The sequence below is a fragment of the Amphiprion ocellaris genome, chromosome 17 (genome assembly GCF_022539595.1).
Source record: "Amphiprion ocellaris isolate individual 3 ecotype Okinawa chromosome 17, ASM2253959v1, whole genome shotgun sequence".
Lineage (NCBI taxonomy): Eukaryota > Metazoa > Chordata > Actinopteri > Pomacentridae > Amphiprion > Amphiprion ocellaris.
The window spans coordinates 4,818,059-5,066,964 of NC_072782.1; the positions used below are offsets into that span (position 1 = coordinate 4,818,059).

Below are 248,906 nucleotides of genomic sequence, written 5' to 3' on the forward strand. Positions count from 1 at the left end.
CCTGTTCCTGAAATCCAAAAATCAGACCATAATGCCACTTCAAGACAGGCACTGCAGTTTAGCTAAATAATAAGTTGACATTTGAGCATCCAGATATTCCACTTATAATAAAACTGTGGCCATTAATATGCTCTTCCACTCTTCTAGGATGGTTTTTGGAACCAGGATTTACTCCTTTCCACAAGCAATTGATGTTTCAATTCACTCCAAAGTTGTTGGATTGGGTTGAGGTTGTTCCACAATAAACTCAGAAAACTACAGTCATGATTATGGTGTCAATTTGGTGATTCGGTTCTCAAAATTCATTTACACTGTGAACCGAGAACACGAATACTGAAAGGTATCTGTCTACGTATTATTGGCCAGAGGGTTTTATTATATATTTAATTTAATTATATTATATATTTAATTATAGAAAGATCTTGATAATTAGGGAACTTATCTGAGGAAGAGTTTTGACACTTTCACCTGAAATAAAACACCTTTGTATCTCTCTGTGGTGACAACAGTGGTTTTGTTTTGGGTGTCTCCTTCTCGTTTCTTCGTCTTCCTCTCAGTTTGCACTGTTTACATTGCAGTTTTCCCGCTGGCTGCTCTTAGTTGTCGATCTCCCACCGAAAGCCTACAGCAGGAGTTCCCAGATTTCTCAGCCTACAAGTCCCAAAACACCAGCAAAAGTGGTTGAAAGAAACAAAACATTGCATGAAACCACCCACAAATTTTACTGTAATTCTACAGTGTTACTATGGTAATTTACTGAAAAAGTTAATTACTGCATAACTTCATACAGCACTCTATAGCAGGGTATGAAGTTTACTTTTTAATATTTAAACTAGGGTCTCCAGCAATATACTGTATTTACAGTCATGGAAAAACTATTAGATCACCCTTGGTTTCTTCAATTTCTTGTTCATTTTAATGCCTGGTACCACGAAAGGTCTGAAGAATACAATGAACACGACAAAAAATGCAGCTGATTCCATAATATTTTATGTCCTATTTAACATGCTTAAGCTTAATTGTATTCCATTTCATGTCATAAGCAGCACTGCACATGCAAAGACCTAGAGTTGTTTCCTGCTTACACTCAAGCCATAGCACAACTCAGAAGTTGTCACCTCTCACATAATGCCTAAAACAAAGGAGCTGCAGTCATCAAAAACAGTGGTTATGCAATCAAGTGCTAACTCCTGTGTGAATCATGTGAATAAAACAGACAGAAAAGAAAACATGGAATGCCTAAAAGCTGTATTTTTCAGTACAATGCCATAGGGTCCGTGTATATTTTGGCAATTGGATTTTCCGTTCTGAAACGGGTATTGAAAAACAAAAAACGAGGGGTTATTTGATTTTCGTTTTAAAATACAAAAAATAAAATTGAAATACAAGGCATTTTTCCTTTTCATGATCAAAAAGGGATATACGAAATTTTAAAAAATGCTTTGATTTTCATTTTATATTTCGAATAACAAAAAAGTAAAATCAGTAAGAGACAGAAACGAAAAAAGGTCCGTTTTCTCATTTTCTGAGACCGGAAGTGGTCATCAGCAACTGTGGAGCCAAACAGAGTACGATGCATAGACTGGATATAATTTTTTTTTTATTCGTTAGTTTTCATGGTCAAAATGAGAGATCAGGTGGCTGATCTTAAAATAAATCAATATTGAATTTTTATAGAGCGTTAAAGTTTTGCGAAGCCAGGGGGCGGGGTTACTTGATTGACAGTCTGATCTGGCATGATTGACAGGTCCTATGGAGGAGGCACTAGAGACTCTGCTCTCCTCGTTTGGATTAATTTTGATATAATTACTGATGGTTTATGTATCGGTGGAGCAGCAGAACCTTTTTCACAGACAGTTTTCCTGCACGTTGGCTTGTTTTAACCAGTTTTCTGCCTTCGGCTGATTCTACCAGCAGACACTGAAAGGACTCTGATTGTTCGGTAAGTAAATGTTTATTTTCGTATCGGTGCCGCTTTTAATGCACTTTATATGCAGCTTTAGTGTCAGATGTAATGTGTGCCATGCACTCCAGATGTTGGTGGAGTTTATTTCTGTGTGTGTTGACCAGAGAAGAAAGTTAGCATCCAGTGAATATTAGTTTTAATGTTAGCGATGCTAACCGAGCTAGCTGCTCAGTCGCACCCTGATTAAAGCTAACGTAGCATTAAGCTAACGACGTTTGTGTTGAGTTTCATGTAAACAGCTGAAGTGAGTTGTGTCTGTGTAATGTGTGCAAATTTATCATTAATTAGCCTGCGACGATTGTGTTAGTATTTTCTTGTCACTATGCAAACTCTAAGTTTATATACGTGAAAACAAAGAAGAATAAAAAAGAGATTTTTCGCAAAGAAACTCCGTCTTGTGGTTTTTGCGACATGACGCTGCTTTACCTTCTTTGATTCTCAGGCGGGGACGGACGGGGGATTTGACGGACGGACGGAGGAACGACCCGAATATTCGCTTCCGTTCGTGAGGTCAGAAGCGGTGAGCTAACGGAGGAAAGAGCCGAATTTTGGTCTCGGTTCGTAACGCCCGACGGGGGGTAGGGGTGGAGGTAGGAGGGGGCGAATATTCGGATCTCAAAATTAATATCCGCATACCACCATGGGGACCGGATATTCGGGTCCAGCCCTGGCAACAGGTTAAAGTTTCATGGAGAAAAGTAAGCAATGAAATTTTTGTCAAACTTTTCAGAGAATAACTGAAAACATACTTTGTTGTGGTATATCGTCATATATATCATTATCGTGATGTAAAATAATCCATATCGTGATATATGATTTTTTTTTTTCCATATCGCCCAGCACTACTGTGACGTCTGTCTTCATCTCAGGTGTCTCATGTTCACTGAGGATTTTCTGAGTGAAGCAAGCAGAAGGAAAACCTCATCTGGTTGTGAAGAAGGAGACTGAATGGACGACATCCTCAGTGAACCACTTTCTGTTTAGCTTTCACTTCCAGAAGGTCAGACCAACTGTTTCAGCTGTTTATTGTCTGTTCTTAGTATTCACAGGTTCTATTTATCACATTATTTATCACCTTTAACTTCATCGCTGCTGTTGTAGCAGAAATACAATAGAAAAGTCCATGTTATTTATAGCAGATATGCAGCATTAAAACATCAACACATTCACCTCAAGAGCTTCATTATTTCCTTTATTGCACATTTAAAAACTACATTGTTTAACTATTGTGAACTGTAAAAATGTGTAAACACATATAATAAATGGATGAAATAAATAATGTGTTGCTGACAGTGAAATGTAAAAACTGAACAGTCACAAGAGAAGTTGCATTATGAAGAGAGGAGCTGAATCTGCAGCATTATTGTTGTTCCTGTAAGGATGAGGAGAACATCAGTGCTGCTCTTCCTCACAGTGATGAAGGAGAGAAGACTCTTCAGACAACCACAGCTGGATGTTCATGTTCTCTGGCGCTCTCAGTCCATCAGACCAGATGTTCCCAATGATCCAAACCAAGGCTGGAAGGAAAATACACTAACAGTGAGGAAACGATCCACAAGGTTCTTTCATTCCACCTGCAAGAACATTAAATATCAGAACACATCAGCATATGAGTGGAACACAATAGAGTGTTCTGTTTTTGTACTATTTTTTAATCTTATGGAAATGTTTCTTTTCCTGGTTGAGGCTAAAGACCATTTTACTTCCTTAGATGGACAATAAAGTTTATTCTATTTTATTCTAATGTATCATTAGCATTAACATGAGCTCCACAGTTATCTGACCATATACTGTTGTAGGGAAAAAAAGCAAAGAACAGATATTAACTCAGAACTGAGCTGAGAGATTAACGTTCATCAGTAACAGTCCAGTGGAGGAACGTTAATGTAGATTTATATCTGCCGATAATTAAAACAGCAGTTATCGATCCATTATGATTGATGTTGTGATCTGCAGGAAATTTAGCTACAGCTAACAGTTAACTAGTTACTAGTTTATGACACTGATAAACCTGATTTAGCATCAGCGTTAACACTAAATGAGGAAACAATCTCAGATTTACAGAACAATTTTAAAACGATGTTAGAACATGTTAATATCAGAGATTACAGTCTGATGTTAACTTACAGTAACTTCACTGCTTTATATGTGATGTTGTCCAGATGCGGAGAAGAGTACAACTAGTTACAAAAATGACTTACCTGTAGAGTTTATCTTCACTTTTGGATGCTAACGTTGTTAGCAGCAGCAGGTAAACAGCAGAAGCCAGAAATGTAGGCGGGACAGAGAGTCCTGGACTCGCAGTCAGTCTGACCAATCACTGCTCTCCGGCTCTCAGTCTGACCAATCACTGCTCTCGAGCTCTCAGTCAGTCTGACCCATACACAGATATTCATATCTCTGGTAGCTGCAGCTCCCAGTGAACAGAAGGATTTTATTAGAGGAAGTCAGACACAGTCACACAGAGAAACATTAGAACTCACACTGAAACGGAGCTACAGCTCTGTGTCTTGGAGAAGATTTATTTTCAAAGCTACACGTGTGACGGTAATAATCCGTACCAGAGCAGACCTCATTAGCTCTTCCGCTAGGTCAGCTAACTTTTCCGGTCACTCCAGGGACGCTGTTGTCGGTAATGTAACCAGAATATGGATTAATTTTTCGTTTGGGCTTGACAAAGACGAGGACAAAAATATTCAGAGCAAGTGGAGCAGCTAGCTGACGCTTATTACAGTTTGATTTACATTTTCAAAATCACATTTTTGAAATCATGGAATTTTTCCGTAAAACAAATCACGGCTTTTATTTTGTAAGACATACCTGAACGCGTTGTTTATTCGTAATTCCGCTAACTTGACTGAACGTGGGCTGCAGTTCCCGTTATTTAAACATCAATATGATGTATAAATGCAGATGGACTTCATATATTTCACTATGCAGACATTTTTATTGATGTCCAGTACATTTTATAGACGTAAACATATTTGATAGAAATATTAGAAATGGATATCTGTTTCCTCATAATAATTTAGTTAATGCAATTAAATGTTCATTAGTGACTCATCTTTAGTGTGAAACTTTTACTTTGCACCTCTATTTTTTAAAAATGTAGGTCAATTTAAGTTAAGACATTAAAGGATGGTTTTCTTAGGTAAATGAATTTAAGGTTTAATTGCCTGAAATCTTTCAATGTCGTGTTTCTTTCAATTTGAAATCTCTCGATTGAATTAATACAGCTCAGTCAGTTACATTTTATATTATCAAGAATTCTTATTCAGTTTAACACTAGATGACGTAGCAGTTCATTGAGTATTTCAGAGCCAGTTTTTTTCTTTTCAATTATCTGTATTTAAAGTGATATTATTAAAATATAATTGCAATGAATCAGCAGCAACATAAGAAACGACCAAATATACAAAGGAAGTGCAGCTATATTAATAGTTTTTTAAAAAGGCCTATCAGAACATGGTGTAAGTGCAGCTAAAGTTAAGTTAGTGAAACTACGGATAAGCAGCGTTTCCTTTTACTTCCAGAAAACTAAAAGCCTCATATTTGCTATTTATTAAAAAATCACTAATAGCAACACTTCCACCAAGTTTGTTTTAGTTTGTTGGCATTTATCAGTGGAGCAGCAGCACATTTTTCACAGACAGTTTTACTGTCCGTTGTCTTGTTTTAATCAGTTTTCAGTTCAGTAATTCAGTCCTTCAGCTGATTGGACCAACAGACACTGAAGGACTCTGACAGCTGGTTGGTAATAAATGATAATTTACTGATCGGTGCCAGTTTTAATGAAATTTATGTTCAACTTCAGAGTCAGATATAATGTGAGCAGTGAACCCCAGGAGTTGGTGGAGTTTATTTGTGTGTGTTGACCAGAGAAGAGAGTTAGCATCCAGTGAATATTATTTTTATTTTAATTAGCGATGCTAACCAAGCTAGCTGACCAGTCCTGATTAGCAGCTAAATGTAGCATCAAGCTAACGATGTTTGTGTTGTTTCCTGTCAGCAGCTGAAGTGTGTTGTGTTCCTGTAGTGTGTTTCATTAAGTTCATAAAACTGTAGCTGGTTGATGTTAATGTAACGTTCAGGAAACTTAAATGTGATTAAAACAGAAACGTTAATGCTCTACTTGTCAGTAATCCGCTTTAATTTGACACTAAAACAGACTGATAGTTTTAAATGACATCAGTTTCATGAATTTGTTGAAAATTGTGTCATTTGTTGTGATGTTGCTGCTGATTCATTAAAACCAGATGATCCGTGTTGAAGACACGTTTAGTTCTAGTATCAGAAGAACAAGAAGGAAAATGGAAGTTTAGTTCTGCTACGTCAAAGATTTCAGGAATAAAATAACTAAATGAGTCTTTATGCCTCAAACTTTATTTTACAATAATGAAATAATGAAATAATCACAGATAGTAAAAATGTAAATAGCAGAGAAAACCTGAGAGAATAATTTCCTGAAAAGTCTATGAAGGAAAAACAGCTTTTCATTGCGAAAGATCAGAATCAGCTCCAACATCTGCATCTGACAGCATCAAGTCAACCAGAAAGAAAAGAAAAAAGAAAATTGACTTCTTTCTGATCACATCTGTTCCGCTGCTCACAGGCTGCTGCTGCTCACATTCTTCATATTTATTGTCCACTTTTAAAAGTTCAGTAGACAGGTGCTCTGCTTTGGGGTGTGATAATGTCATTGGTGATGTGGAGAGTGAAGTTTCCGTCTCACCCACAGCGTGCTTTAAGGTAGCCGGGTCGGACTTGATGTTTGAAATACTGACTGACAGCTCAGATTTAACTGTCTGTAGTTCCGTTTTGATGGATGTTAAATTTTCACTCAAAGCCACCAGGAGCTGGGTCTTTAAAATAACCGCCATCTCGTTACAGAGTGAAAGTAGCAGTTCCTTCTGAAGGTCAGAGATTGCAGCATCTGAGGGTCTCTTCAAAAGAAGACGTAGTTGATGAAGGCGTTCTGGAGCAGGACCAGAAAGACCATGACCAAGCAGCCTTGAGATCTTAGACAGCGTCTCCCTCGGGTGGGTGTCAACGGTGTTCACAGTCAGGTCTGTGTTAATCCCGTCAAAAAACAAAACAGAAAAAAATCTAGATTATAAATCAACATGTAACCAAAGCACTCTGTGTATAACACCATAGCATAGGATGTAGTTCAGAAAATGTCATAGTATACTTTTCAAGAATAACATAGTATGGCCTGTAGGTCATAGTATAGCATGTCAGCAAAAACACCCCATCGATTATTATGTGGTTCAAAAAGCGCAAAATGATAGGATGTTGCCTAAAATTGTCATGTATGATATGTGGTTCAAAATATGTCATAGTGCAGTATATTGTCAAAATAGTATGTTATTCAAGAAAATGTCAGAGTATAATATGTCGTCTAAAAAATGCCATAGAATAATATTTCATTGCACAAGTAAAAGTACAGTAGTTTTTAAAATTTTTTAAATTCTTATATGTTGCACAAAAAAAAGGAAGAAAAGGTCATAGTAATATGTCAATTAAAAAAGCCTATAGTATAGCGTGTCACTCTAAAAACATCATAGTATAGTATGTTGCTCTAAAATTTTCAGAGTATAGCAAATAAAAATAACAAGTCAAAGGAAAGAGACATACATTGTAGAATTGTAGGAACTGTGGGCTGACTGGTTTACTGATTATCAGTATTTTATTTTTTACTGATTTACGATAATAAATAAATTTAAAAATGGCGCTACTTTAGCTCTGAACCTTTATCTACCCATGGCCGCTCTGTCTTCTTGAGTGATTTGATTGGTTATACGTCACGAATAAAACTCCTTTAACATCAGTAAACAAAACAAAAACGTATCAGCAAAGTTTTCTGTTAGAGTTTGTGTTCTTCTAAGTTTAACTCCGAGATTTTAAATGCTTTCATTTACTGCAAATGAATATCTACTCCAAATGTCTCACTAATATATCACTAATTATCAGCCTTAAAAACCCACAAAACACCCCTCTATACTCCACCACACTTAGTACAGTCCGGTTCCCCCTTCTATAAATCTGCTTGGAATCTTCCACTTCCTGTTTGTCAAAGTGGCCTTCTACCTGGACAGGTTTTATTGGAGCTCATGCAACAAACATTTTGGGTAACTGCACTTTAATATGGATGGATGACACTGAATTAGAGTCTGTTTTAATGAGACTGAGTTAAGATGTGTAGCTTTGTCATTAAATAGTAAATTATTTCTCAGAATTCACAGAGAAAAGTCTGAAATGTTTGCTAGGTTAGCATCCCACATGTTCTTTGGCTCAGCTAAAGCTAACTCTCTCCAACTTCTGGATCTCTTGAGTTGCTTGTTGTTAAAATATCTTGCTAGAGGTGCTGAAGCTCAGAAAGTCTGAGATGTTTGTTCAAAATAAGCTCATTCTCAAGTCTTATCTGAACTGTCCTCTTTTGTTTGAATTTTCCCTTAACTTAGGAGTTAATGACAGAGCAGCACATCCAGACTCAGTCTCATTTATGTAGAGATTAAACTTCAGTGTGATTCATTGATGTTAAAGTGCAGTTTTTCAAATGTTTGTTGCACATGCTCCCGACCAAACCAGTCCAGGTGGAAGACGATGTGAAGAGAAAGCTCCAGAGGATGAATGTCACACATTTACATTGGAAATAAGTGTCCTTTAATTAGACATTGTCATGCAAAAGTTGGATTTCCCTTTAATGATGTTCAAATCTTTGTTGAGTGTTTTGTTGATGTTGGTTTCTAAATGTTTTCTGACACTCGGCCCCAAAGATTAAAACCTTCTACTGCTCACAAGCTGCAACAATTCACATATTATCAACTATCTTTCTGACTAAACTAAGATAAAAAGTGAAAAACTGCCTGATTCCTGCATCATGAATGTAAATCTTTTTGGTTTTTATGACAGTAAACTGAATATATTTGGGTTTGACATTTTATAAACCAAAACAAGAAATGAATTAGTGGAGAAAACAATCAACAGATTAATGGACAAAGAAAATGTGTTTTCCAACATATATGGCTGAATTACTCCAACATTACAAGATACATACAATTTTAATTCAATTTTATTTATATAACGCCAATTACAGGTCAGATTGTCTCAAGATGCTTTATTTTTATATTTTTTGTCATATTTAAAATATGACAAAGTAAGAAATTTAAACCTGTTGACTAATCCAATTTATTATTTGTTTTTTAAGAGACTAATGGACAATTAAAATAACTTTCTCCACTAAAACTAATAAACATAAGGTCAAATAGAAGGAAGAGTTTTAAATACTGCAGTCCCACGACAACAAGAATAAAGTTTGTCAACAAAAACTAAATCTGCTGGTGGATTCCATCAAATTCCTAATAAAGGATAATAAAGTGTGATACTAAAGGTTTGTGGTGCTAAAAATGTCAAAGTAAAGATATCAAGTTGAAGATCTTGATGGAGGTTGATAAAAGTTGACCTCCCTTCATTTCTCTGGATCTGAGTCCATGGATTTTATGGATGGTGGTTCAAGACCTGCCCTTCTAGTGGTCTTCCTTCTAGTCGCTGTAAAAAGTCAGTCCATCCTGGCTGACTTCAACACCTCTTTATGACAACGTGTTCTGCCTCTGACCTGGAAACTCCAGAAACTGGGGAAAACCTGTGGAGACTCGAAGAAGTCGTGGAGACTCGAAGAACTCGTCGGGCGGGGGAAGGTGTGGTGGGTGGTGCGGGGAGGTGGGGGAGTAGAGGGGGGAGGCCGCCACCCACCTCCCCACCTACTCTCCGCCCTGACTCCACCCAGACTCCGCCTTGGCTCTGCCCACGTGATGACTTCAGCAACTACGATGTCAAAGGGACGACGAATTTATTTCTTTTTATCTGATCTGTAGCTCAGTGAGTTAAGGATTTGCCTATGGAGCTGCAGGTCGCTGGTTCAAGACCAGACACTTCTTAAATTTTCTCAACATTCTGACAAAGACTAACAAAGAAAAAGGCCGGTGGCGGGTCTTGAACCTGCGACCTTCCACTTGGTAGTCTGTCTTCTTTTCCCCTGAGCTATTCGCTCAGATACAAATTCTTCTTTTTTTTGCGCATTTATCATCTATTTTTTGTCATTTTCGAGTTTTTTTTTAACTCGAGTCTCGTCTCGACCGTTTTTCTCAGGAGGTTGGACTTCAGCCTTTGTGCTGGAGGGTGGAACCCTCAGTTCCAAGACTTTATAAAGCCTCCAGACCTCCCGAGTCCTCAGGACCTGAGCTTTCACAGTCTGAGGGCTGATATTTTCTAAGTCCCACAGTAGATCTCTGTTAGTTTGAACTTTCAGACAGTCCAAGGACTGATATCTTCTAAGTTCCTGAGTAGTTCTCTGTTAGTTTGAACCTTTCGACAGTCTGAGGACTGAAATCTTCAAAGTTCCTGAGTAGTTCTCTGTTAGTTTGAACCTTCAGACAGTCTGAGGACTGAAATTTTAAAAGTTTCTCTGTACTTCTCTGTTAGTTTGAACCTTCAGACAGTCTGAGGACTGAAATTTTATAGGTTTCTTAGTACTTCTCTGTTAGTTTGAACTTTCTGGTTAACAGAAGCCTTAAAACTTGTGACCATGAGTCTTGATTTCACATTTAGACCATTTATCTGAGTTCTTCTCAGACCTTCACCTGTGGGTTTTTTAAAAATCCTCAACAAACTTTGATTCTCTTCACTGAACAGTAAAGTTTGTGGAGATCAGAAGGTAACATTAGTTTGATCAATGCCTTCAACTACTAGTAGACTTTATCTGGAAAGCAGTTTTCTGAAATGAGTTCTTAGTAAATCTGTCCACAATCAAACCAAGAACATAGAAAGGAAATGTTTGAAGAAACAACTTGATGTTTTCATTTCAGACTAGAAAACACTTTAATACCTTTATCTGTTTTTGCTCTTTTTGATTGTTTTATTGTCTCTTCTGTTTAATTTGATCTTCTAAAGTCTAACTGGTGTCTTTTCAAATGTGTTGTCTTTAGTTTGATTCTTCTTAAATGTTTAGTTTTGCTCTTTTCTCACCTTCTTTTCTGATGTCTGATTTCAAAATGTTTTGTCTTTTTAATGTTTAATTGTTGTTTTTTCAAATGTTTTATCAGCTTGTTTGAAAAATGTCCTTTTCTTTCCCTGCGTTTAATTTTTCGATTAAATTCTTAAGGTTTTTCTTTTTGTTTAACCAACTTTTAATGTTTAATTTTCTTTTTAAATGCTTCGTTGTATTTTCTGTTTAATTCCTATTTAAAGTTTTATTGTCTTTAAGATTTAATTTTCTAATTAAACATTTAATTTTTTTAATTAAATGTTTTGTCTTTTTAAAGGTTTATGTTTTATATTTTTTAAAATGTTTAATATTCTTGTTCAATTGTATTTTTTTAAATGTTTAATTATGTCAAATATTTCATCTTTAATGTTTAATATTTTTGTTTTAAAAATTTTGTTTAATTTCACAATTACATGTTTTGTATCTTCTGTTTAATTATCTAATTAAATATTTTGTCTGTTTAATATAATTTAATTGTATTTGTTTAATTTCCTTTTATTGTATTAAATGCATTTTTCCTTTAATTGCTTTTTTTTATATGTAGTTTATTTCTTTGATCTTTTTTGTCTGTCAAGATTTTAACCCCAACCTTAAAAATGAAACAAATCCTTAAATCACAAATACTTCTGTTGTCACAATCATGAGTTAGTCAATTATTCAGTTTATCAATTCAACTTTATTTGTTTAGCACCTTTCACACAGATGACAAAACTAAACAAGCAAAGAGAAAAACTATGCTAAAACTATGATTAAATCTCAAAAACATATTTTTTTAAAAAAAGATTTAACATGGTAATAAAATATGTTGTGTCCAGGGGATGGAGGGAGTTTACTGAAGTCTTCTTGGGCTCACATGGGAAATCATTTAAAATATAAACTTGATATTCAGTCTAAGGAAATTGCAGAGCGACAGAAGAACCAACAATATCTCCTGTTTTCTTCTTTAATGAGTTGACTCTTCTTGTGCTTTCAGACCAAAGAACTACAGACTCTTCAGAACCTGCTCAAACTCTTGGTACAGGACCTCACCACACGGGTCAAGAAGGTTTCCGTCTCATTTCTACTCTGAAGCTCACCTTGTCCTGCTCAAACTGCTGACAAATGTTTCTGCTGCTCTAAAGTCTGGTCTCCAGAACTTCCTAAAAACTCTCCAAGTCTCTTCTGCTGCAGGTTGCTATGTAGAACTGTTCCAGAAAACCTCACTAAACCACATGGAGGGGCCTCAAGATAGTCGTCCAAATGAAACTGTACAAAAACCAAACTAGCACAACCCAAACGCTAAAGTCTCCTGCAGCCTACCAGAGAAGCTCTGAGAACAGAGAATCAGGACAGGAACTCTTACCTTCTGGACAACCAACCTTGGTTCACAAACAAGAATACAGAATGTGTCTGACCAAAAACCTCTAAAGACTCACTACAGCCAAGATAAAGACACAACTCAGCTGCATCAAATCCACTAATTACCACACACATTATCACCATGTGCTAACTGTGGCTAAAGAACCACATTTACCAAGACAACTATCCAGTACAAAGCCCTAAAACACACCAAGAAACACATTAAAGACGATTTTACTGCTGGAAGCTGCAAGCCAACGCCTAAACAACAAACTAAAGCAAAGGAGCCAAACCCAGTTCTGTGGTGAAGAGAAGCAGAGGAAATGTTTGTCTGCAGCCACATGAAGCAGGAAGACACTGAGCTGCTCAGGTGTTCCTGATAACACCAAGCAGCCACCTGGACAGCCAATAGGAACACAGCTTACTGAAAGTCCAGAGGGCTGGCTTAGTGAAGGAAATTTAGTTTAAAGTTGAAGCAGAAAGTTAACAAAGAAAGTTGAAAACCACCTTCTGTTACCTGAAATCTCTGAGTTTTCACACAAAGAACGCCTGAACATGTCAAACTGGTTCCATAGTAGAACCCTCACTGTAAAAACGTCATAGTATGGTGTGTTGCTCAAAAAAACATTACGACCCGGCTGTCTAGGGTCACCGAGGAGCAACACAAAAACAGGACAAACGCTGGTTTCCAGGGTGTTAGGCGGCTATTTATTTGAAAGTAAGTTTACAACAACACAACATGTGAGCAGAAAAATCACAGTCTGTCTTTAGTTCAGCTGAAAATACTATTTTTTGTCTTTTTTATTGACCAAACGTTTCAGGAAGTAGATGAATAATGAAAGCTCTCATGTAGAACGGCATACTAACCTATGACATTTTGGTCATATTTTGGATGACATACTAAACTATGATTTTTTTTAATATTTTGGATGACATACTAAACTACGACTTTTTTTCCACATTTTGGACAACACACTGAAGTAGAAACATGAGCTGGAATTGAACCTGCGTCTCTGACAGAGTTTTGTTTATGAGTCACCTTCTCAACCAGTTGAGTTACCCAAGCACCTTTCGTCCATTTGTTGGACGACATACTAAACTATGTTATTTTTGTCATATTTCGGACGACATACTAAACTACAACATTTCTTTCACATTTTGGACAACAGACTAAACTATGACGTTTTAGTGAGTTTTTGGACCACATATTAAACTATGACATTTTTGTCATATTTTCGATGACATTCTGAAGTATGATGTGTTTATGACATTTTGGACGACATACTTAACTATGACATTTTTTCCACATTTTTGACGACATACTAACGTATGACTTTTTTCCACATTTTGGACGACATACTAAACTATGATATTATCTTCCACATTTTGGAAGACATACTAAACTATGATGTTATTTTCCACATTTTGGACCACATACTAAACTGATGTTTTTGTGACATTTTGGACCACATACTAAACTATGACGTTTTTTCCACAGTTTGGACAACATACTAAACTATGACACTTTTTCCACATTTTGGACGACATACTAAACTATCACGCTTTTTCCACATTTTGGACGACATACTAAACTATGACGTTTTTGGTCACATTTTGGACGACATACTAAACTATGACATTTTTGTGACATTTTGGACGACATACTAAACTATGACGTTTTTGGTCACATTTTGGACGACATACTAAACTATGACATTTTTGTGACATTTTGGACGTCATGTTAAACTGACGTTTTTGTGACATTTTGGACGTCATGTTAAACTATGACGTTTTTGGTCATATTTAGGACGACATACTATGACATTTTTTCAACATTTTGGACGACATACTAAACTATGACGTTTTTGGTCACATTTTGGACGAAATACTAAACTATGACGTTTTTGTGACATTTTGGACGTCATGTTAAACTGTGACGTTTTTGGTCATATTTAGGACGACATACTAAACTATGACATTTTTTCAACATTTTGGACGACACTAAACTATGACGTTTTTGGTCAGATTTTGGACGACATACTAAACTATGACGTTTTTGTGACATTTTGGATGACATACTAAACTGACGTTTTTGGTCACATTTTGGACGACATACTAAACTATAACATTTTTTCAACATTTTGGACGACATACTAAACTATGACGTTTTTGTGACATTTTGGACGACATGTTAAACTATGACGTTTTTGGTCATATTTAGGACGACATACTAAACTATGACATTTTTTCAACATTTTGGACGACATACTAAACTATGACGTTTTTGTGACATTTTGGACGACACTAAACTATGACGTTTTTGGTCAGATTTTGGACGACATACTAAACTATGACGTTTTTGTGACATTTTGGATGACATACTAAACTGACGTTTTTGGTCACATTTTGGACGACATACTAAACTATGACGTTTTTGTGACATTTTGGACGTCATGTTAAACTATGACATTTTTGGTCATATTTAGGACGACATACTAAACTATGACATTTTTTCAACATTTTGGACGACATACTAAACTATGACGTTTTTGGTCACATTTTGGACGAAATACTAAACTATGACGTTTTTGTGACATTTTGGACGTCATGTTAAACTATGACGTTTTTGGTCATATTTTGGACGACATACTCAACTAAGACGTTTTTGTGACATTTTGGAGGACATACTAAACTATGACTTTTTTGGTCACATTTTGGACGACATACTAAACTATGACATTTTTTTGACATTTTGGACGTCATGTTAAACTATGACGTTTTTGTGACATTTTGGACGTCATGTTAAACTATGACGTTTTTGGTCATATTTAGGACGACATACTATGACATTTTTTCAACATTTTGGATGACATACTAAACTATGATGTTTTTGGTCACATTTTGGACGACATACTAAACTATGACGTTTTTGTGACATTTGGGCGACATACTAAACTGTGACGTTTTTGGTCACATTTTGGACGACATACTAAACTGACGTTTTTGTGACATTTTGGACGACATGTTAAACTATGACGTTTTTGGTCATATTTAGGACGACATACTAAACTATGACATTTTTTCAACATTTTGGACGACATACTCAACTATGACGTTTTTGGTCACATTTTGGACGACATACTAAACTAAGACGTTTTTGTGACATTTTGGAGGACATACTAAACTATGACTTTTTTGGTCACATTTTGGACGACATACTAAACTATGACATTTTTGTGACATTTTGGACGTCATGTTAAACTATGACGTTTTTGTGACATTTTGGACGTCATGTTAAACTATGACGTTTTTGGTCATATTTAGGACGACATACTATGACATTTTTTCAACATTTTGGATGACATACTAAACTATGATGTTTTTGGTCACATTTTGGACGACATACTAAACTATGACGTTTTTGTGACATTTGGGCGACATACTAAACTGTGACGTTTTTGGTCACATTTTGGACGACATACTAAACTGACGTTTTTGTGACATTTTCGACGTCATGTTAAACTATGACGTTTTTGGTCATATTTAGGACGACATGCTAAACTATGACATTTTTTCAACATTTTGGACGACATACTAAACTATGACGTTTTTGGTCACATTTTGGACGACATACTAAACTATGACGTTTTTGTGACATTTTGGACGACATGTTAAACTATGACGTTTTTGGTCATATTTAGGACGACATACTAAACTATGACATTTTTTCAACATTTTGGACGACATACTAAACTATGATGTTTTTGGTCACATTTTGGACGAAATACTAAACTATGACGTTTTTGTGACATTTTGGACGTTATGTTAAACTATGACGTTTTTGGTCATATTTAGGACGACATACTAAACTATGACATTTTTCAACATTTTGGACGACACTAAACTATGACGTTTTTGGTCAGATTTTGGACGACATACTAAACTATGACGTTTTTGTGACATTTTGGATGACATACTAAACTATGACGTTTTTGGTCACATTTTGGACGACATACTAAACTATGACGTTTTTGTGACATTTTGGACGTCATGTTAAACTATGACATTTTTGGTCATATTTAGGACGACATACTAAACTATGACATTTTTTCAACATTTTGGACGACATACTAAACTATGACGTTTTTGGTCACATTTTGGACGAAATACTAAACTATGACGTTTTTGTGACATTTTGGACGTCATGTTAAACTATGACGTTTTTGGTCATATTTAGGACGACATACTAAACTATGACATTTTTTTCATATTTTGGACGACATACTAAACTATGACATTTTTTTCATATTTTGGACGACATACTAAACTATGACATTTTTTTCATAATTTGGACGACATACTAAACTATGACATTTTTTGTCATATTTTGGACGACATACTAAACTATGGCATTTTTTCATAATTTGGACGACATACTAAACTATGACATTTTTTGTCATATTTTGGACGACATACTAAACTATGGCATTTTTTTCATATTTTGGACATACTAAACTATGACATTTTTTTCATAATTTGGACGACATAGTAAACTATGGCATTTTTTTCATATTTTGGACGACATACTAAACTATGGCATTTTTTTCATAATTTGGACGACATACTAAACTATGACATTTTTTGTCATATTTTGGACGACATACTAAACTATGACATTTTTTTCATAATTTGGACGACATACTAAACTATGACATTTTTTTCATATTTTGGACGACATACTTTATGGCATTTTTTTCATATTTTGGACAACATACTAAACTATGACATTTTTGTCATAGTTTGGACGACATACTAAACTATGACATTTTGGTCACATTTTGGACGACATACTAAACTATGACATTTTTGTCATATTTTGGAGGACATACTAAACTATGACTTTTTTCCTATTTTGACGACATACTAAACTATGACATTTTTTTCACATTTTGGACGACATACTGAACTATGACGTTTTTTCAACATTTTGGATGACATACTAAACTATGACATTTTTTCAACATTTTGGACCACATTTTGCCAAACTTAAAATGATTCATGCTGTATGACAGTGTTAACTTGAACTCATTAACTAACATAATTACTGTGATGTCAAGCAAAGTTTAACAACATTTAAACAAAGAACCTAAAATCAACCATCAAAAGGAAACATGCAACATGAAGGGAGGCCCTCTTTATTGTTTTTTATAGATTTAGACAGACAATAACTCCATTTATCCCAAATGATATTTCTGTCCAAGGTGCTCAATATAATGTAGTACAATATTTATAAAGTACAATTATGAAAGCGGGAATTAACATGGATGATATGCAAGCAAAAAGACGGCATTAGTGGTGTTTCTGGTGGCTCAAAGCAGTTCTGCATTTTTATAAGTAGATAATCCATCTTTGCCAACAGCAAACTATCAACACAAGTGCAGTGTGGATGTATTGTCAGGACAGGCCCCCTCTTGTAGCTATTTACTATACTGCATATACCTGTATACTTAGTACGCTGTCAGAGTAAGACCAACACAAAAACAGGTTCACTTCAATAAAGAAGCCAACAGGCAGTGTGGGTCAACATGTCTTTACAGGCTAATTTATTACTAACATTAAAAGTCCAAGAGTTTTGCTGCAAGGAGGTGAGACAACAATCAACAGGCTGCCAATGGGAGTGTGCCAACAGCAAAAATCAGAATTCCATCAAAATTACAAAATGAACTTATTGTTGCTCCAACAGACATAACACCCAAACTACCACCAGTGCCACAACAAAAACACTGAAATCGTATCTAAGCAAAGGTGAAAAGTTGAGCGAGTGAACTCCCACATCAGCCTCTCCTGCAGCCTGAGGTTAACACCTGCAGCACTAAAATCACTTGACAAGAGCTTCAAACAAAACAGGGTAAAGGAAGTGATCAGAGTAAACCAGTAAATGCAACCTGATTCACAGGCGAAAAGCTTAATGTCATGAAGATAATGTGATCTGGACTTCTAAACCTTTATAGAAAAACAACTGATTATTAGAAGTTATAAACAGTCCAGACAGATTCCATATTAAAATCCACGAGTTTCAGCCCTATAAGCTCACAATTAGAACAGTACTAGTTACAACATGGAGTCTGTTTGGCTGACCAGAGGATTCTAACAGGCGTCTTGATTGATCAAAACTGTGCCTGTGTCCTTGTGTCTTCCTGTTGCATCAGCATCACTTTAGACAATGCAAATTAGGATGTGGATGAGACGTGATTTTCAGAGCAAATGATCGTGAAAACCTTCAAACAGACAATCAAGTCCTGTTTTTCGCTCACCAACTTTCAGTAAACTACAAACATGGCTGCATGGTTTATCCAAACCATCCTCACATGGACAATATATATTACATATTACAATTTGGGAAGAGTGGCACTGAGGACAAATAATGCAGTGTGCAAAACGCATTATTAAATTTGTGCCAGATAAAAGTGAATGTGCGATTGGAGAGGATGAACCTGATCTACCAATTAAACCACAGCCAGCATAAATGAGAAAATAAAAAGAGAACATAAACATGGCCTGGAACATAAACCTTCATCTCATTTTGTCCTGCAAAAAGGATTTTTTGGTGACTTCCAAAGAGGTTTTAGTTGGCATCGAAATGATAAAAATTGAGATTAGAAAAGAAATATGTTTCTGTCAAACAGCTGTTAATTATGGTTACATTTCCTCAGCATCATACTTTCTTTTTAAACCAAATGGTCAACAAATAAGAGGAAAAGACTTACATTTCTGTCAGATAAGGTAACAGACTAATTGTGTTTACTACATGTAGACAAGTCTTACTGTTGTATGTTTTCACCCACTAAAAGTCCATTCTGAGCAAGGAGGAACCCAGCTTTATCTTTTTGTTTCATAATATCACCAACTTTTTAATTTCTGGAGCACCAGATCTAACATCCACTCACACATAAATGAATAATATTCTAAATAAAATCCAACTTTTGCAGTGTTTTCAGCTTTTTTTTTCATCTACTGGCATCACAAAAAGAGCTTTGTGCTGCTCAACCTTGTCTGGATCATAGCGCAAGGGGAAAAAAAAGTGCCATTCAGTCATTAACTTTGCCTCAATGCATTCATTGTGCTATTTATTGTACTATCAACAGAGCAGCCTGCTTCATGTGGTGAAGAATAAATTCTCCTCCCATTTCCTCCTCTCGAACCTTTTCTTATAATTATGCATTTGCAGTAACTTTGACAAGATTTCTGTGGCGATTGCATACCACATTACTACATTTTGGTATTACAACATCTGTTTCTATCTTCTGCAGCTTCCTCCATCATGACTCATATTTGTGTGCTCTCCCTTTTGTAACCCTCCTCCCCATCTTCATTTTAGGTCGTGTTAAGCATTTCCTCTTTCCCCATCAGTGCACACATGCAGCAAACACATTCTGAATAGGCTGGTTATTCTCGATTGCCAAAGACATGAAGGGACAGAGTAGTAGAAGAGGAGGTAGACAGGGTGGGAGCATGCAACACGACGATGTCAACTATCTTTCAGAGAGCCACACCTCAGTTTCCTGAAAAGGGTTTTGCATAAATGTTTAAACGCTTCAAGTTCACCATCATGTTCCTCCTGTCAGAGGCCTCACATGGTGCTAGTGGTGACCGAGGACAGATCATCTCCAGATCAGGTTAGTGGAGGAAGTTTGGGGTTTTGTCTTTACGGTCAAAGTGGTCTGACTTTTGAGATGCTTTGTTTTCACTAGTTCTTTTTAAATCTCTGTCTATATGATAAATTGCACAGAATCCGTGTGTCAGGCTGTCAGTTTTATAAATTTGATCATTTATAGTATATTAGTATCGTCTTTGCACCAGTCAGTAGGCAGAACAGCACCACTGCCAACATTAATCTTTCACCACATCCTGTGCAGCTCATGTTCGTGTCTCACTTTAGAGGCTCAGTTGAGGAAAAACAGCAACAAAAAAAATGGTCATAGGATGTAGCTGTTACCATACTTTCAGGCTGAAAAATGCTCTCCACCACCAGATCTTTAATCTGGAGGAGAAATTGAATGATCACATTGAATTATTAAAGAGATTTATCAGATTCCAGAAGTCACGAATTCTGATGTTGTTGATCAAAAAATGGAAAATAGATGGTAGCACCAGTGATATTTATACACAAACCTTTACGAACTAGTGCTACTGACAAATAAAAAACAACAAAGAGACCAATGGAAATAAGAGTCTGGCAATGAAAGTATGCTACAGATAAGCACTAAATGAAAACTGTCAGGAAGAGATATATTTTTGATAAACTTTAGAACTGAGGATTATAAATCCTAAATTCCATCATTTTCGCAGAAAGAAAATGGTTCTGGTTGGTCATTGTGGATTAGAACTTACAAGATTGCAGGAGATGTTGCAGTGGAGATCTGCTGGAAGAGCTGGTTCACAATTCACAGCTTTTTGCCAGAAAAAAGGTGAAACTCCTCCAAAATTAAGCCGTTGTCAAAGCAGAGTCTAATTTGTTCGATAACAAAGGAAACGTAAGCAAAGAAAAAGCCCAGTTACATTAAAAAACAACCTGTAGTAGCTAAGAAAAGGCACTACGATTAAATAAAAAGCCATGTTGCATTCCCAATATTTTATCAAGAAACTTTTGGAGCAAAATTAAGATCAGAATTTAACCAATCACAGATGTTCTCAGTCCACAGGGACGGCAGCTTCAGTTCCGCCTACAGAGAGCTCACAGCGCAAAAACCTTTAGAAGGGACTTTAGAACATGCAGGTCTGGTGGTTAAATCACATTAATGATTACAGATCATAAATCCTGATGCCCAGGAGATCAAACATGGCGTGTCGATCCCATATTGAATGATAATGAATGATTTTAACAAGCATAGAGATTGTGTATTTCAGTTAGAAATAGCAGGAACCTACATATAAACATACACATTCAAACAATAGAAGGAATCTGAAACATGTTTAGGAGAAAACCTCTCTGTGTGTTGTTTTGTGAATGTGACAGAAAGATGTTGTGCATTTATCCTCCATCTACACTCTGATTCCAAAATGTTTTCTACAAAACTGAAGCTGCAGGAGGACAGAGTCTTGAACTACTGGGAGTTTTGATGATGCTACAGTTCCTTAATTTTAAGTTTCTAAGTGGTTTAGTTCTCACCTATGTATAAAGTTCTGTGTATTTGGAGGAGAGGATCAGGAGGTCAAACAAGGATAGCAATCTTCTTTAGGGCGGTGTCTCCAAGAGAGCATTAAATTCTCTTGTGGGTGTAAACATCAACATGATTATTGCCTGATGCAGAGAAGGGATGTTTCAAATGGATCAAAGTCTGTGTTGGCGTCATTCTCCAATGGTCTTCTAACAAATTTAAAGCTGGGTCCTGGAGTTTACTGCTTGGTACAGTATAAAGAATTTTCATTCAAATCTGGATGCCTTTGTGTTGCAGATTTACATATTATAAAGATGAATGGCGCAACTTGTAAAATCTATTTTTACACTTTTGTACGTGCAGTTAGTGATGTTTGGTTCCAGTTATGCTTAACTTGTAATCAGACAGTGTGAAACATCGCATAGCAGCCATTTGCTTTACCTGCTGGAGCCATGAAAAATACTTACAAAGGATGTTGAGACAGACCGTAGCAGCTTACAGTTTGATGGAAGTTCAGTTTTGCTTTGTCACTTGCTGCAGTATTAAAATGAACAGTGTGGAGCAAACCTACGAGTGGGCTAAAGCAATTTTAGCAAAGAATTCTGCTGTAGAAAAGTGGAGTACATCATTTTGAAGATTGTATTTGAAAGGTAAACATGAACGGACGCAGAATTTAGATCCCAAGTATATATTATAGCATCCTGTCATGCTTTATATGATGTTAAGTTTTGATCTGCAAATAGAAAACTCTCTAGATGTTATGGTTTCAGTGAGGCTCAGGAATGAGGAGGAGAATGAATGAGCTCAAAAGACAATTTACAGAATTCACAGATAACTACAAACAGGGCCGGAAGACTTGTTCAGTTAATGACGCTAAATAATGGTGACGCAGAAATAAACCCAACTCGAGGCCCTCTAGAGGTCTGGCAGAGTACATGGAAACACAACATCATAACTAACCCACTTTAGGTAACACCTAGGTAGGAGAGTGTAATTCTAGAATAACGAGAATACAAATAATCGAGTCCAGAACAGGTAATCAGTAATACAAGACGAGGTTAACGAATCGAAATACCAGATTATACTGGAGAACAGAGAACACACCGAATGATTACACTCAGCACGATATTACAAGAAATACTAGAGCATGAAGAATCTAACTCGAAACTGGCGAACCAGTAAACTACAAAAGTGACTATACTCAAAACGGACTCAAATATGCTAATACCAAAACTAGAAAAACTAGTGCTAGTCTGGAAAGCTCGTGCCATGACTTAGCTTGACTGACAGTGGTAGCAAGGGAATAGGAAACCAGGCAATTGTCAAGATGTGGGGGGAAAGGAAGCAGGTGAAGCTCAGCGTAGGTGGCTGTTTGTTCCAGAGGCTGCGGCAGGTTTGGGGTGAAGGAATCCAGAAGCTGGAGGGGACAGACCTAGTGAGTTCCAGGAGTTGACACTGGAAGGAAACAGAGCTGCCAGGGTTTTGGTGATCCAGGTGAAACGGGAGCAGGTGGCCACAGACAGAATCCAGACTAGGAGGAAACACAAAGACAAGTTACCAGGAGTTTCAGGATTCAGAGGCCGGCGTGAACAGTGCAGAGACTGATTACGAATTCTTCACGGTCCGGCACAGAATGACGAGCTGAGTCAGGTTTTATTGTAGAAGAGGTGAGTTCTGATTGGCTCGGCTCCACCTGCTCCCGCTTCTGCTGATGCTGATTATGGATAGGAATCACCTGCCACCACAGCCTCAGAGATGAGCACACCTAAAAGACAGAAAGGGTGGGGAAAAGGGAGAGCCCTATCTGGAGCCTGCATGGGCAGGACTGACACTAGACAATAGAAATGTAGTAACGTTGATAACTAGTATGAGAATAAAAGTCCCTAAAGTTGCTAACAGGCCCACAGATCGAGTGTTTATTTTCTCATTACACCTCTATTATTACTTACTGCACCTTTTCTGCTGTATTCCGCAGATTACCCTAAAAATTAGTGATCATGTAAACCAGCTACTTTATTCATTTCTTGGTGCACTCTTTGCTTACTTTTTTCCTTTCAGTAAACTTACTAAAACATGTCTTTTATTCTATAGTTTCATATATGTTCTTTGTGAGTCTGAGTACTTCTCTCTCAGTTCCTCATATATTCTGTGAAACTATAGTTTCTAGTCTTGTTGCACTGTCATGCTTTCTGTTCATCTTTAGAATTTCCCATTTCACAATATATGTTCTGAAGAGAAAACACACTCACACACATGTACAGAAGTTAACACAAAAAATGCATTTTTTAGACAAAAAAAGGGATTTAAAAAAAAATGATATCCAGTGGCATAATATTCAATTTCAATTTTAGACTTTAGTCTATTTATTACTTGAAAGATTTTCTCTACTGCAATTATTTGATCTCTCACCAGCTGGTCTTTAACTCATTTTTTTGTCATCCGCCCATCTATATCAAATATCATAAATATTTTGTGTATAACTAGTGACTGAAAGACACCTTTGCACTGATAGTGAAGTTTATTGTTGTCTGCAGTTGTGTCTCTCTCTTTATGCTCTCTTTGTTTGGTCCATACAGGGAAAAGGAAGCTTTTACACAAGTTTCACTAGAGACATGCTGAGCAGAGGAATAACATGGTCTCTGATCTGAACAGGTGAACTCCATGAAAGCTGAGAGTCTCAAGCGGAACTGGATCTGACCTGATGGTGAGGCTTCAATACAATGAGTCATTATTGTCCCAGACACAAAGGATGATGCCAACTATCTGTGAATTATATCTAAAAATCTAGTATCATTTTCTGCTCTTGTTTCTAAAGCTTCTTTCTGAGTTGAGTTGAACTATTGGTCACTTATGAACAGACCTAATACAGACCTCTGAGGAAGTTAGTTTAATTTAAATGTCTTTACTTCACACCTCAAAACTTCTGTGACTTTTTCTGCAAGGGAAACATCCTAACTGTCACACCTCAAGAGTCTCAGTTTGAGATATGCATCATATTTTTTCCCCTGACAGAAAAAAGTCACACTCAGCAGCTGTGTTGTTTCTGTTTGTCAGGCTCCAATAGCAACCTGAAGTAGATTTTTAAAGATAGCAGCCCAAAAAATAATGGAAAGTTGTGCTGAATTGACACTATTTCTTCAAAAGAGAAAGTCACAAAAACCTCATATCATTCTTGTTCTATCTTATGACAGGGGTCTTTTAACACTAAAAAAACTGTACACACTTCGATGAAGAGGTGCCTCCTCCTCTCAATCCTCTGCATTTTGTTGCTGTGCATTTTCAATGGATGGTCGAGAACCTTAAGAGTGAATCCTTCAGCCTTCAGCAGCAGCAGAAACGTGACCATCCTGCTGTGGCACTATCCCTTCAACAGGTCAGCAAGCCTGAAGGGTGATGCGTGCTGGGATATGTACCACATCCCTCACTGTCGCCTGGTGGACCAGCACTCCATGTTCTCCTCGGCCGACGTGGTTGTCTTCCACAACAGGGAGCTGATACAGGGCTCCCAGAAGCTGCCCACCGACCAGCCTCGTCCACGGGGCCAGAGGTGGGCCTGGATGACCCTGGAGGCCCCGCCTCACAATGGAAACTTGTATCCGTTTGCAAACATCTTCAACATGACCATCACCTACAGGAGGGATGCTGATATCACTGTTCCCTATGGAGAGCTGCTACCTAAAGAGGATGAAGGACGTCTGGTGGAAGACAACCTTCAGGAAAAGACCACTCTGATCTGCTGGGTGGTCAGCAACTACAAAAGCCACCACAAAAGAAGCCAAGTGTACAGTGAGCTCAACGCCATAGTTCCTGTGAAGGTCTACGGGCGATGGACACAGATACCCCTCGACTCCTCAGGCCTCCTACCTACAATCTCTCACTGCTACTTTTATCTGGCTTTTGAGAACTCAGTCTCCAAAGATTATATCACAGAGAAGCTGTGGTATAATGCTTATGAAAGCGGAGCTGTGCCCGTCGTCCTGGGAGCGTCGTTAAGTGATTACAAAGCTGTGGCTCCACCTCATTCGTTCATCCATGTCGACGAGTTTGCATCAGTGAGAGAATTGGCAAATTATCTACAAGAGCTGGCAAAGGACAAGAAACGCTACGCTGAATATCTGACGTGGAAACAACATTGGAAAGTGAAACAGAACAGAGATTGGACAGAGAGACTGTGTAAGATCTGCGCACAGTTCGACAGTTTACCTCAGTACAAGGTTTACTCAGACCTGGAGGCCTGGGACAAAACCACTTCAGCTTGAATGGTTGCCATTGATGGTGACAAAGACAAACTGCTGCTTTTACTGTGTTTTTGACACATTAACAGGAATCACCACCACATCCTCTGCATTACTTCTAAGTACTGATAGCTATATTGAAGTCAGTAGAAACAGGAAGGAGAATGGTTTTAAAGGGTGAAAAAAGTAAATATTCTCAAGTCGCTTGTCCATATATATATATATATATATATATATATATATATATATATATATATATATATATATATATATATATATATATATATATATATATATATATATATATATGTTGAAGTTCTGCTTTTAATGGCGTTGGTGATACATTCCTTGAGATGATTTATGTATTTATGTCTCTTATCTTCACCTGATACACCATGGCCTTCAAGTGTCCCCAAAGATAACGTCAAACACGTCTTCTAGGGTATCTGAAACATAAAAAAATATACATTATCATTATACATTTTCCTATGTATAGAAACTTACAGCCCACCCTGTAGATGCACACAACAACTAGCATACTGTAACTACTTCATATTAACAACAATGACCAAGTGATGCACTGGCATTCGAATCTCTAGCACTTTATACCTGACCTCTGTAGCAATGATAGAAACATTCAGTGACTTTCTTGCTGGGAGTTATATGTAATAATAATATCACTCTCAGGCCTGCATGGTAAACCCACAGCTGTTTAACTTCCCTTAGCACAGATTGGAAACGATTCTATAGACCGATTCTGTAAGAAACTATGAAATGCATGAGTTTAATAAACTAGAGCAGCTTTAAGATCGCTGGCAGGCAAATTTCTTTTTGACAGAACCAGGTTTATCTTGTATTCAATTAAAATACAACCATTAGAGGTCCAGTATGTAAGATTTAGGGGGGATCAATTGGCAGAAACAGAACTTAACACTCATAGTTGTGTTTTCTTTCATGTATAGTCACATAAAGAATTGCTTTCTACTTGCTACCTATAAGACTTTATATCTACAGAAGGAGCACAACCTTTAGATGCCACCATGTTGCACTACCATGTTTCTGCTGACCCAGAAAAGAAGAACCGAGTTCTGACTCTAGAGAAGGCCCTTCATATTTCTAGAAAAGGAGGTTTAAATGACTCGCACTACCAGATACCACTAAATGCAACTTAATGCAACTCACTGGACCTTCATACTTGAAGAAAAAAGACAAGGTTGCATTTGGTTCATGTTCATCTTCCTTGCAATTAGAAGGATCTTTATTGGATCATCTGAAAATAATAACAATGATAAAGTAAAATCCTTTTACATGGCTTATCTTTTGCTAACAGGAGTCTCCAGCTCTGCACTAATACAGCTGTAGTGTCCGTGTTTAACAGAAAAATCTGCATATCCTTTGAATCTAACCAATCATCTTCTCATAATGCTCTATAGCATTCAAATAGTGAAATGTTGATTCGTTTTTAAAAAACAATGTTTGATTCCATTATCTCCTGGACTTTATTTGATTTTGATGGCTTTGGTTTCATTTGGTCTGTTAACCGTCTTCATTTCATGCCTTTCTTTAATTACTAATAAAAAAAAACATGGTTTACCATCAGAGTCTGTGTGGATTACTATGAAGTACTCGAGACATAAACATAGCTCAACTTCTCCAATCATATGTAAAACAGACATTTCCATGTACGGTAGCTAACATGCCAGCATGCATGTAATCTGCAAATATCACTTTTACTTCTCCTGTCTTCACTTCTGCAGTTACAGTTGCCAACCATAGAATATGCACACATTAAACTACTAATGCACAATGGCACAATTCACTTTTGATGGGAAGTACTAAAAAAACGCTCAAGAATTCAGTAGATTGCATTTACACAAAAAAAAATTGTAAAGGAGAAAAAAAAGTCAAATTTACTTGATGCAGATGAACATTAAGGTTTCGGGTGTTTTAAGTGAAAACATGTCGTTGTTGCTGATATTAATATATTAATCCATTTACATTCTCACTAATGTCACTAAAAACTAATAGCTGGAGTCTAACCATTCTGATTGCACTCTTATGGTAAATATTTAAGTCAGGAGCATCAACTCAAAAGGCAAGATGAGCCAACAGTTAATACTGAAAACAAACTGAGTCGTAAAATTGAAAAATATTATGAAAGTATGAGTGAGAACTCTGAGGATGAATTCCTGACATTTATCAGTTCTAAAAATGATCATCCAAGTAAAAAATAACTTCATAAAATCCAACTAGCACACAGACGTGACTTTCAGTGTTATTCAACATTAACACAAAACCCTACAATTACAACGAAATGAAGTAAAGATATACAAATACTGACGGCAAAAAAATTGCATTGAATCAAACCAAACCCCATTAATGTTCCAAGTATTCAAAGAAGTCAACAACAATAACCATAAGGGGAAAAATTAAAAAGATTGTACCCAACATTAAAAAAGTAATTTTGTGCACATACAAAGAGAACAATGGAAAGGAGAGTCTGATTTGTTCAATAACAAAGGAAACGTAAGCTTCACCCGGAGTTAAGCGCATGCACCACAACTCTGAAAAGCCAGTATCAATGGAGCGCCGATTCGACGAGTCACCATGGCAACGGGGAAGCGGAGGGCTGCACCGCTTGAATTGGAAATCTTAATGCGCTTATATAGCGAGTTTGAGCACGTTTTTAGAAAGAAGTGCAGCACCTGCAGCTGCAAAAGAGAGAGAGACGGCGTGGGAGAACATTGCTGCCCGGGTCAAGGCGGAAGTTTAAGACAAAATACTATAAATCAGTGTAGATTTTTTTTGAACATTCACAATAATGCAAACAATTACAGGTTAAAGACCCAATAAAATGTTCTGAAGTGTAAGTGTTAAGCATAACAGCGAAATCTTTCAACCACAAGTGTCATGTACTGCTTCCACACATCAGACAAACAGCTATATGCTTGAACAACATATGCACACTGTGGAAACACTCACAGTAGAAGTTTTTTTTTTGCAAAGACCGAACCTTGGGCAACATTTTCAGAACATCCAGCTCAAGAAACAGCTTCTGAAACACTTCAAATGTGTATTTCAGTTTCGGTGGGTAACTCAAGTTCATGGCGTAGATTAAGCCCATGAGCAGAGGGCAAGCCTTTGCCACAGTTTTGCAGTTATCCAGAACCTGTTTTCCCTCGACGATGACTGACACATGGGCAGTATTGTGGCCTTCCTGTGGTGCATTTCCACTGATGACAAGGATCTTGAGGACATGATGAGCAGAGTCTTCTTCACCTACATCCTGTGAAAAACATGCGTTTTAGTGCTCAGGAGTCAATATTATATACAGTGTTTTAACAATCCTATCCGCTTTTCTGATTCAAAACTACACATCTTACACTTCCATCTCATGTTGAGGTACCTGTGAAATAAATTAAAGATGTCGTAACTAAACCATATTGGTGTCATTAAAAATTTCAATTTAAACCTTGAGCAGCACTACTTTGATCTTACCTTGTGTAAGCTGTTAGTCATTAGTCTAAACCACAAAACTGTTTGATAATATTTGTTGATAATGTTTTTTTAAAAAACAAAACACTCAAAATCAACTAATTTTTTTTTTACTACTAACAATTATTCATCTGTGTCTTTACTTTAAACTAACCTAAACAAAACTACAACTTTCAAAATAAAAACTTGAGGGTAAATTTTTTTTTTAATGTTTTCTTTCTTCACTGTTTTCCGACTCGCTGGACATTGTTTAGGAAATCCATTATCCAACTATTTTAAATCATCAATAATTAACAAAACTCAACAAAAGGCAGAACTGCCATTTACAGATTCAAATCACATATTGCAAATGACATTATCAGTATTACTGAAATGTTACCTTCACAGTCTGGCGTCTTTGTTGGTGCAAGCTGCTGCTATTACACACTGACAGGACACTGCTTCTTAGACTCTGACTGCAGTAACTTACTGTTGATGTCTGGAATAAACAACAACATTATAGTGACATATCAACTCAAAATAGATTGAGAAAGAGTGACAGCCGGCCAGTTCGTGAAAATAGCATCGGCATGACAGTTCACAGAAATGTCAGATCCATATGAAGCAGGTCAGGTACGCATAAGAGCAACTAGGTTAAAAGTTGTTTCGCAACCAACATGCCCACGCGTGCACAAGTGTTGTAATTACAGGGTGAAGACGCATCGGATTGGACGAAGACTGAAGACACGAGCGGGAGCAACGTTAGCCTAGACCAGTGTTTCTCAAATAGTGGGGCGCGCCCCCCTAGGGGGGCGCAGAGGCATATCAAGGGGGGCGCGGGCGACTGGGAGGAAAAGGTCCTTCACCACGGAACTAGTTAGCTGAACTATTGTTTTAACGTCGGCCTGTTTTTCGCGGCGTACAACAATACTGAAATTGTGCTGGCCCCATAGACTGTATATGCCATAGATATAAAAATATATATATATCTTAATAATAATAATGATCTTCTGTATATACCTATGGTACATGCACTGGCCGTTCAGACTCCGAAGTACAGACTCCTGAGAACGGGAGAACGCATCGTTAATGTGCAGTCAGAACACCAGCGTACTTGATCACGTCACGTACTCAGCTCATCTCCTCCGATTATTTTTACCAGCAATGTCAAACATACGGCCTGTGGGCCAAAACCGGCCCACCAGACGGTCCATTTCGGCCCGCGGGACGACTTTACAAATGATAAAAATTACAACAACATTAACTGTAAATTTGTAAAGCTGTAAATTTAAAATAATTTCTAGAACTTGACAAGTTGTTCTGATCATGAAGTAAATGTTCAGTTCCAGATACCTGTGACTGAATGTTTTGTGTTTTTGTAGATAAACTGTTATCTGGCAGCTACAATGCATGTGTAAATGATGAACTGAGGCATAATAGGCTACTGTTGAAACTGAACTTGTTTTCCTTAAGAAATTTCAGGTTCATAATATTTTGTAAAAAGATAGTTCATTAAATGTGAATATTTTCAGAATGTACTTTTTTGAACTAAAACAAAGGGGAAAAGTTGGAGCTGTGGTTATTTATAGGTTATTATGCTGTGATTTTACTCTCGGGGCCCACTGGAGATCAGATTGGATTTATGTGGTCCCTGGACTAAAATGAGTTTGACACCCCTGATGTTTACTGTGAAAAACAACAAAATGGAATCAGATAAAATAACACAGCCCTGCATATTCATGTTTTCACAGTTTTTATATATATATATATATATATATATATATATATATATATATATATATATATATATATATATATATATATATATATATATATATGTATATATGTATGTATATATATGTATATATGTATGTATATATATATATACACACACACACACACACACACACACACACACACACACAAAGTTATTGAGGGGGCACGAAAGTTTTTTGTCCTCCAAAGGGGGCCCGACAGAAAAAATTTGAGAACCACTGGCCTAGACCAATCAGATAGAAGCACATTTCCTCATATAAAACTCTGTATGATGTCACGTTTCCATTCCCTCTTGTAACGGCACTGGTAGACTAGACAACTACTGTTAGCTAGACCAAGTGGGAATCTGTATGCATACATTCTGATTATCCAATGCTACTAAATATTCTTAATTGAATATCTGTTTCTGAGTCTTCATTGATCCTGAGTAGTTCTTCAATAGCAATTAACGAACACGCCCGACACGCAGATTCGTCACGATCAGACCTGGATTTATGTCAGATAAAGATACCAGATAAAGAAGACCTCGCCGAAAAACGCCGGCATCATTACTTAATAAAGTCTATATCCATGTTAATATTATCTACAGACAGTAAAAAGAAACGTGCGGGCCGAAATAAAAAAAACACGTATTTTTCAAGTACGGTGAGAGGATTCGAAACCACGTAATCCAGCGGTAAAATTACAAGACCAACGTTTTACTCATTGTGCTACCAGTTAGCCGGACAAACATTCCGCTTCATCTACATAGAGCACTTTGATCCTGTCAGGTGTTTAACACCTGGTGATTGTTCAGGAAACACGCCCATGTCAACTGGGAATAGTCACAAGTGAACACAGGCTTCCTGGTTAAGAACGAGTCAGACAACTATTTATTGTCTCATCAAGAAAACCCACAACATAGAAGCACGTCCACTGCTGTGTTGTGGTGTTAGTTTGTGTGTTCAGTGGAACAGATCCAGAGCAGAACTTCTTTTTTTTTTTTTGTCTGCATTTGTTCTCATTGTTTAACTCCACAAAAGAGGTGTCAACAATGTATGAGATTGATGCATATTTTAGTCTTGCAGCCAAATATTTTAATATTTAGTGCATGTGTGTGACCATCACCAGCCCTCCCTGAAAGCTAAGCAGATATTCTTTATTAGAATTCCCTATTATGAGCCAGGGAGGGCAGTGCGACACCTCAGTGATGTGTGGGGGAAACAAAGACTGGACAGGACGAACAGGACGAACAGGACGAACAGGGATAGAAACTAACAGGCGGTGCTATTGTAATTAAAGATTGTAAGGTGGTGTGTTATTCCCAACTACTAACTGTCCATCAATAAAACACAAAGAAAGAAAAAATTAATTAAAAAAAGAAAACCAACACAAAAGAAAAAGAGATTCAATAAATAAATAAACAAGCAGTACTGAGCACCATAATTGTGGAGCAGAACTTCGAGCTTAACTCGGGTTTGTTCTCAGAAACACTCAGACCCTCAGCAGCCTCCCATCAGAACAACATGCAGCACAGCATTAGCTTGATTTGCTAAAATACATCGGAACAAACTGAGACCACGTTGTTTAAACTAGTCACTCAGAAAACAATAAAAACTCGTTCAGTCATCCACGTCCTAAACGTCATTCAGAGCACTTTAACCACTGATAATATTTTTTTAAAAGGAAGTAAAGGGATTCGATCTGGTCAAAACAAACAACGGTTTATTCGTTCTACACAGTGAGCCATAAGCACCTATTGGAGGTATTGAAGTAGACTACAGTCACATTTGAACGTTACACCTATAGATATTCCTGCTGGACACTGAAGATATTGTGCTGCCATATTTGTGTATTTAGCCTACATGTACTCTAAGGTGGATTAGGAACATGTCATTAAGTCAGATACTGTCAAACACCACAATTCACTCTAGTCTTCCTCTGCGACATCTTTAAAACTATCTTCTGCCATTTCTAAACCAGCCAGGGTGTTTGGGAAGACACAAATCACACAAATACATTATGACATGATATAAAAAAACTTCCATTTGCAAAGAACCGCAGCGCAACACACAATATCTGCTGGGATGTTAGAGCGCGACTGCGGTTGGTGATGTTGTAAATGTAAGGACGGATTAGGTTGTATGTAGATTATGGACTGTGAGGTGAAACGGTACCGCTCAAAAAGATAATTGTCCGGAAATGCGAGAACATCCATGCGCGGTCTGATAACAATCTCCCGACGAATATTTAATTCTCTGCGCAGTAATGCTGCTCCTTCATCCACTGCATCGCTCATAAAAGGACATGACATTTACAGACGGCAGAACTAGACTTCGCCTAAACTTGTCTGACGACTGAATGAATGAGGAAATCAAATAGCGTGTAACTGAAAGAGGGTGGAGACAGAGAGAAGCTCCTGAGGAAAAACCTGGTCCCGACCAGGTTAGAGTCATAGAGTCTGATACTACGGGAAGTGACTGAGAGCTTCAGTTACCTCTCTTCGTGAAACAGGCTGGAGTTACCCCTCTTTCTCTGGTTTGTGTTACCTCCCTTTGTGAAACGGAAAACACTGAGTCTCCCTCATTTCAGGGTTAACAAACTCAGAGTTTTCACTAAACCTGCTTCGTGAAACGGACCCCTGGTGAACTCCATGAAAGCTGAGAGTCTCAAGCTCAACTGGATCTGACCTGATGGTAAGGCTTGAATACAATGAGTCATTATTGTCCCAGACACAAAGGATGATGCCAACTTGCTCTCATATTTAAGTGTTGATTGCTCACTATCTGTGAATTATATCTAAAAATCTAGTATCATTTTCTGCTCTTGTTTCTAAAGCTTCTTTCCGAGTTGAGTTGAACTATTGGTCACTGATGAACAGACCTAATACAGACCTCTGAGGAAGTTAGTTTAGTTTAACTCTTGTGTCGTCCTGAGGGTCAAAATTGACCCATTTTAAAGTTTGAAACTGTGGGAAAAAAGAATATTTTCACAGTGAAACTTCTGATGTCCACATTTTCAACATTTGTGGGAAATTGTTGAACATTTTTTGGCGGAAAAAAAGAAATGTTAAAAATGTTTCTGAAGAACATTCACATAAAAATCAACCAAAATCCAGCGAAATTTGCTGGATTTTGGTTGATTTTTATGTGAATGTTCCCAAAGAAAATATTAGACGTTTTACTGATATATATGTAATCACTTTAGATATTTTTAGGATTTTTTGGGAAGATTTTTACTAATTTGTTGAAAATATTTACAAGAATTTTCTTGCCAAATTTGGGGGATTTTTAAAAAATAAATTTTTTAAGGGAAACTTTTAAGGAATTATTGGAATTTTCTTCCTGAAGGTGTTTCAAATTTTCAAAAATTTGGGGAATTTTTTTTCTTAATTTTTGAATTTTTTTCAGACAAGGAAACAATATTTTTTGGTGCCCATAAATGAGGACAACAGGAGGGTTAAATGTACGGTGGCCGAGGGGTGCAAACGCAGCACAAAAACGGAACGCCCTGCAAGAGACAAAAACACCCACAAAAAAATAAATGCTGCAAGATAGAAAACACCTACAAAAGAGAAATGCTGCAGGAGACATAACACCTACCAAAATGAAACCCACTGCAAAACAGAAACGCACTGCAAATCAGAAACGCGCCACAAATAGGATAACACAATGGAGGGGATTCCACAACGGAAGTGCTCCAGGTCACTAGATGGCAGAGCTGAGTTTCAACACCAGAAACAGACAACGAGTGAATAAGAAAGTTGAAGTTGGAGGGAGAGACGACTCTAAAAGGTGTACCTTTCTCTTTCCTACGTTTTTACGTGTCTCTCAGATGTTGCTGTGAAAATACTTGTGTAGGTATAGTTGATTTACATAGCTGATTTTAGTGGGGTTGAGATTGTGAGTACTGTAACTAACACTATGGGACACACCAGGTGTGTGTGTTGCATTCATTTTAGTTTACATTCATTTAATTTAATCACTTTATGTGTATTTGAAGCAGTCCACAATTATCAGTGCTTCTCTTCTAGGCTGCCATGTCCCATGTGCGAGTCGTCCAGGTACCTTGTTAAATACCTGGTGTGTCCCAGAAATTAATGTTTGTTACAGTAACGTTAACACTACAAATTCACTTCTCACAACCCCAAGCCCACTAAAATCAGCTGTGTAAATCAGCAAAACCTACACAAGTATTTTCACAGTAGCATCTGAGGGCCACATGTAAAAACTTAGGAAAGACAAAAGTATACGTTTTCAAGTTGTCTCTCCAATTTCAGTAAGATTTAAACAACTTCGAGCCGCGTATTAGACCACTCTAAGCCACAAGTTAGAGTGGGAAAACCACGGCAAGCTGCGGATCAGGAACACCAGGGCAAGCTGCGGACTGGGAACACTACAAGGTGCAGCACAGAGGTGTCACTCCACGGAGTGGTGTTACTCCGTGGAGGGCCCTACAGCTCCCTAGTGGCTCCAACTTGTTTAATCCACCTATACCATGGTCCCAGAAAACTGAAAACATTAAAACAAATATTGAATGATTTTTCTAAACTTGCTAAATGTGCTTAAGTATAGGAACATTTCTTTGTTGTTCTACTACTTTTGTTTTTAGGTGTTAGCAAAAAATGTCAAGAGAAATGGAGAGACCCCCCATGTTTTTTTTAATTCACAACCCAAAAAACAACGAATAAATATTTCTATTTTTTATTTTTTTGCAGGTGTTTTGTCTCTTGAAGCATTTATCTTTTGTGTGTTTCTGTTTCGTAGTACGTTTCTGTTTGCCGTGCGTTTCTCTTGTGAAGCGCGTTCCTGTTTGCAGTGCGTTTCTGTTGTGAAGTGGTTTTCATTTTGGTAGGTGTTATGTCTCCTGCAGCATTTCTCTTTTGTAGGTGTTTTCTATCTTGCAGCATTTATTTTTTGTGGGTGTTTTTGTCTCTTGCAGGGCGTTACGTTTTTGTGCTGCGTTTGCACCCCTCGGCCACCGTATAAATGTCTTTACTTCACACCTTATAACTTCTGTGACTATTTTCCGTAAGGGGAAGAGTCCTAACTGTCACACCTTGGGAGTCTCAGTTTGAGATATGCATCTTATTATTTCCCCTTACGGAAAAAAGTCACACTCAGCAGCTGTGTTGTTTCTGTTTGTCAGGCTCCAATAGCAACCTGAAGTAGATTTTTAAAGACAGCAGCCCAAAAAATAATGGAAAGTTGTGCTTGAATGTATTCATCTACTTTTTTTGTGTTTGTAGAAAATGCATTTGTTTGTCTGGGGTGACAGAAATTGTAGCTAATTTTGCATCGTTTTCATCCCAAAGAAAGAAAAATAGCAAATAATATTAACTATACAATGCTATAATTTAAACAACCAGAAGCCTTAAGTCTGATACAGTTTGTACAACAGATTTCCTCTGTCATGTATTAACTTTCATTATGTAGACCAACAAGTGACACAAGTACTAATGACTCACAGGACTGAAGTTTGGGAAAATAAATCTTAATTTTAATACATCATGTTGCTGAGTTGACTGAATTGACGCTATTTCTTCAAAAGCCAAAGTCACAAAAACCTCATATCATTCTTGTTCTATTTTATTACAGGAGTCGGATAACACTAAAAAGACTGCACGCACTTTGATGAAGAGGTGCCTCCTCCTCTCCTTCCTCTGCATTTTATCACTGTGCATTTTCATTGGATGGTCAAGAAACTTAAGACTGAATCCTTTAGCCTTCACCAGCAGCACAAATGTGACTGTAATGCTGCAGGACCATCCCTTCAGCAGCAGAACAAATGTGACTGTCCTGCTGCAGGACCATCCCTTCAGCAGCAGCAGAAACATGACCATCCTGCTGTGGCACTATCCCTTCGGAGAGTCAGTGAGCATGAATGGTGATGCGTGCTGGGATATGTACCACATCCCTCACTGTCGCCTGGTGGACCAGCACTCCATGTTCTCCTCAGCCGATGTGGTTGTCTTCCACAACAGGGAGCTGATAGAAGGCACACAGAAGCTGCCCACCGACCAGCCTCGTCCACGGGGCCAGAGGTGGGCCTGGTTGTCCCTGGAGGCCCCGCCTCACAATGGAAACTTGGATCCGTTTGCAAACATCTTCAACATAACCATCTCCTACAGGAGGGATGCTGATATCACTGTTCCCTATGGAGAGCTGCTACCTAAAGAGGATGAAGGACGTCTGGTGGAAGACAACCTTCAGGAAAAGACCACTCTGATCTGCTGGGTGGTCAGCAACTACAAAAGCCACCACAAAAGAAGCCAAGTGTACAGTCAGCTCAACGCCATAGTTCCTGTGAAGGTCTACGGGCGATGGATACAGACACCCCTCGACTCCTCAGCCCTCCTACCTACAATCTCTCACTGCTACTTTTATCTGGCTTTTGAGAACTCAGTCTCCAAAGATTATATCACAGAGAAGCTGTGGTATAATGCTTATGAAAGCGGAGCTGTGCCCGTCGTCCTGGGAGCGCCGTTAAGTGATTACAAAGCTGTGGCTCCACCTCATTCGTTCATCCATGTCGACGAGTTTGCATCAGTGAGAGAATTGGCAAATTATCTACAAGAGCTGGCAAAGGACAAGAAACGCTACGCTGAATATCTGACGTGGAAACAACATTGGAAAGTGAAACAGAACAGAGACTGGACGGAGAGACTGTGTAAGATCTGCGCAGAGTTCGACAGTTTACCTCAGTACAAGGTTTACTCAGACCTGGAGGCCTGGGACAAAACCACTTCAGCTTGAATGGTTGCCATTGATGGTGACAAAGACAAACTGCTGCTTTTACAGTATTTTTGACACATTAACAGGAATCACCACCACATCCTCTGCATTACTTCTAATTAGTTCTGTTGCCTTATAAAGCATTTTGGTAATGTGCTGATAAAATATACTGATAGTTATATTGAAGTCAGTAGAAACAGGAAGGAGAATGGTTTTAAAGGGTGAAAAAAGTAAATATTCTCATGTCGCTTGTCCATATATATATATATATATATATATATATATATATATATATATATATATATATATATATATATATATATATATATATATATATATATATATATATATATATATATATACACATAAAAAATATACATTATCATTATACATTTTCCTATGTATAGAAACTTACAGCCCACCCTGTAGATGCACACAACAACTAGCATACTGTAACTACTTCATATTAACAACAATGACCAAGTGATGCACTGGCATTCGAATCTCTAGCACTTTATACCTGACCTCTGTAGCAATAATAGAAACATTCAGTGACTTTCTTGCTGGGAGTTATATGTAATAATTATATCACTCTCAGGCCTGCATGGTAAACCCACAGCTGTTTAACTTCCCTTAGCACAGATTGGAAAAGATTCTATAGACCGATTCTGTAAGAAACTATGAAATGCATGAGTTTAATAAACTAGAGCAGCTTTAAGATCGCTGGCAGGCAAATTTCTTTTTGACAGAACCAGGTTTATCTTGTATTCAATTAAAATACAACCATTAGAGGTCCAGTATGTAAGATTTAGGGGGGATCAATTGGCAGAAACAGAACTTAACACTCATAGTTGTGTTTTCTTTCATGTATAGTCACATAAAGAATTGCTTTCTACTTGCTACCTATAAGACTTTATATCTACAGAAGGAGCACAACCTTTAGATGCCACCATGTGTCACTACCATGTTTCTGCTGACCCAGAAAAGAAGAACCGAGCTCTGACTCTAGAGAAGGCCCTTCATATTTCTAGAAAAGGAGGTTTAAATGACTCGCACTACCAGATACCACTAAATGCAACTTAATGCAACTCACTGGACCTTCATACTTGAAGAAAAAAGACAAGGTTGCATTTGGTTCATGTTCATCTTCCTTGCAATTAGAAGGATCTTTATTGGATCATCTGAAAATAATAACAATGATAAAGAAAATCCTTTTACATGGCTTATCTTTTGCTAACGGGAGTCTCCAGCTCTGCACTAATACAGCTGTAGTGTCCGTGTTTAACAGAAAAATCTGCATATCCTTTGAATCTAACCAATCATCTTCTCATAATGCTCTATAGCATTCAAATAGTGAAATGTTGATTCGTTTTTAAAAAACAATGTTTGATTCCATTATCTCCTGGACTTTATTTGATTTTGATGGCTTTGGTTTCATTTGGTCTGTTAACCGTCTTCATTTCATGCCTTTCTTTAATTACTAATAAAAAAAACATGGTTTACCATCAGAGTCTGTGTGGATTACTATGAAGTACTCGAGACATAAACATAGCTCAACTTCTCCAATCATATGTAAAACAGACATTTCCATGAACGATAGCTAACATGCCAGCATGCATGTAATCTGCAAATATCACTTTTACTTCTCCTGTCTTCACTTCTGCAGTTACAGTTGCCAACCATAGAATATGCACACATTAAACTACTAATGCACAATGGCACAATTCACTATTGATGGGAAGTACTAAAAAAACGCTCAAGAATTCAGTAGATTGCATTTACAAAAAAAATAAAAAATTGTAAAGGAGAAAAAAAAGCCAAATTTACTTGATGCAGATGAACATTAAGGTTTCGGGTGTTTTAAGTGAAAACATGTCGTTGTTGCTGATATTAATATATTAATCCATTTACATTCTCACTAATGTCACTAAAAACTAATAGCTGGAGTCTAACCATTCTGATTGCACTCTTATGGTAAATATTTAAGTCAGGAGCATCAACTCAAAAGGCAAGATGAGCCAACAGTTAATACTGAAAACAAACTGAGTCGTAAAATTGAAAAATATTATGAAAGCATGAGTGAGAACTCTGAGGATGAATTCCTGACATTTATCAGTTCTAAAAATGATCATCCAAGTAAAAAATAACTTCATAAAATCCAACTAGCACTCAGACGTGACTTTCAGTGTTATTCAACATTAACACAAAACCCTACAATTACAACGAAATGAGGTAAAGATATACAAATACTGACGGCAGAAAAATTGCATTGAATCAAACCAAACCCCATTAATGTTCCAAATATTCAAAGAAGTCAACGACAATAACCATAAGGGGAAAAATTAAAAAGATTGTACCCAACATTAAAAAAGTAATTTTGTGCACATACAAAGAGAACAATGGAAAGGAGAGTCTGATTTGTTCAACAACAAAGGAAACGTAAGCTTCACCCGGAGTTAAGCGCGTGCACCACAACTCTGAAAAGCCAGTATCAATGGAGCGCCGATTCGACGAGTCACCATGGCAACGGGGAAGCGGAGGGCTGCACCGCTTGAATTGGAAATCTTAATGCGCTTATATAGCGAGTTTGAGCACGTTTTTAGAAAGAAGTGCAGCACCTGCAGCTGCAAAAGACAGAGAGACGGCGTGGGAGAACATTGCTGCCCGGGTCAAGGCGGAAGTTTAAGACAAAATACTATAAATCAGTGTAGATTTTTTTTGAACATTCACAATAATGCAAACAATTACAGGTTAAAGACCCAATAAAATGTTCTGAAGTGTAAGTGTTAAGCATAACAGCGAAATCTTTCAACCACAAGTGTCATGTACTGCTTCCACACATCAGACAAACAGCTATATGCTTGAACAACATATGCACACTGTGGAAACACTCACAGTAGAAGTTTTTTTTTTGCAAAGACCGAACCTTGGGCAACATTTTCAGAACATCCAGCTCAAGAAACAGCTTCTGAAACACTTCAAATGTGTATTTCAGTTTCGGTGGGTAACTCAAGTTCATGGCGTAGATTAAGCCCATGAGCAGAGGGCAAGCCTTTGCCACAGTTTTGCAGTTATCCAGAACCTGTTTTCCCTCGACGATGACTGACACATGGGCAGTATTGTGGCCTTCCTGTGGTGCATTTCCACTGATGACAAGGATCTTGAGGACATGATGAGCAGAGTCTTCTTCACCTACATCCTGTGAAAAACATGCGTTTTAGTGCTCAGGAGTCAATATTATATACAGTGTTTTAACAATCCTATCCGCTTTTCTGATTCAAAACTACACATCTTACACTTCCATCTCATGATGAGGTACCTGTGAAATAAATTAAACATGTCATAACTAAACCATATTGGTGTCATTAAAAATTTCAATTTAAACCTTGAGCAGCACTACTTTGATCTTACCTTGTGTAAGCTGTTGAGACCAAATTCTTGAGAGTCAACGTCCTTCAATATTCTGTGAAATATATCGAGAAATTATATAAATTATGACCACAATACAAAATCTAAAATTGAAGAACACTGTAATAAATGCTTTTAGTCTTGATGGTAAATTTTATCCTCACACAAAAAACAGCACACACGTAAAATAAATCTTAAACACAGAGATACACAGCAAGCTTTGTTGTGTTGACATAATGTAAGTAATTCTGCAATCTCAGAAACAATATCAAGCTTATGTGGGAAATCCAAGATTTTGTCATCAAATGAGTATTTAAAATTCAAGACTGCAGTGAGAAACTGAACATCACACTGGTATCTGATTGCGTGCACATTAGTCTAAACTACAAAACTGTTTGATAATATTTGTTGATAATGTTTTTTTAAAAAACAAAACACTCAAATTCAACAATTTTTTTTTTTACTACTAACAATTATTCATCTGTGTCTTTACTTTAAACTAACCTAAACAAAACTTTCAAAATAAAAACTTGAGGGTAAATTTTTTTTTAAATGTTTTCTTTCTTCACTGTTTTCCGACTCACTGGACATTGTTTAGGAAATCCATTATCCAACTATTTTAAATCATCAATAATTAACAAAACTCAACAAAAGGCAGAACTGCCATTTACAGATTCAAATCACATATTGCAAATAACATTATCAGTATTACTGAAATGTTACCTTCACAGTCTGGCGTCTTTGTTGGTGCAAGCTGCTGCTATTACACACTGAGAGGACACTGCTTCTTAGACTCTTTGACTGCAGTAACTTACTGTTGATGTCTGGAATAAACAACAACATTATAGTGACATATCATTAAAATATCATGTGTTACAATATATGAAATTAAAACAAATGTTTATTTGGATATACTTGGATCATCAGTAGAACACCGATGACACAGAAAATTCCTGTAAAATATTTTTAACATTAAAATGACCACAGATGTGGTACAGTAAACTAACCTTGCTCCAAAATCACTAATCATTCCAGGCAGGTTTAAGATACTATTGATATATTTTCAGGGCCTGAAGAGGGTGTGCTTGTTGCTGCAAACAACAACAAACAACAGTGTTTCCCCTACATTCATTTAGCAGTGGCGGGCCGCTTTGTTTATTTGCCGTACTATGGTGTCGGGATTTTTTGCACCGAGCGTGTGCACACACAGCAAAGAGCTAAGACGAGTGATTAAAATGAAGCTTATGTAGCGCTTGGCTTCACTGTGACTACGGTGGGAGACGAGGAGAGATCGGTGTGTATTGTGTCTATGTTGACAGCGGAGCAGACAGCATGAAGCCAAATAAATAAATTAACCCTTTATTTACGAGCGTGTCGGCGCCGTCGGTCAGATCCCTTTACTTCCTTTTTAAAAAAAAAAATATATTGTCAGCGGTTAAAGTGCTCTGAATGACGGTTAGGACGTGGATGACTGAACGAGTTTTTATTGTTTTCTGAGTGACTAGTTTAAACAACATGGTCTCAGTTTGTTCCGATGTATTTTACCAAATCCAGCTTATGTTTTGCTGCGTGTTGTTCTGATGGGAGGCTGCTGAGGGTCGGCGTGTTTCTGAGAACAAACCCAAGTTAAGCTCGAAGTTCTGCTCTGGATCTGTTTCACTGAACACACAAAGAAACGCACAACACAGCAGCGGACGTGCTTTCATGTTGTGGGTTTCTTGATGAGACAATAAATAGTTGTCTGACTCGTTCTTAACCAGGAAGCCTGTGTTCAGTTGTGACTATTCCCAGTTGACATGGGCGTGCTTCCTGAACACTCACCAGGTGTTAAACACCTGACAGGATCAAAGTGCTCTATGTAGATGAAGCGGAATGCTTGTCCAGCTAACTGGTAGCACAATGAGTAAAACGGTGGTCTCGTAATTTTACCGCTGGATTACATGGTTTCGAATCCTCTCACCGTACTTGAAAAATACGTGTTTTTTATTTCGGCCCGCACGTTTCTTTTTAGTGTCCGTAGATGATATTTACATGGATATAGACTTTATTAAGTAATGATGCCGGCGTTTTTCAGCGAGGTCTTCTTTATCTGGTATCTTTATTTCACGTAAATCCAGGTCTGATCGTGACGAATCTGCGGACGAAGCATCTGGTGACGAAAACTATCGCCAGTTAACCCGATCACCAGTTAAACTGGAACACCTACGGCAAGCAGGGACTCCCTGCAGTGTTAGAGGCAAGCATGCCACTACTGCTGAAAAAATCCGAGGGGAAACACTGAACAAACAACATATATCGTTAATGAAGCCTTACAGGTTTAGTAAAAATAAAAAATCCCCTGTTCTGCAACCGAAAACACGTCCACAAAAAGTAGCCGCGTGCCACTAGGCCAAGTTTGCAGTTGATAGCTAGCTAGCTGGCAGGCTAAACGTAAGCTAATGCTAATGTTGAGTGTTCCATATTCCAGCACTGACTTAAACAGATGAGCAAAGGTGACATAAAAAGTCAGTTAAGCATATAACCTACCCACATGGCTCCACATCGATGAACTTTGTTGTTAAACGACTGTCCATGCTGTCTTCCACTGTCCTCCCCTGAAAATCTGGGGCTGGCCCCCTCAAACTGCCTTGTCATGTCTGAGCGCAAACGATCCTCTGACGCATGCGCCGAGTGCATGGCCAGGTTCACTGCTATTACCCAAGTACACTTTACTATCTGGTGTCAGGTTGTAAAATCAATACATTAGTTATGTAAATATTAATTGGTGTCAATTATCAAATTTACATATAAATGTGAGGATACAAAGTTACAGACAATCATCAAGTAAGACATTACATAAAGGGTGAGATTTTAAAGTAAAAGAAGTGAAATAATAAATCCTTGTAAAATTTAAATTAATATCTGAAGTAATAATTACAGGGCCAAAAGATTATTTTTTTCAGTGTACAGTGGCCTTACTGAAGTGCTCTGCATCTCTGACATTATATAAAAAAACTTCCATTTGCAAAGAACCGCAGCGCAACACACAATATCTGCTGGGATGTTAGAGCGCGACTGCGGTTAGTGATGTTGTAAATGTAAGGACGGATTAGGTTGTATGTAGATTATGGACTGTGAGGTGAAACGGTACCGCTCAAAAAGATAATTGTCCGGAAATGCGAGAACATCCATGCGCGGTCTGATAACAATCTCCCGACGAATATTTAATTCTCTGCGCAGTAATGCTGCTCCTTCATCCACTGCATCGCTCATAAAAGGACATGACATTTACAGACGGCAGAACTAGACTACGCCTAAACTTGTCTGACTGCTGAATGAATGAGGAAATCAAATCGCGTGTAACTGAAAGAGGGTGGAGACAGAGAGAAGCTCCTGAGAAAAACCTGGTCCCAACCAGGTTAGAGTCATAGAGTCTGATACTACGGGAAGTGACTGAGAGCTTCAGTTACCTCTCTTCGTGAAACAGGCTGGAGTTACCCCTCTTTCTCTGGTTTGTGTTACCTCCCTTTGTGAAACGGAAAACACTGAGTCTCCCTCATTTCAGGGTTAACAAACTCAGAGTTTTCACTAAACCTGCTTCGTGAAACGGACCCCTGGTGAACTCCATGAAAGCTGAGAGTCTCAAGCTCAACTGGATCTGACCTGATGGTAAGGCTTGAATACAATGAGTCATTATTGTCCCAGACACAAAGGATGATGCCAACTTGCTCTCATATTTAAGTGTTGATTGCTCACTATCTGTGAATTATATCTAAAAATCTAGTATCATTTTCTGCTCTTGTTTCTAAAGCTTCTTTCCGAGTTGAGTTGAACTATTGGTCACTGATGAACAGACCTAATACAGACCTCTGAGGAAGTTAGTTTAGTTTAACTCTTGTGTCGTCCTGAGGGTCAAAATTGACCCATTTTAAAGTTTGAAACTGTGGGAAAAAAGAATATTTTCACAGTGAAACTTCTGATGTCCACATTTTCAACATTTGTGGGAAATTGTTGAACATTTTTTGGTGGAAAAAAGAAATGTTAAAAATGTTTCTGAAGAACATTCACATAAAAATCAACCCAAATCCAGCGAAATTTGCTGGATTTTGGTTGATTTTTATGTGAATGTTCCCAAAGAAAATATTAGACGTTTTACTGATATATATGTAATCACTTTAGATATTTTTAGGATTTTTTGGGAAGATTTTTACTAATTTGTTGAAAATATTTACAAGAATTTTCTTACCAAATTTCGGGGATTTTTTAAGAATAAATTTTTTAAGGGAAACTTTTAAGGAATTATTGGAATTTTTTCCTGAAGGTTTTGCAAATTTTCAAAAATTTGGGGAATTTTTTTGCTTAATTTTTGGATTTTTTTTTCAGACAAGGAAACAATATTTTTTGGTGCCCATAAATGAGGACAACAGGAGGGTTAAATGTCTTTACTTCACACCTCATAACTTCTGTGACTATTTTCCGTAAGGGGAAAAGTCCTAACTGTCACACCTTGGGAGTCTCAGTTTGAGATATGCATCTTATTATTTCCCCTTACGGAAAAACGTCACACTCAGCAGCTGTGTTGTTTCTGTTTGTCAGGCTCCAATAGCAACCTGAAGTAGATTTTTAAAGACAGCAGCCCAAAAAATAATGGAAAGTTGTGCTTGAATGTATTCATCTACTTTTTTTGTGTTTGTAGAAAATGCATTTGTTTGTCTGGGGTGACAGAAATTGTAGCTAATTTTGCATCGTTTTCATCCCAAAGAAAGAAAAATAGCAAATAATATTAACTATACAATGCTATAATTTAAACAACCAGAAGCCTTAAGTCTGATACAGTTTGTACAACAGATTTCCTCTGTCATGTATTAACTTTCATTATGTAGACCAACAAGTGACACAAGTACTAATGACTCACAGGACTGAAGTTTGGGAAAATAAATCTTAATTTTAATACATCATGTTGCTGAGTTGACTGAATTGATGCTATTTCTTCAAAAGCCAAAGTCACAAAAACCTCATATCATTCTTGTTCTATTTTATGACAGGAGTCGGATAACACTAAAAAGACTGCACGCACTTTGATGAAGAGGTGCCTCCTCCTCTCCTTCCTCTGCATTTTATCACTGTGCATTTTCATTGGATGGTCAAGAACCTTAAGACTGAATCCTTTAGCCTTCAGCAGCAGCAGAAACATGACCATCCTGCTGTGGCACTATCCCTTCGGAGAGTCAGTGAGCCTGAATGGTGATGTGTGCTGGGATATGTACCACATCCCTCACTGTCGCCTGGTGGACCAGCACTCCATGTTCTCCTCGGCCGATGTGGTTGTCTTCCACAACAGGGAGCTGATAGAAGGCACACAGAAGCTGCCCACCGACCAGCCTCGTCCACGGGGCCAGAGGTGGGCCTGGATGACCCTGGAGGCCCCGCCTCACAATGGAAACTTGGATCCGTTTGCAAACATCTTCAACATGACCATCACCTACAGGAGGGATGCTGATATCACTGTTCCCTATGGAGAGCTGCTACCTAAAGAGGATGAAGGACGTCTGGTGGAAGACAACCTTCAGGAAAAGACCACTCTGATCTGCTGGGTGGTCAGCAACTACAACAGCAACCACAAAAGAAGCCAAGTGTACAATGACCTCAACGCCATAGTTCCTGTGAAGGTCTACGGGCGATGGACACAGACACCCCTCGACTCCTCAGGCCTCCTATCTACAGTCTCTCACTGCTACTTTTATCTGGCTTTTGAGAACTCAGTCTCCCAAGATTATATCACAGAGAAGCTGTGGTATAATGCTTATGAAAGCGGAGCTGTGCCCGTCGTCCTGGGAGCGTCGTTAAGTGATTACAAAGCTGTGGCTCCACCTCATTCGTTCATCCATGTCGACGAGTTTGCATCAGTGAGAGAATTGGCAAATTATCTACAAGAGCTGGCAAAGGACAAGAAACGCTACGCTGAATATCTGACGTGGAAACAACATTGGAAAGTGAAACAGAACTCAGACGTGAGGGAGAGACTGTGTAAGATCTGCGCAGAGTTCAACAGTTTACCTCAGCACAAGGTTTACTCAGACCTGGAGGCCTGGGACAAAACCACTTCAGCTTGAATGGTTGCCATTGATGGTGACAAAGACAAGCTGCTGTTTTTACTGTGTTTCTGACACATTAACAGGAATCACCACCACATCCTCTTCATTACTTCTTACTAAGTACTGATAGCTATATTGAAGTCAGTAGAAACAGGAAGGAGAATGGTTTTAAAGGGAGAAAAAAAATAAATATTCTCATGTCACTTGTCCATGTATATATATATATATTAGGGCTGGGACGTTAACGCGTTAATTAATTAATTACAGCTAAAATAACGCGTTAAGGCTATTAATTGCACCCTCCTCAGTTCCCTCAGTTCTGGCACACCGGTAACTCTGATGAACACTGCAGCCCAGTAGGTGGCAGTAATGAACCTAAAGTCTGTTTGTAGCCATGAAGAAGAAGCACAGGAAGTACTGAGTGAAGTCAGGCACTGGTTAACAGTGAAGGAAGATAAGATTGAGCTTGTGGGGCAGAAAGTTTCCTTTTAAAAATCTTCCTGATGGCAGCTTGGATAAACGCCTGGTTGTGTGCAAATTGTACAACAAAGAGTTTTCTGATCACTGCGTCACTTCAAGCCGACAGTATCACCTCAATGTAAAACATGTTGCTGTTAGCACCGGAGCTAACGTTAGCTACGAGTCATGCTAACGACTAACGGTGTAGCCATCCCATAATAGACCACTTTTCTACACAGTGCTTGAGTTTACAGAAAGTCTTAAAATGTTGAATAAAATCGCTATAATTGCACTTAGATTTGCAGTAATCTGTGAATGTAGCAGACAGATGAAAAATGCAGATAAATAGAAATGAAACATTTTTGTGGTTTAAGTTTTTACTCCGTCGAGGCTCTGCCTCCTTGGAGAAGGAATAACTTAAACAACAAAAATATCTCTTTTAATAACTGAATTATAAACTTTTGTTTATAAAGAAATTACATAAATAAAAATTGATATTCCTACAAAAAGAACCATCAAAATTACACCATTTATCAGACCCAGAAAAGATGGAAACAGAATGAATTTCTGGATTTTCAACTTTCTGAAGCTCCTTGAACTACTTATGCTGATTTTATGTGCCATACAGTGGAAAAAAACAACTAAATTCAGGCTTTAAGTCATCAAAAGCACTTTTTTCTATATGTCCTATTTTCCTTTTTTAAATAAACTTTAAATTATAAACATGTATATGTCTATTCATTGATTCAACTGTCAAACACAATTTTATTTGAATTGAAAAACTTGACTTATTGCAAAACTGCAATTAATTGCAATTAATTACAAAGCCTGTAATTAATTTGATTACATTTTTTAATCACATCCCACCACTTTATATATATATATATATATATATATATATATATATATATATATATATATATATATATATATATATATATATATATATATATATATATATATATATATATATATATATATATATATATATATATATATATATATATATATATATATATATATGTTGAAGTTCTGCTTTTAATGGCGTTGGTGATACATTCCTTGAGATGATTTATGTATTTATGTCTCTTATCTTCACCTGATACACTATGGCCTTCAAGTGTCCCCAAAGATAACGTCAAACACGTCTTCTAGGGTATCTGAAACATAAAAAAATATACATTATCATTATACATTTTCCTATGTATGGAAACTTACAGCCCACCCTGTAGATGCACACAACAACTAGCATACTGTAACTACTTCATATTAACAACAATGACCAAGTGATGCACTGGCATTCGAATCTCTAGCACTTTATACCTGACCTCTGTAGCAATAATAGAAACATTCAGTGACTTTCTTGCTGGGAGTTATATGTAATAATAATATCACTCTCAGGCCTGCATGGTAAACCCACAGCTGTTTAACTTCCCTTAGCACAGATTGGAAACGATTCTATAGACCGATTCTGTAAGAAACTATGAAATGCATGAGTTTAATAAACTAGAGCAGCTTTAAGATCGCTGGCAGGCAAATTTCTTTTTGACAGAACCAGGTTTATCTTGTATTCAATTAAAATACAACCATTAAAGGTCCAGTATGTAAGATTTAGGGGGGATCAATTGGCAGAAACAGAACTTAACACTCATAGTTGTGTTTTCTTTCATATATAGTCACATAAAGAATTGCTTTCTACTTGCTACCTATAAGACTTTATATCTACAGAAGGAGCACAACCTTTAGATGCCACCATGTGTCACTACCATGTTTCTGCTGACCCAGAAAAGAAGAACCGAGCTCTGACTCTAGAGAAGGCCCTTCATATTTCTAGAAAAGGAGGTTTAAATGACTCGCACTACCAGATACCACTAAATGCAACTTAATGCAACTCACTGGACCTTCATACTTGAAGAAAAAAGACAAGGTTGCATTTGGTTCATGTTCATCTTCCTTGCAATTAGAAGGATCTTTATTGGATCATCTGAAAATAATAACAATGATAAAGTAAAATCCTTTTACATGGCTTATCTTTTGCTAACGGGAGTCTCCAGCTCTGCACTAATACAGCTGTAGTGTCCGTGTTTAACAGAAAAATCTGCATATCCTTTGAATCTAACCAATCCTCTTCTCATAATGCTCTATAGCATTCAAATAGTGAAATGTTGATTCGTTTTTAAAAAACAATGTTTGATTCCATTATCTCCTGGACTTTATTTGATTTTGATGGCTTTGGTTTCATTTGGTCTGTTAACCGTCTTCATTTCATGCCTTTCTTTAATTACTAATAAAAAAAACATGGTTTACCATCAGAGTCTGTGTGGATTACTATGAAGTACTCGAGACATAAACATAGCTCAACTTCTCCAATCATATGTAAAACAGACATTTCCATGAACGATAGCTAACATGCCAGCATGCATGTAATCTGCAAATATCACTTTTACTTCTCCTGTCTTCACTTCTGCAGTTACAGTTGCCAACCATAGAATATGCACACATTAAACTACTAATGCACAATGGCACAATTCACTATTGATGGGAAGTACTAAAAAAACGCTCAAGAATTCAGTAGATTGCATTTACAAAAAAAATAAAAAATTGTAAAGGAGAAAAAAAAGCCAAATTTACTTGATGCAGATGAACATTAAGGTTTCGGGTGTTTTAAGTGAAAACATGTCGTTGTTGCTGATATTAATATATTAATCCATTTACATTCTCACTAATGTCACTAAAAACTAATAGCTGGAGTCTAACCATTCTGATTGCACTCTTATGGTAAATATTTAAGTCAGGAGCATCAACTCAAAAGGCAAGATGAGCCAACAGTTAATACTGAAAACAAACTGAGTCGTAAAATTGAAAAATATTATGAAAGCATGAGTGAGAACTCTGAGGATGAATTCCTGACATTTATCAGTTCTAAAAATGATCATCCAAGTAAAAAATAACTTCATAAAATCCAACTAGCACTCAGACGTGACTTTCAGTGTTATTCAACATTAACACAAAACCCTACAATTACAACGAAATGAGGTAAAGATATACAAATACTGACGGCAGAAAAATTGCATTGAATCAAACCCAAACCCCATTAATGTTCCAAATATTCAAAGAAGTCAACGACAATAACCATAAGGGGGAAAAATTAAAAAGATTGTACCCAACATTAAAAAAGTAATTTTGTGCACATACAAAGAGAACAATGGAAAGGAGAGTCTGATTTGTTCAATAACAAAGGAAACGTAAGCAAAGAAAAAACCCAGTTACATTAAAAACAACCTGTAGCAGCTAAGAAAAAGCACTACGATTAAATAAAAAGCCATGTTGCATTCCCAATATTTTATCAAGAAACTTTTGGAGCAAAATTAAGATCAGAATTTAACCAATCACAGATGTTCTCAGTCCACAGGGACGGCAGCTTCAGTTCCGCCTACAGAGAGCTCACAGCGCAAAAACCTTTAGAAGGGACTTTAGAACATGCAGGTCTGGTGGTTAAATCACATTAATGATTACAGATCATAAATCCTGATGCCCAGGAGATCAAACATGGCGTGTCGATCCATATTGAATGATAATGAATGATTTTAACAAGCATAGAGATTGTGTATTTCAGTTAGAAATAGCAGGAACCTACATATAAACATACACATTCAAACAATGGAAGGAAACTGAAACATGTTTAGGAGAAAACCTCTCTGTGTGTTGTTTTGTGACTGTGACAGACAGATGTTGTGCATTTATCCTCCATCTACACTCTGATTCCAAAATGTTTTCTACAAAACTGAAGCTGCAGGAGGACAGAGTCTTGAACTACTGGGACTTTTGATGATGCTACAGTTCCTTAATTTTAAGTTTCTAAGTGGTTTAGTTCTCGCCTATGTATAAAGTTCTGTGTATTTGGAGGAGAGGATCAGGAGGTCAAACAAAGATAGCAATCTTCTTTAGGGTGGTGTCTCCAAGAGAGCATTAAATTATGTTTTAGGTTTAAACATTAACTTGTTTTATTGCCTGATGCAGAGAAGGGATGTTTCAAATGGATCAAAGTCTGTGTTGGCGTCATTCTCCAATGGTCTTCTAACAAATTTAAAGCTGGGTCCTGGAGTTTACTGCTTGGTACAGTATAAAGAATTTTCATTCAAATCTGGATGCCTCTGTGTTGCAGTTTTACATATTATGAAGATGAATGGCGCAACTTGTAAAATCTATTTTTACACTTTTGTACGTGCAGTTATTGATGTTGTTTGGTTCCAGTTATGCTTAACTTGTAATCAGACAGTGTGAAACATCGCATAGCAGCCATTTGCTTTACCTGCTGGAGTCATGCAAAATACTTACAAAGGATGTCGAGACAGACAGTAGCAGCTTACAATTTGATGGAAGTTCAGTTTTGCTTTGTCACTTGCTGCAGTATTAAAATGAACAGTGTGGAGCAAACCTACGAGTGGGCTAAAGCAATTTTAGCAAAGAATTCTGCTGTAGAAAAGTGGAGTACATCATTTTGAAGATTGTATTTGAAAGGTAAACATGAACTGAAGTAGAATATTATAGCATCCTCTTATACTGTGTTTGATGGTAAGTTTAGATCTTCAAGGGTCTGAGGATCTGAGGACCGTCCAAATGTAGTAATGTTGATGACTAGTATGAGAATAAAAGTCCTTAAAGGTGCTAACAGGCCCACAGATCGAGTGGTTATTTTCTCTTGACACCTCTATAATTATTTACTGCACATTTTCGGCTGTATTCCACAGATTTCCCTGAAATTTTGCAATCATGTAAACCAGCTACTTTATTTATTTGTTGGTGCAGTGTTTGCTTACTTTTTCCTTTCAGCAAACATACTAAAATATGTCTTTTGTTCTATAGTTTCATATATGTTCTTTGTGAGTCTGCAGTTGTGTCTCTCTCTTTATGCTCTCTTTGTTTGGTTCATATAGAGAAAATGAAACTTTTGCACAAATTTCTCTTGAGACATGCTGAGCAGAGGAATAACATGGTCTCTGATCTGAACAGGTGAACTCCATGAAAGCAAAGAGTCTCAAGCTCAACTGGATCTGACCTGATGGTAAGGCTTGAATACAATGAGTCATTATTGTCCCAGACACAAAGGATGATGCCAACTTGCTCTCATATTTAAGTGTTGATTGCTCACTATCTGTGAATTATATCTAAAAATCTAGTATCACTTTCTGCTCTTGTTTCTAAAGCTTCTTTCCGAGTTGAGTTGAACTATTGGTCACTTATGAACAGACCTAATACAGACCTCTGAGGAAGTTAGTTTAGTTTAACTCTTGTGTCGTCCTGCGGGTCAAAATTGACCCATTTTAAAGTTTGAAACTGTGGGAAAAAAGAATATTTTCACAGTGAAACTTCTGATGTCCACATTTTCAACATTTGTGGGAAATCTTTGAACATTTTTTGGTGGAAAAAAAGAAATGTTAAAAATGTTTCTGAAGAACATTCACATAAAAATCAACCAAAATCCAGCGAAATTTGCTGGATTTTGGTTGATTTTTATGTGAATGTTCCCAAAGAAAATATTAGACGTTTTACTGATATATATGTAATCACTTTAGATATTTTTAGGATTTTTTGGGAAGATTTTTACTAATTTGTTGAAAATATTTACAAGAATTTTCTTGCCAAATTTGGGGGATTTTTTAAAAATAAATTTTTTAAGGGAAACTTTTAAGGAATTATTGGAATTTTTTCCTGAAGGTTTTGCAAATTTTCAAAAATTTGGGGAATTTTTTTGCTTAATTTTGGGATTTTTTTTTCAGACAAGGAAACAATATTTTTTGGTGCCCATAAATGAGGACAACAGGAGGGTTAAATGTCTTTACTTCACACCTCATAACTTCTGTGACTATTTTCCGTAAGGGGAAAAGTCCTAACTGTCACACCTTGGGAGTCTCAGTTTGAGATATGCATCTTATTATTTCCCCTTACGGAAAAACGTCACACTCAGCAGCTGTGTTGTTTCTGTTTGTCAGGCTCCAATAGCAACCTGAAGTAGATTTTTAAAGACAGCAGCCCAAAAAATAATGGAAAGTTGTGCTTGAATGTATTCATCTACTTTTTTTGTGTTTGTAGAAAATGCATTTGTTTGTCTGGGGTGACAGAAATTGTAGCTAATTTTGCATCGTTTTCATCCCAAAGAAAGAAAAATAGCAAATAATATTAACTATACAATGCTATAATTTAAACAACCAGAAGCCTCAAGTCTGATACAGTTTGTACAACAGATTTCCTCTGTCATGTATTAACTTTCATTATGTAGACCAACAAGTGACACAAGTACTAATGACTCACAGGACTGAAGTTTGGGAAAATAAATCTTAATTTTAATACATCATGTTGCTGAGTTGACTGAATTGATGCTATTTCTTCAAAAGCCAAAGTCACAAAAACCTCATATCATTCTTGTTCTATTTTATTACAGGAGTCGGATAACACTAAAAAGACTGCACGCACTTTGATGAAGAGGTGCCTCCTCCTCTCCTTCCTCTGCATTTTATCACTGTGCATTTTCATTGGATGGTCAAGAACCTTAAGACTGAATCCTTTAGCCTTCAGCAGCAGCAGAAACATGACCATCCTGCTGTGGCACTATCCCTTCGGAGAGTCAGTGAGCCTGAATGGTGATGTGTGCTGGGATATGTACCACATCCCTCACTGTCGCCTGGTGGACCAGCACTCCATGTTCTCCTCGGCCGATGTGGTTGTCTTCCACAACAGGGAGCTGATAGAAGGCACACAGAAGCTGCCCACCGACCAGCCTCGTCCACGGGGCCAGAGGTGGGCCTGGATGACCCTGGAGGCCCCGCCTCACAATGGAAACTTGGATCCGTTTGCAAACATCTTCAACATGACCATCACCTACAGGAGGGATGCTGATATCACTGTTCCCTATGGAGAGCTGCTACCTAAAGAGGATGAAGGACGTCTGGTGGAAGACAACCTTCAGGAAAAGACCACTCTGATCTGCTGGGTGGTCAGCAACTACAACAGCAACCACAAAAGAAGCCAAGTGTACAATGACCTCAACGCCATAGTTCCTGTGAAGGTCTACGGGCGATGGACACAGACACCCCTCGACTCCTCAGGCCTCCTATCTACAGTCTCTCACTGCTACTTTTATCTGGCTTTTGAGAACTCAGTCTCCCAAGATTATATCACAGAGAAGCTGTGGTATAATGCTTATGAAAGCGGAGCTGTGCCCGTCGTCCTGGGAGCGTCGTTAAGTGATTACAAAGCTGTGGCTCCACCTCATTCGTTCATCCATGTCGACGAGTTTGCATCAGTGAGAGAATTGGCAAATTATCTACAAGAGCTGGCAAAGGACAAGAAACGCTACGCTGAATATCTGACGTGGAAACAACATTGGAAAGTGAAACAGAACTCAGACGTGAGGGAGAGACTGTGTAAGATCTGCGCAGAGTTCAACAGTTTACCTCAGCACAAGGTTTACTCAGACCTGGAGGCCTGGGACAAAACCACTTCAGCTTGAATGGTTGCCATTGATGGTGACAAAGACAAGCTGCTGTTTTTACTGTGTTTCTGACACATTAACAGGAATCACCACCACATCCTCTTCATTACTTCTTACTAAGTACTGATAGCTATATTGAAGTCAGTAGAAACAGGAAGGAGAATGGTTTTAAAGGGAGAAAAAAAATAAATATTCTCATGTCACTTGTCCATGTATATATATATATATTAGGGCTGGGACGTTAACGCGTTAATTAATTAATTACAGCTAAAATAACGCGTTAAGGCTATTAATTGCACCCTCCTCAGTTCCCTCAGTTCTGGCACACCGGTAACTCTGATGAACACTGCAGCCCAGTAGGTGGCAGTAATGAACCTAAAGTCTGTTTGTAGCCATGAAGAAGAAGCACAGGAAGTACTGAGTGAAGTCAGGCACTGGTTAACAGTGAAGGAAGATAAGATTGAGCTTGTGGGGCAGAAAGTTCACTTTTAAAAATCTTCCTGATGGCAGCTTGGATAAACGCCTGGTTGTGTGCAAATTGTACAACAAAGAGTTTTCTGATCACTGCGTCACTTCAAGCCGACAGTATCACCTCAATGTAAAACATGTTGCTGTTAGCACCGGAGCTAACGTTAGCTACGAGTCATGCTAACGACTAACGGTGTAGCCATCCCATAATAGACCACTTTTCTACACAGTGCTTGAGTTTACAGAAAGTCTTAAAATGTTGAATAAAATCGCTATAATTGCACTTAGATTTGCAGTAATCTGTGAATGTAGCAGACAGATGAAAAATGCAGATAAATAGAAATGAAACATTTTTGTGGTTTAAGTTTTTACTCCGTCGAGGCTCTGCCTCCTTGGAGAAGGAATAACTTAAACAACAAAAATATCTCTTTTAATAACTGAATTATAAACTTTTGTTTATAAAGAAATTACATAAATAAAAATTGATATTCCTACAAAAAGAACCATCAAAATTACACCATTTATCAGACCCAGAAAAGATGGAAACAGAATGAATTTCTGGATTTTCAACTTTCTGAAGCTCCTTGAACTACTTATGCTGATTTTATGTGCCATACAGTGGAAAAAAAACAACTAAATTCAGGCTTTAAGTCATCAAAAGCACTTTTTTCTATATGTCCTATTTTCCTTTTTTAAATAAACTTTAAATTATAAACATGTATATGTCTATTCATTGATTCAACTGTCAAACACAATTTTATTTGAATTGAAAAACTTGACTTATTGCAAAACTGCAATTAATTGCAATTAATTACAAAGCCTGTAATTAATTTGATTACATTTTTAATCACATCCCACCACTTTATATATATATATATATATATATATATATATATATATATATATATATATATATATATATATATATATATATATATATATATATATATATATATATATATATATATATATATATATGTTGAAGTTCTGCTTTTAATGGCGTTGGTGATACATTCCTTGAGATGATTTATGTATTTATGTCTCTTATCTTCACCTGATACACTATGGCCTTCAAGTGTCCCCAAAGATAACGTCAAACACGTCTTCTAGGGTATCTGAAACATAAAAAAATATACATTATCATTATACATTTTCCTATGTATAGAAACTTACAGCCCACCCTGTAGATGCACACAACAACTAGCATACTGTAACTACTTCATATTAACAACAATGACCAAGTGATGCACTGGCATTCGAATCTCTAGCACTTTATACCTGACCTCTGTAGCAATAATAGAAACATTCAGTGACTTTCTTGCTGGGAGTTATATGTAATAATAATATCACTCTCAGGCCTGCATGGTAAACCCACAGCTGTTTAACTTCCCTTAGCACAGATTGGAAACGATTCTATAGACCGATTCTGTAAGAAACTATGAAATGCATGAGTTTAATAAACTAGAGCAGCTTTAAGATTGCTGGCAGGCAAATTTCTTTTTGACAGAACCAGGTTTATCTTGTATTCAATTAAAATACAACCATTAAAGGTCCAGTATGTAAGATTTAGGGGGGATCAATTGGCAGAAACAGAACTTAACACTCATAGTTGTGTTTTCTTTCATATATAGTCACATAAAGAATTGCTTTCTACTTGCTACCTATAAGACTTTATATCTACAGAAGGAGCACAACCTTTAGATGCCACCATGTGTCACTACCATGTTTCTGCTGACCCAGAAAAGAAGAACCGAGCTCTGACTCTAGAGAAGGCCCTTCATATTTCTAGAAAAGGAGGTTTAAATGACTCGCACTACCAGATACCACTAAATGCAACTTAATGCAACTCACTGGACCTTCATACTTGAAGAAAAAAGACAAGGTTGCATTTGGTTCATGTTCATCTTCCTTGCAATTAGAAGGATCTTTATTGGATCATCTGAAAATAATAACAATGATAAAGAAAATCCTTTTACATGGCTTATCTTTTGCTAACGGGAGTCTCCAGCTCTGCACTAATACAGCTGTAGTGTCCGTGTTTAACAGAAAAATCTGCATATCCTTTGAATCTAACCAATCCTCTTCTCATAATGCTCTATAGCATTCAAATAGTGAAATGTTGATTCGTTTTTAAAAAACAATGTTTGATTCCATTATCTCCTGGACTTTATTTGATTTTGATGGCTTTGGTTTCATTTGGTCTGTTAACCGTCTTCATTTCATGCCTTTCTTTAATTACTAATAAAAAAAACATGGTTTACCATCAGAGTCTGTGTGGATTACTATGAAGTACTCGAGACATAAACATAGCTCAACTTCTCCAATCATATGTAAAACAGACATTTCCATGAACGATAGCTAACATGCCAGCATGCATGTAATCTGCAAATATCACTTTTACTTCTCCTGTCTTCACTTCTGCAGTTACAGTTGCCAACCATAGAATATGCACACATTAAACTACTAATGCACAATGGCACAATTCACTATTGATGGGAAGTACTAAAAAAACGCTCAAGAATTCAGTAGATTGCATTTACACAAAAAAATAAAAAATTGTAAAGGAGAAAAAAAAGCCAAATTTACTTGATGCAGATGAACATTAAGGTTTCGGGTGTTTTAAGTGAAAACATGTCGTTGTTGCTGATATTAATATATTAATCCATTTACATTCTCACTAATGTCACTAAAAACTAATAGCTGGAGTCTAACCATTCTGATTGCACTCTTATGGTAAATATTTAAGTCAGGAGCATCAACTCAAAAGGCAAGATGAGCCAACAGTTAATACTGAAAACAAACTGAGTCGTAAAATTGAAAAATATTATGAAAGCATGAGTGAGAACTCTGAGGATGAATTCCTGACATTTATCAGTTCTAAAAATGATCATCCAAGTAAAAAATAACTTCATAAAATCCAACTAGCACTCAGACGTGACTTTCAGTGTTATTCAACATTAACACAAAACCCTACAATTACAACGAAATGAGGTAAAGATATACAAATACTGACGGCAGAAAAATTGCATTGAATCAAACCAAACCCCATTAATGTTCCAAATATTCAAAGAAGTCAACGACAATAACCATAAGGGGAAAAATTAAAAAGATTGTACCCAACATTAAAAAAGTAATTTTGTGCACATACAAAGAGAACAATGGAAAGGAGAGTCTGATTTGTTCAATAACAAAGGAAACGTAAGCAAAGAAAAAACCCAGTTACATTAAAAACAACCTGTAGCAGCTAAGAAAAAGCACTACGATTAAATAAAAAGCCATGTTGCATTCCCAATATTTTATCAAGAAACTTTTGGAGCAAAATTAAGATCAGAATTTAACCAATCACAGATGTTCTCAGTCCACAGGGACGGCAGCTTCAGTTCCGCCTACAGAGAGCTCACAGCGCAAAAACCTTTAGAAGGGACTTTAGAACATGCAGGTCTGGTGGTTAAATCACATTAATGATTACAGATCATAAATCCTGATGCCCAGGAGATCAAACATGGCGTGTCGATCCATATTGAATGATAATGAATGATTTTAACAAGCATAGAGATTGTGTATTTCAGTTAGAAATAGCAGAAACCTACATATAAACATACACATTCAAACAATGGAAGGAAACTGAAACATGTTTAGGAGAAAACCTCTCTGTGTGTTGTTTTGTGACTGTGACAGACAGATGTTGTGCATTTATCCTCCATCTACACTCTGATTCCAAAATGTTTTCTACAAAACTGAAGCTGCAGGAGGACAGAGTCTTGAACTACTGGGAGTTTTGATGATGCTACAGTTCCTTAATTTTAAGTTTCTAAGTGGTTTAGTTCTCGCCTATGTATAAAGTTCTGTGTATTTGGAGGAGAGGATCAGGAGGTCAAACAAAGATAGCAATCTTCTTTAGGGTGGTGTCTCCAAGAGAGCATTAAATTATGTTTTAGGTTTAAACATTAACTTGTTTTATTGCCTGATGCAGAGAAGGGATGTTTCAAATGGATCAAAGTCTGTGTTGGCGTCATTCTCCAATGGTCTTCTAACAAATTTAAAGCTGGGTCCTGGAGTTTACTGCTTGGTACAGTATAAAGAATTTTCATTCAAAGCTGGATGCCTCTGTGTTGCAGTTTTACATATTATGAAGATGAATGGCGCAACTTGTAAAATCTATTTTTACACTTTTGTACATACAGTTATTGATGTTGTTTGGTTCCAGTTATGCTTAACTTGTAATCAGACAGTGTGAAACATCGCATAGCAGCCATTTGCTTTACCTGCTGGAGTCATGCAAAATACTTACAAAGGATGTCGAGACAGACAGTAGCAGCTTACAATTTGATGGAAGTTCAGTTTTGCTTTGTCACTTGCTGCAGTATTAAAATGAACAGTGTGGAGCAAACCTACGAGTGGGCTAAAGCAATTTTAGCAAAGAATTCTGCTGTAGAAAAGTGGAGTACATCATTTTGAAGATTGTATTTGAAAGGTAAACATGAACTGAAGTAGAATATTATAGCATCCTCTTATACTGTGTTTGATGGTAAGTTTAGATCTTCAAGGGTCTGAGGATCTGAGGACCGTCCAAATGTAGTAATGTTGATGACTAGTATGAGAATAAAAGTCCTTAAAGGTGCTAACAGGCCCACAGATCGAGTGGTTATTTTCTCTTGACACCTCTATAATTATTTACTGCACATTTTCGGCTGTATTCCACAGATTTCCCTGAAATTTTGCAATCATGTAAACCAGCTACTTTATTTATTTGTTGGTGCAGTGTTTGCTTACTTTTTCCTTTCAGCAAACATACTAAAATATGTCTTTTGTTCTATAGTTTCATATATGTTCTTTGTGAGTCTGCAGTTGTGTCTCTCTCTTTATGCTCTCTTTGTTTGGTTCATATAGAGAAAATGAAACTTTTGCACAAATTTCTCTTGAGACATGCTGAGCAGAGGAATAACATGGTCTCTGATCTGAACAGGTGAACTCCATGAAAGCAAAGAGTCTCAAGCTCAACTGGATCTGACCTGATGGTAAGGCTTGAATACAATGAGTCATTATTGTCCCAGACACAAAGGATGATGCCAACTTGCTCTCATATTTAAGTGTTGATTGCTCACTATCTGTGAATTATATCTAAAAATCTAGTATCACTTTCTGCTCTTGTTTCTAAAGCTTCTTTCCGAGTTGAGTTGAACTATTGGTCACTTATGAACAGACCTAATACAGACCTCTGAGGAAGTTAGTTTAGTTTAACTCTTGTGTCGTCCTGCGGGTCAAAATTGACCCATTTTAAAGTTTGAAACTGTGGGAAAAAAGAATATTTTCACAGTGAAACTTCTGATGTCCACATTTTCAACATTTGTGGGAAATCTTTGAACATTTTTTGGTGGAAAAAAAGAAATGTTAAAAATGTTTCTGAAGAACATTCACATAAAAATCAACCAAAATCCAGCGAAATTTGCTGGATTTTGGTTGATTTTTATGTGAATGTTCCCAAAGAAAATATTAGACGTTTTACTGATATATATGTAATCACTTTAGATATTTTTAGGATTTTTTGGGAAGATTTTTACTAATTTGTTGAAAATATTTACAAGAATTTTCTTGCCAAATTTGGGGGATTTTTAAAAAATAAATTTTTTAAGGGAAACTTTTAAGGAATTATTGGAATTTTCTTCCTGAAGGTTTTGCAAATTTTCAAAAATTTGGGGAATTTTTTTGCTTAATTTTTGGATTTTTTTTTTTCAGACAAGGAAACAATATTTTTTGGTGCCCATAAATGAGGACAACAGGAGGGTTAAATGTCTTTACTTCACACCTCATAACTTCTGTGACTATTTTCCGTAAGGGGAAAAGTCCTAACTGTCACACCTTGGGAGTCTCAGTTTGAGATATGCATCTTATTATTTCCCCTTACGGAAAAAAGTCACACTCAGCAGCTGTGTTGTTTCTGTTTGTCAGGCTCCAATAGCAACCTGAAGTAGGTTTTTAAAGACAGCAGCCCAAAAAATAATGGAAAGTTGTGCTTGAATGTATTCATCTACTTTTTTTGTGTTTGTAGAAAATGCATTTGTTTGTCTGGGGTGACAGAAATTGTAGCTAATTTTGCATCGTTTTCATCCCAAAGAAAGAAAAATAGCAAATAATATTAACTATACAATGCTATAATTTAAACAACCAGAAGCCTTAAGTCTGATACAGTTTGTACAACAGATTTCCTCTGTCATGTATTAACTTTCATTATGTAGACAAACAAGTGACACAAGTACTAATGACTCACAGGACTGAAGTTTGGGAAAATAAATCTTAATTTTAATACATCATGTTGCTGAGTTGACTGAATTGACGCTATTTCTTCAAAAGCCAAAGTCACAAAAACCTCATATCATTCTTGTTCTATTTTATTACAGGAGTCGGATAACACTAAAAAGACTGCACGCACTTTGATGAAGAGGTGCCTCCTCCTCTCCTTCCTCTGCATTTTATCACTGTGCATTTTCATTGGATGGTCAAGAACCTTAAGAATGAATCCTTCAGCCTTCAGCAGCAGCACAAATGTGACTGTAATGCTGCAGGACCATCCCTTCAGCAGCAGAACAAATGTGACTGTCCTGCTGCAGGACCATCCCTTCAGCAGCAGCAGAAACATGACCATCCTGCTGTGGCACTATCCCTTCGGAGAGTCAGTGAGCCTGAATGGTGATGTGTGCTGGGATATGTACCACATCCCTCACTGTCGCCTGGTGGACCAGCACTCCATGTTCTCCTCAGCCGATGTGGTTGTCTTCCACAACAGGGAGCTGATACAGGGCTCCCAGAAGCTGCCCACCGACCAGCCTCGTCCACGGGGCCAGAGGTGGGCCTGGATGTCCCTGGAGGCCCCGCCTCACAATGGAAACTTGCATCCGTTTGCAAACATCTTCAACATAACCATCACCTACAGGAGGGATGCTGATATCACTGTTCCCTATGGAGAGCTGCTACCTAAAGAGGATGAAGGACGTCTGGTGGAAGACAACCTTCAGGAAAAGACCACTCTGATCTGCTGGGTGGTCAGCAACTACAAAAGCCACCACAAAAGAAGCCAAGTGTACAGTCAGCTCAACGCCATAGTTCCTGTGAAGGTCTACGGGCGATGGATACAGACACCCCTCGACTCCTCAGCCCTCCTACCTACAATCTCTCACTGCTACTTTTATCTGGCTTTTGAGAACTCAGTCTCCAAAGATTATATCACAGAGAAGCTGTGGTATAATGCTTATGAAAGCGGAGCTGTGCCCGTCGTCCTGGGAGCGTCGTTAAGTGATTACAAAGCTGTGGCTCCACCTCATTCGTTCATCCATGTCGACGAGTTTGCATCAGTGAGAGAATTGGCAAATTATCTACAAGAGCTGGCAAAGGACAAGAAACGCTACGCTGAATATCTGACGTGGAAACAACATTGGAAAGTGAAACTGTACACAGACTGGAGGGAGAGACTGTGTAAGATCTGCGCAGAGTTCGACAGTTTACCTCAGCACAAGGTTTACTCAGACCTGGAGGCCTGGGACAAAACCACTTCAGCTTGAATGGTTGCCATTGATGGTGACAAAGACAAGCTGCTGTTTTTACTGTGTTTTAGACACATTAACAGGAATCACCACCACATCCTCTGCATTACTTCTAATTAGTTCTGTTGCCTTATAAAGCATTTTGGTAATGTGCTGATAAAATATACTGATAGTTATATTGAAGTCAGTAGAAACAGGAAGGAGAATGGTTTTAAAGGGTGAAAAAAGTAAATATTCTCATGTCACTTGTATATATATATATATATATATATATATATATATATATATATATATATGTATATATATATATATATATAGCGGGCTGCACAGTGGCGTAGTGGTTAGCACTTTCGCCTTGCAGCGAGAAGGTCCCTGGTTCGCGTCCCGGCTTTCCCGGGATCTTTCTGCATGGAGTTTGCATGTTCTCCCTGTGCATGCGTGGGTTTTCTCCGGGTACTCCGGCTTCCTCCCACAGTCCAAAAATATGCTGAGGTTAATTGATCATTCTAAATTGCCCGTAGGTGTGAATGTGTGAGTGATTGTTTGTCTTTGTATGTAGCCCTGCGACAGACTGGCGACCTGTCTAGGGTGTCCCCTGCCTTCGCCCGAGTCAGCTGGGATAGACTCCAGCCCCCCCCGCGACCCTAGTGAGGAATAAGCGGTGTATAGATAATGGATGGATATATATATATATATATATATATATATATATATATATATATATATATATATATATATATAGATAGATAGATAGATAGATAGATAGATAGATAGATAGATAGATAGATAGATAGATAGATAGATAGATAGATAGATAGATAGATAGATAGATAGATAGATAGATAGATGGATAGATGGATAGATGGATAGATGGATAGATGGATAGATAGATAGATAGATAGATAGATAGATAGATAGATAGATAGATGGATAGATATGTTGAAGTTCTGGTTTTAATGGCGTTGGTGATACATTCCTTGAGATGATTTATGTATTTATGTCTCTTATCTTCACCTGATACACCATGGCCTTCAAGTGTCCCCAAAGATAACGTCAAACACGTCTTCTAGGGTATCTGAAACATAAAAAAATATACATTATCATTATACATTTTCCTATGTATAGAAACTTACAGCCCACCCTGTAGATGCACACAACAACTAGCATACTGTAACTACTTCATATTAACAACAATGACCAAGTGATGCACTGGCATTCGAATCTCTAGCACTTTATACCTGACCTCTGTAGCAATAATAGAAACATTCAGTGACTTTCTTGCTGGGAGTTATATGTAATAATAATATCACTCTCAGGCCTGCATGGTAAACCCACAGCTGTTTAACTTCCCTTAGCACAGATTGGAAAAGATTCTATAGACCGATTCTGTAAGAAACTATGAAATGCATGAGTTTAATAAACTAGAGCAGCTTTAAGATCGCTGGCAGGCAAATTTCTTTTTGACAGAACCAGGTTTATCTTGTATTCAATTAAAATACAACCATTAGAGGTCCAGTATGTAAGATTTAGGGGGGATCAATTGGCAGAAACAGAACTTAACACTCATAGTTGTGTTTTCTTTCATGTATAGTCACATAAAGAATTGCTTTCTACTTGCTACCTATAAGACTTTATATCTACAGAAGGAGCACAACCTTTAGATGCCACCATGTTGCACTACCATGTTTCTGCTGACCCAGAAAAGAAGAACCGAGCTCTGACTCTAGAGAAGGCCCTTCATATTTCTAGAAAAGGAGGTTTAAATGACTCGCACTACCAGATACCACTAAATGCAACTTAATGCAACTCACTGGACCTTCATACTTGAAGAAAAAAGACAAGGTTGCATTTGGTTCATGTTCATCTTCCTTGCAATTAGAAGGATCTTTATTGGATCATCTGAAAATAATAACAATGATAAAGAAAATCCTTTTACATGGCTTATCTTTTGCTAACGGGAGTCTCCAGCTCTGCACTAATACAGCTGTAGTGTCCGTGTTTAACAGAAAAATCTGCATATCCTTTGAATCTAACCAATCATCTTCTCATAATGCTCTATAGCATTCAAATAGTGAAATGTTGATTTGTTTTTAAAAAACAATGTTTGATTCCATTATCTCCTGGACTTTATTTGATTTTGATGGCTTTGGTTTCATTTGGTCTGTTAACCGTCTTCATTTCATGCCTTTCTTTAATTACTAATAAAAAAAAACATGGTTTACCATCAGAGTCTGTGTGGATTACTATGAAGTACTCGAGACATAAACATAGCTCAACTTCTCCAATCATATGTAAAACAGACATTTCCATGAACGATAGCTAACATGCCAGCATGCATGTAATCTGCAAATATCACTTTTACTTCTCCTGTCTTCACTTCTGCAGTTACAGTTGCCAACCATAGAATATGCACACATTAAACTACTAATGCACAATGGCACAATTCACTATTGATGGGAAGTACTAAAAAAACGCTCAAGAATTCAGTAGATTGCATTTACAAAAAAAATAAAAAAATTTAAAGGAGAAAAAAAAAAGCCAAATTTACTTGATGCAGACGAACATTAAAGTTTCAGGTGTTTTAAGTGAAAACATGTCGTTGTTGCTGATATTAATATATTAATCCATTTACATTCTCACTAATGTCACTAAAAACTAATAGCTGGAGTCTAACCATTCTGATTGCACTCTTATGGTAAATATTTAAGTCAGGAGCATCAACTCAAAAGGCAAGATGAGCCAACAGTTAATACTGAAAACAAACTGAGTCGTAAAATTGAAAAATATTATGAAAGCATGAGTGAGAACTCTGAGGATGAATTCCTGACATTTATCAGTTCTAAAAATGATCATCCAAGTAAAAAATAACTTCATAAAATCCAACTAGCACTCAGACGTGACTTTCAGTGTTATTCAACATTAACACAAAACCCTACAATTACAACGAAATGAGGTAAAGATATACAAATACTGACGGCAGAAAAATTGCATTGAATCAAACCAAACCTCATTAATGTTCCAAATATTCAAAGAAGTCAACGACAATAACCATAAGGGGAAAAATTTAAAAGATTGTATTCAACATTAAAAAAGTAATATTGTGCAAAAAATTCAATGTAAAAATGCATCTTAAAAGAGCATTTCCTATTTCAGTGACAGAAGTATTGCACAAATAATTTGACAATAACTGTCAAAAATGAATACTGTTTAAGGAGGTTTTCCCTCACATCGTGATTTCATCGACACCCCAGATTCTTCCGTGTGTGACCCACAGAAAACCTACCCAGGAATTAGTCTGATTCTTAGACCCTGTGAGCATTTACAACCCCATCTTCATTTCAAATCTGGACCAGACACAGCACCTAACTTTTGTGCTAAACCTGCACTGTTTAAAGCTGAACTTATTACGCATGATGCAAGAACACAAAAATACAGAAAGGCACATTCAATAACATTACTTTTTTTTTTTTTTTTTTTTTTAAATCTTCCTGTTTTTTTGTTTGAAGCCAAAGCAGCTGGTGTGAGGTGGAGATCATGGGATGGCAGCTCATTTAGTTTCACCATCACAACAGGAGCAAGAAAGCACTTTGCTCCATCCCACTCCTCACAATGTTTCAATCTCATGGTCCAATCTGATTTTTTTCATCTGGTTACTGGAAGTAGAGCTCATTTCCAGCATGTGTTGGAGTTGAACAGAGGCCTGGGGGAGGCAACCTGTGGTTCTGGCTGGGACTACCGCTGGTTTATCCAGTCAGGTGACTAACCAGTCCGGGGTGCAGGGCTTGTTTCAGGACATCAGGCCGGTGAAGAGAGGGCATGTAGATTGCAGGAGGAGGGGCTCCAGGGTAGCTGGAAACTGGGTAGCCCTGACTGGGGATGGGGGAAGGGGCCATGCTCAGAGGGGAAGGGCTCTGCTCATAATACTGGCCGTCACACTCCTCATCCAGCGGCAGGGCCAGACGTTTTCCCTTCTGTCTCCGGTTGCAGAACCAGACGCGTACAACCTGCAGAGGACAGCATTCGTTGTTCAAAAAAAATACTATCATCTCAACACTAACCCTTTGATGTGCAGTATGGGTCAGGAGATACCCATTTCCCACTGGATTTGGGTCACTTTTGACCCATGTTGCACATCAAAAGGTTAAAGGGAAAAGGTTGCTTCGAAGCTTTGTGCTCACATCTCTCTCCAGGCCCAGGTCATCTGAGATGTGCGTGATCTCCTGGGTGTTGGGCTTCGGACACTTGATGAAGTAGGACTCGAGGGCGGAACGTACGGCTCCCTCCAGACTGGTCCTCCGCTTTCTCTTCCTGGTGTCAACAAACACCCGCTCAATCTTGTACATCTGAAGAAGCACAAACATGTTAGTAAGAAATTACACATGTTAATTACAGTGTTTATGAAGATGTGTATGTCATACAACACAACAAATAAACAAATCAGGCAGGTTGTGTACTGAACGGATGGTGACAGTTCCAATAAAGTTTCTTGTGGTCAGCAAGTCACTAAATTATTGCCACTAGATGGCGTACTCTGCATCACAGAGCAGATGGCCTGAGTTTGACTTTCTCAGCAGGAAGTTTGGCCCACCCTGAAAAGACCAACCACTACCATCAAGCTGGGCCATCATCTTTGTCTTGTAAACTAGTCGGCAGATGTCACAGATACAAACTTACATCCTGAGGATTGTCCGAGGTCTCGGCCTCATCCAGCCATCTCTGCAGAAGAGGCTTCAGCTTGCACATGTTCTTGAAGCTCAGCTGCAGAGCCTCAAAACGGCAAATGGTTGTCTGGCTGAACATTTTGCCTGCAATGAGAAACACAAAAACAAACATCACATGACAATAGCATCAAGATGGCTGAATTCAGAAGCAAAACTGTGAGCGCCAGTCTGCCCCGGGTGAATCCATCTGCCAAAACTAAAACCACACAGATATCAGAATGAACCAATCTGCACACCAAAACATATTTGAAACCGTGTGACCAAGAGGATGATGAATTACACATTTCTAAATTTTAACCATCTCTGACCTGGCTGAATGCACAATAAACTAGCATCTTCACACTGGAAGTAGACTTACCATACAGGTTACCCAGTGCAAGGCCAACATCTGCTTGGGTGAAGCCCAAAGTAATGCGTTTGTGCTTCAGCTCCTTGGCAAACTGCTCCAGTTCTTCAGTGGAAAGACTCTCCTGTACAAGAGGAGAACAGATAAACTCAGACCACAAACTAGTAGAGAACCAACTGGGAAAATGAGTAGAAAATGACAGATTATTGGTTTTCACAGAAGCAGAAAAGACAAAACACAGAAACAGTAGTAATCTTGTGAGTTCTCTTACCTCTTCAGAGTCGCTGCACCCCCCGCTGGATGAGCCACTGCTCCGGGTGCTGGAGACCTGGTTCTCTGTCTGGGGGTCGGTGGGCGCCTGGGACGCGTTCACGCTGAAGAACGCGTTCCCCGGAAGGCCGTTGCCCGGGGGTGAGGGGGACATGGATGGGGAAGATGCCGAAGACGTCGTGGGATTTTGGTTGCTCCCACCGGATGGTGTGATGTGGGTGATTCCGGGCCAGAAGGACGGGTTCCAGGCCGCCGGGTAGAAGACTCCGTGGGGCACGGCGGCGGAGGTCGGCGGCGTCTGGAACTGCTGAGCCTTCACCTCCGTGGAATACTGGACACCGACGTCCTTCTCAACCTTTATCTCAGGTAGTTTGATCTGCTCACGGGTCTCGGCTATCGGGGGACTCAGGTTAGTGGGCTGGGTGGCTGCGGTCACACCGGGTACCTGGCCGGTGTATTCAGGCGCAGCGAAGGGATACCAATGTTTGGGTTGGCCGAACTCTCCAACCTGCAGGTCGGATCCTCTGTAGTCGCTGGCGACGGGTGGAAAGGGGAAGAAGGTCTGCGCAGAAGCCGCTGTGATCCCGCTGTAGGTGGTTTTGTTGTACAGGAGGCCCGGGTCTGGCAGGACGCCGTGAGGAAGCTGGAACGACGCAGCGCTCCCCAAACCCTCCTGAGCCGAAACCTGGGTGCAAGGGTTGGCCCGGCTGAAGTCGTAAGGCCGACTCTGGCACTCCGGACTCTGCGCTCTTTCAGACATCTTCCAAAGGATGTGACGCTTCCAAAGTTGAACAAAAAAAGTTAGAGGCGGCTGGTTTTAAACCTGTTCATCCGTTTCAAGTTGAAGCTCAGAGGAAAGAAGGGTGAAACTAAACCAGCATCAGATAAATTGCGCAAAAACGAAGGCCTCAGCTGCCGTTTTGGTGCAACATAACCACCGATATCTCTGCGGCCTAGTCCATGAAGCTTTGCCCTTAGCTCACCTTCAAGCTCAAATGTTCTGCTCCAGCCCCGGATCCACAGGTTTTCCTAATCACAGCTGTGGGTGTTGGCGATCTTAGGATCTCTGCGCCTATTGGCTGCGGCAGACAATTGCGCACAGCTGATGGTGAATTTGTAAATGACCTTGATTCTTCCCAGTGCAGTAGGCGTGTTTTCACATAAACTCTACTGCAGACTACATTTTCTCGATTTTAAAGCGAATTTAACACTAATTATGCAATGCAATGGAAACTATTAATAATTCAATTTGAAATCATGTCTTTTTGCTTTGAAAGGGCACATTTACACCACTGCTCCTGTAAATACAGACTGTAACACCATAACCTCACACATGAATTATAAGGCTGCCTTTGCTTACATTATTCCACTTTAAAGAGATGGCTTTGATATTAAAATCCCTGTCAGTGTGGCCTGAATTCATCCATTTAGGAAAAATAACATCCAGAGTCACTGTGATCAAACAGATTAACTTAATTAATCAGAGCATATATAACTAGAAACAAACAGGAACCAAGTTAATCTGATGGCTTTGAGAATGAGATAAGCAAAACACACAGAACAGGAACACAGTCAGTGTAATGTTTCATGAGATAAACCTAAAGAGACAGAATTATACACCCAAACAACTGTAGATAAGAGGTTTACTGTGGGGTTTTCACTTGTAGTAGTATTGTTTGCTTGTTTGTGGGTGTTTAAAGTAATTGTGGTTTAATCTGGACTGTGTTTTTGTTGTTGTTTTTAATAGAAATAAGATTTAAGTATCAGTAGTAATAAGTTTCCACGCAACACTGTGGGGATTTTGGCACCTTTACGAGTTTCTTGTTAGAATGGAAAAAAAAAACAAGCCAAATCATAAAACCATCAAACAGCATTCAGGTGAACTTCTCCCATTCAAGCCCTGATCGGCGGCCTTTCAGAGGCCTGGATGGCCGGAGCATCGGGGCAGATGCGCTCCCCCAGCGCGAATCGTTGGCCGCAGATTGCGGCAGGAAGACGCACTGCGGGAAAGGAGAGGGGGTGCCATTGTGCGACCGGGCCCCGGGGCACCCCGTGGATTTCAGATCCCGAGTTGCGATGGTCGGCCATTAGCTCCTTTTCACATTGAAACAATAAGTCTCAAGCCTTTGATTCCGCCCCACACCCACTGCCTCCACTCTGTCATCTGAAACAAACACCAGTTTCACTCTGGCATCCAGTCTGATGTGCCCTGAAGGTCCAGAACTGGTCTGACAACTGAGCTGTCTGCAGGTGGAATAAGCAAGTTGTGCTGGAATTCAATGTGCAAAATGTGGGAACCACACTGTAAAAAAAAGTTTGTAAATTTTAAGGTGAAAAAGTGTCAAACCATGACAGTAAAAAATCTGTAAACTCTAAAACAGTTTGGTGCAGTTTATATAACACTAAATAAGGTCATCAGGAGAAAACTGATTGCTCTTGCACAGTTATTTAATTCACAAAAATGCAAATCAATACTGTTTTTGCATTTGTTTCTCAAAATAACCTTTTTTATAGTTACCTGTACTGGTGCTGATTTATTTCATGCAAAAATTACAGTTTATACCGGTCAAATTGATGTACTTTTATGTTAATAACAGACATATGCTCTAATATTTATGACAGCTAGAACTGTGTCAGAGCTACAAATATATATATTAAATGTTAAAGACACAAATTGTTGAGCTGATAATGGAAAAATGTTGTAATATTTATAATAAGTCACACAAACTTTATTTTATATGGTATTTTCATGTAAAGTTTTAAACTTTTTTTACAGTAAAGTATGGAATGAAGTACTTTTTTTAAAACGTAAAATCAACAGTGTCGACACATTTCTTGACTGTAAATGAAGAAAATGTTTTACTGTAGCATTCTGGAAACCACAGCTGCCAGAATTTTAACATAAAAAAAAAAAAAAATATATATATATATATATATATATATATATATATTTATGTACGGTGTAGCTTGAAGTGAATAAACACCAAAAAGGATCTTTTTGATACCTGACTGGGGTGCTACTTTGGCAGATAGTTGTATTTATTTATCATTCTGGCAAAGTTTAGAGGCACAAATGTGGTATGAAATGGAAAATTCCAAGAAAATTGATCTATTTCTAGCAGAAATATACAGTAACTTGTCTCATAATGGTCTATGTCCCTAAAAAACACAATGGAATTTCTTCTTCTGGCTCTGAAATCTCTTCATGCTCCACTAAAACGAGAAGGTCAGCGCTCTCACCGCCCTCCTGGATACAAAGCCATGTAGGTCCACCACGAGAGCCTGGTCAGTAGCTTAAAAGACATCAAACTCTCAGCTCTCCAAGCATTGTCCTGCATGGGCCATGGACTTGGGAGAATAATTGTCATGCAAAAGACAAAAACAGCAAGAGAGATGGCAGACTTTAGGCAGGGCCAGAGAGAGAGAGAAAGGGGACAACAGAGCACAGAGCTCTGAGGGTGTCCAAAGGAAGAGGGAGGAGGAGGAGGAGGAGGAGGAGGAGGAGGAGGAGGAGGAGGAGGAGGAGGAGGAGGAGGAGGAGGAGGAGGGGTGGTCAGCGCTGAATAGCTGGGTACAGTGAGGAGGAGATGTGTGAGGGGAGAGCCAGGGATTTAGGAGAAACACCCCCCCTCCCCTGTGATGTCTCAGATCTTGTCTTTAGTTCTCTTTAAGTGACTTCTTGAAGGACAGGTCGGGTCAAACAGAGAAGGGGAGAAAGTTGGAGATTAAAGAAAAGCCTGCTGATACTGAGGCAGCGTGAAGGTGTTGGACACCTCAGTCACACAAGTGAAGACAACACCTCCTCTAAGACGACCAAAATAAAACCCCAAAGTGTCAGGGTGGATTGTCTCTATGTTTGTGGGTAACAGAAACTCTCTTTGTACGTGACACGTCGGTTATTCTGTACATTCCCCCCCAGCTTTAGTAGTTGTGACAGTGACTTTGTGATCAAGACGCCAGCCTAAACTGATCAATCAGACCCCCCATCTTTTGTCTCACTCGCAGTTTTTCATCTCTAACATCATGTGGTTGAAACAGGATCAGATCAGTTGTGAAGTTGAAACAAATACGGCTCATTTACTGGCTTCTTTCATGACATATTACCCTTCTCTGCTGATAGATGTGTCTGCGAACATCTGCAATACTTGTGGCCGTGACACACTGACGTACTCAAGAACTGTGTCAGTTTCACTTAGCGGTTCCTGTGGTTTCTGCAGAAGCACTTCTGAGAAGATCTCTTGGTTAGAAATTCTCCACAAATGGGCATCTTCTTCGTGGGATTCACAGAATGGAAATAATGTCACAATCACAGCTATGAAACACAGCTAAAAGATCTTTTTTTTTTGCTATGTTTTTAAACAATAAAAGCATCATAACTCAATCAGTGCTTCTGTCTTGCTACTGATTTGATCAAGCTCCAGCCCTGGATTCTTAAATCCGTCCCTCCTGTTGAGCAGCACAATCGTCTCCCACAAACAAGTCTGATGGCTTCTTGATTTTCCTCCTAACGGCTCTGCCTTTGACACCCACCTTCACAGACCCTCCACCCACCCAGGTTATCATCCACGGGGCCGATGGCTGCCTTTCTACCACCGTCCGCCGGCACAAAGGCCCTTTTAACGGCCCTCGGCGTATGTCTGAAAGGGGACAGACCCTTCCCCTCCTGACACACACGAACATACAACCACATACACGAAAACCACCAAGAGCTACATGCAAGCTCTCTCTCCTCTCCCGCCGCCACACCTACACATTCTCTGGGTGTGGTTAGTTGTGCCCTGAAGGTAAAATAGGTCAAACAGGACCGGCATAAAAAAAACAGACAGAAGACTTTCTGTCGGTGATGGTTTGAGGCGGAATTGCAGCAGAAAACGTGTCAAAGTGTGAGGTGAAAAGTGGATGTGTGGTGAGTTCATCGCAGGGGAAATGCTTGACACAGCAGTGTGTACAGATTTAAATCCATCTCATCGTGGCAAAGGAATTTACAGAGAAGTGGGAACTGATTTCACCAAAAATTACACTTAGAAATAACAGATCTCTCTTTTTAACCCCTTAACCTCAAGTTTATGTAGATTTTCTTCACTAGGAAGTCATCAATGCAGTAAAAAGTGGAAAAAGTGTAAATTTTACACTGAAAAAGAGTCAAACCATGACAGTAAAAATCTGTAAAGTCTAAAACAGTTTGGTACAGTTTATATTTATCACCATAAATAAGGTAATCAGGAGAAAACTGTACTTTCAATTTTTTTTCTCTTGGAAAAAAAAATTTCGCTACTCTTGCACAGTTATTTAACCCTCGTGTCGTCCTGCGGGTCAAAATTGACCCGTTTTAAAGTTTGAATATGTGGAAAAAAATACATTTTCACAGTGAAACTTCTGATGTCCACATTTTCAACATTTTTGGGAAATCTTTGAACATTTTTTGGTGGAAAAAAGAAATGTTAAAAATGTTTCTTAAGAACATAAATCACATAAAAATCAATCAATGATTTTTTGTGAATGTTCTTAAGGAAAATAGTAGAAGTTTTACTGATATATATGTAATCACTTTAGATATTTTTAGGATTTTTTGGGAAGATTTTTACAAATTTTTTGAAAATATTTTTAAAAAAAAAAACCTTTAAGAGAAACTTTTATGGAATTATTGGTTTCCTTCCTGAAAGTTTTGCAAATTTTCTGAAATTTGGGGAATCGTTTTGCTGAATTTTTGGATTTTTTTCAGACAAGGAAACAATATTTTTTGGCGCCTCTAAATGAGGACAACAGGAGGGTTAAATGGTTAAAACCCCAACAAAAAACCGCAACGTAGCAAATTTGAATCTAATCAAGTTCCATTGTTGCATCATTCTTCTTCATTTCCTCTCACTTCTCCACAAAAAAATAAAAAATAAACAAAAATCATATTAATGACTGGACTAAATAAAAGGTCGGAAAAAGATTTTTTCACATGTGGTAAAAAGTTTTAATTCCAATCTTTAGTTTGCATGTACAAATATCTATAAAAAGTGAACACCATCACTCTTTGTATGTACATTGTTCAGCACAATGTTAACTTTGGGCCGATAAGAGGACAGATGGGAGAGAGGGACGATACAAGATAGTGACATTTACCAACTACACGTCCATCTGTATAGCCCGAATCCAAAATTTCAAGTGCTCAGAAGCCACTTGGACATTCCTCCTGCAGCAACAGGATGCATATATACAGGAGGAGGGATAATTCATCAAAGCATCGCCATGATTCAAACACAGTACAATCAAACCATGCAACAGACATCATCGAGTACTTCATTTTCATCTATGTTTAATATATCTACTATATATTCTATAATCTTAAAATCTTTAAGTGCAGCTTATGTGACAAGAAATAAAATCAGCAACACCAGCGGTAACATTTTTAATGCTAAACTTTGTCTTGGGGAGCTTTTTTTTTTTTTCTTTACAGAGGTATCACAGGGATCTGATATTTTCTGTGCATGTGTTAGGAATGTGGTTTTGCCACTAGTTTTGCATGACGAAACAAGGGAGTGCACCTACTTTTGTTTAACTCATGTATAACTGTCTGTGTGGTACATGTTTCTGCTATTGTAACACATTCTTTGGAAATAGCTGCAGAAATGTAGGACGGTAACAAAGGTTTAGGAGAAAATCTTAACTTAGCGTTTGACATTTAAACAGGACAAACACCTATAGGGGCGTTTCCGGTAGGACTCAGAATCTTACACTAAAAAAAACAGATGGGGTTGGTCCAAAACAGTGAGGGAAATAAATTAACGAGGAATCCAACATACGTTTGTCATGTTAAAAGCCGATACAGTAAAGGGGCGGACGAGAAAACAATCATTTTTATCCCCTCATCCTCTGCCAGAATCCTTCATTTCCATGCATGCAGTGTGAGATCAAGAGGTTTCTTACAGGAGAAATGGCTTGTGTGCCTCTGTGTGTGTGAGTGTGTGCGTATGTAGCATTCACTTGTGATTCCCCTGATAATGTATAGTTGAGTCATCAAACAGGGGGTTCTTCACTTCCATCTCGCCAGTCTGTAAAAGGAAGGGTAGAAAATTCATCATCAGTCACAAAAGTTGCTTTAGAAATGACAAGAGCGTGTGGGTCAATATATAATTGAGGGACTTTTGAATATATCTTGCATATATTTTCATTAAAGTGAAAAAAATAATGGTTTTATGTTCATTATGATCATGTATTTATAAATTCCATAGTTATTTATTATGGAAACAATCACTTATTATTATTAAAAAATGACTGGATATCACTAAAATGTCAACTAAATAACTGTCTGAATTTAATAACAACCACCTTCTAATTAGCTAAACTATAATAAAATGATCTTATTCAATAATTGTTTTGATTGTGTTCTTTTTATTAAGTTGAGATAATCATGACAGATATTTCTTTTTTGGCAATATATCAACTTTTATATGGAAAATAACAAATTGTATCTGTGTCCCAGAAATCACTTTCAACTAAGTTCCCCATTACAAAAACACCTCTCATTTTATGTCTTTTTGTGGTCATTTTGTGCCTTTTTGTGGCCGTTTTCAGTCTGTTTGTGACAATTTTAGCTATTTTTGTGGTCATTTTGCAATGTTTTGTAGTTATTTTGTGTATCTCTCATCATTTTGTGTCTTTATATGATAATTATCTGTCACACTGAGTCATTTTGTGTTTTTCTGTGGTCATTTTGTATAATTTTTTGTCATTTTGTGTGTTTTTGTGGTCATGTTGAGTCTTTTGTGTGCTTTTGTGCTAATTTTGTTTCTTTTTTGGTCATTTTCAGGCTGTTTTCTGGGCATTTTAGGTCATTGTGTGGTCATTTTGTGCATTTTTGTGTCAGTTTTCAGTCTCTCTGTGGTAGTTTTAGGTGTTTTGTGATAATTTTGTGTGTCTCTGTGGTCATTTTGAAACTTTTTGTAGTTATTTTGTGTGTCTCTTGTCATTTTGTATCTTTATATGATAATTATGTGTCTCACTGAGTCATCTTGTGTCTACTCACCGGTGCGAGTCCGGGGCACTCGTATACTGTGAAGTCTCCTCCCACTTCTTCTTCATCTGATGTGACCTCGTTGTCATGGACTTTCTGTTCAGGTTTGTGGCTGAAGCAAAAAGAGATAGCTGGGTTGAGCGAGGTCAGAGGATGTGGTTGATGTTTGCAGAAAGAGGAGAGAAAAGGGAGAGAGAAGCAGGGAAAACAGAAAAACCTACTTTCCCATTGAGACCATCTGCTGCTTTTGATGCTGATAGTGATACATTTGAGCACTTTGGGCCAGAGTTTTATCTCCCATCTGAAAAACGAAACAGAAGAAGGAAGTGTGGGCGACACATTTGAAAACAGAAGCCTCGTTGCACGGGGCACAACTCGCACATCTTGTGGTTACAGCAGAAGAAGAAGTGAGAAACAAAACAGGCTCTAACAATAGCAGTTGGGCAAAGGAAGAAATGTGTGCTCACCACAGTACCACTGGCTGGGGGAGGAGGCACGCCCACCCCTCCGAAGGCAGGGTAATCCACCTTCTCTGCAAGACGTGATTCCTTCTGCAGCCTGTGGGGGGAGTCGTGATTCATGAGCCTTCTGGTAATAACACATACTTTAACACAAGCTCACAGTTCATGGCAGCAAACTGAAGTATCGTCTGAGTTTAAGGCCAGTCAGTAAAAACAACAAATCCAGAGCCAGTGATGAAGCTCAACTGGAGTCCCTTTAAAATGGAGGAAGGACCATCCCTGAGCTAAAAAGACAGCTGTGGTCCTCGCATGTGTCCTCTAGGTTTAATTCACTGTACTTCTGACCTGATGCATAATTATTGTTCAGAAAGGGAGTGAAATATGTACAGCCATGGACCACAGTCTTTATAAACAAGACTTGCATTTATAGTAGATCTTGAACATGGACAGCGTTGGATGAAAAAAGGATTTAAATGTTATTTTTTCCCATTGGGTGCACTTATAAACAAGATTATCTATTAAAATTAAAGTTTCTTACAACAATATGTACATTGTTAGATATTTGAGTGTTGAAGAGAATGAGGTGAGTTAGATTTTTGCTAGAGCCTTATCTACTGTTTTGTGTTTTTTTAATTGCCAGACTGATATTGTAGTATCAGAAGATATATTCATTAGCACACTATTTAACTGTCTTCATGCCTTTACTTTGTCAATATCACTTTGTCAGTTTGTCAGTGCACACCATATGTCTTTATGAAAATGAGTTAAAGTGATATACAGGATTCATTGGTTTTCTATTTACTTGAGTCCTCAACAGTCACCGTGATTTTTACCATAAAACACTAAAAGCTTCCAAGCATTTTGTTAGTTTAGAAAAGATTTCAGCACATGGCAGTGGTATTTTATTTTAAAATCTTTTACACTATTTGAATTGTGAGGCTTTGTGCTTTCATAAGATGTATAATCAAGGTCGAAAGCTTTAAACATACAAAAGTAGAGTTTTCACTCAGCCAGGTGAAAGGAAATCAATATGGATAAAATGGTCTAAATGTGTTTCAGCTGACCCCAAACAAATAAAAGATGGAAGTTCCTAAGAAATTAATCTAAGCTTAGTGCAGTATATATATTAACAAAAGGCTTTTTTAAAAAAAAGATCTGATGTATCCCACATCCCAAATGCTTAAACACTTTTTAAATATTTGTGTCACTTATTAAGAAATAATCTCTGTGCATACTTCCATTCCTAAAAGGCTTATCACATGACCATTCACATACACTGGGAAGCACGTGATTGCCGGTGTAGCACACAGTTGTAGAAAATACTACGCAGGAAGAACAGAAATGGGGAAAAGTAAGACCAGAGATTTCCTCAGTTGCACAACAGCTACTAGAAAAGACAAGGTCAGCAACCTTGGTCATAAAATACTACAGCAGTGTGGACAGTCTTAGCAGAAGTTACGCATATTAAAATGAAAACAAATGAGTGTCGACATAACCTTAAAATGCTCTTTAGTCACGTGGTGCACCTTCTCATTTAAATTACAAACCCATGCTGGACTTTCAAGAGATATTTTAAAGGAGAAAACACAGGGGGGAAATCACCTTGATTTAAAAAAAAAAAAAAAAAAAAATTGTAATCCAGTGAGTCCGCAGTTTTATCTGGTGTCCCTGTATATAAAACTATATATAAAGTAGGTCAAATTAGCTCCACTTGCAGCTGCCACAACATGAGGGTGACACTCTGATGCCTCACTATTAATAATCCAATCATGTAATTCATTCATACTTAAACTACATTTTACTGGTAACATTTACGTTAAATTACAAACCCATGAGACAAAATTGTAAGGCCATAGTGTACTTTCCAGAGATATATCAAAGAAGAAAACAGAGGAGGAAATCACTTTGATAAAAAAAATAATTTGTACAATATATGTAGTTCTGTACAAGGGGTCCTCAGTTTACGACGTCTTCGACTTACGGCGTTTCGCTGTTACGTCAGAACTGATTATGGGCCGGTCCTTGGTTTAACTTGTGGCGATTCGTTATCACATTGGAACTGGTTCAGTGGAACTAGTTGGCGAGCGGAGCGGATGAATACTGTATGTGGTGCTATAAGATGGCTTTGTTTATATTTGCCGCCACTTTGGATTATGCTACATTCGCTAACTTCATTATGGCTCCTAAGCTTAAGTCAGACTTACAGTTTACATTTTTGCCGGTATTTTCCTACCGAGTTGTGTTTCAGTGTGAGCTAATGAATGTTTTCATTACTGTAGTTGTACAAATATGTAAACTAACTGATATCGTGATGCACGTAACGACTTTGTTTACAAAGTGCAAACTGCACTTTACGCAACACCAAAAACATTAAATCTTATTGTCTTTCTCTGGCATTATTTCAGATTTTTCTGTGTTCATACTCACTTGATGTAACAGATAGTAGCCATGCTCAGTGCCACGGTGCCCACCACCACACACAGTGAGATAATAACTGCAGAATGATATAAGGAGAAAAAAAGGGATTGTTGAGGGGTAAAAGATGAGTCTGATGACCACCCTGCTAAACACTTAATATGGTGCAAAATTAACTTACACTTTAGCTCATTTGCTAAATATAACATGTCAGGGTTTTAAAAAGATATGAAACAAGAAGGGAGATACAAACTGGAACAAACAGAAACAAAAGTTCTCAAAAGTGATAAAATGTTGCTGACAAGCTTCCAGCTTTCCACCTGCTACATATCAAACTGTTTAAAATAAATGCAAATGTGAACTGTATCTGGTTACACCCTTATCCTGTACCAGAAACCTCAGTTTCCTACCCTCAGATAAAAAGCGGTTTTCACTTTGTGGGTGATACAAACAGCCATCTCCTAACAGCGGCGCATGATGAGAACAAGAACTCGTACTCACCGATGATAATGCTGTCGTTCTTGGGTGTTGGCACAGCTATTGGCCCACCTCGGCCTCCGGTTCCTGTAACTCTGGGCTGAGGGGTCGGGGTGCTGGGGAGGGCAGTAACTACAGGGCGTGGGGCTGCGGTGGTGGTCTGCTGGGTTTCAGCTAAGAGCCTCAACTGATTCTGCTGTTGGGGTTTGGAGGCATCTGTCTTGCTGTTCTTAACATCTGTTTGGGAGGTGATGGCAGCTGGAGAGAGAGCGAGGAGCACAAAAAGAGCAGCAAAATCAAAGGTTAAGATGAAGCAAAGACCTATATCTGATAAGGGATTAGATAATTAGAAAATAATGAGAGGACTTAAAAAAAAAACACTTTCTCTTGTAGAAAAAATGCTTGTGACTTGAAGTCTCTCCTCGAACAAACAGGAAAAAAAATGTTTGCTGCTTATGTGTTATTCCGGTGCTTCTAGTGCAGGTTTCTTACCAGGATGTTTGGATTGCTTTGTTGGTATTTTCACCTCTGACACTTCCTGTTTTTCAATGACAGAGTGAAGGAAATCGATTTCTTCATCCAGATCAGCATAGGATGTCATTTTGCCTGAAGAACAGACGAGATGAAAAGTGTCATGAAATTACACTATGGAAAAAAAACTGACAAAAGTTTGAGATTTAGGGCCTGTTTTTGTAGGAAATAAAGCACCTTAGTTCTTTCATATAATGTACATTAATTTTTCCTCATCTAAACTAAAATTGTCAAATGATCCAAACCAAACCAAACAAACACACCAATATCTCAATAAAAATCAAAGACTAGAGGAAAAGCAGAACCCTAAAAACAGATTTGTGCATCTGAACTTTGTGTTTTCTTGTTATTTCTCCCTTTTGAGCCCTCACTGAAGACGCAAACATTTCCCTGTTGACCATCCCGTTGATGGCGGCCTCACAGTTGCGGTGATAGTCTGATGCACTTGGGACGCCATTTTGGCTGGTGTTTCTTGTGCTTTTTCTTAACAAAATGGTACAAAAATAGAGCTTTACGTCAACTTTATTGGTACTGTTTAAGTAAAGAAGGTTTTCTTCGTGTCCGGAATGTAGAGTAGTTGAGAAAAATCATGACATTCATTCATACTTGAACTACATTTTGCTGGAAATACTTATGTGCATTTATTTAGGTAGGATTTTTCATGCAGTTCTTGTATTTGTACAGGAGTGTTTTTACATTTCTGTATTGGTACTTTATGTTAGTGAAGGATCTGATTACCTCTTACAACACAGCATATAACAGACAAATCAGGCAATAACCACTGACAATAACTTTATATGGACAACAAGCACAACTACCAATCAACTCTAACTGACAACAACATGTTAAGGAACAATTTAGCCACAATCTATAGTCAATAACAGCAGCAAATCCCAGCTACTAATAGAATGAACTAAGCAACATTTGACTTGAAATATTCAGCAATTATTAAATGAGTTCAACACTCCACTAACTGACTGATCAGGTTTTATTTTCTTATTTTTCATCCCAAAAAGCTTGAAGTTTGTTTTTTTTTCAGATCTGGAAAACTACAAAAAATAATTTTCTACTTTTACGTCTGTTGTATTCTTAAGAGGGAAAGAGAGAGAGTTCATGCATATGGTTTGAACATGCATTCATGAATTTACATGCGTTTTCAGGACCCTGCCTCTGAAGTGATGGGCAGGGAGTGTGCCCATGTGTGTTGTTTGTTTGGAGGAACTGGTAAAAAAGGAGACAATACTGAAACTGTTGTTAAGAGCCCTTTAGGCCAGACAGTGAGCCGCATTCCTCAAAGACCGCCGAGGTTTCCAGGGCGACCAGGGCCGACGGTGTGTGTGTGGCCAGAGGAGGAAGCTCTGCAGGGGGCCGCAGCAATCAGCCAAACCTGGGCTTCACTGGGCTGCAGTTGCTGCTTTTACAATAGATCCCATAGCTCACTGCTAATGGAGGTAATCAAAGTGTTATTTCCCTCTATAAAGTTTGCCAGCTGTATATCAAATATCAAATTACAGGTATTTGCACACACAAAGCTACTGACACAGCAAGTCATGAGTGAGGAAAGCGCTTGGAACTGCAAAATTGTAAAGAATTTATAAGACGGTGCCTCCAGATGATATCATCTCCAATATATGAACAGTTGTTTTGTGTGACATTCGTGCTTATAACCAGTGTGACAAAATAAATGACCATCGCCAGTATGCCGAGCTAAACAAATGTGTTATTACACCTACAATGCATTAATGATTACAGTGGCGCTGTCACTCCAGAAGGCAGGCCATCTGGCTGAGCTAATGTGTATGATATGACATGCCAGCACTTTCACTGACTGCTTTGTTATTTTCTTACCCCCTTCCACTAATGGCCATTTAGTGCACTCCATAGCAGGTGTCTGCAGAGGCGGGATGCACCATCTGTACTTTGCAGGTGGTTGAGAGCACCAACTGTGCCTGTGTGCTTGCCAGCAGTGTGTGCTAATACAGGTTTACATTTTAGAGAAGATATATATATATATGTAAAAAAAGGATTTGTTGGTGAGGTTTAAACTAAAAATCTGCAGCAAAATGGTAAAAAGAAGTAGGTGAATATTTTTTATTTGAGTAGAAATCCTCAGGCTCTCTTCCACACAGGTCAAAGCTGATAATTCCCATAAAAAAGTGGTGACTGTCTGAATGTGTGCGGATTGTCACGCACTCACTAAGCATGCACACCTCTCCCAGTGCAAGAGAGTTTTGTCACCGGCTTGATAATGACCCATAACCTCTTGAGAGCCCTCAGGGGGGCAGTTGGGTACAACAAACAAACACTAAACATCTCAACAGGGATTGTGGGTCACACACACATGTGCTGTTTTCTTTTCCCACTTAAAAACCATTCACATTTCTTCCTCCCCCAAACCACACGTGTACACACACACTTCCTCCCACCTCCTTCTCCCTGACAAACATCTAATTCAAACTGACTTATCAGGTTAGTCACTTTATTTGCTACTCGCTTGGAAAATTTACTGTGATGTGATAATACAACATATCCTGGTACTAAAACAACAATGAGAAGAAATAATCTATGAAGAATGTAAATACTTTCAAATAAGACTTGTGCATTTGTGTAAATTAAACAGTGGGGTTCTTGAAATATTTTGAAACAAACTTAAGAAGAAATCCCAAATTAGCTGATAAAAACATTAGCTATATATTTTAAATTCTCGTGTAATCCATGATAATGATTATTATGTCGATAGTTTAATATTTAAAAAGTGAAACATCCACCATAAGTTACTAGAGTCCAAAATGATGATGTCATTGTGCAAATACGGAGCAAAAAACAACAACAAATGAACTTTATAAGTCTCAAATCATCTGTCATGTTGTGACAGTTAACTAATAATGTCAGTGTTAGAACAGAATGTTGTCTGAATTTAAAACCATGCTTTGAAGTAGAAGCAGTAAGTGAGCACAGTGCACCTTCTCACAGGTAGCACGCATTACTGACGGATACTCAATGTGTCCTGCTGCCATCTAGTGGTTAATTCAACATATGGAGAAAGGCAAACAGAGTACAGGTCAGTCTGTTCTCAGATTCTCTAAAACCACAACTTTTAGCTGCTTTGACAAAATGTTAGCGTCGGATCTTTTGAATTTTCCCGCCCTTTCTAAAGTGTTTGGATGAAAACAAGATGGATAAAAGAGAGGGAACTAAAAGGTCACAGTTTATCAGAAACTTCTATTTACTCAATCTGTTCCAGACTGAGGGAGTGGTACACAGTAAAGATGCCACTCTGCCAATGAAATTCCCAAGTTGGTTAGATTGTGTACCTTACAACTGTGACAGTGAGTCACCTTTCCACCTGCTATAAAAAGTTAGTCACAGCTGAGTGCACAGGTTTGAGTCAGTACACGAAAACAGACCAGCAATATTCTAACCCGATAAATAGTTCCACCTAAAAACACAAATACACCTACAACTTAAAACAAAAAGATGTAAATGCCCACAAAAAAATAAAAAATACGGCTGTTGTCGCGTCTTTTTCTAAACACATCACAGCCTCTGCATCTATAGCATAGTGAAAGTCACCAAATGATTCAAATCCACCATATTAGTAATACTATTAACAAAATAATCAGAGAAAGCAGAGCATTGAGATAAAAATAAGTGTAATTTGACACTGGAGCATCAGACAAAAATTCAGTTATCTTTATAGCTATCTTCATTTTTCTGTCAACTTAAGTTTCTTGTTCATTTTCATTTACTTACTCAATTCATTTAAAAAAATAAGTGCAATATTTGGAAAAAAAAGTTGCAAAAGTGATCACTTTGCTTTACCTGGTAGACCTGTTGAACAATATACACATTGCTAACAGCTCTACTAAGTCAAAAACATTCTAAAACAAATGTTAGATTGGAGCTATTTACCTGATTAGTTTCATAAAGTGGAAGTTGTATAAATGTTAGGATTGTCATCTACAACCACAAAGAAAGAACACTTGACTTATTTCAGCAGTAAAATGCATTATATCTAGTTAGCAATTTCATTCCTTCATTTAAAGCATGTGAAATATTTTTGTTTCATGGTTAGTAAACTGAAATTGTGGGATCTCTTTCCATTAGTTTAGTCTTCTAACTTCATGTTAACAAAGCAAACAGCTGCAGGATATTTGCTAATGTTGCGCGTCACTAACAGCTGTCAGTGTGTGTTCTTGTCCTCATTGCTTCATTGAAACAATCCCATAATAGTGATGCAGTGAGCTGTGCCAAATGGTCCATACATGCAAAATTAGACAGTCAGTACATCAGGATCTTCTACGTGCCAATCAGTTGACTAATGCCCTGTGGACAGGGATGTGTAGGTCTGACTTAGTAAGAATGCTGTTGCAAGCTTTACAGAATGTGACCACGGTGCTCATTCAGACATGAAGCCGACACATTCAGATGTTTTCAGAACAGTGGCAGGGTCTGAAAGAGAGCTAGGGATAGCAATATATGTAGAAGCAGGAGAGAAAGAGTGGGAGAGAACTATAAAAACACCCCAACCCACCCCTGTCACATACAAACTGCCCAGCCTTTTGCACATACACATTTTGAGTGCGTTTAAAGAATGCATACCGTGTCTCTGTGCTTCTCCTGATTAAAGGACATGGCTTAGAGGTATACAGTCTGTTTACCAATGGCAGTGAACGCCTCCATGTCAAATACAGGCAGGGTGCACATGTAATAAAAGTGCCGCCTGCCTCGCTCGTTGACTGGCTGCTTGCTCACCCAGTCTGGGCTGAATGTGCCGAATGTCAGACATTTAATCCAAATTACAAGAACAGATCAACATGTGGAAGGCCAAAGAAGAGTGACTCAGTAGAATAGGAGCATCGTTTTATCTCACGGTAATAGATGTGGTGTGACTGCAGCGACTGAAATGGGAAGATAATAATAGCAATAATGGGAATAAGGACAATGAAATTTCACTGAAGTAAAAATTAAACACCGTCCCTGCCATCCATAATTATTTTTGTAGGGTAACACTAAAGTCATGTAGTTATTCTAAAAACTGAGTGGCTGATATAATGGAAAAATTATTTTAAAACCCAGTACTTTTGCGCATTTCTTATTGTGAATCTGTATGTGTGTAATGCATGACAACTAGAATGCAAAATATAATGTTAGTTGACAAAAACTGGGATCGAGCAGCACCTTAATATCTGATTAATTGACACCTTCATTAAGCAGACAACAGTAGAGTCCTTTAAGCACTATAGCAGCCTCACACAATACATTCACTGTTTTGAATCAGATGCAACTTGCTAAAGGCAAAGTAGGAGGAAAGCTGGAATCCTGGGTGGTGTAAGACGAGGATTACAGCAGTATCTTTGATCAGCTGTACAGCTCTTTGGTCAAATTAATGGTTGAGACATTGATGCATACTGCTGCTTTCATGCATTCATCCTTGGGGAAATCCAGGCTGTTCAGCTAAATTCTGTATTTTTTTTCACCATACATTCATAATATCTCAGCTACTGAAGCTTCTATTTGTTCCAATACATGTAACCTTGAAAAAGTGCTTTATCATACCACTATGATTATTCTAAAGAACAGCAGAAAAGCAGTAGGAATTTAGAAATAGTTCTGAAAATGTCATGCTTTTGTAATCAGTCATTTAGTCCTGAAAACACAGCTGTCATATATGCTCTAAATTACCAACAGTGTGTCTTCAGAGGTATAATTTGCAGCTAGTAGCGCTGCCAAACAACGAAAGCAGCAGCTGGACTGAAGCTTTTTTTTGCATTTTGATGCATGAAGAGAATTGCACTGCCCCTAACATCCCAAATAAACCAAACACTGTATACTCAGAGTGAAATAATGGAATTGCCATAATTTCATCTCAACAATTTGCGAGTGTTTGTGTGTATATGCATGTGTGTTCAGAGTGAAAACAAGACAGTCAGCCTCCCATGTGAATGTTCTGTGGTCTCTCAGGGGTTTATGTAACCACTTGAGGGAGCTTAAAGGCCTATGATGCACTCGATTTATAACACCATGTACACGTGCACGCAGAACAACATCACAGAAATGCAGAACTAAACATCCTAGCTAGCATTGAAATACTAAAAGCTGATCACACCATATTATCATGTGAGTGCACTGCAAAAAATCCTCTTTCTCCTTCTGCATGATGTGACCTTTCTCTCCAATACATCCTGACACTCATCTCCTTCTCATGTTTGCCTCTCTCAGATGCTGCCGCCAATAATTTGAGCCAAGTTTGAACTGGATCCTCTTCTGACGTGAGCCCATTTAAATTATTAATCCTGCAGAGAACCCACATGTGCCCACCGACAGAAATGAAAACACTCAAACACGCACATTTCACATGGAGGCAAGCCAGCGTGCTAAAATACAAACAAGATGTTTCCTTTTCTTTCGCTAATTTCTGTATCACCTTCTTGAAACACGGTGTGCGTGCCAGCAGTGCAATGCCATGCCTTGGAAATCAGAAAAATAAGATTTATTTTCGCAGCTTGGCTCTTTCATTGAGTGATATTGGATTCAGTGATGGAGATGAAGGGCAACGGAGAGAGAGGGAGATGCATGTCATCTCAGTGATTAAGGCCGCCAGTGTGGGGGCGATGCATGTGTGCTGCAGACACAGCAGGGGCAGGGGCGGATTAAAAAAAAAAAAAAAAAAAGAAGACAGAGGCTCAGACTGCACCATAGTTGTTGGATATATGGGTGGGAGAGAAGGAGGGAGAGCAAGAACCATGAGGGGTGTACAGAGAGGAAAAAACAACTGGAGAGAATAGAGACATTCACAAAGAATGAACGTGGAGTGAAGATATTAAGGACAGACACGATAACAGTGAGTCAGTCAGTACATTTGCATGCACTCAAATAATTTGTTTATATCCAGTGAGAAGCGATTGTCGTGGATGTCATTTAATCTTAACTGGAACTGAGGGTGTGATTACAGTAAGCACAACTTGGTTACTGATCAAACTTCAATTTACTCTTGTCAAGTTTAATCATTTCTGTGGTTTAACTCAGCAAACACACAGGTCATAAAATGTACACTCTGTTGGTAGCATGTATGACAAAGAATGGTTAGCTTAACATTCTTTGGATTGAAAATAAGTAATTAATTAATCAGCTAATTGTTTCAGCTCTAATTCTAGCACAAGTAAGACTTGATTGTACACAAGAATGTTGTCAAGAACCGAAAGCAAACCAAAGGTACTTTTTAAGTTCACAGATTTAAAAAAGGCAAAAGGAAGAGAACAAAACAAATCAGTCCACTCCCATTCTCCTTTTATTTGTGGCATTATTAGATGTTAGGCTGCAGATGCTTTGCAGCACTTTGTTCAATTTGTACCATCATAATGCATCAAATGTAAAGTGGACTTAAAACTTCATTATCCATTATTTTTCTGTTCCTTCACAAATAGATGATTGTCTCTCGACTTCATATTTAAATTTTCACGTTTGGGTTATTGCTTCAGAATACTCATTGTTCTAATTTTCCAGTTCTGTGTTTTGCTCTTGTGGTTGGACTGTACCATTAGTGCCTGGGGGAGTTTACAGCCAGCAGCAGCTGGATACTGGACGCAGTAGCGCAGTTGCATTATGTATGTAACACATCTGATCACGCATTTGGTATATTTTGAAGACATTAATTTAAGAACCACATAGCGTCACATGAAGCAAACCAGACAACAATGATCTCGTGAATTACGAGTGAGTGGGTCAGGATATCATTTCTGATTTCCCTTCTTTATGTTTTACTTCTGTCTTAGGTTCATCTAGGAAAATGTATGTATTCAGTTTTAGCTGTAATGTGCTCACCTGAAAGCTGAGTTTGTGAGTGCAGATCATGTGAGCGTGTGCTTGTGTGTGTCTTCTCCTTCATACCATGTTGATGGTGCCTCATCAGCACACAGTGTCCTTCCTCGTTCTCCTTCAGTGGGGAGATGCAGTGTCCACAGTAGGAAGAGCCACGCTGGCAGAAGTGGCGCCTTTGTTTGGCACATTCTATAGGGCTGGGGCACCTGCTGTGAGCTGAAACACAGATACAGGAAGAGAGAAAAGAGCAGTTTAATCATCCACATGGTGATGCAGTAATGATGCTTTTAATGAGGTGGTGGAAAGACTGTCATTTTCTTCAACGCTCAGAATACAATAGGCTTCACCTACTGAACTGGTACTTGTCTTTTTAGTGGATGTGTCTCTTTTTAGAAATAACGCACCTGACCTAGAACATGGCGTCTACTGACGTCAGAGTTACATCAGGGTTTCATTGAGGTTTTGAAAGTAGTTCTTGTAATTGCACCAACAGATGATGACAAGTTTGAATACTGACAGTGGGAACCATTTTCAATAGTTTTCCACATTTTGCGGAGTGCTGAGCCCCACCTGTTTGTTGGCCTAAATCAGGTTACACCAAAGCAAAGCATGATCTACAGCTGTTCTTTCCCAATCAGATTAGATAACCACTCGACCTCATTACTTCTACTTTGAGAGAGCTGAATTTAGATAAATACAGAGAAACACACACATGGCTTTCGAGACACACAAAGGAGGCAGTGGGTCACAGAACCGCAGCAGGTGTGTTTGGTAGCAGAGGGCAGGTAGAGCACTGGGAGGCTATCAGAGCAGATAATGAGGCCAGCAGTGCTGCACCGAGGGCGAGCTAAAAGGTGAACAGCGCAGTGGGTGTTATTGCTGGCATAACAGACATGAGGTGATATAAGGTGGGAGGAGAGAGGATGAATTCTGAGGTTGTTTTTTTGAAGGATAAAAGGTCAGGGCTGGTCAAGTCTGTAGTGTGACATATCATTGCACTGCAGGAAAAGTGGGCATGAGAGATCAAATAGATGAGTTTTACAGAACTTATTTAAAGATATCATGTTTAATAAAGCGACCTGCTGCACCAAACAATACCCCTATGCAATAAAATACAATAAAATAGCCTGTTGAAATTGCAGCCATTTCTAATGCTTCCAGGAAATCATTTTATTTTCAGCTTCTACAGAAAAGGAGAAAACTACACGACAGGAGATCACTGGAGGAGAAATCTCAATTACCTCTATGGCAACAAGCCCTGCAATATCAGGAAAGCTGTGAGTTATCGAAGGAGCACAGAGACAGAAAGAGTGTTGCAGAGGTGATGTGCAGAAAGAAGAGGAGCAGAGGACTGACATGTTTGTACCTGTGTCCACATACCTAAGTACGTTTAGTGTGTTTACCCGAGTGAAAATTCTGCCACTGCATTTCAAATGGCACCCGCCCTTTCTGAATCATCACAAAGCTCCCCAATTCAAGCAGCGTAAACCATCTTAAGATGCCAGAAGCACAGCAACAGCAGAAGCAATAGTTTCTTGTTTTTTAGAAGAGTGTATGACTCATTGTGTCGCACGCTACTTTCATTGTAAGAGTTTAACAAAGAAAATGCCTCCAATCTTCATTTTTGTAATGTGTGTCAGGGTTGTATGTTAAAGTGTTTATTAATACCCATCGACTTGTTCATCATTTATTGTATTTCAAAGAAGTGAAAAGCATTTTTTTTAATGTATTTTTAAATTCACACAGGATTAGTATTAGCTCAGGACCAATGGCGAGTTGTAATAATTGTGGAGGATGTCTGTAATCTTAATCCCGTACAAATGCATCATGGCTGTAATTTGTAAAGCAAAAAATCCACCACAAATTACTTACTATATTTCGCCAAACACAGACGTCCTGTTATAATACTAGTCTCATGCGAATCTGCATCTCAGTGATTGGGGGGTATTTTAGTTGTTTTTTTATTGTGTGCCTTTTTCTACCTCTTTCCCGGTTGAATTATGGAGGATGCAAGGGAAATTATTGATAGCATTTTAGGTGCAAATGCACACAACAGGCCTATGGACCATTCACAGAAACAGCAAAATCAGATCAACAAGAAGAGGGAAATCTGGGAGGATATTGAGATGGATGACGTGTAGCAGCATCGGTAAGAAACATTTCTCTAGGCCTATCTATCAACAGTTTTAATACAAACATCCTGACGGCCCGTTATCCCGACAGCGCTGCCCGCTCTTCTCAAGTCACGTTGCTGCTTTGACATATTTACTGTTGCCATGACGACAACAACAGCGGATGTTGCGACGTGCACAGATTTGACATCATATCCGGGCTGTAATGTCAGTAAATTCGAGTAAAATACAGACTTCGCTCATCCCGTGTGAATGCAGATGTGGGAGGATAATTCACAAATTACCAGAGATCCCCAGGTAATACTAATCTCGTACAAATAGGGCATAAGTTTGCATTTATATGAATTAATTACATCTCCCTACAGTATGTAGTGTGGTGCACAGATTTGAGGTAAATGCTTCTTTCCAAACTGTTTTTTCCAACTTACTTCTCTTCACTCATACATTCTCCTTTTTTACTTGTACTGTGCATTTTTCAGACACTCTTTGGCCTGCACTTGATAAACTCAACCACAGCTTCAAGGCAATCTTTATAAAAAAACCCCACTGCAGCCTTTTTAACACAAAGGCCATATATTTCTTTGTATAGGTTCATTATTGATGTACTGAAAAGAACCACATTATGAAAAGACTTACAATTTGATTTTTGTTTGAAAATGAAATAAAATACCTATGTCATTAAAACTGAAAGAAATTCTGCAAAACACAGCTGAACTAAAAGCTCAAAAGAATCAATAATGATGATGAAAATCTCAAATTTAACCATCACAACTGTGCAAACACTACAGAAAGCAAAATAAATACTAGACAAGCATGATGCATCGGAAAAAGTCTCTGCATTTTAACAACTACACAGATGGATACATGTGTCCACATCTTCTTATGTCACTAACTGGTTTGCTGCAGGGAGTGAGAGGTGGAGTGACGCATGTGTAATCTGAGAACTTTGTTTTGTTTTCTGTTTGTGCCAAAGATGCAGAACGGTTGCTGATGGAAAAATCACATTTGAGCATTTCTCATTTCTTGTGAAACATCTGTGGCTGACAGTGAATGATTTATTATTAATCGCTTTGAGCAGAATAGCAAATATTTAACTTAGTGCAATTACCACAAAGCTAACATGCTGCAACACAACTCCTTGAGCGTCTTCTGATCATGTATTTCTGTTCCCACAGAATAGCAATGTCTCAATCACTTTTATGTCAAAATTACTGTCTTACCTGCTTAGTTATATCACATTCATACAAGACTATTTGGTCTTTTGTCTGTCATGACTTGAATTTTTACCCGCCACGTGCCTTCCTTTTCATTTCCCTACAGATATTGAACCTTTGTCTGATTTATTCACGTGCACTTATTGATTTCCTTCAACCTATGACCTTAGAAAAATAAAGTGTTAATAGAAATAGCTTGTTCTGTCCTTGTGGTACTTTATACAAGTGTAAAGAGTTTGTGTCTTCACTGAGTGAGTGGGATGAATTCTTAGATACATATCTGCGTCTGTGAATATCAAGTGATTATGTCAGACTTGTTTTATATCCAATTGATCAGTCACTCTTACTAAAAACATCACAGAATGAGTGCTTTTTTCTCTTCTATGCTATTGTAGTACCTTGTAGCTTTCATTCTTACTCCTACACACAAACACAAATGCAGACTGTGTTTGGTGTATGTCCTTCAACTTTGTGGCGACATTTTCAATCATGAGGATTATTTCCACAAGTTATATGGAAATTACTAACTGTCCTGTCTTGTTGTGGAAGACTGTGGAGTGTGTGGAGATGATACAGAGAGGACAAACTGCTTTGTCAACCCTTCCTTCATAAATGTACTAAAACAAAAGACAAGCACTGGGTCAGTTTAAGGTGCCTTTGCTGTGCCAAAATCTGGTTGTAATAACGTCCGATTGAGCATCTCAGCGAGCTGCAGTACAAAATCCCACAATCGAGACCCCCTCTAACAACTCTGGACCAAGATGTCCTGAACACATTCATGATATCAAACCAGTGTTTAAGACACAAAACCCTGCTGGTTTCTTCTAAAAGCCTTTCGAGCTTCTCCTTCCATTAACCGTCCTTGCTTGCCTGTCCCTTCTCATTCTCCTCGTCTCACTCGTGAGTCCTGCCATCGAATTATTCCACCTCCTATTTTTTACAACTCTTTGATCAAGAGCTGTTAAGGCCCAGATCAGGAGCAGATGCCTGCTCTCATGTCACAGATCAAACAAACCCATTCCTGTCTGGTCAGTCAGTTTGCCACTTTGGTTCACGGTAAAGTATCTCTATTTAAAGGATCGCCGTGACATTTTTTGCAGACATTCATAGTTCCCAGACAATGAAGTATAATGCAGTGGTGCTCAATGTGAGAACGCCATTTTCAGAAGCACTGCAAATTGATCAATAACTAATAGAACAGTATTCGCCTATAAAAAATGCATTTATATCTGTAAAGACCACGTACACTTCACTATGTAATAAAACAAACACACAACTGTGGTACTTACATCCTCACACTTGCTTTATGCTAAAGGAAATTCTAATATCTTGTGACCCATCAGTGTTTCAGTAAGTGCTGTCAATCAACCACTCAGTGAATTGCTAGAAGGTGAAAATATTCTTGAATCCATAGTCAACGTGAAGCAAGACGAAGCCCAAATCAGCCACAACACGAAAATATCACAATGTCTACTAGATAGATAGATAGATAGATAGATAGATAGATAGATAGATAGATAGATAGATAGATAGATAGATAGATAGATAGATAGATAGATAGATAGATAGATAGATAGATAGATAGATAGATAGATAGATAGAGAGATAGATAGATAGATAGATAGATAGATAGATAGATAGATAGATAGATAGATAGATAGATAGAGAGATAGATAGATAGATAGATAGATAGATAGATAGATAGATAGATAGATAGATAGAGAGATAGATAGATACTTTATTAATCCCAAGGAAAATTCAAGAAATCACCACAGACACAAAACCTCAAAAACAAGACACAGAACGTCAAAAACGAGACACAAAATGACAAAAACAAAACACAAAACATCAAAAACGAGACACAAAATGACAAAAACGAAACACAAAATCACAAAAAATGAGACAAAATGACAAAAATGAGACAACAAAAATGAGAAATAAAAAACTAGATACAAAACGACAAAAAAATGAGACAAATGAGCCACAAAATGAAGAGAAAACACAAAATGAAAGAAATAAGAAAAAAATGTTAAAAAAAAACAGACAAGAAACAACAAAAAAAGAAAACAGACAAAAACAAGCTGAGATGCAGCAGCTTACATACAACTAAAATAACAAAAAGACAAAACAGGCAGGTTAGTAACATTAACATCAAAGGTTAGTTTATACTCTTAAAAATTTGCTGTACGTTACTAGAAAATATCACGTCTAATTTGAAAATCTATAGAAATACTGATTGTATTAAAAGTCAATATATAGTATTTACACCTTTCAAGGCACAGTGATTTAAGTGATTAAATCTATATTAAGTCTTTAGGTTTTTATAAAGATTTCCATGTTTTTGCCTTTATGAGACAGTCTATAGTGAGGACGCAAAAAGGAAACGACGACATGCAGCAAAAGTCCCTGGATAGAATAGAACTGGTGATGCTGCAGTTAACCATTCAACCAGTGAATCACTCCAGAGTTTTGGAGCTTTTTAACATTCACACAACACTACATCCATGTGTCCTATCACTCAAGACATGCAGTGATCATCTATCTGCATCTCACTATTAGGGAAGATCTTATTGAGCTATTTTTGCAACTGTAAACTTGCAGTGCATTGCAAGACGTACTGCTAAACCATTCACTGTAAATGTTCTTTCTGTCACAAATGAATCACTAGCATCTATGAACGTGAGAAAGCAGCATCTTCTTTTTTTCTTTTTTTAAAAAAATATCTTGATTATAATAATGCAGCTAGAATTTCAACAACTCTGGTCAGCACTTCATCTGTTATTCATTATGTGGGAAGTTAATGTGGTGAAACCTACTGCAGTCACATGAATACAGATAATTATTCTCCTCACACACAAGCGCCCGTACATACACAATCACACACCCCGACAAACTGTACGTGCTTCATTATGAATGTGTGAGGCTGGCAACAGGGAGAGGAAAAGGAGCGCGAGGAAAAGCAAAGCAAGTGTAAATCAGGGAGGAACAGCAGTGAAATGTAAACTGCATTCATTCACCAGCAGCTTAAACCTTTTTTCTTTATCCTTACATTGTAGTTGATGCTCGGCAAAGTAAGACCCGCACAACTGCACATTTCTAAACACTCCTAGCTAACAAATAAAGATGCTCATCAGGATAATCCTATGACAAAGCAGCTCAAATCTATTTACAAGCACAATAAAGGAGTCGCAGAGGTGAATGTCACGTCGCCACAAGAGGTGGCCTTGCGTCAACATGCCTCCCACACAGTGTTGTCGCTAATTAGAGAGCTCAGTCAAGGAGTCAAAGGCAGAGAAACACAAAACAAGAAACAGACAAAGAGATGGAGACACGAGAAAAACAAGGGGAAAAAAAACAGATTTCTTGCAGTACATCAGGACGTTTGGTCTCAGCTAAGACAGAGGAGGTGTGAAAAAAACATTATGTAACTCAGGGACTCAGAAAGTAGTCCTTGGAACGAGTGAAAAATGACTTTACTAACCATCTGCTGCTGCTGTTGCCAGGCTGTGTGTGCAGCAGCAGCTTTGCCAGAGAGAAAGGAGAGGCAGCCTGGTAAACACCTACACTTGCAGACCAACACATTTAAGCACAACCACACAGACATAGAATTGCAAGCAAGTGCACAGTTTCATGTGACCAATCAATTCTGCTCTTTCAAGTTATTCTACAGCTACACCAAAATCTGAAATTTTATGTATATGTGTGTGTGTGTGTGTGTGTGTGTGTGTGTGTGTGTGTGTGTGTGAGGAAGTGGGAAATTGGTGGGTCAGGAGGGTCATGCATTCCCATTGTGTACGTTTCCTGACCCTCTGATAGCAGATAGGATGTAAGCCAAACACTCCAAATCAAGTGGAAACATTGAAGAGCTCTGCTCGGCACTCTTCACTTGATATATAACCACAGTGTTTATTTCCACATGAATAAAGTGCTTTTTGTGTTTCTAAGCTCCCGTTTGTCTGCCATGCCTCACTGTCAAATGATAAAAACAAACAAATGCCACACAACCTGTTTCTAGTGGTTTGTTTTCATTGGCATCAGCTGGGACAAGTCCTGCAATAGCATGCTAGGAAATTAATTATATATTGGTATGAGCCATGAGCCAAAATCTGAGATTCTGCTCTATAATTCACAGACTGCTAGATGAGATTTTAATATGACTTGCCTTTCTGTGTCTACTCTACCCGAGTGCACAAACATAGAATTTGTAGGACTATCATCAACTGCTGGTTATGCTGTTTCAAACCGATTTTTGAATCAGTGTGATGCAGTTATCTATTTTAATAGATTACAAAAAAAAACAACTAAAAAATCCTGTGTTTATTTTTCACTTAAAAATATGAAAAAATCGGGCATTTTCAGTGTCACATTATAAACCAATATTGCAATATAAAGTTAGATATATTGTGACCACAGATTTTATCCACATCTCCATCTACTAGTGTGATTTTAAGAATGAGATGCTCCAATACAACTCACTATAAAATTTATAACTGAATGAATCACTACTAAAATGACTAATAACCACAAAAACAAGGTATTTTAACCAGCACTAAGGGAAATCACTTATGCCAACATTATAAAAACCTGAGATTGTTTTTTAAAAATATTGTTTTTTAACTGGTTTTGTGAATTGATGTTTGGTTTATCCAAGCATAATTTTTGCTTATCAAACAGTCAGAAATAGCAGGTCAATTCCTAGATTTCTGTCACTTAAAGGAACAGACTCATTGCCTTTATTGTGTATGAACTGATCATATTCACTGTTGTGGATAGTCACCTGCCAAAGGCCAATTCTGTTGAAATCAACTAACAAAACAATCAACTGATCATACGTTTATATGATAAACTGCGTCATCAAAGAACAGGATGGTGCAGAACAAATGGTCCACCTTGAATTAGAAACCTTGGTTGAATGCAGACAAATGGAAGCAAAGTAGGTGTCTGACTCAGCCTTATTTTCACAAATACAATTTCTCAGTCAGCTCTCGAACAACGCAGCGGATAAAAGCCGCCACATCATGTGCTCGCTTGCTTATTATCTCCGAAAACGACGTCAGAAAGCCATGGGACTAAATTAAAGTCCTAAATGAGTGGAAACTGTCTGTGTCATCAGTTTCGGTGTACTGAGTAACGGAGTGTAGGTGTTCAGGTTCCCACTGTAATCTGATGCAATGACTCCTACATGTAAAATTTTGGGTGGAAAATGGGGCATGACCTAGCATCTGTTTAACACACAAGTGCAAGCTTATACACACACATACACAAACACACACACACACACACACACACAGAGACACTATGGAAAGGCTGAAGCAGGAAATACACTAGTGGTTATGTGAGTAGAGAGAGAGAAAAAAGTGCAAAGGAAGCAAATCAAAAACAGTCACAGAATCTGTTCCTAGCTGGCATGTAAGCTCGCAGAAGAATGAGGTGGAACAAGGCTTTATGTTCTTATGACGTGGTTATGCCTCGTCTGCTGATCTCTCCCCATGTCTGTCATTTGTCTTTTCTGCTGCGGTAACTTCTGTCATGTCAGACAATGATGAGTCTAACCCATTACACAGGGGACAATTACCATGTCATTATTATTAGAGCGGAGAAGAGCAGCGCATCCCACAGCAACCGGAACAAAGGTTAAATGGATGTATACAATCAGAGAGATGGCAAATAAAATCTCTTTTTTCATTTTCTTTTTTTTGTGGCCCTTTTTTAAAGCTGATTCAATCATTACGCATGATTCAAAATTATAAATATATTGACTACATATCAGTCTAAATATATAGAGTGACGAGTGGAAATTATTGCCTCCTAGTGATTATTACTAAAAACCACCTGCTGCAATATGCAGGCATGAGCAGGATGGAACAAAGCATCACCACTGACACACATGCACCAGATAGTATTAGTTGTTTCTATTTAAACCAGGCAAAACGGATGTCGACATTCTTGGTAAGGATGTGGCTACATACAAGCGCAGACATGCATGCAAATCTGCTGACATAAAGATGTCTTTTTTTCTAATTTTTCAATTTTACCCCTAAGGCAGGACTGCTACAATAAAGATAAAGATAAAGATAAAGTTCTTTATTTCTCCCCACTCCAGGGGAAATTTACATTGTTACAGCAGTTTTATTTACAATATATACAAGGGTGGCAAAATTTTTAACAGAAAAAATAAAAATAAAGTTTAAAAGTGCAAAGATGTGCAGTGCACATATCTAATAGAACAGTGAAAGTCGGTGGATCATTCCAGCTCTAGCTGCGCCGACTCTGGTTTGATCAAATGTCTGTAAGGGCTCTGTAAGTTGATTAATTGTGGCCCTCTCATTTCCTGGAGAGGTCTGGTGGTAAACAGTGTGCACTCAAATGAAGAAGCCAAAGAACGAGGGAAAGCGAGAGAAAGACACAGAGCAGTGGTTTGAAGAAGCCGCTGCAGCAAAGCCTCGGCAGACCACTTATTTTTCATGTCCTATTTCACTTCTATTCCAGATAACAAAGACCACTACAATGAGACAGATCAATATTACAGATAAGCATTTGCTGGCTGTTGCATAATTTCAGTCTTATGGATACCCATGATATAACAGTGTCGCAATTTTCCCTTTCCATGAAGAGTGAAACAATGGCATGTTCAAACAACATCACAGGTCCAATTGAAACAAGATGGACCACTTAATATCTGTAAACTGCTTCCTGGTGCAACTTTATATATGCAAAGAAAAAGAAATTATTCTAATTATTACAAAGGCATTCATGTCACTGTATACATCAGTTGATAATCATTTGGTTCACTGTCTACAACAAGTCACACTGAAGTAACCTGACATTAACACCACCTTCTCTTCAGTTTTGTGGGAAAAAAAAAGGTTCAAGTTTTTGTTAATCCTCCGCCTTGTTCCTCATTCCAGAGAGATCATCACTGCTGATATTTCCTGAAGTCTGCCTAAGTAATTTTCCATGGAAGCCTTTTAGGGGTGGCACTGCTATAGATAGGTCTGTGCAGTTCACACCTACTTGAATCCAACTCTAATGAATCTAAATGCCAGATTGATCCTTGAACCCAGAGGAAATATAAACGTCATCCAATACATGTTCTTTTGATTGCATCAAAACATGCGTGCACGTGAGCTATACTGAATCTCCAGTCCTATGGGGATGTGTGTTGCTGTGTATGAACCTGGTCATCGACTCAGTTGTTTTTATGTCCCCTGGCAACGTACACGCGTCGTTCCACCTCACTTTTCACTGCTTTTATTACCCACTATAACACAGATGACTAATTTTGCTGCAGGACAAAAAAGGTGATTGAAAAACACTGAAGCCAGTAGCTAAGTGTATGTGTGTGTGAGAGAGGAAGAGATATAGAGTGTGACTCTGAAGATATGAATCGTTAAAACTTAATTCTGGTGGAAGAAAAGGCCAGAGGCGGAGGCTGCCTGAATAAAAATCACATCATGCTGGTTTTGTGAATGACAAACCTGGCATTTAAATGTGGCAGCCCAACAACGATCGGGCTCATTTAGAATAATGAGCAGTGAAGATGATGTTTCAAATGTGAATGTTAAAATTAGAGCGGCAAGAATATGCAATTAAAATATTTTTGTAGTGGGAAAAAAAAAGGCGACTTTCTTGGTGCTGCTCATTCAACGTGTCCCACTGAGCTGGCATTGTACAACAAATTCTGCATGTTAAAGTAATTAATTCTGTATCGTGGCCAGCAGACAAGACGTAGTTTATGCAATCAATTGGGTAAATGGAGAGTTTGGATTACTTCCATCCCAAGAACCCAATGTTCAGTGAAAGCTCTCTGGCATATTTACACATGATGATGATGTGTCAGTGTTTTCTGAATCAACCACCTGATTACTTTATCACAGTCCTGCCAAATGTTTCTGAAACCTGACTACCTGCCATACTGGATGTGTTTTTGAGGCCCCATAGAGGCACACACCTCCATTATATTTAGATTTTAAGTGTCATTTACTTACAAAGTGCTGTGAGTTACATTCTAATTGCTGCGTGGCTACATTATACAAACACTGATTCCACATTACAGTGAAAAGAAAAAAAAAGTGTTATCTTGTCTTGTGATTTCAGCACAACATACGCAAACAATAGCCCACATACTGATCCACTATCGCACGTTGGTATGAGCGAGCTTCGTTCAAGTGGAACAGGTGTCGTGTTGAAAACATGTCACCTCCTTTGCCTGCTCATGACACCAAACAGATTTTTTTCTGAACATGTAAAAACACAAGACAAAATGGCTACACTATAATGTCAGCCTGAAAAAAATCTTCTTCAGACATGCTAGTGTGTGTGTCTATTATGTTTTTAACCATAAAAAATTGCAATTAACTGGTTCTAAGTTTTTCTGAAAGGCATCAATGCTTCAGAGAAATCAAGAAACTGTGAACAAGCAAATAATTTAGTGTTTAAAAAGGTTTAACTGCCACAAGATGTATACTACATCACTGAAAGTTAGCGTAAGAGCAGTTAGGCCTGTCACAAATCTTAAACAACTGTCTATATCGCAACTATTTGAGCTCACTGAGACCATTTTGCATCATTGTTAGAGTAGTTTCCATTCACCTGTGTAAAAATAGCTGCCTGAAACGAAGAGATGTCATGTTTGAATCACTATTTCCACCATCTGAGCCTCTTCTTTGCTAACTGTTTATGTTTTTGAGGCACTTAGCTTCTAATATTCAACTAACAGCATTTTGATAAGCATCTATTGACATCTTAATTAATAATTTACAGTTAATAGGTGTCATCCAAAGGCGCACATAAAAGGCACACATACCACTAATCTAAAACTAATAACAATATAAAATGAGCAAAAATAGCAAAATTTCCATCCTTTTTACAGCCCTTGAAATAATGCAGGCCTTAAGTTAAAACATCACACCTGTAAATGTTGCATATTGTACCAGGATTTCCAAAATATCAGGTGAGCACAGAGAAATTTGTCATTTTCAGCACACAGCTCAAGCATCCAAGAGAAGTGACGATGACAAAAAACTCATTCATGTGGGCCGGATTTTGATGCACGAGGAAGTGAAATGTGGGACTTTTCAAATGACGGAAAGAACAGCAGACACTGCGTCACTGACACTGCCTCTCCATCCCCCTTGTAGTGCTTGAATGAACTGAAGCTACACACCATTTTGATTTCACGATTTTCAGACTTCAGTGGTCCGAGGGGAACAATGAGATGACAGCGTGGATAGGTCTGTGTGTGGTGAAAATTAAAAAAAACAAAACTATAACCCCTATAAATTTATCTGTGCCCACATCGAGGCAGTAAATGTTCAGTGTCAGTGCAATGTGAGTGTGTCTCAGACCCAGGCTGAAGATTACATGTGAGGGTCCAGCTGTTGGTTATCCCACGGGTTTTCTGTATTTAAGCTGAGAAGTAGATTATCTCCTCAGCACACGTCAGCAGCAGCCATCACTGTGTAGAGGCCCACTCATACGCACACAACCTGGCATCATCAATCAAACCTCCTGTATGCTCAAACCAGCACTAACTCTCAGAAACAGTTATTTAATTTCTATTTTCACAGAAGATTTTGTTGATTACAGTTCATATCTATATTTTGTCTCTTTGAAAGCAATAAAGGAACACATAAAATCAAATCTATAGAGACAGTTTTTTAAAAAATGATTTAAAGTAATAATAATCACAAATCCTGGGGACCTTATCTCTCCAGGCAGGTTATTATAAAGCTGAGGGGCCCTGATGACAACAGTACATTTAGATTTAAGCCTTGACATTAAACAGCCAGGAGGACCCCACCTGAGGATCTAAGGTCGGGTTGACATTTCTGCTACATAGCTCGGGCCTGCGATCAATAAAAAGCAATCAATAAAATCTTAAAATCAAATCTAAAACAAACAGGTATCCAACAATATTAATCTATACCAAAAGCTGTACTTATATTGAGTCTTCTAGCAGCTCCAAGCCTTTGACCTACTCCTTTAAATTTATTCACAGAATAAAACCACCAGCATATAATGAAACTGATGAAATCATCCGAAAAGGAAGGGAATTTGCTTTTTCTTTCTTAAACAATTGTCTTTTCTTTTCCTGCTCTTCTCACTTGTTTGACCAGTCCAATACAGCCATCCAAACTCATGGGATGATCCACTGCCAGCAAGCAACAAAACTGCCATCACAAACAACAGCAATAAAAGAGCAAACAACACGTGTTATTTCTGACAGTCACAAGCTCCTCAGTGACAGATGCTGCAGCACCTGACCAGACAAGGTCCCGGGATAGTTGAAAATAAGCTTACACTATTGAGGACAGCTGGCTAGACAGCTTCCTGCTCCGTGTGTGTGTGTGTGTGTGTTGTGAATTTACCTGGAAGGCTAGCGCTGACGGAGACAACGCAGAGCACGACCGCGGCGAGCAGCAGCAGCGAGGCCCGGCGCTGGCGTCCGTACCGCGGGTTGGAGAGCGGCAGCAGGAGTAGCATCCTTCGGTCTTCTCGGGGACGGAGAACCGCAGACGGGGACGGGTGTTGTTGTCATTCCCCCATCACCTTTCGTCGTGTATTATGTACGGTTTTTTTGTTTATTTGTTTGTTTTTTGTTTAGCAATGCGAGGGAAGCTTCAGCGGAAAGGTGAGAGCAGAGCAGGTAGCGCCGGGTCCGTCTACACACTGCGCACTGTAATCCGCGGCGGTGCTAAAGATAGCGGAGCTTCGGGCAGGGGAGGGCGTGGGGACGTGTTTGACATGCCGCCTTCAAGGCCTCCTCGTAAAACCACGGATAAAAGCACACCTAGACTTAAAGTTTCTACGTTATTTAGCCTCTGTTTTATCTTCCTATTCCAATTATTCGGACAATTAGACGCTGCTAATCCGCTATCGACTTGTTCAAAGTCGCCATTTTGATTTCGTCAAACCTAAACTTGCCGTTTGTTTAAAAAGCAGCTACAGGCTTGAAGAAGCAGCAAAAAAAAAATCCGAATATCATAATTTTTATTATTGAAAATAAAAAGCAACTACTTTAGAAAAGCAAACCAACCTTTTTTGTTGAGTTTTTCTCAGCTTTTTATAGTATTTAATACGGCCTTCATCTTGGAGTTCTTTCGTTGTCATGGTGACAGCGCAGGCGCAGTGAAATCATTTTACTGAAATCAGAAGAAGTAGTTTTGAAGTATGATGATAGATCTTTTTTGGACAGAAGAAAATAAAATTGTGTGTTTTTAAATAAGACTATACATTTGTGTGTGTGCATGTGTTTGTGTACTCTACTTTTTTTACATGACAGTCAAAATTTAGATACTTGTTTGGTAATATGTGAAAGTATAAGAGGACTTTTGAGTGAACATCAATTATTTTCAAGACTCTAGCTTAGATTTCTGATAAACAATGTTCACCATCATCTAATGTAGTAACGTCACAGCTAACCAGCGATTATTTGTCTAGCTTGAATTCTTCGCCACTTTAAGCCTCACAACCCTACTGAATGGTGATTTAACGTTTAATGTCAGGAATTTATATATGAATGATAATAAATTTATTGTGAGTTGATAACGTTTGTCCTTGGCTCATCATTTCCAAATGAACTGGCAAAAAATTACACCCTTTCAATGAAAATCAACATATCTGTATATTTAGTTGTAGTTAAAGTAGGAGAAGCATCAAAATTTGAAAATAATGTCAATGTTATACATATGTAGCAAGGTTGTTTTAGATATATTAAAAAAAAGACTGGTTGAGTAAAATTCCCTCTCCCCTGAAAGGTATCTTCCTCTTTTTTGCTTTAGTTTTTAGAATAACAAAGCTGTACTCTGTCATGATTTATTTACTGCATACTTCTTGGATACATATTACATTAATAATCAGTACTTATAAATGCATATTTTTTCTACTATAGAAAACAGACATTGTGTTTAAAGAGGATGTCTTAGTTTTTTGCTCAAATCACCTTTTCAATATCAAGAATGAACTTTCACACACTCACAGCAAACAATGAGAATATCAGTATATCAAATGTATAGCAGCTACATATAGAGGCAAGATAGTACGGTGACTAAAAAATAATTATATACACGTGACTAAAACGTTAGTGGAATTTTCCACGTTTAAATCTAACTTCGTGTCTTTTTTACCATAAACTCTGACATGTTCCCACGGCACCTGAAGGCAACATGCTCACTGAGATTAAGCAGGGCCAACGCAGGAGGTACGTAATGACGTGATGACGTGGGAGAACCGTTTAATAACATGATGTGCTTGGTGTCATGGTTTTCATACATGTACAGTCTTTATTTACACACTGTTAGAGATGATGATAAAGGCTGCCAGTCTTTTTCTATTGTTGATGAGTTTCACTTTGTCAACCAATTATCAATTTATGTATCTATTTATATCATTTTTTTTCATTAATCTGCTAATGATAGCTAATAATAGTCATAATAATAGCCTAATGCACATGGTGGTGAAAGTTAATGCGTGAAAAAAGGGAACAGGGTTTGCCTCGTTTAGCAGGTTGCAGCAGGTGCAGTAAAATGATACCTGTAGTCCTATTTGAAGATGCATCAAATTAGCAAACATCTATTAATTCTTTCCATTGTATTCTGTTCTCTGTTCTGACTACCACAGCCATCATTCTCTGGCATACACAGGCCAAATAGTAAATGGCAACTGGAGACTGACCCGACCTATTTTCTTGCTTTGACGTGAAAGACCATCTCCAAACAAAGGCCGAATTTCAGTTCAGCAAAAACCTTTCAGCTGTTCAGTATCAGTTAAAAGTCTTTCTGAAAAGTGCTGCAAGTAGCATAGAAGCATTCAAAAGTATAAGTATCTTAACCTGACAAGTGAACTGTATCTATCAAAAACTGATTAGTAGAATAGAAATGACATTTAGCATGTGAGAAATCTGTTTAATGTGGAGGCGGGTAAGAGGTTGAGAATTATCTATCATAAAACCACTAGGAGCTAATTACTCTAAAACGATGAATCATTTCTATTCATGGGGCTGTTTTGTCATTGCTCTCGTCTGTATCATGACTGGCATTAATAATGTATTTATATGTTAGATGCAATCAGTCTTGTCATTGTATTACTCCATGCTAGCTGTTGCCATCTGGCATAAAAATATTTAAAGGTCTTTCTCATTTTCTCTTGACAAAAATAGTCACAGATCTGTGACATTTATTTTATGTAGTAACACACAACTCCCTGTAGCGTATCAACACTGTTTTTTTTGCCTTTTGAACACAATGGATCCTCAACATAACTGCCCTGAATATTTAATTGGAAGTACAGATAGTACTGAAAGGACAGGTACTGCTGTTGCTCCACCTGTTACAGGAAAACATCTGACTGTAAAGAAATGTTTTCTGTATAGCTCCATATTCTCAAGTTCATTCAAGTTGCATATTTCAGAATTTCACACATTTTTCTACTTAAATAGAACTACATATTTAAATATACATTTATATATCTGAGTTGCCATGAACTAGTTTAATAGGTCATGAAGAACTAATATTACTCCAGATAATGAACAGAAAAGACCAATTATTGGCACAGCAGCAGTCACATTCTTTTCAAAGGCGATTTAAAAATATGGCCTTATTGTGACAGTGATTTCTTTAAAGGTTCCTAACCAACCACAGCTGCAACTGACAATGAAAATGTAAAGTAATAACTCAAAAACTGAAATTAAACTTGGAAATCATGATGTGGAATTTATTGACAAAACTGCCTCAGCTCACATCTCAGAAACTGAATACAGAGAAGATGTCATGCATCTCTTTTGGCACTTTTTGAGCTTTAGTCACCGACCCAAATAAAACCCTCAGGAATTAAAATAGTCTTAAAAAAAATCCTGTTTCATTTCTATGGTCCTTTCATGTGTATGAAAAGTAATGTACAGAGTCCTGAGGTATACGGGTTGGCAAAGGCTAAACAAAAAATAAAATACATAGGATTAAGACTTTAAATTAGCTCAGCAGCATCATTAAACGGTCCACTGTACAGACATAAAACATTTTCTGGCATCAGTTTTTTCTCCACACAAACATCAGCTCACATTTCAATCTACCACAAAAGTTCAAAATCATTAGTGAGAGTAAAGTATGTGAATACAAAATAACTTAATAAAGAGTTATGCTTGGTTCTCAATTGCTGCATAAAGATGTAATGGGAAATGGTTTCCCCTGTGTGACATTTAAGTCCTGACAAAACAACATATCTGGATACAAAAAGCATTCAGGAAAGAGTTCAGTCAGACTTCAGGAACAATGAGGCTTCGACTTGTGTTTCCAGTTTGTTATCACACATCAGATGGTGCAAAACCTCGCCATACTCCAGCAAACCTAACGATCACTAAACTTTTTTATGCTTTACTACTACCCAAGTCAAATTTTTCTTCAATCGAATGTGGATATAGGCATTGCCTCAGTACACAGTGTAAATGTGACAATGAATGACTGCTGGCGATTACAATTAGTTATTGCACTACACACAAACAAATGTAAAGACGCCTGGCCTGAATGGTCGTTTCATATCAGTGTTTCAAAGTGCATAGCAGTCAGGACTGCAGACCAACCTGTGATGCTGCACCTGGAACTAACCAGAATCAGAGTTATCTATAGACTTCAGCTGCAAGAATATCAGCTTTGAGAACTTTTTCAATGACTCAAAGGTGGGATCACTCACGAATCTGTTACTTCTGGGTTGTAAAAGTAGCCAAATAATTTCTAACTGAATGTTATGAGATTCATGGTGGTCAGTCCTCCCGACAACAATGATATTTCAGCTGAGATGCCTTCTTGGGTATTACAGATTTTACACACCTCGTACACACATGCTCACATTATAGCAAAAAAAAAAAAAAAAAAAAAAAAGGCAATGCAGAACGCGCACGCACGCACACACACACACACACACACACGCACACACTTCTTCAAATGGGTCAAACTTGCAAACTGCATTCACACGTGAAATTCCCTGAAGTTTCTTACTAGTATGAAATAAAACAAACCTTCAAAATTAGCCCCAGTTTGTGTCCTTCATCCCCTAACATTATATTACTGAGAAGTTATGGTAGCTTACACCACCTACTGGCCCGGTGATATTCCACTCACCATTAGTGAACACCAAAACAGTACTGGTTGAAGTAAAAGGTGCAATCTAGATTAAAAACAAACTGCATTGCATAAAAATGTAGCTGAGTACATTTTCTGTTGCCTTAATCTATGTGTTTCTCGAGGATGAGGTCTTTTTTAATTCTACTCAATTATCTATGTCATCATCACCACGAACACCTTATATGTGCCTAAAACAGCAACACTACAGGCTAGGATTTTAGGTTTAGGTTTAGTCAGCAATAGCCAATTGTTGTTAACCAACAGCTTTTGGCCTTTGACTGCCTAGTTTGGTCTCATGAGAACACAAACTCCCTCATTTCCTGCACCAGACAGAACAGAATCTCCACGTTGAAGAAATACAGAGCCGTCTGAAGGTGTCAGAGTCAAGGTAGGATGTGAGCAGGGCTGTGATGCTCCTAGACTGTCCTCCATCAGTCGTAAACATGCAGGATGTCTCAGTTAGGGCTCCGTGTGCTGTAGGGCAGTGAGGGGCTCTGAGGCACGCACCATTCAGAAAGTGTCAAAGAACCAGTGTTGGGAAACTTGGCTGCTTCAGGATCAAGGATTTGTGTCTGGTCCGCTGTTAGAGTTTGGGGTTGCAGACGAATCTGCTGAACATGGTTCAGTTCTGTCATCTTCTGTTGCTTTAGAGCAGAAATGCTGCTGCTGCTGTGATTGTCGTTCTCCTCTGAGGTCTTCCTCCACCTCTTCCTTAAGAAGCAACTCGTCGTTCTCCAAGACGAGCTCCAGGGTGGGTCCACTAGCTGCTCCTTCCTCCAGCTCCCCCTCCTCTGCCAGGCGGAGTTTTATGTTCATGCTGACAGGTTTTTCTGTCTTATCTGCACAAAGAGGACAGACATTAAAATGCACAAATGGGAGCAGAACAGACAACAACTAACTTAACATTTGATATCACTTTGCACTTTTCTATTGCTGTTCTGAATGCTGAAACTCCGCAGTGACAGAGGTAATTTCTAATGGACTACAAATCAAAACAACAGAAAGATTAATAGTACAGTTTTGTCAAAATTCAAAAGTAAAATTATTGTTGCACTCCACATCAGTCACTGAAACCATGGCACACAAAATGCTCAATATTTTGTTGACACTTTGCATGAGGGAAGGACGGACACAAACAGACTTCATCGTCAAAGACAAACAAGGTTGTTGCCAGGATCAGGAAGCATCAGGTCAATCCAGACTGATCCATTATCTTTCTAACTTTGTTTAGTGGCTTGTAAGTAACGGCTGATTATGTAAAGGATCAATGTGGTGATATTCTATTTCTTATTGTCAACAAAGAATAAATCAATAAATACCTCAACTAACTTCGACTTGATCCACTAAAATGTGTTGCCTGTGCAACAGCCAGACACTTTTTCCTATACATCACAGACCTCTATTGTTGTCCAAAAACTATTAAAAGAACTCCAATGCATCACGGCTCTGCATGAGGTCACAGATGTCCTCATGTCAACGCTCCTGGGTTTACCTCAGGTCAGTGCTACATAGACTGTCAAGCTGTCTTTATTATTCACTAGAGCATGAGATGTGCAACTGAAAACAGTCACTACTTCCTACAAAAAAGCCACAGTGCCAGTTTTTCAAGTAGATACAGTACTGAGCTGTTGACAGACATACTGTTGGTTTTGGTCTTTTCATTGTTGTTTTTTTTTAACAACACAAACTGAAAATCGTCTGCCTCTTGGTCCTCACCGTGTCCAAGCTGCCTCTCCTTCGGCAGCAGCAACACATCCACATTGTGATGCTTCTCCAGGGCGGCTGTGAGCACGGCACCCTCGCGGCTGAACAGGAACACCAAAGGCAGGGTGATGTCTTCAGTGGAGTCACCATCTCCAACCATCTGGAAGAGGGGAGTTTCCTCACTATTACTTCCTTCATGGTGGTCTGAGGAAAAAAAGGTGATAAGTGGAACCATTTAATTTCTCTAAGGTCCAGACTGGGCGGTTATTCTAGTTTGTGTATTTAACCATGAAAAGCTGATTTCAGTTTTCACTTCACATTGTGATGATACTCACCTATAAAGATCACTCCTATAGCTCCCGCCTCCTGCAGCCAACGAGCCTTTGCAGCGAACATGCAGTCGCCACGCAGTGCCAGTGCGATATGACCTTTAAGCTCCACTGCATTATCAATTGGCCCACATGCAGTGTACGGAGAAGCTTTGACGATGCTGCCCTTCACCTGCGGCACAGGAGGATGTTTTTATGCTTGTATTTGAGGAAAAGCAGTGTAAAAATACAGTATGCGACAGAGAAATAAAAAAAGTGTATACAAGCATCATTAGTTCTGGAGTAAAGGGAGAAAAAAAGACAAAATTTGCACAGTTCAGGAGAAACCTACAACATAAGTACCCACTTTTCAAATCATATTGTTGATCAAGTCTGTCAGTTTTGCTTTTGTTCTCATTATAATTTACTATTCCAGCTTTAATGTTGACCCAATATAGTGTATTATTATCTCACCCCGTGCTCTTGCTTCATGAGGTCCATTCCAAACTTGGCAGGTCCTGCAGTGAGGACTGTCCTACCCAGAAATGGAGGAGATATGAGCTGGACAACATGAGGCACCACCACCTCCTCCTCTGGGGTCTGGCTTACTTCTGCTACAAGTTTTACTCGGTACACTCCTTTATGCTCCTGTAGGGATAAAAATGTAGAAAACAGATTAAAAACAACAACCGGCCGGTCACTTGATATCCTTATTTTCTCAAGAAGTCAAGTGTCAAGTTTAACCTACATTTCCCATCTTCCCTTGCTGTTGGAAATCTCATAATATTAGAGGGGCCATGCTTAAGTAAACATAAACAAATCTATAAGCATATCTGACTAGAAGAAATGTAAATGTATTTAAAAAAACCTTTATCATTTGATTAAAGCCATTTATAATTTCAGAAATCCACACTGCCAAAAGCAATGTTATTTGTGCAATATTAAAGACGTAATTGATTTGACAGCGGGGTGTATAATTAACCTGTTATAGAACTGTATGGTTCCACAATGAATAATTGCTTTGTCCTCCCTCCAGGTATCTCTGGCTCCAGAACAACAGGTTTCTGATGTAACATTAGAGACTCCACCAGCCTGCCCAGTGTCTATTGTTATCTTAGAGTAAAGTAACCAAAATACCTTCAGACTTCCAGTGTCTCCTGCAGTGACTTCATTCAGTGGAGTGAGAGAAATGCCCATGCTTTTCAAGAACTCAACTGGCTCCATGCCATTATCATGAAGTGGTAGTTCAATTTCCCTGTGAAGTATAAACACACTCAAGTTAACACTCCAGAATTTGTACTCAAAATCAAATGCACCTTGCAAATAAACTTACCTGATAGGAAGAGGGTGGAAGGCTCGTCCCACCCCAGTGAGGTACTTGTAGCTGTCCCGGATGGTTTTGGCAAATGAAGGGTTGTTAGGGAACAACGTCTCTGTGCTGGGACAGGAGTGTGTAAACAGATCTTCTTCGTGAGAAACAGGAACAGTCTCCTGGAGCAAAAGACCCACGGTTAATTAACTACAAGTCTACCGTACTAATACATGTCAGTTCACATGTTAGACGTGTCACCACTGACAATTTAAATGTTCACTTCTCAATAAATATCATCATTAAAGAAATCAGATAAAATCTGTATGTGTAACTGACAGTGTTTGTGATACAGTGAGAGCTGTTACCGTATTGTTGCCTTGACAGGGTGGCTGAGTGGTGGAGAGAGAGACAGGCAGAAGATGAGCCTCTGTGGTGAAGATGTAGTCGTCGATGTCAATTGGCAGCTCGTTCTTCTCCGAAAACAGCAGGTACAGGTATTTAAACATCTCTGCCAAAAAGAACGAATCCATCCTATGCAAGCACAAACAAACATACATATACAGAAGATTTTAACCATTCTGTAAAAACGCGTGTCAACAGACCACATCATTGAACTTGGAGCACTATTTGTGTGGCACATTACCTGTCTTCATGTGTCCCAGTGCGGACATCTTGCACAGCAGCAAACCCACAAGGCACCCTGGCGTAGGCATTGAGTTTTTCCACTATGGACTGTCCCACTCTGAGGTAGTAGGGGTCGCCAGTGGCCTGCGGAGATTAAAATAAAGTCTTGGCTCACGTCTTCCAAGGTAGAGCGGGAAAAAAGAATGCTTTGTGTACTGTATATCCTCCTGAGAACTGAGGGAGAAAAAATATCCTTCAATTGAACTTTTTTGTGATTTCCTGCTTTTTTGGCGCTAAAATAACAACGCACAATTCAACATTTTATTAAAAAATATTTATATTTTAGATTCTACAGCATATCCACTATAGTGGACAACAGAACGTTTTTACCTTAAAAAAAACAAACAAAAAAAACAGTGACACTTTGAAATCAAAATAAGCTGACAAGAAAACAAAAATGTCTATCCGTTCACTCATGAAACTTTAAGAGACGAAATTAAATAACAGTGTAAAATTTAAGAGGTTGAATGAAACATAGTTATAAATTAATTATTTTACATAGAAAATACATTCAACATTAGCTACTAGCTAACCCCATTAAATCGTTCTATTACTTTTCCTGACAAAAAGTTTAACTGAACTCTGACTCCAATTTATGATTCCTGACATGTTCATAAACAAGAAAATACATGATTACCAAAAGTAAAACAATGATCTCTTAACAATATTTAACTTTTCTCTTTTCGTGGCAGTCTCATTTTTGCCTGAAAACAAAGTTCGCCTCATCCCACCCAGTCACTTGAGATATCATTGGAAAGGCCAGGATGTCCTCTATTGAGCTCATCAGGATTTAGTAGTGTACCTCAAATTAGTCAAAAAATATAGATCAAAAACAAATGTCAATTACAGAGGGCATAAATGAACGGGCCGGGTCTCAGGAGGAGATAGTACAGTAGTGGAGTAGTTTCAATAATAAGCCAATTTGTGCCAGTTGACCTTTAAGAACCCACTTTTAAAGGGTATTATATTTTATTTCTGTGAGTGACACTGTTCTGTTAGCTTTATCACCTTATAGAGGTAGTAGGTGCTTTCTGCAAATTCTGGTCTCAGTAGGTGTTGGCCCCAGTGAACTCTGAACTCTGTGGTGAAAGCCTTCAGGGAGAAAGAAAAAGAACACAATTGATTAAGAATGAGACACATTTCCAATAATTTTTTCTCAATTCGGTATAACATTTGACTTTTTCCTACTACAATATATGACACCGCAGAGCATCATTTACATCAAACATCCACATGATGAATATGTCATAACACATATCAAATGAATCGAGGTATAAAATGTTAGCCTCGTTGCCCAGCTCTGCTGAGTATTAGAAACAGTTATTATAAATAGGCCTTTAATAGAGCAAAAAACAGCAAAGATGCCATACCTCTGGAAGAAACTTGTGTTGTTTGGTGACTTGATAAAGCATCTCATGAGTTTCAATGGCTGGTTTCAGATCTCCTCTCAAAACCTATGTGACCAATAAATAAACGTCATCCTCGACACACGTGCAGCGATTTCTATGCCCTCTACAAAATAGAATCACAGACCTGTAAGCCAGGGAAGAATGCCAGGAGAGAGTCCATCCAGCTCCGCACACTCACAGTGGGGTTGTGCATGTGTACATTGAGTAGAAGCGGAGGCTGACTGATGTACTTCATAATGGCACTGTAGTGCTGTTACAGACGAACACAATGAAAAATACATTAGCAATCAACCACAAAGTGAACAAAATGACCAGGTGTGGTCAATTATGTTGCAACAGGAGGCACAACACAGACCGAGTCAGACATAAGGGTATATTTATAGACTCACAACGTTGAACCTCTCCAGAAAAACATTGTCTCCTAGAAGGATGTAGGCCTTCATCAGGTACTCGTAGTACGAGTCGATACCAGCACCAACTCCACTGTCTGCAAACACAGAAAGGAGAAGACTGTCAAATAACTGTAATATAGTTCAATTACCACTGTTTGTGTGAGGACGCGTCTGGTTCCAGGGTTCATCTCTTGCCTTTAGCAAGGTTTTATGGTTACACAATGAGTGTTTGTGTTTAAATTGGCTCACCCCTCCGGACCCATTCTCCATTATGGATATTGATGACAGTCCCCACTAAGTCACTTCCTCTCTGTCTCCGCTCCCAGAGGACATCCAGAGCTTTCCTCGCATGTTCCTGTACACAATAAGCATCACTGTCTGAAAATGTCTGTGGTGAAAACATTATTACACCGTTCATTTATGATTTCATCACATGTGGCATCTGAGAAAAATGTTCTAAAATAAGGCACTCCACTCTTATATCTCATTAATTACACATTTATGGCATTCTTGGAAAAATATTTTCAAGAGGCAGAGGAAGATAATACCTCAAACACAGACTCTCCTGACAATCTGCTGAGGGCAGCAAACTCTAGGATCATTGTTCCTGCACATGCTGTGCAGGTGTCTGATTCAGTGCCCGTTCGTGAAAGTGGGTTGAGGACACCATACCGTAGATTCACCTGGTGAAGCAAAACAGGAAAAAAAAAACGTGTCACTTGACTCAGCTCAAAATTATTTTAGATACTTTGCAAAATCAGATATATGCTCATTGTTTAAAAACCCTTTTGTGATGAAATGACTGTGAGGAATCGTTCTCCATTAATGCAGTGATTAAATTTTAAGGGTCGTTCATTATCAACCAACCAATCAACCAACCAATCAATCAATCAATCAATCAATCAATCAATCAATCAATCAATCAACCAGAGTTTATTTATATAGTCCTGACCAAAGTGCTTTACAGTAAAACAAGAGAATAACTTAAAAACAATACAGTAACTTAAAACAGAGACAGCAGTAAAAACAATAAAAATAAACAGCAACAAAACAACACTAAAACATACATCTAACAGCTAGTACATAAAACCGAAATAAAATGTCACCATGCCGCTAGGTATGAAAAGCCATTTTAAACAGAAAGGTTTTGAGTTTTGATTTAAAAAAACCTAGGTCAGTGATAGTGCGCATATCTGGGGGGAGTTTGTTCCAGAGCCTGGGTGCAGCTACAGAGAACACCCCGTCACCCCAGTGTTTATATTTTGACCTGGGTAAATCAAGCAGCCGCTGATCAGACGTCCTCAGATCTTCATCATCTGCATATAATACATCTAAAGTTAAATCTGTGATCTTTAACAATAAAGTAAGGACTACCTTTGGGTAGGGAAGGCCACTTGTGGTGTTGAAGGCAGGCAGTAATCGGTGGCCCAGCTCTTTGGCCATGTGTAGGAGCTCATCCTGATACCACTGCATCCTGTCTCCACGCTGCCGTAGCAGGTCTGCCATCACATGACCACCCAAAAGCCCACTGGTGAGAGGAAAATGCCAAATTAAAGGAGTGCAAAGGGTGTGATAAAATACTGTACAGATGTGGAATACATCTACTTTCAGAAGAATTGTCCAAAACATTCCACTTAAGTCACATATTGTGATAAAGAAAAAACTAAAATAAACCTCAGACAAATTTCCTACCCTAAAACCCTGATATTGGTCTCAAACACTGAAACCACCACATCGTTGTCCAGGCGAACATCCTTCACAGCTTTCCTCACAGCGTCCTCAAACTCATCGAGCTTGTTCAACACCTGAGTGTAAACACACAGGAATAAAAGGAAGAATCAAAAGTAGCACAAACACAGAAGTCTAGTAAGGATAAATGGCTCATAAACAGAAGGAAAGTAAATCATTTTTATGCTTGGAAGCAGAGGAAAAGCAAGTACTCACCACCAGGGTATCAAGGGTGTCAATCAGAGTGAGAGAAAACCTACACAAAGGTAGAACAAATGTTATGATACTGGAGCTGGCAGGGCGCAGTGGACCTGCTGTTCCACTTTCCAACTGATCCAGTTAAGTGTGTAATAAACCACAGGCTGCTCAATGTCAAATCTGCTGACATTGCAGCAAAATTACATTATGCAATAAGTGTGCACATAAATGGATCAATTATACTGTAAGTCCACAATTTAATGCCTTTTTGTAGATTTTATTGACTTAAAACAGCATCTAATTAATATAATAACTAGGACACTCCATGTCCAATTAAGTCTGTTAGGAAGAGCACAGCAAGAAGGAATTCCTCAGATTCTGTCTTCTAAGAAGATGCAAAATATTTTGTAGAAAGAGAGGACATTACATAGACAATAAGTGTTAAATCTCCATTCCCATACATGTTTGTAGAAGAATAAAAGTGGATGTTGCTATTTTAAGATAAAGCTGAAAGTATTTTTTCTTAATTTAATGCCAAATTTTAGAGTACTGTATACTGTGGATAACTTTAATATAGGGTGGCTACAAAGCTTAAAAAAAGCACAAAGTTTTCTTCTGTGAAACCGGGAAGTCATGAGTTAAAAAAAAAAAGGAAATCTCTTAACAAACATGCACTCCAAGTCAACTGGTGTAGACATAAGACTTAAAAGGTGCAGATGTATTTGCTATAATTGCACAAACTGGTTAAAAATACATGGCTTGTTCATTCGAGGAAATTTAACAGCTGTGACTCTATAAAATTCTTTTAAATGTCAAATCATGACAAACTTACTTCCCCAAGGAGTCATCTATGTCCCCTCTGTTGGGCTCTTGCCCTCGCACTCTCCCTCTGCAGCTTAGAGGCATCAGCTCATCTGCTGGATAGGCATATTTCTGCAACAGAAAGACCTGTTATTGTCTTCAAGCTTTACTTAACAGTCTGAAGAAAACGACTTGAGTTCAAAAGCTTAAACAACTCCTGTATTACTAGAGAAACAGTCACGTTTCTTACAAACCACTCTCCCAAAATGCTCCCGATAAATCCTTAAGCAATTCTACAATGGAAAATACTTGACAGTCAAGCAAAAGGATACACTTGCTTCTAATAATAATAATCTCTGTCTCGTGCCTCTTTACCTTCCATGCGCATCCAACAATCAACAACACCTTAAGCTAAAAATGATCTTTGTCAACAGTGTTTCCACCTGCTGCATCTTGTCTTACTAACATGCCTCTTGTTCTTAGCAGCCATCACCAGTGTCTTCTTACTAACACTTGTCTGTGCAACCTGTGACAAGCATACAGTTGACTCAGTCATTTCATCATTGTGCAGTCTTAAAGACATCGATTTCTAAGCTTTGAGAGTTTTCAAATCATTTAAAAGTGCTTAAGTCTGTGAATGGGATGGCGTAGTACAAGGTCAGCCACCAGGGGTGACTGAAGTAAAATTTAGAAAGTCCTCCTTTGTACAGAATGCCCTGTCTATTAAAAGCTGAACAAACTGGCATACTTTACCTACAGCTATCAGAGAAAGCTCCACTTTTGTCAGTTTAAAGAGACAGTATAAGACATGGCTGATTGACAAACAAACGTGTGAACATTGAGGAATTCGGGCACTTTAAAATCAAGCATTTTAAAAACAGGCTCTTCAAAAAATCCTGTAAAATCCTGTCTCCTACCTGGAAGACATACAATAATACACAAAGATAATAGTGTCAAGACCAGCATAAATCACAGGATGTTAAAGGAAGAATGCTTCACGCCACATGCAACCAAATCCAGCATGTTTGCTTTCTGTACACATAAGATCCTTGCACCTCATGTAGTTTAATGAAACCGTTTTCCTACTACCTGTCAAAGTCACTTTAAATCATGGTGCCTTGAAATGTGTAAATATTGTATACTGCATTTTAATTACATTTAGTATTTCTATAGGTTTTAAAATTAGAAGTGTTTTTTATGGCATTGTACAGCAAGTTTTTTCAAAGTATATGTTGTATGTAAGCTGCTTAATACTTGAATTTCCCTCGGGATTAATAAAGTATCTATCTATCTCTATCTATCTTCTGGACTGATGCAACTCACTCATGCGCACACACACACACACACACACACACACACACACACACACACACACACACACACACACACACACACACACATAAATATAGTGGTTATCACACTTAATTTATCAGAAAGTAGACCTTACCATGTAACTGCCGTAAGCGTGGTCAAACATCTCAATAATTTGGTTCCTGCAAAAAAATTAGAGGAAAAATACAACTTAATCAAATGAAAACTGTTGCAAACACTGAAATATATTAACAACATTTCATAAACTTTCACAGTCACTTATTCCTAAACACAAATAAACAGTCTTTACATGTCTGACTGTAGATTCCTCACCTGATAACAGTCATCTCCTCTGCTGTCATACTGTGACTCTCTTGACATTTCGCCCAGCCCAGAAGGCTGGTGATCAGCAGTGTCTTTAGTATCATCCCTGTGGCAGACGGGGGGCCCAAACTCCAGCAAAGTTTATCTCCAAATCTCCTCATGAAGTCTTGCATCTGGTTAAGTTTTCACAACAAACTCCTGCTCTTTGCCCAACACGAAGTCAAACAGACCAGGTCATCCTCGTTTTGGGAGAGAAACGGCTAGCTACCCCCTAATTCCATGCCCATGCTTCCACCCTGGTTGTTGTGCAGTTGAGCCAGTGTTGTTACGACCAGCACATGTCCACGGAGGACTCCAGATGACCCCTGTCCATGTAAACAATAGAGGCGGTGAGCTACAGCTGTGGACGTTAGCTTACTTGTAACAACAAACAAGATTCACCACGAAGCACTAGCTAACTGGAGGAAGCCCAAACAAGAGTAACAGCTGACTTCTGGTTAAATAAAAGCAAAGTTGAAGGAGATATCAGGTAGTTACCAAACGGTGAGACAGTGTGGCTGACCTCTGGCAGCCACCACAGTGCCGGGAGGGTCCCTGTTGCTTGCCCCGCTACCAAGTTGCTAGTTCTCCGTCAGCGATGCTAGTTGGTTAGCTAACGAGCTTACTAGCTGGAAAAAGGAAGTAAGCTAGGTCGGAACATCGTTTAGAGCTAAAAAAACTAATGGTCCACGTCGTCAGCTCACACTCATCGTGTAAACTTGAGTGTCACACAGTTAACGGGTGGATGACACGTCGCCGGGTGTGGGTGCAGCAGTCTGGTGTCGAGTAGAGAGCTGTCAAAGAGCGGACGGGCTTTGTTGGTGCCCGGCTGAACGGGGGGAACTGCTGCCCTCAGCTTGTCTGTCAGGCAGGTTTCATGCCACGTATAGTAAGGTTAATTTTCTCTGTGGCAACTCCTCAGCTTTCGATCCACCCTCATTCGACTGGCTGTATTTAAGATCACGAAACGTTTACACTAGTGTTATATTTACGGATGCAGACTGACAATTGTAAAGGACGTCGAATTGTTAATCCAGGGAGGTTCCCTTGCAGGCAACACTTAGGGTGAAAAATAAGCATTCTCACGTCCTCAGGATGGAGGTTTTTGTAGATAATAATAATAATAATAATAATAATAATAATAATAATAATAATAATAATAATAATAATAATAATAATAATAATAATAATAATAATAATAATAAGTGCGCACATAAGTGGATTGGATTCTGGGTCATGTGTATAATGGACTGTAATAAAGGTTCATTGAATACTCCTCTTTTCTAGACAGTTTTTACAATATATTGTGACTTTCTTGCAAGTTCCACCAAAGCATTCAAGTTACGTTCTCTGAAGGTTATTATTCTTATTATTCTTATTCTTGTTATTAATGCTAATAATAATAATTCTTTATTCTTATCATTATTTTGTTGTTTTTGCTGTTGTTGTTGCGTAAAGTGTTTTGGTAGGCTTTACTGTCACTAACCCTATATATATATATATATATATATATATATATATATATATATATATATATATATATATATATATATATATATATATATACAGAGAGAGAGAGAGATATGTGTGAGTGTATATATGTATACACACACACACACACACACACACACACACACACACACACACATATATATATATATATGCTATTTTGTTCTCATTTCTGACCTTCTTATTTACTTTGTATTATTTTCATGTTTTAGTAGTAGTACTAGTAGTACTATTAGTAGTAGTAGTAGTATTGTTGTATGTAAAATGTTTTTGGTAGGTTTTTGTTTCACTGTGCTGTGTGGGACACTGCCATTAAACATCAAATTCTCTATCAATAATAATTTGATTGGCATAGACACACAAACATACACACACATACACACAAACACACACACACACACACACACACACACACACATATTATATATAATTTAGACTCTATTTTATGCTCTTTATGCTCTTATACCTTTTATTTATTTATTTGCTCACTGACTTCTTTTTTTTTTACTTAGTTTTTTCCCATTATGGTTCTACGCTGTATTGTCTTTTATTGTATTCGTTCTTTTTCTTAAATGAAATTTGGCATATTTGGGGCGGAAGTGGGGGATGTCTGCAAAGCATTTTTCCCCTTGTTTTTAAATGTCAGATTTTATCTTCTTTCTCTGTTTTTTTTGGGTCCAAATGAGGTCACGTATGTTGTGTCTACAGTTGGTCACAAGATGTCGCTACTGTCCCTCTCCTTTCTCTATATTACATCCATAAATCAGCAGGATGTTGTGTATCCATTTGTTTGCACTGACACTTGATCTCAGGGTATTTTGGTGCATCATAGCGACTGATCTTCATTTATCTCTCCACAGGAAGCTGGTTTTGTCTAGATGTGGTGAGCAGATCGCTCTTAGTATGTGTTATACACATCTGGTGTTTTGCCTCAGGGCCTACTGAATTTAACCCATCTTCTTCCTAATTACCAAATACTCTGTTTTATTCCTTATCATTTACATCTTTTAAATACAGTTAAATTAAGGTTTAACTCTGCCAAAGGACAAACCTGCATGTAGAAACAAATTCAGTTTACATCATTAAATTACTTAGGGATGTAAATAAGAGATAAGATCAATAAAAACAAGCATCTCTTCCTGTTCCTCCTTCCTCTTTCTCTGCCTCATGTCCTTGTCTCTGCCCTGAAAGTAAACATGACTTTGGAACCATTAGACTACAGGGCTTCATTTATTTGTACTGCACCACACTGCAGAAGGAAAAATCACATAGTTTTGTATTTATTCAGGGGTTTTTCTCTGTTTTTCAACTGCATTAGCCTGTATTTCTTTGATAAATGTAATTACTCTGCAGATAATAATTAAAAATGAAAAAAAACATATTCTTACTGGATTAGGTTAGAATAAGATTGTATATGCAGACACATATGCATATTTAGAATATTCATACATTTATTATACAGTCTATGGTTGAAAATGATTTATCATACACAGATACAATTTGTTCTTTTACATATACAATTTGATTTATTGCCAAAAAAGAAACATCTGTCATGATTATCTGAACTTAATAAAAAGAACGCAATCAAAGCAATTTTTGAATAAACTCATTTTATTATTGTTTAGCTGATTAGAAGGTGGTTGTTATTAAATTCGGATGGTTATTTAGTTGACATTTTAGTGATATCCAGTCATTTTTTAATAAGTGATTGTTTCCATTATAAATAATTCTGGAATTTGCAAAGGCATGATCATTATGAACATAAAAACATTAGCTTTTTTATTTTTAATGAAAATGTGTGCAAGATATATCCCATGGACTTCAAAAGTTCCTCAATTATCTGTTTACCCATATGGTTTTTTGTTGTTGTTTTTTACTTGAATTTAATGCATGGACTGTGTATTACTGTAATAAATAAAGTGCGCATTTGGGAACCTCAGCGGAGATGTCGGTTGTTGCGCAGAGGAATCAAATATCAGAGAGGCGAATCCCTGCTGCCTGTCTGATACAGTAACGTCCTGTTCTTTTCCACAAGTGAGGAGGAGTTTATGATTGTGCTTCCTACAGCCTCTGATGGGCGTTTCCTTCTAAACTTCTCTGAAAGGTGTGGTGAGTTTGGAATACTGTGAAATTCCTCGTCTGACATCAATCCTCCCGTTTCACTGAGGTAAGAAGAAGAAAATATGCAGTTTTCTCACTTTCTCACTTTAGATCTCCTTCTATATTCGATGTTTCCTCTTTTCTGATCCTTTAGGTTGTAGTCGTCGTCATTAAAAGGCTCTTTTTCTGCTGTTTTGTTTTCGCACACGTGTCTGCTTTGACAGTCAAATGAAGATAGTTAAAGTGGAGGATATTTAGGAGAAAAACGCAGCGGGTTAGGCAGTGATATCCGAATTAGATATAGGCGGTTAATTGAAGGGAAAAGTTGCAGAAAACCTCTCAGAAGCAGAAATATCAAAAGATTATATTACATATTATACAGTGAAGCTGTTGCTATTGTGACTTTCTCCTTAGTTTGAAACTTCTCTACAACCACAACAATGTCTGATGTTTGGGTGAGTAGTTAGACACAATTTGTGGAGATGAACTGTATCATAGGCTTAAATTTAAGCATATTTGTTTTATGTGCCTTGTAGGATGACTTGGACCTGCTCTTAGACTCTCCCTCCTCGCTCACAGTGACAGTAAGTTGGACATAATCTTAACTTTAAAGTGTGCAGGATCTGTTAATCAACACGATAATAATAATAGAATAACTTTATTTATATAGCAGCCTTAAGAACAGCGTTCACAAAGTGCTTTGACAGTTAAAACATACAAACACAGAGACAATCAAACAAGCTATAGGAGACAAGTCAGAGAAGTCAATTAAAAATAAATAGTAAAAATGACAATAAATTAAATGAATCATTAGCTAGATTAACATGCAACTCAAACAAGAGAACTAGGCAGTTTGAAAATTAAAGAACAAGATTGAGCGTTAAAATTAAAAGTCAAAAAATTAGAGAATTTAAGAATTGCAGAGACAACATCACACCAAAGAAGCAGGCAGCTAAAAGTAAAATAAAACTAGAGAGACCATCTAAAATTAACTGGACATAATGTAGAATAAAACACTCAAAATAATTAAAGCTAAAAGTAAACCTCACATAAAAGCATAATAAACTTTGCACAGCAATTTTGCACTTTTATATTTATTTTACAAGCCACTTGTACTGGTATTGTCTGTAGTGTATTTTTCATTTTCATTTTTTTTCATCCTTGTATATATTGTAATTATTATTGTTATAACATGTGTTTATTGCAGCTGTAACAATGTCAATTTCCCCTGGCGTGGGAGCAATAAAGGATCTTATCTTATAAAATAATAAATCAAACTCTGTATTATCTACACATTTTAATGTCATTGTTTGTGAATGATTTCTTACTGTTATGAGTGTGTTTTTGTGGTTCCCAGTCAAACACAAGAGGAACTGTGAAGGACAAGGCAAATTTCAAAGTGGACGAAGATGTTTCCGCACTAAGGAAAGCCATAGAGGGGCTCGGTAAGCTGATAGGTTACCATTAATAACACATTAACACAAATATGTAAAGCATTGCAATCATATTTCACTGAATATGCACCGGTGCCACATCACAATGTATGATGCAAATGGAAGTAATTTTAGATTATTGTTTGCATACAAGGATGGATAAAGTTTAGCAGAAGTCTTTTTGGTGTTGTCTTCGTAGGTACAACAGAGAAGACGCTGATTGAGGTGTTGACCCAAAGAAGTAACGCCCAGCGTCAGCTCATCGCCAAGGCTTACGAGAAGGCCTCAGGAAGGGTATGTGAATAATTTACCATATTACTTTCAGAGAGAGAGAGACACAAAGTGAGATTCTTGTCGGTGAAGTAAGATTGGTATTTCTCCATCAGAAATTAGTAGATGACCTGGAGGGCGACACTCATGGAGACTTTGAGGACTTGTTGGTCGCCTTGGTGACACCTCCCGCCATCTATGACTGTCAGGAAGTTATCAGAGCCATCAAGGTGAGATTTCAGCTGCCTTCGAGATAAAATGTTGCTTATTTCAACAATCAGAATAGAAACAAAAACACTGCAATAAGAACTTCTATATTTGACAAGGAGCAAAGACTGTTTCTTTGTCTATACATACTTGATTTGCTCTAGATTTGTTTGGATTCATCCTGTCTTCCTGTATTTACAGTTTGGCCTTGATTGTTTATGTTTCATACATGTATATTAACCTGATTTTCAGATTGGAATGCACTTTTGTTTAGCTCCATTATCACATTATGATTCACTTATGTATGTAACCTTCCACATGCAGGGTGCAGGAACCACAGAGAGTACGCTGACGGAAATCTTTGCCTCCAGATCCAACAGACAGATCCGTGCCTTGTCTGAAGCCTACCTGGCAGGTAAATTAACTCAAGGTACAGTAAGGAAACTGGCGGCTGTTCATGATGTAATGCGTCCAATTATTGTGAAATTCTGTGCATTTTTGTTTCACTACAGAAACTGGAAGATCAGTGATTCATGATCTGCAGTCGGAGGTGTCTGGAGATTATGGCAAGGCACTGCTCATCTTGGCTGAGGTACTGTACATTAAATTAAATGTGCTACAGGAGGGCATTCCCAACAAACAAGAACCAGACCCACAGCAGTTATTTATTGTAGTCAGCAGGCGGTGCACATTCCTGACGTATCTCAAAAATATGCAAGGATCAAAAACACAGAAATTCCTTCATATCCATGGAATCCACATAACAAAAACCCTCAGAGAAAAATGGCTTTGTATTCCTTATCTACACCAGCAGCTGGAGATTATGTAGTCCTATTTAAGTACAGGCTAATTATTCAGTTAAAGGGTTGCTTTACTAAGAAACATAAAAGGTTTAAGATCTGCGTTTGTCTAAACTGGTAAATTGTAAGGATATTAAAAATGCCTTTCAAAGAGGCTCAAGTGTATTATATTTTTTATTTGTATAATGTTGTCTTACTTTTCCTGAAGTTGGTGGACACTAGTGACATTGGTGGGCAGTTTAGTGAAGTTGGTGGACGCTTTGGTGAAGTTGGTGGACATTAGTGATGTTGGTGGGCATATTGGTGAAGTTGGTGGACATACTGGTGAAGTTGGTGGACATATTGGTGAAGTTGGTGGACATTTTGGTGAAGTTGGTGGACATTTTGGTGAAGTTGGTGGACATTTTGGTGAAGTGGGTGGACATTTGGGGGGAAAAGATCTCTTTGTCAGACACGTCCACTTTGAGCAACACATGGTAGATTGCTTGTTCTATCATACTGTCTGAAATGATTTTTGAGACTACAAATGGTGGAGTTGTGGACATTAAAGTGCTCTAACTGATATGGCAACATCCAGCATGCCAGCAACCTGTTCTTGTCTTTCTCTTATCATCTGTGGCATTGTGTCATTTGAATAAACTTGCATTTTAAGGAGGCCTTTTTCAGTCACTGGTCAAAGAAGTGTCTGTGTTCTGGTCACACTATCTGATCTCTGTCATTTAAACCCACATCTGATGAGGGTGTGGATTAACCAGTCTTACAGCTTGAAAAGAAAAAAATCAAATGATACAGAAATGAGATTATTAACCGTTTCTCTGCATTGATATTTTTGTTCAGCATATGTTCTTGTGTTTTTCCTCACAGGGGAAGAGAGACGAGACGACCAATGTGGATACTGCCAAGGCTAAGGCAGATGCTAAGGTACACTCTCTACATTTGGATCATTCGTTATGTGGTCAGACCTTGTGTTTTTTTTTGCCTCTTTTTCAAGAAAATTGAGGTCTTATATAAACACTTAAATTTTCCATTGACACAGAGGACAACCATTAAGGCTATAGTGATCATTAAAACATTACACTTTTCAGCATTTTTACAGCAATTCTTAACATTTCTAGCTTGACGTGACACATTGCTGGATTGGTAGGCATCCGTTGCCTCAGTTAACACACCTTACTCACTGATGCAAGTCTGAACCCGTTCACACTGCACACGATTAACATGTCGAAATCCTCCTTTGTGTTGCATTACGTTGATCTGTGTGTAAACTGTCGTTATCTGTTTGTTTAATGGCATGATTCACCTGCTCTGAACTTACTAGTGACAGGACATGCTTTTATTCATTTATGGTCTACTGCCTTCCCTAAGTAAATTCATTCTCCTTCCATACAGGCCTTGTATGAAGCAGGAGAGAAGAAATGGGGAACTGATGAGGAGAAGTTTATTGACATTTTGTGCCACAGGAGTGTTCCGCAGCTTCGGCAAAGTGAGTTGATCGCTGATGTTTACTTTGTCCGTAGACGTTAATCTAATAACTGTAATGTAAAATAAACAAGATTAGGAGTTTATGGTTGTGCTAGCAGCTCTGTGAGGCTACTGAGGGAGAGTGGTGCTTTGAGCTAAACACTAATGTCAGCATTTCTCACCATGGCAACGTGTTGATGCAAAGCAGTCATGTTAATCATGTTTGTTTAGCCACAATATAGCACTGCATCAGTCTGGGGAAGTTTGCTAGTAATCACTAAACACAAAGCAGAAGTGTCGTTAGATTAAGAGCTATCTAGATATAAAGCAAAGTAATAAATACATCAAACATTAGGCCTGATGATGGCACTAAAAGTTTAGTATTTTATTAGGATTCATTCCCTGGTCACCATTAATACTTCATGGGAATCCATTCAAAGGATTTCAAGGCGTTAAAAGCCGGAAATGTCCACCTAATGATGGTGCTGAATCTAAAGTCATAAAATTCATCCTCTGGGCCGTTACCTGTCTGAACCCCAAAGCAGTGGGTTTGAAAGGCATGTAGTCTTCAAAATAATTACCAAAATTATGCAATTTATCAGAGCCAGAAACTGAAAGAATTGTCAGATTTTCAACTCTCTGTCAGCCCTTGAACTAATCATGTGTCCATCAGGACATTCCATCAAGAAAAAAAACAAATGTGATATATTATCAAAACTACTTTTTTTCTGCATGTATCTTCTACATAATGGCTTGAACCTGATTTTGTGCTTCTTGGTGCAGTGAAGAATCCATTAGCAAAAGTGTTGCGACCGATAGTCACACAATAGACAGAAATTCATTTAGGATGAACTGCAGGATGTGCTTCTACAGAGTAAATAGGAGGACAGGGTGGAAACAGATTAAAAATGTAAGTACTAAAATATCTGTAGTGTGTAGAACCACCTTTAAGCACTTGGTTAAAGGTTTTGTAACAATCATAGAAAAAAACATGTTTTAAATCATTTATTGAATTATAACTGTGTTAAAATGCACAGAGGAACTTGTATGGAACATGTCTCTCTGCTGGTTGTGCTGTTTTCATAAAGATACAGGACTTTATATTGCAATGAAAAATGAAACTACTGTTAATAAAAATATGACAGGAGCGAAAAACCTCAAGAGACTGTTTGGGGGTACAGAGGGTTAAAATTAGTGCAAGCTTTAATAGTCATCCATCCAATATTTGTGCAGATGTTTCAGATGTGGACAAAATAATGGATTAAAAAAAACTATTATTCTATTCCTGTTTTGTTTTTGCAGCTCTGATTGAGTACAAGAATATCAGCAAGAAGACTCTGCAGGAGAGCATTGAGAGTGAGATGTCTGGAAACTTGGAGAAAGTACTTGTGGCCATAGGTGAGAAAAATGTCACATTTTCTTTTTGCTTCTGACCTTTACTTTAAAAACTCATCTATTTTTTTGTGTTGCATCTTCATCATTATTGCACATCTGAGGTCCATTTGGCATAAAACTTATTTTTCTGTGTAGTCAAGTGTGTGAAGAATGCTCCGGCGTACCTCGCTGAGAGGCTTTTCAAGAGCATGAAGGTACGTTCTGTCATTTGTCCGTTTGTATCATGACCTTTCAAACTCCGAAGCCCATCAGAAACAGCTGCCTAACTAAATCCTCATATTGTTTGGTTGCACATTGTCCCTTTTTAGTGGCTGTATTGGTCACCAGTAGCTTGGAAAGGAATGTTAAGCCATGTTTTATAGCCGCTGCTTTGACTAACATGAGTGGCCTGGTGGAAATGTGGCAACGGGCTCTGAAGCAGATAAACAAAAATACACGTGAAAGTGCAGACAGAGGGAAATATGTTGCTGCAGGATATTGTACAGTATGAGGAAGCAGCAGTGTCTGAGGTGAATCTTAATTTATTGAGGATCAATTTGTGGCTTTGAATCCCCAAAGTACTCTGAAATCACAATGCCTTGAAAGGTATAGTGTTTGACTTTTAATACAATTAGTATTTCTATATTTTATAATTAGAGGTGTTTAGTTTATAGTAAGTTTTTTAAGAGTATATAGTAACCTTTAATGTTACTAACCTGCCTGTTTTGTCTTTATCTATCCATCCATCCATCCATCCAGGGTGCAGGGACCACAGAGTCCACTCTGACCAGGATACTTGTCAGTCGCTCAGAGATCGATTTGTTGGACATTCGAGCAGAGTACAAGAAGCTGTTTGGATACACCCTCTACTCCCAGTTAGAGGTCAGTGCACATGTCTAAACTTAACATGCTGGTTTGGTATCTATCCATGATACACTGGACAAGAATTTTGTTGCATGATTACCATCAGAGGACATTTATTTAGATTTATGATGATTTCCTGCTCTTCTGTCTTCCATGTTTTTGCAGTCTGAAGTGTCGGGTAGCTATGGCGACGCCCTCAAACATCTATGTGGCCAAGATGACTAACTGCTCCCGTGTTGTGAAGTGCAGATTTCCCCCAAGCAGATGGGAAGAATTCCATCTAAAAACAACAATGACCAGTGACTAGCAATGGCTGGAACTAAAACATCTAGAAATGCTTTACAATGTGCATTTCCACTAATGTTCACTGAAGTTTGGAAGGTATTAAATTGCAGTTCCTTGCAGCTTCGCATTAAGACTCAAGAAGAAGCTGCTGAATGTGTTTTTGTGCTTTTAAAATAGTTTGTATTCCACGTTTATCCTCTAATATACTGTAAACAGAAACAGCCCGACAGGAAATAAAAATACTTTCTTCAACTATTTGATGTGAGAAAAGAGATAAAACATGAAACAGCAACGTTTATATAAAAAATACTATTTAATGGATTTGTTAATGTTGCTGTAACCAACTCCTAAACAGGTCATCAGGACTTTGTCGCCTCCTTTCCTCTCGTCTTCTAAAGGCTTCTGGACCTCGATCTTGAACATGATCTGGAAGAAATCTCTAATGTGTCTGAGGAACTCGATCCTGAGGAGAGAGAGAGATTTTATTATGAATGCATCATTTCTGTTTGTATTTTACACATGAAAACCCCAAAACAGTCAGGATCTATTCCAACTGTCAACAAATATTCTACAATAATAGCACAGTGTCCATTTTAAAATCTCTTATACATATTGGTTTCAACCTTCTAACTGGAAAAAACTAAAAATACACAAGTACGCTGACTGTATTCATCGTTACCTGAGGAAGATGAAGAGTGTATTGTGATGGCACTGCCAATCTTCAGTTATCATAGTACTGTACTTGGGAGGGACACAGCACCGGTACCATGATAACTGAAAATGGACAGTTCATAGTTCGCTCTGCATTCACCAAGACGTCTCGTGCTCAGCTGCTTTTTACCTTTGCATTTAAAAGGCTTTGTAACGTAATACACAGATGTGCATCACACCTTCACTTTAGTATGAACTGACAATGTAAACAACCATGTGAACACACAGCTGGACGAGTCCCCCGATAATGCATGAGATCCAAAGCACATGAGCGTTTTCTATAGGGGAAAAAGGTGATTGAAATCTGCTGCATTTAAAGAAAACAACTGCACGTGGCATTTTCTGTTCACTTTGCAGAACCACAAGACTGCCTCAGCTGTCTTCACTGCAGCTTATTTGTTCTCAACTGGTGTGTTCTTGCAACCAAAAAGTACATGGAGTGAAGACTAGTTCATAGTTGGGTTTTTTTTTGGAAGTATAACAAACCCTTGAGTATTAACCCAGTAAAACCCACTGTTGCAGAAATACATCAGTTTTATTTTTTTTATTATTATTTTATACACACACACACACATATATATAATTTTTGCAATTTTTTTTCTATACTTTGGGTCTTACAGGGTTAATCACCAGTCATTTATTTATTTGGAACTACTGTCTAGACTAGTAGAAGAATAACCGAATGCAGGCAACCTTCTGCATTCATCATCTTGACATAAACTTATGAATAACCAAAGGGCCTGTTTGTAACGTTCAGTGGGACAGAGCGGTCTGCGTGTGCGTCAGGTAGGGAATAATCACAGCTTACGTGTACGGGGAGAGCGGTCCGAGCAGAACCTTCGACACATCCTGTTGGCCAAGGGTCATCAAGAGCAGCGCCAGGCTCTGATTGGACGAATCCACGCAGCCACCCTAAAGCAGACAAAGAGGAGGGGGCACGTGTTTCAGTCACAAAAACAACAGCGAAATACGTCATAGAGGTGGAAATGTTTAGAAAGAGATGAACCCCGTGACTTTGGGATTGACCGTGTCAGGTCCACCGCTGATAGATCCTGATCCAAACCAAAAACAAACATTCACCTGAAGCTACAACTCCTAGAAAAACAACTATTAACAGCTAACATTGTATTTCAAAATGCATTTTTTCACAGGAGAAATCAGTGACAGAACTCAATTTCTGTTTGGCTGTTGGTTATTTTTCCTCAGTTAACATTGTGGGTTTTTTTTTTTTTTTTTTTTTTTAATCTCACACTTTCGTCATTCATCCTACTCAGCTCCCTACAAAGTCTTTCTTTTCTAAAGGCTTCCTTTTCCTGATTCTTCTGAATTTCTAGCCTTTGCCAATGCTCCCTATTTCTTCTACACAAGATATTTCGAGGATAGAACATCCACACGCTGCATCCAAGCGAGGACATACCACTGCCGTTACTCCACAAGACTTATGTGTGATTTCCCAAGATGTCTCTGTAGCCGGAAACACCCGAATATATTTTATAAACTGAAAGACATTTAAATTGGCCATCCAGTTTGTTTTATTGTGCATCTATTCTAACATGTGGCCCAGTCATGCAGCGTTATGGCTCCGTGACAGTTTGTCAGCAGGAATATGATTCAATTAAATAATCATATCACTGAAACAATGGCAACATTGTTTTTACTGTTGAACAGATTTTGCTTTTTACATTCCTCCTCCAAGGGGATAAAATTTATCAAACTGTTCTAAAAGTAAATTCAAACAAATACGTCACAGCTTGAACTGCGCAACCCGATGGACACACCACCCAAACCACCACGATGAACTTTTATCATTTCACTTATTTTACTCAACTATGACGAATTGATTTTCCCTATTTTGACATGTTATCTGTAATCGTCATTACTTTTAATTACAAATGTGTACTTTCTACTGTTTAGATAAATTAGTGATCTTTTTAAGGACATTCTATGAAAGAAATCACACTTATCTGCCTCCAGTAAAAACTCCTCACTGCTCATTAGGGCCTCGGAAATCTATTTTGAAGCTAAAACTACTCCAGTTTTTTTCCTGCCTTTTTACTTCATTGTAGTACAAACTCCCATTTCTAACCAGTTTCACCCACAGACGGTTGAAATGTCCCAAGAGGCCGACCACCAGCCGACCACAAGGCCTCGCGGAAAAGTCCCTTGAATCCTTCGAGCGAAAGGAAATTGTTTCTCAACAGTCAAAAAAAACAAACAAAAAACCCCAGCATAGACACACTGAAGCAACTTCCATGATGATCACATAAACCTGTAAAACTGTTTGACACAAAGCTGAGTTGATGCCAACAGGGTGACAGAAAAGCATGTTTTTACTTTTGTTAGCTCATCCATGAACAATCCAACGGGTTAACGTCATTCTGAACAACAGCAAACCTGACATGTCAGAGAAGTTCACAGCGTTAAATAAAAACTACTGGACCGTTTCCTCAGATTCTGAATATCTGACCACCTGCTTTGTAACCATTACTATGCTATACGTTTTCAGATAGTAACAAAAATATATGACAAAAGTGAAGATAATTTGCAACGGAAACATTTCAATACTTACATCAGCTCCTGTCTTGTGTTGATGTTGCTTCCAAAAACAAAAAGTCCATGGAGTAGCTTTGGTTTACTACTAGAAGACTGTACTGATTAACCAGAAAACAAACAGACTGAAAACTACAGAGCTCCGCTGCCCTTTAATGTGAATCGAGAAAAGAAAGTCTTATTTTTTCAGATTTCAAAAATTAACTATTCCAAGAGTCACAAGTCCATTTTGCTCTGGTGTAATCCTTTGTCCTCACTCTGCCCTCCTGCTGCAGTTAGCTATTAAAATCAGCTGTTATTCAAATGTTGTCAGGTTTCCACACTTAATTGGTGAATCTACCTTCTATTTCCAGCAGCTTTAGCTCTTTTAAAAACAGGAACAAAATTATTTTAAAGGTTTTCTGAACCCACCACCCTCTAAGACAGCTAGAGAAAGACGTTGGCTCTGCACTGCTGCTTGGCGTAAAGAGGATGCATCCAACAATATTTCTCTTTCAGAGTTAATCAGCACTACCCTGATCAGCTAACTGGACTCACATGGCTCCTATAAGAGAAGGATGAGGGGCTGAGCCATGTGGGCGCAAACTGAAGTCACAGAATCTCATTGTACATTTTCTGTTGAGGCGGTTCTTTGTCCTGCAAGACTACATGAGGTGATCTGTGTCTGCAGATACCACACAAATTTAAAGATATGGGCACACAAAATGTGATATTAAAGTTTTTAGTTTTTTTTAAAGAATTCCCAACTTATCAAGATGGTTTCAACAAACAGACTGAAACAGTTAAAGAGTTAGAGTGTCGTCAGTCAGACGTTTGGCCTTCATTGTAAGTAGGAGTCACACAAAGATCAATATTCATTTAAGTCATTTTGAAGTAAACATCTGAAAAAACGGTGTAAAAGATAGAAATAAACTAAATGGGAAACAAATTAGGAAATTCTTACAATCCCGATAACTTCAAGTGAAATATTATTTCATTTCCTGTTACATATTAACTGTAGTCTATTAGAAGAACTGTTTTTAGATACAGGGGGTCCTCGGTTTACAGCATCCTCGACCTACATTGTTTCGTTGTTACGTCAGAACTGGTTACGTGGAACTAGTTGGTGAGCGGAGCGGACGAATACGTCATTAGGTGACGCTATAAGAAGGCTTTGTTTACATTCGCTGGTTGTACGCCACCTTGCATTGTGCTACATTCGTTAACTTTTTGCTCTTCATTATGGCTCCCAAGCATGATCAAGTAGATCAAGCTGTAAAAATAGTGCAACACATTCTGTTATCTTCTTGTAAAATGACTCATACATTCATGAAAGTCGTTGGTATTCATGACTTTTCCAAAGAACTGATCGATATCTTGATGCATGCAATGGCTTTGTTTACATTTTCGCCGGAGTTCCGACTTACGGCGAAAACTGACTTACATCGGGCCGTAGGAACAGAACTTCGACTTAAATCAAGGACCCCTGTATTTGTGAAAATTCAGTTTGAACTCAAAATGGCATGTTTTTAATACCAGTTTTATTCAATGTCATTTTTTTTCTTGTCTTTCTTTAAATTGTTGATGTATTTAGGTATTTATTTTATACTCAACTCTTTGAGGCTCCATACATTCAAATACACAGAATGTGCACTACTCACTGTAGAATGGAATAAAACATTTACAGCAATATCTTCAGAGGTCTTACTTGTTTAGCATTTTGTAGGCTATAAATCATGTGAGGGATTAATAGTCTTCATCACTGAAGGCTTTAACATGTTGTTTCCTTATAATCACACAGGCCCAACCAAAGCTGACAAGACAACAAACTCCTTCCACATGCAAGTAACACTTACATGACGGCTTTATCAAACAAACTGTAACAACTATCCCGGTGAAAATAAGAAAATAGACGATCAAACTGTCTGAATCTAAATGGAAATACCCTTTAGCTTCGTTCTACATGCTGGTTCTGCCCACAAACAGTTTCTCAGTTGAATTGCAGATGGTAGTCATTACCGGGGAATGTGGGTAAACAAGAGCAGCGAATGTCATTGTTGATGGGATTCTAATGTGTCAGGTATTCCCCAAGAATGCTGCTTTTTCCAGCAACAGACAGCAAATTGATTCTCCAGCCTTCTCCAGTGTCGGACCAATTAAGAGCTGCTTTAACTTTCAATGACGGAGATTTTCCAGCAAAGTAACCAAACAGCAACCAAACCAGAACCAACCAAATGGAATTATGAGCGAGTGAAACTTTAATATCAATATAAATATTTTCACTATGGACAATCCAAACAGTACAAGGGTTGGAAGGAAGGAAGGAAGGAAGGAAGGAAGGAAGGAAGGAAGGAAGGAGGGATTCATGGATGATGGATGGATGGAGGTGGGACGTGGTTGAAAAAATGTATCTAATTAATTAGAGGCTTTGTAATTAATTAATCGCAATAATCACATTTTTGTCAAATAGCAATATTTTACACAATAAGCAAATCAAATCATTTTGGTTGACGACTGAATTGATGAATAGACATCTACGTGAACTTAAACAACAAAAATGTTTGTTTCATTTACATTCTGTCTGCTACATTCATAGATTACTACAAACTCAAAATGCAATTATAGCTATTATGCTCAACTTTTTAAGATTTTTTATAAACTCAAGCACTTTTAGTGTCTTAGGTGTTGAAAGGTTTGGTGAGCTGCTGAGTTTAGTGTGAATGGAGATTTTGCAAACTTTACCCAGTCAGGATGCTTATTTGGTGCCGCAATTTACAAAACCACTTCCTTATCGCTCACTTCTGTCTCATTTTGGACAGAATGTGTTCGAGCCCACATACGGGGGTCTCAGCGAGAGCTTATGTTACTCTAAAGAACTACTTCTCAGCGCTGACGTTATTTGAGACACAGCAGGGGACACACAGATCAAGAGTTTGCGATTTAGGCATTTTTCACATTATGCAAAAACAGGAATTCTAATCAAGCAGGAATGTATTCTTTGAACTCTTATCAGACTTGCAAAAGAATGAGCAGAAAGCCACCTTGCCTGCGTGAATTATGCAAATTGAACAGGACAGGTTTTCTGAATGGCAGTTGCTTTGTACATCAGTTTAGTGATGAAAGCGTTTCCTCTTGCAGTATTAGAGCCACTGAGGCATGAAGAAAGCACAGGGGACGACAACGGAACTGTGAGTTTTGTTTGCAAATCCACACTGGTTTGAGTAAATTAAAAAAATAAGGTAGTATTTTTTAAAATAATAACATACTCTCTGCAGACTGCAAACCAAGCCTTTCTGTGTTGGATCGAAACAGCTATGGAATGTTTATAAATACAAGGACTGTTTTTGTTCACGTAAAAAACTTGTATAACTGGATACCTAGAGCAAAGGTGAGTCTAGGTGAAGCTAAATAAACATTATCATTTAAAATTCACATTCAAGGCCAAAATTAATTCTGATCCCAAGCTGAGACACCTGATATAACGCATCTCAAAAACCACATCACTAACACGACTGAATGTGTGGAAGGTGTTCACGTTGTACAGTTGTATGCAATAATACCAAAGCAAAAATCAAGATTTAATTCATCCCACCATAGATTCTCGATTGGGTTTAAGCCTGAAGATTGTGATGGACCTTCAGGCTTTTTTCACTAATCAAGCCTTTGTTGATTTTGATGTGTGTTTGGGGTCATTGTCTTGCTGGAATGTCCAATTATTCTCAAGCTCAAGGAATCTGAGCAGCACGTAGACCTAAGAACATTGCTGTGCTGGAGACCATTGTCCATGAGGAAGGAGCTAAAATTCCCAAGGAGCTGCCAGAAGCTTGTTAGAGACCATACCTCCCGTCTACAGCAGGTCACTGCAGCAAAAGTACTAAACATACAGCCTCATAGGGGCTGAATAATCTTGCAACCTGCTTTTTGTAAAAAAGTTGAAATTTTGGATGGATTACAAATGAAATCTTGATTTTTGCTTTGGTATTATATTTCAATAAACCAGCTGTTCACCTCTTATATTGGGTTGTCCAAAAATATCAGTGCACTGATATTAGTGGCCCGATATTGCCATAAAAATGTAATATCGGTCAATATCGTTATCAGGTTTTTTTGCCTATCATAGATAGGTAGACCTTCATTGTCCTGAAGGGGATATTCGTTGTCACAGGCACTGTCAGGTACATAAAAAATACACATATCATGAACAGTTAGACACGGGACAATAGGACAACACACATGCTGGTGAGAGAAGGGTGGCAAACATTCTACAGGTGATTAAGAGCAGCAATGACGGAGGGGACAAAGCTTTTGCTGAAGCGTGCCTGTTTCCACCTAAGAGTCCTGTACCTCCGGCCAGAGGGCAGCAGGGAGAAGTGAGTGTGGAGGGGATGGTATCATGAAAACTGATAAAATAATGCCGGATTTGTCGGCATCTACCGGACTCATAGAGGCAGGGAGAGAGGGAGTGTGTGAACTGTTGTTTGAGAGAATTTTTTAAAAATGGCAGAAATATGGCATTTTTTTCCATAACTTAAGTTGAAGTAGTTTTCTTATTTTGCACAGACAATGTTTACATTTGGAAAACCTTGTTGCATCTGAGAATGCATCCAATGGGGCATCACAATAAAATTAGGCATGATGTGTTAATTCCACCACAGGAGATTTGTGATGTTACCTAAAATTAGGTAAACAGCCCACATATATCGATATCGGTTGATATCAGAATCGGAAATTGAGAGCTGGACAATATCGATATATCGATTATTGGCAAAAAAGTCAATATCAGACATCCCTACTGTTATATGATTTATTAATCACCTGCAGTTATAATGTTGCTCATTTTGCCAGAATGTCAAAAATATCAGGGGGGCTGAATAATTCTGCATGCAACTGTATTTGTGGCTATTTTCTGAGTGCTTACCCGATGCACCTCCTCCAAAAGCAGCTTGGCACAGTTTCTACCGAGGTCCTCCGGCAGTACGGGGTCTCCCTGCCCCTGCGGTGTGGATGACATCTCTGCACTGAGGAAGCAGCCGTTCAGTGTCTCCGCCACCAGCGTCAAACCAAAACCTGGGGACCTGCGGGAAACCAACTGGAATTATTTAGTGTCTTTCCATGAGACGTATCTGAATACCTACAACTTAGCAGCTAATAAATGTACACTGAGATACCCACTTTCCAGAGTTTGCTCCCTTCATGTGGTCCGTGTAGATGTAGATGTCTGGGAGGAACTGGTTGAGGACGCTCCTCGCTGAGTCCACGATCCTGTTGGCCATCTGAGGAGAAACTCGCACAGAATATCTGAGTTCGTAACGTCAAGGATTTCCAATATCCAATCATGAGTTTGAGGTTTAGTCAGCAGTCTTCCCCATTAATAGGCCGATATATTAACTGTAATTACACTATTTCAAAAGTATTTCAAATAGTAAACTTGAAATTAAATATCTTGAAATTTTTTGAGCTGTAGGCCAAAATGATCAAAACACAAAAATGCCTCAAACATTTTACTTTAATGAGTTAAGAACATATTCAATTTTCACTTTCTTAAATGACTGATGCAAAAATATTACACTTTTTCCTCAATGTTCTAATTTTTGGAGATGCACTAGTATATTATCAACACATTTAAAATCAAAACATTACCGGGTTCTTCAGCTTAAGACAGACAGTGGAGCTGAAAGGATTGTGTGAGTAATTGATTAATCAATTGGCTCAATATCAAGGAACTATTGTGATTGGAAAGTAATTTTTACAAAAGACACCTCATTCGAAGTTCTCAAATGGGAGGAATTTCTGCTTTTCTTTTTCAAATCCTCGGAAAGTGAATATAGTCAGTATTTAAACTGCAGATCAATATTATTTACGGCTGTCACAGTGCACTTTGGGACCTGGTGAGCAAGAGAAATTAAGGTTTTTCACAATTTTTTCTGCTACTTTTCAAGCAAAATCATTAATAAACAATGAAAACAATTGTCAGCTGCTGTTGCCAGTTACATGGCAATTCAGTATTCATATCAATTTTATGGAAAACTGCAAGCCCAACAAGGATACGCTACTCCTCTGATCCGTTTGATCTTGCCGGGCTCCGTCAGCTGAACTGGTTTGATGCTCCTCCGGACTGGACATTTGAAGACCACCTCTCCTCCCCCACCAGGTGCCATCCCCCTCTTCACCACCTGAGGGAGCAGCAGCACAGACAGACTGAGACTACAGAAAGACACGCTGTCTCTATTTGCAAAAACTTCACCCTGTCAGCAGGTTACAAGGAGGTCCTCACCTTGATATCAAAGCCCTCTCCATCAATCCCGAACTGCTTCATCAGAGGGATGGCCGCGGACTTCAGCAGGTCGACCTGCAAGAAACGGAGAGTCTAAATCCCGAAACGAGCTTCTGTGTCGGCGGAGGGTTGGAAAATGTCAACTTCCTCGCAAAAGAACAACAGGGCAAGGCCCTAACAACAAAAACAAATTCTCATCACAGCAACAAACAGAGATGCTGTTCACTGTTTCCATGACAACAGCTCTCTCCAATGCCTCCAATTCATCAGCTCCTTACTGCTTCCTTTTGTCTGGTGTGTTGACATTACCCTCTTTGAAACAATGCAGCTCATAGCAAAGAACCTAAAAAAAGACGATGCAGCGTCTGACGACTTGCTATGACAACATGTAAAAAAAAAAAATTAATTAAAAAAAATGGAGGTAAAGGATGAGAAAGAAATTGGTGTCACAGGGGGAAAAACGAATGTCAGAACACTTTTCAGGGTTTGAACTATAAACTTGTTACAAAAATGTTACTATAAGAGTGAATTATTATGAAAAGTTCTGATTTAAAAGATAAAAACTCCTCTTGTAAAACAGCTCAACTATCATGTAAATGTGCAATAGAGGGCTGTGTCCATATGGCCCGACTCGCTTTACCACATTTCTTTGTAGTGGCATGGTTAAGCTCCCAGTTTAATTACGAGCTGGCTCAATCAAAATTAAGCGAGAGTGACAATATGATTAATTAGAAAGTGATTATATTACTGTTGGGTCTGTGGGGTCGTTGGTCACTCCCCTCAGAGTGGCCTTCAGGGACGTCTTCATGAACGGAGCCAGCATGAGCAGAGCCTCCAGGTAGTATCCGATGGAACGCTGTGGGTTGCAGTCGTGTTCTACGGAGCCTCCATACAACAGGCCGGGCTGGTAGAACAACACAGTACCTGGTAAAGACAGAGAGTGAGTCTGTGACATGAACGGCAATATTTTCTACAAAGCATCGACGTTTGCAGTCCTGCTATTACAGCTGCAACTAACGATTACTTCTGCTGTTGATCAATCTGTTGACTGTTCTGCTGATTGGTTAGTTAGTTGGCAATTAAGTGTTTTTTAATTCTATTTTTTTGATTATCTTGAAGGCATGAGAAGAGGATGCTGCTGATACAAATTCATTTCTGATTAAGGATCAATAAGGTATATATTCGATATTGTATTCTATTGTAATTCATCAGTTTTGTTTATAAAATAGGAGAAAGTTGCGAGATGATGTCCTCTAATGCCTCATTTGGTCCACAACATCGAAGATATACAGTTTGTTGTCATAAAGGAGTGAAGAAACAAGAAAATAACAAAAACTGAGAAACTGGATTCAGACAATTTTCGATGTATTTTTCTTGAAAAAATGTACTCAAGATCTACTAATTAGCAAAATAGTTGGTGATTAATGTAATAATTTAATAGTTGACAACCAATCAATTGCTCTTTCCAGCTCTATTTGCTACGGAAAACAAAAAATATTATTTGTAAGGAAGGTTTCCATTAGTCAGTTCAATCAATTAAGATTAGATCTGGTGCTAAAAAGAGGCAGAAATAACATACAAATAACACTGAACAAGAACATACAGCTTCGGAAATAAGTATTATTCCACAGCAACCACTGTTGAGCCTGAATGAAATCGTGGCAACTCAAAAAATGTCTTTCATGATCTAATGTGAATTTAGATTTTTTTTTCTTCAGTTTAATAACATTAAATTTTAACTCACGATTACTATTTTAAGTAATATTTCCACTCTGTTCATGACTTGAAGAAAATACTACAATTAAATAACCACTATGATGCAATTCAGTGAAAGTCTGTTGTACAGATTTTGTTAATAAAGTTTACACTTAAGAGGTGGGCTAATACATTTTTGTAAAGCTGTATTTATTTAAAATGCAAAATACATACAACTATAATACTGTTTCTCATTTTTATAATAAGATTGTCTTTAAATTGCACAAATCTGAAATCTTAACACTGTTAGTCTTTGACAGCTATTAAAAACTCCACTGTCATAGATGCACCTCAAACTAGATTCATTTTAACACTCACCTGTTTGATTTATTTCTATTCTGGAGCCATTTGTCACTTTGTCCAGCAGCCTGATGAAACTGGCCTCAAAATCTGGAGAAAGCAGCAGAAAATATCATTAGAAAGTCAAAGAAAATAGTAAAATATACACAGAAAAAGTAGGTTTTCTGAAAAATAAAGCAAGTTCTTCCAACTTTGGTTTGTGTCACCAAGTACTTTTGAGCAAAGTGGAGGTTTTTTTATGTTTTGAGTGCATCGACAAAATATCTGGGTCAATATATAAATGCAGGACTTTTCTTTTTTTTTTTTTTTTTAGCATAGTTGACATTTTTGCTGTTTTCAGGCCTAAAATCAACATGGTAGCCTATAATTAAACACCACATGGCATTTTTACACAAAGATTCTTCTAAATATTATATATACAATTGAGTAAAACTGAAATTGAAAGTTATTTCTAAAGATATTGTAGTAAACCTGTTGACTACTTTATATTAAATAACTCAGAAAGCCTTGGAGTCTGGCCTGAGTCTTTTCTTCAGGAGGAAATGACATCATGTGGAGCAGGTCATGTGATCTGGAATTAACACACTTCCTTGAGAGGTGTTTTTGTAATGGGGAACTTAGTGGAAAGTGATTTCTGGGACATAGATACAATTTGTTATTTTCCATATAAAATTTGATTTATTGCCAAAAAAGAAATATCTGTCATGATTATCTCAACTTAATAAAAAGAACACAACCAAAACATTTTTGAATAAGCTCATTTTATTATTGTTTAGCTCATTAGAAGGTGGTTGTTAATAAATTGGGATGGTTATTTAGTTGACATTTTAGTGATATCCAGTCATTTTTTATTAATAAGTGATTGTTTCCATAATAAATAATAATGGAATTTGCAAAGACATGATCATAATGAACAGTAGTTTATTTACTTTTCGTGAAAATGTATGCAAGATATATCCCATGGACTTCAAAAGTCCCTCAGTTATATATTGACTCAGACAATTTAGAAGTCATTTTGGACAATTTTCTTGTCATTTTCAACAAGTTCTATGTCAGCTCGGATCTTTTCTAGTCATTTTGAATCATTTTTGTGTCTTTGGGATAATTTTCGAGTCATTTAGGACAAATTTCATGTCATTCTGGACTAATTTTCCATAATTATGGATCACTTTCAAGTCATTCTGGACAGATCAATATATAATTGCGGGATTTTTTGTAACATAGTTGACAGGAATCATAGTTGACATTTTAGTAATATTCAGTCATTTTTTTTATCAATAAGTGATTGTTTCCATATCAAATAATTATGGAATTTGTAAAGACATGATCATAATGAACATAAAAACATTTGTTTTTTTACTTTTAATAAAAATGTATGCAAGATATATCCCATGGACTTCAAAAGTCCCTCAATTATATATTGACTCAGGGTACTTCTGACGTATGCAAACATAAGTCACTTAACTAATATAAACTAAACCTTTATAAACAACACTTTAAGGCTTTGGGGTGGCTTAACGACGACACAACTTAGCACAATTATATTTATCTTCCACTTCACACAACTTCCCCATCAGTTTGTTTGTTTATGCTATAATTTGTTGGGGAGGGAGCATTAAAAAGAGGGACGCTATTTTAGAGAGACTGAGGTCCTGTATTGGGTAGAATTCATCTCTTTATAACAAAATGGGGAAGAGTGATACATTTTTGGGGTGTTCAGTGTAGAATGAAATGAACAGACTTGGTTAAGGGATTGGTCTGCCCAGGCATAAAAGAACCCCCTGCTTGCTGTGCTTTATTCATTTCTGTATCCGGCTATTTAGTTATTTTTTGTTGTTGCTGCTGTGAATTGTATCTTGGACCCACTATGACTGTAATGTATATACTATGGTGAACTCTTGTCTTGTTTTATCTGTGTTGTGTTTTTCCCGTTCTGAAAAATCAATAAAAAGAATGTTTTTTGTAAAAAAAGAAAAAAAAACAGGGACGCTGCATGACTGGACAGACTGGTGAGGAGAGCTGGCTCAGTGGTGGACACAGAGCTGGATTCTCTGGTTTCACCAGCAGACAGAATGACCCTGGAGAAGATTCTCTCCATCCTGGACAACACCCAGCATCCTCTGCACAGGACCTGTGATCAGGTAGAGGAGTGTGTTCAGTCCAGGCTGCTGTCTCTGAACTCTTTTGTCCCCCACCAGACTGTACAACTCATCACTGAGTGGTCAGGGGGATCTCAGTCAGGATCCCATTAGGACCAATGTGACTATAGTATGTCTACGCACCTTATGTCGTTTAATACAACTGTTTTCCTACTACCTGCCAAAGTCACTTTAAATTACTTTAACTTACTACGCCTTGAAATATGTAAATATTGCACATTGAATTTTAATTACATTTAGTATTTCTGTAGATTTTAAAATTATTAGTGCTTTGTTTACAGTACTGTACAGCAAGTTTTCCAGAGTATATACCAACCTTTAATGTTAATGCTACTAACCTGCCTTTCTTGTCTTTTTGTTATATATTTTGTTGTGCTGTAAGCTGCCAGACACTTGAATTTCCCTCGGGTTTAATAAAGTATCTAGCTATCCCTCTATCCATTCCCCCCACCTCCGCCTCCCAACTGCGTAGCTGCTAGCCCCGTTAGCCTCGGAGCTAACTGCGACGCCACACGCGGAGCGAAGCCGCGACTCACCGCGCAATCCCGGGTTGTCCTCTCTGCTCCGGACGCCTTTAATCTTCACCCGCTTCCCGCTCAGAGTGGCCAGGACCAGCCGCTGTCGGAAGAAATTGCAGCCGTCGTAGGAGAGCCCCTGGCTGGCCATGTTATTGTTGTTTTGTGAGTGGCGTCAGTGAGATCCACGTGTGTTTGGTCCAGGAAGTGGGAGAGGCGAGAGTACGGCAGCCGAGGAGGGTCACAAAAGCGGCGTTTGTGTTTTTCTAAAAGGCTGCGTTTGCCACATTGAGGTACTAGAGGGCAGCATAGCCATTCATTAAAACTAAGAGGGCGTGACTGAATAATGAGTCTTAAAGGCACAAAACTGAATATAACATAAACAAACGGGATTACAACCAAACATATGTAGGCATTTCAACTTTGTTTATTTATGCTTTAGAAATAAGATCATACTGCAAATAAAGTCTCCCAAACTGATTGATCGGTTTTAAAATGGGCTTCACAGAGTAATAATAGCTTAAACCAAAGCTTCTCTGAGCTGCATGCATGCAAACATGTATGCAGATGTGATTTAATCATTTGCAAACGCTCTGAAAAATGTTTTTAAAGGCTTAATATCGGAGCGCAGATTAGTTGTCCACCCCAGCCTGTCTTCAGTCTGCAGGTCTGGCCGCTCAAAGGGATCGAGGCTGGGAAGGGATTAATCACCTTGCCAAACAAGCTTTTTTTCAGCCAGCAGACCAATTATATAACCGTGTTATACAATAAACACATATTCAGCGAAGCTTTAAACATTGGCATAGCGGAGGAAGTTTCACTGAATGCTGCAGAAAAGGAGGATTTCTTCGCTCCCTGTGCGTCGTCAGAGGAGCGCGTCCTCGTTTGGCACCACAGCCAGCTAGGCGCAGTCTTCTTTCTCCTCCTCCCCCTCCTTTATTCTCCTCCTCTTCCTCCAGTTCCTGCACGACTGCGTGAAATAAAAAGTCCAGAGAGAGTCGAAACTGGCCAAAGACGCGCTCCTTGTCACGTCGCGCACCCTGGAAGGAAAGGATCGAGGCCGTAGCTGCTCCGATCCCGTTCAGCATCCTGAAGTGAGGGTGTCAGGAGGAGAGTAGAAACTCAGAATAAAGCCACAAAAATGGTTCTGCAGAGAGTGGTCCGTGCTGTCATTATGGGACCTCCTGGGTCTGGGAAAGGAACCGTGTCTGCGCGTATCACCAAAAGTTTTGGACTGAAGCACCTCTCGAGTGGGGACATTCTGAGAGCCAACATCAACGCAAAAACAGGTAAGATGAGCCTGTATGAGATGAAAACTAAGACAGTGCAGATGCTATCTTATTATGGTATGTGTTGAACCAAGACCTTAGTCTTTATTATAGTGCTCGCTTGGAAATAATCCCATTATAAGCAGGTTATTACAGACAGTAAGGTTTGTTTTCTGTGATAAAGGCACCACTCCTAGAACAGTCTGAGCTCTTATCTCGCTGTGACAGAAGAATATAATTTGTCTTCTCTCTAACCAAGGTCAAACTGGTTTTCAAGGTGTTGTTTCCTGTTGTTACTGCAAACATTTCCTCCAACATTACCTGAGCCTTGGACTGAGGCTCACTACTCCTCAATATCACCTTGAGTCAAGATAAGGAGAGGTATAAAGTTAATGACCAGAGCTGTGAACTTTAGTTCCTGGAGAGGAGGAGCTGCAGATCATGTTCATAGCTGTATGACAGAGCGGCTGCATAGTGATGTGTAATCAGGCTCTAAACATTAGTTATGCACACTTACTTTCTTCCTCGTCGTGGCCTGTTATTCTTCAGAGCTGCACATGCTGACTGTTTTCTGCACAGTTCCTCAATTTAAATTGTATTCTTGAGACACGAAGCATTTTGGTCATATATAATTTAGGGACTAATGTTTTTATGTTCATTATGATCATGTCTTTACATATTCCATCATTATTTATTATGGAAACAATCACTTATTAATAAAAAATGACTGGATATCACTAAAATGTCAACTAAATAACCGTCTGAATTTAATAACAACCACCTTCTAATTAGCTAAACAATAATAAAATGATCTTATTCAAAAATTGTTTTGATGGTGTTCTTTTTATTAAGTTGAGATAATCATGACAGATATTTCTTTTTTGGCAATATATCAAGTTTTATATGGAAAATAACAAATTGTATCCATTTCCACTAAGTTCCCCATTACAAAAACACCTCTCAAGGAAGTGTGTTAATTCCAGATCACATGACCTGCTCATTTTGTTTCTTTTTTGGCCATTTTCAGTCCATTTTTTGTGCATTTTAGATAATTTTTAGGTCATGTTGTGCCTTTTTGTGGCCACTTTCAGTCTGTTTTGTGATAATTTTAGGGGTTTTAGTGGTTATTTTACATTTTTTTGTAGTTATTTTGTGTCTCTCTCATCATTTTGTGTCTTTATATGACAATTATATATCTCTTTGAGTCATTTTGTGTTTTCTATGGTCATTTTGTGTTTTTTTTTAAGACTTTTTGTGTCTCTGTAATACTTTCTGGTCATTATCAGTCTGTTTGTGGTCGTTTTGTCTCTTTTTCTGATAATTTTGTGTCTCATTGAATCATTTTGTGTTTTTCTGTGGTCATTTGTGTTATTTTATAACACAAAATAACAAATTGTTTCGGTGTCTCCTGTGACTCCAAGGCTTTCTGAGTTATTTAATATAAAGTAGCGTGTGAGTCAAGTGTGGATTTATGGCATGTCAACAGGTTTACTACAATATCTTTAGAAATAACTTTCAATTTTACTCAGTTGTATGTATAATATTTAGAAGAATCTTTCTGTAAAAATGCCATGTGGTGTTTGGTTATAGGCAGCCATGTTGATTTTAGGCCTGAAAACAGCAAAAATATCAACTATGTTACAAAAAGTCCCACAATTATATATCCACTCATTTCTTCTCAGTGATTGTCCCTGGTTAGATTTTCTCATACAGTCCTTTGATTTCTGCCTTTTCAGTCTGGTTTACCTTCTCATTACTCAGAAAACTGCACTTTTGCATCCTGGACTCATTCATTTCCTTCCACTGTCACTTGGACATGCAGCTTTCTAAACATCCAGACACTGTGCAGGCTCAAAGCTACATATTCGTGAGGTTTTCCAAACTAACAGAAAACAGCTTCTTGTTCAATAGTCTGTATAAGTTGTAGCCTTTGCTCTGTATTCGCAGCGACATCAGATATTAGCACAGTCAGGTCGTTTCTGCGAGGCTTGTCAGGAAATTCCTTTCTTCCATTGGACTCTGACCAGTTAAAGTGGAAGCAATAGAGAAATAAGACACTTTCATGCTCCAGCTTCTTAAACATGCTATATCCCTTTAAATTTTCCATTAAGTTGTTTCATTTTGGGGGAAAAAAGTTCCACATTGTGTCAGAGTGTATATCTGTTTCATGCTAGGTGTTCTGTGCATCATTTCACTGTCTTTTCTCTGCAATTCAGTATGTTATAATAAATCTAAAATGCTGTTCTGTGGCATTGTGCAGTGCTAAATTTCACAGAAGCAGCTGAAACATGCAAACGTTTATCATTCTTCTGGATGAAATTAACATCATTAGATGCTTTCACAAGCAGCTGCAGCTAATCTTACACACGGTGATTAGAATAGTCTTCATAAAGGTGCAAGCAGGAAAAAAAACGCTCAGTTCTGTGAGGAGTATGAACAGCGTCCTCACTCTGTGTTGTGTGTTTGTGTCAGAGCTCGGCCTGCTGACGAAGTCCTGCATTGATCAGGGTCAGCTGGTACCCGATGACGTCATGTCTCGTCTCATCCTCAGTGAGCTGAGGACGATGGAGCAGAGCGGCTGGCTGCTGGACGGTAGGAGATCACAAGTTTGCATCTGGAGTTTAAATGATTCCTGGTAGAGCGTCTTATCAGCATTGTTTTTTAGAAGTATCACAACAGTTTGTTCTCTACAAATAGATAAACCACTCAAGGTAGTGCTGACTTAGACCTGAAGCTATTTCATTTGAGAGTCCACCTTTGTTCTTTGTTCTCTTTGCCTTGACTGCTTCTGTCTGTCTCTTTTTCCAAGGTTTCCCACGTACGGTATCGCAGGCAGAGGCTCTGGATGACGTCTACACTGTGGACACAGTCATCAACCTCAATGTTCCTTTCCAGACCATCAGGCAAAGGCTGACGTCTCGCTGGACTCACCTCCCGAGCGGCAGAGTCTACAACATAGACTTCAACCCGCCTAAAGTCGCAGTAAATACATCCTCTCCCTTCTTCTTTTAATTACTGCATTTAACCCAGTTTTGCACGACCAAAACTGCATAATGTGTTTACAAGCATAAATTCCCTGAAGGTTTCTGCAGATCAAAGTTTTTAGACTGACCAGAGCTAAAAAGTGCAATTTTCTGAGTTAAAAATAAGTAAACCTTTGTTACTTGTGATCACAGAATTCTAGCTGTTTAAGGTTATTCTCTGATATTTTACTTTAAATCTAACAAATGATCCTAAGTTAAAGTTTAGAGGATAGCAGTTTAAAGAACACACAATCCAGACCAGGACAGACAAATCTGAAGGGAAATTACCGAAAGACAGATTGAAAGATGGGAAATTTTGTTATAGAGACGAGTATTTGCATACAGCATAATGACAGAAAACAATAAATGTTGTTTCTTCATTTCTATAGAACTTTTTAATCTTAAGGGCAAAATGCTTTAAAGGATTTGCAGAATAGAAAAACTAAAGCCAGAGCCCAATTTTCCCCCTTTTTAAAACATACAACACTGAGGAACAAGAGAAGGTATACTGTATATCTATGGCACTAAGTCCATACATAAAAAAACTGAAATGCAAATGCACCACAAAAGAAATATTTTCACATGCATAAACAGGTAAAATGCTAATAAAAGAACGCAGCCCAGACAGAACTGGTCAGATCTGAGTACAGGAAATATACACAAAACAATACGCAAATGTGAAATATGATCCTTTACCTGAAATGATCTCATATAAAGCAAACAGGACAAAAACTAAAGAACAAACTTAATTTAAAGACGTTTTTGTGCCAAATATATGGAAGCGCACGTGAAAATATAGGAATTATGAACAATGGAACAAGCACACTTCAGATCTGTAATTATATAAATGGACGACAGACAATGATGGACAGAAAAGATAAAATATAAGTCAACCGGACACGTTTGCTGTGAAGCATGGAGCCTGTGTACTACAGTTTTAGTCAAGACACTCTGTTAGATTTTGTATTTTGTACGGGAATACTGGGAATCAACAAAAATGAGTAAGAATGAATTGCAATATCTTTTTCATTTCCACACTATCCAGTTGCTGAAGTGGAAACTAACTCAAAAAATCATGGGCCAGAGTCTAAGACTTGACCGTGTTCAAATGTTAAAGATCTTCAAAAAAATCACCAAAAGAAGTCAGTATTTTTAAGTTTCTTATATAAATCTTTAAAAAGATATATTGCCTTAAGTTTGTACCCAAAAAATATTACACTACAATGCTTGGACTATTTAATTACTGGATCGCAGGTTTGTCACAGTTTTCATGAAACAGGAAACTGTGTCTTACACCAACTTTATCAAGTTCTCTTTCAGAGATTTTGATCTTTTCTTTAAAGGTTATTTTTTTAGGCTTTTTGCCTTTTTTATACAGGACAGTGGAGAAAGAGATAAGAAATGTGTGCAGAAGAGTGGGGGAATGGCACACAGTAAATGGCCATGAGCTGGACTCGAACCCATGACTGCTGCGTTGGGAACTATAGCCGCTATTCCAGGAGTCGCCCACAGATTCTGACTTTTTAACACTTTCACATTTATATATAACTTTTACCTTCATGATTATTATCAGGTACAGATGGTGCATATATGAGTCTTTGAACATACACACAACATTAGTACAACAGCTAATAAGCGTCTGCTGTGTGAAGGTACAGTGGACAGAGAGTGCAGAGAAAGAAGAAACAGCCCTTCTTTGTGTTTGTTGTAATCTGAGCTTCTTTGTTGTATGTTTTGGCAGCCGGTTAGGCCACGCGTGCAGGTTTGTGAATGCTCGTGCATGTGAGTCCCTTCCTTTTGAAACAGTTTGTAGTTTAGATCTTCCTGAGTTTATAATCTGACTGAATGACGTCCCACTCTGCATTGTAAAAATGAGATGGGACTTCAGCCAGTGGCAGAAACAATCCAAAGTTTTTTGTTTTTCCATGCAGTTTATTTATATAATTGCCGTTATTTATGCGCATATGTTTAATTTGTGCTGAATGAGGAGGCTCTTTTCTCTGCTTATGCTTCACCGTGCTACTGTATGTCTGTACTAGAGCAGAATAAATGTAAGCAAAGTGAAGAGAAGACAGATGAAGTGAAGATAACATTAGACAACTCATTACAGGGACTTAATGTGTATTACAATGCTAGCATGTGCTAATGGGTAGGTTAGGCCAATGTACGGTTTGATGTTGGTGCTTTAGCTACATCTGCTGGCTCTGAACATCATACTGGAACCTTTAACCCTCCTGTCGTCCTGCAGGTCAAAATTGACCCATTTTGAAGTTTGAAAATGTGGAGAAAAAAAAATATTTTCGCAGTGAAACTTCTGATGTCCACATTTTCAACATTTTTGGGAAATCTTTGAACATTTTTTGGTGGAAAAAAGAGATATTAAAAATGTTTCTTAAGAACATTCACAAAACAATCAACCAAAATCCAGCAAAATTCGCTGGATTTTGGTAGATTTTTATGTGAATGTTCTTAAAGAAAATATTAGAAGTTTTACTGATATATATGTAATCACTCTAGATATTTTTAGGATTTTTTAAAAGGTTTTTACCTATTTTTTGAAAATATTTACAAGAATTTTCTTGCCAAATTTGGGGGATTTTTTTTAAAATAAAACTTTTAAGGGAATCTTTTAAAGAATTATTAAAATTTTCTTCCTGAAGGTTTTGCAAATTTTCAGAAATTTGGGTAACTTTTTTGCAGAATTTTTTGATTTTTTTTTCAGACAAGGAAACAATATTTTGCATGAATAGAAGGGAGCCGTCAAAGTTAGTGAGGAACAGTCTGTGTTTATATGTGTGGTTTTAGGTTCTGCCAAGTCCAAATATCTTAAAGAAGAAATAAAGAACCTCAGGGAAAAGGTCAACACACTATCCCTTCCTTCTGCTGGTTTGAATCTAACCACGTCTCTGGCCTTGCTTCATGTTTCCAGAGCCGTGTTATCTTTTCAGTCCGTGTGTAACATTGCAGCTGCACAAATCCAACCCACAGCAGTAGATTAGTACAATCCCAGCATATCTGTCATTCATTTATTTTAGGATAAACCACACTCCTGCTTGTGATTCAGCATGTATTTAACATAACCGACTGGCTTGCTGTAAGTATGTTCAAGGGGGATGATTGCAGGTTTAAAGTATTTCAAATGTGTTTCTGCAGGGTTTGGATGATGAGACAGGAGAACCTCTGATCCAGAGAGACGATGACAAACCAGAGACGGTGACACGGAGACTGAAGTCCTATGAAACCCAGACAGAGCCCGTCTTAGAGTACTACAGGTAAAACTTAGCAGATTACTTCAAATTAACCTCCTCCTGCGTGTACTTCAAAGATTTAGTTTGCACCACAGCACGGATACAAAAACTGCAAAATGAGGCAGATGTTACCCTGAAGTGTCCTCCAAATAAATGATTAAATGTAGGCAAAAGACCACAACTAGTTGCTGATAAACTTTCACCTTGGGTCTTTTCTTCAGTTCATATTCTTACTTGCACAACTGAAAAACTGCTTAAGAACCAGATTCAGCTAAAAGCTTTACCTTTATACTTCCTCTGCAATAAAAGGGTCAATATATAATTGAGGGACTTTAGAAGTCCATGGGATATATCTTACATTTTCACTAAAAGTAAATAAACTACTGTTTTTTTATGTTCATTATGATCTGGTCTTTACAAATTCCATAATTTATTATGGAAACAATCACTTATTAATAAAAAATGACTGGATATCAGTAAAATGTCAACTAAATAACTGTCCCAATTTAATACCAACCACCTTCTAATTAGCTAAACAATTATAAAATGAGCTGATTCAGAAATAGTTTTGATTGTGTTCTTTTTATTAAGTTGAGATGATCATGGCACATATTTCTTTTTTGGCAATACATCAAATTGTATGTGGAAAATAACTAATTGTATCTGTGTCCCAGAAATCACTTTCCACTAAGTTCCCCATTACAAAAACACCTCTCAAGGAAGTGTGTTAATTTCAGATCACATGACCTGGTCATGTTTCTTTTTTGGTCATTTTCAGACTGTTTTGTGTCATTTTAGGTCTTTTTGTGGTCATTTTGTGCATTTTGTGGTTATTTTGTGCATTTCTGTGGCAGTTTTCAGTCTGTCTGTAATCATTTTTGGTGTTTTGTGGCCATTTTGCAATTTTTTTGTAGTTATTTTGTGTGTCTCATCATTTTGTGTCTTTATATGATAATTATTTGTCTCTGAGTAATTTTGTGTTTTCTATAGTCATTTTGTGCCACTTTTTGTCATTTTGTGCATTTCTTTGGTCATGTTGTGTCCTTTAGTGGTTGTTTTGTGTGTCTTTTGTGCTCATTTTGTTTCTTTTTTGACTGTTTTGTGGGTATTTTAGGGTTTTTTGTGATCATTTTGTGCATTTTGCACCCCTTTGTGGCCGTTTTCAGTCTGTTTGTGGTAAGTTTAGGTGTTTTGTAGTTATTTTGTGTGTCTCTTGCCATTTTGTATCATTATTTGATAATTATGTGTCTCATTTATCGCATGTCAACAGGTTTACTACAACATCTTTATAAATAACTTTCAATTTCAGTTTTACTCAATTGTATACATAATATTTAGAAGAATCTTTCTGTAAAAATGCCATGTGGTGTTTGGTTCTAGGCGGCCATGTTGATTTTAGGTCTGAAAACAGCAAAAATGTCAACTATGAGGCCTGTTACCTACATTACAAAAAGTCCCGCAATTATATATTGACTCAAATGAATACAAGATATCCAAACATTTATCCTAAATATTGAGCAGAATTAAGAAAACCCAGGTTCAACAGTACAGTGTGAAAATACATGCATCATATTTTGTATTTCTGGACTAATTAGACAGGAAAACACATTAGTCACTTATTTTTACCACAATGCATAAAAAGTCAGCGTATCAATTGTAAAACATTACACATTAAATGCCTAAAATTATTGGATTTTCATTGCTAGCTAACTCATTTTATTTGCTGTACAGTATATTTTTGAACTAATGCTCATAGTTTTATGCACATCAACCACTGATTAATAGATTATACGCATGAATCGCTACTTGCTGTATTGCAATATTGAAGAAAATACACTTTTTTTTTTGCCCTCCAGGAGTAAAGGTGTGCTCGAGACCTTCACGGGGACAGAAACCAACAAGATATGGCCACACGTCGAGGCTTTCCTCCACAGAAAACTCTCCTCAATCAATCAGAGAGTGGCGTAAGAAGCCTGAACAGAAAGAGGCCTGAAGTTTACCAGCAGAAATCACCGCCTGCCACTTTCTGTGAAACTGTGAAAGGGAAGAGAAGTTTATGTAATAATATATTCTGAATGTTGAAACTGAGGCTCAAGCTCACGTAGTTCATGTCATGTACAACAGGGGCTGGTTGCACAAAACACCGGTTCCTTGAAATATAAAACACCTTAAAGTGTCCTTAAAAAGTTCACTCAAGTGTTTGGGATGTTCTCCTTATGTTGGCCTAATACTTACGGAATTAGTTTGTTTTTATTATTGAATTGTCGCACTAAAGAACTGAGCAAAGTGAATTTTTTTAAGGTACCTGTGACAATCTTAACCAAGTCTATGCCAGATTCCTTAAATAGATTTTTCTCCTACATTAATTTTATATGTGCTCTCTTTTATTACATTCCTCTGGAGGTCTAATCTTTTCCTCCTTTGACCAATTTTGTTTTCTAGTCTAATTTTCCTCTGCCATGTGTTTTTTAAATCGTCTACACAGCAGCTTTGTGCTGTAAAATGCAAGAAAATAGTCTTTTAAAGCTGTAAAATCTATTTTAGTAAATGCTTTAATGTTTGTTCTTTACTGAGAAAATCCTTGAAGAGATTCTACACAAGATCCTTAAGCCAGAGGAAGAAATTAAGCCTGAGGCAGTGGGTGGTTTAAGGGTGCACTGGGGTTAATCTCCATCCCCCCTGTTCCCCTGCTGTGTGTTTGTTGTTATGTAGGACCACTGGAATCCACTGATCCATTCCTCCTGGTTAAAAACTAACAAATCTCCCCCTGACTTTAGGTCTAACACTTCAGGAAGACAAACCTTATGGTGTTTTGTGCAGCCGGCTACAGATGTGAAAACTCCACTTTGACCACTTGTTGCACTGTTTTCTGCAAGTTAGTTTGTGAAACTCTCAGGAAGTTTGTTCAAAATCTTTCAAACATTAGTTGTTAAGAGTTCAGAGTGTTTGTTTGTTCAATAATGTGCCTTTGTAAAGCAGATCAGTTCAGTTTGTTTGCACAAAATGTGAAAAGGGTGCAGTTGGTTGTACGGATTTTAAATTTCAAGCATTTCCAACTGCATTCACGAGTTCTTTTCTCGGCTGATCTCCACAACTCTGAAAAGAAGCAGCCCAGATTACCTCGATTGAAACTCTACAGCTTTCTTCATGCTTTAGCAGAACAAAGGTGTGTCTACCTGCCTTAGCGGGACTGTTGGTTGGACAGTAAATAGTTGCCCTAAAGGGAAATGTGCCACAAATGACTGTAAACTGGCTTCTGCACTCCAGTGCCTTTAGCTGCTTTATACAGCTAGTTCAGTGAATGTGAATGCATTTTTAGAACCACGAACCACAGATAATAACATAGAAACCAACCACACTTAATATATTGAATATTTTTTAATTAACAGTTTCTTTCAACCACCTCAAGTCTTAATAGTGTACTCTTAAACATTTTAACCAGCCATTCCACGTATACAGACTGATATTTGCCATTTAATGTGACTTGACAACTGAAAATGCAACTGAAAATACGTCAACACACACTTTTAAAACAGTTTGTGCGTGCTATCGTCTTGTTGGAAGATATCACAGCCTTTAAGGTTGATCTGTTGTGTTTTTTGCACTTTGCTCGATATGTTAAAAGCCACAGAAATGCTAACCTGCCTTGCAATGTAATGTACTGTACTGACTGATGCAGTGGATGTTTCCTGTTTGTCCTGTGTGCACTCCTAAATACTTGAATACAATGTTTTAAAAGCCTGTCTCCTTTTTCAAAGACAAGTTACAACTGTGTCACAAGTATTTATGAATCACAATAAACTTCTCATACCATACACCAGAAGGACATAAGATTCCCACTTTTTTGTTTTAACAGATTTTTGGACCTAAAACATTTAAAAGGGTACTTCACCAATGTAGTTTATTTGTTTGACTCATAATGGACAATTTAAAATGTGAATGCAACAGAACTAGAGGTATTTTTATGCATTTCTCATTGCAAAATCCATGCAAATCAACTGGTTGTAGTCGTGGCAACAGCAGCTAATACGGCCTTGAGTCTGTAGCCTGCAGTAGAAATGGTGAGTGAGCTACAGAGTTTTGCCAAGCTCTTTTTTTTAAAAATTTTTTAACTCCAACTCCCTCAGATTTTCTGTCAAACTTGCACCTTTCTACAACCTCACAAAGCTCGCTCTCCAGGAGCCACAAAAGGCTTTGGACAGCATCATTTTACATATTCAGTGGTGCTCCCCGAGGCCTGTAAACACACTTTGATGTGTAAAAATCAGTGGAGTTACTCTATAAAAGGCATTAATAACAAAGCCATCCTAAGGTCATTGACTTTACATGTTCAAGGAGGGCATTATATTGTCACTGCAGGTCCACCAACAACAGCAGCAGCAGGGTCAATATATAATTGCGAGACTTTTTGTAACGTAGGTCATGTGATCTGGAATTAACACACTTCCTTCAGAAGTGTTTTTGTAATGAGGAACTTAGTTGAAAGTGATTTCTGGGACACAGATACAATTTGTTATTTTAACTATATAAAATCTGATACGTTGCTGAAAAAGAAATATTTGTCATGATTATCTCAACTTAATAAAAAGAACACAATCAAAATTTCTGAATCAGCTCATTTTATTATTGTTTAACTAATTAGAAGGTGGTTGTTATTAAACTGGGACAGTTATTTAGTTGACATTTTAGTGATATCCAGTCATTTTTTTATTAATAAGTGATTGTTTCCATAACAAATAATTACAGAATTTGTAAAGACATGATCGCAATGAACATAAAAAACATTATTTTTTTCCTGTTTTAATAAAAATGTATGCAAGACGTATCCCATGGACTTCAAAAGTACTTCAATTATATATTGACCCAGCAATTGACAAGAAGGTAAATATTCATTTCTGGTTTAGTATTTGAGTATTTGAGGAGCAAGAGAAGCCCGACCTCACTGTAGTCTACTGTGAAAGTAAAGTGTAATTTTCCAACAGCTTGTTGCTAAGTGACAGAAATTCTTACACCAAGTCTCAACACACAAATTCAGATAAACGTCAGAGACACCAGAGACAGCAGCCACAGGTTCAGTACAGCAATTTAAGCCCCGTAATTATTTTTGCATAGTCGAGTAGTCGTTGTGGACGAGGAAAAGTCGAAAAAGAAAACATTTAAAGTCCACTACAGCACATTTTGTAGCTTCACTGCTGACAATACATGTTTGTTTAAAGTATTTACGATTCATTTTACGTATGAGTTGCCCCACACAGGCACTGTGCAGAGCAGATGGCAAGATGATAATCACACAGCAGCTTTAAATCATGTGTTATATTTAATGTTTTGTATGGTAGTTCGAATTACACAGACGGGAGAATTCTATGGTGCTTTTTGTTGACTTGTTAAATAAAGAATATCCTCAAAAATGGAACTGGAAGCCTACTGAATCTGGTAAAAGCCCCCAAGAGACAAAAATAAAGGCAAAAACAACAAAATACATAAATCATAACATATGTAAATCATAACAAAAATGTCACACACTTTTCACAAGCTATTCTGAGGATTTCTTGTAAAATAAAAATTTTTTAAAATGCCAGATTCAGCTCTGAAGGACTGGGAACAAAGCAAAAAAAGTGACAAAAACTACACTATGAAGAGGAATAATGAAGTCACGTGCTTCAGGTAACAGGCATCACAGTTGACATTTTTGCTGTTTTCAGGCCTAAAATCAACAAGGCCACCTAGAACCAAACACCACATGACATTTTTACACAAAGACTCTTCTAAATATATGTACAAGTGACTAAAATTGAAAGTTATTTCACACTTGACTCACACACTACTTTATATTAAATAACTCAGAAAGCCTTGGAGTCTGGCCAGTCTTTTCTTCAGGAGGAAATGACATCATGTGGAGCAGGTCATGTGATCTGGAATTAACACACTTCCTGGAGAGGTATTTTTGTAATGAGGAACTTAGTTGAAAGTGATTTCTGGGACACAGATACAATTTGTTATTTTAACTATATAAAATTTGATACGTTGCTGAAAAAGAAATATCTGTCATGATTATCTCAACTTAATAAAAAGAACACAATCAAAATTTCTGAATCAGCTCATTTTATTATTGTTTAACTAATTAGAAGGTGGTTGTTGTTAAACTGGGACAGTTATTTAGTTGACATTTTAGTGATATCCAGTCATTTTTTTATTAATAAGTGATTGTTTCCATAACAAATAATTACAGAATTTGTAAAGACATGATCGCAATGAACATAAAAAACATTATTTTTTCCCTGTTTTAATAAAAATGTATGCAAGATATATCCCATGGACTTCAAAAGTACTTCAATTATATATTGACCCAGCAATTGACAAGAAGGCAAATATTCATTTCTGGTTTAGTATTTGAGTATTTGAGGAGCAAGAGAAGCCCGACCTCACTGTAGTCTACTGTGAAAGTAAAGTGTAATTTTCCAACAGCTTGTTGCTAAGTGACAGAAATTCTTACACCAAGTCTCAACACACAAATTCAGATAAACGTCAGAGACAGCAGAGACAGCAGCCACAGGTTCAGTACAGCAATTTAAGCCCCGTAATTATTTTTGCATAGTCGAGTAGTCGTTGTGGACGAGGAAAAGTCGAAAAAGAAAACATTTAAAGTCCACTACAGCACATTTTGTAGCTTCACTGCTGACAATACATGTTTGTTTAAAGTATTTACGATTCATTTTACGTATGAGTTGCCCCACACAGGCACTGTGCAGAGCAGATGGCAAGATGATAATCACACAGCAGCTTTAAATCATGTGTTATATTTAATGTTTTGTATGGTAGTTCGAATTACACAGACGGGAGAATTCTATGGTGCTTTTTGTTGACTTGTTAAATAAAGAATATCCTCAAAAATGGAACTGGAAGCCTACTGAATCTGGTAAAAGCCCCCAAGAGACAAAAATAAAGGCAAAAACAACAAAATACATAAATCATAACATATGTAAATCATAACAAAAATGTCACACACTTTTCACAAGCTATTCTGAGGATTTCTTGTAAAATAAAAATTTTTTAAAATGCCAGATTCAGCTCTGAAGGACTGGGAACAAAGCAAAAAAAGTGACAAAAACTACACTATGAAGAGGAATAATGAAGTCACGTGCTTCAGACTCTCCCCTCTTTCACCTCTTTTTGTTAAAACAAAGAGAAATATAAAGTGCAGGACACATTCAGATGCAGAGAGCTCCTTTCTGCACACACACATACTGTAAAAGTCTCTATGGAGAGCTCAGCCCTTTTTTCCTTCTCCTCCATTCTGGTGTTTTTTGTTTTTTTTAAGCTCCTAATAAAAAGGTGTAGATCCCAGATTCAAGAACTTCAACTAAACACAGCACATACGACAGCCTGCACAGAGCACTTGTGTAAGGAAAATGGTGGTTTTGGGTGATAAGAACATAAAGACAATCACAGAACCAGAGAAAAAATAAATACAAGAAAGTCATGTAAAAAGAATTCGGTGTGTTATGAACAGTTATCACCCGAGGAAAATGAGCTGATGAGTAAAAACGGACAGATGTGGTGCCGTCTCACGTTACTAATCTCTCCTGCACTCAGTAACTGGATCTTGTTTATTGACATTTACACCATATGCTAAAATTGAGCTGTTTTTGTCCCTTTAAAAGACATATTTGCATCAAAGCGGAGTTCTTTGCCAGTTAATATATTGTCTCGCATACTAAAAAGCATGCACTATTACTGATTATTCATGTTTCCTTGTGTCAAGCCACTGAAATTCACAAACAACTGACGATTGTCCTGAAAAGCTGAACTATTTTTGTGACAAAAATACAAGCCAATACTGTCCAGTGCACAATTACTGTAGTGAATACACTGCTTATTGTCATTTTCTGCAATCAAACATCCCAACTGATCTTGTATTACAACACATTGTAGGCATTATGAGCTGTATATTGCATGAATTTCTACCAATTTGCCTGCAAAATTATAGTCTCAACAATCTAGATAAAACTTCAATACCAAAGATGCATGTTAATAATAGATGGAAAGGGCATTTTAAGTTTGTTTGCTTATAAACTTTGCTGTTTTTTAACCTCTCCAGACAACAGTAAGGAATACATTTTGAAAAACAGATAAGAGATGCTTAAATTGCATGAACTGCTCCGCTCCTGAAGCTGTAGTGTGCTCCGTCACACAGCCAAGTGTTCAAACATATAAGGCCACGCTGATAACCATGACTATTCTGCAGTTTAAAATCTGTGTTGTCACATAAACTATTCATTTTAGTGAAGTTGTTATGCTTAAAAGAACAAAGAGAAGCTGCTCTTCTCCTTCACGACAAGGAATAGCAACAATCAGGTAATGATACCATAAGTTGTATAACAAAAACCAAACAACATCTGTTATTGCCTTTCCATCTGGACCTCCACACACATTGTATTATTTATGCTCTCCTATTATCAGCCTGAGATACCTGTAAAGTTGTGTGCAGCTCCTTTACAAGCAGCTCAGTTCTGGGCCTGAGAGGCAACAGCGAGGATGTGACCAGAAAAGAGCTTTTAAGTCCACTCTTACTTCTGGAAAACAGAAATCCAGGTAAATACAGGTTGAGATTCAGACATTATTCAGTTACACATACTCAAACTGCTCTTTACAAATTAGCATAAAGTTACCAAGTTTGCTTGGAGTGAAGCAATTTTTATAAAACTGAAGGCTTATGTTGCTTAAACTGAAGTGATACAATGCCCAGTTTTTATCAATGATATGGTACGACAATGACAAGTCTGAGGCAAACAGATCTGATTTACTTCATTGCAAATATGCTCAGAAGTTCCTTGTTATAGGCATGTTTCTTACCCTTGATTTAAAAATCGCATATGAACCACTTGCTTTTTACAGCACCTACTGTATCCTGGAGCTGTAAATCAGACAGCTTTACATTTTACCCCAGAGCAGTTTCCAATACTGTACATTTAAAATGTTCAGCTTTAGTTAAAACTTATAACTCGAGATACCAAGCTACTGATCTGTCAGTGATGCTCATCTCAAACTTAACATGATTCCTTTATAGGTCTCAAATTTCCCCTGACCAGGCTGTATGGGTTTAGTATTCCATATGTTGTCTGGATAAAATTTGCATTTTTTTTTTTTTTTTTTTTTAAACGATGATGTTTCTCTGATCCATGAGAAATAAAAAAAAACTGAAACCTAGATTTAAGGATGTAAAAATTCCCATCTGTAAAACGATGCTTATGGCACGACGTGCATTTAGCTGGCAAAAGACGCTGCAGGAACCACCTCGCCAGCGGCCCAACCACAGCCACATGCTAACAGCAACACTGAGAAATGTGTTTCCTGCTGGCTCTCCATTGAAAACTGCAGCGTAAAAGACTGAACGTGCCTCCATTTATTCCTGCTCTGCAATTTTTCAGGCTGCTCTGCTGCTTTCAGAGGGCTTACAACTCATGTTGTTCCTATAACGGGGAGACGATGGAGATGGAAGAAAAGCAGGTGCTGATCCTACGTTCCTTAAGATGTTTCCATCATGCGTATGTCGTCTGTCTCTGTGTTGTCGTCTTTTGTCCACCTCCCCTGTGCTTGTCCAAAGTCCAGCCTCTAAACAACGCTTCATGGAATACTCCGCCATCTGGTGGAGGAAGACAAAGACAGGAGGAGTCAAAACAATCACAGGTGAGAATTAAAAACAGGTTCGAATGAGACTTGAGAGACAGAGGGATTAACCTAGTGTCGCCTAGCTGGAGGATTATGACGTAACTGCTCTATACCCCTTTATGATTTCATGTGCTGATCTGAGTTGGAACTAAAATTATGACTTTAAATTTTCCTCTCTATAGATTCTGCTGTGACCTAAAACAAACCAGTGCAGGCACAGACGCTTGCTCTTCTTTAGAATAAAAGACCCTTAAATCTGTAACTTATAACCGCTCCTGACAGACTGAGTTCAAATTGAGGTAAACTGAGATGCTATGACAGGAAATAACAGTACAAATCCAGAAGCAGGACCAGCTTCAGTTTCAACAGGCCTGATCCCCTTCGAGAGGGGAAGGATGTGGTTTTTTTCCTTTTTTCTGGGTAGATGTCTGGCAGCTTGTCAAGCTATGGGGCCCCCAAAGGGCTGGCAGCCCCATTTTCTCTCTCTTACAAAGGGTTTTCAGACTGCAGCAATCAAGTTCAGTAGGTAGGAGTGCACTTTACACCATTTGGCAACTTTCACACATGACTTCCTCTGAATGTGGAAAGTAAAATCTCTTTCATGTCTGTAATTAGTTTACAATGTCATATACGGTAAAGAGTTGGTATGAAACCGACAGCTTGGGGGTCCAGAGAGTAACCGTTTGTTCATGTTGTGACACACTCCACATGATTCTGCCTTTCCTTTAAACTATCAGATAGCAGAGTTCCATCTACAGCTGATGCAGAAACTCAGACCACTTCACATTTTGCACACTTTGTTGGGTTACTGATTTAACTTTAATGGATAGAACTGTAATTTTTGCTAATAAAACTACACTGACAACACAAAGAAATATAAAAACATGTTTTTACAAGCAACAACCCCCTCAACCCAGAGGGATTCCTCCCTCTGGGTTGAGGGGGGCGGAGGTTGGTTTCCCAAAAGAGGGAGCTCAAGTATCTTGGGATTTTGTTCACGAGTGATGGGAAAATGTAGTGCGAGATGGACAGGCGGATTGATGCAGTGGCAGCAGTAATGCAGGTGTTGTATTGAACAGCCGTGGTGAAGAGGGAGCTGAGCCGCAAGACGAAGCTCTCAATTTACCATCCATCTACATTCCAACCCTCACCTTTGGTCATGAGCTCTGGGTAGTGACTGAAAGAACAAGATCACGGATACAAGTGGCTGAAATGAGCTTCCTCCATAGGGTGACTGGGCTCAGCCTTAGAGATAGGGGGAGAAGCTCGGACATCTGGAGGAGCTCGGAGTAGAGCCGCTGCTCCTTCGCGTTGAAAGGAGTCAGCTGAGGTGGTTTAAGCAACTGATTTGGATGCCTCCTAGGAGACTTCCTTTGGAAGTTTTCCGAACATGTCCGCCTTGCAGGAGACCGTGGGGTAGACTCAGAACCTGCTGAAGGGATTATTATATATCTCGTCTGGCCTGGGAACGCCTCGGGATCCCCCAGGAAGAGTTGGAAAGTATTGCTGGGAGGAGGGACGTCTGGAATGATCTGCTTTGTCTGCTTCCTCCATGTCCAGTCCGGGATAAGCAGAAGAAAATGGATGGATTTTTACATGTCCTGCACTGAATTCTCTCATTTACAAAAGTAAACAGATCCTTTACTGTGGCACTCAAAACTGTGAACACATTCCTCTTGTTTTCCACTGATGGATCCCAGTCAAGATCTAGACACCTCTCAAGGATAATTAATGCAAATTAAACTGATGTGTAGTTTAAAGAAGGCAAACACTTGCGTATATGGGATTTCACAGTTCACACTCCATGTCAGGAGAAATACCAAGTCATGGCACTGAAGGAACTCTCCACACAGCTTTGTGATAAAACTGTGGCAAAGGACCGACTAAAGACATTATAAACCCATTTTAAGCTTTGTTTGCTCCCAGGACCAAAGAGATCTCAATATTTGTGAGAACTAAAACCACCAGAGACTCTTCCTAAAGTTGGCGATGCAGACAAACAGTAACTGAGCAAGAAGAGCCTTTGTCAGGGGGGTGACCAAGAACGTGATGGTCTCAGAACAGAACGTTGGACGTTATTCTGCAGAGAGGAAACACTGTCAGAAGGATGACTACCTCAGCAGCACTTCAGTAAAGGCCTTTAAGGTGGAGGTGCTAGAATGAAGCCACTCTTGAATAAAGGACAAATGGGGCAAAAACTAAACTCCCAGCACTATGTGTGGTCAACACCAGGCATTGATTATCAATATACCAATGTCATTCCCTCAGTGAAACTTGGTGTGGCAGCATTATGCCACTGGATGCTTCTAAGCAGCAGGGGGAGAGAGACCAGTCAGAGTTGATGAAAGGATGAATGCAAGCATTTAAAGAGAGGTCCTTGAAGAAAACCGGCACCCGAGTGCAGCGACCTGAAAATATGGGAAAGCTCCCCTTTGACCTTAAGTAGACAACCAAGACAAAGCTAGAGTAGCTTTGGGACAAGTTTCATCGAGAGACACAGCCAAAGCCCAGACCTCATAGAACACTGAAGATTTTAAGTTCATAGATACTTCCCATCCAGTCGCACAGAACTTAGGAGGATGTGTCAGGAAGAATGGAATAAGCAGTTCAGGTGTGAAAAGCTTGTAGAGACTTAAAGACGATTCAGAGCTGCAATTGTTAGCAAAGAGGCAGCTTCGGAGGGCAGGCAGAGCTAGTGACATTATTTGGACTTGGAAAAGGACACGCATTTCTACATACAACTTGACTAGAGAACAGATAAAACATTTCTTGCAAGGCTGAATGTGAATTTTTGTGTGTCAGTTTCATGTTGCTTGATTTCTACTTTTAAAATATTAGCTTGATCATAAATATCTCTTTTAAAAATTTCACATAACATTGAACTGTCTGAAATGAATCTTTGTCTACATTATAACGTGACTTCGGACAGCCAGCAGCGAAGAACAAATAACCACAAACCCAAAATCAGGGATCTATAAATCCAAACTGTTTAATGTGTCCCAGAAACCGCTGTTCTTAATTACTCAGGTAATAAAGAGCAGCTCAAAGATGTAACCAAATGAGACATTTATTGATTCCTAACCTTTAGGTTAGATTTAGAGGTCATTTGTTTTTCCAAGGATGTAACACAAGCATTCGCTTTCAAGTTTTACATTTGCAATTATGCTAATATTGCATTCCTGTGATGATGTCTTTAAAGTAAACATATTTGTTTGCACTTTTGCATCAGCATGAGCAAGGAATAATACACAATAGCTCAATGGTGCCATCTCACAGCAGCATTAGGTAACTGCAGTAACTCAGAAAAAAGACAAAAATGCACTTACTGGAGGTAAAGAGTCTGTCGCTTCTTTGGGGTCGAGTCTGCAGTTTGTGCCGATATTCTGCTGTTCAATGGTGGATGCATCGCTTCTACATTTGACTGTGTATTCTTTTACTCTCTGTTTGAAGGCATTGAGTTCTGTATAGAAGACCTCTAAGTAGACGTCTTGTCCTTCCTGCAAAGCAACAGAGGCAAGAATATCAGGAAACGTGGCACAAGATGGTATAAAGGCAACATGTTTAGAAAGTGAGATGAAAGAAATTTCAGTCACCACTTCCACTTTCCACAACAAAAACGGGAACATTCAAGTATCTGCTTTAGTCTTCCTAAAGAAAACCTACTTATGAAGCTTTGGTCATAGCTTAATAAGATATACTAAAGGATGGAGACAGACTTTTGTTTGTAAATCAAGAGGACATTCACAGTGTATTGATCAGATGCGTGCGTCTTACTTTGGCTTTATGGAAGAACTGTCTGAAACAGCCTCGAGGATCCTGCTTCGAATTTGAAGCCATCTCCAGGATGAACTGCATAACTATAGCTTGGTGCGCCACCTGCTCCATCAGCGCTTCTTTCTGCAGGGTGCAAAAGAAAAAGCTGGTTTGGGCAGTCTGGTTGTCTCAACAAAAACATTGGAAGTCCTTCTTTTGAAACCAATTTTTAGTCATGTTTCAAGTTTGAACAACACAATTACTGAATTGAAATATTTAACGTCTATGTAGTATGTACTCCTCTATAGTGTATTTACAGCGACTTTGGACTGTAAACTCACTGAGGCTTCAGTGTTCTTTGTATTCTTTTTGTGAAATGAAAAAGTCTCATTTCTGAAAGCACAATGATGAATTCTAGACTAACACCTGTATATTGTACTGAACTGTCTTGGTTCAAGATTTGGTTCAAAAATAACATGCAAAAATTAGGACTCACATATGGGACCAACAAAGCAGTTGAGGCCATTTTTTAAATTTAGTAGTAGTAACGATAATAACTTTATTTATATAGCACCCTAAAGAACAGCGTTCACAAAGTTAAAACATGCAAACACAGACAATCAAGCAAGCTACAGAAGACAAGTCAGAGCCGTCAATTAAAAATAAATAGCAAAAATGCCAAAAAATTAAATGAATAATTTGCTAGATTAGCATGCAACTCAAACAAGGAAACTAGGCAGTTTGAAAACTAAAGTACAAGACTGAATGTTAAAATTAAAAGTCAAAAAATTACAGAATTAAAACATTAGAGATGACATCACACAGAAGAACCAGACAGCTAAAATTAAAATAAAACAAGAAAGAACATCTAAAATAAAAAGGAGATAATACAGAATAAAACATTAAAACTAAATAAAGCTAAAAGTAAACCTCACATAAAAGAAAGTCTATAAAAGTGGGTTTTAAGAAGTGATTTAAAAGAAGTTAGCAACTCTGCAAGTCAAAGGAAACACGACCTGCTGAACGAATCTGACACCCAAACGTAGGAAATTCTGACAACAATAAATTGCCAGATTTGTTTTTGACTCAGACTACTGTTTGTGTGTGGCCTCGCTCAGTCAGACCTCTAATCTTATTTTGCAGATCATGAAAAATAGGGAAAGGATACGGCTTAAATGATTTATTCTATCAACAAATCCCCTGCTGAGATTCTAATTCCAACAGTATTTCAGTGTAGCCACAGCATGATTTACGCCCTGTGCCTATGAAATAGTATCAAATCAAAACTCATGAAACACATAAGAGAACATATGGATGCTTAGCCTTTTTCCACTGAAAATGTATTGACTTGTTTCAGTAGGAAAAGGACAAACAATAAAATAAACAGTATCTTAATTCCATGTAGCTAATTATTGCCTGACCTCTGTCACATGACCATGACTTCTTCGGATACTTGACAAGAGCAGAGCCTTTTGCAGTGTTATTTCTAACATGATTTTTTTCTGTTAAGTTAAAATCTCAACTTTGCAGTAATAAATAAAATAAAAATAACCCTCAACTGTGTTTCAAATGTGTGCAGACAAACAAGCCGAGGCAAGCAGTTTCATGTTTGCACTGCTTTCTTAGCTCGACTAGCCAAAAGGAGAGAACTCCGCTGGCTGCATTTGTTGTTTTTCATGATTCTCTTGTCTTTTTATAGTTTTTGGGACAGAAGCTGAGTTTTGCTCCACAGAGGCTGCAACTACGCTGACAATACTGCTGATTAGGATAAATTCAGTGCCGTTTTTGGTCTCTTGGTGATAATATTTCTGGGGAATGGTTGATTGTAACAGACAGATAAAGCAACACCAGCCCCGTCAGCACATTACCCCTTCCTGCTGTAGTCTCATGCACCACAGAATTAGATAGTTGGCCGTTTCCTCACAGATGAGCTGAGGCATGTCTGCAAGGAACCGCTGACTATCGTCCCATCTCCGCAACATACCTGACAGGGAAACAAAGCACAGTGTGTTTAATGAAGGCTTAAAAAAATCCTCTGAACGACTGAACATGTTAAACTCCTGTTTTAAGAATAGCAGCAGAGGATTTATTGATTCAAAACAGTGTATACACACTCAGTATCTCACAAACAAATACTGCACAACAACATAGCTGGCTGTGATCTTAATATTAGGGTGAACACAACATGATGAAATGAGTTTAGCATAATGGACAAAAGGACAAAACGTCAGTTCTCCTGTGAAAGAGGTATGCAATTCTTTCAACTAGTTAATCATCTGCTTTTTGTGGTGCAATTTAAAACTACCCAGCACAAGAAATGCACAGCTGTGTTTTACATTCTTGAGGATAATTTGTCAAAGCATCCTGTTTGTTTGTTTTAAGAATGGTTTCCTACATTCCAGTAGAGACACTTTGCACCTCTAAGGAATGAAAATGAGCTTGCAGAGATGGAACCTGATTGAGACAAACAATTCATCATAGTTAATCTACAGGTAGAGGGACAAAAGCTAAAAGTGAGAGATATGAAGCAGACTCTGGTGCACAATTCCAATTCAGGGCATGAAAAATTACAAGGACTGACACTGCAACTTTTTGTATAACTGACAAGGGTGAGGGACTTCGTTCTTCATCCCTTCTGCATCCACAGCACGAATGTCATAAGCTGCAATAAATCCCTGCGTAAAACTTAATCATACAAGTACACACATGACAACTAAATAATGCGATCTCATCCAGTGAAGCTGAAGGAAAAAAATCCTGCCAAAACCTGCAACAATCTTTGCGCCTCAAACCGAACTGCTAAATAATGACATTCCCTTCAACTTAAAAAAGCTTGACACTGCCTTTTTTTTTTTTTTTTAGCAATTAATCTCTGAGCGACTCATTTCTGATTTTTTGTCTCACTTACCAAAATGCCTGAGCTCTTGTTCATACTTTTGGAGAAATGTTTTGCACTTGTCCTGGTCCATTTCTATGGGCTGGTTTTGGACATTGATGATACTCTGGAGCAGAGAAAAGACATGACTGAAGTGAGCATTTATGATTATATGGCTACATTGGGTACATAGTTAAATGAGAACAACAATGTATTTCTTTTGACATAGGTTCTGTTTGATTATAATTTTTCATTTCAGGTTCTTGTGTTGTGTGTACCTTATCAAACACATCCCAACTTCCGACAGCTCCAAGTACAGGACTACGGCTGGGTTCCTGACCGCCCAGCATGCTTTCTTTCCGTCGCCACTCCTCCTCGGTATGTGTGAGTTCTCTGGGGCAGGCCAGAGTCCGAGCACGTTCCTGCTCCAGCGATTCAGAGCTGTGGACCCCTAGTGAACACAACTGATCCTGCGCCTCCGCTAGCCTCCAACTGGAGAAGATGGACGCCTTCACGCAGCGCCGCTGGCTCTGACATAGAGATGCCATGGCACAGTCACAAACATGCGATGATGGCGGCTGGTGTGGGGTGAATGGAAAGAAAAGGAGATGAATGTAGGAAGGAAGTGAAGGACATGATTTGTAGATGTAGAACAGAGGAAAGGGCACTGAGGAGAATCCTGCAGTGCATTTTAATTTGCTTAAACACAATGTATTTATGCCAAGCTTTAAAAATAATAAATTTATTCATAAATCACTTTCAGTCAAACTGCTGTACATAAAGACAAAAACTATAAAACATCAGAAATCCACAAACATACTGAAACTATAGAAAGGACATCAGTAAAACAAACAATTAAAGACTCATATTAACAGTAAACAAGTCGGTCTTCAGCTTTGTTTTAAATCCATCAAAGGAAGATGTCTGCCTGATTTCAACAGGTAGAATGTTCCACAATGTCGGTGCACAGAAAGAAAATACCGTTCCCAAATCGTCTTTCTACGGAATTTGGGACACTCAGAAGCCCAGTGCCCTGGGAACGCAAAACACCAGTGGGGACGTACGAGCTCACCAAATTTGACAGGTATGATGGGGTCAATTGCATTTACAATTTTATACGATAGCAGCAGCACCTTAAAGTCTGTTCTAACCTGAACAGGTAGCCAGAGCAGAGAGGCCAGCATTGGAGTGATATGCTCATATCTACTCGAACATGAGCTGCTGCGTTCTGGACCATGTGCACACCATGAGCAGACCAAACCTGATAAAAAGACATTACAGTAATCTAAACGTGACAAAAGCATGAATTAGGACCTCAGCATCCCTAAAGGACAGCATTAGTCTAATCTTAGTAATGTTTCTGAGGTGAAAAAGGCCACTCTGGTCACCTCTTTAACTTGGAACTCGAACAAAAGAGTTTGATCAAAGAGCAAACCAATGTCTTTGATGAAATATATATCAGCAACATCACCCAGAGAGGGCTTCCACCACTAGGGAACCTGATTGTAATGTTAATATTGATCACTTTTTCACAAGGGTTTACTATCTAGACTGAATATGCTTTTCCACAGACCGACTCTCGACACCTACAAACTGCTGCATCACTCTGAATCACACACTAAATGTAGGCCATTTGCATTTAAGCTCTCATGACCACAAACATGCCGTATTTGATACAGGGTGAGGCCAGAGAGCTAAAAATAAATAAATGCTTCTTTCCATTTCATCCACGCTTACATGGCAACCCAAACAGCTGAATGCCTTTTCCAGCCAACAGCAGCCATCACACAGCTGTCAGTGTCTGGGAATAACGAGGATCTTGGGGGGATTGGAGGACGTGAGCTGCTGCCTGTTGTGGCCTCTGATCTCACCAACCACCCCCACATAAGGACAAATCTCCCTCTGATTCCTGCAGTGACCAGAGAATGACAGTGCAGGTGATCAGGTTACCTCACAGCCATATGTGAAAGTGGAATATAGCTGACTTTGGGTTTGCATCAGGTTAGCATTGACTCTGGCATGCAGCCTGGACAGGAATGTTGCACCAGGAGAGTTGCCTCCTTCAAGCTAACTGACAAGATAGTGGCACTAAACACAACCACTAGCTCATACTTTCCCAACTTCCACTGCTGTGATCCCCAAACAGGCTTAGCTAGTTAGCTTTTAATAACGTTAAGTTATCCGATGCCAAGTAAATTAGATATCGTCCACTAACAACCTGGTCGTTTTCCGTTAGCTAAATACCTGTTGGTGAGGGTAAACGGTCGCTGGAGCCGGGTCACTGCTGGGGTCTCCGTCGGGGTGGAGTGAAGCTCCGTTACCCAGCCACTCCATAACTGCTAAACAACTAGCAGGCTAGCTGTGCTGTGGGACCCGCTAGCTGATGCTAGCTGTGCTCCAAGAGTTGCTAGCCGTGTTTAGCGGCCTGTTAGAGCTACGTGGGGAGCTAAGTGTCAGTCTGAAGAGTTGGCAGAGCGAAATGGGAAAATGTTACAGCAGCAGAGGAGCGCTGCTGCCCCTGGAAACGACTAACTGCCCTACAATAACAACAAGCTGCTCCAGTGTCCCGGCTGCGTCTTTTTAAGAAGTGACGTACAGGACACGTGGTACACAACTGTAACCACGTGACACGGTCTCAAGCGTTTCTACTGGATTCTGGTCAGTTCCACACTGTTTATAAAACTTTGAAGAAAAAAACAGAATACCAACCAAACAAGTATGGGCAGCGTTTTAAAAAAAAAAAAAATTACATAAATAAAGTACAACAATTTATTTCTGTAACCTTTATTCGAAACCTGAGTACATTGAGGCATAAAGGCCTCATTCACAATGTAGCCAAGTAAGAGAATATTTAAATTAGGGTGACCTAACGTCCCGTTTTCCCAGGACATGTCCTGTTTTAAAGTCCTGTCCTGGCCCTCCTGGTTGTTTTTTTTATAAAGTAATGAAAATGTCCTGGTTTTCATTATGTTTCACTGGGCCACTAAATTGACCGGAACAGGCACTAGGCCTACTCTGCATCATTATTTCGTTAGATATTTTTTTAACTTGTCATAATAAAACATGTTGAGTAACCTCTGAGAAGCCTGTCTGAATTTGTGTCTTCGATTATAGATAGTATTTGGTAATATATAACAATTTTCTATCCATACAGAGGAGGCATATTTTAAATGTATTGAAATTATTAGGCATCTTTGAGTAAACTTCGCATATCATTTGAGTATCTCATTGCTGGGCCAAGTGTCCTGGTTTTCGGTAATCAAATATGGTCACTCTAACTTAACTAAACTAGAATATCAAGAAAATAGTAAAATAAAACACTTTTTAGCGCATTTACTTAAAAAAATCAACCTGGAATTTGGAAGTTGAATGGAATGGAATTAAAAACCTGAATTGCCAAAAGGTTAAAGACGAGTCCAGCTTTAGATTGTTTTGCAAGTTTTTCCAGCACCTTGAGTGTATATGGCAATGGCCGGCATTAAAAGACAGGAATGAGGTGATGTGAGGGAGTAAAAAACTGTAAGAACTGTATAAATTAATAAAACCCCATTGTTTATCACGCGTTACAGAGACTGACGGCCATCCAACCTTAGCATACATTTCACAATAATAAATAATATAATTATCATCAGTAATAAATCTTAGTGCAGTGAGCATCCAAGGGCTTGAGAGTCCCTGCCTTCAATACTGTAAATATAATATCTGCAGATATTATGGACAAAAATTTGTGCCACCAGAAATTGAAATTAAATCAATTAGTCTTTAATATGTTTTGCTCAGACTGAATATTGGAATAAACATTTAAATTTGACTAACTAAATACAAATTCACATTTTTATCAGTTATTCAAGTTGAGAAATTCAAATTATGAGATTCAAATAAAAATTCATATTTAAGTTAGTCAAGTAGAACCATAAAAATTCAGTTTGCAATTTCTAGTGCTACAAATGTCGGCCCATAAGATGTGTCCACAACATTGTTTGAAGTAGACTTTTACACTTCAAAAAAACAAATGTGTACTGTCCCTAATTTTTCTTCCATGACGATCCAGGGGTCATCATTGGGATTTGTGAGGAGGGTGAACCATTTCCCAGCAAGGTTGGGGCTCACAGAGCTGACAGCCTATAGGAGAATTAGGGAATTTCTTCAGTGGAAAATAGTTAAAAATATAGACATTGTATTTTGTGGATATGCATCACAAACAAAATTCCATCAATCTCCATTGTTTTGATGGCATTTAAATATCAGATGTCTTAAATTAAATGTGGCTATCTGAACAGCCATATCCGTTCTGTACCTTTAAGCAATGTTGATGTCACAGTATGTTATATTAATTTGAAAAAAATTAAGATCAGTTGAAGCACAGCAAAGTATCAAACAACTGTAATACAACACCCCCATTACATAGGTGTATATCCAAATACACTGTGCGGATCCAAATGACACATTTGCATGTAAGTCACGATGCAGAAAATAGTGACCTTTCTACTACACATAAAACATGACATATCTTTGCATTAACCAAACTAAACTGTCAGCAGTAAGCTATAGGGTGTGTATGATAGATTGTGTTTGTTGCCATATTTTTTATTTACTTAAGCATATAGATCAGTTGATGCTTGCTGTAATATCACTACTCTAAATGACACTGCATTTAAGTTCTTGTTAACCCTTTGATGTGCAGTATGGGTCAGGAGATACCCATTTTCCATTGGATTTGGGTCACTTTTGACCCATGTTGAGCATTAAGGGGTTAAAGTTGTACATCCCAGTTTATATATATCTACTGTTGCTTTTATCTGCATCAAACAGTCATAATGTACAAATACACAAAACTTTATGTATGTGACGACAGCAAAAGTGCATCTTTGTAAAACTTCAATCACTTTTTGTAAACCTGGGTGTTCACCTAAATAACAAACTGGACTGGACAGAAAACACTGACTCTCTGTATAAGAAGGGTCAGTGTCGTCTATACCTGCTGAGGAGACTCACATCATTTGGTGTGAGCAGGTCACTGCTGAAGACCTTTTATGACACTGTGGTGGCATCCATGGTCTTCTATGCAGAGGTGTGCTGGGGAGGGAGGTGCTCTGAGCGTGATAAAAACAGACTCAACAGACTGATAAAAAGCCAGCTCAGTCTGTGGATGCCCCCTGGACTCCATGGAGGTGGTGGGAGAGAGGAGGGCTCTGGCCAAACTGTCTTCTATCATCAGAAACACCTCCCACCCTCTGCATCAGACTGTGAACTCCTTAAGAAGTGCCTTCAGCGACAGACTGGTACATCCTAGGTGTAAGAAGGAACGCTTCCGCAGGTCGTTTATCCCAACATCAGTCAGACTTTACGATGCCGCTGTATAACTGGTCTACCTCTGTTAATGCTGCACTTTCTCCCTCACATATGCATACCACTTATGGACAATAACTGTTTCAACCTCATGTAAATAATCCTCTTAACAAAAAAAACAAAACAAAACAAATATCTTCTGTGTATATAATGTTCTCTGCGTTTTTGCACTGTATGTTTCTATTTATTCTGTACTGCCTTTATACTATTTTTTCTCCTTGGAGCTGCTGTAATGGTGAACTTTCCCCATCATCTTATCTTATCTTATCTTATCTTATCTTATCTTATCTTATCTTATCTTATCTTATCTTATCTTATCTTATCTTATCTTATCTTATCTTATCTTATCTTATCTTATCTTATCTTATCTTATCTTATCTTATCTAATCTTATCTTATCTAATCTTATCTTATCTTATCTTATCTTATCTTATCTTATCTTAACCAAAATATTATGACTAAAGAAGTGTTTCAGCTTGTAGTGTAATCAGGCAGTATTATAGTATTCTTTGTGATATTTACACTATAAGTGTTTGGTTTGTCTAACACCCTAGTTTACATTGTAAATAAGCTAAAAACAAAATAAAACAAAAAATAGGCATAATAAAGAAATAATGTGTTTTGCAATTGTTCTGTGAATTATAATCCCAAAAGATATAACTGTAATGAATGAAATCCCACCATTTAGACGCATTAATGACATTTCAGTCACAATGTAGGGGCTACTTTTTGGCAGGTAGGAAATGCATTGTATGAGTTGAGTTTATCCTTTAAAGCTATTTCAACCACTAAAAGAGCTGGACTGGTTTTACTTTAAGACAGAACAGGTAAAATCACTTTTGGACACAACAGAATATTATATATGTATATACAGAAGGTGGCAGTAGTGCACTTTAAACTTAGCAGCCTTCTCTGAAAACCAACTGATCGAGCAAGAATGTTGGGTTGGGGATTTGGCCCTCATTAAAGACTCACAGGCACCCAAACATACAAGGTATGTATTACTTTTGATCAAATTCATTCATCCTATGTATGCCTTTATCGATATTCATGTTTCTAATTGGTTGTATGACATTTTGTAGGAGTTATGGTCTGTAGATACTGCCGAACGAACATGGATTTGTGTACGATGTCAGAGCAAGTGCTGCCTGAGATAACACGCTCAGGGTTAGAATCGCCCTTTAAAGTAGCCCAAACAAAATGACGTTACCATGAAGTAAGAAGACTGACAACAAGCAAAGTAGCAGTTTGACCGAGGGTAGCTAAAAGGAAAATAGCAATAAACGGTGAGTCCGTTCATATCGATACCTCGAGGTTACACTATTGCAAATACATATTTTCTGTCTGTTGACACAGTTAAAGTAAAGGCGACTGTGTGTTTGAGTGACAACATGACGAGGTAACACTGAGTTTTGTGACCTAGCTTACAGGGAGCGATGAGCCAGTTAAGTTAGCATCGTGGCTAAATTGCGTCGTTTCAGTTGCTAATTTGTGGTCTTTACGTTCAAAAGACCGTAGCAAGGACAAAATTAATCTCAGAAGAGGTCTGGAAAGAGAGTAGGAAAGCTAATGTTTGCTAACAGGAAGTATGCAATTAACTACTGAAGAAACAGTGTGCGTTTTACCACCGGGAGATGGAGCTAGAAGACTTAAAAAAACACCCCCACTGCAGTATTTTGTTTCTCTGGCTCATCCATTCCCTGAAATAGCACTGAATGCCAAAGCCCTCCTCTTGAGCCTGCAGATATTCAGACAGGGAGAAACAACCAGACTTCAGGCCTAAAAAAACATCCTCAGCCTGAAATCAAGTCTCACAGCCAGCTGGCATCTTGCCCTTTCTCAGGCTGCTGTTCCCACAGGTTTTCCTTGTTGCTGTTTTAAAGTGCTGTATGTACAAAAGTTGTTTTTTTTTTTTTTGGTATGATTTTTACTACTCCGGCTTCCTCCCACAGTCCAAAAATATGCTGAGGTTAATTGATTATTCTAAATTGCCCGTAGGTGTGAATGTGTGAGTGCTTGTTTGTCTTTGTATGTGGCCCTGCGACAGACTGGCGACCTGTCCAGGGTGTCCCCTGCCTTCGCCCGAGTTAGCTGGGATAGGCTCCAGCACCCCCCGCGACCCTAGTGAGGATTAAGCGGTGTATAGATAATGGATGGATGGATGATTTTTACTTTTTGGTCTAGTGACATCCTTCAATATGTCACTGCAGTTGCCCAAGATAGCTGAGCACAAATGTGTAAACATGCAGCAAAATTATATCTTCGTATTACTTACTTTGCAAATACACATATCCCCAAAATATCTTTTTTTATGTTGTGACAGTGATATTGCAGTAAAGGCCTCCTATTTATAAGCTATGTTCTGTGTTCCTACATCTACAGGGTGAACGCAGCACACCATCCTGAGGACAGAAATGAACCACAGTACTCAGGAGGCAATGGGTTTGTACCACAGTTTTACAACACACACCTCTCTTTTAAAGTTTCACGATCCTTTTTAAGCATTCTCTAATTCAAACATAGGTCACTTTCCCCACTAATGTCCCTTACGGCTTCATTCAGACATCACCACAACAGTAATAGAGAAAGCCATGCATTATTTATCAGCTCATAAATTCATATATAATACATAATAATACACAAATAAACAAAAGACTAAATCTGAACTAACCACAGGTACTGTTTCCATGTTCGGGATAATTTATAGGCAATTAATGAAGTTTCTGCAGTTGTTCTCTTGGTCCTCGTGCATACTCTCTTTCTTTGGAGACGCTCATGGATCCTGCTGCTGTCTGATGCTGCAGATAATTATTAAATTCAAAAGAAAAACTCATCAACAACTAATGTTAAGCTCCTATTAATGATTCATTTTTATTGAGCCTCAATAATATGAACTGTGAGTCTCTATTTTAATTTCGGTAAAGTTTTATTTTGTATGGACATCATTTTAGTTTGTAGTTTCAAAGTGAATGAAAAAGATGTTGACAGCAACAAACTGTTTATTATTGCTGAGTCTTATTAATCAGTTCTGTCATCGCAGCAAAATTGAAGTTTTATATACATTTCAGTTTGTAATAGATGGGAAATTGTAGGCTACAGCAGATTAGAAAGGCATGTAAAGTGTCTTTGGTACACTCTGATGTTTTTAGGTGAATATTATTTCTAAAATATAAAAAAAAAAAAAAATCAAAATTCTTTCACAACTTAAAGCATCGCTGCTTGTGCCATGTGTTGACAGTTAAAGTAGAAATGTTACTAACCCCTACCTAGTAATTGGGTTGTTACGACTTTGATGGAAAAGTGACCAGGGTGCTCATTTAAGCATGAAGTCAATGCGTGAAGTTGCTTTCAGATTAACTGAAAACATGTCTGAAAGGGGCTATATAGAAAACAGCACATAATAGGGTCAGCTCTAGTGCTGGTGATAGGTTTGCATAGTTCAAAGGTAAAAGTACAGTGCAATACACTTTATCTGTAATGGTATTGGTGTCAGATAATGTAGCTTTTATGCAAGGCATGTATATTCAGACAAATCCTATCCAAACAGTATTACCGCTGGAGAATAAAATTTAAGAGAAAAATGAACATACCAGTCAGAAAAGCTGATTGTTGTGCTGAAGCTACTACTTGTCCTGACTGTGTTAAAACTTATTGTTCAAATTCTAATTAGCAAGCGAAAATTTATTATGATAATAATCTCAAGTCCTTTGATAGATACAGTAATGAATACTAACCACAACTTTTTCACTCTACCACAACAATTACTTGAAAGTAGTCCTTCTAATGTGTTCCTTCTGTGAATTTTCCAGCTTGGACTCATCTCATATTTGAAGTTATGTTTATATACGTTTCTTGGGAACATTAGTTTGCTCCCCGAACGGGTTCACTGGGTGTATAATGTTATCACCAGTCGCTGTTTTTTCACTGTGGAGTCTGTAGGTTGGGGCAGGCAATCTTTGTTTGGCACGTGATCAGCTTTTCAGAGGGATCTTACAGATTACATCATGAATTAATTATTAAATACATAAATAAAAGTGCTGTCTAAATGCTTTCACTCCATGTAAACAAAACTTGATTGATTGTGGCTCAATTAGGTATGTGTCACTTCACAGTTGGAGAAACCAGGGTGTAGTGGTTCAATTATGAAGAGGCAGTTAACACGTAAATACTACTTTAATAAGCGTCGCATACTGCAAGTGCTGGCATTCTACTCATTTTCAAGACTGTGTAATAGCACCTGTTGAAAGCCTTTTCTAGCACCTACAACATAATACAAAAGAAGAGAAGTACTTGTAGAAGAATGCTGTGGCATCCTTCCAGTGGAGTTGAGCCACTCGCACAACCGCAGCCAAGTCACACTGAAGCTGTTCTGGTGGCTGTAGTGACACCACATGCCTATTTAGACACTTGATCTTTGTGCTTCCTTTATTTTGGCAGCTGCCTGGCAACATGCAGTCAGACCTGGCTGAGAATTTATTCTCTGACTAATTTTTCACTGAAATAGTTTTGTACAGTCAGAGACCAGGAAGGTTTCAGATTACATTATTATCCACTTAGTTAAATGGATTGTTTTCTTGATTTCCAAATAATGTTATCTTGTGTTTAGAAAAAAAAGAGAAAAGAGAGTAAAACAAATCATCTTCCCGGAGGTGAACGAGTGCATGAACTCTATGTGTGTCCATGTGTTTGTATGTGGTGATAGGGTTATTATGTTGCAATGAATGGGGAGCCTCTAGCTCTGTCATTCACCCACTAGCCAAGACTGTAAAGAAGCTACATGCTCAACATTCCTCTCCTCTCATGCAAACACTGGGACTGAAGTGGGTTGTGGTGTTTGTGTTAGTGTGAGTGCCTGTGCACGTAGTATGCATGTTCGACAGTGGGATGAATGGACTGGAGTGGGGTGTATAACAGCAGAGAACCACACAGAACAGCAAAGGAAACTCTGCAGCCATTCACGTTTCAAGCCAAAGGAGCTTTGAGTGGACCATAGCAGTGTTGTTTTCTTACGCACGTCTGAGTCCATTTAATACAAAACCGTTATACTTTGCCTGTATTCAGTAGCATGCTGTAATGCTGCTGTCAGAGCTGCGACATTATGGTTCAGTACTGAAGAGTGTGTTAATTTGAAAAGGCGGCTGCATTGACAAGCAACACCTTCACAAATAGAAAGAAGTTTTCTCAGCTTTTTAGTATAAGGGATACCAGGAATTGGTCTAAAAAAAGAAAAAGGGAAACTGAGAAATTGTGTAAGTGACAGCAGGTAACCCTTTAAATAGACGTTTAGCTGGGTCTGTTGAGACAAGCTGAAGAATTAAAAAGGAGCATAATAAGAAAAAATCAAGCTCAAGTAAAGGAGCTGCTGCTGCAAGATAAATGTCAAATCCATCTTTAGGAAGCAACATGAAAGACACGAGAAGTGTCAGGCCAGGAGAGATATTATAAAGAAAGAGGCCGACATAGAGAGAGGGGACGAGAGGCCTTTTGGTCTGCTTTCCCAGGCTATGCATCAGGAAGGCTGTATTTTTTACACCATGACCAGCACATAGCCTTTTCCTGGGGAAATCCGAGACAAAATCAAGAGAGGCTGGTGCAGGGAGGGAGAGGAGAACAGGAAAACTAGCCCTGGGAAGGAAGGAGGGAGGCAGGGAGGAGGGAAGGGAGGTGGGGGGCAGGTATGGTGGAGGCCACACAGCATGAGCGACAGAGAAAGAAGCTGGAGCTTTTGGGAAGGCTCAGTGGAACACATGCACAGGCAGACAAAAAATGCGAAACACACATACACACTGAACATCTCCTCTCGTTTCCAAGCTCTTCTAACCACCGTGGCATTCCTAAAATGTGCCCTGAGAGTCTTCTCTGGAGTATTTTGGCTGCAGATTCAGCTGGAATGCAGAGCTAATGCTGGGTTCCTCTACTGTCCAACCAGCCTCAGCTGTTAATCCGATGTTATGGCTGCTCTGCAATGCCTGTTAAAGAAATAATATTTGACGTTATGGCTACTCAGTTATGCCTGTTTTAACAAACAATATTTCCAGTATATCACATTACTGATGCTCGGCAGCAAATTTGACCTTTTGTTTGCATGACTGCTGGTCAGGAGTTGCGGTAAATCAGCATTGCAATTTCAGGATTGTTTTGTGACCTTTAGGAAGCTTATACTTACTCAGACAGGTAGGCCATTAGAGCCTGACAGCTTTGAAGGTTAGATTGCTTGGAAGTCTTGATAAACATTTGTCTGAGCAGGTGATGTAATTGAATCCTAAAATCGGTTATGACTGCCAGGAGTATCACCAACTTCCGTTGCCTCGGCATGTTTTTCTGAATTATCTGTATGAGGTTTATACCCAGAAGAAGAATCAGAACTTTAAAATGCCCAAAAATCCTGATTAGAAAAGCATTAAGTGCCACAAACAGTCTAAAATACCTAAAAACTCTTGATCCCTCAACATGCCAAAGGTCAGAGTGAATCCAATCCTCATCTATGTATGTGTGATCTTCCCAGGTCTTGACCCTGACACGTTGAGAGACGAACTCTTCGAACTGTGGAACCGGAAAGATCTGCAGACGGTAAGAGTCACTTTCACAGCATGTGTCAGCTCCATACATGCAATGTTGAGTGTGTGTGTGTGTTTACAAAGGTAGCAGGATGGAGTCTTTGTGTGTCTTCATGAAGCACTTGCACAGGAAGGAACAAGAAAGAGAGAGAGAGGTCCCAGCGTCTTTAAATGAAGCTCACCAGTGTGTGACTGTGTGCGTTAATGAGGAAACCAGGCTGTCTGTCAGAAGGAAGGAATTTGCGTTGCTCTGAATGAACTTGAGATCTGTGCGAGGAGGATATTGACTGGATGACATCTGTTTTGCAAATTAAGACACGGTACAAGGCATTCCCACACAGATCTTATTTTCTGATGTAGGAAGTTTGTAACGCCGGAGTTTGCATTCTTCAAGTTAGGCCCAAAAATGTGTCCCAGTAATGTTTTATACAGTCACCTTTTCCTCTCTAGCAGTATAGTTTTACCACTCTCTCCTCTTCTGTCCACCCACAGCTAAGTTTGGTAGCCCTCCAGGGATTTTCGAAGCTGCCTGAGCCTCTCGAGGCCTTACTGACAATCCTGGAGGGCTGTCCTGGCAGACAGAAGGGTCGGAGTCACACTCTTGGCTATCACATCCTCATGGAATTCCAGAAATGGTTGAAGGAGAATCCTCAGGTAGACGAGCCTGCTGTTTCAAAACAGGCGCTTCAGCATACTTTCACGTTCTAGTCCTACATGGGTCATCTGTAGAAGTTGAAACTGTACTTGTAGGCCGTACTGATGTGCCTAACTGTTTTTCAAAAAAGTATTTTCTCTCCATTTGCGCTATTGTTCAGAAATTTTCATTTAAGTTCCGTAAGAATTTATTTTATTTGTGTACAAACACAATAGAGACTCACTCATAAAAACTACTGTGAAGTGTTCTCCTTTCCTATTTTTAAAAGACGATTATTAGTCATTGTTTTCCTTTTGGTTTCTTGTCATTTGTGTTGCATAAACAGGTAAACCTGAGCTCATTCGCAGCAGAACAAGCGCTGGCGCTCCAACAGAGGGCTCTTAGCTTACTGATAGATACCCAGCCCAGCTTTGTAGACAGCCTTTTAAACATTTACGAGCTCAATTCCTTGGATCCATCCATACTCCGACTGCACATCATGAGGTTACAGGCTCTCAACTGCTACAAAGAGGTATGCCTGATTTGATGTTAGCATTGTTTTTATGACAAATATTTCAGACAAAACAATTAAGAAAGTTTGATTATCGCTGGCATGAAAAAAATTATAGATTTCTCTTTTTTTTTTACACCGAGTAACACTTTGTCTCTCCACAGGCTGCAGTGCTTAGTGTGAAGCTGAAATTACAAGAAGAACTAAATATGGAAGAGGTGAGGCAAAACATTTTCAATGTTTTTAGAAACCTATAAACAGTGGAATTTATAAATGTACATTAGACAAGTTAGATCAGAATTTCTGAAATTGTCCTTTTTAAAAATTCTATCCGATTGGTCACATTTTGATCTCCAACTTTCCTCTCCAGATGTGTGTACCGCTGATCTTGCAGGATAAGTTGCCACTGGCAGAGTCTTTTGTCACCGGCCACAATCATCTAGAAAAACAGCTAGTCACGCTGCTGGACTCTTGGTGCCACCCTGACTTTAGTGTGGGAGAGATAAGCAAGTATGGTGCATGTATGAATGAGCAAGAACCTATACACAGATGCATCAGGGGGCCATTTTTTAAACTTCTCTGATTGTGTGGTTCCACAGGCAGTTCCCTCTTCTCTCCCTGTCCAAACACTGCACAAGCCAGATCCAGCCCAAAATGCTCACCAAACATGTCTTAAGACTTGCAGAGAAATTCAAGATTGACCAAGGTAGGTGACTGGACTCATGTCTGGATGTATATTGTCGTTGTGTGTCTCTACCAGAAAAGATTGTGAACTTGTTTTTTGACACAGGACTGTGTCCTAATGCTCTGCACAAGAGGAGACTAGACTCTCTGCGTTTCCTCATGTACAAGAGATTTGTGGAGGTAAGTGAAGCTGCTTCTCAGTGACTTTCACATTTTAGCTGGTACAAATAGATGACAATAGAAGTCATTTGAGATGAAAGACAGACGTCTTTTCTTGTTGGTGTCCTAAAAACACACTGAGTGTTTGTTGTTGGTACCTAAATATTTCTGATTTTGTATAATGCTTTGATTCTTCAGAGATGCTTTTCAACTCTAATATTAAATATATTATTTAAATCAACCTACTTGATTTTTGCTTTAGAGCAGCAAAAATTTGTTAATTGATTGATTTCTGTTTATCTATGTAGATTCTTCTGCTAGAAATATTTTAGTTTTTGACCTAAAGTTCCATGACATAATTCAGAGTGTAGTACAAATTACACGTCTTTTTAATTGGATTTTAAGACTTTACTTTTAACTTAAAAGTGGTGCATATGTCAACTCTTAACTCTTTTAATTCAAAGTGAAAATACAAAGGGAGCAGAGGATTGGCCTTATGCAAATATATGTGTGACACATTGGAGAAGATAGATAAGACTTTGTTTGCTCGAGGTTTGAATATCTGAGGCCTGGGAGAGGCCTTGCTGACTCATACGTTGCTATGAAAACATTCAGTTGCAAGCAAGTGTTTGTGAACCCTTTCCAATGACCAAGATTTCTGCAAACATTACTCTTACAATGTGGTCTGACCTTCATCCAAGTCATAATTATAGACAAATGCAATCTGACTTGACTAACAGCACACACACCATTGTCATTTTTAATGCTTTTGTTATACAATTAGTAATCCTTCACGGTCCAGGCTGGAAAAAGTAAGTGAACCTCTGACCTAATGAATTCTCCAAAAGCTAATCTAGGTCAGGTTTTCCTGTTAAGGAGATGAAGCGTGGGTTGTTGTGTACTGTCCTGAGAAAGAAAGACATACAAAGTGTGGTTTCTCACAAACTCTGCCCCTCTTGAGAACGATTGATGGATTTGAACCATGCCTTGATCATAGCAGCTTTCACAGGACCTTAGACGACTCAGGATAGAAATGCACGAAGCTAGAAAAGTCTACAAAAGTATTTCTAAAGACCTGGGAATTAATACAGTCTAGAAAAAGAGTAACTGACTACAAATGGAGAAACTTCAGAACTGTGGCTACTCTCCTTAGGAGTGGGCATCCTGCAGACATCACACCAAGAGCACAACATGCAATCCTAAAAGAGCAGAAAAAGAATCTGACGGTAACCGCGAAACAGCTCCAGGAATCTCTAATATTAGAAAAACGCTGAATAAGAATAGTGTTCGTGGAAAGACACCACAAGGGAAACAACTGCTTTCCCCCAAAATACATGATGCAGCACATCTCAAGTGTGCAACAGATCTTTTGGATGTTCCACAACATTGCTCTCACAATGCTCTGTGTGGTCAGATGAGACAAAAGTTGAATGTTTTGGCAAAAGTGCACAATGCTATGTTTGGAGGGAAAAAAGGCTTTGCACACCAACGCCAAAACCTCATCCCAACAATGAGATGTTTTAGTGGTTTAAAGCTGCTTTGCTACCTCAGAGCTGGACGTCATGCAGCCACTGAGGGAACAATGAATTAAAAACTGTATCAAGAATTTTTACAGGGTAATGTCAGGGCAGCAATCCATGGCCCGAAGCCTAGGAGAGGTGGAGTGATGCTCCAGAAATTATGTTTTGGATTGGCATAGTCAAAATCCTGTACCCAACTGAGATGCTGTGGTATGACCTGAAGAGGAGTGTTCAATCAAAACATCCCAGAAATATTGATGACCTGAAACAATCTCTTATAATCCAAAATTACTCCCCTTTGTTTTTGCAAACACTAGAGAAAGCATCTACTGGTGCTTATTGCTCCATAAAGGAGTCTCTTCAAGCTTCTGGATTAGAGAGTACTTTAATTTTTCCCAAGCTGTGACTCCAGTGAGTGTGCACACAAATGACATAAAAAGTACAACTGTGATTAATTCAGTCAGACTGTGTTTGTAATTTAACTCGAGATGAAGATAAATCCACATTTTATAAGTAATCAGTTCAGAAATCTGGAAAATGTTACAGATAAGAAGTTACAATTAATCAATCAATCAATCAATCAATTAATTAATACTGCTTATGTTTTTCTATTCTTGTAGAAAACCATGACAGAAGAGAACTGGAGTGACCATGTGCAGGTAGGTTTTGCTTCAAAGTGTGTATGTGATGATGTGTAGATTAGAAGGAGCCAATAAAATATGCAGGATGTGTGATGTTTAAGGGTGTATGTGTGTATTGTATGTACAGTATGTAGTGGCAGGAGACCTGGAGCTGCAGATTCATTTGGTAGAGATGCTGGTGAAGTACTCTGGTCTTCAGAAAGCCTCCCAGTGGTCACTGAGATACAGCGTTCCCAGAAATCGACTTCCATGTGGGGTGTGGGAAACGCAGCAGAGTCTACAGCCTGATCTACAGTGAGTTGGCCAAAATATGCATAAACATATCCTATCTTGCAATTTGTGGTATGCATATGCTGCACTTGTTTATACAAAGAGGAATAGTCGTAGCCGGGGTTTTATCCCTGAAGTTTTGTTCTCCACATCCACTCTCTCACACATTGTAAGTCAGTCTGGTGTCATACAGCTGACTGATTTATGCTTCTTTAGCAACAGCTGCCCAACAGTAACTTAAAAACAAAGATTTTATAACCAGTTGTTTCTGTTTTAGAGTTTACATTGGTTGTATGGGATAGAATGTTAGAGATTTGCAATTGAATGATAAAGATAGCCGCGTTTCATGGTACTTTTGTCGGATGTCAGACACCAGCTCTCCTATATTTCATTCAAAATCAGGCGTAATACCTAATGCTATGTTTTTAGTCTTTTTTTCGTTTTCTTTTTCCAGACAGAGTTATTAGTCCACTCTTACATCGCATTTGTTGATGCTATGTTGTTTTATGTCTCTTTCAACACTGTATCTTTATTGTGCAGACTCACAAAACACACACTTTTCTCTTCTCCATTCAGACAGATAGGTCAGAGTGATTCTTCACAAACTGAGGAGTGGGTGCCATCTCAGTCTCACTGTCAGAAGTTCTACCAGGTTCCACTCACCAAAGACAAGGTTCACTTTGTGGACACACCTGAAGCTCTCCAGAGATGTCGAGGCATTGTGCTCAAGGTAGACAGAAGTAAATGCCTTGTCGAAAAGGTTTTGTGTGGACCGGCAGGGGCTTGGGGTGCAAGTGAAAGTGTCTGTGGTGTTTCATTTTTTTTAATTTGAAGTTTCTTATCTGTTTACTGCTGACTTATCAACCCTGGTCTATCTTCTTTTCTAGGAAGGAGGTATAGTAGGAGTTGACATGGAGTGGCAGCCTACGTTTGGCTGTATTTCAACTCAGCAAGTTGCCCTGATACAGCTTGCTGTTTCCAGCCAGGTTTTCTTATTGGACTTGTGTGCAAGTGGATTCTGTCAACACCCAGAAACTCTTAGTTTCATCAGGGACTTATTCTCTGCACGGAATGTCCTTAAACTAGGTTAGCAAGAGTCTTAATGTAGTAGATATATAATACAGTGGTGGAAAAAAGTTTCGGACACCCTTAAAATTTTACACAATCTCAAATACTATCATGAAATGTTTGTGGAAAAATCTTTTTAGTGTTTCAAAACGTGTGGCTGCATTAGACAGACACAAACAAATACAAATGATTTTTTTTTTGTTTATTATTTACAAATTTCTTATTTGTATGGAAACAATCAATTTCAGTTTTTAATGGCTTTTTTTATGATTTAGTATTTGGCTGTGATTGTACTAAAAGAAATTACATCTAAGAGTGATTCTTAATGCAATATTTCACAAATGTATGGGGTGTCCGGAAACTTTTTTCCACCTCTGTATAATAACTTTTTCTTATTATTATTTTATTATATATTAACATATCAAATTCATCCAAAGATTTTCTGTTATACTTATCTCACATTTTTCTTTTTATTTCCATTCAGGTTATGGTATGTCTGGGGACCTCAAGTGTCTCGTGGCCACCTGGCATCAGTTATTAGTGGAGCCACTAAAGATGGACGGGATGCTTGATCTTCTTGGTATACACCAAAAGGTAGCATTATCTGCTCATACACAGAACTTTATACAAATGGGTTCTACATTAAATCCAGCAGTCGGTCCAAGAGCATCATGCTTTGCTTCATTAGTGGAGGTTTAATGTTTCACAAAATTCAGGTTCTTATGTGCAGATTTACACATTTGATAGCTTTTAAAAAGATGCAAAAATCATACTTAATAATTTACCGCTTCTAGTAACAAATTATGTTGTTATGAGATATGTGTGTAATGTGGAATTCAGTGATTAGAAGAGAGTATAAGACAGGATTCCTCACATCCTTCTACATGCAGCCTGCTCCAGCATGTACTGATGAAACCTTTTCAGCTAGAGACCTGTTTCCATTGTCGCATTCATCTCTAGCTACTGAAGTTTCTTCATCAACTGCTGGAGCAGGCTGCTTGAATTATTAGAGATGTCCTGTCTGCTTGAAACAGAAAGGACTGTTTAAACTGTTAAAGCTGTGTTGACTGGAGTTTTGTATTTTTCACAAATTCTACAATGTTTAAAATGAATAAAACTGCTGTTTTTGCAGCTATGTAAATGTCTGTTTTGTCTTATATAGATCATGCGTGGTAAGGCCCACCGGACTCAAAATGGCCCTAGGTCAGGGGTTCTGGTAGGAGAGGACAGTGCAGAAAAAGGCCTGAGTCTGCTGGTACAACAAGTCCTGGGAAGGCCCCTGGACAAGACAGAACAGATGTCCAACTGGGAGAAGCGACCACTACGCATCAGCCAAATTAGATATGCAGGTGAAATATTATGCATGCACAGACAGACAATGACAGAGAAACAGATGGTCGCTGTTCTCTTCTCTATAGAAAGCAGAGATTATTTTGTTATCCCCTGACGAACTGCAAACCAATAAAATTGCCCCCTCTTCCTCTCTCTTTCTCTCGCTTCTTAACCTTCTTCCAGTGGCAGATGCCTACTGTTTGCTGGATGTGTACTCTGCTCTTTCCAGCAACCCAGCAAACTTCGGACTGCCAGCTGACCTACGCAGCATCTCTTTAAGCCAATCAGAGAAGAGCAAAGACCAGAAGCGGAAGGAGAAACAGGACAAGCAGATGAAACAGGCACTCGGCAAAGAGGTCAGGGGTCAATTGCCATTTCTTCATAGCTAGGGTTGTTATTGGCAATTAACTTCTTTTTGTGAGGTTTGTCACATGACATTTTCCATGAAGTCAGTGATGTGAAGATGAATAACTGGTACTAACAAGTTTCCTAGAAGGACAACACATAAAAGATAGCATGCAGGAAAATGGACTCTTCTCGTCCAGAAATGGAATTATAGAAGCCCGAGCAAATTGTTAAGTGAATATACAAATAAATATGAAATAAAGAATCACATGAATAGATTGCAAAAAACTGATAAATTAAACATTAAAAAGTCCATTTTTTATAGAGATTGAAAATGCTCTTTTCAAGAGTCTTCTTTAAAATAAAAACATAAAAACTTTTTTTTCTAAAATGCTTATTTAGCACATATGCTGTGAAGATTCTCATTCATTCAGGTAAAAATCAACTGGTTTGTTTTTAGGTTCAAGAACCTAAAAGAAGTCCAGTTGCTTTTTACTGAAGCTCCTAGGATTACTCTCTTAACACACATTTCATACAGTTTTTTTTAATGTCACATTTTATAATATCACTTTTAATGACACTTATCCCGACGTCACGGGGTCACATGCATCCTGCATCTTAAACTAGCAAGCAGCAACAACTGCTACTGCAGTCGACAGGTTAGCACCTGTTAGCCGAAACAACAACATTGTCAAATTCATTCTGAATCAACCATCCACTCACTGCTGTAAAAAAACACAGTACATGGACACAGAAACTAGCATATTTATGTAGCTTTATAATACTAAAAATGGTCTCCACCTAGCAGCTAATTAGCTTGATTTATTGCTCAGCAACAAAGTGAGAAGTTGAGCTTGCTAGACTATGAGGCAGGGCAATGAAATAAAAATGTGGTTACTATCAAATTAATGATAATAAATAATGAGTTGAATTTTAATCATTTCATTCATTATTTACCAAATTGTTGGTTCTTTTATATACTTTACTGAAACTACTTGTATGGTTATTTATTTTACTGTATTTTTATATTTTATTTATTTAATAATGAACAGAATTTAGTACTTGACCTCAGCTTGACTTGTTGGTATTTGACTCTGAATAGGGGTGATATTTTCCTCCTGTTTGATCTACATACTGTTATTTCCCCTTATTATAAACATTTCTGTGCAAAAGGAAAAAAAATCCTGTTAGGACTTAGGAACAAACAAGAGACCTGAGGAAACAGGCAGGTATCTTCAGGAGGCCCTTTGTATCACACTGATAATATATGAAGAGGCACTGAGGAAGAAGTAAATGGAGCAACATGTATGAGATTTTTTATTTTTTTTATTCATATGCCAAATTTGAGTTGATGGTTTATTTCTAATTTGTGTTCAGCTTCATAGCCTGCAGTCATGAACTAGAACCAACCTTTTTAATAAAGATCTACAGTGCTAATTAAATTAGTTAATTCTTAGTTCATATGACAAGTGAATGAATACAGAGAACCTCTGACTCAAGAACTAGGGTTTGAGCATCCAGCCTGCAGGGAGGGACAATACGCATTTGACCAAGACACTTCAGCAGTTCCTATCAGCTCCAGGAGTGCAGTTGTATAACTCACCCTGTGCTTTGACCTCCCTGAACTGCGATGCAAGTGAAAAGAAAATCCCCCTATGGGGATCAGTTAAGTATCACTTTATTGTCTCTGTCCATTTAGGAATGTCAGGGGGCTCAAAGGGCCAGTCCCCCTCGTTCTGACACAGAGAAAGGCCTCCTGTGTGGCGAGAAGCCCTCAGAAGATTCCCCCCCTCTGCCCCCGCAGCAGTTGCGGGTGGTTTGTGACAACATGCTGCAGGGACTCGGGAGGTACCTGCGCTGTTTGGGAGTTGACGTGGTCATGCTGGAGAACAATGATGATCACAGAGTAGCAGCAAAGGTTAGTTAGTAATCCATCTAGAAGACACGCATACATTTTTACACAAAGACAATAAACACATACAAAGTTAGCCAAAGTACTAGGGATGTCTTGATACTAGAAATTTGGTAGTCAGTAGAAATACTATTTGGGTTTTACGATTCTCAAGACCAAAATACTAAATCAATGTAATCTATGTAGTAAAACAGAAACTTTTTGTCCAAAAATGCTGCTGCATGCAGTGTGCTTTCACACAGACACACAATGTTATCTGTTATAAAACTGATGTTATAAGCAGCATCCATGTAACTACTACTGTTTAAGTTCATACAAGCTAATGTTAGTCTTTGTAAACATTGTGTGTGGAGCATTGCTGATGCAGATTTCAGCTGTTTGACGTCATATTATTAATATAAAATTAAAACAAAAATTGCTCACTATTAATTTTATGCACAAATCTAGATGCCTGTCTTTGAGGTGCTTAAATAAGTTTGAGTTTTGTTTTTTTTTTTTTTAAATTCTTTTGTTAGAAGTACCCTATGACAATGTTGGCATTCTGGCTAAACTTCCAACTTCTCCATAATTGACTTTTTGTGTCCCCCCCTCCAAAAAAAAAAATCACAGCAGACCTGTTGCCACACCTGTTGCACTATTTTATTAATTTAAAATATTTTTGGCATCAGCTTGGTACCAATCTGTTACTTTGACATCCCCACAAAGCACTACATAATTTATGAATGCTACTGATGTATTAGTTTCATGTGTTGTTGTTTTTTTCCTTGTGTCAGTTAGCACAAGCTGAAGGCCGTGTCATACTCACATGTGGACAACCATTCCAAAGTGTAAGTATGTATGAACTCGACCGCATATTTCAAATCTGCAAAGTAAACATGCATTTTGTGTGTTTGCTTGCATGCAACTGTTGTTTGTCCAACTTGTTTGCCAGTAAACATCAGTCATCTCTGTCTTCCCATACAGCTACGTTCCCAGGTGGGCGAGGGTCGCTGTCTGTCCCTAGACTGTTCAGAAAAGGCCAGAGACCAGGCAGTTCGAGTCCTCAAACACTTCAACATCCAGCCCACTCCCAGCGATATATTCAGCCGCTGTCAGGTATTTCTGTGTGAAAATGTTCGTTTGCGTTTATATGGTGTGGTGAAGTCCACCCTGAGAAATGACAAGTCTTTGCTTAGATGTCATGGCTGTGTTATTGTATTTGGGTCACAGACAACTTTCAGGGTTAGTTCCTTCATCAGACAGAAGTACAAGCAACATAAATAACTATGAGGTATTTCTGTGTTTTGAAAAATTGCTGACCTAGTTAAACACTCTTGTGACATTTGTGGTGGCTGTACCACAGTCTCTACTAGAGAGTGAAAGCGGAAGAAAACAAAATATATGATGGTGGGAAGCTACACCGTGAGAAAATGTCATGTCCGTGGGGGAGCAGAGGAAGGTGAGAGCCTTGATGTGTCTGTTGGGGATATAGACAGAAGCTGATGCAAGAGGTAAAGCTACGCACAAACACAGTTTCTCACCTCTACATGCAGCATTGGCTCTGAAATCACACTAAGAGGAGAAGCAGGATTTGCAAATGAACTGCCCAGGGTGTGACAATGACAGGCTTTCCGTCTCTACTTCTTGGAATCTTGTTTATTTGTGAGATTAAGAAAGAGTGTGTCTGAAGTTTGAAATTGGCAAGTTGATTGCTGTGGCACTGACAGTAATTTGAGTGTTATGGTGGTAGAAACTGAGAGAATGAGGTGGGGGGATGAGTTTCTTTGGCAGGGTATCTGAGCTCAAGTTGAACCACTGTACTTTTGTGTTGAAAGTAGCCAGTTGAAACCGTTTGAGTATCTAATTAGTATCCCTCCTGGCTGCTTCCCTGTGGAGGTATTCTTGGCATGTCCACATGGGGGGAGACCCTGGGGCAGACCCAGGAGACTCCAAAAGGGATTGCATATCCCATCTGCCCTGACAATGCCTCGAGTCCCCCAGCAGGAGCTGAAGGATGTGGTGGGTGAGGAGGATGTCTAGGTTACACTGTTTAGCCTGTGGCCACCACAGTCTCGACCCATACAGGTGGTGGAAAAAGGAGGCATAGATGAGATAATAAATGGAAAAGATAGAGGAGAGTTAAGTTTGAGTTTTTTCATGATGAAAATAGTCCTAATTCAGTGTTGTTAAAAAGGGGTTTGAAGATGAAGATTTGATTTAATCACTAGGCAGCCAAAACAGGAAGCAGCTGAATGTCAAGGAGAAATAAAACTGGATATATTTTAATTTGTTTGTTTCCTGGAAAACTTTTAAGTATCCCGTTCCTCTTTCTTTAGAAGCACTCCTTAGTTGTGTACAGATACACATAAAGAAGCCATGCACCTTCATTAAACAAATTCCTGTTGGACCATGTTTTAGGTGGATAATATGTGTGTTAGGCAGTTGCTATCAATAACTGTGTGATTTACGGTACCTGACCTGTAGAGTCTCTCGGTGGGTGGCTGTTTAGGAAGACTGTGTTTACTACGACGGCTGTGTTTGTGTTTGTGTGTGTGTGGTGGCGACTGGGAGGGGATTCTTCGCAGGACTGTTTCTAAACTTGGGTGTTCTGGCCTACTCCTAGTAGGGGGGCCCAAGTGTGTCAAGATACATCACCAGCTGCTTTTCTTTCCGACGCAAAATGTTACAAACCCGGGCCACCTTGATGCTACCTCCTGTCTTGATGATACGATGATGACACAAACACATGCACACCCAAAAACATCCAGCGGCCAGATGGTCATCCACCTACATCTTCTGTTTATTGGTCGCTCCAGATGCCACTTCAAGGGAAGCTATTTTGATGTATTACAGCCAAAAGAAGGCCAAATGTGGCCTCTCAAATAATTAAGTGTTCCACATCACTGGTTACAGCTCTGGTACAGTCCTTTACCATCAGTTTGGACAACAAACCTGAGAAGACATTTGTCCTATGATGTTTGAAGTATCTTCCAACCTCCACCAGGACATGCCTGTTTAATTTTCAGTCTCTTTAAAAAAGACTAGTTGCAACTAAATATCAGTTAATCCAAGCTAATTTATTCTAATGACATATTTTCAACATTTTTATCTAAAAAAAAATCAAGCAGTATTTGGGTGTTTTTTTTCTTTTTTTTCTTTTTCCTTACATTTTTTGAGTTGCTTTCTCATTTGTCTCCTATTGCTGCTCTGTAAGCACAGCCTGCAGTTCAACTGGGAAGTCTATGCAATTTTGTCATGTGATTGTAGATCGCTATTGGCTGCCGAGGAGCCCAGAATTTGAGTTTTTTACAGAATCTGGTGAGAGTAAAAGCTTTATTTTTCGCCAATGTTTAAATGAGACATGTAAAATGAAGTGATTTTGATGAAATATCATGATTTATATAATTATTATTTCAACATGCTTTACAAACCAAGGGGGTTTAGGGTTCAGAAGGTTGAGAGATATAATAAATTTGTATATTTAAGCTCATTTTGATAAGACTGGAGGTTCATAAGAACATTCAATATGTCGTTATATTAAAATTTTGCTGACTACTGTTTGAATATTTAAATATTTTAGTGAGTGGAATACTTGCAGTCTGCTTGTGTTGCAGAGAGAGACAGAATTTAACCCTGGGGGCTGCTCTCTGGCCCACCCAGGCAAAGTTAACCCCTTTGTTATCTGATTGTAAAGCTCTCTGATTAGCAATGGATGGGTTAGTTTCTCTCCCTTTGTCTCTCTCTGTTTTTCTGTCATTCACATACACCACTGATGAATGTCACAGGGAAAGAGAAGTTCTTTTTTTTTAAATAAAAAGGCAGAGGAGATTAACCACAGACTTTGCATGTGTGAGCATGTAAAGATTGTGCAGCGAAAGGGTTAATGTTTGTCTCTGTGTATCAATAGACCACACAGAGATTTTAGAAGCAGAGGAATGTGTCCACCATGGAGACCCAAAGATGGAAAGCGAGCTGTAGAAAGATCTCGTATATGTGTGCATGTTGTCATGGTTGTGCAATGAAGAAATTCTGCATCACATTTTTTATTATTTAAATTTGTTGTGTATGGATTTGTCAGTCAGTCATTTATCTTTAAATCCTGACTCCATGATAGCTGTGTTCTTTGTTACAAGTAATCTGAAATAAATGCTTCTTTGCGTATCCACTCTAAAAAGGTAACATCATGTTAAATCAAACTCATGTTTGTTTGTAGGAAAACAGGGTGGTCATGTAATTTGTATAAAGGCCCATCTAGGGCTGGACCTTTCAAACTAGTTTTGACTGTTAGTATTGTGGTGTATGGCTGTGGTCCATCATATATAAAACCATAATTAAATTTAAGAAACAATAGTAGAGGTTTACCACACAGGATTTTCAGCTGTGCGTTTGATTTGGTCTGAACATTTCATTTCTTCAAAAGTCTGTAGCACATTAAAACTGTTGTTGTTCCAATAATTTTAAGCTCTTCAGTGGAGATTAGAGAAGAATATATTTTTTTGCAATTCTCTGTGAAGAAAAAGAAAACACAGGATTTAACTGTGGCAGTTCTTAAATTTCATCTGCGTGGATTCCAGCGTGGGATTTTCTTGGAGGGTGGAGTTGGTGATTGGTCCATTACGGTTTCCTTATGCAGCTATATCCTATCCCAACCGCTAATTCCTGCTGCGCCTATGCTTCCCATGAACACAAACACACACACAAACTTCCGTTGGGTTGCGCAGTTCCATCAGATGTACCATACAGGCCTTTTATAGACATGTTGAGATAGCGGAGATTGCCTGAGTGATAGATGTGAAACCAAGCAAACACACACGCATATATATACAGTGATACGCAAAACCCCAAACTGACAAACACATACTAACACCGTCATGCATACACACACCTCAGCACCTTCAAACACACATACACCGCAGCTCAGAGCACATAGACTTGGTCGCAGATGCATTCAGTCGCAGCCGAAACGCTGGTTCCCACGCACCAGACTACTGGGGAAGTGAAAACAAGAGCAACAGGAACCGCCACACTGTGAGAGGGAGGGGTGGGAGAGAGGAGGGGGGGTGATGGAGAGGAAAAGGAGAGGGAGGGAGAGAGAGAAATGAGAACAGAGGTGATGGAAAGGAGGTAAAAAGATGAGAGAGGGAACTGCAATATGTGAGAAAGAGCAGGTGAGTCGGTGACAGGGAGGCAGACAGAAATGACACGAAGTAGCCGAAATGTCAGCTTGTGCACAAATGAGATGAGTGTTTATTGAGTGAGGAAGAGAGAGTGAAGGAAAAGGAGGGGTAGAGGAGAGCAAGGCGATAGAAAGACTTGTTGTCTGTGCTTTGATCTACAAAGAGTGCCGCGGGCTGAGAAACAGGAGGAATGTGAGAGGTTGAGACACGTTTTAATGTTAACCTTCACTGGCTGTGTGTGTGCATGAGTGAAATAGGGTTAATCGGTGTCGGGGATCTGCACATGTGTATTCACAAACCTACAAATGTGCAGAGCGTTTGTAGATATCCACAAGTCTGCACAGCGTCATACTTCTGCCACATGCAAGCTAAGGAAATCCAAGCACGTCCTCTCACGTTTTTTTTATTTGCAAATTTAAACGTGCGTGGGTCTTTGTGTGCGCCTCCATGCATGTACCGCACTTTCTGGTGACAAAACAGGGGGTCATATTTGTGTGTCCTGCCATTTCCCACTCTCCCTCCCCTCTCTGGAGACGAGAGGGGAGCGACGGTGGGGAGGGGGGGCATTCCATAGGCACGCCAAGACATTCCGAGGGAAACCATCCCAAATATTTCCCACTGTGTGTGGTGAGGGCTTCGCATCTCCTGTTACACACACACACACACACACACACACACACACACACACACATGCATGCATACAGTTTGAGAAAGTGCTAAAAGTGATAACATACACTGGGAGCGAGTGTCGTTCACACATTGCAGATCTCAGATTTGATGCAGTTTTGACTGATGGGCAGCCTGTTTGTTCATCTCTTTTGTCCTTTTTTTTTTTCTTTTAATTAGGAAAGGTATTTGTGATTGTGGTGTCAATACACAAGTATGAATAAGCGAACAAGCACATCCTACCCACAAATATTAAATAGCTTTCACTTGATACTCATTGGCTGATGTTTGTTGTGGATGTGAGCTCCTTACTGGAATGAGAAGTTGACTCACTTAATCATTTTTCATCTGAAATGCAAGTGTTCTTGTGTGCTTCACTAGAAAGTACTGGGATTTATAAAGAAGCCACTAAAAGGGGAAACAGTGGCTCATACAGTTAGTCGTACTCAAGAGTAAATATCACATTTAACCCCTTGGCGCCTGAGTTTATTTACAGTTAAATTAAAAAACATTTTTGTGTGTGTTTTTGCTTTCCAGCGGATGCTAAAATAAATGGAGATTATTAATTATTACACATAGAACATAGATACACAGATACATAATAATAATAACAGATATGTAATAATTAGGTCCCACTCCGACCGGTCCTATGAGAAACCAGTGCTTGCAAACGGTTCCGAGGTACGTATTGAATATACACAAACCGGCATTGGGGTAATGGATACGCTATCTCAGCTGCAATCTGAATGAAAGCGGTATGTTGCAAATTTGCGACAGTGGGTGTCAAGGGGTTAATTAATCCTGTAAATGTGTTAGATTAAAATTAACAATAAGTCAATGACTAATTTTCCAGTATCAGTGTTTAAAAAAAAGACATTTTCTGTTAAAATAGTCGCATCGTGTTTTGCAGATGTGTGTAAAATCAGATATAGATTAATCAGAGTGATGCTTTCATTATGCGGGACCAATCTTCCTCACAATATTTTATTTAGACAACAGAAATATGTAGAAATGTATCACTAATGTCATAGTGTATGATCATGATATAAAAGTGATGGAACAATTAAAACACAAATGATCTGCAAATCGACCTCATTCTCAAATTTGATTATCATGTTCACTGATTATCTCAACAGGTAAATCTGTCAGTTCTTTGAGAAAAAAAGGTATAGATACTTTCGTCTGAACAGTTATCGATGACTATATCAGCTACTTATTCTGTTGTAAGAGGCAGTATTTTGAAAGTGATGTGAAAACCCCTTCAGATAAATCTGCAGCTGTCTGAGCAGACACAATAGCAGACACACATACGAACAGATAAGAAAAAAGATGAGCCGTCACTCAGCAGGCATTTAAGAAATCAGGCTGGCTGTCTTTTCCCACAGTCAAATTGGCCCCAGGATAGCATAGCAACGCAATGACACCTGTGTGTGTGCGGGTGCGTGCATGATATGTATCTGTGTGTGTGTGTGTGTGTGTGTGTGTGTGTGAGACTGCATGCTTGTGTGAGAATATATAGTTGCTCAAACACCACTTAGGTTTCTCTCAGCAGTCAGTCGAGGACGGATGTGTGTATAGGTTGTTTTTTAGTACATTTAATTATAGATGTAGAATCATTCCAGAGATAACAATCTGTTAAAGAAGCCAGCTTTCTGTTATTTCCAGCTTTCCTGGTGATGGATGATTTTAAGTGCAAGTATACATAATTAGCCCTTTATATAGGGCATTTGAGGTTAATGGACAATCTGTTTAGTTGTGGTTAGTGGACTAAGTTGTAGCCTCACAAGTTTTGTCACTGATGTAATTTTCACTTTAAAATAGGCAGACAGTTTATTACTCTAGAAAAAGACAGTTTGACTATCAATCATTCACTTGTTTTACAGTTACGTCCTTGTTTGAAAACAGACAGAAATATAGGTCAGCCTGTATTGTGCACATGACGTGATCACGTGGAGAGAAAATAAAGGACGAAGATGGAGCGTGTGTCCGCCCAAGTTGTTCAAAAACTGTCTGAACGTCCAAACAAGCGCTTTAGTAGATGATGGTGGTCAAGGTGGCTAAGACGAGGAGCAAGAAGGCCTCTCATTTTGGACAGCAAACCTATAAAAAAAACTTAGAAAACTGTTTTAAACATATATTCTAAGAGGTGTTCTTTTACTGTGTTTTGCTGCTTCCTCTTCTGTTTTCTCTCACCTTCTATATTTGTCTTAACAGTGTTTCCCTTTGTGGTTTCTTTCCTTTTTCTTGGTATGTATTCTCAGAGGAGCAGAAGAAAATGTGTGCTATGTATGCAAAAAGTGTGGGCTTGTACATTTACATTAAATACACAATTTTTCGTCCTTTTGCACGTACTCACAGTATCCTTTCATTTGCTTATCATATTTTGTGTGCGTAAGGCAATAAACATACATTCATAAGGACACATTTATGTATACTGCAAGGACAAATAATTGTTTAAAAAACTCATTTTTACGACTGATGTATTACTTTACAGCTGTGCTTCACCTTTTCTAACCCCCTGCTCTTCTAAAATGTACCCTCCTGATCTCCCCAACATTTCTTTATCCCCCTCTCTGCCTCTCTGTATCAGTTTCTCCTTCTCACCTTCTGTTTGGCCCTCTCACTTTTCCATCTCCCCCCTGCTCTCCCTCACCCAGAGTTCTCACCCTGCCTCCCTGCTCTGCTCCCCTCCCAGTCTCACTCTCCGTTTCAGATTAGCCAAGGCGAGGAATCCGGTGCAGCCGGCAGCTGGAATGTCCTGTTTGTCTTGCTCTGTTTGTGTGTGTGTGTGTGTGTGTGTGTGTGTGTGTGTGTGTGTGTGTGTGTGTGTGTGAAGGTGGTGAGGCTGGTGCTGCTTTTTGATTTTGATGTGTTCCATTGTCTGAGAGCCAAGCTGCTTCCTGCCCCTGCTTTTCCCCCAAAAGCCTGAGAGAAACGGCGAGGATAAAAAAGAAAAGCGGGGAGAGAGATTGTGAGAACGCACGGAACAGTGACAGGCTGAGATGGAGAGAGGGAAGGAAGAAGATGGAACAAGGAGGAGAAAAATAGCAACAGGGGTTGACGAGGAAAAGACAGATGAGGCAGGAAGTGATGGAGGGATGGAAAAGGGAGGAGAGAGTTGGAGAGGGAGGAAGAGAGGTGAAAAGGAAGGAGGGAGAGCTTCAATAGGGCTTTTCCTCCAAACACCAATACAATGAAGTAGTGCGTAATTTCCCATGTCCCCCCACCCGACTCCCCCAAACGCACACACAAATGCACACCAAGTTTCTCATAGGTGATAAAACTGTTATACTTTGGTATTTTTCCCCCATGCATCATTTGTGCTTCTGTGGCCTGTGTGTGGTCTGACACTGCAGACTGCACAGGCAATACAGATGTGAAAGGATGAGGAATTATGGGGGGGAAAATGCGCAGTGACAAAGATAAGCGAGGCGATGCAGAGGAAGAGGATGTCTGAGCGGCGAGAAACGAAAAACAAATGCAAAGTAGGAAAATGCTAGAGGGGGCAGAAAATAGCTCAGAAATGCCATTTGGGTGCATGTTGTGTATGTGGTGCATTTTCCTGTGAAAATATGGATGTGCATAAATCACTTAGCATGTGTTTGTGTGTGCGAGTGGCTGGCTGGTGGAGGAGCTTTGACGTGGCAGAGCCGAGCATTCCTGCTGGGTGGTGATGTCATGAGAACTAGCTCTCCACTTGCAGACAGACAACCCTGTTTATGTTCCCCTCCAGAGGAGAAACCACACTGTGTGTCTGAGTGTGTGTGTGTGTGTGTCTCTGTCTGACTGTGTGTTATTGGCTCATGGGGGAGGTGGGGAAGCCAAGAGGCACTCGAGAGGGTCTACTTTCCCCCGCCGCTCAGGGAGAGGGAACCACTTACTGATGCCTTCCTCTCTAACATACACAGAGAAAGAGGAAGTTTCTCATGTTTTGCAGAACACAGTAGCTGCACAGCCAGACTGTGCTGCTGTGAGTGATTGCCCTCTGCTTCTAAATAGTCTCCTAAGGGAGGCAGAATTCTTTGCAGTGTAATAACAAACCTAGGGTCAGCTAATGACCACAATACCACACAGAAAACCGATCTTGCGCCATTAAAACTGCATTATTTAAGGTAAAATGTGTGAATTTCTTTCGGGAATTGTAGTCCGCCAAGATCTTGAGTATATCACGCCTGTTGCATAAGTAGGTCATAGATTTGTTGATAAGAACAGTTGGAATAATTTTATTTGCCTGCCAAAGTGTCTGCAACCGTGCAATTATCTTGTCTATATTTGCTTAAAGATTAACCACACGTTCTGCTCATATCACTAAAAACTGAAATCAAGTAGGTAACTTTAGAAAAATGTTATGAGAACTCATCCTAACAATCGTGTTTTCTCTCCCAGATACTGCTGGTATGGTTGTCTTTGTGTCTGTGGTCATGGTTTAATGGTTTCCCTTGCGATAGTGAAATGTGATCTTTGGTCCATGCAGCTTAGTGAATCATAGATCATTCTCCCACACTCTACACGCACCACAACATAGCAAGCCATCCGAGCTTATTCTGCCTGCCACTGCACACAACCGGGATGATAAAGAACTCTTGTCAGCCATGCTAATACCTGCCAGTGAGAAATAGCTGAGAGGTTTAGGGGTTGTTATTATCACAACTTTGTGGCACATGGGCCCACTTGAGGAGCTCGGGTAACTCCTCCATGAGCAGTCATGCTTTCGATGCAGCCATGCTTGCTCACATGTGATGTGACACATGACCTCTTTTGACTCTTTTTTTTTTTTATCCTGCTATTTTAAGTGCTTTATTTGCACTGTGATCTGATTGCTGACAGAAAATAAGTTGATTGTAGGTTTAGACCAAGGATACAAGGATTACCTCAGTTGTTTTGGTGGCAATTACCTCAACAGGTCACCATGGAGACTGCCTTCTGTTCACTGATAGATCTGAGTATGAAATGTATTGAAGTTTTTTTTTCACATGGCCTGGACATCAGTAGACATTGTGGTTGACATTTCACAGTTATATAACAATATTTGAGAAGAGGAGACACCTTGTCCCCGGCAGGTTTGTGGTTACAGTAACAACATCCCCTATGGCATGAAAGAGTTCTTGGAAGCAAATTATATTATCCTTCTCTGCTATGTTTTCCTAATGTTAGGTTACTAACTGCATAATTTTAGCTACTGTTCAGCTCATGATTGCCGTCTCTCTGCGTGATGAATGTGTGTGGTCTGTTGTCTATGCTGAGAGTCACACCAGAGTAGGGGTATTGAAATTCTGTGGCTGTATGTGTCTTCTTGTCACCTGTTTATAGAGTTTTGGGTCTGTAAAGACGAGTTATTGAGTTGTAAATAGGTAGAAGCTCTTCGGTTCCCAGTTTTGTAGAATTGTGTAATGTGTGAACCTGTAGAGCTGGAAAAATATTTGCATATAGCAGACATATCAAGCAAATCAGATCTTCAGTCATGGGAACCAGTTTTGATTCCAGTCATAAATCAAGAACTGATGTACACCTTCAGTGTCACGTGAATGTGATTAATTCAACTAACAGCACAGAGAACCGGCAAGACTGGGAACCACTGACCTATATATCTTTAGAACAATAACCTAATCCGTAAGTATGAGCACCCTGTGTGTTAGTGCAAGCTTGTGTGTGTGTGTGCTGTTTCCGAGAATGAGTTATGTCAACAATTGAATTTAAACCTCATGGAGACAGAGATAATAGATGGCAACCCCCCACAGCCTGTGGTTTGTGAACTTAACCACTGTATTCTGCATGTGTTGTTTCAAAGTCAGTGCCCTTGTGATGTGCTGTTACTGTTTTGTTTTTCTCTCATGGGGATAACTGTAAATGCCATTGTGTTTTTGTGTTTTCAACACTTTTTCAACATCTGATCTGTGCTAATGTGCACTGCTTTACGTGCATGTGCAGTTCATTGAAATGTGAGGCCGCTTCTGCCTCAAAACCTTAAACTATGCCTTGCAGTGGTTCTTCCCAAAGCATGCAAGTTTGCGTGATGTGACGCTATCAGGAGGTTAGAAGTCTGTTTGCTTTGGGAGCTCTGTGCTTGGCGAGCGCACACGCACACATTTTCTCGTGTTTTGTTCACCCTTTTTCCTGTGTTACTCTCAGAGTCAGATTAAAGTGAAAGTCCTAGCGGGATGGGAATGGTCAGAGGCACACACCCCCTCAACCCTGGGAGCAAAGAGGTAGAAGGCTGGAGAGGTCAGGCTGCTTGGCCTGGGAAAGGCCTGAAAAAGCAAGGGGGAGGCACTGTGGATAGATAGATTAGATGGATTGATAGGAATCAGAAGAGAAAATGGAAAAGAGAGTGAGCAGAGAAGAGATGAATGGCAAACATACAGAACAACAGAGGGAAAAAAGGGGAAGAAAGGAGATTTGCGGAGTGACCAGAGTCAAAGAAAAGTTGAGAAAGAAGGAAATAGGAGAAATCAGACAGAGATCATAGGGGGAGAGAGAAAGAGATAAAATAAGACTTGAAGCCAAGACTTGCATGTTTTGGACTGCAGGGCTACTGAGAGACAGTTGGATATAAATGGAATGGAAAATTAAAGCCACGGAAGGTAAAAAAAAAAAAAAAAGAGAGGATGATGCACTACTTGCGTCTTTACCCATTTCCTTCTCTTCCTCTTGGAGGCCAAGGAAAACCAGTGTCTAATATTTCTCATCGGAACTGCATCCCAGTATTTTAACTAAAGCCATGAAGTCTTTGGAGTTTGTTTGCATGAATGTATTTGTGTGTGTTTGCACTCTCTGGAGACAGCAAGCATTGCCTATGGACCAAATACAAGTAAATACCAAACACAAAGTGAACCGTTTTAATACACAAGGAAGCTGTGGTGGTTTTTTGTTCCTGATATCTACAGATGTGCGCTATGATGTGGTTATCTGAGAGAATTGCACCTCTCGTATCAACTTTTTATGATAGTGCACCAAACAGTAAGGCATTGGCACATGCAAAATCAAATAATTTCCAAATCTGTGCAATCACTAGTAATAAACAGAAAATTAATACTAAATTTAAACTGAACCAATGGCAAGTAAAGCAAAAGAGAAAAGAAATGGTTGATTATTCTTTTGGTTAAAAGTAATCAAAGTTTTTAAATGCCAACCATTCCAATCACCTCATTCATTCATTACACTGAACACACGTGTTGCTTTTAGAGGTGCGTGGTTGTGGGTGTGACTGAGTGTGACTGGGTGTGCATTGGTGTAATATTGCTGTGCTCTCTGGGTGTGGGTGTTTGTGGTTAGGGTGTAGCCTTTTTGCCTGGGACACTGCTATCTAGTGACTGCAGGACCATTAAAAGTGTGTGTATGTGTGTGTGAGAAGAGGAACCGGCTGCATGTCCCACCAACTCAAACCAGAGCTGCAAATCCTTTAATTAATTAATGTAACAACCCCAACCAACCCAGCATCCCCTTTTGTTGCCGGTGGAAACCAGAGGTGAGTAGAGCGCCTGAGTACCTGTCTGTCTTAATGATCCCATGGACCTCCTCTGCACACAAATACGCACTCACGGGCCTCCTTGGACGCAGGGAGCCCTTTCTTTCTTTCTTTCCCTCCATTTTCCTGCTGTCTATTTTGGTCAACTGGTGGCCCGTTCCCACAGTGCTGCTGTTCCCATGGTTATCGCCGCGGAGATAGCGAATGGGGGGGGGTTGGGGCGGTGGTGGTGGGCTTGACAGAGAGCGGGAGAGACAGCGTTGCTCTGTTCGAAGAGATAGGGGACTATGCGGCTGTGGAGGAGGCGGGGGTGAGGCGGGGTGAGGCGGGGTGGGGTGGGGGGTGGATGAAGGGTATGGGGTTCGAGTGTGTGAGAGTGTGTGATGTGGAGCTCCCATCAACATCACAGGTGGCCGGCAGGGATTCCGCTAATATGGATTTCTGTTTGATTTTTAATTGAGTTTGCCAGTGTGTGATTTTCATGCCCTCAATTAGCAAGATCAGTCATACGTATTAGAAAGCATCCATCATGTCAGATGTGGAGGATAGCAATATCACATGGGGGCAAACACTTTTATATGTGATGTGAGATATAGTTTTTCAGAGGGGAGATGCTGCTTCCTGACATCTGACATGAAGAAGTGCAAAAACTGAGGTGGCAATAGGAAGTGGATTTGGAAGTGCAGGGAACCCGGAGCTGGTTAGGAGGGCGAGGGCCAGCGAAAGGAGAGAGCAAGCGAGCATGGGAGGGAGGCCGGGGGGGGGGGGTGCTCAGAAAGAGGGACGGATTCAGTTCCCACACTTCTAATTACTGTGTCACTGGAGACTGAAAGGGGACTGCCCCTGGCCCTAGGGAATTTGCTGGGGCCGGTCGCAGAGAGGGTGCAGCAGTGGCGGGAGGGAAGGGGACACGGGAGAGGAGGGGAGGCAGGGAAGGAAGGGTGGAATTAAAGAGGCTGTATGACACAGGAACTCTCTCCATCGTCCTTTCTCTCGGTTTTACCTCACTGCATTCACATTAGAGGTGAACCCCTTCACCGTGAGTCCCCTCCACCCCCCCCTTCTCTGCCCAAATACCCCAACCTCTCACCTCCGACCCACTTCTGCTTAACCCTTCCTTACCCTCCTCCACCTCGGTCCTCTCTTTCCCTTCAGCCTTTGTTCACCATCGTGTACCGCTTCCTTTTTACCCCCACACCCTCTTTTTTTAACCTCCCCCTCTACCTCTCTGCCTTTCTAATGCTGCGAGTCTCTCCTGCGTCTCATGTTGACATGAACAAGGCTCCCAGAGACGCTTTGAAGTGAGTTTGAATTCACGCTCACACAGACTGATGTCTTATCCTGTATCATTATTGCCACTTAACCCTGAGCCCTTTTCCTCTTATATTTGCCCTTATCTCACCCTCCCACAGCCTGGTCACTCTGGCCGTGTGTGTCCCGATGATATATAGGATGAGTCGGAGAGGCATAGATTGTGTCGGTCTGTGTAGGTCCACAAGCTCAGCAGTGGTTTGATAAGAGTTTGAAGCAGTAATAATGTTACTATCTTGCTCAGCATCTCACTTCATAGTCTCATGGACCAGTGGGTCAACGCTGATCCCCCAAAAAATCACACCAGAAGACTTTTTCTTTACTCTTTTTTTCAACAATACACCAGTTTTGTTTTGGTTTTTTTTTCATGTGTGCAGTCACGTTTTATTTTTGGATCCATTTACTGATCAGTTGAGGTATTTATCAAAATTAAATGTCTTGGGTAGTGGACTTGGAGCAGTTGCTTTATTTTTTTTTTTGGAAGAACTTTTTGTTGGGAAAAAAACGCAGTTCACGTTAAATATATTACAGATGAAAGGCTAGGTCAAATAAACACTAGTAGGCTGTTAAGTTGGGTTTTGGTCCAAAAATGTCAACAGAACCGTTGTTGTTTTTGGCAGCTGTTGAATAGTTTGTATGCAACACTCTAGATGTGAATGAGCACCTTGAACAGTGTCACAGTGTCTGCTATAGAGTGACACTCTGAAAGCCAATTTATAGTTTCTACAGTCCTGTACACTCATCAGCACAGACTTTTTAGGGCACATTCAGCTTTGTTTATACTGCAGTAGGCACAGATTGGCCTATTACACAGATGGCCACATTGACCCTCATATTTAATACAGAAAAACAGGGCTGCCATAGATATTTGTGAAAGGTTGGTACCAGCTGTTGAGCTTTTTACAGGATAAAGCAGCTAGTCACAGAATGGGCTACAGCACTGTCAGTGTTGTCTTTTCTTAGCACAGTAGGCAGATATAGCACAGCAATCTGGGGAATTTAGACCTTTCTGCTGTTGTTGGGCATCATCAATAAAAAGTGTGTACAGTGCAAAGTAAAGTCCGTCATCGATTACTTCCTTTACAGTTCTTTAAATGATAACTTGAAAATGTGAATGGCAGAGAATTTCCTCCTCAGTCTCTCCTTAAAGCAAGAGTTTGTTGTGAGCGCCATTTGTTTTCCTGGCACATCCTGCAGTACAGGGGGCTGCACAGTGGCTTGGTGGTTAGCACCTTCGTCTTGCAGCTAGAAGGTCCCCAGTTTGCGCCCCGGTCTTTCCATGATCTTTCTGCATGGATTTTTCATGTTCTCCCTGTGCATGCAGTTTTCTCCGGGTTCTCCGGCTTCCTCTCACAGTCCAAAAGCATGTTTAGGTTCATTGGTAACTCTAAATTGTCCTTAGGTGTGAATGTGAGTGTGATTGTTAGTCTGTATTTGTAGCCCTGTGATAGACTGGTGACCTGTCCAGGGTGTCCCCTGCCTTCACCCTAATGAGGATTAAGTGGTGTGTAGAGGATGGATGGATGGATGGATCCTGCGGTGCACGCACTCAGTGCAATCACAAATTTCAGACTGCACATAGATTTTTGCAGAGGGGTAATTGCGAACCCTGAATTGGCTTCCCCAACTAGCCTTCAGGCTCATGTTAAACTTTCCTCATCTGCAAGTTCGCGAGGATCCTCTAGGGTTTAAGTGACATCTTTTGTTGGACTGTGCATGCTAGGCTTCATGTTGATGACTACTTTATGATAGTGGTCTCCAACCTTTTTTGCACCATGGACTGGTTTCAGGCAAGACAGTTTTCTGTAGACCAGTCAACGTGTACATAAATAATTATCATGTTTTTTTTTAAAAAGTGTCCTAAACAAATAAAATTACTTTTTATTGCTAAATGCATATTTACTTCTTACTTCAGTCTCAATCTCTCCCTCTTTTTAATGAAACTCTCCAGAAACATTCTTTATTAATTTTGGAAGGGGTTAAATTGTCGGCTTCATTTAATGGTTGGGCAGGAAAACTGACAGAATCAAGTGCGGGAAACAGGCACGGATGGAAGTGACGGGCAAAACGATCTTGTCATTTTTCAAAATAGAACACTGTAGACGCCGCACAAAAAATAAGTTTTTATTATTTCTGTACCGGTCTGCGGCTCGGTGGTCGACCACTGCTTTACAATATAAAGCACCAATTGCGCACATGCTGGAATGAAACAACTCCGATATACTGCACATGTGGACCAAGTGGAAGGAAAGTAGTATAATTAGAACAACTACGCAAGGGAGTATAACCAAGCCCAGAGTCAGGGATTCCCAAAGTTACAGTAATTACATTAACATATCCAGGGAGAAAAAAATCCCCCAATGACTAATAAAACCACTGTATCAAAACTTGATTTGTTGTCATGCCACGAAAACATTTCATGGCAACTCAGTAATAGTACTGGGAGCTTTTCAGAAAATCATGAGTCAGATAAATATTGTCCTTGAAAGCAAGTGACGGAAAATTTTGGCACAGTTTTAACACAGTCGGAGTCTAAGCGGCTAACAACTAAAATGTCTTAAAAGGCCAGTTTTACCTGCTTGCTTAGGACAAATCTATATCTCTAAGAATATAACAAAAGCAGTACATTTAACATATTGATGTATTTCTTTATTATAAGGTAAATATTGATCTATAAATAATCTGACTTTAATCATATCAGTATCAGAAGAAATCTTATTATCTGTTCTTACCGATGTCTCTATTTCTTTTACCCTAACAGAGAATATTAGGGATTCAGATAGTGGAGTCTGTAATTTTAGAAAAAGGTTTTAATTAAAATAACTGATTAATTCTGATAATTGATTGTAATAACAAATATTAGAAGTTTAGCACCTCACGATAAACACTTGGTGGCATTAAACCACATGAAGAGAATGAAAATGGTGCAAAACAACATGGAACTAGTGATTAAAATATGACATTTTTCATCGAGCTGTTTTTACAGACGAATGGAAACAATTATGCAGAATGTCTGGAGTCAGCTCAAGTAATTGCAATCAGGCGATTATGTAATAAGTGTGGAAAGAATAATGGGAATATGATTAAATTTACTTCACACGGACCCTAGCGGACCTTCTTAGCCAAAACTGCACATAACACCACTTGTGTTGCATCTGAAATCATTATTTACCAGATTGTGCAATATAAGCCCACACAGAAAGATCTGACTCACTTGTCCATCGGATTGCACAAAAGTGAGAAACCATATTAACATGTAAGACTAACCTAGACTGTTAAACCACTCCAAAAGCAGCGCTAGGCTTACCACTAAAGTACAACCAGTGAAGTAATATATGTGTCAGTAGGTTCGGTACATTTTCCGACTTCTGTATGAGGCAGCGTGTGAGTCTTCACCACAGATTATCCTACTGTTTCACTGTTGTCTGACTTTGTGGGCTTTTCTTAAACCCTGTTGTGACACTACATGATCCACCGCTGTGTGTTTGTTGCTGAGAAACTCCGGCATCTGGTTGTGCAAGCTTTCAAACCGGTGGACGCTCAGGCTGGCATACAAAATTATTTGCTGGTACCCCACTCCGGCGTTGACACCTTGTCTGTCAAAAAGCCACGTGGGAGCCTGCTTTCCTCTCCGTTCCCTCACAGCTCTTGAGGAGAGAACAGACCGGACCAGCAGCAGCAGCCACCACTGTCAATATTTACAGTCCTGGATGAATCACTCTGCATTACAATAACATTCCCTGCGTGCCTCTACATCAGGAAGAGATTAGAAAAAAGGAATAGTGAGAGAAGCGGCGAGGAGCGGGGCGGGGGGCTGAAAGGGTCAAATTTGCTGTGGCGGTGATAAACGTTGAGTAAAAGAATCTGCTGATGGCTCTCCCATGACGAGGCTGCTGTGTATGTGCGTGCACGTGCAGACGTGGATCAGGTTGATGGATTCGGTGGGTGGAATTTTGGTTTAAGTGTGTGGGTGTAGTGACAGTTTGAGAACTGTTAGCGCATGTCGAGGAAAGCTGTGGATGTCGTAATGTCGGGTTGAACGGGTACATTGAAGGCATGGGAAAAATTAGTGGATTTAGACGGTTTTAGTGTGTAAGTGTGTGCAAACGTCAAATTGCAAAGGCAAATGGGGCTGAAAAGCATTTGGAGCTCCAGCTCTGTTGCAAGAAGACAAATTGCATGGATGCTCTACGTGTGAGAGAACCAGTTGTCTTTATTGCCCGTGTGACCCAAACCACAAAACTCCTCATTTATCTTCTCAACAATTGTGGAACAATCAAAGGAAAAACAGGCAGAGAAAGAAAAGTAAGATGCAAAAAGTAAGATATACTGAATGTAAGTAATGGAATTTGTCAAATATCAACAGTTATTTTAAAGCAGATGATTTTTGACAGTTTGTGTCATAGATAAAAATGCAAAGTTGTTTTTTTTTTGTTGTTGTTGTTTTTGAAACTGAACCAAAATTCCTGCTTTGACATTTGCAGTCTGTGTCATAATTTTATATTGGCACGATAATTTGCAGACCTAATATCCTTATATTGGAATGTTTTGACACTTGCTTATTATAAAAAAGTAACTGAAAATGCTTGAACGGTGTGTTTGCTGTGGGGCTGCAGCTACCCATTATAAACATCATCAATTAAAGATGATTTGGAATGAAGATGGGGTTGTAAACGCTCACAGGGTCTAAGAATCAGACTAATTCCAGGGTAAGTTTTCTGTGGGTCAGACAAGGAAGAATCACAGTGTGAGGGAAAACCTCCTTAAACAAATTCATTTTTGACAGTTTGGTCAATATTTGTGCAATACTTCTGTCACTGAAATAAGAAATGCTCTTTCAAGTTGCATTTTACATTGAATTTTTTACACAAAATTATTTTTTTTAATGTTGAATACAATCTTTTTCATTTTTCCCTTTATAGTTATTGAAAATAATGGAAACATGTCCATCATATTTCCCCACAAACAAGAGCTTTTTACCCAAATTTAATAGTTTAAAATCCAAAGATGTTGTTTAAAAGTTAAAAAAAACTGCAAATGTTTGCATATGAGAATCTACAACTAGTATTTTTTTTTTTACATTTTTGCTTCATCTAAGCAATGAATCAACTATCAAAATTGTTGCAGTATAATTTTGTGTTAATTGACAAACGAACTAGTTGTTTTAATATTATTAATTATATCAATAATGGTAAACTTTATTTATATTGCAATTTTCTAAACAAAAGTGCTTCACATCTGCTGTAAATGAATCATCAAATTTAACAACAGATTTATGTACAAACCCATAAAATACCTTTCCAGGGTAAGAACAGTAAAAATGTGAAATACATTAAATAAAAGACAGTTCAAGCAAGTTAAAACTCATGTAAAGTCAGGAACAGCTCTCCCGTAAAAGTATGTTTTAAGAGGGGATTTAAAAGACATTACTGACTTGGCCGACCTGATGTCTTCGGGAAGGTCGTTTCAGACCTTCAGCTACAGTTTGGAAACAATTTGCTGATGAACTCACACTCATATGGTAATTAAGCAATATTAAAAATTTAGACGGGGCAATGTTTTATGTCATGCACCACCTACTTCTTTACCCCTCTAACTCCAAAATTTTAGCCTGATTGTTTTCATCCTAAGCCCTAATAAAAAAGCAACATATCAATAGAGGCTTGCTGCTGGTTTAATCCAACTTTTTACGTTTTTAAGATGAGCCGTTTTTATCCCCCTTCAAAACCCCATTGCCCAGCGAGCAGCATTGTCAACGGACCTTTTCAGCTCGTTGTTTTCTTGAGCTGTTTGGCTTAGACTGGCCCCAGCTATCTGGCGTCTGAAGAGAGAGAAAAAAAAGGAGTACTTGGGGAACGAGAGAAAGAAAGAGGTTAGAGGTGAGAGACAACTGGAGAAAAGGAGAGCAGGGAAATTGAAGAAAACACTGGAAGGGGGTAGATGGAGCTTCAAGCAAGACACAGACGAGCGAAGACATCGGTTCGGCTGGAGAGAGAGGCAGAGATAGAGGTTGGGGTTGAAGGTTGAGTGTGTAAAAACCAGAATGAACTGACTGTGCCAAGCCAAGGGAAAGCATTAGTGCTATTTGTGTGACGGCGAGACTGTTATCTGCTCGACTCTAGACTATTATCTTCTTCATTACCCCTTTTAGTGAACACCAATAAAGACGGACTAAGGGAGCAAAGGAGGGAGGGAAGAAAAGGCAGAAATGCTGAGGCCAAGTGGAGGGTGAGATAATGGTCGAAAGTGGAAAACAAAGTTGACAAGAGAAAGAAACAAGATTGAGCAAGAGTTAAACAGAATCAGGGAGAGGGAAAATTAAAACCGTTTCCCTGCATATTACGAGAAACGGCAATTAAAGTCCCAGTGGTGCCTCGCTTAGTGTAGCTACTGATGATTTATTACAACTCAAATAATAGAACATAATCAGTTATTTTCAAAAATGCAATATCTTCAATATATCACATTTTCCATGAACCTAAAATAATAACTGCACTGTATATCATATAACATATCAGCTTAGCATTATAGTGATAATGATAGTTTATTAGGTACAAAGCTACAGTATACATACTGAAATGTACCTTTTAACCAAGTCAAAGCTGAGAAAAAGGTACAAATATAGGAAAACTGTAATAACATATATGACACCTTAAGAAATATAGAAGCAAAAAGTGTAAAGGAAAGTATATAAATGAGCAAGGCCAAGTCAAGTGTTAAAAAACACAAGTACAAGTCAAAAGAAATGTCCATAAGGTCTAAAAAATATATAAAATACATCTGTGATTTTTAGTCATATACTTCATTATTATTTATAACATCTCATAGATTTAGAAAATGAATACTTTAATGGAGAAGCGATCAAAAGAAAAATAGCTGTTCATTGAGTAAATAAGATGAGAAAAACTCTCCCTCACTGGGAAAATTCAATATAAATAAATAGCTGTTTTTTGTGTTGTTTTTTAAATGCACCGAAATTACCAGATTTAAAACTTTGCACCAACAAAAATGTTTCAGTCTAGTTCATGGACATAATAACCACATTTACATAGACAGTGGTAGACAGAGTCACCACCCAAAAATCCTCGAGCTACATCACACTAATACATGTCCCTGCCCAGATGAGCCTTTTAGCTCCGTTTCAGATGATGATAAATTATCGTAGCATAATAGATCAGTTGATGAATGTAGCGATGGTCAGGCCCAATGAAGAGCAAACACAAGTGTCCAGACTTATCCTACGTGTCCACCAGATGGATGTAAACGTGTCGCATCTGAATATTGCCTTCTTGGTGGCCAGTAGCCGGTGTTCAACTCCTGCTGACCGTCTTCTCCAACTATCCTGCCCCTGATTGGACAAATGCATCGACTCGGGAGCTGTCTGCTCCTGGATTTCAAGCCGGACCAACATGGCTCGCTCGGTCGCAAACTTTCTCTTTTGTTACGAAAACAGTTCAGCGAAAAGTATTTCTAAAAGCATTTGAGGCAATAAATAAGCTGCTGAATCTGTCCTTGTTTTAGTTCACCGACGGCTAGTTTAGATGTTTGTCGAAAATTTCACGATGCGTCGAACCTCCGCACGCCGCATCAAATTTGCATAAAGTAGAAGTCGAGTGTACTTTATGCAAATGAGCTGCGGCCCGCTCCAGGTAGACGCACTGGATTGCAGCTCGAAATGCACTGCAACCGGACTAGCATGCAATGTGGTCATTTCACATAGACAATGAATGGGATGTGGGAAATTGCCAGATCTAGTGGACATGTACCTTTTGTCACAACACCAGAATTTTTAAACTTAAACGGGATCAGCAGCGTTTCCAAAAGAGGTCCTAAAATTTCCAAGTAGTGTGGATAAAATTGGTAGTATTGAAACATATTAGTTTGGACAGCTGACTTGGGAAAAACACAAGGAGCAGTAGGAACATGTACGCTAAAGATACATTAACAGCAGCGTCGCCCAGTCGTGTCTCGTTCTGTTCTGTGATTTGTCTCCCTGGGAAAGTCAGGGAAGACGCAGTGCGACTATAAATTGTGCTTCATGCAGGTGAAATGAGCGGGTGCCACATGAATCACGGAGGGGTGTGCATTTGTGTGAGAGCTGCGTCTGAGTTTTTACATCTTCTGCATGCCTATGCAGTATGTGCGTGTGTGTATATGCACATGTGTGTGTGAGTCAGAGGAAGGTGTGTGTGATGTCAAGCCCAGACAGGCTCCACTGTGGTCCAAGTTCAGGTTGCTGTCAGGTGGTAGTGGTTAGTTAACAGAGCCGGTAATTACCTCAGACTGTCGGGCTGAGATGTTGGCCAGATACCCTCAGGATACTGTGGGAAAGTACATTTAGTAGGTCACTGTGGCAGTTCCCTCTTGTTCCTGCAGCAGCCGAGGAGTGACCCTTAGTCTAGGTGTTTAGGTACTGTAAATACAGGAAGAACTTATTTTGAAAGGATCTACCCAACTATTTAAAGAATGTGACAAGGTGTGCTAATAAACCTCTGTGTTATTAGAAGAATATTGGTAATATAACACACTATGAGACCTCTTTTACCAAATTGTAGACATTTTCTCACTTTACTTTTACACTTTAACATACTTAATGCATGCTTGGGCTTGTACCCTTTTTGCTGCAGGTGTATATTTGTGTGCTTTATTGAAGTCCTTTGTCTCCATCCACTATATTATAAACTTTATTTACTTTGAACAAGAATCTGACTGATATAATTTGGCTGATATCATTGACCGATATTAGCCTGTCTCACACATAACAGGACTGGCATGCATGTTGTCTGATGGAAACTTTCTTTTACAGATTATAAGACAGAAACAGAAGCTTTTGGTAATAAAGAAGGAATTTCATCACATTGTTTGTCTTGCTGAGCAGCTTTGACTTCATTGCATACAATACAGTTTGTAGCAGAGTGTTTATCATAGCTCAGCAGTTTGTGAAATTCAGCACTAGAAAGTTCATTTTCCTTTTTTAATATAACTAACATGCATTTATGGCAACATTGGCTGATACATTTACTTGTTAATGTTGGTTAATCAAGTGCCATGCCATGTCATTCAGCATAGGTGATCATTTCTCTCCATCTAATCCGATCTTTTGCTTTCTGAATTGTGACTGTTGCCCTTTCCATGTGTAGCCATGATGTTAATCCGTCTATCATTTTCATTCTCTATCTGCCTTGTCCTCTCTTCCCATTAATTTTTGCAGTTGTGACAATATATTCCAGGGTCTCTTTCCTTATGATATGTCCAAAAAATGTTGCTTGTCGTTTCCTAATTTTGTTCAGTGGCGTGTAATTTGCATTAAGTAATTTTAAAACATCTTCAGTGGTTATTCTGTCCGTATAAGATATACGTAGCATGTAAAACCACATCTCTGCTGCAGTGATTTTGTTTGACATTTTATTATTTATGTTCCAAGATTCACAGCTGTACATCAGAACTGGTAGGATGTAACAGTTAAGAGTCCTCATACGGATGCTAATTGCTATTTTCTTATTTGTCATTGCTGCTCTACATCTGATGTCTGTTTCACATCTCCCATCTGATGTCATCCATGGACCGAGATATTTGAAATGATGAACCTGCTTCAGTATTTCTTGGTCTAATTCTATGTTACAGGTTGGGATGATATATTACTTTGAAATTATCATTACTTCTGTTTTCTTTTTTGGTTTAAAGACAGTCCAAGTTTTTGTATTAATTGTAGATACTATGGTTTGTAAGTTTTCTTCGCTGTTTGCTATCAGCACTGTTTCATCTACATAACGTGCGATATTGATGTTATAACCTCCGATTGGATCCTCCCGGTAAGCCTTGTATTTTCCTCATGATGTTTTCACTGTACAAGGAGAGCAGGTCAGGTGACAGCACACATCCCTGACTGAGTCCTCATTTTATTTTCGTTGTTCTTCACCATTGTCGTTGTTTAATCTCACTGCTGCACTTTGTTGCCAATAGAGATTTTTTATCATTTGTAAATCCTTTCCATCTGTGTTTGTGTCCTTTAACATCTGTGTTATTGGTGTTTTACTGGTTCGAAAAGCTTTGGTGTAATCAATGAAACACATGTAGAAGTCTTGTTGTTCTTCTATTGACCTTTCCATAATAGTTCTTAAAATCTGTATTGTGTTTGATGTGCCTTTTCCTGCTACAAATCCGTATTCGTGTCTGCTAATGTTGGTATTCCACCCCAAAAAACCAATACGGGCCAGCTTCTGCTATTAGTTAATTCACTTTTTGAACATATTCTGATGAGCAGAATATCTGTACAAACCATCTGAATCCAAAGAATAACTAAGAGAGGGTTGTGTAACTGTACCTTTATTTTCTTACCTGCATTTCACGGTTTGATGGTGTCACGCAGGAAATATTCACACTGTTTTTTTTTTAACTTGTATGTGCAGTAAAAGCACATCTTCCAGTAACTATTTTATTAGTTGAGAGAAAAGTTGATTCAATCAAAATGTTAGGTTTTGTGACTTTCTCTTTTTTTCCCCATTCTTTGGTATCACATTGCAAACTGGCGGCTGGTGTTCCGGCTTTAATTTTCACTTGAAGATAAGAATTTGATTTAATGATTAACACTGAAGTGATGCCAGCTCTTTCAGTCGGGGAATGCTAAACGAAGTAAGATGTTTCCACTCCTGTCTCACGTCTAGCCAGAGAAAATAAAAAAGCCTCACTTTTCTGCAGTTTGCATCGTGTCTGAGAAAAGGCGTTCAAATCACCTTGCATGACCTTTTTACTGTGTGGGAAAGCAGAAACTGTCAATGCTTTCGTCTCGTTAGCTTCATCTTACTCATCACTTCTGCAGAGGTAAAGTACAGTAGTTTTTCCAGTTCAGCATAAATCTACAGCAGCAACAAAATGTTACATCTGCCTAACAGAATGACAAGGAATCGCTGATGGCTCAAGTTCCCACACTTGGAATGATGTGAGCAAACAATGAATCTCTGGTTTTGAATGTTTTCTTATGCGTTCCTTTGAAGGAAAACTGTAGTTTCTAGAGAAGAAAAGCGTTCTTTTCTTATACCCAGTGTATATGTTTTAGACCGCAGCAGCCTTGGACGGTGGACTTTCAAGTATTTTTAACGTTCACTCGGACTTTAAATTTGCATAAAGCCAGATAGACGGCCTTTTCAAAGAGAGACGATGATGCCGTTCGAGCTCCCTTCTCACTCTGCTTCTCTCTGGTTCCCACGCTGCCCCTTACCTGACTTACCGCAATTTGAATCAAATCACTATTGCCCAATTGGCTGGTCTGACCATGTGACCTACATCGGCCCTAAAAGCACCGCCTTTTGAGATTGGTCGAGGATTTTCCCATGGGAGCTGCCTACTGAGCCACTGCAGTGTGTGTGTGTGTGTGTGTGTGTGTGTGTGTGTGTGTGTGTGTGTGTGTGTGTGTGTGTGTGTGTGTGTGTGTGTGTGTGTGTGTGTGTGTGTGTGTGTGTGTGTGTGTTTGTTTGAGCACGTTAGGGGAAAAAAAAATCCCCCTCCCTCCCTGCCTCTCACCCCCCGTCTCTTTCCTACCTCCTCTCCACTATCCCCCTTTCTCTCCTCTTTTTTTTCCACCACCTCCCATCCTTTGAAACACAGTATCACACTTTAGATAGCCTTTGTTGTCACGGCAAGGAGCGTTCCGAGTGTGAGAATGCAGGAGGTTCCCTGAAAAACCGAAAAGAACAAAGGGACAGGCAGAGTAACACAATGTAGCAACGGCCTAAAACTCTGCAGAATTGAATTAAAATTCTCTAAAATGTTTCATTATGTTTGCTGATTTAATTTTCGGTGGCCTTTTGATCTAATTTAAAGCCCCCATGTGGCTTTAAATTGCAAAAAGCTTGAAGAGAAAGGCTGAGTTAGCCAGTTTTTGAACACAGTTTGGCATTTTGTTAAATTTTGAACAGTGATGAGAAGTCTCTCTGCGATTTAGTAGATTCACGTTGTGATTTTGCACTTTTTTTTAGAGCATATGGCAGCTGGTTGAAGATTGGCTAAAGTACTGCGTCAATGTAGTTCTTCCTGAGGTGTTCCAGTCACAGTGGGTGGACATAGCACAGGATTTCTGGAGAAATTTGAACTTCGATGGGGAAGCATGTACAAATCAAAGCACCTCCAAAGACCGACAGTATCATGAAATACAAAGACGTGGATAACAAAGAATAGTCTGTCCTTTGGTGTGCTTGCAGTGTGGCCAGGATGCATTGTAACAAATTTCGGGTTCCTTGCAGAGGTGTCCATGCAGACGTGACAAAATTGACATTACATGTACGATTGTGGACCTTTGCTGACACATGGATGTGGAAGGAATTAATTGGTACTGGACAAAACTGCACAGCTATGTGCTTCTTAAGCCATGTTTATACTGCAATACATGTGCATTTGCTTTTCTAGTCAACATAAGACAGTTTTGAAAACTCGATTGCATAAAGGAAAAGAAGGTCTTATCTACATATTCTGGGAATACACACTACAGCCAAGCATGCTTGCTCCCGCCACACATACACACATTTTGGGCTGCACACAAACCTTTGCAAAGGGGTCCATATGGACTCTTGCAAACCTGGAGAGAGATTTACATCATGCAGACCCACGGATGCAGAAAGTATCAGTTCAGTCTGTGCTTTCCACATCTGACTGATGCCAACTCTAAAACCAGACTTGAGTGGATGATGAAATTTACATCATGCGGACACAGAAAGCATGACTTTCCTTCAACACTGGCCTCATGCTCTCTTTGACGGCTGCATACCTAAAAAGTCCAGAAATTTGGTGGTACAAGAAAATAAAACACCATCTGTTCAAAATCTGTTTTTCCTGCAGGTTGTTCATATCAGTACGATGTGTGACTGCAAATGTAAATAGTTTCTCATACTACAGAACTTATCTGTGTGATAGATCTCTGCAGGAACTTTGCATTTGTTGCTCGCTGTTTTGATTATAGAATTATTTCCATCCAGGTTGCGTGTGTTGGAGATGGTATGTGTGTGCCTGCCCGTCCGTGGCTTAGCCTTGAGAGTTCAGAGCAGGTTCTGGCTTGCTCAACTCTGGGAAACTTTGAGCTGAGCAAATAGCTCAGTCTGTTTTCCTGGCTGCCGCCACACTCGTATGTGTGAGCCATGTGTGTGCGCTATGTGCATTTGTATGCGGTTTATGCACACTGTAGTGTGTAATGTGTTTTGTCTGTGTGGTTTATTTCAGTATGTGTTTGCCTGTTGTGTGTGTGTGTGTGTGTGTGTGTGTGTGTGTGTGTGTGTGTGTGTGTGTGTGTGTGTGTGTGTGTGTGTGTGTGTGTGTGTGTGTGTGTGTGTGTGTGTGTGTGTGTGTGTGTGTGTGAAGTAGAATGCAAGGATGAGAATACAGCATGTTCTGAGGGAGTCATGAGCTTTATTCCCACAGACAGGACAGGAGATTACACCTCTGCTATTCCCACACCTCCACTGTCTCCTGCAGCTTTCTCCTGCCCTGACCTCTATTACCACAGAGGTAAACACTGCGCTGCATGTGCGCATATAGGAGAGGACATACTTTTGTGTCGGGTGGTGAGTGCTCCTGATTGGCCCCTAATGTTTCACAGGTGAAGTGAGACAAACGTTAAGTGAGGATTTTTCTTGTGAGCGAGGTTTGACTTACAGCCGACCTCTAAGTGGAATGCTGTTTGCTGGGTGGAGCTCAGGTGTATTGACAGGGCTTTTAGCACTGACATGCTGTCAGGATGGCTTACAGACAAGTGTGTGTGTTCACGTTAGGGGCTGGCAAACATGAGGTCACTAATGTCCCTCCAGGGAGACCTTTACCATGGAGAAGGACAGGACAGCATGGACATGTGAATATTAGGCGTAAACGCCGTCTCCACACACACTCACATACCGATCTGATCCTTCTCCAACACTTGTGCCCTTTCACACCAAAGCAACAACCTGGGAAAAATGTCTGTTTGCTGTCGGTGTGAATGGGTCAACGCAGGTTATGAGGCGCTGCGGTCCTGCTTTATCTTGCTCGAACACGCCTGACACAGGTGAACTCTGGTTCCTATAGTTACCATAACATTAATAAGGTGAGGTTCTCGTACATACTGTCGACTTATGATTGAGAGGATTAAGAATTTAACAGCGATAATCAGGTCATTTGCTGTGGATCATTAGGATGCACAGCCGTCAGTTTGTGTCCTACACTCGGTTTGTGTTTAGTTGGGTGTACATTCGCTACCAGGCAGTAAATTTAATAAGTACTCCGCAATATATATAGTCCGTAGCTGCTCATTGTGGTTGACTGATAAAGGTTTTTTTAATGGTCGATACATAATACTGAAATAACATATTGTTGTTAGTTTATTTTTTTATTTGCAGAGTTGGTATTATCTGCACTCTGTCTTCAATTAACTTATTTTCAATGTAACAATAATAATAATAATAATAATAATAATAATTATCAAAAAACCTAATTCATGAATGAAAGTTTATTTTAGTGCACATAACTACAGTATTTATCAGCAGATAAAAGCGTCTCCTGCTGCTTATCTGGTAAATGTACTGACGTACAGACTGACCCCAGATAGCCCCTGCATTCATTCATCTATCACTGATGTCTAAGATATTATTTCATATGTGGACATATGTCAGGAAAACACTATTGTTGAATTATTAATTATAAATTCAGGAAAGAGATTTTTATGGTAAATACATGTGCTTGGTTTAACTTGACAATTGATGAAGTTGTATTAAAGTTAATATTCTACAGAAGTTGTCGTCCTATTTATCTTGAATACCATTTTTATCACCATTTAGATATTTAATCCATACAAATTATTGCTGGTTTTACCATGAATTTTTTTTTAAAAGATAGAAGTACAAATGTGGCATGAATATGAAATGAATCCATCTGTTTTTCATTGTTATGTCACAAGTTTTCAAGTTTCCCTTTCAGTTGTTATAACTCAAGCAATCCAGCTGTCTCCTGAGGACCAACTGAATTCTTTTTTTTTTCTTTCTCAGGATATTTGGACGAGTAACAGCTCTTGAAAATGCTTGTCTTAACCCAGCTGTTAATGACTATTTTTTCTGTTTGTCCAGGCGTGCAACAGCGATCAGTATGTGGCGGTTCCTCGAGAAGACATGGCCAGGATGCTTAAGCAGAAAGGTGTGTCTAACCTTTTTTTGCTTTTGTAAAAACTCACTTTGTATTATCTGAAAGTCTTTATATGATACTGGATGAAGTATATGAGGATAAATTAACATGCTGCCGTTTTGACCTCACTATGGCTAATTTGACCTCATTTTTACTTAAGAATAAAGTTGTGTTTTCTGTGCAGGACTTTTGGAGGAGCAGATCACTGACCAAACACTCCAGGAGTCCCATCAACAGGAAGAGGAGAAGCTTGGTGACATTCTGACCCCTGGAGTGACCCCTGAACTGCCCAGGTATGCCCTTCAGTGTCGCTGGGCCCCTCTCTCAGGGCTGGACCCCAACACCCTGACCTTTCCCGGGGGGGCGCCCATTCAGCTCCATGCTGTGCCTCCTGGCCTCCTGCCGAGGATACCGCTCTTCTATGTCTGCACCAGATGTGGCAAGGTGTTCTGGGAGGGCTCTCACTTCGGCCGAGTCCTCTCCATGTTTCAGGAAGTTTTACACATAACAGACGAAGACACTGAATCAGCCGCTGGTCCCAGTACGTCAGCACAGCAGAACTGACTGGTGTAGAGCTGATAAAATATTTATAAAAGCTTTTGCACCACATGTACTTTATTTAATAAGAAGACTGACGGATTTAAGCTGCCATTACAATTGAAAGGTACAGGAACTTCAAATTTGCATCACTTGAAGTATTAAATTATCTGTAAGTTAGATCAGTCAGCCCTCTATAACATGTGAGTTAATAAGTTGATTTTTTTTACACCTAGATCACCAGCAGATTTAATGTGATGGTCACAGGTGAGAGCTTTATTCACATGCTTTTATTTTCAATAATTTTAAATTTATTCCGTTGGCGAGAATTTAAAATTAATTCAATTTCAGTGAACCAAAGACCGGTCACAGTGTGATCGCGTTTGGACTTTTGTTCTTGATTGTATTGACTCTTTATCAAAAATCACATTTATGATGATTGATGGTTTTGATAGTGATCTTTTGCACTGTAATTCCTCAACAGCCTGTCAATCGAGACATGGCTTAAATAACACCATCACTTTATTGAAATGAAGGGTGATTTTTGCCTTAATGTTCCTCACGGCTTTATTCATTCACACCCACCAGAGTGACGTTGAAAGTAACGGTACTCGTCAAACAGCAGCAGCTTGTCAAATTTTCCAAACGACCAATAGCCAAGTTTATTTATAATTTAGTGAACAATGAAATACGTAAGAAATTAAATAGAAAATGATAAGAACATAAAGATTTAAAAGGTTAGTTAAAAGCCTGATTAAAAAGGTGAGTCATTAACCTTTTAAAAACATCGACGGTCTCTGCAGTCCTGAGGTTCTCTGGCAGGCTGTTCCACAGGGGCATTTTTGGGACATTACAGTTTGTAATAGATTATAGGCCAAAGTGAATACTTCTTTCACGCTCTCTCTACGGGCCAATATTGGTGCTGAAATTACAGAAAAGACCTTCCCTAAATCAGTTCAAACTTGTGCCATGTTGAAAACGATACATAGATGTTGCTAAGTCTACAGTAGTAAGACCGCCGTTGCAGCTTTTACAGAAAAATGACCAGGTTGCTCATTTAGCCGTGAAGCCGACACGTTCACATGTCGTCAGATTACTGGAAAGGGGTGAATGTCTGAAAGGGGCTTTTGACTCACCACAGATTTATGTCGTCGAGCTATAAAGCTCTACAGGACGCGTACGCACCAAAGTTAATTTGTTCCATTCAACACTTTCTGGGGTCACATCTGGTGACAACTTTTTTTATTGTTTTGACTTGAAAGCTGTGGTTAGGCGATGACAGGACTCAGTTCTTGTGGTACTGTACGTTTTTTATTCTCTCTTATTACTGTTATGGAATGTTTAATTATTTAGTTGGATGTGTTGATAAAAAGGACTTTTCATTTGATTGTGAGAAGTAGTGATCGTTTCTTTCTGTCAGCAGATGTTTTGCTTTTTGATGTGCTTCTAAATCCACAAAGCAGATGGTAAGGGTGGACTGAGGGTGGACAGATTGATGAGATCATCTAAGCTTCACTGATGTCTGTCAGGTGTAACACTAGCGTGGGGGTTTCCTGCCCCGAGGCTCGAGAGTGGTCAGGTCACAGAGTAACCCGCCACATGCCGACAGAATCCCTTCGCTTTCTTCCCTTTTCACAAATCTCACGTTGAATTTGTGCGATGGCAGCAAAGGAGATCACCCCAAAAAGGTTCAGAGTGATCTAATGTGGAAAATTCCGCCATTAAAGGTTTTCTGGTGTTTTCTGGAAAACTCCATGGTCGGCATTTAGTTGAAGCTACATCAGACGGCTGAGTTAAAATCTTTTCACGCTCATAAAATGAAAGAATCCCTAACCGTAGCCAGATGTGCACTTTATTTTTATTGATCACTTGCATCAAAAAGAGCCACAGTGATTTTCAAAGACAGGTCATGCAGAGAATTACTGAGGTAAATGTGTTTTCAGTCACTGTGTTTGAATCACAACAGCTGCAGGAGGAAGTCTGAGATTTGAATCACTGGATTAATCGTGATGCTCCGCAACCTGTTTGCTGTTATCAGATCCTGAAGAACCACGCTGAGGTTACACATGTGAAGAGCGTAATTGTGTAAGTTGAAATTCTTGGATTGAACTTGACAAGCTTTGAGTTTGCAGAGACCGAGCTGTCAAATGTTTATTAAAAGTAGTGGAAATAAAAGTCGCTTTGGAAAGAGGACTGTCCCAACTCTGTTCACTCTCGATCCCCTTGCTTTCCATGTTTTTTTTAGAGATGTTAAAATCACTGAAGTCATTTGGAAGAATCACAACTTTGCGTAAGTCATATAACACCAAGTTGCAAAACCTTAAGGGCATCGCAAAATGTAGGCTGAGTTCTTTTGCTGCAGAAGGTAATGCTAAACTAATCATAATATCTGTAAGGTGGATATTTAAGGTTTTATCATTTCTGAAGAACAGTGTTAGACAAGTGGGCGTCTGTGGCTGTTAATGTGAAGTTCACTGTCCATTTTGAATGTTGGGGGCTTGTGTTACTCTGCATCTGAACCCCAGATACCTCCAGTGTCCCAGGTAAATCTTAGTCTATCACTCCTGTACACACTGTGGATTTCTTCTTCCTTGTGCTCGACACACCTCAGAAATTATCGTACTGTCACAATAACCCAACCTCTAAGTAGTTGTATGCAGTGATTGTATGTGACAACTGTCCGAGTGTAGCATGAACAGAATCACTTCCGCTTTTAGGTCCACATTGGTCTCTGCGCACGGATGCAGAAAGCATGAATTGGCCCGTTGTGAGCCAGAACATCTTGTGTTGACATAAACTGATCAGCTACAACATTAGAAACACCTGCCTAATATTGTGTAGGTTCCCCTTGTTCTGTCAAAATGGCTTTGACTCAGCTTTGATTGGCGAGTGAACGCAGGACCTCCAGGAGTGTCCTGTGGTGCTCACTTGGATTGGAATTTGGAACGTCTTAAGCTCTTGGTCATGTTCTTCAAGCTGTTCCTGAAGAGTTTTTCAGGTCTGACGGGGCCTGGTAGGTGTTAAAGTGAAATCTGTATGAATGCCAGGACACAAGCTTTTATAGGAGCATTTCTTTGCAATGAGATGATTGATTTTATACATTTCACCTGTCGGTTTTAATGCTGTGGCTGATCTGAACTGTTTCACCCACTTCAGACAGAATTTGTACCACTTAAACACACTTTAAAAAGTTTGTTGTTACGTTTTTGTTTGTGTTTGAATCACTGAAAAACTGGAGATATGGGCAGCTTTTCTCAGGTCAGGACTGGTCCAAGATAAGTCTTTCAGAAAAAATTTTAAGAGATTAAAAGACAAAGGAAATAGCTGGGGTCGGTGTTAAAAAAAAAAGTTTCCAACTCTGCACTAAATCACCTCAAGTGACACTTTAAGGTGTGAGAAAAGGTTGATGATAAACTGACTGCTCTTGGCAGCAGAGGACAGCCACTGAGCTGATTCTGCAGGGGAGGCTGGTCTAATCCCTAACAAGTGACAAAATTATAAGATCTATATCACAAAGAAAGTGTTGAACAAGACATCTGTGGGTAGTTGCTCCTTATTTTAGTCAAATATATCTTCTAAAGCATATATCCTGAAATGCAGAAATAGAGACTTGGCTCGTTGCCATGCGCCTTTTTAAAAGCAGACTGTATAATAACTACAGTAACATTAAGCTTCCCTGGAGTATTTTTATTGGTATGAATGAAGTCGACACCCTAGCTCCCAAATAACCCCTCTCAGTGTGTCTCGTCCCGTCCTTGTCAGGGTGGTCGCAGCCCATGCCTCTGCAGAGCGCAAGCTTTCTGCTGCAGCACCGTGTTATTTGATCCTTGCTCTTTCTTTGCTGGGAAGAAAAGCTCGCCTCTTTCCCACGCTCTGAGGACACGTGGTGCCCGGAATGAATTGGATTCAGAAGACCCGCCCTCCCGGTAAAACGTCACACCCCCCCCCCCCCCCCCCCCGCACTCTCACACATTTTCTGGCATGAACGCAAAAGATTAATATCGCCACAGCGTCGTGATGGAGAAAAAAAAATCACCATTTTACATGACAGTTTGAATTTATTTCCCCTCTTGCATGTGTGCGCTCTTCCTATCTGGACTCTTCACCAACATGCATCCCGGGTAGAGACGGGACGGGACTGGAGGCTCCTCCCGTCTTGTCTGGCCCCGGCTGCTGCCCCGGCCTCGGCGCCAAATCTCGGTCCGGCGCACCGAGCGAGCTGCGTCGAGCTGTCCGGCGCACCGGGTTCTTTCTCTCTATGGAAAAAAAAAGCCACATCATGTTTATCAACACATGGCAGCAGAACAGAGATATGGCTGCTCAAACAGAACCAGAATAGACTTTTATTATCTTGATGTTCCATTTAGTAGATTGACTAAGAGTGTGTTGGAGACGTTTTTCGTGCGCTTTTACGCATGCGTAAAACGGATCATTGACATTTTGAAGTGACAGAAACATGAGAAATTGTTTTTTAAAAAGTAAGAATTCTACTACAGAATAGACTTTTATTATCTTGGTGCTCCATTTAGTAGATTGACTTAAAGCGTTTTGGAGACGTTTTTGCATGCGCTTTTACGCATGCGTAAAATGGATCATTGGCGTTTTGAAGTGACTGAGAAACATGAGAAATTGAAAAAAAAAAGTAAGACGTCTTCTATCTCTGCTTAAACAAGTGTACCTTGGCTGCTACCCAGGCACACATTACCAAGAAAGACTCAAGAGTGAAGAGTATGTATTAAAGGGGGGGGGGGGGGGGGGGGGGTGTTTGGGGAGAAACTCATCCAGTGGAGAAACTTTTGGCTCCTGCAGTCTGTGCGCAAATGTTTTCCAAGTGTCCAGACACTTTGCAGCTAAACCTCTGATAGCGGACAGATGTTCCTGATTTTCCAGAAAACGTTCTGCACCATTCAGCAACCTCAGATAAAAGAGAGCGAGAGAGAAACATGCAGAGCACTGTGCAAAAGTTTCAAGCACTAAAAGCAAAGGAGGAAATAAGGAAAATTCAAAATTAATGTCTTTATTTATTTAATGTGCAATTAAATGACTGAACTAAATTAAATTTGCTGCGGTCACATTTTCCTTTCAAACCTTATTCTCCAAGGTACACTTGTGCACATTTTCATAAGGTTCTTGGCAGTTACGTTGATCCAAACATCTTGGAGAACTTGCCTCAGTTCTTCTGTGGATTTAGGCTGCCTCAGTTGTTTCTGTCCATTCATATAATCTGGATTTGGGAGTGTATTGGAGGGGAAACCATCTGTTGTTGTATGTTCGGGGTCATCGTCATGCTGCAGAATGATTTTCGGGACCCTGGTGGTATTACATGATGAAGAGGAATGAAAACATCTAAAGGACCTTCAACTTTTGCCACACATGATGCTAAAGTTAGCCACTGTGTAAGCCTTTACCCACATTTCTGGCTAATGTGAGAACGTTGATCTTGTGTGCCCCTGCAGGTCAATGCTGTGTCATAGGAAGTCCATAGAGGGGAACATATGAATGTCACTGCTCCGTAAAAGGTCTGATAGGTATCCACCACATTTCTGTGAATGAGTCAGAGCCGCTGTCGTTGTTTTGGAGCGTTTGCAGCTGTGCGGTACTTGTTGCTGCGGAACAAACACAAAAACAGGCAGCACACAGTCACCTGCAGATGCACCTAAAGTACCCCAGACAGATTAATCATCATCTCCCACGCTGGCGGTTCGGCCTTATTGTTGTCAGAGACCTAAATATCAGCATGACTACTGGTCAGCGGAAATACTTGTCTTTGGTGTTAACTTTACCGGCATCACCAATGAACCAAACTTTACTACAATACAAAAGTGGAGTCAGTTTTACCCTTAGAGCAGGAATGTCAAACTCATTTTAGTTCAGATTCCACATTCAGCCCAATTTGATCTCATGTGGGCCAGTAAAATCACAGCAAATTAACTTATAAATAACCACAACTCCAAATCCTTCCTTTGTTTTAAGAAAAATAAATTCAATTTCAACAATATTATGCCTCAGTTTATCATTTACACATTACAACTTCCAGATCACAGAGTCTACAAAGGAACACAACATTTAGTTACAGCTATCTGGTACTGAATGATGTAGTATTTTACTTAATGATCAAACAACAAAGGTAAGACAAAATGGCAAAAATAGACAAGACAAGACAAAAAAAACAAAATGATGAATAAAGCGAAACACAAAATGACAAAAATAACACAAAAAACACAAGTGAGACAAAAAGGAAACACAAAACGACAAAAACGAGAAACAAAACTACAAAACATGAGACAAACAACAAAAGTCAGACAAAAAAAGAGAAAATGTTACAAAAATGAGACCTAAAATGACAAAAGAACAATGAACGATCTAGTATTTTACTTTATGATGAAAACAACTTGTCACGGTCTAGAAATTATTTTAAATTTATACTTTTCCAAATTTACAATTAGAAGTTTATGTCTTCTATGTAATTTTTACACTTTACAAAGTCAGCCTTTGGCCGGATTGGACCCTCTGGAGGGCCGCGTTTGGCCTGCAGGCCGCATGTTTGACACCCCTGCTTTAGAGCCTAAAATCAATCATTCTCTCATATTAGACGGCATCTTCTTTTCTGAAACTGGGCAGAAACACAATTTTACAAAAGTGGACAATGATTTTTTTTTTTGACAGCTGCAGAACCTTAATAATCCATTTTAGTTTAGCTTGCTATAGAAAATAGTGGAAACATGGTGCTCAGATTGATTATTAGAACACTTAAGTTTAAAAGAAGAATCATGGAATGAGTTGATTGAGATGTTCCAACATCCAAAAAGAATTCACTCTTAAGTGTGCTGCTGTTGAACAGAATAGACCCAAGCTACCCACATTGATTTACATGCTTAGTTTATCCTCCAGTTTATAAAAGTAATTATGATTAATTAGTGGTATTGTCAGGTGATATGTTAAAAAATGCAAAAATATAGCATATGACACTTATGGAAAGATGCTAAGTGAATGCTACTACTGACATACTGTACATTATGACATTTTCAAAGTTGTTTGCAGTAATAAACACGACTGTGGCTTGAACTGTTTCACTTTCAGGTGCTTTACGACTTTTATGGACACCTGGGAGCCAATCTGAAACCAAAATCTTCATCTTGAACTCTAAACACAAAGCTGAGTTCATCTAAAGAGCTGCTGAACTCGTTTTTTCAGCTCTGTGCGCACTCTTAGATTAAATGAAGTCGGGTTTTCTTTTTGGCTTCCATACGTGGGATCTTTGCTGCTGTCTCTCCCACACGCTGACGCTCCGACCAACAATCGCACACTCCTGCAAGCAGATGCAGCCGCAGACGTGCGCCAAAAGTACAGTTCAGAGTGTGGGAAAAAGAGGAGAGTGTGAAAGCCGCCAAGCCAGAGCGGCTCATAAAGTAGAGATGAGATGAAGTCTGGGCCGCCGAACGGAGCAAACGGTCCGAGAGAGAGACGCTGCCTTGCCTGGTTGTGGTTTCCATATATTCCTCCCTCTATCTATCCATCTCTGTTTCGCTTTAACGTTCATTTTTCTCTGTCTGTCAGTAGCTATCATCACCTTTTTCTCCGCGCCTCACACACACTCGGGCGCCCAGTTCCCACGGTGGCGAGGGCAGCTGAGCGGCGTGTCAATCTGCGCAAAGCGTCACCTCTTTTCACTTGCAAAAAGGAAGTAGCGCAGGGCTTTTGTTATTTGAAGTCCCACAGTCTAGTCATTTAAAAACAACTGGACTATATCCGCCGTTTATGATTTGAACAGCCACCTATAATCTCCTCCTCGGAGGTGTTTTTATATGGAGATGTATGACGGAGAGACCCGGCCATTTGGTTTAGAATTAGAAACAAACAGGCTCTTTGAGGGTTTAACTTTTTCCATTTGAACTGCTAAAACTATTCACATGTCCCATTTTAATCCCTTACTCTTCAAATGAATTAGATTAACGTGTATCCGAAATGAATGCTGGACAAAATTCCCATAATTTTAGTCATTTTTTATTTCATATTTGTGCTTAAATTCACCGAGATGGTTACCTGGAGTCAACCTGCAGGGAAAGTTAGGCCACATACAGCTTCACCCACACCCTCTCCTGGACACAGAGACATTATCAGACCCCAAAAACACCACAGAGGGTCAATAAATCCACATATGATAGACTGCTCTGATCTTAAATAAGAAATATTTTCTGACAATCCACAAGCCAATAGTGAGATTCGTCTACTGATAAGAAGTATAATTCTGTGTATTAATAATAATTGTTAACTATCTCTCTTATTTTTTTTTTTTCATTTTATTTGTTAGTAACGTTGTTGCTTTGAATGCGCAAAATTCCCACTGAAGCTCCGAACATGCCTGTGATGCGACCCGATTGACTTTTTTGTTCCAAGTTCCTGTTGGTGTTAATCCAGCGGACGGTCCTCCGCTTTCTCAGCACTTTGCAGCTCCGGCACTTTCAATCCGCTTCACGGGCTTGGCTGCAGGAGATCGGATATAGAGATCACCACAATATTGCTGCGGGCGGCTTGTTTAATATTTCTGCAGCAAACGTTTGCGCCCCCCCCCCCCCCGCCCCTCCTCAGCGACACCACGCCTACTCTCCCTGATCCCTCCCCCTAACCGAGCCGGCAGCCTATAACCTCCCCGGGTCTCCGCCCATTCCTCCACAGTTGATTCTTTGGGAAGGTATTGTCATGCAAATAAAGGACGGACGCGTAAAATATTCCTCCAGAGCGCAGCGCAGGGCAGAGACTCACACGGACCGCGAGGAGGACACAGACCGGGCCACACGGTGGATTTCTATCGTTTACGTCGCTACGGACCCGTCCATCTGTCACAGGTAAGTCACAAATCCGCGGCGGATTACAGTTCCAGACATGTTTAGTGGCGAAATCCAAGCAGTGAATCCGTGCGTAAACGTGTGCGCACGGAGCTGTCCTGAGTCTCTCTCACTCTTGGATGTGGCGGAATGTGGGGTGTCTCTCTGGCAGTCTGTTGCTGTGAGGAATCGGGATTCATGCGGATTTTTTCTTGTCTTTTTTAATCTTTTCCCAGACACCCTGGCCGCCACATGAGCAGCGACATTTAGCCAGGAAACAGGTTGGACCGTTCAAGGAGAACCGGCGGGGATCCAACACCGAGGAGGAGGCTGCCCCGTGGAGATAGTGGTCAAACACCAGCTTCCCCGTGAGAAGTCGGAGGTGTCTCTCTTCTCCATCCCCTTGTGTAGCTACCTGCTGCTGCTGCTGCTGCTGCTGCTGCTGCTGCTGCTGAACCAGAGGGGGAACTATATCCAGAGACCCCTGGATCGCTTGAGAGCTTCCTTTTTATGTTTTAGGGGATTTAGGATCTCTAAAATATTAACATTTTTACACACCGAGTGTGTCATTTCTTCTCTTGTCCTTTTTGGGATATATACAGTGATATTTTTTCTCCGTTTTAGTACTTTAAAGTGCCTTAACAGCTGGTTATAATCCAGTGTAACTGTGGCATTCTTACCAGACCAGAGACGCTCAACAGGGAGAAGACGATTATTATCAGCTTTAGAGCCCAGGCAGGATTACTTTGTTCCCCGCCCTCCAGCGAGCTGCAACCATGAGCCAGGCGGATGTGTCGACTTGCTCCGCGCCGCAGAGGGTTTTCCAGGAGGCGGTGAAGAAGGGCAACACCAAGGAGCTGCACTCTTTGCTGCAGAACATGACAAACTGCGAGTTCAACGTCAACTCCTTCGGGCCGGAGGGACAGACGGCCCTGCACCAGTCCGTCATTGACGGCAACCTGGAGCTGGTAAAACTGCTGGTGAAGTTTGGCGCAGATATCCGGCTGGCCAACAGGGAAGGGTGGAGCGCTTTACACATCGCCGCCTTCGGGGGCCACCAAGACATTGTGCTATACCTCATCACCAAGGCCAAGTACTCCTCTGGCGCCCGGTGATCTGTCTCTGCTGTCAGGTAATAAAAAGAAAAGAAAAAAAGTAGAACATAAAAAATAACAACTCAACAACAGATGAAATATAGAACTGCAACACAACAACACACGGGAAAGCCAGGCTCTTGTAAAAGCGAAAAAACTGCCATTATCTACATAGTTGTGCCAAATTCTATTAAAAAACAGGAAATAAAATAGGCCTGCACAATAATCTTTCCTCACTGTAAACCAAACGGGGCCCTCTCTGCATGGTTCACACACACGCAGCGCTTCCACACCAATCTTTAACAGAAAAAAAAGAAAAAGCACCCATTTCGGTGAGTCTGTTGGTACTAAAGCTTTTCCTCTTGAATGTGCATCTTAGATCGTGTCGTCCACTGTTAAAGAAACCCGGTCTGTGCATCACGTGTGTGTTTGGACCGCAGAGTGCAGATGGCCCAGTTTTCCTCCTCTCTCTGTCCCTGACCTCCCCGTTCTCAGTACAGTTGAATAGTTTCTTTGTCGGAGCGCAGATTTGACCTGTTGCTCCTCATTGTTCTGTAAAAACCCTTTTTAAGTTATTTTATAATGAAAACACGGCACTTGATGCTACATGGCTGCATGCTGGAATATCTGAAAGGGAAGACGCATGAACAAGAAGTAGAAGGGTTGCCCTCTGTTGGCTACCAGAGGTCTGTTTTCTTTAATAAATTCATGATTTCTTTTTTATTTTGTTTTTAACTCAAAGGGCGGTATTATGGCTATCCAACACGTTTTGTTTCCAGATGTGTAATCATTATGTAACAACAATTGACTCCATCGTTGTTGTGAAGTACTGTACACAATAGCTTTACTTTGTTTCTGTTTTTTTAAAGGAATTTTTTTTAAAGTAGCTGAATGCGCTCTGCAAGCAGATCTTGCCATGCTGGCGTCCAGTTTTTTCAGGCCAGTGCGACCACTTTGCCAGTGGTCATTGTGTTACTTAAAAAAAGAAAACCGCTGCTTTCGCTTTGTATCAAAACAAAACAAAAAAAAAGTTAAAAAATAAATAAATAAATTGGAATTCACTTTATAATCTCCTTTCAGTATTTTATTAACATCCTAGTCATCACTGTGAAAGCAGGCTGGGGTTTTCCTCTTTTATTTATGAAGGTACATTGAGAAGATGCATTTTTTGACTGTGTTGTGGTTCTTTTTTTTTCTTTTTTCCTTTTTTAAAGACATTCTGTGTAGTGTAAGAATATCATGGGTGACTCAAGCTGCTTGTTTTAAAAACTGTCCCGTGTGGAGGTTGACCTGCCACCACCCCACTCATCCACCACCCACCCACCCACTCCCACGCATCCTCCTCTGTTAGAGCCTGTTGAACCCTCATGAGGACTTTTCTCCTCCTTCCATTAAAAAAAAATGACTGTTTGGTTGCCTTTTCCCAGCTACCTCGACTATATAAAGTATTCTCAAGTTGCTATTTTTTTCTCCTCCTTCTTCTCACCACTCCTCTGTCTCACCGTTTTGTGTGATCCTCAAACACGCCAGTAGCCCCAACATAGATGGACTTCGGTTCCAGAAGATGCAATCAGCTCCATTCTCCTGCATCCTCAAGTCAGTCGGGACAGTTATTTTTTTTTTTTTTTTTACGTTACACTACAACCAAACCAGTGCTGACAAAGCAAAACGCATCATTGTTTCTGCAAAGGGAGTCTCTGTCACACTCATTTTGTTGCAACCCTCCACTCTGCTCTTCCTCTCTGTCCTCATCAGCCTGTATTTTTGTTTTATTTTCAGTCATACAAAAGAAAAAAGTGGAATTGCATCGCATGACTTATAAATGCAGGGAGTTTTATTGCACAAAAATACGGAGCCTTGTGCGCCCCCAGTGTTCGTACCGGGTAACTGCAGGAGCCAAGGCTTTGGAATAGTTACTACTACTGAGCAGGACCCTAATACTGTTGGACGATGAAGACTTAAAGAGAAAAAAACAACACATGACTGTTGCAGGATGTCACAGAAAAGGAAAATTTGGTTTCGGAAACTTGCCTGCTGCATTTTGAAAGTCATGGCACCCTAACATTTGTAACAATGCTGCTTGTATGTTTTTCTTTTTCTTGTTAATGTTGATTTTTTTTTTTTTTTTGTAAAGCCTACTGCTCAAATGGCCAACAGTTGTGTAGAAGCTTCACAGCAGCACTGGTTCACCTCATGAGAAGCTGTTCAGAAAGTGTGAGTTTTTCTGTTTTGTTTTATTTTTGTGTGTGTGTGTGGGTGTGTGTGTGTGTGTGTGTGTGTGTGTGTGTGTGTGTGTGTGTGTGTGTGAGGTGTTATTGTGTGTTTCTCATGAGGCCTGTGTCGCTGTGTGTGTTTTTTTTTTTCATCAGTCATCCAGACTGAAAAACTTCCCATTTCAACCTGGAACAAACACAATTAACCAGAAAACAAACAATAGTTCCACCACATCAAGGTATAGATTGGTATCAGGCAACAAATGAAATATGCATTGCTTGTCTTAAACTTGATTTTTTTTTTTTTTTTTTAAATTTTTGTTTTGTTTGAATATTGCACTGATGACTGTTGTTGAAAAGTTGGCTTTTATGTGTCAACATTTTTAATTTTTTTCTGAATAGAAAAAAACAAACACAACAAAATACTATTGTATAAATATATGCTCCAGGTGATAATGTCCTAATGTGTGTATTACTTTGTGGAAAAAACATGATGTTTCTCAACAAAGATGCGTGTATCTCTGTGATTGGGTGTATGTATATATACATGTGGATATATATATCGATGCTGATGATGATGATGATGATATCTTGGGGCACTTTCTTTTCTGAAGTGCTGTCTTCCTGTTTTGTTTTTTAAAGGGGAATAATACATTTGATGGTAAGATCATTGTAACATGATTGAAAATTGCACGGTTGTGCGGTTATTTGGCTTACCAGGGTCATAACATTTATGACGTAAGGAGCCAGCTGCCGGATTTGGTGTACATGAGTGAGATGATTTTTTTTTCTATAAAAAAAATGGAGGAAAAAACAAAAAAGAAAAAGTGCTGACTTCTTTGGGCCAACTGGTGTTTCTGGTCTTGCTTCATTTCAAGCAGGATAGGAACTGGTTGGCTTTTCATGAGTGATGCAGATGTTCCATCATGTCTGACTTTTTGGATTTTTTTATTTTTTTTTGGTTTGTATTCTTTTTATTTTTGAACATTTGTAACACTGTGATGATGACGCGATGTCATGTGGAGATGAGTGCTGTATTATTTTTGTACGTTTGTGTACAAGCCAGTAAAGAAATCATTAAACTCAAATCCTCTGTGTATGCATACATTTCTTTCTCATCTCCTCAAAGCAAAAAGCTATGTTTTCTGCAGCTCGGGCTCCCTCCTCTTCCTCCTCTTCCTCCCTCCTCCTGCATTTTCCATAGAAAAGGTTGGTTTGGGAAACACACCCCCACCCTGCTCGCTCGCTCGCTCGCTCTCTCTCTCTTTTTCCCTCCCTGTCGTCCAAGCCGGGCCCAACCCAGATCCCCATTCTCTCCTTTTGTCATTCATCTGGCCTCATCCTTTCACTGCCGGGATAAAGGAGCGCGGTGCATTGTGGGTAGGCTCAGTTTAAAGAAGGGTCCCCTCCCCTGTGTGTGTTGTGGGAGAGATGGTTTTATGTTACCCCCACACACTCAAAAACTTTCCAACACACTCTCCTCTTGTGCTCTCCTTCTAATGATGAAGACCCTGAGCTCTGCGCTGCCGTTCGGCTTCTCTGCTAACAACCTGCTCACTGCTTCTGCTTCTGCATGCACTTCTACATGTCTGTCACTCATTATTTACATGCTTTCTCAAATGATCTTTGTGTCGCTCTCTCCCAAACTCCTCTGCAAAGAAAAACTCAACTTGCTGTAAGGGAACAAAGCAAAAAATCTTGCTATTTTGTGTATTTTTGTGTGTTTTTTTTAATGTACTATGAGGCCTATCGTGTTATAAAGATGCATGAAAATGGTTGGTTAAACTGTTAACCACTCTCACTTCAATTGTCAAAAAAGGAGAAAAAAATGTTGCTTCATTAGCAGCTAGAAACACTGTCAGTCTGTGCTTTCTGTACTTTTAATTTCAGCCTGTAAATCATCATTTTGTGCTGGAGTGCAGTTGTCTTCATCCTTTATTTCTCTACTTGCAGCACTGATTTTCAAGCACGTTTTTCACGACTATCAGCACCTGTTTATCTGAAATGCTACCTCTAATTGAGTCACCCGGTTTCTTAGAAATGCTGAGTTGTAACTGATATTGTATTTCTGTGTGGAGGACTGTGGGAATTCTTCGTCTGTTCTCATGTCAGACCTGTTGCAACATTCTCTGGGTGTCGACCGACTTCGGCTCTGAACGTTTGAGTAAAAGAGCGTTGCAAATGTGATCGAAATAACGGCTGTGGTTTGAGAAAGTTTTGGTGTGATACTGAGTTCATGTGAAAAAAAAAGCAAAAAGGAGTAGTGTGTTACTTCTGGTTTTTAGCGACAAGTAAAAGTTTGTGCTATTTAAAGCAGCTCAGACGCTCACACCAACCGATGCGTTTCTTTGTCACATGCGAGCACCAGGAAAGTGAGCTCCTCAAAAACACCAGCCCCTCTGTGTGTTTTGATATCGTGGCAGGCAGAACGGGTTATCTGGCCTGCTGCTCGCTTGTACTTTCCTCCCTCCCTCCCCAGTCTCTCACTTCTGCAGGATGTTTTTGTTGAGCTGGGTTCCCATTGTTCACACACTGAGTTGGCTGGCCTCCCAGGGTTGCTGCTGGCTGCTAGGCCCCCTAATAGGTTCTTCATGTGCCTTGGCTTTCCTCGCTCATCTTGGTCTGGCCTTTTGCGTTGGAGCAGCCAGACAACACGAGGCATTCTGGGGAGGAATTTTTTGCAGAGAAGGCAGCGAGGGGAAAATATTTGTTTGGGGAGTTTCGTCGAGCCCCGAAAACCAAAAGCATCAAAAATCAGTTCATCAAAAGAAATCCAACACCCCATACTGGCAAATCTAACAGTTAAAAGTCAGTTTATATCGTCTGTTTTTGTCTTTCACAGGAAGCAGAGACAGTTAAATATTGTTGGCGGGTTGATGTTACAGCAGCTGCAATCAAGTGCATCTGTGTGATTATCTTCCATCGCTATTCAAAAGGCCATTGTTCAGGGGCTCATAAAATATTCATATCCATGCTTCCACCCCTCATTTGAAGGGTTACACTTGATCTGTAACACACCAGATTAACTGAACATCTTGTGATATGTGTAAAATGCAATTTAACTGGTTTTGCAACAATGAATTCCTCATTTTATAACGGCTCCTGTTCAACATGTGTACAATGATGGGAGCCTTGAATTGTGAGAACTTCCTCAGAGTGTATGGGCTTGATTGCCGTCTGATTGGGTAATAACGTGCAACCAGCAGCTTGTTTGAATGAGATCAGTTGTGTGTCTGTGATGAGAACACAGATGAGGAACTTTGAGAGTCGTTGCAGGGGCTTGTGGAGTGATGACAGCAAAGAGGAATGTACTGAAACGTTTAAGTCTTTCCAGGATCTCGAATTAGACAACAGGCTGCAGTTTTATGTTGCTTGACTTTGTGTGAATTTTGGTGGTTTAGGTGGAACTGACAGCACTTCTTTTCCTCGTGTGCAAAAACCCTGTTAGCTCCTGCTGGTTAGCATTTAGTTAATATGAGAGAAAGTCAGTTTATCTGGGCTCCAGATGGTGAAATCTTCCAAAATATTTCTTAGATGCTGGTTGAAATCTCCTCGTACACCTGTAGCACACAGGTGACTCCACTTATGTTGCCTAATCTTTTATATTCTTTGCTTTGTGATCCTTTGAGAGTTTTGTTTTTGCGTCTTCAACCAGCTTTTTTAACCCTCCCATTGTCCTCATTTACAGGCACTAAAAAATATTGTTCCCTTGTCTGAAAAAAATTCTAAAATTCAGCAAAAAAATTCTCCAAATTTATACAAAATTTGCAATATCTTCAGGAAGAAAACTCCAAACATTCCTTAAAAATTTCCCTTAAAAATTTTATTAAAAAAAAAAAAAAAAAAAAGAAATCCACAAATTTGGCAAAAAATAAAACTTTTAAAAATAATTTTAAAAAAATGTAAATATTTTCAAAAAATTAATACAAATCCTCAAAAAAAATCCTAAAAATATCTAAAGTGATTACACATATATCAGTAAAAGTTCTAATATAGTCTTTAAAAACATTCAGAAAAAAAATCAACCAACCAGTGAAATTCGCTGGATTTTGGTTGATTTTTTTCCGAATGTTCTTAAAGAAACATTTTTTAAACATTTTTTTCCACCAAAAAATGTTGAAAAATTTCCCAAAAATGTTGAAAATGAGGAACTTTTCACTGTGAATATATGTATATATTTTTTTTCCCACATTTTCAAACTTTAAAACGTGTCAATTTGACCCACAGGACGACACCAGGGTTAACATGTTGATAGCACGCAGCTGGTTTGTTGTCTGAATTCCCGTTAGAGCTCCACCCGATTTCTACCTGAGGAGACGTCTAATCAGCCAGAGAAATTGAGAATGCGTGGGCATGCTGGGCCGTAAATATGTTTATAATAATTAATCAGGAGTGTTCCGGCATGTACATTGTGTTCAGAGCTGTTTAGCAGCTTTTCCAAGAAGTGCACACCTTCCCAACAGACTCTTCGTTGATATCTTAAAGATACACTGAGATCTACACTTGACTCTTCAACAGGATGAATGAGATAAACAGCTTTTTGTTTTTAACTTACTGGCTTTGGTATTAGGATAATATTTTTGCGGTTTTCAAGCATAAAATCCACATGACCCTCTATAACCAAACACCACATGGTATTTTTACAGAAAGATTCTTCTAAATATTATATATACAATTGAGTAAAATTGAAATTGAAAGTAATATTCTAAAGATATTGTAGTAAACCTGTTGACTTGCCATAAATCTACACTTGACTCACACACTACTTTATATTATGTAGTCAGTCAGTTTGCACATTCTTCGTCAAGTTTTTGTCAAAACATTTTTTTTTTTTGTAATTTTTGGACTTATTTTGAGTCATTTTGGAAAATATTTGAGATTTTTTGGAGAGGTTTATGTGATTTTAGACAAATTATGAGTCATTTTAAACAATATTTGAGACATTTTTACCAGATTTCTGTCACTTTGTCTCAAATTGTGAGTTATTTTTGGTCATATTCGAGTCAGTTTGTACATTTTGAGTCATTTTGAACATTTTTTTAGTCATTCTGGAGAAATTGTGAGTCATTTTTTTGTAGATTTTGTTATTTTGGGAGTGTTTCTCTGCATTGAGAAGCTGTATCTGTGGATGGGTCAATATATAATTGCGAGACTTTTTGTAACATAGTTGACAGGTATCATAGTTGATATTTTTGTTGTTTCCAGGCCTAAAATCAACATGGCCACTTATAACCAAACACCACATGGCATTTTTACAGAAAAATTCTTCTAAATATTATATATACAACTGAGTAAAATTGAAATTGAAAGTTATTTCTAAAGATATTGTAGTAAACCTGTTGACTACTTTATATTAAATAAGTCAGAAAGCCTTGGAGTCTGGCCAGTCTTTTCTTCAGGAGGAAATGACATCATGTGGAGCAGGTCATGTGATCTGGAATTAACACACTTCCTTGAGAGGTGTTTTTGTAATGGGGAACTTATTGGAAAGTGATTTCTGGGACACAGATACAATTAGATATTTTCCATCTAAAATTTGATATATTGCTACAAAATAAATATCCGTCATGATTATCTCAACTTAATAAAAAGAACACAATCAAAACTATTTTTGAATAAACTCATTTTATCATTGTTTAGCTAATTAGAAGGTGGTTGCTATGAAATTGGGACAGTTATTTAGTTGACATTGATATTCAGTAATTTTTTCAATAATAAGTGAGTTTTTTCATAATAAATATAAAATTTGTAAAGACATGATCATAATGAACATAAAAAGCTTTTTTTTTAACTTTTAATAAAAATGTATGCAAGATATATCCCATGGACTTCAAAAGTCCCTCTATTATGTATTGACCCAGGTGATATTACCTCATAAAGTTAATGTGGTGAACTATTGGAACATAAATGTCATCTTTTTTTGCTCCTATTTTGGTCTCTACCAACTCCAATGCTCACTAAATGCACCATCATGTTTGAAAAACTCGTCGCTAACATTGTTTGTCTGCTGTTTGCTTCCAGGTAGGTAGTGGTGGATGAGATCTTATGTGTAACAAGTGCTACCAGTGGCTCATATGACTGTTTATTTGCATCATGTTTGGTTGTTACCTTGGCAACAACTATGCATCCGTAATCATATTCAAGAGTCTCGCTTCCTCGCTTATCAGCACATTTTCTATGTGTTCATTCTTTGTAAAAATCTGTGTAACGCTGTCCAACCTTTCATTTGCTTGTTTCCCAGAACGCAGCCCAAAATGATCTTAACCTCGGTGAAATCAGCAGCGAGTCAGCGATGACAGTGACCTTTAAATCCTGCTGATTTTGCACTTTCTTTCTGAAAACAAAAACGTGTCTGTCGCTAAACACGGCCGGCGAGCAGCCCCCTCCCCAAAGTCTGCCTGCGAGTAAGAAGGGGAGTAAAAGAAATAGAGAGAGAGAGAGCGAGGGAGAGAGACAGGTGGTCAGGCTGGTCTTTTCCTTGCCCTCCGCTCCTTTTTGAACTTTTCTTTCATTCTTCCAGTTCATTCTGTGCTTCTCCCCATAGCTCCAGTGACAAGACGCTCCATTCACTGCCTCATTCTTCCACCACCTCCCTCTAGCTCCCTCCAGCACCCCCAGCCCCATCTCCTCCCTCCTGGCTCCTTTGTCTCGCTCGCGGGGGCCTGCTTTAGCTGCTATTCACCAGCCAGACGGACCGCCATTGACTGGACCTCCCTCCCCTCCACCTCCACCACCACCTCCTCCCTTATTCACCCCCCCCTCCTGCAAAACACCCTCACACACATATGCACACAGCAACCTGGCCATTCTCCACCCTACGCCCTGTATCAGGCAGCTGCTATGCTAATAGGGAGGAAGGGATGGGTGGAGGGAGGCAGGGGGTGAGGGAGGGAGGGGGTGAGGAGGAGAGACGGAGCAGCCAGCCTATAGTAAAAGGACAGGAGGGGAGGGAGGGAGAGCAGGGAGAGTGACCCTCCATCTTCATAGCCATGCCAGAGCAGCAGCAGACCTCCTGTTACACAAAGGGAGTCCCCCTGTTCCTCCTCCTCCTCCCCCCTTCTCACCCCTCTCTCTCCCCCTCTCCTCCTGCCCCCTCCACCCCCTCTGTTCCCCTTCTTTCTCATTCAAATCCATTTTATACCCCAGTGGTAAAGGGAGCTGTAAGTGCAGTATGTAAAGTAACCTTACTCCTGCCCCGCGGGCGTAACCATTCAGGGCCCGACACACTGAGAGCAGCATGTGTGTGTGTGTGTGTGTGTGTGTGTGTGTGTGTGTGTGTGTGTGTGTGTGTGTGTGTGTGTGTGTGTGTGTGTGTGTGTGTGTGTCCATTCCCCTGCTTTGTTTAGGACTACAGCCCATACCTACACACACACACACATACACACACACACACACACACACACACACACACACACACACACACACACACACACACTGACACCTGTCCTCGGGTCTAGTTGCATCTCTCTTTGCAGCCAGATAGTTTAAAGGCATGCACACAGGAATCAATGTTTATTTAACAGTCAGTTAGTCAGTTGTCAATGCAAAAAAAAGCAAAAAACAAATTCAGCAAAATGTCTTCTACTGATAAAACTTTATGGCCAATTTTTGAGGCTGCGGTGTGAATTTCAATGCATTCAATGCTGCAACTAGTGATTGTTTTTCCAGCATCTGAGGTTTACTTTCTTGTTTAATCGGTCACTGACTGACAGAAATGTTAGGACAAAAAAAAAGGCTTTTACAGATGGTCAAAGGACACAGTTATGTCTTTAATTTGCTTTTTTGTCTGACTTTTAGGTTTTGTACAAACTATTCTAATTATCAAGATAGATAGATAGATAGATAGATAGATAGATAGATAGATAGATAGATAGATAGATAGATAGATAGATAGATAGATAGATACTTTATTAATCCAGAGGGAAATTCAAGATCAATTAAATTAAATTTACTGTCTTATAAGAAAAAACATGTTTAAGCTGCAAAGCTGTAACCAAAAAATGTTTGAAAAGATGATCCTAGTGCTTACATAGTAGTTGCATATTGTTTTTCTTTTTTTTAGATGTAAATGTGACGGGTGTTTTTAATGTTTCTAATATTATATCCACCCCATATACGTCATCAATATTAAAACTGAACGGACTAATGTCACATTTTGTTACATTTCTGGTTTTTATTTATCAAAAACCAAAAGGATATTGTACAAAATACAGCGAAATAAAAGGACAAAAACGCCCCTCTGGACCTCTTATAACAACAAAACTTTAATTAATCAATTCACAGTCCTCATATTTCTTCATATGTTTTATTTTCTTTGGGATTAAAAAAAAAATCTGCCCCAAAATGAGTGTGAACGTGATCAGATGTGTGAGTTTGTTTGTCTTTGTGGTGCTATGCAGCGTGTCTGTGTGTTGGCATGTTTGTGTCAGCAGCTTTTCTTCTGCTAGCATGTGTGTACATCTCCTCTTGGTGTGTTTTGGGGAGGGGGGTTTAGGGGGGAGGGAGGGTGTTGGCAGGAAGGCATTTCTCTGTCTCTCTCTCTGTCCTCCTGTTCTGTTATTTGCCCCGGTGCGGTGTGACCCTGTGCCCCACCAGGGAGGCACGTCCCATTTGACATCTGCCTGTTTGCAGGAGGAGGGGAGGTGGAGGGGCAGATACGAGGGGTGGGGTGCCCATATGGAGCTTCAACCCAACACCCCCCAACCAAACCTTCTCCTGTCCACGCACGCACACACACGCACACACACACACACACACACACACACACACACACACACACACACACACACACACACACACACACACACACACCAACTCCACGTCTCCTGCTGCCTTTGTCCCACCATGTATGTATAGTTGTATGCTAAAGTCTGGGCACAATTACACACTTTGTAGAAAAGCCAAACCCAAGTCTTGAAAAGAGATAATTATATCCCCCGCAATCCTCATGCACAGTTTCTTTTACTTGTTAAAAAATTTCATAGAACAGTCATTGTGTCACGTGCAAAAGTTTGGACACCCTCCTAAATCGCTGTTTGTGTTCTGAACGTTACCACACTTCTCAGGCTTATCCAGATGTTGCTTTTAGACACTCTGGACACCGGCTTTTGTGATGAGTTTGCAGGCGTGGACTTTAAGACGCAGCACCACTTCAGTGTCAGTTAAACCTTGAAGCTTCTTCACACTCGTGGAGATTTTGCTTTGCCTTTCTGCCCAGAAGAAGTAGAAGTTTTATCTGAAAGTTTCCCTGATTACATATGATCCTCAGGGTGCTGAAACGCAAAATACTCCAAAATAACAATTGGAAATCAGGACTCAAGAAACAATGAAAAGCACAAAATTGAAAATATGTGATCTGTCTCAATTTGAAAAGTCAGCTTTTTTAACCCTCATGTTGTCCTGCAGGTCAAAATTGACCTGTTTTAAAGTTTGAAAATGTGGAAAAAATACATATTTTCACAGTGAAACTTCTGATATCCACATTTTGAACATTATGGGAAATCTTTGAACATTTTTCGGTGGAAAAAAAGAAATGTTAAAAATGTTTCTTAAGAACATTCACATAAAAATCAACCAAAATCCAGCGAAATTCACAGGATTTTGGTTGATTTTTTTCTGAATGTTCTTAAAGAAAATTTTAGAAGTTTTACTGATATATATGGAATCACTTTAGATATTTTTAGGATTTTTTTGGAAGATTTTTACTCATCAAGAATTTTCTTGCCAAATTCAGGGGATTTTTAAAAAAATAAAACTTTTAAGGGAAATTTTTAAGGAATTATTGGAATTTTCTTCCTGAAGGTTTTGCAAATTTTCAGAAATTTGGGGAAATTTTGCTGAATTTTTGGATTTTTTTCCTACAAGGAAACAATATTTTTTGGTGCTTGTAAATGAGGACAACAGGAGGGTTAAAAACCAATGTGGGTCAGTTCGAAATTTTTTCTTAAAACAAAACTTATCATTTCTCTGGTATGATTTCAGCATCTGATGGTTTGTTATTTCTGTGTTTCGTAGAAAGAAATTAACATCTCATCTGTTCAGGATTTAAATTAATGCCTCGTAGTAAATAAAATAAAATAGTGTCCAGGTTCTAAGATCTGTCATTTAAGGAATGTATAAAAATAAGACTCGTCTCTCTAATTCATCTAAAAATCAGGCTTTTACAGAGAAATTTGTAGCTTGGTACATTTCACCTTTTTTTTGGGGGGGGGGGGGTTCTTTTCCTTTCTTTCTTCTCATAAACATGCTAAAATTTTAAAATAACTTGACCAGAAAGCTAAAACAGTGCTGCTTTATAATACCTTGACAACTGTAAGCTAAAAGAAAACTTTCAATATCTGCATGGTTGTTGCCTGTTCAGAGAATTTATCAGCTGCTGAGTTGTGATCAGCTGACTTTTCTTACCCCACTGGGTTAATAGTGTGTGTAGAAGGACGCCCACACTTGTGTTGTTGAATAGGTACCCAGCTAGAATCTAAAATCCTTCTGAGCACATTCTTCATGTTTTCTTCCAAGTTCCCAGAATGTTCACTTTAAAAGTAGGATGACATTTTCTAATGATACTGTCAGTCCACAAATATTCTTAAAATGTTTGCTGAATGTTGCCTTGACAACATCCTCTCTGGATGGATAGATGGATGGATAGACAGATGGATAGATGGACAGATGGACGGACGAACTGAGAGATGATAGATGGATGGATGGACAGATAGATGGATAGATAGATCGATAGACAGACAGAAGGATGGACGGATGATGAATGGATGGATAGATAGACAGACAGACAGACAGATGGACGAACAGATAGATTGATAGAAATATGGATGGACGAACAGATGAACGGATAGATAGATGGATAAAAGGATGGACAGACGGATGGATAGATGAACGGATGGACAGAAGGATTATAGATCGATAGACAGATGGACAGAAGGATGGATGGATGATGAATGGATGGACGGATGGACGGACGGATAGATAGATGGATAGAAGGATGGATGGACGAATGGAGAGATGGCAGATGGATGGATAGATGGACGGATGGACAGATAGATGGATAGTTAGATCAATAGACAGATGGACAGAAGGATGGATGGATGATGAATGGATGGATAGATAGACAGACAGATGGACGAACGGATAGATAGATAGATGATAGAAGGATGGACGGACAAAAGGATAGATGGACAGATGGACGGATAGATGGATAGATGAATAGATGGACAGATTGATGGATAAACAGATGGACAGAAGGATGGATGGATGATGAATAGATAGATAGATAGATAGATAGATAGATAGATAGATAGATAGATAGAGAGATAGAGAGACAGATACATAGATAGATAGATAGATAGATAGATACATACATACATAGATACATACTTACATAGATACATACATACATAGATACATACTTACATAGATACATACATACATACATACATACATACATAGATACATACAAAGATAGATCCATATCTCCACCTTCCTGTCCTTGCAGGATAAAGTGTACCAGTCACCCGGTTTGGATTATCCTCCAACACAATGATTCAGTGTGCTGATGCACAATGAGCAGACTGCAGGGCTGCTGGATGTAGGCTAACGAGCTCGGTGGAGTTTAAATGGCCCAGTGTAGCACTGACAAAAAGTGACGGTGATACTGCTCTCTGCCACAGCACTTTCTCTGTCAAGACCCTCTGCCTTTGTTTGACAGGCTGTTTACGATAATACCTCTTGTTAGAGGGCTTACAGTGAATTAGGTTGTTAACACATATTGAGGCACAGCTGCTGCAGCAATTTTCTCTATTACTGCAAAGAACACGAGGCTTAGATGGTATTGGAAATTAATCTCCAAATGCACTGGGAGAATTGTCTCTTTCCAGGGTGATTGAGTGCACATCCCATCCTATATCTGAGCGACGCAGATGGACAGTAAATTCCTAAATATAGTGTGAGTATGTACTAAGCGGATTATAGCTTCTCAACTTTACTGGACTGAAACACCAGGTTTTCATCAGTCAGATGGTTAGCATGCTAAAAGGAAAGATGTGGTTACTGACCATTTAAATAAAAATAAGCAGCTGTAAGAAACTTCACATCTTGTCAGTAAATATTTAAACACAGTTGACAGTATTTTTTTTAAAAAGACGGTTACAGCATGTTGGCATTGTAATTGATTTCAGAGACTCCGCTGATAGAAATCAGCAGCAAGTTTGGACAACTGAGAATCTACCTAAAAAACGTCTGAAATTTAAGTACATTCCAGAACCAGGATGAACGAGTCCATAAAAAACAAATCAAAACCTACAGTCAAATGACTTTATGGCTTTAGATGCATTATTTAATGCTAAATTCATATTGAAACTGAGCATAAAACTGCAGAAGCATTACACTGCAAGTATCTGAGCACAACAGTCAGATCACACGTTGCATCTTCCAGGACCACATGGAAGCAGTCGGACTTGGTTCTGATCAGATCTGTACATACTGTACTCTGGCTGCAGTCCAGCCTCAGAGCCTCACAGACTCTGGAACAACAAAGCAGGTGTCTTCAGACAGGCAAAGTTTAGATTATTTTTAACAAAATGATGTCATTGTTGTATAGCAGCTACAGATATTATAGTGATTACTTGTGACTTGACAAAAATACACAACTTTCACAAACAAAAAAAGCTTTAAGAGTGAGAAATCCTACTTTTTTTCGTTTGTTTTTTTCTCTACCTATTGCCTTAACATATGTTCCCAGACTTGCATGATGTTTGTGAAGAAGGACGGGCTTCATCTCTGCTTGTTGTCCCTTTTCCGTCCAATTCATGTGCAGAATTAAAACAACTGTGTGTGTAATTTCACAGAATGTCATACATGGATTTTCTTTCTCTGTAAGTGAGGTGTCAGGTTCAGCTGTTAATGCAATAATTAAGGGTATCATTTGAACAGAGCTGAGCGTGTCAAGAGTCAGTGTGTCTGAATTATTCATATAGATTCATATAGGCATTCATGTGATATACATTTATATGTATGTATGTATGTGTGTGTGTGTGTGTGCCCATGTGTGTATACATGTGTATCAGAGAGTAATTATGGAGAATAAAGGCCTGCTTGTACAGAGTGAAGCTGTGGGTTTTGAAGTGAGATGGGAGATGATTTTCTGTTTGGCTGAGCAGACTCAATGGTCCTATTCAACTAGCCCCCTTACTGCCCATTGTCCTCCCACCACCAGCCCTCCACACACACACACACACACACACACACACACACACACACACACACACACACACACACACATGGCTGTAGTGGAATTGGAGTGGAGGCCTGGGGGAGAAATGGTGAGTTGGATGGGGGGTGAGGGAGCTCCAGCTGAATCTGAGAGCTGCTGGGGGGTGAAGGGAGGAAGCGAGGGAATGTGGTGGAAAGATGTGATGGAAAGAAAACCCAAACACTCCAGTATCTCTTAAATTTACACAACTGAGGATATTTTTACGCACCAGGATTCTGCCCCTGAATAAGATAACAAACACACTGCTGGGTTGTCCGTAAATGTAGTGTTACTAGCTATATGGAGGATGAAATGAAACCATTACCAAGAGACCTCCTGCCCCTTTGCCCCAAGCAAGAAGTATAACTAAAAAAGAAGTTGTAAGTTTAAAACTTTTGGTACAGTTTTCCACACCATGTAAGAAATGTCTCAAATGGAGTCCATCTTTCCATGATGAAAACCTTTTAGGAGTGTCAACATATCTTCTCTGGTTGACCTCGAACCTTTTTTGACCCCTTAAGGCGCTTTTCCATCAGCACCTACTCGGCTCGACTCTACTCGGTTTGTGAGGTTTTCCATTAGGATGCAGTACCTGGTACCAGGTACTATTTTAGTACCTTCTTGGCTGGGGTTCCAAGTGAGCTGAGCCGATAATGTGATGTCTACAGAGTGCAGGCCACTGATTGGACAGGGAGTGACGACACACCAGACCTGTACTGTGGGCAAATGAAGAGGTCGAGACTTTTCTGTCTTTGGTGGCGGACCAAAGAATACAGAGGGAGCTGGACGATGCGACTCGCAACAAGAAAGTATATCAGGAGATCTCTGAGCGGATGGCCGCCATGGATACAGTAGGACAATGAAGCAGTGTCGGGAGAAGCTGAAAAAGCCCAAAAGTGACTATCGGTCCATCGAGGACCACAACGGCCAGAGTGAGTCAAACCATAGGTGTTGGAAGTGGTTTAGCCAAATGGACGTCATTTACGGGCATCGACCGACGAGCAACGGGAGGGAGAGTGGCCTCCACTCTGCTGCTGCATTATTATAGACCATGTTCGAGGACAGTGACTGTTTTGTGACTCCACCCATGATGAGGTGGTACTCAGTTATAATTTGTTGCTGTGTTGAATCACTGATGTTTGTCGGACAGTAACAACCTTATTTTTTCTGAATCTAAATCTCTGATGATGCTGTGAGTGAATTGATTCAATTTGGTGTCTGCTAAAGTCCACTTTTCTCCTTTTAGGATGACACACGTGATCACAGTTTCAAAGTTAAACCCCTCGTCCAGTCAGTTAACCAGGTCCACATGATAGAAAAAAACCCTCACACAATAGTCAGCATACAAACACACAGTGGTCACACAATAGTCTGGCAGAGTGTATGAGGAGCTCGCAGCCATCAGGGGTTAATAATGGTCTGTCATTGGTTTGGAGCCCATTAGGACATTGATCTGGCTGCGTCTTTTATGCCACCTGGGGAAAGGAATGTGTCGGGTCTCCTATTGTGTCTGCCTGTCTGGGAGTGCAACGAGTTGTCGTATACCCTCAGTGTGTGTTTGTGTCAAAGAGAGGTCAATCAAAGCAGAATGGGCTGCAGCGTCACACTGTGCACAGAGACAGTGGAGGGTTGGATATTTCTGAGGTCAGTTGGTCAAGGGTCATCTGGTGTGTGATGACAAATCAGATCAGAAAAGTACATTTAAACATTCATAAACATGTGGAGACTGTCGATTCTCACATTATTGCTCAACATAATGTACAAAATGACCTTTAGTAACTCATAGAAGTGAATACATGCAACACATAAAGGGAAGAAAGGAATGAATATATCCCTTTTATTAACCCTCCTGTTGTCTTCATTTACAGGCACCAAAAATATTGTTTCCTTGTCGGAAAAAAATCCAAAAATTCTGCAAAAAACTTCCCCAAATTTCTGAAAATTTGCAAAACCTTCAGGAAGAAAATTACAATAATTCCTTAAAAGTTTCCCTTAAAAGTTTCATTTTAAAAAAATCCCTCAAAATTGGTGAGAAAATTCTTGTAAATATTTTCAAAAAAATGAGTAAAAATCTTCCAAAAAATCCTAAAAATATCTAAAGTGATTAAATATATATCAGTAAAACTTCTAATATTTTCTTTAAGAACATTCACATAAAAATCAACCAAAATCCAGTGAATTTCGCTGGATTTTGGCTGATTTTTTTGTGAATGTTCTTAAGAAACGTTTTTAACATTTAATTTTAACATTTAATTTTTTTTCAAGAGAAAAAAATACTGTTTTCTCCTGATTAACTTATTTATGGTGATTCAAACTGTTTTAGAGTTTACAGATTTTTACTGTCATGGTTTGACAGTTTTTCACCATAAAGTTTATGAGCATTTTTTTTACAGTGTAACATTAGCTTTCCAGCTAATACTGTAGAGGTTGTCTTGGCTTCATAACCTTGCTTTGTAGCTAACTAGGAAAGATGGCATATATTTATTTTTTAAAAAAGCCATTAAAATGGAACATTTCTGACCCACTTATGAAAAGTTGTTGTTCCAGTGACCTACCCATGTTTGGATTAATAGAGCAATTATTGGCAAATAAATAAAAATTCTAGTTATTGTTCTGTGATGGACCTTAAAATCAAGAGATCCAGTGACTTAGCGTTAGGTGAAGAAGGAGAAGCAGGTGTGTTAGCTGGATGTTGTGTTGCCTGGATGCCAGAAACCAACCATTTGTACAAACGCGTCAGATTTACCTCATTTGAAGTTAATCTGTCATACACTGAAAATCAAAAAATGTAATTTTAATGTGTATGAATCATTCTGAGGGCTTGAAGGTCTGAGCTGTGCTTCACTGCACACCCAGAAGCAGAGTTATACCCTTAAATATGCATAATTTAAAGCCTAAATACAACTTAAATGGGTGAGATGTATAAAATATCACTCCTGTACGGTTGTCATGACTGGGTAGAGACCACAGCTGATATGTAGACCAGGCTACAAACCTGTTTATTTCTGATAAGAAGTGGAGCTTTTTAATATCGTTCAACGGGGATGAACTCACTTGTAGAGTCAGCCTCGAGTGGCCGTTCAGGGAACTGCAGTTTGTGGCTTTTTTAGCGCCGTAGGTTGTAGGTGGACTGCACTGGGCTCAGATTATTCAGTCTACAATACGCATTAGGCATGTTGGGGTGAAATCAAATAGGTTATAGGCAAATATTTTGAACTTTAAACCAAACAAAATGACAGTGTTACAAAGAATGACTTGTGAAAGGTAATAAAAGGACATACATGATGTGCAGAGGGCCTCTTTTTATCATGGACTCACGACCTGGGAAGTCCTGGTTCAACAATTTTTGATTTAAAGTACCATCATATGTAGTTATTTGAGGTCTAATGTAATTTTGCTAAATGCTGGTGTCATAGGTAGGGAAGCTTTTAAAATAACTTCTGAGCTATGTCATGAAAAGATCATGTTTGCAATGTGAAGTATTCTAAGCTGGGAGTTTTTAGAAGGTAATGTGTCATACTTATATCTTAATGCTTTTCTACTAGGCACTGCATTGCTTTTGTTATGCCTTTTTTCTAAGCATTTTCTGGATAAGCAAATTCCTTCTGAATTAATCAAGTTTTATCTTATCTTATTCTGTGTTTTTTTTACCCTTCTGCCCTTACCTAAACACTCTTCTTCTCCTTCACCTTGTTCTTTCAAGAGGTTCAGCAGATCATTTTGATAACAATTATGTTTAGTAGCTAATTAAAGTGTTCGCAGCAGCACTTGAACTGGATATTTTGACTGCTGTGTTTATTTAAATGGACACAATTCTCATGCTTACCTTGCTGGCATCACGCTGCCCTGCCTTGTTCCATTTAAATTTTAGATGAACTTTTTGTTCCTAATAAAGTTACTTAGGCGAGAGCTACAAGTCACTACATGCTGCAATGTTGACTAGAGCTATCTTTGTTTGACTTGTTTATAAAACTGACAAACTTACTTCTGCTTGAGTGATATTTCATAAAAAATGGCCAACCAGCTTTCTTTCAAACCTGAAAATCCCAAATCTGTGTTTTTGGACAACCATCTGTTAGATCTCAGACTGAGTGAAACCAGTCAGATGACACAGCTGGGGTTTAGAGGAGGGGGAGCAGAGGGTCTTTAAATGCTCACGGCTGCCAGTTGGTTGGCAACGCAATCAGAGTTGAACTTGAAGGAGGGAAAAAAAGTGATGAGATCTGGATTAATGTTTAGGATGTGGGTTTGGGTTTGGTTAGAAGAGATTACAGTTCAGTTAGATCTGTGGGAAATGAACGTAAGTCACTGTAACGTCCTCTGAAGTGAGGGAAACACCGCCGTGTGTGTTTAAATGTAGTGGGGGTCTCCTGTCGGCAGGACAAAAGAAGAGAGAGAATCCCTACAGTACATTCTCTCTTCCAATCTCTTACCGATTTGGTATTAAACAACATCAATGCTTTTTTCTCACCTGCTGACTTCGATGTTTGTCTCCTTTTCTCTTCTCGTCAGAGGCGTGTTCTTTCTGTACATCCAAAGCTGTGTGCTTGTAAGTCTTTGTTTGTGCAACTAAAAGGCTTTTGTGTGTTTTCCTCTAAAGAATAGAACTTTAAAGACGCTACTGAAAAGTCAGTGAATATCTCCACTACAGGCCATATATTCAGAGTGTGTATGTTCACTTCCCATCTGTGTGCAACCTGTGTGTATTACTGTCTTCACTGGGTTTTTGTATTCTTCAGCTAGATTGTTTTCTCTTTTTTTAAAATCAAATTTATGTCTTTGTTTCGGTTTCAAATCTAAAAATAAAAATGAATAGGTGTGCACTAGTGTTACTTCTGCTGCTATTTTACTCTGAAACATTACAGAACCGAAGTGAGAGGATGCATGAAATGAAAATACTGAATGCAAAAATGGACTTAGTAAATCTCTCTAGCTTTCTTTAACAGATATTTTTTATGATTGTGACCAAAAACACATGTAGAATCATAAAATGTCTACTGCAGCTGCTAAGAGAGGTGGTCTCAGGATCCTGATTAGCTTTTCAGTAGGATGGTAAACAACCTGGAGGCTTGTGTGGACAAACAGGGAGTAGTTTTATCACTGGAATTGTCTGAAATGTTAAAAAAAAGCTAATATTTTCTCTTCTGCTTTATTAAACTTTTGGACTCCTTGTGTCTTTCTAAAAATGTTCAGTCACTATATATTTGCACAACATGTATTTAAAATGAGCAATATAAACAAACAATCTGATAAACAATTAAAAATTCAGCTGAACTGTGAAAGGAATCTTCATGTCAAATTCTTGGTGTTGGAAAATTTCTGCGTAACGGTTCTTCTGTCTTCTTAAGAACTTCTGTCTGTCTCAGTCTTTTCCTGGAAAGCAAACCGAGGTGTGAAAATGTGTCATGAGCTGTCTCAGTGAATGTGTAACATGTCTTCTATGTGAGCTGGAAACAAAAGCATGCGGTTATCTGTGTGTGTTTGTTCGGTAGGTTCTCGTCCAGGCAGCACCAGGTGATCTGGCCTGGTACGGAAGGTCACCGCTGTGATGTCACCTCCTCTTCCTATCCGGATATTCCCAGCGTTCTGCTGCCAGCAGCCGGGAACTCTGGGAACTGAGAGCAGGAAGCCTGGCTCCTTCGCAGGAGGGAGAGAGAGGATATGTAAGGCCTAGCGCTGAGGTTATGTGGTCATTCTGCAGCACTGAATGACTCATCATTTGCTGTGTGAATACATGAGAATGTGGATCTGACTGAGACTGAGAGAACTATATGAGGAGCATCTGTAACTGGAGCAACGTCGCCCCCTTCTGACGGTAATCCTCAATCTAGAAAGCTATGTGCATGACAGAACTGCTTCTAATGTCGTCTTAAAAGTGGCATTATGTCCTTTATTGTTTGGAATCCCAATCCACTGCTGTATGTGTAAAATAAATATGAAGAGCTTTGAACCTTAAGATATGTGTTTTTCTTTGAATTGTTACAATAAAGCCCCACATGTAGAAAGTTTCAAAGTTGTTACCCTTCCCTTTGCAGCGCAACAGTCTAGAATTAATTAATAGAATTAATTTCACCACAGATAAATTAATATTTGTGAATATTTAAAAACATTCATCCAAATGTATTTATTTTAGATGCAGGAAATTTTGTACAGTCACAGATATAGTGCATATGAAATCCACTTTGTTCCACCCAACTGTAATTCCCTATGACAGTAATAATATATATGTAAAAACGTTTTACCAAAACACGCATAAAAATGACACAAAAACTGCATTGCTAAAAATTAAACCAGTGGTTTCCAACAATGTACAAAGAAAAATCTGTCTAAGTCATCAGTATTTCCAATATTTCACGCTGAGGTCTTTCCTTCTCAGATATTTTCATTTTCATTCACTTTTTGAGGCTTGAAAATCTGGCCAAGTACGTCGGCTGACTTGAATCTAATGGAACAGCTTTGAAGTTTTTTTAAAAAGAGAAAGTTAGAGCAACACAACAGCTGGGTCAATATATAATAGAGGGACTTTTGAAGTCCATATGATATACCTTGCATCCATTTTTATTAAAAGTAAAAAAAACTAATGTTTTTTATATTCATTATGATCATGTCTTTACAAATTCCATAATTATTTATTATGGAAACAATCACTTATTAATAAAAAATGACTGGATATCACTAAAATGACAAATAAATAACCGTCCGAATTTAATAACAACCACCTTCTGATTAGCTAAACAATAATAAAATTAGCTGATTCAAAAATGTTCTGATTGTGTTCTTTTTATTAAGTTGAGATATTCATGACAGATATTTCTTTTCTGGAAATATATCAAACTACATCAGTCACACCTACCTGCTAGTGCTCACGCTTCCTTTCAGACATTGAAACCTGGAAGCAGCTGATGTGACAGACTGCTGGCTCACAAACAACGATGAGTACATCAGTGAGATAACAGGTTCATCTGTCTGTCACCTGCAGCAGAGAGCAGCTCACCTGCTGCTCAACAGAAATTCCCACCTTA

At 38.8% G+C, this 248,906-nt stretch overlaps 14 protein-coding genes and 1 long non-coding RNA gene across 25 annotated transcripts; 9 read left to right on the forward strand and 6 right to left on the reverse strand.

Annotated features, from left to right (window-relative positions):
- Positions 1-19,776: 19,776 nt before the first annotated feature.
- Positions 19,777-25,950, forward strand: LOC111571003 (fucosyltransferase 7 (alpha (1,3) fucosyltransferase)). 7 transcript variants are annotated; one of them, XM_023274068.3, is made up of 3 exons: positions 19,777-20,026; positions 24,085-24,212; positions 24,700-25,950. In XM_023274068.3, the coding sequence occupies exons 2-3, from the start codon at positions 24,210-24,212 to the stop codon at positions 25,765-25,767; spliced, it is 1,071 nt and encodes a 356-aa protein (XP_023129836.2). In that variant the 5' UTR covers positions 19,777-20,026; positions 24,085-24,209; the 3' UTR covers positions 25,768-25,950. The 7 variants fall into 7 exon arrangements, with proteins under 7 accessions (XP_023129836.2, XP_035805736.2, XP_035805738.2 ...); XM_035949843.2 differs by having other exon boundaries at positions 24,161-24,212; XM_035949845.2 differs by having other exon boundaries at positions 19,778-20,026; positions 24,882-25,950.
- Positions 25,951-28,721: 2,771 nt separating this feature from the next.
- Positions 28,722-33,405, reverse strand: LOC118470542 (uncharacterized). Its single transcript, XR_004847648.2, has 3 exons — positions 33,150-33,405; positions 29,618-29,716; positions 28,722-29,029 (listed from the first exon to the last, which is right to left on the reverse strand). It is a non-coding gene; the product is annotated as an uncharacterized LOC118470542 (long non-coding RNA).
- A 121-nt stretch (positions 33,406-33,526) lies between these two features.
- Positions 33,527-37,988, forward strand: LOC118469090 (alpha-(1,3)-fucosyltransferase 7-like). Its single transcript, XM_023274041.3, has 2 exons — positions 33,527-33,668; positions 36,570-37,988. Exons 1-2 carry the CDS (start codon positions 33,666-33,668, stop codon positions 37,725-37,727), a joined length of 1,161 nt encoding a protein of 386 aa, XP_023129809.2. The 5' UTR covers positions 33,527-33,665; the 3' UTR covers positions 37,728-37,988.
- A 6,540-nt stretch (positions 37,989-44,528) lies between these two features.
- Positions 44,529-48,374, forward strand: LOC111582033 (alpha-(1,3)-fucosyltransferase 7-like). Its single transcript, XM_023290500.3, has 2 exons — positions 44,529-44,762; positions 46,139-48,374. Exons 1-2 carry the CDS (start codon positions 44,760-44,762, stop codon positions 47,204-47,206), a joined length of 1,071 nt encoding a protein of 356 aa, XP_023146268.2. The 5' UTR covers positions 44,529-44,759; the 3' UTR covers positions 47,207-48,374.
- Positions 48,375-51,657: 3,283 nt separating this feature from the next.
- Positions 51,658-55,312, forward strand: LOC129350890 (alpha-(1,3)-fucosyltransferase 7-like). 2 transcript variants are annotated; one of them, XM_055019007.1, is made up of 3 exons: positions 51,658-51,763; positions 52,661-52,712; positions 54,090-55,312. In XM_055019007.1, the coding sequence occupies exons 2-3, from the start codon at positions 52,710-52,712 to the stop codon at positions 55,155-55,157; spliced, it is 1,071 nt and encodes a 356-aa protein (XP_054874982.1). In that variant the 5' UTR covers positions 51,658-51,763; positions 52,661-52,709; the 3' UTR covers positions 55,158-55,312. The 2 variants fall into 2 exon arrangements, with proteins under 2 accessions (XP_054874982.1, XP_054874983.1); XM_055019008.1 differs by lacking the exon at positions 51,658-51,763 and adding an exon at positions 52,149-52,168.
- Positions 55,313-59,568: 4,256 nt separating this feature from the next.
- LOC111582031 (alpha-(1,3)-fucosyltransferase 7-like) lies at positions 59,569-63,407 on the forward strand. The gene is made up of 3 exons (XM_023290499.3): positions 59,569-59,676; positions 60,574-60,625; positions 62,006-63,407. The coding sequence occupies exons 2-3, from the start codon at positions 60,623-60,625 to the stop codon at positions 63,161-63,163; spliced, it is 1,161 nt and encodes a 386-aa protein (XP_023146267.2). The 5' UTR covers positions 59,569-59,676; positions 60,574-60,622; the 3' UTR covers positions 63,164-63,407.
- Positions 63,408-64,108: 701 nt separating this feature from the next.
- Positions 64,109-71,329, reverse strand: pou5f3 (POU domain, class 5, transcription factor 3). The gene is made up of 5 exons (XM_023290496.3): positions 68,484-71,329; positions 68,225-68,336; positions 67,820-67,950; positions 67,324-67,488; positions 64,109-67,149 (listed from the first exon to the last, which is right to left on the reverse strand). The coding sequence occupies exons 1-5, from the start codon at positions 69,240-69,242 to the stop codon at positions 66,889-66,891; spliced, it is 1,428 nt and encodes a 475-aa protein (XP_023146264.1). The 5' UTR covers positions 69,243-71,329; the 3' UTR covers positions 64,109-66,888.
- A 3,091-nt stretch (positions 71,330-74,420) lies between these two features.
- npdc1a (neural proliferation, differentiation and control, 1a) lies at positions 74,421-102,242 on the reverse strand. Its single transcript, XM_023290498.3, has 9 exons — positions 101,906-102,242; positions 88,259-88,405; positions 80,330-80,443; positions 79,862-80,095; positions 79,373-79,439; positions 76,952-77,042; positions 76,706-76,785; positions 76,497-76,596; positions 74,421-75,522 (listed from the first exon to the last, which is right to left on the reverse strand). The coding sequence occupies exons 1-9, from the start codon at positions 102,018-102,020 to the stop codon at positions 75,451-75,453; spliced, it is 1,020 nt and encodes a 339-aa protein (XP_023146266.1). The 5' UTR covers positions 102,021-102,242; the 3' UTR covers positions 74,421-75,450.
- A 2,979-nt stretch (positions 102,243-105,221) lies between these two features.
- Positions 105,222-117,709, reverse strand: si:ch211-282j22.3 (ER degradation-enhancing alpha-mannosidase-like protein 3). 2 transcript variants are annotated; one of them, XM_035957364.2, is made up of 21 exons: positions 117,360-117,709; positions 116,832-117,187; positions 116,635-116,680; positions 115,219-115,319; positions 114,405-114,444; positions 114,153-114,265; positions 113,835-113,988; positions 113,009-113,143; positions 112,710-112,815; positions 112,458-112,555; positions 112,193-112,318; positions 112,030-112,113; positions 111,668-111,751; positions 110,619-110,743; positions 110,341-110,506; positions 109,997-110,151; positions 109,801-109,918; positions 109,138-109,311; positions 108,691-108,856; positions 108,368-108,559; positions 105,222-107,490 (listed from the first exon to the last, which is right to left on the reverse strand). In XM_035957364.2, exons 2-21 carry the CDS (start codon positions 116,993-116,995, stop codon positions 107,210-107,212), a joined length of 2,628 nt encoding a protein of 875 aa, XP_035813257.1. In that variant the 5' UTR covers positions 116,996-117,187; positions 117,360-117,709; the 3' UTR covers positions 105,222-107,209. The 2 variants fall into 2 exon arrangements, with proteins under 2 accessions (XP_035813257.1, XP_023146265.1); XM_023290497.3 differs by having other exon boundaries at positions 109,997-110,154; positions 117,360-117,708.
- Positions 117,710-120,424: 2,715 nt separating this feature from the next.
- anxa3b (annexin A3b) lies at positions 120,425-127,419 on the forward strand. Its single transcript, XM_023294423.3, has 14 exons — positions 120,425-120,537; positions 120,885-120,925; positions 121,007-121,054; positions 121,828-121,915; positions 122,103-122,197; positions 122,290-122,403; positions 122,705-122,795; positions 122,893-122,972; positions 124,045-124,101; positions 124,570-124,663; positions 125,944-126,039; positions 126,172-126,230; positions 126,775-126,897; positions 127,045-127,419. The coding sequence occupies exons 2-14, from the start codon at positions 120,911-120,913 to the stop codon at positions 127,102-127,104; spliced, it is 1,020 nt and encodes a 339-aa protein (XP_023150191.1). The 5' UTR covers positions 120,425-120,537; positions 120,885-120,910; the 3' UTR covers positions 127,105-127,419.
- Positions 127,420-127,458: 39 nt separating this feature from the next.
- rcl1 (RNA terminal phosphate cyclase-like 1) lies at positions 127,459-141,633 on the reverse strand. Its single transcript, XM_023294422.3, has 9 exons — positions 141,429-141,633; positions 138,752-138,823; positions 137,427-137,602; positions 136,679-136,753; positions 136,453-136,577; positions 135,577-135,702; positions 135,323-135,479; positions 128,684-128,787; positions 127,459-127,627 (listed from the first exon to the last, which is right to left on the reverse strand). The coding sequence occupies exons 1-9, from the start codon at positions 141,556-141,558 to the stop codon at positions 127,474-127,476; spliced, it is 1,119 nt and encodes a 372-aa protein (XP_023150190.2). The 5' UTR covers positions 141,559-141,633; the 3' UTR covers positions 127,459-127,473.
- A 630-nt stretch (positions 141,634-142,263) lies between these two features.
- Positions 142,264-152,769, forward strand: ak3 (adenylate kinase 3). The gene is made up of 5 exons (XM_023294424.3): positions 142,264-142,696; positions 145,148-145,267; positions 145,485-145,657; positions 148,852-148,970; positions 150,803-152,769. Exons 1-5 carry the CDS (start codon positions 142,549-142,551, stop codon positions 150,912-150,914), a joined length of 672 nt encoding a protein of 223 aa, XP_023150192.2. The 5' UTR covers positions 142,264-142,548; the 3' UTR covers positions 150,915-152,769.
- Positions 152,770-155,031: 2,262 nt separating this feature from the next.
- cdc37l1 (cell division cycle 37-like 1) lies at positions 155,032-167,831 on the reverse strand. The gene is given in 8 exon segments (XM_055004014.1): positions 155,032-158,534; positions 158,536-158,589; positions 161,936-162,112; positions 162,390-162,512; positions 164,237-164,352; positions 165,277-165,370; positions 165,522-165,821; positions 167,488-167,831. Coding segments are annotated over 8 exon segments (1,017 nt in total). The 5' UTR covers positions 167,578-167,831; the 3' UTR covers positions 155,032-158,471.
- Positions 167,832-171,787: 3,956 nt separating this feature from the next.
- Positions 171,788-217,881, forward strand: exd3 (exonuclease 3'-5' domain containing 3). 3 transcript variants are annotated; one of them, XM_055019202.1, is made up of 22 exons: positions 171,788-171,877; positions 172,974-173,033; positions 177,097-177,161; positions 177,233-177,468; positions 177,641-177,802; positions 178,129-178,314; positions 178,458-178,511; positions 178,664-178,803; positions 178,893-178,999; positions 179,084-179,157; positions 181,277-181,315; positions 181,425-181,591; positions 182,144-182,297; positions 182,455-182,653; positions 183,120-183,229; positions 183,798-183,984; positions 184,151-184,323; positions 186,012-186,230; positions 186,998-187,051; positions 187,188-187,319; positions 215,903-215,969; positions 216,142-217,881. In XM_055019202.1, the coding sequence occupies exons 5-22, from the start codon at positions 177,767-177,769 to the stop codon at positions 216,519-216,521; spliced, it is 2,478 nt and encodes an 825-aa protein (XP_054875177.1). In that variant the 5' UTR covers positions 171,788-171,877; positions 172,974-173,033; positions 177,097-177,161; positions 177,233-177,468; positions 177,641-177,766; the 3' UTR covers positions 216,522-217,881. The 3 variants fall into 3 exon arrangements, with proteins under 3 accessions (XP_054875177.1, XP_023150193.2, XP_035796925.2); XM_023294425.3 differs by lacking the exon at positions 177,233-177,468; XM_035941032.2 differs by lacking the exon at positions 177,233-177,468 and having other exon boundaries at positions 171,820-171,849.
- An 8,214-nt stretch (positions 217,882-226,095) lies between these two features.
- On the forward strand, positions 226,096-247,840 carry nrarpa (NOTCH regulated ankyrin repeat protein a). Its single transcript, XM_055019203.1, has 2 exons — positions 226,096-226,451; positions 247,377-247,840. The coding sequence occupies exon 1, from the start codon at positions 226,096-226,098 to the stop codon at positions 226,432-226,434; it is 339 nt and encodes a 112-aa protein (XP_054875178.1). The 3' UTR covers positions 226,435-226,451; positions 247,377-247,840.
- The last annotated feature ends 1,066 nt before the right edge of the window (positions 247,841-248,906 follow it).

Coding starts and splice junctions, on each gene's coding strand:
- exd3 (XM_023294425.3), top strand. CDS start 173,006: ATGAACCACAGTACTCAGGAGGCAATGG. Junction 178,804..178,892: donor AGTGTGGGAGAGATAAGCAA/GTATGGTGCATG, acceptor GTGGTTCCACAG/GCAGTTCCCTCTTCTCTCCC. Junction 182,654..183,119: donor ACGGAATGTCCTTAAACTAG/GTTAGCAAGAGT, acceptor ATTTCCATTCAG/GTTATGGTATGTCTGGGGAC.
- si:ch211-282j22.3 (XM_023290497.3), bottom strand. CDS start 116,995: ATGCAAGACTTCATGAGGAGATTTGGAGATAAACTTTGCTGGAGTTTG. Junction 112,319..112,457: donor TTCTGGAGAGGTTCAACGTT/GTGAGTCTATAA, acceptor CGTCTGTAACAG/CACTACAGTGCCATTATGAA. Junction 109,312..109,800: donor GAGACACTGGAAGTCTGAAG/GTATTTTGGTTA, acceptor TTATCCCTACAG/GAGCATAAAGGAGTGTACCG.
- nrarpa (XM_055019203.1), top strand. CDS start 226,096: ATGAGCCAGGCGGATGTGTCGACTTGCTCCGCGCCGCAGAGGGTTTTC.
- npdc1a (XM_023290498.3), bottom strand. CDS start 102,020: ATGCTACTCCTGCTGCCGCTCTCCAACCCGCGGTACGGACGCCAGCGC. Junction 80,444..88,258: donor GATGAGGCACCATCAACATG/GTATGAAGGAGA, acceptor TCTGTTCTTCAG/GCAAAATGACATCCTATGCT. Junction 79,440..79,861: donor GAACGACAGCATTATCATCG/GTGAGTACGAGT, acceptor ATCATTCTGCAG/TTATTATCTCACTGTGTGTG.
- ak3 (XM_023294424.3), top strand. CDS start 142,549: ATGGTTCTGCAGAGAGTGGTCCGTGCTGTCATTATGGGACCTCCTGGG. Junction 142,697..145,147: donor CAACATCAACGCAAAAACAG/GTAAGATGAGCC, acceptor TGTTTGTGTCAG/AGCTCGGCCTGCTGACGAAG. Junction 145,658..148,851: donor TCAACCCGCCTAAAGTCGCA/GTAAATACATCC, acceptor GTGTTTCTGCAG/GGTTTGGATGATGAGACAGG.
- rcl1 (XM_023294422.3), bottom strand. CDS start 141,558: ATGGCCAGCCAGGGGCTCTCCTACGACGGCTGCAATTTCTTCCGACAG. Junction 138,824..141,428: donor GGACAACCCGGGATTGCGCG/GTGAGTCGCGGC, acceptor TGCTTTCTCCAG/ATTTTGAGGCCAGTTTCATC. Junction 135,480..135,576: donor AAGGGAGCAAACTCTGGAAA/GTGGGTATCTCA, acceptor GGTTTCCCGCAG/GTCCCCAGGTTTTGGTTTGA.
- pou5f3 (XM_023290496.3), bottom strand. CDS start 69,242: ATGTCTGAAAGAGCGCAGAGTCCGGAGTGCCAGAGTCGGCCTTACGAC. Junction 68,337..68,483: donor GGTGCAGCGACTCTGAAGAG/GTAAGAGAACTC, acceptor CCTCTTGTACAG/GAGAGTCTTTCCACTGAAGA. Junction 67,150..67,323: donor ACCTGGGCCTGGAGAGAGAT/GTGAGCACAAAG, acceptor TGTCCTCTGCAG/GTTGTACGCGTCTGGTTCTG.
- anxa3b (XM_023294423.3), top strand. Junction 121,916..122,102: donor GAAAGCCATAGAGGGGCTCG/GTAAGCTGATAG, acceptor TTGTCTTCGTAG/GTACAACAGAGAAGACGCTG. Junction 124,664..125,943: donor TGTTCCGCAGCTTCGGCAAA/GTGAGTTGATCG, acceptor TTGTTTTTGCAG/CTCTGATTGAGTACAAGAAT.